General features: G+C 38.3%; 1 protein-coding gene, 1 long non-coding RNA gene and 2 pseudogenes across 4 annotated transcripts; 2 read left to right on the top strand and 2 right to left on the bottom strand.

Moving 5' to 3' along the window:
• The first annotated feature begins 76,259 nt into the window (after positions 1-76,259).
• Positions 76,260-76,328, top strand: LOC112932833 (U4 spliceosomal RNA; annotated as a pseudogene).
• A 195-nt stretch (positions 76,329-76,523) lies between these two features.
• On the bottom strand, positions 76,524-77,348 carry LOC112932828 (protein SET-like; annotated as a pseudogene).
• Positions 77,349-81,762: 4,414 nt separating this feature from the next.
• On the bottom strand, positions 81,763-146,081 carry LOC112932771 (uncharacterized). Its single transcript, XR_011995306.1, has 6 exons — positions 145,906-146,081; positions 145,355-145,411; positions 106,759-107,064; positions 104,466-104,795; positions 93,191-93,339; positions 81,763-83,903 (listed from the first exon to the last, which is right to left on the bottom strand). It is a non-coding gene; the product is annotated as an uncharacterized lncRNA (long non-coding RNA).
• Positions 146,082-147,019: 938 nt separating this feature from the next.
• Positions 147,020-194,417, top strand: TSC22D2 (TSC22 domain family member 2). 3 transcript variants are annotated; one of them, XM_072727124.1, is made up of 4 exons: positions 147,020-149,203; positions 160,371-160,442; positions 191,755-191,809; positions 192,707-194,417. In XM_072727124.1, exons 1-4 carry the CDS (start codon positions 147,264-147,266, stop codon positions 192,965-192,967), a joined length of 2,328 nt encoding a protein of 775 aa, XP_072583225.1. In that variant the 5' UTR covers positions 147,020-147,263; the 3' UTR covers positions 192,968-194,417. The 3 variants fall into 3 exon arrangements, 2 of the variants coding, with proteins under 2 accessions (XP_072583225.1, XP_072583224.1); XR_011995305.1 differs by lacking the exon at positions 160,371-160,442 and adding an exon at positions 172,059-172,217 and having other exon boundaries at positions 147,127-149,203; positions 192,707-193,736; XM_072727123.1 differs by lacking the exon at positions 160,371-160,442 and having other exon boundaries at positions 147,127-149,203.
• Positions 194,418-249,704: the final 55,287 nt, after the last annotated feature.

Below are 249,704 nucleotides of genomic sequence, written 5' to 3' on the forward strand. Positions count from 1 at the left end.
CTAGTTGGTTGTGAAAGCAGGTACCTGCCCTTATCAACCATGCAGACTTTTGTGCTCCAGGTAGGTTTGTGCTGGAGATTACAGGCTGTGGATATATGCCTGTGGATCCATTCTTATTCAAAAACCAGTTGTGAGAAATAATATTTACAAAGGAGTGGTTCAAGGGCATTGCTGCCCATATATTATTCTAGGTAGACTAAATGCTACTCTTAGATTAAACCAGGTCATAATAGGGCTGTGAACTTGACTTGTTTTAATTCCTTGTAGACTTCCTTTTTTTCCAAATTTGTGCCTTAAGCCTAAACCATTAGCCTAAAAAGAGAAACATTAAGTTCCATGGAACATGATGGAAATTCTTGGGGCATTTACTGCAGGGGTTTATGCTTAGGGCATCAGCTGAGGTGCCAGACAGTATTCTCCTTTTAAGAACACCCAGGAGTGAGGTTGTTCAAGGACAGGAAAACCTGCTCTTTTTGTGTGTGGAAGACACCAACCCAGAGCTACTCCCAAAGCCTTCACTTTGCCCTCCTTTTTCTACAAAAGCCAAAAAGATAGATGCTTGACTTTCCAGCCTCTTTGGGGCAAGGAGTAATCACATGATCCAGTCTGGCCATCAAACATAAAAGGGAATCTGCAAAGAAGTTTCTTGGATGGCAATTTTCCTGATGAAAAAATATAGTCCTCACTTGACTTGAGGCAATGAGACTGTAAGAGTGGAAAATCAACACCCTAAGGACAGTGGAAAAGACAGGAAAAGCCTGGATCTTTGATAGCAAGACTGAACAACTGCCCACCTCTAAACTTCTTGCTAAATGAGAAAAATAACCACCAATGGTATGTAGACCATTATTAGTTGGCCTTTCTGTTACTTGCAACCTAACACGCCCTAACCGATAATCCAACAGCCAGACTGGTTTCCATTTTATACCTTGTTATAAGCCTTGTAATTAAGCATGCCTCTTGTCTTAGCTTTGGCCCCCCGGGGAGGTTACCAAATTGTAACCCTGTCTACATGAGACTATATGCTGTTAATTTTTGTCTCTGGATTGGGAGGTGTTTGTTTGGTTTTTAATATTTTATTTTTAAGTAATCTCTACACCTAACATGGGGCTTGAGCTCACAACCCCAAGATCAAGAGTCCCATGCTCTACCGACTGAGCCAGCCAGTTCCCCCTGGGTTGGTTGGTTGGTTGGTTGTTTGTTTGCTGGTCCATGTTTTCCTTTTACCCCACTACCTCCAAGTACTTATTTTGCAATTCTGTTTATGCATTAAAAAGAGCAACTTTCTTTTCTAGTACACAGCAAGGTATAAATACTACAAAAGCAAACCAAAAACTCAAATTCTGCTGGAAGACTGAGGAAGTCGTTTTGATAAAGATTTCTCAGGGGCAACATCTGTGTCTCACCCTTTAGTTAAATTCAGTAGCTCCAATTAGTCCTCAGATTGTAACTGAACCGCATCAGCAAGTAGTTTAAAGAGTGGCTTACCACATATTGTATCTCTATTAAATTCAGAACTCGAAGGTTCTCAACTACGGGGAACACAACTTAGACTTCAGAAGATCTGTAAACCTCCTGATAGAAACAAAATTTTGTTGGGACCCACCAATGTGTGTTTTCCTGGGTAAAAATCTGAGGCTTTCCTCAAATAGGCAGTCTGTTATTCTAAAAAATGTCAAGAACTTCTGGGCTAAAGTTACCCTAACCCTTTTTTGAGTCCCATTCCCACCTGCCCCCAAACCAGAGTGACCACCTTGGTTTTTGCTTTTCCATCAGGATCCGGAAACTTCTGTCAGAATGTTGACACGTGCTTTGTTCTGGGAGTGCACACTCAATAAATGTTAGTTGACTTGCATTGATATTTAATTATTTACACTGCATTTGGTGTCTGGAATGGCAGTCTCCAGTTGAACCTTCTGGAACTGTGAATCCATCCGCTGCATCCCCATGGGCTTGGCGTGTTGTAGACACACAAATCAAAGTAGTGTGAGGGAGGAGAAAAATCCTTCCCTTCTAGGATAATGCATTTTTCATGAGAAACAGGTCATTACAGAACCAGTGCCTAGAGCTTACTCTCATTCCACCTCTCCATCCTTTCTCTTGTCAATTTATTCTGCTTCTCTGTTCGTCTCTCAGCGTCTCCCCTCTGCTTTATTAGTCGGTATTTGATTATTTTACTGTCTCCTCTTTTTCTGATGTATTTAAATGATTTCTACATAACATGTACCTTTGAACTCTTTTCTTGCGGATCTAACTTTTGTTCCTTTTTCATCTTGGGGGCATCTGTCTCTTTGTTAGCTGTTGCACATTATCCTGTCACGTTCCATTTGATGCACTGCACAGATTTTCTCAAACTTATCATTTCAATTCCCAACACATAACAAGACAATGCTCATATCCTGTTTTTCCATGATACTTTGATTCTCCCTGAAGATTTAATTTTACTGCCCATTGTAATATGTTCCTATTTCCTTTTAAGTCTGTGAATATAGACTCAGTAATTTACTTGTACCAGTTTTCTATCTGTTATGCAAATTCTGTGGCAATTTCCTCACAAGTGATGGACTTGAGGTGATCAATCCATCACATTTCTTAGAGCAGCTTTCTCTTCTCTGGTTATAATCAGGAGTGGGTTTAAGTAAGCCAGAGATTTTTGAGGAAGGAGATTTATGTCATGAGAGAAGTGACTCCTGTTGGGGGGGTAGGGAATATCTCAGTAAAAACTTCTTTCATGTTTCTGTTGAGAGGGTTTGTTGTTGTTGTTGTTGTTTTAAACTAGCTAAGTTATAATTTTTACCAAAATTTAATTACATGCAGAGAGTAAACATCTGGAAATCATCCTGGGTAATCAGCGTGAACTCATATGGTGAATCAGAGGCTTATATTATATGCCAGAGTTTAGAGATTACAATCTTAATGATCTGTACATTATTCATAAGTCTTTGTTTTAAATCTGTCTGTAAGAAATAATTAGAATCCAAGGCATTCATGAAACAGGAAACTTGCCACTTCTTACTTTATTTCTTACACATATCTCCCTCTGGAGAGCAGGGTTGTTAGAAGGGAGAGTTAAGAATTGGTTTGTTTTTGGTGTGTATGCTTTTTTCTTTACTTCATTTAATTTGTGAAATTTAAGAAGCAGTAGGGATCCTAAGTCAGGCAAGTAAGCTGGAAAACAATAAAACTTGAAAACTACCCAGGCGTAAAATCCCCTTGAACTAAGGAATGCTTCCAGCATTAAGTTCTTCATAAGCATGAACTATAAATGATAACATTTCAAAATTAGTTTTTGAAGGAAGGCTCATAATAGGAAACTTGATCATCTAAAATTAGCCAAACCTACCTTCTTACTAACCTAAAATAATAGCCTATACCCCTTCTGATATGACCTAAAAATAACAGATTACATCTCACCCCCAAAGTAACTTGGCTTGAGCCCAAGAATTAATACATACATGACACTTAGGATTGCATCCAAAAAAAGAAGTGGCGTTCTCTTTCTTGTGAGCTGTCACAGGGTGGTAAGCCTCCCTGGTTCTGTAATCCTAATTAATGTTCGTTGTCTTCACTGTGTTCGGTGTGAAAAATGCGGAGCAGCAACACTCTTTACTGGGAATGAGGCTCTCAAGAGGCTGCCATTTCAGAAGGTGTGTCTCAAACGCTATTCTGAGCCTTCCATTCTAAAAGGGATTATGTGTCTTCCCTCTGAAAGCTGATAACCTGAGGAAATAAGCAGCTGAGACAGGAAAGAAAAGCTAACACGTGAGAAATGCTCATTTTTATTTTTTGTTTTCATTTTACAGGAGAGGGTCACAGGGAGATAGGCCAGAGAATGCTAGAGGTAGGAGAATAATAAGTAAAATGGTGGAGGGATGCCTGAGTGGCTCAGTGGGTTAAGTGTGTCCAACTCTTGATTTTGGCTCAGGTCATGATCTCCAGATGGAGAGATGGAGCCCAGCCTTGGGCTGCCCACTCAGTGGGGAGTCTGCTTGAGGAGTCTCTCCCTCTCTCTCTGCCCCACCCTCTGCTCATGCACACATTCTCCAAAATGAATAAATACATGAAATATTAAAAAAAAAAAAAGGAAAATGGAGGGGCAGAGTAGAGAGAGGCAAGTAAGAGACAAAGATATAAAAAATAACGGAAAGAGAGAAAAAGCAATGCAAAAGGGAAAAGCAGATAGCAGGGCTGTGCTCTGCTTTTTGTGGGCCCTGGGAACTTTTGCCTTTGTGGGTGTCTTCCTTCAGAAGAAAATATTAAAATGAGATTTTACTACTACATTTGAATAAAGATAACTATACATAATGTATTACATTTTTTCTTTGAAAATGAAAGTTCATTTTTTTCTTCTGATTTTAAAGGAAATAAACATATTTTTGTGTTCCTAAAAGGAAGATGAGCCCAAGATACTGTGCCCACTGTGTCTAGAGGCGAAGTTGGCCCTACAGATAGAGTGAGGAGGAGGAGGGAGATAGGAAGAACACTTTGCTCAGAAGGGAGGGCAGAGTGGGACACCTGGGTGGCTCAGTGGTTGAGGGCCTGTCTTCTGCTCAGGTCATGATCCTGGGGTCCTGGGATGGAGTTTCACATTGGGCTCCCTGCAGGGAGCCTGCTTCCCTCTCTGCCTATGTGTCTGCCTCTCCCTGAGTCTCATGAATAAATAAATAAAATCTTAAAAAAAAAAGTGAGGGCAGAGTTAAAAGGAACAATACAAAAATTCCAAAAGTACATATATTTGTGTATTTCTACAATCTAGATCTAAATCATGTATTAAGTCTTCCTAATCATGCCAGCTAACCTTTCTTAAACAATTACCATGTGCCAAGCTCCTGCTCTATCTTACCCATTCCACAAAATAACCCAAGCTAAACAGAGGAAGATGGGCCTTGAAGCTTTAGGGCCCCTCACTTGCATGGGTTCCGTCCAAGATTCTGTGCCCAGTTTTTAAGAGGGCCTCTCAAAATTCTGTACATTTCAAACCCTAAGATACCTGAATCTGCCCATATGGGAAGATAGACAATACATACCTTCAATTCACGGTGAGCTCATTGAAATACATAAGTGACCTGAGAATGTTTAGGGTCACAGAGCTACTTGTTGAAGGATAGACTCAGGGAGATTGAGTTTGATTAAAAAGGGATCTCGAGTCATAGGCTGGAATTCAGAATTGCATTCAGTGTAAGATGCCCAGAACTCCATTCTCAGCTATGTCTCCCAGAATCTCTTTAATGTCCCTGGCATTAGCTGTCACCCATTGGCTGGTGACCACCAAATTTATATCTTCAGCTGCTTCAGTTAAGATGCTTTCAATTGTCACTAACAAGACCCTCACCCTAATGATCATGAAAGACACAGAAATGCTCATAGAAGAGGCAGTCCAGAGGTGGTATATGCTTCCCAAATGGCTGATGCACAGGTTCAACAGTGCCATCAAGGAAGCAGATTCTTTTCTTTCTACTCTGCAGTCCAGAACTGGCTTCACTCTGTGGCTGGGTGTCTTTGTGGCTGGAGGAAAGCTGTTAGGAGCACTAGGGCTTTAGGTTTCCTCATCCATATCCATTGGGAGAGAAATCCTGACTTCCTGCACCTTTCCCAAAGGCCTGCTGCAAACCTCTCTTTGCCTCTCATTGATGGGGATTAGATCACATGCCCATCCTTGATGTAATTATTGACAAGTAATTACTTCTAAATAAGTACTTTTAGATCAGTCAGTCCCATGTTTAAGATGAGATTAATTTCCAAAATCACACTGAGAGAGGAGCAGAACAGGTATCAAGGTGTCAACGAGAGCTGCAATGTCAGCCCCGGACCTCTTCTAATGTGTGCCCACCACTGGCTGTCTCCCCATCTTACAGTCCATGGTCAACTTCAATGCAACATGTCCAAAAGTGAAGTCTTTTTCCCCTAGAAAGTGCTCTTCCTCCCATATGCCTTCATTTGATAAGAAATATGAACCCGAACTCAGCAAATAATCCTCAACTTCTGTCACTCCTTCACCCCCGTACCCAGTTGTTGAGGCTGCCCCCCCGAGCATCCTCAGCATCACCCTATTTAACCCCCTTATGAGTCCATATCTGAATTACTGCAATATCCTTCTTCATGAGCACCTTAGTTCAAATCTACTTTGATCCACGTCCCCACTGCTAACAGAATTGTTTCCAGATAGGATAATAAGGGAAGTTCATGTCTCCAGTTTAGATAACTTCCTTTAGTAACTCCCCATTAGCTTCTGGATATGGATCATTTAATTATTTTTCAGCAAATATTGATTGAGGATTTCCATATGTCAGTCTCTGGGCTTGGTGATATGGAATAAAAAGATGAACAAATAGATGAAATCTCTTCTTTGATAGGAGTTTATAGTCTAGGGGAATAGAAAAAGCAGGCAGAAGGCACCTGGAGAGAAGTCCTGATCCAGAGGGCATAGCAACTGGTCAGTTTTTGTAGGAAATTGGCAACTTGAGATTGGCTGGAAGGGAGTTGCTAAAAGATCAAATAGCAGTGTTCTCAGTGTGCCCAGAATTCCTTATACCTTATTAAACTGTTCACTGTATTGTCTTTATAACTATTTGTCTACATCCTAGTCTCTCCCTTTAGACTATCATCTTGTTCAACTTTATATCCCCAAAGCCTAAAATTTCTATGTGTCTTATTTGTTCATTTCATCCATGCACTTATACCTTACCCTGGATACCCCCACCACCAAAAAGAAAAAAAAAAATTGGGATTTCCTGGACCATAGTAGGAATGCAAAAAATGTCTTGAATACCTTTATAAGTGTAAAATTGAGACCCAAAAGTTTAAAAATGTTGAACAAGGGCAACCAGCTAAATTTCTTCTAAAAGCTGTATAAAGTTCAAAGAGTTATCATGAAAGGTGAGTTCCTCATCACAGGAAGTATCTGAGGACAGGCTGATGTTGAGTCATAGATTATCCTTAAGTCCAAGTGGTCTTGTCCAAGCTGTGATTCTGCAAAGCACAGTACTGGCTAGTGACTTATAATCCCTTACAGAACTTTTTAAATACGGTTACAGTAATCTTATTTTTTAAGTTCAAGAGTTTAAATATTTTAGGAAATTTTTATTTTAATATCTATAAATATTTACCTAAAGAAGTTTGATAGGTTCTAGACAAATACATACTCTAATGGGAATCCAAAAATTATGTTGATCTGTATAATGTAAATTCACCTTTTAGAATATGAATGTGGTATAGCAAAAACCACACATTTTGAATTTTGTCCAGGAAAGCAGTTTCAAGTGAGTGAGTTGTGCTCAACACCCTGAAAGAATAATGCAAGTTCTGAAAATACTACGGAGCCAGCCAAATTTATCAATGAAATAATAATTAACCTTGAAGAATATTTTAATATACAGTTGCTTCTAATAGGTATGCTAAAATCATGTGAAATGTCTCTTATCCACATTAACAAATGTTTATTAGGCTTATCATGTGGATGGAATAATGAGGATGTGAAAGCATTAAATGTCCAAAAGCCAAACAATGCCTCAGGATGCTCCTTGGATTCTTAAATGCAATTTTTATTTAATTGGAGTCTATAATGTTTCATTAAACATTCTACCTCCAAATTTATAACAAAAGTAGTTGTGAAAAATTACTGTTTTTATTTTGACTGTGCAACCAAAATCCTGGAATATATTTTGTATAGAAGAGAGTGAAATCATACTTAAAAAAAAAAAAAAAACTTTGAAGACATTTTGATGGAATTTTACATCTCCTGAAATTTGGTCTCTTCCATGACATCTGGCTGAATAGTATTGCGTACATTCAACTTTACGACTTAAACTGTAGACTCAATAATGAGTATTTTCCTACCTCCCTAGAAATGAGAAGTATCTAACCTACTCTAGGCTCACAAGATGTGTCAATATTTTTTCTAAAACCATCTAGTCAAATGCCTCCTTTACAGGCATTTTCTGCTTTGTGGAAATGAGCTATGAAGACCTACAATTCAACTCTCAATTATAAACAAAGCTTCCTTGTCTTAAAAATTTGTAAAGGCAAAATTCTATCGGTAAATCTCTTCTTAAATTGTGCCTAGTAGCTTGCCTGGTGTTTGTGGAAAGATACAACTTGTTAACAGTAGGGCCTGAATACTAAACTTAGAAAGATAGTCCAAGAGAAAGGATCCAATGTAAACAGACATTTCCAAAAGTTGTAAATAACAAAGGGCACACATCTGATGTGTATTTCATTGAGTTGCCACATCATGGGCTCATAGTAAATGAGTCCAACATGGCTCAAGATCCATGCATAGAATTTCTCCTATTACCTAATGCAATGTGGACACGCACGTCACACTCAGATCCTTGCTTTCACCAGGAAAAGTAAACAGTGACATGACATCATTCACAGCCAATCCAAGCACAGTCACAAAGGTAAAGAAAGTATTGGGAGAATCATTTTGCAATTGAGAGTCACAGTGAGTGTGCAATATGTCTGATAAGCTATGCTAACACATGCCCGAGGGTTTCAGCTGTAGTCATAAAATAGCATTTGTTGGACTCAAAAACTTCTGAGGGAGGCCAGCAATATGTCACGTTCCACAAGAAGAGCAATTGTGAGGATGGACCCAACGTGACCAAGGACAACCTTTGTTCGCTGTTCCATCACATGGCTCTATAATAAATATTAGTCATCCAGTGTACACATAGGATGTGGTGAGGCTTTCTGAGAGGGCAAAACCCTCTCCCGGAGGTCAGAGTACACTCCCTGTTCCAGGCAGATCCGTAATCAGATTTATAATCTTTACCTTGGAGAACCACAGCTTTCTATTAAGTAGAAGCCATCACAGGCAGCAGCACTGGAGCTCATTTATTAGAGCTACTTTCAAGTTCTCCTTTTTTCATCTGAGTTCTGAACAGTTTATGGTCCCCTGATTTTGATTAAACCAGATTTTGCTTTTTTTCAAGTTTTGCTTCTCTCCTTTATCTTGCCTCCCCTAAGTTAATATAAAATGTTCTGAATGGTCTCACCTTCTGGCTTCATTGACTAGAGATACTGCAAAATCAGAAGGCACTGCTATTATATTTGGAGGCACAGGCCCATTTTATCAAAACCTATCTCTTCCATTCTCCATTAGAACACAGTCTTCTCTCAACACCGGGTTGTAGATTCTTTACCAAGCAGAAGTCAAAAACAAAACCAAAAAAGCATTATGATATGCAATACACAGCATCAGCTTAACACAAAATATTGTATTATTTCTTAGGCTGTGTTTTATTTAAAGATATAAATACACTGTGGTTTTCACCTTTTCCCCCAAAATTAATCGCCTATTTTTTTAAAGAAATACTCAATATTGTAGGAAACATCATACTCTATCACTTCTATTCAAAAAACTAATATGTGAGAGTTAGAACTGATAGAAAGAATTGGCAAGGGACACCTACCTTGGATTTGTTGAGGAAAAAAATAACACAACACTATACATACAGCAAATCCTCTGAGCATCTTTACTAACTAGAAATATACCCATTTTTTAATAGATATTGCTTGAGTTGTTATATCCCTTCACCATGAATATTGCCTTTCCAAGAAAGACTATAGGAATTAAAGAAAGGCCAGCATCTTGTTTAGCCCGGTGATTGCAATAAGACTTTTTCTTAATCCCCACCCATCCATCACTCCAACCAGTTCTTCACAATTGTTCTGATCCTCCTAGTTGGAGTAAAAGATTTATAATTAGGACTCATGGGACATCTGGATTCTTCTGATATATTTTAAATTCCTCTACCTTGATAAAAAGCTCTCTCAGTGACACTGGCATTTATCAAGATCTGGTTCTGCATATAAGGAGCTGGAAAGTCCTCTCTCTGTCCTAACAACAAGTGAAAAGCTCAAGACTGAAAACTCAACAACTCTATGGATCCGTGAGAGAGGGGAGAATACAGGGCAGATACCTGCACCCAAGATTGAAGAGAGAGGCAAATACAGAGAGCCTTGGCTTATTGAAACAGAGACTCAAGAGTAGAAATTACCCACATGAACCAGTGCCAAGATAGGAAAACCTGAACTATAATTCATGAATTGCTGGCAGCTCAGTGGGGACAAGCCTGAGAGTTAAAAACTCCAGGTAGTCATTCAGGCCTCCCTCCACACACACACACACACACACACACACACACACACACAATATTGCAAGATTTACCTCCAGGAGTTCAACTGGTTCTCACAGTATATATCAGAAAAAAATCCTCTTGTGCTTCCTGCAAGAGGAGAGGGAAAAAGAGTCAATTAAAAATAATGTCAGAGCATTCTTTTTCTTTCTTTTTAAAAGATTTTATTTATTTAATTGGGAGAGAGAGAGAGAGAGAGAGAGCACACAAGTAGGGGAAGCAGGACAAGCAGACGCCCCACTGAGCAGGGAGCCCAATATGAGGCTCAATCCCAAGCCCCTGAGATTGTGTTCTGAGCTGAAGTCAGCTGCTTAAGCGATTTAGCCATCCAGGTACCCCTGAGCCCTCCGTTTCTCTTAACAACAGGCATGCCTTAAGGGGATACTAGTTAACAAGAGCCTAAACAGCTTTGGTGTTGTCAAAGCCTAACTGACCTGAGGAAGAATCACTCCAATTCTAGCTCGATCTGGCCATTCTGTCTCACCTATGGGGAAGAAAAACACTGAGAAACACTTGTGAAGTTTACAGTCCAGAGGGTTAGGCTCACTAAAAGACTAAGGTCTAATTATAAGGCTATAGGATGATTTCCCTCTCCCTGCAGCACATTACTAAAGGCTTATTTACAGCAGTTCCTTTTACTTGATACATTGGGTCTGGCTTTCAATGAAAAATTACAAGGCATACTAAAAGGAAAAAACAGTTTGAAGAGACAGAGGCAGAGCAAGCATCAGAACCAGACATAGCAGAGATGTTGGAGTTACAGACTAGGAATTTAAGAGAACTATAATTAACATGCTAAGGGCTCTAATCGGTAGAGTAGATAACATGCAAGGACATATGGGCAATGTAAGCAGAGAAATGGAAATCCTAAGAAAAAGCTAAAAGGAAATGTAGAGATCAAGAACACTGTGACTGAAAGGAAGAAGGGCTTTAATAGGCTTAGCAGTAGATTGGACATGACTGAGCAAAGAATTTCTGAGCTTGAGGAAATCCCAATAGAAATCTCCAAAACTGAAAAGTAAAGGGAACAAAGACTGAGAAGAAACAGAATACAACATCTAAGGACTGTGGAGACATCGAAAGGAAGAAAAAGATACAAAGAAACAGATGAAATATATGAAATAATTTCAAATTATTGAAATTCATTAATGTATTCAAAAACTTAGAATTTATCCTAAGTTAGTTAATGTCAGACACAAACCACAGATCCAGGAAGCACGGAGAACACTAAGCAAAATAAATGCCCTAAAATCTATATCTAAGAATGTATTTTGAACTTACAGAAAATCAAAGATAATGAAAAACTCTTGAAAGATTGGGGGAGTGGGGAAGAAACACTTACCTATAGAAGAAAAAAGATAAGAATTATATACAACCTCCTCAGAAACCAGGGAAGCAAGAAGAAAGCATAGTGCAATATATAAAGTGTTGGGGGGAAAAAAACCCCACCAGCCTAGAATGCTGTACCCTGCAAAATTATTTTTTAAAAGTGAATGAGACTTTCTCAGATAAACACAAATTAAAGGAATTCATTGCCACTAGACCTGTCTTGCAATAAATGTTTAAATAGGTCTATGAAATTAGAGAAGGAGATAAACTGTAAGAAACTCTTAATCATAGGAAACAACAAACTGAGGGTCACTGGAGGGGAGGTGGGTAATGGGATGGGGTAACTGGGTGATGGACATTAAGGAGGGCATGTGATGTAATGAGCCCTGGATATTACATAAGGCTGATGAATCACTGACCTCTACCTCTGAAACCAGTAATACATTATATGTTAATCGATTGAATTTAAATAAGAATTTAAAAAATAAACATGTCTTTAGACAAAAGGAAAATAATATAGATCAGAAAATTGGATCTACAGAAAGAGGGGAAAAGTAGAAAAGAATGAATAAGTGAGAGTAAAAAAAAAACTTATTTTTCTCAATTTTAATTGATCTAACATAAGAATTTGTTCAAAATAACAGCAACAATATATTCAGTTATGTATGCTTGTATATCTTATGTATACATGGCTCATGTATGTTTACAAGTAAGTGAAATGAATGACAGCAGTAATACAGGGGATAGGGGAAGGAATTATTTATTATCATTATTATTGGGCACTCACAATACTTATGAAGTGGTATAGTGATATCTGAAAGTAGATTTGGATTAGTTGTAAATGTACATATTGCAAACTCCAGGGCAACTATAAAAAAAGGGGGGGGGGAGAAGTATAACTGATATGCTAAAAAAGGACAGAAAATGGAATCATATAAAATGCTCAATAAAAAACACAAAAGGCATAAGGTGCCTTGGTGACTCAGTCAGTTGAGTGATTCTTGATTTCGGTTCTGATCATGATCTCAGGGTTGAGAGACTGAGCCCTGAGTTGGGCTCCATGCTGACTGCAGAGTCAGCTTGAGATTCTCTCTCCTTCTTCCTTTGCCCCTCCCCTGGCTCTAAATAAATAAATAAATAAATAAAATCTTAAAAAAAAACACACACACGAAAGGTAGGAACAAAGAACAAAGGCTACCAATAGAAAACAGAAGTAGATATGACAGCTATTCATCTAACCTTACCAATAATCACTTTGAATGTCAATGATCTAAATGTGTCAATTAAAACTATGATGAATTTTTCATCATAATGGATAAGGAAACAAAATCTAGCTCTATATTGTCCACAAGAAATCCACCTTAAGTATAAAGACACATACAGATGAAAAGTTAATGGATGGGGGGAAATATTCTGTGCTAATATTAATCAAAAGAAAGCAGGAGTAGCTATGTTAATTTCAGACAGGGCAGACAGCAAAGCAAGGAAAGTTATCACCGATTAAGAGAAGTGTTACATAATGATCGGGTCAGTTCTCCAAGAAGATACAACAATCGTTAATGTGTGTGCACTTAGTGCAGAGTGTCAAACTTCATGAGGCAAAACTGTTGGAACTGCAAGGAGAAATAGATGAATCTACTCTCATAGTTGGAAGTCAACACTATTTTATCAGAAATGGATACATCTAGTAGGCAGAAAATCAGTAAGGACATGTTGAATTCAACAACAGCATCAATCAACTGTGTATAATTGACATCTATAGACTGCTTCATCCAGCAATAGCAGAACACACATTCTCAACCTCCTATGGAGCATTCACCAAGAAAGGCCACATTTGGGGCCATAAAACATACCTTAACCAATTTAAAAGAATAGAAGACATACCATCTGCTCTCAGACCACAGTGGAATTAAATTAGAACAGTAGCAGAAGACACTTACAAAATCCCCAGATGCAGGGAGATTAAGCAACACACTTGTACATAATACATGGGTCAAAGAAGAAATCTCAAGAGATGTTAAGAACAAGATTTATATCTACCATGAGCCTAAAATCCAAGCTTGTTCTTGACCAGAAGTCACTCACTACGCTGAGTCATTCAAAGATCACTGAAGCATATTTTGAACAGTTTGATTTTACCTGTACCTTAGTCACCAAGCTAGCCCATCGCTGTGTTCTCACCTTGGCTTGCCTGCATCCCTTTAATCTGGGAACTCTTCCTGCTTTAACGTCTTCCTATTTTCTATAAGGTGGATGTCATGTGTCAGACCTCCCACCATATATGCTATCACAGTCATGATGAACAGAGGCCATATAAGACTCCCAGGACCAACTATCAATCATCATCTTCACCTTTATGGAAGCTTCACCTGAGGCCCTTGTAAATTTGCCCCTTCGATCATTCTGATCCAAACTGTCCAGAACTTAATGGTGGGGGGAGGGTTAGCACCTTTTCTCAAGCCTCAAATCCATGGTCCTCAGTGAAAAGGATTCCAGGGGCAACCTATCCTAGATAGCCTCCAATCTTTTCTATTCTTACTCCTAATCCAAGAAGAGATTTTATCAGAGCATGATAGAAATAACATCAACAGCCTTTCTCCATTTCTATCAGGTCAAATCAGTTATTTATTTATTTATTTATTTATTCATTCATTCAGATTTTATTTATTTATTCATGAGAGACCTAGAGAGAGAGAGAGAGAGAGAGAGAGGCAGAGACACAGGCAGAGGGAGAAGCAGGCTCCATGCAGGGAGACTGATGTGGGACTTGATCCCAGGACCCCAGGATCATGCCCTGGGCCGAAGGCAGGCGCTAAACCGCTGGGCCACCCAGGGATCCCTCAAATCAGTTATTTAATTATTTTAATGATTTTGTACTTCCTAATATTTTAAGGAACTTTTGGAAGGGTGTCCTAAAATCTCTTTTGACATTAATAGTTGTTTTGGAACAATTCCAGAGAAGATTCCAAGTTGGGGGTGGGAGAAAAGACCTAAAGGCATAATACATTTTGTATTTAGAGATTCTTCACATCAGATAAGATTATTTTATAGAAAATTCTTTTTTCTTGTGCTTACTTTTTAAGCTACATGTTACTTGCTGAAATGTGGCTAGTGGAATTATTGAACTCTAAACTTTTTTCTTAAAGGCAGCAGAAAATGTAGTTCCTAGAGAGGATGACATTTGTGAAGCGGAGCTATTGTGGAGATTTCTGTTTCTCAGAGGGAATTTTTCTCATTCAGAAGGATCAACCACAAATTAGGTGGTCTATGCTCTACTGAGCCCTGGGGCTAGCCTTTGGCAAATCTGAGTAACTGGCAAAATCAGGCTTTGCTGCAACCCCCTACACACCCACACTGGCCCAGGCGGATACCAAGCACCTTGAACCCTACTCCGGCCAATGTCTAGAAAACGTCCTGTCAAGTGTCTTATGCTGTAGAATTTTCTTCCTTCTCTCTCTTCTCTGAAAATGTCCTCTCAGGAGACTATCCTATTGTAAATGGAGAAAATAGGATCAAATTACAGAATTTTGAAAGTCATCACAAGTTAGTTTTTAAAATGCTAAAAGTCATCCAGTAATTTTAAAAATGATAAATTCCTATATTAGCTGTAAAACTCTTTCTTCAGAAAAAACAAAATTGAAAGAAAAGGTCCAACATATAAATATGATACTCAAGAGCTACTTTGATCAGAGACTTTTCCCTTCCCAGAAGAGAACTTGAAAATGTATAGAGACCTAGAAAAACATCAATCTAATGCATTCCTTCAATTTACAAATGACAAACTTGAGCCCAGAATTGAATCAACTTGTCCAATATTGCCTAATGAAATGATGACAAAGGTCACATGCTCCTCAGAGGCATGTCACTGAGCCTGACACAGGCCCTCAGAGACCTGACAATAAATGTTAATCACCTGACTTCAACAATTCGTACTACGGTGTTAATGACTGATAGCATCTTTACACATCACCCTTCTTAAAAGTGTTTACTTTCAGTTAAACAAGATTCAGTCCCTTAGATCAGAGAAAAGAATATCCAAGAGCAGATATAGAATGTTATCAATAAGCTTGTTGGTGCAGGAGAAAATTGAGGGTAATATAACAGAATCTCCAAAGAGGGCTATGCTATCATTTGAAAATCATATACAATTTTCTAATATGATTGTGGGTGTGTTGTTCTGGGGGCAGGGGAAGAATCAAAAGCAATACCTGTTTGTTTGTTTTTTTAAATTTTTATTTATTTATGATAGGCACACAGTGAGAGAGAGAGAGAGAGGCAGAGACACAGGCAGAGGGAGAAGCAGGCTCCATGCACTGGGAGCCTGATGTGGGATTCGATCCCGTGTCTCCAGGATCGCGCCCTGGGCCAAAGGCAGGCGCTAAACCGCTGCGCCACCCAGGGATCCCCTGTTGTTTTTATAAAAGTACCTAAAAGAAGAAAACCTAAACCAAACAATATTGACTGATCTGGTGCACTGAAGTTGGAATGAGAAGTATTCAGAGTTGGTCCTAGAATTCAGGGAAGGACATATTTGTTAGCTACTTGTGATATCATCAACTATGTGGTGCGATGTATACTTACTTCTCTGCCATGACATGAGCAGGATGTTTTCTGTCTTAAGATGAGTGTAAATTTTGTTTCAATTTAAAGTTTGCCTTGATATTACAGTAATATAGTACCAATGAAAGGACTTTCAGGCCCTTAAAATGTATTCCTCTTTCTTATTTTATTTCTTCCAGCCCATAAATTGAGAAAGTTGAAAAAAGTGCGAAGTAAGTAAGTAAATTTGTTTAGATTTCCTAATGGCATCAACAAATGGTGGCAGGTATTATACTGTTGAGCAAATGTGTCAATGGAAAATAAACAAAAATTCCATTTATTAGAGATCTTGGAAAATTAAGTCCTTGAGGGGAGAAAACCATACCACCCAACACCCCTATCAGGCCTCCTTTATTGCTTGACTAGACTGACTAGACACCTTTCCTTCAGTACTCCTGAATTATTATTATATAATTATTATATTATAACATATAATATTATAGTGGTTGATGATAATAGGAAGAAAAAGAGAAATGAATATAGGGGGCACCTATATGGGTGGCTCAGTGGTTGAGCGTCTGCCTTTGGCTCAGGGCCTGATCCTACGGTCCTGGGATCGAGTCCCATGTCAGGCCCCCTATAGGGAGTCTGCTTCTCCCTCTGCCTGTGCCTCTGCCTCTCTCTGTGTGAATATCTCATGAATAAATAAATAAAATCTTAACTTTTGTTTCTTTTTCTTTATTTTTTTAATTATGGCTTCTCGGTTATTGCCAAAGAAGAGATCCCCCTTCCCAGTGTGTTACAAATTCCAAAACACTCGACAGCAGCACTATGTGACTATCATCTTGAGGGAAATTTGAGTCATAATCATTCAAATCTAGTTTAAAATTCTACACAGTTGTTTATTTTTCTGCAAGTCACAAGTGTCAGCAACACACAAAACTGAAAATATTAAAACATCAAGAATTCACAGAGTGGCGAAGGTTTTCTATAATGAAATTAGGAGCAAAAAAAAAAAAAAAGAAAACAAAACAAAACCTACCACTTCATATTCTGCATTCTTCCAAAACTATATTTGGGGAGAAAATTAAGAAAAAATTCCCAAATATTTCCTCATCCATTTCCTACCAACAAATGACAAACATCATTGTTACCACCAATCCAATCATTGTCCTTTCAGGCATTTTGATGGCTCCATCAGAAGGATGTTCTGCTCAACTCTTTGCTCATGTGACTAAAGATGATGTGTAGGGAGAAATTCTATCTGGTTAAATATTGGAGATTATCATTAAGGCTTACAGTTTCTTAAATTAGTTCAAATGAGTAAAAATGATCTTAATGCCCATGGAAAGTGCTCCAAGTCAGAAATTTTTGTTGAAAATCGAAGATCAAAACTTACCTGCTGTTACCAACTATGAACTTCCACATTTGGCCTAGGAAGCTATAGGAAGACATCGGTTTTGCCCTCAAAATACGGGATGGCCTGTCTTGCTGTGTGAAGATCTACATGCTTACCACATACTCCAAGTCTTTGTGGAGTTCTAGATTCGTCGGGAAATATGATTGGCTACATTCAGCAATTGATAGATTAAGCTGTCCCATTTTTGAAATACGGAGAAAGGACTCGAAATAAACCTTCAATATATGTCATAGTCAATATGGCCTGGGCACGGACAAGATGGATACTGGCCACAAATGATAGGTCCGGCTGCACCGGGGTGTACCTCCCCAACACCAGTCTTCCCCGCTTCAAATTCAACGAGATCACACCATAGGTGTCATACACCAAGTGAGGAAAAGAAAAAAAAAAAAAAGGTTTGTAACCCTATGTGTGATTCCATTTGTAAATGTTTAGAGGAACATCCTCTTCTAAAGAGACTTAGAAAATACCCCAATAGGGTTGTGATAAACAGGTGCAGAACCTTGCACAAAGAGAGCCCCTAAGAGTCTATTTCCTAAATTCCTGACTCTACCACACTGCTTAACTCTTTTATACCTGGAGTTCTGTAAAATCAAGGAGGTAGATTAGAAAATCGTGACACCTCTTGCAGTTCTAATTTGCTATGTGTGTTAAGTATTCTTCCTCAGTTTCCTTTCATGAAATAAGGGCTTCAAAACATCTTCTTCAAAGATTATTGAGACACTTTAAATGAGTTGGTTTGAGAGCCCACTTTGTAAATTTGTGAATACAGTGTACTAATATTGATCCATAGCTTGAAAAATTCTGCATTACAGTTTATTGTTTCTACTAGCTCTTCCTAACTTTAGCTCCGTTTGGGATATTACCTACACAGATTCTTCATCATGAAAGCAAAGAACTTTATGTCTAAGGTTATTTTAGGGGCTGAACCATATCAAATGTCAGCCTCAGGGTGCAAGAAGTCTGTGGCAGCAAAGCTGATTGAGCTGAACTTCTGAAAAGTGAATTCTGTTTTCCCACGGATGCCCTTAATGAAATCAGAATTGTGTTTCCTAGAAAATATTCCAGTGGATTCGGTTGCGAACTTATTTTCCTATTTGAAGAATTATGGAAGTTGGCTGGATAGCCTTTGTGTAGGGTCTCTGTCAACTAAAATAGACTATGGTTCTGATTCTATTTTAGGATTCAGTCCAGGAGGTACCCTCCCACAAACTGCAATGCCAGTGAACGGGCCCCTCTCAGAATTCCCTAGTGTCTTAGGAATGTGTATCCCTTCTGGCTGTCAATCCAGTAAAGCTGAGTTTACTCCAAATTTGTTTTTTTATTAAACTGCGTGTCTGCTGAGGACAGATATAGGATTGGTGATAAATGTCACTGAGAAAATAATTCAATATGAAGAACTTCCTAACAACCAGAGTTGTTCAATTTAAAAAAAAAAAAAAAGGCTGCCATTTGGAAGAATTGAGTTCTGTGCAAAGAGAGTCCAGAGAAGGCTCTCCCTGCTTATCGGGGTGCCTGTCCACTTTGTGTCAGGGTATTTATGCTAATCTTTTATCTCCTTTAATATAGTGTAGTCATGCTGAGGACAGGTTTTTTTTTTAATTTGTCTTGTTTTTGGATTTCTGGACACATTGTAGATTTCAATGAATATATTTTTATGAATGAAGGAATAACACAGAGGGGAGGTAATTAGCATTCATTGAGTATTCACTGGACAGAGAAAGTTTAAGATCTCTTAATTGTGAAATTCTTGGAAGGGTTCATTGTCCTGGGGAAAAGCAAATTCAGTGGTAAAGGTGTAATGTCATAGTGAATATTTTGCAATTTTCTGGAACTCTTGGCTCTCTCCAGACTGTTATCAATTCCTTCCTGAAATTCTCTACTTACACTATTTTATTCTTATTTCAAATCCCAACTTCATACTTAGGTGCCCTGGAACCAAGAAATCATTCTTTTTATTGCAAAATGTATCGTATTTCAAAGAGCTATGATGCCAAATCATCCCTTGCCGGTATGAGTCACATACTGATTGCAAAAAATTTTTTAAAAACTTTGAAGTTTCCCATTATAGCAAATAATGACAAATTTGCTAACTTCTGAATTCTATAAAACTTGTCTGCTTCAAGTAAAGTATACTTGAATCTCCTGTCATTCTAGAGTCCAACCAGCACCCTGATTTGTTCAGGTCTGTCTTTCACACTTGGAGCCTCAATTCTTCAGTTGATGGTAAAATAAATTTAATGGGTTAAAACCAGAATTTTAAAAATTTTAAAAGGGTTGCCAGGCATTTCATTTGTTAAGCATCTGATTCTTGATCTCAGCCCAAGTCTTGATCTCAGGGTGGTTAACTTCAAGCCCTGCACTGGGCTCCATGTTGGCCATGGAGCCTACTTAAAAGAAAAAGAAAAAAGAAAAGGAAAGAAAGAAAATATGAGAATGCATCATATTTAGCAAGGAAAAATATTTTTTCATGGAACTTTTATTTAAGTAATTAAGTTTTGTGTGGGTGTATAGTATATGTGTGTTGTGATATGAAATGTACTTCTTACAATGGCTTGTGTATAAAAAAAGTTTTGAAAATATTGGTTTATGGGATGCTCCAAGGCCCTTAAAATAATGTCCATGGTTTTTCAATAGTTTGATTTTCTCAGAAGATCCCTTTGATAGCTAGTCAGGCTTATACCTAGCGAAATTATTCAGTTCAAAATTTCTTAGCAGCAATAAGAACAGATGATGCATCGCAAAGTTCATGCACTTAAATTCATTGCAATTAAAATAAGAGGTATAGGGCATTAATTTCTTTTAAATCATCCCCAGATGAACTGAAGGGCACGTGTTTCACAGGCTCCAAGGGTCCTGACATTTATGACCCACTACCTTATCCTGGGTCTGTGTGTAGCTATTATTCCTTTCCTGAGTTTCTCTATGGCAAATACTACCCTGAATGCACTGGATCTCATCTGATCTTGGAAGCTAAGTAGGGTCGAGCTGATTAGTACTTGGATGGGAGTCCTGTCCTGGATTTATCTTTGTTGTCTTTCTCCTTTCCATCTTGCTACCCACTATTAGAATTTGCCTTACTCTTTTTCTTAGCATAAGACAAACAGTGAGAAGCAAAGTTTTTAAGAATTAAATATTTCTAAGAATCTCACTCTGTTTTTTAAAGATGTATTCATTCATTTGATGGAGAGAGGGGCAGAGGGAGAGGGAGAGAAGTAGACTCCCCGCTGAATGCAGAGCCCAGTGGAACCCCAAAGAACCCCAGGGAGCCTGACAACAAAGGGGACCCTGGGCTCTAACTCACCAGGATGACTTGGGGCTCTGTCTCAGGACACCGAGCAGAAATCAAGAGTCCAAGGCTCCACCAGCTGAACCACCCAGGTACCCCTGAGAATCTAACTTTTGAAAAGTTGCTAGAAAGGAACTCTTTCCACTACCTTCCTTACTTCTTTCTTCTTCCTTTCACCTCCACTCACCCTAAAGCCACAAGATAAGTATTTAAAGCCATTCTTGTTCAGAGTGGTCTCGTCTCCTTTAGAATAGATTTTCTGTGTGGTGGCAGTGGTTGGAATAAGTCAAAATAACAAAAGATAAGCGAATGTAAACAGTTTTAAATTGCCTTTTTCTATTTTCTTTCAGTACCTTTAAATAGCTATAAATAATACACAGTTCATAAGAAGAATAAAGTTGATGCATATACGTATTTTATTCTTTTGACGGAGCTAAAATCTTGAACATATTTCACTTGGTAATATATTTTTCCATTTACTGGTTCTTTTAAAAAAACACTCCCCCACCCCCATTTCTGCCTTATCAGTATGATGCATAAAGAATATTTTATTTGAGGTTGAATCTCTTCTCAGTTTTTTGGTGTGACTATTCTCTAACGAAAGTATTGTTAAAAGCAGACATCCACAAAATGGACCTTACCAGTAATTGTTTTCTTTGAATATGAAAAGGATATTTTGATTTCTCAAATGCACATTAACTGGATTCTTGAAATGGATCCTTTCATGGGTGACTTTTCTTTCTTTTTTTTCTATAATAGAAATATGACATTGTCTCCCAGAGACCTCTAACGCTCAAGAGTCCGTGGCATGTGTCTTACATGAACTAAACCCAGGACAGTATCAATTTCATTTTTCTATCCTGCTGTAGCTCCTATAGGGCCCTAACTTTTGAACTATGGAGTGCTCTGTGTATCTCTTGTCAAGCCCTATAATAATGTTCTTCAGAGAGGAAAAGCAACTTGAGTTTTCTAGAAAGGGACCTATGACAGTGAACAAGTACCTTTGCTTTTTGTGACCTCAGTAACTACTGTATAGATTTCAGCGAGAATAGTCTCCAGGGGCTTTTAAAAAAATCTTCCAAGCTCTAAAAATCCCCCAATTCTATCAGCCAATATTTAACTATTTCAAGTTGAACAAAACCAATTTTTGCATCATTGTAGTGTTACAAACGTAGGTTTCCTCTTACACTGTCTGGAGTGGGCGTCTTAGAATATATTGGATTTCATTGTATTATATGTAAATTTGAGCACTTGTTAATGGGAGAAAAAGATTAAAACTAATACTAGTTTGATTATTATGCAAGCCAAGTGAACAGACTGGAGGGGGGTGAGAAAATCTCACAAAGCAACAGCAAAGACAACCTTTGAATTTCTTCTCTCCTTCATTGAAACCTATTACTAGTAAAGTGTATATGATCAAAAAAGATTCACAAATTAGATGGTCAGTATGGTGGCAGTCCATGCTGACGGGACACAATACAATTTGGTTAAGGCACCCTAATTGAATACCTGAGAATCTCGCCTTTCCTTTAGCAGCTATATAAAGTTAGACATGTTTGCTTTCTTCAAAGGCTAAGAAAAGAAAAGTTGCCAATTTGATTACCAAAATAATTCATGAAAACCTAGCCTAGTCAGTAAGAGCTGACTTGAGCTGTTCAGAGCATACCTTGAGGCCACAGGAAAACACATCTCTGCAGCCCCTTCCTTAGGCCGGAATGCTGACATTATCTTATTCTCAGTGGAGGACCATCTCCCTTGCCACACCCGCCCCATGGATTGCTGAACCTAAGGGTCATTTCCCTCCAATCCAGGAAAGAAGGTAAAGGGAACTAAAAGTTAAGCTGTTCAGCCATAAATCTTGGGAAGGTTCTAGAAGGCTTTCTTTCCGCCCAGAAATTCAAGAGGAGGCCTTGGGCTAGGGAGATAAACAATGCTATCAAAGAGTTGGATCCTAGAGACGCCCCTCCCATCCCCATCTGCCTTTGAAGTAAGGTACCCAGAAGGGCAAAAATGCTTGGGAAAGACAAGGAACTGTATTACACAGGTCCTTATCTTTGCCTTACCAGTCTTTATTTTAAAACCTTCTATATTGAACATTTTTCAGATTCATACAAAAGTAGAAAGAATAGTGTCACTCAACTCAGTAACTGTCAACTAGTGGCCAATCTCATTCATCTCCATTCCTCCCACTCCCTGCCTTCTGCCAGCTTGTTTTTTTTTTTTTTTTTTTTTTTTTGTTAGTTTTTTTTAATGTTTTTTTTTTTTTTAATTTTTATTTATTTATGATAGAGAGAGAGAGGGAGGCAGAGACATAGGCAGAGGGAGAAGCAGGCCCCATGCACCGGGAGCCTGACGTGGGATTCGATCCCCGGTCTCCAGGATCGCGCCCTGGGCCAAAGGCAGGCGCTAAACCGCTGCGCCACACAGGGATCCCCTGCCAGCTTGTTTTGAAGCAAATCCCAGACAGCACAATATTCTAGACGTTTTAGAGGTGACTTTTTTTGATGACTTAAAATTATTTTTCAGAGGTCAGGAAATCCAAATGAAGGAAGACAAATGAAAACTTCGGGTAAAATTGTGATTAAGATAAATTATATGGAGGGGAGCCTGGGTGGCTCAGTCGGTTAAGTGTCTTCCTTCAGGTCATGATCCAGAGATCCTGGGGTCAAGTCTGCATCGGGTTCCCTGCTCAGCTGGGAGTCTGCTTCTCCCTCTCCCTTTGCCCCTCCCCTCTTCATGCATTCGTGCATTCTCTCTCAAAATAATTTATTTTTTAAAGATTTTATTTATTTATCAAAACCTGTTATAACCCAAGTGGAATTTTTATTATATCCTCCAAATTGATATCTGTTAACAGTCAACAAATATTTGAGTGTCTCCTGTGTGCCACACTCTGTTAAATCCCAACACCTTTAAAAACCACTAATGGCTCTGGTAAATGAATATACAGCTATTTGCCTAGGAACAGACAAAAAAGAAAAGAAATACATATGCATTCCTAAAGAAACAGATCTTTGCTATCAGAAAGTTAATGAACTTTACTATTTATCAGAACTCAAAACCAATATGAATCCAATTTATTAGAAATTCCCAAGGAAAAATAGATCTGAGATCACTCCTTGTGATCATCCTTAGATACATGGTAATGTTTTTTTTCTACATTTCTTACTAGCAAAAATAAAATACTCACTGTAGAAAAGGCCCTCATGATTTTAATGGCGTTAACCTTCCCCAGCCAGCCTGCCAGAAGGAAATGTAATCTTGTCCACACGGATTTACCTGTACCTACATTCCTGGAAAGACTGCAGTAAAGGTAAATACAGGCCTCATTATGGGGCTAATTTACATTTCAAACTGCAGTTCTTTATAGCCTAACAGTCTACCTTTACAAGCTAGCAGTGAGGCTTTTCCTAAAACAAAACAAAACAAAACAAACCCAACCCCTGGTTAACAACAAAGATTCTCTTATCTAAAAAATTTATTTTTCTTCTCTTCACTCAAGATTCTATTTTCGGACTAATTGGAGATTTCGCCTGTCCTAAATTCATCAAAAAGATCCATTTCTATCCATCGGCGTCCAAATTTAGTTTAGTTTAGCTTGAAAAGATTTTTTACCTCCATTCTTAGAGACTGTCTCTCCAAAGGATTCCTTCCTCCTCCTGAGGCTTCCTACTTACTGGAGAACCCAAGTTTCAGGACTCTTGAGAGCCACCCCACCCTGCCACAGACAGACCTAGAATCTCATGAAATAAAAACAGAGATGAATGAGACAATGAATTCTCATTTGGTTTCACTGCCAAACTTGTATCAGACCCTTTCTAATGTCTTCTAGATCTTGGATGGTTTGGATAGTCTTTTTTTTTTTTTTTTTTAAATGGCAGAGTCTGTATAAGTGGTTAATGTTTTTACAATCCCAAACTTACACATTCTTCAATGTTCGTCCACTGTGTCAATGTAGAAATTTAAAACTTGGTGGAGGAAATTTAGTAAATCCTTTCTTCACATTTTTATTATCCTCAAAGGTCTTGAACACAAACTGAGTATTTACTAAATAATGCTTTGTGGTTCTTGAGTCAAATGTCATTAAAACTTGATATGTTGAGAAAATTGACTAAAGAGAGCTCCAAATCAAGGGGAAGAAATATTTCTAGAACTTTCCATGAGCTGGTATGTCTTCAAATTGAAAAATATGTAAATATGAATTTCCTTGACCTCTTCACGGAATAAATGTTTTTCTTTGAAAAAGAATTATTCATGTACAATTACTTACACCATAAAGAACTCTCTTTGGCTCCATCCTTAGCTAATAATTACAGGGCTATTTTCCATTTCCATCTCCAATATTAACATACCATGACATACAACACCTGACCCTATAGAACCAAAAAGGTCTTCAGAAGCCTCCACAAAGAAGAACCTGAAGGCTAAAAAGGGAACAATTCTTACAGAACATTTTGATGAGAAAATAATGCCAGATGCACAGGCTCTTTAGGGACTTAAAGTTCAAAGTCCCTAAATGTATAAATGAGAAATTGAGACCTGAGCCATTATACCATTTGCTCGAAGTTTTTAGTGGCAAGAACCACTTGTTTGATTCAACAAATACTTATTGAACAACTATTCCATAGCTGGTGCTAAAGATATTTTGGGAAAAAAAGATGCAAGACACAGTTCCTGCACCCTCACCCCTGCCACAAGGTGTTCACGGCCTATGGGAATGGCTACTCAGTAAGCAGACATACAGAGTGATAGGTCTCTTGCTAGAGGAAGCCACAAGGTGAAGCCCAAAACCCAGAGAGCAAGAAATCATCTTTCTGGATTGACCCTTTGCAGGTTCTTGCAAAAGGCAAAGGAGCTGGTCAGGAAAGGAAAAGATCAGAAGTAAAGGGACTGGCTCCTTAGCTCTTCCTGTGTTTGCATTGGACTAAGTCTGCTATAAAAATATCTGATCTGATATCAAAGTATTGGGTTTTGAATTTTGTTTTTATCTGTGAATGATTGTATCTCTAAGTCAGAACATGGTGCTCAAGGACTGAAAGCCACAAAGGGAAGGAAACCCAAACCAGCCACCTAAAAAAAAAAAAAAAAAAATCACACCGACCACAAGGGGGAGCAGGTTAGAGACGGCTGAATTTGGGCAAATCACTCACCACTCCTACTAAAAACTATGGGCAGGCCAGCAACCAAATGTAGCAGAGGAGGGGCAAAACCCACCTTAAAGACCTCTTTGCTTGCTGGGTTATTCATTTCATCAGTCTGTGTTCTTTGCAACAATCACTTTAACATGCAGGTAGAAAATAAGAAATCTTCAAAAAAGAATATGTAAAACACAAATTCATTAATTAGAGCATTTCTTGAGTTGTTCTTCTTTGCCACATAGATTTTTAAGTGACATTTTAATCATACTTTTAAACCTTTTATTTTATTTTTTTTAAATTTTTATTTATTTATAATAGTCACATAGAGAGAGAGAGAGAGGCAGAGACACAGGCAGAGGGAGAAGCAGGCTCCATGCACCGGGAGCCCGATGTGGGATTCGATCCCGGGTCTCCAGGATCGCGCCCTGGGCCAAAGGCAGGCGCCAAACCGCTGAGCCACCCAGGGATCCCACTTTTAAACCTTTTAAAAGGGATTTGGGTCTTTAGTTTGTTAACACATTTATTCATGTGTTTATCTCTGCCCTACTTTGAAGGCGTTCAGTCTAGAAAGACAATTACATCAAGAACAACCTCAGTGTGATAGTGTGTGATACAGTGTGATTTCAGACAAGACTTAATCAGTGTATAGAAGATGGAGTCCGTTGCATGAAGGGGACCACTAGTTAAGTATCTCTTGAAGGAAGGTAAAAAGAGTGCTTGGAGAACACCCTCCCAACAGGCTGTATAAATGACTCTAAGCTATCAAAAGTGGGATTTCTGGATATTTCAAATTTGTGTGTAGTGCCACAGTGTGTAGAGTTGGAAGGTGATATCAGAAGTTCATTCATTCCTTCATGGACGCTGTGAGCTCTTCCCTGCCTTCCAGGCTCTAAACAACTGGTTCTCTGGACCTCTGAAAGGGAGACCACATTTCTTTCTTTCTTTCTTTCTTTTTTTTTAAGATTTTATTTATTTATTCATGAGAGACACACAGAGAGAGGCAGAGACATAGACGGAAGGAGAAGCAGGCCCTATGCAGGGAGCTGGATGTGGGACTCAATCCCAGGACTCCAGGATCACGTCCTGAGCCAAAGGCAGATGCTCAACCACTGAGCCACCCACGCGTCCCACATTTCTGACCAAAATTTAGGAACTGTGGTCTGACAAATACAAATGTCACTAGGAGGAAAATGCATGGAACGTTTAAAATCAGTATTGTCACGGAGAATTCAGAATTCTTGACATATCTAGCAAGATTCCATGGGCTTCCTGCCGGGGTGCTGGGGAGGAGGTAGAGAATCATCCCTCATAGATAAAGAAGTCCTTTGGCCTGACGATTAATAAGATAAGCAGCAAACTGTGAATCAATTACCTGGTCACTTCTAGCCTAGTTCAAACTCATTCCCTGTCAGCTGTACTCACTAGCTTCAACTGAGGCCAGAAAATTTCCACTGACTCTGGATCCTACATTAAGAATATATTAAGATCAACCAAGGAACTCTACTTGCTGGAAAATCAAGAAGGTGTTTCTGTTTTGTTTTGTTTTCTCTAATCTACGCCAAGTCTATATTTATATTTATAATATAAAATATTTATATTTTCACCAGCTTTTACCGAAAGAACTCTTCACCAGGTATTTCTAACTCTCCACAATCTGACACATGGTCAGATTGCATTTTCCCAGCCCTCTTTAGTTGGCTCAGGCCATGTGAATATTTCTGACAAACAAGTTGAAGAAAATGAAATAAATCAGAGCATTTAATTGCTGTTTTGAGAGTCTTCAGAGCACTCTGTTCTCTCTGGCACAGAGGTCAGCTATGCTCAAGATGGCAGCTGCTCTGTCAGCCAAGGCCCTTGAGTGATGACAAAAAATGTAACCTTTCTCTCAGGGTCTGCAAGCCAGGACTGATTTCCTTCAAGCCACATTCCCAGAGCCTGGTGTTCTCAATAACTGCCATTGGTTTTTCCATAGCACCCTAAAACTGTAACAGTATCTCTACCCTTCCCCTCTCTCTTAAAATCACAGGTCATTGTCTTCAAAGGCCAGATTCAGTCATGTCCCTAGTTGATTTATTCCTATTAAAAAAAAAAAAAAAGATTTTATTTATTTATTTTGAGAGAGAGAGACTGAGCAACGAACGAAGGAGTAGGGGCAGAGGGAGAGGGAAAAGCAGGCTCCCCACTGAAGAGGGAGCCAGATTCAGGGCTCTATCCCAGGACACTGGGATCATGACCTGAGCCCAAGGCAGACGCTTTAACCGGTTGAGCCACGCAGGCGCCCCACCTGGTTGATTTCTTGGAAGTGTCTTTACCCATACAGGTGATTTTTTCCTTATCACAGCTTACGCAGTCGGTAACTGAAAGTCAGAGCAGGAACTGTATTAGAGAGAAAAATCACAGCATAGGTGACCTCATGGAAGGAACACCAGAGCACTCTAAGTGTTTCTTTGATTCCAAATTCTCATGACGGAAATAAGAGTGGACAATGTGGTAATTACTAAAATGTACTGAAGCCTTACTGTGTGCCAGGTGCTATCCAAAGTGCCTTTCACGGAGTCCTCACAGCTCTTGGATGGGGATATGATTACCGTCAACAGCTGAGGTTATCAAGGCACAGAGAAATTGGGTAACTTGCTCAGGTTCCCCCAGACAGCAGGTTAGAGGGTCAGGATTTAACCCAGGGCAGCTTTGCTCCAAAGTGCATGCTTTTGCCCATTACTCTACTTTGGCTGCCTCCTCCTGTCAGGAATTTGGTGGGGGACAGAGAGTATGTTTTAATGTTTTGGGTGGAGCATTATTAAGCTTGAGATGTTACAGGGCTTGAGGAAATAGTATTTTAATTCTTCTGTAAATGATTTTCATTTAATGCCATTTGCTGAACTCCTAGTTTTGAAAGTTACTCATATCTTTCCTTTTTACCTAACTTTTCATATATTTTTGTCTTATCTCTGCAACCAGATTTTAAGCTCTGAAGACAACTTTTTTTGAAAGCCTATAAAACCTACTACAGTATCCTTCATACAGTAAGTGTTCAGGGATTCGTTGCTAAGTTTCTGAGAGCAGAATTCCATCACAACCTTCTGTCTCTCCTATCCTGCCTGGAGTTTGCTTGTTTGTTTGTTTTTAATATTTAAAAAAAAATCATTCTAAAGAGTACTTTTAGGTTTACAAGAAAGTTAAGAAGGAGGTAGATTTCCCATATACTCCGTGCTCCCACGCATGCGTATATCCCCTACTATACATTATCAAAATGTACCATATGACTCACCAGAATGGCACATTTTTTACCAAGGATGAACTACACTGACACATCATAATCACTCAAAGTCTGTGTTTTGCATTAGTCTTCCCTCTTGGTGTTATGCATTCTATGGATTTAGATAAATGTATGATATATATCTGTCCTTGTCATATCACACAGAGTATTTTCACGGCCCTGAAAATCCTCTGTACTTTGCCTGTTAATCTTCCTATCCTACCCCCACCACCCCTTTCAGCAACCAATGATCTTTATATTGTCGCTATAGTTTTACCTTTTCTAGAATGTCATATAGTTGGAATGATATGGTATGTAGCCCTTTCAGGCTGGCTTCTTTCCCTTGGCAATATGCATTTAATATTTCTCCATGTCTTTTCATGGCTTCATAGCTCATTTCTTTTTAGTGCTGAATAATATTCCATTCTTTGAAAGTATTTCAATTAATTTATCCATTCACTTGCTGCTGGAGGACACCTTGATTGCTTCCAAGTTTGGGTGATTGTCAATAAAGCTGTTATAAACATCTTTGTGTAGGTTTTCATATAGATGTAAATTTTCAACTCTTTTGGGTAAATGCCAAGGAGCATGTTTGCTGGATTGTATGGTGTGTGGCATCTTTTCGTATGCTTCTTTGCCATCTGCGTATACTCTTTGGTGAGGTGTCTGTTAAGGCCTTTGGCCCATTTTAAACCAAGTTTTTTCTTTTCTTATTGTTGAGTTTGAGAGTTCTTTGTATATTTGGGATAGCAATTCTTTATTCGATGTGCCTTTTGCAAAATTTTTTCTGCTATTCTATGGCTTGTCTTTCCATTCTATTAATAATGTCTTTCACAGAGCAGGGTTTTTAAAATTTTAATGAAGCCCAGCTTATTAGTTATTTCTTTCATAGATTGTGTCTTTGGTGCTGTACCTAAAAACCCATTGTCAAACTCAAAGTCATCTAGGTTTTCTGCTATGCCGACTTATAGTTTTCCATTTTCCATTTGGACCTATGATCCATTTTGAATTTTTGTGAAGGGTGTAAGGTTTGTGTTTACATTCTTGCTCTTTTTTTTTTTTTTTTTGCATGTGGATGTCTAGTTTTTCCAGCACCATTTGTTGAAGAGACTATCTTTGTTCCATTGTATTGCTTTTGCTCCCTTGTCAAAGATCAGCTGACTGTATTTATGTGGGCCTATTTCAAGGCTCTCTATTCTGTTCTCCTGGCCTCTTTGTTAATTCTCTTGCAAGCATCACACTGTCTTGATTACTGTTGCTTTACAGGAAGTCTTGAAGTTGGGTAGTATCAGTCTTCTATATTCTTCTCCTTCAATATTATGTTGGCTACTCTGGGTCTCTTGTCTCACCATATAAATTATAGAATTAGTTTGCTGATATTTATAAAATAATTTGCTCAGGTTTTGATTGGAACTGGGACTCTTTTTAAGTCATCCTTTGACCTCCTTGAGATAAGCAAACTTATTTTTAAAAAGTCCTCTCACTTCCCCTCTCCTCCTTTCTTCTCCTTTTCCTCCTTCCTCCTCATCTCATTCTTATTCCTCTTCCTCCTCTTCCTCTTCTTCTCTTCCTCTATTTCTCAAGTGTGGCCCAAGACCAAGAAGAGGGTAGAGTCAAAAACAGTAAAGACAGTTTATGTCTGCCAGACTTAAAATTTTAGCTGCTATGTTGGGGATGGGATTGGACCTGGAGGCAATTGGATGGCATGAAAAGGAATTAGCACACAGGCTGGAATTCTGGCTTTACTGCTAAGTATCTGGATGTGTTATATAAGCCACTTGGGCAACATGGGACTCCATCTCTCCATCTGTAGGAAATAATAATAGCTAATATTTGTTGAGTACCTATTGTGAATTCAGGCACTGTTCTAAGAGGTTTAGATGGAGGAGGATGGCCAATGTTTTTCACACTTTACTTTTATTCAAGGGACTCCTTCAATAAAATAAAGTCTCACATGGCTTCCCAATACAAAGAGCAGGTAGGAGGGGCATACCTAATTTATTTATAAATTGAAATATATAATATTTCTTCATGAGAAATTGAAGAGATCAGTCTGTGATCTCTATTGCTTCAACCTTTGATCTATATTTGAGTATCATGATTTTCTAACTTAGTTTTTGAAAGAACTACAAATAAATTCAGTCAAATGCTTGTGGATCTCCTAAAGCACTTCTATAGGATCCTTGTTTCCACAGAGTACAGTTTAAAAGCCACTGGGTAAGTTTATCTCTGAGGTCTCTTTTGAATCTCATATTCTCTCTGAATCTGAGCTTGGGTCAGACGGCTAAAACTGCTGCCAAGAACATACACAAACCAGACATTCTTCTCTTCCATGAAGAAATAGGTTTCTTCTTCTATTTTCTAATAGATCAATGCCTAATACTAAAAACCTATTGTTACAACTAGTCCTGATTTAGGTATTGCTCTGTCTATGACAGTCATAGCTGCTTTGAGTTTCAGCGTGGACTCCCAGTATATAAATCTATCTTTGCAGAAGTATCAAGTCAAGATCAATAAAATTTGTAAGCCAGGGGACCTGAAATCCAGTGAATAAGAAGTTTGAAATAGTATCACATAATGAATTTCAACATGCTCCTTAAATGAAAAGAGGAGTTCCCATCCTACTACATGCCTATGTGACCATGGCCAGTCACTTTATATTTTTGGAGCCTAGTTTTTGATCAGCTGCTCTGCCTTGTATCTCCAGTGCTTCTTAGCTATCAGCAGAGCTGGCCTCATGGACATATATACCCTGTGCATGCTCTGGGGCACACTTTCAGAAAGCCCTGTGCTTGGTTTAATGCTATGCTGTCACCACATTGAAATTCTTAATAATTTCATTTTTGAACTTGCATTTTGTACGTGAAGTCCAATGGGTGCACATAAACAGAAGAGATACATGGAATATGCATGTTCACTGCTGCTGTTCCTTGCCACCCCATTTCCATTGCCTTCAAGATGCCCACTGACACAGAAGCCCAGTGAACCCACAATGCCCGAGAGTACATCAAGACCCATGTAAGTACAAAGCAAGTGTGTTATGTCTACTACTGAGTAAGCAGGAGTGCTGATAGCTCTGAGAGGCCAAGCTTTCTATTCAAACTAGAACTTGCTTCAAACTCAGAAAGAAGACAATGGTTCTCTAAGATTCATGAATGAATGATCAAGGAATACTAACATATTCTTTGTTACTCATATCATTTCTCTATGTTAGCCAACTGCTTATGCTGAAAATGATGACAGAAAAGGAGAGGGAAAGGTCAGGCAACCCAGAAGTCTTTCTCTTTGCAGCCATTCCTTGTTTAGGAGTAAGCTGAAGGCAAAAAAGTGTTGGTAGAATTTGTGAGTATCAAGAAGTTCAGTTAAAGCAGTTGAACTAATTTTGTACAACTTTTCCACTGTTCTGGCAAGAACAAAAATACATATGCATGCGCAAGCTATGAAATACCAATTGTATAATTTTGGTAATTCTACATATGACTTAACTGTTCTTCTAGTTGCATTTAAAACTGGCTTTACATGATATAAAATGAATGATAAAATTTAGGATAAAATTGTATATTTTTAGAACAGCATTAGATAGCAAATAAATGTTATGACATGGTATACTTAGGCATAAAGCTAATAAAATATGTATAAGATCTATAGGAGAGAAACTATAACACTCTCATGAAAGAAATCTAAGTAGATCTAAATAAATAGAGATTATTCCATGTTCATGGATGAGAAAGCTCACTGTTAAGATGTTAATTCTTCCTAACTTGATTTGTAGCTTCAATGCACTCCCAGTAAAAATCCTAGCAAGTTGTGGTGATTGACAAACTGATTCTTTTTTTTTTTTTTATTGACAAAAAGATTCTTAAGTTTATAGAGAGAGGCAAAAGACCTAGAGCAGTCAACATAATGCTGAGAAGGGCAAAGACCTAGAATGGCCAACATAACACTGCAGAAGAACATTGAAGAACAAAGGACTGGCACTATACAACTTCAAGAGTTGCTATAAATCTATGTTATCAAGACCGTAAGATATCGGTGAAAGAATAGACAAATAGAAAAATGGAACAGAGTAAGAAGTGCAGAAATAGACCCACACAAATATAGTTAACCAATCCTTGACAAAGCTAAGGTAATTCACTGGAAAAAAGATAGTCTTTTCAATAAATAGCACTAGAACAACTGGACACCCATACACCCCCCCCCCCCCAACCAAAAGAATCTAGATCTTGACCAACTTTTCACAAAAATTAACTCAAAATGAATCATAGACCTAAAGGTAAAATACACAACTATAGAACTTCTAGAAGTTAATGCAGTAGAGAATCTAGGTGTATGGAAAAATCTCCCCTAGTTTCTCCTTTATTCTCACACTCCTCCTGCAATGAACTTCACTTCTCACACAAAATATGTGGGTTTTCCACGCCTCAAGCAATTCTCTGACAGCAGCAGGTGTCCCACATAGTAACTCAGTTTTGACACTATTTACCTGGAGACCAAACTGCATTCCCCCTCAACTTCAGAGGCTAAACAAAAGTCCCAGGTTGTCACCTGTGTTTCTGACTGACCAGCTATGAATTGAAATTCCTACAATCCCCATCTTGGGTTCAATAATTTGCTAGAATGACTCACAGAACTCAGGGAAATTTCTACTTACATTTACTGATATACTATAAAAGGATATAATAAAAGATACAGAGGTATGCCCAGATGGAAGAGAAGTGTAGGGCAAGGTATATTAAAGGGTCTCAAATGCAGGAGCTTCTGTTCTCATGGAGCTGGGATGCACTACCCTCCCAAGCACATGGATGTGTTCACCAACCCAGAAGCTCTCTGAACTCCATACTTTGGGGATTATTATGGAGGCTTCCTTACATAGTATGATCAATCATTAACTCAATCTCTGGCCCCTCTCTGCTTCCTGGAGGATGGGGAATGGGGCTGAAAGCTCTAAACTTCTAATCATGGCTTGGTCTTTCTGGTGACCAGCCTCCATCCTGAAGCTGTGCAGGAGCCAACCAAGAGTTGCCTCATTAGAACACAAGATGCTCCTATTACCCAGGAAATTTCCAGGGAATTAGGAGTTCTAGTAAAAAATCAAATATTAGAACAAAAGCTGCTCCTAGTATTCTCTCTTATAACTTAAGACAATTAAGTGGGTTTTAGGAGCTCTGTTTCAGGAACGGGGACAGAGGCCAATACATATATCTTTTATTATTTCATACTAGGTGACCTCGGGTTTGGCTGAGTTTTTAAGATACAACACCAAAAGCATGATCCTTAAAAGAAAAAAGATTGATGTTAGATTTTATTAAAATTAGAAACTTCTGCTCTGTAAAAGACACCATTAAGAGAATGAAAAGATAAGCCACAGACTAGGAGGAAGTATTTGCAAAAGACATTTCTGAGAGGGGCGTTGTGTCCAAAATATATAAAGAACTCTTAAAACTCAACAATAAGAAAACAAGCTAATTAAGAAGTGGGCACAAGATCAGAACAGACACCTCACCAAAGACATACAAATGGCAAATGAGCACGTGAAAAAATGCTCAACATCATATATCATTAGTAAATCATAAATTAAAACAGTGAGATACCACTGCATACCTAAGCTGGTATGGCTAAAATCCAGAACACTAGCAACATGAAATGCTGGCAAGTATGTAAGAGCAACAGGAACTCTCTTTCATTGCTGGCGGAAGTGCAAAATGGTTCAGCCACTTCTGAAGACAATTTCACAGTTTCTTACAAAGGCAAACAACAGCCTTCCAGAATGATCCAGCTATTGCACTCCTAGATGATTATCCAAATGAGTGGACAAATAATTAGAGTGAATTCTAATGTGAATTATAGTCTTAGAATTATATATCAATATTGGTTTCTTTCTTTTTTTAAGATTTTATTTATTTATTCATGAGAGACACACACAGAGAGAGAGGCAGAGACACAGGCAGAGGGAGAAGCAGGCTCCATGCAGGGAGCCCAATGTGGGACTCGATCCCAGGACCCCAGGATCACGCCCTGGACTGAAGGCGGCGCTAAACCGCTGAGCCAGCAGGGCTGCCCTCAATATTGGTTTCTTAATTAAAATATATGTGCCACACTAATGCAAGATGTTAATATAAAGGAAACCTTGGGGCTGGAACAAGGGATATATAGAAACTCTGTAAACTGTATTTCTGCTTGATTTTTCCATAACCTTAAAACTGCTCTAAAAAAGTCTTTTAGTTAAACAAAACAAGAACATGACAAGTTGAGAGAGAGGGCATGGGATAAAAGAGAAAGCTACATATTTTAATATTCTAATAGCATTTTTTTCTTTTCCTTTGAATAAGTGACCCCACGTTTTCACTTTGCCTTTGTGCCTGAAAATTATGTACCCGGCCCTGTTTATCACTGTATGAATAATAATAGCTAATGTTTGTTGAACACAGTTTATGCACCAGGGACTATGCTAGGTACTTTTCATATATTATTTCATTTCATCTTTACAATAACCCTGAGAGATAGGTAATATTTTCACGCGCACTTGTAAATAAGGAAACCAAGATTTAAGAAGTCAAGTGTTTTGATCAATGTCACTTAGCTGATAGGACAAAGAATCCGATTTGAACCAAGCCGCCTGATTCCAGAAACAGTTCCAGAATAACCACTGCCATCTTAGATTTCAAGCCTTTTGAGGTACTTCTTTTGCTATGCTTCTGACCTCCAAATATAAACTTCACTGATTGCAATGCTCAGGCATCTGCCAGAGGACAGTCTTGCAATTTTAATCATCTTGGATGAAATGTGGAATATTCCCAACCAGCAGATACTTTGAACAAAACCTCTCAAATTCTTTGGATGATGCAAGCCACATAAATGCACAAGAGACTTTACGAACATTATGGACAGTCCTTCTTTAGAGACCCATAAATCATGAAGGAATTAACTTTCTCTAAGGAAACACGCGCTGTATATATATATAGAGAGAGAGAGCAGACCTCAACAATCTTGATTTTTGAATCGAGAAGGCACATGCTAGATTTGAACATCAACAACAAAAAATTGAAATTAATCCTCACAGCGTCTTTGGGTAAGTTCTTTTCCATACTTCCTCCTGCTTTTTTTTTTTTTTTTTTTTCCTTAAACTTGCTCAGCACATAACTATGGGTTTAAGCAGAGGAGATCTTTTCATCTGTGCGGGTTTTGAGGCACAGTTGTCCATACAAAGTTCAGGGCTCTCTGCCAATCTCACAGGTTCCAGCTCTGCAGCACAGATGTATGCCTCAACTTACCGGGTCAACTCAGCTCTGGAGGAACCAATCTTTCTCATAGTAACTGCTGATCTTAAAAGGAATCTGATACGAACGAGTCTGCTGAAGTGAGCTCTGTACTTCTGATGGAAAACCACATCTAACTGAGCGGTCGAGCCTGTCATAAGAGCCTTTGGAGGTTTGAAGTAGATGTTTTTAATCCTGCTGTGATAGAGTGAACTAGCCCATACATCTCTGCTTCTTTGGTGCATGATGGAAGCATAGAGGATATGTTATGATAAAAATCCCAATTATGCCTTCCACCATCTGTTAATAACATGTGCTTGTGGACACGTTGCCAGGAAATATCAAGAACAAAGGAATGAGAGGCTCTCATTCCAGAGAAATGGATCTCGGCTCCCACTGTGGCTCACTGGTTTGGTTACAGATGTGTCCACGTCCTCGACACCCAGCTCCATATAGCACAGAAGGCCATGGCCTTGGGGAAGACTAATCCAGGCCTGTTTGGAGGAGGACTCCGTGGCAAGCAACACTGATGTTTTTCTTAGAGTGTTTCGAAAATACAGTTAAAACAGAGAGAAACACCAACTAGCTTCCACTTCATATATGTATATGAGAGTTGCTCACTAATAAAGATTTTTTTTAAGATTTTATTTTATTTATTCATGATAGACACAGAGAGTGAGAGAGAGGCAGAGACAGAGGCAGAGGGAGAAGCAGGCCCCATGCACGGAGCCCGATGTGGGACTCGATCCCTGGTCCCCAGGATCACACCCCGGGCTGCAGGCGGCACTAAACTGCTGCACCACCAGGGCTGCCTCCTAATAAAGATTTTTTAAAACCACAATGCTCCTTGAAGAGAAGGCATGCACATGCCATGTCTTGAATCAAGTTATATGAAAAGATAAAAACTTACTAAATATCTTGGCTGGAACCATCTATCTGATCACATCAGGGGACTTTTTTCTTCAAAGATGATTGAGAATAGCTAGAAAAGACCTAAAACAATCTGTAGAAATAAGCAGTAACTTTGCATAGATAATTAGAACCCACATATAGGGATCCCTGGGTGGCTCAGTGGTTAAGTGCCTGCCTTCAGCCCAGGGCATGACCCTGGAGTCCTGGGATCGAGTCCCACTTCGGGCTCCCTGCATGGAGCCTGCTTCTCCCTCTGCCTGTGTCTCTGCCTCTCTGTGTGTGTGTCTTTCATGAATAAATAAATAGTCTTTTTTTTAAAAAAAAGAACCCACATATAAAGCAATATATTGAATTATTGGTTTCTATTTCCATTTAACTGAACTAGTATCAGAGCTAACAACCAGCGAAAATCCTACTGTATTTTTAAGATTTTTCTATTTTATAATATGATCCTAAAAAAGATCTAGACTTTTAAGAGATGTGTCTAAAGTGCTACAAGATGGAAACTATTGTGTTCCAAGAAACTGAGAGTCTATATTAGAGGACCCCAGACTTTCTTATAACACACAATCAGGGATCTTGTCACGAAGACCATATTCAGAAATGCTTTGTAGAAGTTAGAAATGTACCTGGGAAAGCAAAGGTTTTCCATGTATAAAATAAAATTGGAATCTTATTTCTGTTCCCAACATCCCGCTTTGATAATACCTCTGAGTTTTTAGTTAGGGACAAAGTTTTCTTCTAGCACCACCACTAAATGACGCTTTCCAACAGCCACTTTGCCAAAATTCACGTTCTTCCCCTCCAGCAAACATTCCTCCTCCAGAGTCTACTTGGCACTACTTCTCTTTTGTCAGTTGAGTTGCCTGCTGCCGCACATCTACCTTGAAAGCTGGCTCACACAGAATATCCAGAAATATGTGGATCATTTTGTAATGTAACCTACTTACTTTAGAGATGAAGAAATTGATGACCAAGAAGTTGAATCACCATCATGGGACTTAGCATATGGAAATAGAACTTCTGGTTCGTTCTTATTCTTATTCTAGCGTTCCTTCTGAGACAGTTGCTGCCTTTTTGCTATTCATTTGTCCTTTGCCTCTCTACCTATTGCCACCTCCACTCCTAACAGAACACTGGCCCCATCACATTGTGATGGTTACTCTTCACCCCCATTCTCACAGGACTGAACAAGGAAGGAAGGGCAAGCCCTCCTCTTCCATTCTCTCTTCCTGTACCTCTTTCCTCAGTTGCCCCAGTACACAAAATAAAAAAGCACTAATACATAGGCACATCATTTCTTAATTTTCATATTATTATTATTTTTAAAAGATTTTATTTATTTATTCATGAAAGAGAGAGAGGCAAAGACACAGGCAGAAGGAGAAGCAGACCCCACACAGGGAGCCCAATGTGGGACTCGATCCTGGGACTCTAGGATCGCACCCTGAGCCGAAGGCAGATGCTCAACCACTGAGCCTTAATTTTCATATTAAATTAAAAAGTTAACCTCGGGGGATCCCTGGGTGGCGCAGCGGTTTGGCGCCTGCCTTTGGCCCAGGGCGCGATCCTGGAGACCCGGGATCGAATCCCACGTCGGGCTCCCAGTGCATGGAGCCTGGTTCTCCCTCTGCCTGTGTCTCTGCCTCTCTCTCTCTCTCTCTCTGTGACTATCATAAATAAATAAAAATTAAAAAAAAAAAGTTAACCTCCATTTCCAGTAGAACACTTGTACAATTATAATGAACAAGACAAAAATCACCTGTAAATCCACCACCCAAATATAACCACTGTGAACATATTTGATCTATTTTCTAATTTTTTCAATACATTGCCATATGCTTTAAAACTCTTAAGACTATACTAGAGATAAAGTTTGATTCTAGCTTTTCCCCTCACATCACTAAAAATTATTTAAAGCAAAATTGCAACGATTGCCTGCCAATATTTTGTCATAAACTCCATATGAAGAGGGTTGCTCACTACCAGCTAACCCTTAATATTGACCCTGTCTTAGGGCTGTGCTGGTAAACTTAGTTTCAGGGCAGGGGACGGGGAAGCCCTCATTTATAGCATTTGCCAGATTCCATGGTACAAATCTTCCTCCTATGACGGATTTCAAGCTACCAAAGATTAACCAACTGGCTCACAAGTTTCTGAAAATTTAACAATTGATCTTTAAACTGATACAAGCCAGTTTCACGCCCCACTGACTGTGTCATATTTCTACCTTGAGGACGCCATACTTAAGTAGGGGAGTAAAGAGGCCCTTGATAAACAAGGAAATGGCTTTTACCCACACGGTGGCCTCAGTCTTAGCATATCTCCTAGCCCTTTAGCGTATCTTTACTTCAATCAGTGATGTATTTCTACTAAAGACCTCAGAGAAAGACTGGCAACTTAGAATGTCCTATAGTACTTCCCTTCACATTCCTTACCCTGGTCCCTCAAAAAAAAGCATTTTCACTAGGCTTCTGCTTCCTGCTTTCATTGCTTTACAATCCTAATGGTTTCCAACTAGGTAACTTTTATTCAGGTGTGGTTACATATGTTTTGAACGTGGAAGAAGATGGTTAATCTGAAGTTAAAAAAAAAAAGAAGAAGAAGAAACAACCAGTTAACAGTAACTAATCTTGTGGGTAAGTGAAATGAGCTTTTAAGTCATCTAGGGCTGACTGCTGACTTGTTCTTTAAAAAAAAAAAGTCTTGGGGATCCCTGGGTGGTTCAGCAGTTTAGCGCCTGCCTTTGGTCCATGGCATGATCCTAGAGACACGGAATCGAGTCCCATGTCAGGCTCCCCACAGGGAGCCTGCTTCTCCCTCTGCCTGTGTCTCTGCCTCTCTCTCTCTCTCTCTCTCTCTCTTTCTCTCTGTATCTCTCATGAATAAATAAATATAATCTTTAAAACAATAAAAAAATAAAAAATAAAAAAAGTCTTAAAACTGTGACATTAAAATAAAATACAGAGCATTTCTGAAAGCTTGATTACCTAGAATGGGATTCTATTGATCATGAGCTTCAGAGTAAGTGTGCTGAATTTGAATTTGAAATATTTCATGTATTATCATATTATTATAACTCTTGGTCTTCTCAGCCGAGTAAAACATTAAGTAAAAATTTCAGATTCTACCTGAATTCATCTGTTTCCCCATAAAGCTTAGGGCAGTGCTTACGTGTGGTGACAATTCTCAAAAAACATTTCTTGAATGAAAGAAGATTGACATGGGGAATGAGGAGAGAAAATGTTGAATATTTGAGGGTTAGTGTCATAAATAAAACATAGGAAGCAAAATGACCAGACTTGAAATCCCAGTTCCCTATTTATCAACTGTATGACCTTGAATGAGTTATTTACTCTTTCTGAGCCTGTTTCCTCATCTAAATATTTGGATAATGTCTATTTTAGTAGGGATAGATTGTGAGATGTTTCAGTTATCAACTGCTAAGAAATAAACCCTTCAAGACTTACTGCCTTAAAAGAGCCATTTATTTCAATTTCAGTATTGTAGTTCAGGAATTGGGGGAGGGCTCAGCTGGGTAATTTGTCTCTTCCATGTGGCATCAGCTGAGTTGGCTGGGGCTGGAGGTCTGAGTGCACGGCTCAGAGGTAAACATGCACTCAAATGTATCAGTGCCTTAGTCCTTCCTGGCCTTTCCTTCTCATCCTCTAGGGTGGAAAGTAGGCAGACTTTTCCTATAAAAAGCCAGAGAGTAAACATCTTAGGCTTTGAGGATCACACGATCTCTGTCACAACTATTCCACTCTGTTCTTTTAGCATGAAACCAGCTATAGACGACAAGGTAAATAAATGAACATGGCTGTGTTTCAATAAAACTTTATGACATTGAAATTTAAACTTCATGTATATGTTTACATATCAAAAAATATTCTTTTGATTTTTTTTCCCCTGACCATTAAAAAATGTAAAAACCATTATTAGCTCTAAGGCCGTACAAAAGAGGAGTTGGGCTAGATTTGGTCAATGGACTATAGTTTGTTGACCCCTTCTCTGGGGCATCTACAGATACCTTGGGCTTGTCACAGCATGGTGGCCCCAAGGCAGTCACACATTTTAAATAGTGACTGATTTCCAACTATAAGGATTCTGAGAAGGAACTAGGCTCTTAAGGCCTGGGTCCTGAAACCAGTGACATTTCTGCCATATCCTTTTGATCAAAGCAGTCACAGGATCCATAGAGATTGAAGGGGGTGGAGAAATCAAGTTCTCTTTATGGGGTAATGGCAAGGTCACAATGCAGAAGAGCATGTGGAAGGAAGGGAGATGTTATTGTTGCTACAGATACAATCTATCACATGAAGATCAGCAATAACAAAGTACCTTCCTCATGGTAGATGCTCCTGTGAATGATGACTCATATTACTACTAATAGTATCGCTGTTAGCTTTTAGAAAGGGACAATCACCATTAAGATTCATCCTGAGTTTCTTAGGGGAGAACGGTAGCAAAAATGGTCAAAAATTAGGCTTTTAAGAAACTCTCACTTGTATTTTCCTCATCTGTGTAATGGGGCTTATAATTGCACTTGTCTCTTTTTTTTTAAGATTTTATTTTTAAGTAATCTCTACACTTAACGTGGGGCTTGAACTCACAACCCAAGACTAAGTCAAATACTCCACTGACTAAACCAGCCAGGCTCCCCCATAGCACTGGTCTTTTAAAGATTTATTTTTATTTTTATTTATTTATGATAGGCACACAGTGAGAGAGAGAGAGGGGCAGAGACACAGGCAGAGGGAGAAGCAGGCTCCATGCACCGGGAGCCCGACGTGGGATTCGATCCCGGATCTCCAGGATCGCGCCCTGGGCCAAAGGCAGGCGCTAAACCGCCACCCAGGGATCCCAGCACTGGTCTTTTAGAGTGGTTTTGGGAAGTTAACGAAATGAAATCTGAGAAGTGCTTAAGTAGAACAGGCTTGGTATGAATACAATAATAGCTATTGCCATTATTACTGTTTTCTGTCATGGTTTGAAAATAATGGATCATTTTCAGTTACCTAGGTTTTTCTAGGACTTCTAAAACCTAGACTCTTGGGGACGCCTGGGTGGCTCAGTGGTTGTCTGGATCCGGGATCGGGTGTCACATGGGGCTCCCTACATGGAGCCTGCTTCTCCCTCTACCTGTCTCTGCCTCTCTCTCTCTGTCTCTCATGAATAAATAAATAAAATCTTAAAAAAAAAAACAATTAACGAGCATGTTTTAGATGCATTTGACAGAAATAAAGCACTGGGCTAATATGAAACATTGATCACTACAGCAGCAATGGCACAAGAAGAGAAACAATAAATAAGAAAAGCAACTGATTCAGAATTGCAAATAGGGTGCAAACTAAAGCCTTTTGGGTTTTGTTGATTGGTATTGCTTTCAGTTAGTGAGTTTCTAAAATGAGGCAGCAACTAGATAAAGGGATCAGAGCACAAATGAAAGCTCTAAACAACTGCAAATAAACTAGATTCCCAAGTAATAAATCTTGAATCTTGCTGTTTGATCACCCTTATCAGGCAGAGGCCTGAGAAAATAGAAGAGCTCTCCGTCCTGCCCAGAAGGTCAAGGACACACTCAGCATCACGAGCCCCACATTCTGAAGGGGAGGACCCTCTACTGAGAATGCAAAGAATGGCTTCTTGGTCTACATAAAACCTTGGCTTGAGGGGCTCTATTTCCACTGGATCACGGCAAGGCAGCATGTAGCAGTTTAAGAATTACACTTTGATGCTGGGCAGTCATGAAATAGAATCTTTGTTGACATGAGAAGACAGCCCCAATATGCTGTTACATGAGAAAAATAAGTGCAAAGCTAAGTATAATGCATTCAATTTTTGTCAAACAGCATACACTAAATATACATGGAAAAAAACCCACAATGTAAGACCTTGCCAAGCATAACGGAGCCTGTCTCAGCGTGGCAGGATTTCTGGTGACTTATATACCTGTTCCCTTTGAGTTTGTATTTGTTTTGTAAGTTTTCTGCCATATGTGTTACTTCTAAGATAGAAAACAGTTGTTTTAAGACTGAACTAGGGGCAGCCCGGGTGGCTCAGTGGTTTAGCACCGCCTTCAGCCCAGGGTGTGATCCTGGAGACCCGGGATCGAGTCCCACATCAGGCTTCCTGCATTTGGAACCTGTTTCTCCCTCTACCTGTGTGTGTGTGTCTCTCTCTCTCTGTGTCTCTCATGAAAAAATAAATAAAATCTTTAAAAAAGCCTGAACTAGAAGAGAAAGAACAAAAAAGTGATACTGAAAGTAAATAAGGCATAATCTGACAGTGCTTGCTGAACAAATCAGTGTTCTCTCTCTCAGTACATAATATCTCAATTCAGCCACAATATGCTATATTAAAAAAATTCATGTAAGTTTTTACAAGGCTCAATTAGGAGGTGTAACCAATAATGTGTAGCTATTAGGTACTGCTACACGTAATTAAATAATGAAAATTTATCAGGAGAAACACATACAAAATTGTAGTTTCCAACATACAGACTTAGAGCAAACTTGAGCCTTGTGGCTTACATCACATAAGATTCTTTAAAAAAAAAATACCATCGGGTTGGAGACCATGACATCATCATCTCTGAATCATGGTTCTACTTGACCCCATTTGTGGTGAAGTGAGAGTGGGGGCAGGAGGCAGGAGGCAGGAAATCAGTTAGACGAAGCAATATACGTGTTATCTTTTCAGAGGGGAAAAAAAACCCATTGTAGAAATGAATTCCTCAGCTTCCCTTAGGTTGTGTTCCCTTAGGTTTATGTTGTGTACAAAACCCTCTTCCACAGGGTGGTTGCTCAGTCCTTGATCTCTTTATCTTTAGTACCTGGTGCTCTGTGTATGGTGTGACCCGGAAACACTCGTGCGGTGAAGAAGGCCAAAGTCTTGCTTACAGGTAGTGAATGTACTACAAGTAATCCCAACATCCCTTCATAGAAATACTACTTTCAGTTAGAGTTGTGCCAATACACAGCACACTTAGTTACTACTATCAGAGTGACCCGTTTATCTCTGTTGATAAGAAATAATCATCATTTCCTTACATGTGTTCTGGGCTTGCTTAGTCACTAACCAGTCATCAGTCACAGGTTATACAAGTCAAGAAACAAAACGAACTGCTGGCTCACACTGTAAGTTCTTTAACGATACCTGTGTGTAGAGTATTTTCATTTTGTCTCCTTCACCTTATAGAAAATCCCCCTTTGGCCAACCATGAAGCTGAGAAAATCTTTTGCTTTAGCCTTACATTCGTTGACTTTATGGGAAAAGGAATGGCTGTGTGTCTAATAGATCTGCATGTCAGTTGGGAGTACAAATTCTCAGAAGGCATGATTTTGATCTCCTCGTATTTTATTTTTGTTTGAACCTCCTATGTTGCCTCGCCTGTATGGTTACTTAATAAGGGCTGTTCTGAATGCCTGATGGGACTGCCGAAAGCCTTTGATGAGTGAAACTCTTTTGTCCTTACAGAGTTTCTCCATGTCAAACTGTTTAGGAGCACTCTGTAAATTGGGAACTTGGCTTGTGACTGCCAATTCCCCATGGATCCTCAAGAATGAGGGACTGGCCCTGTTGTTCCCATATTAAAAGCAAATCCAGGAAGGAAGAACCCTTCATGTGCACGTGTCTGTTTACCTCATTCCAGATGGGGAAGTACACTGATCACTTGGGGTCCCTTCCAGCTCCACTGGGGTTTGGTATTAATTCCTTTGTGCATTGATTGAGCAAATATTTGTTAAGTGCTGACAATGTACAGAGCTCTGTGCTAGGTTCTTTGGGGATATAAGGTTATAAAAGACATACCTCTAACCCCCAATAAATGTGTATTATGTGCCAGTTTGCAATCTAGTTAGGACAAGCAGATTCTTTTCCAAATAAATAATACATAAAGGAGCACTTCCATTCCGAAGCAGTGGCTTACATGTTTCAAGAAATATTTGAGACTGCTTAAATTCCATGTGACTTAAAAAAAAAAAAGTGTATCTGCAAAATGCCACACAGAAAATGATGTGAAAATTGTTCATCCCTGTGTACAAGTTAAAGTTCCTGCTCATCTTCATTAAGATACTAGGTGTCTGGGAATCTGCAGCCAGGGTTTTTAAAAGGAAGCTTGACCCATATGGTCAGGACGACGTGGTTTCTACGGTATATTAGTAATTCATCACAGTCATTTGAGAAATAACACCGCTACCTGGGAACTCACAGACAAAGCCCCAGACTTAGATTTCCTTAACCAGTAGGATATTTCAGTTCCTTCTTTGTTTCTCAATTCCTTACCCTTCTGCTTAGGCTGCCACACTATTAGTTCTCTGATGTTTTTGGCAACACTGTCTCATTTCCTTCAGAAATCATTACAGGCTATTAAATATCTCTTCCAGAAACTCCTCCAATGCATATGTCATCAAGGCAGGAGAAGTACTTTTGCAGAGGATATTCAGGAAAGGGAGCTCCCTGAGCCAACCTCCAGACCCTACAGACAAGAGAGGAGATCTAGTCCTCCCACAAACCCAAATAACGGTGCTAGTAATCCTCACCCAATTGTTCCTATCATCTGTTTTTGGTTTTGTTCTGTTTTCTAACCTCTTAGTTGGGTGAGGCCACAATGTATGGCAGACAGTATAAAACGAATGAATGACTTTCCTAACTTCTCTCAAAGCGTCCACCTCCCACATCTCCTGACCACCTGCCCATCTACTAGTAGAGGCAGCAGAGGCAAAATGCTAAGGCTGGTCATTTTTGACCTTGGCACCCCCTTTCTCTGTCACTGCTGCTTATCATTTGGTAAAATCATTCAATGGGCAGTATGTATTTCTCCTCATTTATCTTCTTTTTTATAGACTTCTCTTTTTTTAGAGCAGTTTTCGAGTCACAGCAATATTGAGCATAAAGTACAGAGATTTCCTATACACCCCAAACCTGCCACCATATACGCACAGCCTCCCCACCTTCGACACCTAGATGTTACGTTTGTTACAATTGATGAACACACACTGACCCATCATTATCACCTAAAGTCCATAATTTACATTAGGGCTCACTCTCGGTGGCGTACATTCTATGGGTTTTGACAAATGTGTAATGACACGCTTCTGTACCCGCCATTGTAGTATTATATGAAATAGTCTCACTGCCCTACAAATCTTCTGTGCTCTATGTATTCATCTTTCTCTCCTCCCTAACTCTTGCCAACAACTGATCCTTCTATGGTCTCTAAAATGTTCCCTTTCCCAGCACATCACGTAGTTGGAAATATATAATATATAGCCTTTTTAGATGGATTTCTTTCACTTAATAATATGCATTTGGGGTTTTCCATGTCTCTTCATGGCTTGATAACTAATTTCATTTTTTTAAATATTTTATTTATTTATTTGAGAGAGAGAGAATGAGCAGGAAGAGTGGAAGAAGGAGAAGGAGAAGCAAATGGCCCACTGAGCAGGGAGCCTCATGTGGGACTCGATCCCAGGGCCCCAGGGTCATGACCTGAGCCGAAGGCAGACACTCAATCACTGACCCACCCAGGTGTCCCAATGCAGAAATATTTTAACTCAAAAGCCTTCCCAGTGCCCTAGGAGCCATAATTACTCAGTTTTCATTGATGTTATCCAGTGAGGCATGGTGATCATACATCCTGATTTATCTAGAATATGTTTTATACCTATAGTCCCAGGAAAAGCTATTTATTGTGCCCCCTTTCACTCTCCAAGATATCCCTGTTCAGATGATTAATTATAAATACATCCCATCTGAAATATCCAGGATCTATAATCCCAATGTGAGCCCTTCTTGACTGCCCTCTGGCTGGGGGTGTCTGGAGTACCTGATAACTGTTGGGGTACAGCCAAGGATCCTGGCCATTCATCTGCTTTATATTCATATGCAAGCTCCTGAGGAAGTGGAGACTCAGAAACTTTCCCAGAAAACCTTGGCTATATATTTTATACAGCACTGAAGTATAGGCAAAAGAGGAAAATGGTCCATCAGAGTATTTTGCTTGTGTTTATTTGACTTAATGAGTCTTCATCAAGGCCTAGTTTCATCAATGCTGGTTTCTTTCCTTCTGCAATAGCAGTAAATTCATCACGGTAACTCAACACAGTGTGAACGGACAATTACCGTGTAATTTTAACAGCTGCCTAAATCAGCACTATTAGAATATATTTTCATCTAGTTTACATCAGGAGAGTATACCATAGGTCATGGTCGGGACAGGCATAAAGCAAGTGGTTCCAAAAACCCTGCCTATTAATTTCAGGTATACTTAGTAGTAATAGCCCTCCTTCCGGAGCTAGTGCACATAATCAGACGAGACCACTCACAAATGCTCTTAAGCATTAGCTTTAGTCTTTTTCAACAAGAGTTATTATTTAGCCATTATTCTTAAACTCAGGATGGTTACCACAACTGAACATAAGCCCCAACTTCCTGGCAGCCAGAGCAAAGAATTAAAAATCAGTGGTTCATCTGCATTTACTTCCTTAAAAGAAGCCTATCTGTTCATGAGGAGAGAGAGATTTGTTTTCCAACTTGAATCATCCCACATGAATTTAACAAAGGAGTATTTTCCACAAGGGACATTGAAAGGCAAAATGAGTGCCAAAAGCATGCAAAAGCCTAGAGGTGACAGCTAAGGAGGACTCAACGGTGACAGCCAGACACTGTGGTAAAGACCTTTAGCTCATTCAATATTTACAACCTAAGAATTTAAGGTAGGATTCAAATGCAGGGAGTCTGGCCCTAGAGCCCATATCCTCAGATTGCTACAAGGGGCTCACAGTGACCTACGGAATTCAAATGTGTGGTTTCCTGGTGACATGACTTGCTGGAGTATGAGTTTATTGATGTTACACAAATGAATTGTTTGCGCACACTAAGACTCTTAAATTCTCAAATTTCAGTGCTCTCAAATAGGTGTGTGAGAGAAGGCGTTAACGGAAAAGTCAGGACTAAACTTCCTTGATGTTCACTAAATTGTGTGTGTGTGTGTGTGTGTGTGCATGTGCCCAATATAGGCTGAGAAAATATTGCTTCCTACTTGGAAAGTAGAAGACCTGCAGGGGCTCATGAAAAAATCTGCTGAGAAGACACTTGTCTTCTAGAAGAAGCCTTCTAGATGCTCAAGAAGGCGGGCATCACACAGTTCCCGTTGCACTTAAAAAAGATACTTCCTTAAATCTAATGTGAATGAGATAGAAATGGCAGGATTATGTTTCCTTTAAAAAGCAAGGGTTTAGGGGGTGCCTGGGTGGCTCAGTCAGTGGAGTGTGTGACTCTTGATTGCAGCTCAGGGTCATGATCTCAGGGTTGTGGATCGAGCTCCCATGTAGGCTCAGGGCTCAGCACTCAATGGGGAGTCTGCTTGAGATTCTCTCTCTCCCTCTCCCCCCTGCTTGCATGTGTGTGTTCTCTCTCTGCCTCTCTCAAATAGATAAATACATCTTTAAAAAAAACACAAGGGTTTAAACATTAATGGCACAGGAAGGAACAGATACTATCCCACATAGCTGGGTCCTTTGCCACTCTGGAGAGAGAGCTCATTTTAGTTCTCCTTTAGCTATGGTAGAGGAAGGGCGTGCCAGGCAAAGTGAAATTTCAGGACACAAAGCTGATAGAAGAAGTAAAAGAGGTTCATGAGCAATCAGAATGGATCTTAAAGGGCATCTGGGTGGCGCAGTCGGTTAAGCGACCAGATGCCTGGTTTCAACTTGGGTCCTAATCTCAGATTTGGGGGATCAAGCCCTGAGTCAGGCTCCATGCTCAGCATAGAGTCTGCTTGTGATTTTTCTCTCCCTCTGCTCCTCCCCTGTCCCCCTCAAAAATAAATTATTTTTTTTAAAAAAATGAATTTTAAAAAATTGGTGAGAAGCCCTGCTATGATGGTTGGAGACCTGATATGTGTGGGAATTAAGCTATAGGAGTCCGAGGACGGGGAATATCCATCTTCTTTGTGGATGTTTCCATTGCTGTTGAATGCTAAGCCTAAGAGAGGAAAGCTAAGGTAGGAAGGGCAGTTCCCCTCCTTAAATACACCCCCTGGCCCCTTCCTCTGCTTGGAGAGCTTGGAAAAAATGTATTCACATTTTGCAGAACCACTTTTCTGTTTATCCCCCAAATTAGCTGTGAATTTTTTTCCTGCCAATTTTAAGTCTTCCTAGGCTCCTCGGTTCCGCTTGTCTTCTTGGATTAGATTCTCCTCAAGGCCAGGACCCCTGGAATCTCAGCTCCATTTCTGAGGTAATTCTACAGGAAGGCAAGTTTGGCATGTCGGTTTTTCATACACGCTGTGGCAGTTTGGGGGTGAGGAGGAGAGAGAGAGAGAGAACACAATTCTATGAGCCCTGGAAATCCAACTGGAATTTCTGCTAGTTACATTTTTGAAACTTATTCATTATCCAGACCTATGATAGACTCCAACGAAGAATAGTTCATACAATATACTTTGGAACACTCCCAAAACACAGAAACTCTCCTAGTCAGCCAGGACTCCATGGTGTTTCCCTGGGACTTTGGTGGATTTTTCAGGAGGTCGGTAATTTAAGAACCAAAGAGGTTAAGTATGGGATGTGTGCACTGAAGTTCTCTCTCACTTCCCTAAGCCTCAGTATAAAGCCTTGGGCTGGCAGAGGAATAGTGGTAGCGAGCCTGGCGGGGTGTTGGCAAGGACACAAAAGACTCCCAAGGAGACCTTTAATTTCTAAACAATGAATGGTCACGGGATTACACCCAGGCTTTGCAAGGGAAAGAAATGGAGTGCGACATCCAGCCTGTCCTAAGTGAGCCCAGCTCAGGGGAGGCACCCAGGTTGGGTCTCACCTGTCATCAGGGTAGGGGCTGATCAGTGGGCAAGGCCAGAGAGGATTTGGCAAGGAGGTTATGGAAGCTTCCCGTGGCCTCTGCGTTCAGGCCCAGCATAGTCACCAAGGCAGATGGCGCACATGAGATCTTGGTGACATTTGCTCAGGTGAAAAGTGCAGGGTGTGGCGTTATCAACACTTTGTTTGACTGGGCAGTCATAATTCTTCTGAGGTCACAGAATCTTGAGTGTCAGATAGCTTGGCTGGGAAAGGCAAGGGGATACAGCTGCCCCGTGTTTGGGAATGTCTGTCAGGGTCACCTTAGCTGCAGTGTAAATATAGTATCAGGAAAATGTTCACTTGTACTCATTGTGCAATTGGTTGACTATCGAAAGCACAATTATTCTGAGTAAACATTAAATCCTCACCACTAACCTAGGGTAGTTCTCTGACCATTTTTTTTTCACCTTTGTTGCTTGCAGAGTTGTTTTTTAGATAAAAATTTTTTTTATAAAAAAAAAAGTTTTATAAAACTTGGTATATATACAATTAACTGCCCCTTTTTTGGGGTGTATAATTCTATAAATTTTAACAAATGTATAAAGTCATGTAACCATCACCACAATCAGGATGTCCCTCACTCCAAAAACATCCTTGATTCCTCCCCTTTGGAGTCAAACCCTCCACCCATCCCCAGGCTCTGGCAACTCCATACTATAGTTTTGGCTTTTCCAGAGTGTCCTATAAATCGAATTATATATCGTGTAAGCTCTTAGTTCTGGCTTCTTTCACTTTTCTAATGCATTTAAAAACCATTGATGTTGTAGTTTCCAGTTGTTGGTGATTCTAAATGATGCTCCCATAAACATTTGGATTATAGGTTTTTCTGTGAACTTGAGTTTTCTTCTCTCTAGAGTCAATACCTAGGAGCGGGACTCCTAGTCCTGTGGTTTGTATCTGTTTATTTTATGAGAAATTGGCAAACTGGGCACCTGGGTGACTCAGTTAAACTCTTGATTTAGGCTCAGGTCATGACCTCAGGATTGTGAGATTGAGCCCTGCATTGAGCCCCAAGTCGGGCTCTGTGCTGGGCTTGGAGCCTGCTTAAGATTCTCTCTCCCTCTGTCTCTGGCCCTCCCCCAACCCCTCCATTGTCTCTCTCTTCAAAAAAAGAGAGAGAGAGAGAGAGAGAGAGAGAAAGAAAGAAAGAAAGAAAGAAAGAAAGAAAGAAAGAAAGGAAGGAAGGAAGAAATTGCCAAACCGTTTTCTAGAGTAGCTACATCATTTCACATTCCTACCAACAATGTGTGAAAGTGCCAGTTGGCCCACCTCCTTGTCAACCCTCAGAAGGATCAATTTTATTTTTACTTTTAGCCATCCTAATAAGTGTATAGTAATATCTTATTGTGGCTTTAATGTACATTTCCCTAATAACTAATATACTTGAGCATTTTTTTCACATACTTATTTGCTATCTACGTATTTTCTTCAATTAAGTATCTATTCAAATCTTTTGCTTTGTTTTATTGGGTTATTTGTTTTCTTATTGTTTTTTAAGAATTCCTTTTTAGGGGCACCTGGGTGGCTCAGTCAGTTGAGTGTCTGACTTTTGCTTTTAGCTCAGGTCATGATCTCAGGTTTGTGGAATCAAGCCCCATGTCAGGCTCTGCGCTCAGAGGAGAGTCTGCTTGAGATTCTCTCTCTCTCTCTCTCTCTCTCCCTCTACCCCTTGCCTGCTCATGCTTTCTCTCTCTCTTTCTCTCTCTCTCTCTCTGTCTGTCTAAAAATAATCTTTAAAAAAAGAACTGTTTATATATTCTGAGTACAAATTCTCTGATAGACATGTGATTTCTGAACATTTTGTCCCAGTCCATAACATGTGCTTTCATTCTCTTTAGTGCATCATCTACAGAGCAAAGTTTTAAATGTTCTTGAAGACCAAGACATCAATGTTTTGTGTGTGTGTGCAGGGTCATTCTTTGGTGTTTCTTTTTAGGATCTCCTTGCCTAACCCAAGGTCATGAAGATTTTCTCACATTTTCTTCTAAAAGTTGTATGGTTTACCTCTTTACATTTCTATCCATGATCCATTTTAAGTTAAAAAAAATTTTTTTTAGGGATCCCTGGGTGGCGCAGTGGTTTAGCGCCTGCCTTTGGCCCAGGGCGCCATCCTGGAGACCCGGGATCGAATCCCACGTTGGGCTCCCGGTGCATGGAGCCTGCTTCTCCCTCTGCCTATGTCTCTGCCTCTCTCTCTCTCTCTCTCTCTCTCTCTGTGACTATCATAAATAAATAAAAATTAAAAAAATTTTTTTAGAACTTTTCAGAAGGGGTTACTTGTTAACTGAAACCAGCATATCCACTTACATCTGGTCCCTGGTACATATATGAGCTCAGAGCTACAAGATATCTTTATCAGAGGCATTTTCAGTATTCCTGTTCTTTAATCAGTCAACAAATATTTATTAACCATGGCATTTTTCTTTTATTAGTGCCTTCTGAAGCAATTTAGAACACCCCTGGGTCGACATCCTGTAGTCTTAGTTCACATCTCTGGATTTCATTGTCCTCACAATTATTCCCATGGAACCAAAACTATTTTCATTAGCAGCCCACTGACAGATATACATTCAAGAAGTTTGGAGTCCAAAGGCCAAAGCAACTGTCTTACATCTCTCCCCAGTAAAATTCCATTTATTGTTCTCCTTAACAAAAAAAAGAACTTAGCCACACAAAGTGAAGAACAAATGGAGGTAATTGGTGGGATAATTCAAACTTCCATAGTTCTGTGATCCGCTCCATCTTGATTACGTGGATGTTAGTGTTTTACATCAGGCTGAAAGGAGCTTGGAGGTCCCCTCATCCCAGTACTTCACCCAACCACTTAATCAAGCCAACGCATATCGCCGAGAGCCTCCTATGAGCCAGAGGCCCAGCACATGCCAGATGAGAAAATCAAAGCCCAGCCAAGTGCAGGGAGCTGCCCATAGCTAGAGCTTGTCCAGGGGGCACTAAATCATGATTCTCACATCACTGACCACCACAACCTCCTCATGTTGCTGCACATCCTCCGCAGGTCATAACTCCCTGATGCTTCTCTCCTGGATCCCGTCCCAGCACTGTCCTCGAATGATAGGACATGTGTGTCTTTTGGTTTCTGGGAGTGGACTGCAGCTCAGGGATGTGGGTTTTGGGAAACAGACTATGTTTGGGAAATGAGTTTAAAGAGAAGTTTTGAGAAGGAGTGCTGCGGCTTGGGAGATGAGGTAACTAGAAAGAAAAGGCCAGGGGCTGTGGTTTGGAAAAGAGAGTTTTAAGAAGGGAAAGTATGATTTAGGGTTTTTGTTTTTTGTTTTTTGTTGGTTTCTTTTTTTTTTTTCTTTTTTTTTTGAGAGAGAGAGAGAAAGGTCTGCAGTTATTGAGAGGGAGATAAGGGAGAGAGGGCTGTGGTTTGGAGCAAGGGGTTAAGAGAAGAGTTAGGAGAAAGAAGAATAGTTTTAAGGAGTCATCTGTGGATTCAGGCCAAGATTTACTTATCTTAGGCTCAAATTCATATATTAGGTACATTTCAAAATTGTACCTAAAACAACAACAGTACAGTTTTAAGGGTTATGCTCTGAGTTTTTTTTTAACAATAACTTGGAATATTTCCTTCTTTGAAATAAGTGTTTAACATTCTCATGCATTAATGATGGCTTAGGGATGCCAAAAGCTTTGAGTTTTTTCTCTTTCAACTGAAGCAGGATGGAAATCCTGCCTCTTTGAAGATAGCCACGAAGGGCAAAGCAGCCTGCATGCTATGAGAATGAAGATTCCCACCTGTAAAACGACAGCCTAATTTGGCACAGACAGGTGGCAGCCTGTGCCTTGTTCATACATGGAATGAGGAAGAAATACCTGAGCTTAGGTTAAGAAACTAGTAGGAGCTCAGAAATGGATTCACTCCAGAGCCTGCAAAAAGAACAAGCTAGCCAAGTTGGTCCCTAAAAAGTTTATCTAAAAAAAATAAAAATAAAAGTAAATAAATAAAATAAAAAGTTTATCTAGATTCATGAGGTCTGAGCCAGAAGGAAGCCCTAGGAACACTGCCAGGTTCCTTGATAGAGAAGAAAATACTTGGGAATTCAGTCACTCAAGTTTATATCAACCTAAAATTCCTATGTTGAAATCCTAACCCCCAGTGTGGTGGTGTTAGGAGGTGAGGCCTTTGGGTGTGATTTAGGTCATGAGGGTGGGGCTCTCATGAATGGGGTTAGTGCCCAGCAAGTCCCCACGGAGCTCTCTAGTTCTCTTTTTGCCATCTGAGGACACACTGAGAAGACAGACATCTAAAACCTTAAAGACAGCCAGCCTTCACCAGAACCCACCATGCTGGCACCCTGATCTTAGAACCTCCAGTTTCCAGAACTATGAGAAACAAATTTCTGTTGTTTATAAGCCACTCAGTCTATGTTTTTGGTTTTTTTTTTTTAAAGCATCCCTAACTGACTAAGACAGATGCCTATGGATAAACAAATGTTCATAGCAGCTTTATTCATAATAGCCAGAATGTAGAAAAAACCCAAATGTCTACCAATTAATAAATGAATCAACAGAATGTTATAACTGCATAGTGGGATGCTATTTGACCATAGAAAGAAAGGAAGTTCTGATGTCTGCTACCAACTGAATGAACTTTGAAAATATTATGCTAAGTGAAAGACACCAGACGCAAAAAAGCCACATATTACATGATTCCATTGATATAAAATGTCGAGGATAGACAAATCCAATGAGACAGAAAGTAAATTAGTAGTTGTCAGCAACTGGGGGAAGAGGAGAGACTGCTAGTGAGTATGGAGTTTCTTTTTGGGGGTGATGAAAATGTTCTGGAATTAGATACTGGTGTTGGTTGTACAGCTTAGAGCAAAGACTAAAAACCACTGCATTGCACGCTTTTCAAAAATGAAAGCGCTCCATTGCCGTTGCTCAGGCTGGTCCATCCACTGATTTCCCTGTTGCCTTCTCTGCTTGTCAGAATTCTCAACCCCTGGGGGCACCTGGGTGGCTCAGTCAGTTAGGCATCTGCCTTTGGCTCGGGTCCTGATCCTAGGATCCTGGGATCGAGCCCCACATCGGGCTCCCTGCTCAGCAGGGGAGTCTGCTTCTTCTTTTCCCTCTTCCCCTCTTCTCTCTCACACACTCTCTCTCAAATAAATAAAATCTTGAAAAAAAAAATTCTTGACCCTTTTGAAGCCACCCACTCCAGAAAACATTTCCATCCTTTAAGAAGGACCGTCTCTATGCTAACTTTCTGTTGACACTTCTCTCTCACATCCCTCAGCTTACTCTCTGCAGTGTTATAGGTTTGTGTACTTTCATAAGCTTTTTCTTGCCTTGCCCTCTAAACCACTTGTACCTCCACACTAGCCCAGTGCCTGGCACATGATAGGAACTGAATAGAAGTGGGCTCAGATGGGCATACCAAGCCACTCTTCTAACTCACCTGTCTACCATACCTGGTTATAGGGGGATCCTTGCTTCTTGCTTTAACCTCTTACAACTTCCATCCTTAAGGAAGCAGGGTGAAGGGTCCCAGCACCCAACATACCCTTCACTCAAGGCCTCCTGCAGCCTCTAGGACCACACAAAAACCCCTTTGATAGATGCTCATGTCCTACAGGTAACTCTGAAAATGGTGAGGTCTGTTTTAGTCTGTTACTTGAGAACTAACATTAGGCCATGACACCAAGCAGCATAGCAGGACTCCTCTTTCTTCACCTCCCTCCCTCACGGCTACTGGCCTCCACTGTAGCTGATGCACTTAAAGATGAGAGAAAGCTGTGAGGCTTATAGGAATGGGGGAAGGGGTGGGCTTGGGGTAGAAGCTGCCAAGCGCCTGCAGCCAGCTCAGCTTGCCAAGCCTATTAGAGATGTCCGTAGACAGGAAGGCACCTCTGCTACAAGCACAGTATCTGTGTATCTGTACTCCACAGACAAGAACATTTCATCAGCCTAGTTTACTTTTCTCCTTTATTGGTTCTAACTTGGATTAAAAGGCTACGCCAAAAGGCCTGTAAATAATTTTAGCACAATTTATAAAGTTTGAATTTATATTACCCTCATTATTGAAGCAAATTATTGCAAACTGAACCAGATATTGAGTGCTAAAGAACATTCTATTTAAAAGAAGTGTATGGTGAATCCATTTGTAAAATGAATGGTCACTTCCCAGCTTATTTGTACATATGTTTGGGGTTTTCGAGCATTGGATTTCCTTCCAAGGTGGTAAAACTTTTCTTAATAGATATGAGGCGGTCTTTGAAAAATAGCTTATTTCTTATTACAGAAGAAACAGATGGTCGCATATCACATGTGTTTTTAGAACCTAAAAGAAAATGCTCATGAGAACTTATGATGCCTCACTCATGGTAGCTACTCATAAAAAATAAAATGATAAAAAAATAAATAAAACGAAAAAGAACTCACTCATATTCCCACTGTCTAGAGGTAACCACCATTAACTTTGTGGTATCTATCTTTCTAGTCTTTTTCTGTGCATATTTTGAGCACACTGCTGTTTTATAAGCTGCTGTTTTCACTTAACAGGGCGTTGTGAACATTTTCCAGATCCCTCACTAGTTGCAAGGTACTCCCTGGTTCAGCTGGGTCAGATCTACCCGTGTCTCAAATGCTGACCTGCAGCCTCCTAGCTAGGGGAGGGCAGGGACCATTCTGAAGGCAGCCCCTCCCGATGGAGCTGGCATTGCACTGCCTCCACACGTTTCTGTGCCATCCCAAAGTATTTAGGCTGAGAGAGCAAAAGTCCAAAGCCCCTCAGAAGGACCTGCTGGAGCAGGGCTGTGAGAAGAGTACCTGGCAGCCGATGTGTCATCTGTCACCTGTCATGCTCTACTGCTGGGTGACATAGCTTGCTTTTTTTTTTTTTTGGTCTTTTTCTGGCCTCAGAAGTTTCTTTCGGTCTCTGGCCTTAGGAACTGATGGCAGCTCGATTGGGTTTCTGCCAACCATGAGGAAAGAAAAAAACCCTACTCAAATGGTCCCTTATCACTGGGCCTAAGCTCTGCTGATAAAGTGGTTTCCTCCCGCATTACGTGTCATGGATTATTACAGAGTCACAGTGTTTCCACCGAACTCTGTGACTGAGGGAGGACAGTGCTTTCCCAGGAGCATTAAGTCTGCTTCGGGGGTCCTGCAAGGGAACTCAGAGCCTGTGGTATGCTGAGCAGCCAGCTGGGCTCAGTCTTTGATGATATTACGGTATTTATGTGCATGCCGTGTGCACAGGGGGGTGCAACTCAAAGCTGGCCTTCCAGGCTGGGGTTCAAAAACAGTTTATATTCCTAGCTAAAGGTACCAAAAGGAAACTACAATAGGTAGATGGAGCCAGTCCGTTACTTGAGTATATTGAGGTTTAGGATTTCCTTAGGTTTGGGAATGCAATATCTTATGAGAGTGAAAATGTCTCGGTTACTGCCATTTACTAGGTGATTATGGGCAAGTTCCTTAACTCCCCTATTACTCAGGTTCCTCATCTATATGTGGCTAATAAATGCAATACAATAAAGATATCAAAGGGGATGTCATCCAATTCGCATTATGCAATGTGTACAAGTACTTAGCCCAGGGCCCAGTTCAGCATAACCACCTGGTGAACGTTACCTATTTTTATTGAAGTTGAGCTTCCTGTCTTGTGTCAAGGTAAGTGATGAGTATCCTATCACGACCTGCCATTTAACCTCAGGGTTTATATCTTCTAGATAAAAACATGTAGACAACACTCATGTGAACCAGGGAATCATCCCAAAGATACATTGCCCTCATAGTACCTCCGTTTTTTAGGAAATGGGATGGGAGACAAAGACTCGTTTCTGTGACAGAAAGTACTCTTGCTAAAAAGAAAAGGGAAGATTGATGAGGTAATTGAGATCAATGCAATTTTACTTGTAAACCGTCTCAGTATTTATTTTTAACTTATTATTTATTTATTTGAGAGAGAGAGAAAGAGAGTGCACAGACGGAGGGAGGGGCAGAGGAGAGGGAGAAGCAGGCTCCTCGCTGAACACAGCACACAGCCCAATGCAGAACTTGAACCCAGGACCCTGGGAACCTGGCCTGAGCCGAAGGCAGACACTTAACCAACTGAGCCACTCAGGCGCCCCTAAACTGACCCAGTTTAGTAGCTTGACAAGAAAGATGCTTGGTTCTGAGGCTTCGGCAAAATATAAGAACAACCTGTGGTTTTACCAGTCCCACCCCTTATTACCCCAGTAACTCAAACTAGTTTGCCCCAAAGCTACTGCCATCACCAGAGAACCTGGCAAATAGTCATCGCTGCCATGTACCTCCTGTTCCATGTACCCTCTAGCACACATGCCTAATGTTGCCTGCCCACCCGACACCCTGGTCCTATCAGCCCTGTACATGCTCATTTTGCCTGGGATCCTCATGAACTCAACAGCTGGCTTGGACTCAATATTACTGTGACTTGGCAACTTCCCATTAGTAGATCCAAACTCCCCGAATAGTCAAGGACATGGGTCTTCAGACTCAAAGGTTTTGGAGCTCCCAGAAGGAGCCTGAGAGCTGTGGCTCATATGCATTCAGTTCTCATTTTCCCTCTTCCTGGATCACAAAGACACCCCCCACCCCATCTCCCTTCCTCCCTTCCTCCTTTCCTCCTTTCCTTCTTTTCTTCCTTCTTTCCTAACTCCTATTCCTTCCTCCCTGCCTTTCTTCTTTCCTATTTTCCTTCTCTCCTTTAGGTCTAACCTAAACCTTTCTTGATGTTATTTAGGTTCATAGGATTAACCCATGCTGCGAGTTTTGTGAGATCCTTACCCAGTCTATATAACCAGTCCCTCATCTCTGTGCTCAGGATTTTCTCTTAATCATTCACTATTGATTGCTTTTGCAGACATGCTGTGCATGTTCTACTTTGCACAATGTTAACTACAATGTAGATTTCTTCTTACTTTAGAAGACGAGTCACAACTTATCAGAGAGGTAAACCATTGGAATCGTTACTTGTGCCTAATGACAGATGAGGGAAATATCTTATTTCATATCCATTGCATAGCAATAATTATATCTGCTTGAAAATACTTCAATTGACACCTGAGGAAAAAAGTTTAGCAATGGAACCATACTCAACAGCTATGACAATTGTGTGCTAGATCTATCAGCCTTATTTCTATTTCATCACTTGAAAGTATACAAATCAGAGATAACTTTTATGATTTTCTTCATTTTAAGACTTTATTTATTTATTTATTTACTTACTTATTTAGAGGGCACACATGGGGATGCAGGGCAGAGGAAGACAGAGATAGAGAATCTCAAGCAGACTCTCTGCTGAGCGTGGAGCCAAACGCAGGGCTTGATCTCACAACCCTGAGAGCATGACCTGAGCTGAAATCAAGAGTCCGACCCTTACCTGACTGAACCACCCAGGCATCCCAAATTTTATAATTTTCTAAAATCTATCAATGATAAGGTAAATTTCAGACTGTCTGTATTTTCTTTTTTTTTAAGTTTTTTATTATAATCCAGTTAGTTAAAATAGAGTCTTACTAGTGTCAATAGAGTGATTTAACAATTGCATACGTCACCTGGTGCTCATCACCTGGTGCACACATCACAACAAATGCCCTCCTTAATCCCCATCAGTTATTTAATCCATCCTCCCCCACCACCCTCCCCACCACCAGCCCTAGTCTCATTGGGTTCTTTAGCTCACCAAAACTTTTTCTCATCAAAGCCAGAGACTCAACGATGCTTGAACTGTACTTATATTTTAAATCCTAAGGCCAATTGTTAATATAAACTTTTCATCATCCTTTTAATATGATGAGCTCTATCAAGAGAGTCAGTTAAACAAAGAGCTGAAGAATCAATTAAATAGAGAAATGTTTAATTATGAATGATCAAGGCAATTGAGACCCCAGAAACCCTCTTTGCTTGAACTTGAAAAAGAGCCATTGCCTCCAGGAGAGCTCTGCTCTCCCCTGCTTACACCCAGGGCACAGGTTCTTTGGTGACTGCAGCACACTAGATGTCAGTGCCTACCTGCCCAGGTAACCTGCATGACTATGCCCTGCACAATGATGTATAAAAATGAGCTTAACCTACAAAGCTATTGATCTGTAGTGTCCTCTAGCCAAATGATACATATTTCTAGGCCCAAGCCCAGAAATGAGTATTCTGACCAGATGATAATCACAAGTATTCTCAAAATAAAAAGGGGGGTAGGAAATATGGTAGGATCATGAGTTAGCCAAATTCATGAGCATATCTAAAAGAGTAAAGCCAAAAATAAGCCACCTCAATAAAGATGATGAAGGTGAAGTATAGGTATAGGTCTACTTTTAGGTACATTTGATTATGTCTTATGTTGGTTTCATGGGACCTCTGTTTTTGACTCTTTCTTTAAAAAATGTTCATGGAGCCATAAATTGATAAAGTCTTCTCACAATATGGTTTGGGAAGTCACTATCAGAAATCTTGAGTGACGCCTGGGTGGCTCAGCAGTTGAGGGTCTGCCTTCAGCTCAGTGTGTGATCCCGGGGTCCTAGGATCAAGTCCAGCATCGGGCTCTCTGCAGGTAACCTGCTTCTCCCTCTGCTTATGTCTCCACCTCTCTCTCTCTCTCTCTCTCCCTCTGTGTATTTCATGAATAAATAAAAATCTTAAAAAAGAAAAAAGAAAGAAATCTGAATGTGCAAATATTTGAGCCAGCAATTTCATTCTAGGGATGGATCCTGAAGAAATATACACACATACCCATGAAGACTATAGGACAGCAGCAATGTCTCCAATAGCAAAAAATTGAAACCATTTTACAGTTCTCATAAATAATGCAGAAAAAAATAAGTTCATAATATTTTATCTCTTTGGATTATATCTTTAAGGAAAATTGTAAATAGCAACATTATCAAGTTAAACAAGAATGTAAACATTTTATGGGCTCGTATATGCATTGCATTTTTTTTCCCAAAGAATAGCTTAAAAAAAAAAAAAAGAATAGTTCTAATGTTGTTGCTCCAAGAGGTGTTGTTGGTTTTACTCTATTCTCAGTAGCACTGGGTATTAATTTTTTAAACTATTTTGGGAAAAGTAGAACAATATAATACTCCTTGAATGAATTATACATTTGAAAGTTTCTCTTTTATTAATTAATTATTAACTGCTTTGGTGAATTAACTGTTCAGGTCCTTTGTCCATTTATTTGTCTAACAATATTTTTTATTAGTAATAATAGTTGACTCCTACTGAGTGTCAAGAGGCACTGTTCTAAGTACTACACAGATATAATCACATTTTAACTTTACAAAACCCCATATTACTGTTGTCACCATTTTACAGATGAAGAAACTGAGCCCCAGATATGTGCACATCGTAAGAAGTCTAATTTCAGAGCTGAGGTTTTTGCTATTATCATACTCTGTGGCTTCATATGAATGTGTCAAGTAGTTAAGATATCATCTTTTCATCTGTCATACTTGTTAAAAGTATTTTCTCAGTGCATTATATTTTTCGTTATATTTTTTACATTCTTGCATTCTTATGTGCAGAACATATTAATGTCCTTATGAATTCAATTTACTTTTATCTCTGTTATTTCTTCTATCATTTCTAAGCTTATAAAGATATCCCTAAAAAAAAGAAAAAAAAAGATATCCCTGCTCCAGAAATGTGAGAAATTTTCAAATTGATATTTCCTTTCAGTGTGTGTGTGTAAAATATATGAATATACATATGCATTTGTATTTGCGTATATAAATGTACATAAACATTAACGATATACAAATTCTTTAATCCACATAGACATTATCATGGCATACGATATGAGGCATTTGGGACCTTTTTCTAATCCTGACACTGTGGCTGAGCAGAGAATCTCTCTGCCAGTGTCCAGATGAGATACTAAGCTACCAGGATTTTAATCTTCAACCTACCTTTGCTCCAATTGATATGATTAAGCCAAGATTATTTAACCCAAGCCCCAATGAGTCATTCCAAACCTTTGAATCATCCTGACAGACTTGACAAATCTTCTGCTGAATTACTGCCTTGGAGAATTCTTTGCATGACTAGTTGAACATTGAATGTCTGCAAGCCTTATGATTTATAGTCCTTCATCATCGAGGCACATGCCTGACCCAATGGTTACACCCATTGTATTTCCAAAGAGAAGAAATATCTTAGGTATTAAATTGGTAGGTCCCAGTTGGTTCTAAATATAGGTCAGTAGAGCAGTGCATAGAGTATGCTCCCATTTAGGGGGAGAGGGGAGTAGGAATATGTATCCTTCACATATAGAAAAAGATAGGTACACATTAAGATATGAATATGGGTGTAGACACATAGTATAGATACATAGAAGGCTACATAAGAACACTGGTCAGACCCAGGGGGCTAGGAGTGATGAGGAGTGGAGGAGAGTTTTCACTACTTACTATCTTACTGTGACTTTTGAATTTTGTTTTGTGTGCCTGTATTATCTACTCACAATGAATTTTTATATTAAAAATAATTAAAAGTTGGGACGCCTGGGTGGCTCAGCGGTTGAGTGCCTGCCTTTGGCTCAGAGCATGATCCTGGATTCCCAGGTTTGAGTCCCACATCGGGCTCCTTGCCTGGAGCCTGCTTCTCCTTCTGCCTGTGTCTCTGCCTCTCTCTCTGTCTCTCATGAATAAATAAATAAAATCTTTTAAAAAATAATTAAAAGTGAAGTTCAGGAATTTAAGTGGTGATTCAGTAACATTTTCGAGTCACCTTATGAAAATATAATGCAGGGTTGATAATAGAAGGGGTTACTAATTCCAAGGTGGTTTGGTAACAGTATGCATTATCCAAAATTTCAGGTTTTGCGATGTGCAGGCCACACCCCCTTTGCTCTCATCTGAATCCAGTACCCCACTTTGGTTATAGGGAACTACATTTCCCAGCGTCCCTCCAGTCTAAAAGTGGGAGCAGCTTCCTATTGTTGCTAATCTCTGGAATCCCTCTCCTTTCTAGCTTCCATGTTTGCCTCCTCGGGTCTTCCATTTCCTAGGTAACCAATTCTTTGTATCAAATTTCCTCTGTTGGAAAAACCTGGAATGGCTCTGCTTTTCTGGTCAGACAGCCTGACTGATACACTTCACAGGCACACATTTTCTGTTTCTTGCTTGGAAATATCCTTGCCCACAAATAAGAAAGACACCTCAGGGGCCTCTCATATATTATATGATCTTAGATTCAGATTGCAGAACTCCAAACACACTGAGCATTTGGTTATTTCTTTGCACATAACCCCTATATTCCATAACTACCATTCTGCATCATTGCCCAATGCTGTAAATGGTTTTTTAAAGGATGCTATTTGGAGATACATACTTAGGAATAATTGCCTTTGCATTCTTCTCAGAGTCAGAACACTTAGGACATGAAAAGTGGAAACCTCTCTGGTGAGACTCTTCAGGACACTGGCCTGGGGCTGTATCAGGCAGTAGCTGAATTGTGAAAAAGTCAGATACACAGCTTCTCTCTGACAGAGATTTTAGGGGGAAATGACTGTGTGGTGCTCAAATATGGACTTTCCATTTCTCGGCTTGCTTTGTTTCCAGCAGTTCTACTCTTAGAAATCAAAATCTCATTTCATTTGTTCCTCAAGAAAGATAATTGTTCTTGACCAGACCAGTGGCCTTTATCTACAGACCATGGGCCTATCTCTTGTCAACCGCAGGGTACTTGCTAAAATTTAACCTAAGCCTAACTGATACAGATCAATTATAGGTTTGTGAAGGTTTGCTAACATGTTTTAATTTGCTTAGGGTTTAATTCATCTAAAATGATTGGGTTTTCTCAATTCATAAGTTATCCAAATCATTTTCTGGCCTGGTGTGAGCATTATCATCCTTCATAATCACAGGCAGTGCCTGACTCAAGGCTTCTGACTTATGCATGACCCTTACATCAGCTCTTCTGCACTTGGTGGGACCCCGCCCTTCCTCACCACCCCTGCACCTGTCACTTCTTTCCTCCATCTGCTACAGGTGAGAATGTACCTTCCTTCTTCCCTCACAATCCTCTTCCCTGAAGTTGACCCAATCCTTCTACCCCCAACCACAGCAATATGAAGTTAACCTGAACCCCTGCACCCCAGCCCACTTCAGCTGTAGAATCTGTCCCCATCCCCATCTCTCCACTTTTGGCCTTTGGGACAGACCCACCCAACCTTTCACTAACCCTGTTGATGTCCCACACATAGCCCCATCCTGCAACCCCAAAGGCCCTGCCCCTCCAATAGCGTGCCCTTAGTCCTGACTCTGCACATGATCCCTGATGCAGGAACAAACAACCTCAACTATTAAACATCTCCTCCCCAGGCATCCACCTTGTGAGGGTCCCAGTATCTGTCCCTCTTGTCTTTTACCTGTTCCCCATTAATCTTCACCCTCTTTGTCAAATCTCCCATCTCTCAATTGTTACTCCTGACCTGACCCCTGTCATCAATGTAGACACAGATTTACTAAAGTGTTAATGAAGCTTAAATTTTAGAGGTCCTTGCACAGGTCCCTTCCAAGGTCTCATGTCTTGTTTTGCATTCATAATGGCGTGTTCCTCCTAAAGAAGGCCCCACACGTGTTAAAACTTCAGGCCACAAAACCTGGGTCTGCTCCTACTTAGGTGATAATTTCCTTATTATCTTGGAATCAGGGGAATGTTCCCACTCCCATCACAACGCTGCTTCTAGGAAATATGTGCTTCTAGAACCACAAATTGAACTTTGAATGCCCTCAACCTTAGACACATTGTTAAACTTAGTGGTTAGTTTTAATTATAAGACTGGTGTTTTGTTTCAGCTCTTTTTTAGGTTAAATAGGTTTTTGCTGATTGGCTTTGGAAACCAACCACTGAACAAGTGACTTGTAAACAAACTTCTGGAATGTAAGCCATTTCTAAATTGTAGGCTTCAGGGACTTACCATTAACAAAAGCCCATAAACCACGACATACACACAGTATTTTATGTGTGGAAACCTATGTATAAATACTGACATTTTGTCATATGAAAAAAATTACCCAGTAAAGTCGATCAAAAAATGTGGCAAAATTTGTAACATTCAACGAGTCATGATGTGTAATTACAACCAGTCATGTATATTTTCTGAGGCAGGTTCAATTTGAAATGTTTTGTTCTGTGATCACCCTGTATGACTCTCTAGTTCATCATTTTATACCCAGAAACTGGTATAGTACCTAGCACACAGTAGGTACTCAAGCAATACTTGCAAAATGAATGATTGTATGATACTGTTTTGCAGACCATGTGCCCTACTTTTGGTTTTAAGATTATGGTCACTGACTATAATGAACATATACAAGCAATTTAACTTTTTTCTTTTTACTATTTTTAAATATACATTGGCAATTTTTAAATATACATTCTGTCAATTTATTGAATTTTCCAAATCTCACTTGCAAAATAAAAAGGCTTGGACCTCAATGAAAGATACAATATATACATTACTGTCTCTCCCATCAGTGAATCAATTCTTTACCAAATAATTACACAACATCTTCCAGAATATTGTGTTTATTTTCTTAGTAATGTGAAAGAATGCTTTTATATCAGTTTTGGCATGCAAATAGTTTTATTTTTAAGGAATCCGTATACTTGGAGCATCCTAACCTCCCACATAGTTCTTCTAAATTCTACAAATATGTTACACACACTCCAATTTTTAGTCTAAGAACTCATTAACTTTCAGTGAGGCTATGGATCCCCTCCAGCAAGTAGATTAACAAGGTGAGTTTGATGAAGAAAAATTTTCATGTGAATTATCTCAATCCTTCAAAGAATCCAAAAGTATTAATTATAATTGAATAATGATCAGGAATGCCTTTTATTTTGGATTCCTGGACTGCGCCATTGTTATAAATTGGTAGCAGCTTCTCCACTGCCTCTTTCCCCTTCCCCTTCTATCCCTTCACCCCAAGAGAAGTTAATAGTCAACTGTTGGTATTGGGGGAACATGTTTGGGGAAAAAAAAAACAGGAAGATTTTTTTAAAATTCTTGGTTCTAGGAACATTTATAGCTTTGGAGCAAGTTTTGGTTTTGCACTATTCATTTCTCCATCAGAATACCAGTCATTAGAATAAAGACAAGTTCTGATACCATTTGTCCTTTTTTCCTCACCCCACCTCTCACCCACCCAAAAACCCTCCAGAAGAAATATTTTTCCTGTTCTCTCTCTTTTTGCCACAAGGATTTTTCATCCCAAATCATACAAGAGCACACCAAGAAATGTCTTGATCCTGAATTGCAACATACACATGTGTCCACTTCCCATTCTGATTTTTAAAATAATCCCTTCCACCTTTATTCCTCATCTTTGACCAACAAGTGAGAAATACAGCCTACTCCCTTTACCACACAAAGTATGACTCATGTCTTTCATGGCTGGGAATTTACCCAGAACAGACGTAGAATGTGATAAATCTTATAGATTATTATTTTTATAAGTACATGAGTGGTCTCCACATAAGCTAGGGAAGTTGCTGGAAGTCTGGAGAAGTTTTCAGAATACCTGAAGGCCAGAGTCCACTTAGTAGTTCTTTGAAGAAGAAAATTCCAGACATTTCAAAAGAGCAGATCATTCAGACAACTGGCGTTCCATTTGCAAACCAGCTTCTATCCTCCCTACCCACCCCTTCCAGAACATCCCCGTCAGAGGGTCGTTAGAAAGCTGTTTGAAATAGTGGTGGTTTTTCAAAAAATACCAGGTTCTCCCACTTCAAAGAACAGCCAGCAGAGAGTTATTGCTCCTTCCTGAGGCGTGCTCCTGGACAGAAGTCTAAGAGGGACTTCCCATATTTCCCTATTATGCCCAGGCAGAGAGGGGAAGATTTTTTTCCTTCCTAGTTCTCTGAACTAGCCTGAAGAGAATTCATCATGATGAGCACTTTAAAGCTAGATTTCAGAAGATCTACTTGTCCCTCTGATGAGCCAAGAAGAAAACTTGCCTACAAAGGAAATCCAAGAGCCTGAAGAGGAAGACATTGGCTATAACATTGCATTAGACCCCTGACTGGTCAATAACTTTACCATGTGCTTAATTCCCCTTGAAGCAGTCATCAGACCCTTGGCAATGGGTGGTCACTACCTCATAAGCAAAGTGTTTTATTTATTTTTTTTTAATTTTTTTTTTAAAATTTTTATTTATGATAGTCACAGAGAGAGAGAGAGGCAGAGACATAGGCAGAGGGAGAAGCAGGCTCCATGCACCGGGAGCCCGACGTGGGATTCGATCCCGGGTCTCCAGGATCGCGCCCTGGGCCAAAGGCAAGCGCCAAACCACTGCGCCACCCAGGGATCCCCAGCAAAGTGTTTTATTTTTAGCAGTTGTCTCCAGTGGCTTGCTCACATTGCCCCTCAAAGAGGATTCCAGTGTCCTCATTGTAGTGGATATTTGTTCTCTTTCACCTCATACCCAGACTTTCCTGACTGGTCTGCCCAGAGGCAAGGCCAGTGGTGCTTTCATGGGACCAGTCCTGTGGTGTGTTATTTTAAAGATTCTTGATCAGTTTTTGCTTTTCTATTAGGTTCTTAAAGTTTTCCATTGGTATTTTGATTGAAATAAGTTAGTCCTATAAACTATTGGGAAAACTTGTTAGCTTTAAAATTTTGTTTCCCATCCAAAAACATGCCTTTCCATTTATTAAAGTATTAAATTCCTGAATAAATTTTTCTAATTTTCTTCATGTAAGTTCTGTACAATTTTGTAATTGTAAATTGTTTTTTCATTGTATTTTTTCTAGTTGATTACTGTTCTTACAGAGGAGTTATTTTTAATTCTATATTTGTGTAACTAACCACCTCATTGAATGTTGTTAATTTTCAGTAATTTCTCAGTTCTGTTACAATTTGTGGTTCAAGATTATACCAACTACGAATAATTTTTTTAAAAAATTATGGTTTTAGAGGAGGCAAAGTGTGAATTCTGGGGGAAGTGGCAGCAGTGAATTTAGTGTTTAAGAAAACAGAGCACAGGTAATGAAATAGCTCATTTTCTCTTTCCCCCCAGGGGCCTATGGCAGTCTCTCCAGGACCTTGGTGCCTAGGTACTGGAGGAAGGAGCAGTTCCATCTAGTTCCATGGAGATGGCCATGAAATGTTGCTCACTTATTTCTAACAATTTGGGGTCTTTAATTACCAGGCCATTCTCATAGAATAGAACTCAGCAAGAGGCTGGGAACCAGAGCTCTAAATGCTAAATTCTTTCTGCCTAAGGCTTGCTAGGGTACCTGATAAATTCTTGACCCCGTTCATAAACCTTGTTTTCAGCAAAGTCAAATGGAACAGCCTTAACACTATTGAATATTTGACTATATTAACTACCTTGCCTTTGAAAGCAACTCTTCACTTAGGGCAGGAGCCTCCATTCTGTAACCCAAGAGAGGCAACAACAGTCCTATAACCCAAGTTAGGAAACCAAGAGGAAATGGTCAGTGGACTCAGAACACCCTCTTTCTCATTCTTTTTAGCCTTTCTTGAATAACTGAGCATAAGCTACACCTCTTCTCAGAAACTATTCTGAGATGCAGGAGGCCCATTCTTTCCCCTCCCCCAAAGCTACATGATCTCCACACTATTTCCTGTAAGAACCACTCAGCTTGCTCTTAAGAGCAAGGTAGAGATAGTCAACATCATTACTCACCAGAGAATGCAAATCAAAACCATGATGAGGTACTATTTCACACCCACTAGGATGGCTGTAATAGAAAAGGCAAATAATAACAAGTATTGGTGGGGATGTGGAGAAATTGAAATTCTCATGTATAGTGGTCGGAATTTAAAAGGGTGCAGTCGCTGAGGAAAATAGTCTGGTAGCTCCTCAGAAGATTAAACACACGGTTGCAAATGACCCAGCAGTTCTTTTCTTAGGTACCCAAGAGAAATATGCCACACAAAAGCTTGTACATGAATGTTCATAGCAAAGTTATTTCATAAAAGCCAAAAGGTGGGAAAAGCCCAACTGTCCATCAACTGATGAATGGATGAGTAAAATGTATATAGATAGATAGATAGATAGATACAGATATAGATATAGATATATATGGATACATATATATCCATACAAGGGGAAATTATTCAACCATAAAAAAGGAATGAAGTGCTGGTACATGTACAACACAGTTAAAACTTGAAAACATTAGCATATACTAAGTGGGAAAAAAGCCAGCCACAAAAGACCATATAATGTGTAATCCCATTTATGTGAGATGTCCAGAATAAGCAAGTCCATAGAAACAGAAAATAGATTAATGGCTATGAGGGGCTGAGGAGGAGGTGAATGACTGCTGACAGGTATAGGTTTTCCTTTTGTAGTGATGAAAATTTTCGGAATTAGATAGTAATGATTATGATTGCACAACTCTGTCAATATACTGAAAACTACTGAATTGTAACATTTTAATGTGTGGATTCGACAGTACAGAAATTGTAGCTCAATAAATCTGTAAGAAAGAGAGAAGAACAAAAGAAAGAAAAAAAGAAAAAGGAAGGAAGGAAGAAAAAAGAGGGAAGGAAGGAAAGAAAGAAGGAAGAAAGGGAGAAAGAAAGAAAGAAAGAAAGAAAGAAAGAAAGAAAGAAAGAAAGAAAGAAAAAAGAAAGAAAGAAAGAAAGAAAGAAAGAAAGAAAGAAAGAAAGAAAGAGAAAGAAAGAAAGAAACAAGCTAGGGAAGAAGAAAGGAAGGGAAGCAGCCTGGTTGGGGTAAAGACTCAGTTAGGTGTAATCTCGCCCTCTCCGTAACTCTTTCCCCAATAGGTCCCTCCCAGGGTTCCTCTTCCTCTTTCTACTTCGTCAAATTTGCCCCCAGAAAATGAAGCCTTTACAGCCAGTCATGACCTCCACCCTCCTTATAATTCATGAGCTGACCTCAGCCACATCCACTTGGCACAGCCTCAACACAGCTGCTCAGCCTCCTTGCTAGGGAAGGTATCTACCTACCAGAGCCCTGCCTTGAGTCCTTTGCTTGCAAGATCCTGTCCAGATGCCTCTGTGCTGGTGGTTTTGCTCCTGTACTAATCCATGGTTACACGGCCCCACCCCTCTGTGAGCATGCTGGGAGAAGCTAGCTGGCCTACGTGCACCCAACATCTCCAGCTGCGTCCTGCTCAGCCCAGGTAAATTCAGGGTGGCTCCTGCTTAAACTTCAAAAGAATTTCTCCTAAAAGCCAAGTGCTTGGTATATGTAATTCCACTTAATCTTCACAATAGCCCTCTAAAGAAATTATATTATCCCCATTTTTTTAAGAAGAAGAAACAGATTTAAAGCTTAACAGACTTAATCAAAGTCACATAGATTGGAGTCAAGATTCAAACACTGAACTGTCGAAGCCAGCACTCTTTCTGCTGCCCTGGATAATACATATGAGACAATAATACCATGTGCCAAGCAGTGTTCTAAACATATTAACAATATTATTTCCTTGACTCTCACAACCCCATGAGATAGGTACTAGCATGTCATTAATAGATGAGGTTCAGAGAGATTAACTCTTTTAGATAATATTTATTTATCACTCACTGAATGCCTGGGAGATTGGGAAGATTTTTGCTTTTTCATAAAGGTGAAAGATGCAAACAGTGCTGTCCTTTTTCTCCTTCTCTTGCCTTTAATTAACTATTTTGGGACTATAAAAAGAAAGGCAAAAAAAAAATCACAAATATTTTCCCAAACATCATCAACCTACTAAGTAATAAACTACCTTTGGATCTTTTATTACATAAAAAAATTGAAATCCTACTTGTATAATCAATCCACTGTCACTAGATTTTCTGTTACTTGTACCTAAACATGTTCTTAACTCCTACAGGAAGGCCCTATTACTACCTTCTTACAGCTAAGGGGTACAGAAGGATGAAGTCTTTTTCCAAAGTCACATAAATAATAAATGACTGTGGCCAACTGATAATTGTCCCCCCTATTCCTCTTTTAACAACTTAATTACCCAAGTTATAGCTGGGCACAAGGGTGCTCAGAAATGGTCACATTTCCCAGGCTTCCTTGTGGCTTTGTGGGCCAAATGACTTTATTTTTGTTAATGCAATGTGAGTGGAAGGAAGGAATGTGATCAACTTCCTGGTCATGCCCTCCAGTTCCTCTTTCCTTCTTCCCACTGGTGGTAATGGTGAACCATCTTCAATTACATGGACCAGGGTAACACCTCAAGAGACGGCAGAGCAACAAGATAGAAGGAACCTACGTTCTTGAATGACCTCATGGATTAAGATTGTTCTACATCCTGGGATCACCTACCAACTTGGGCTTTTAAATGAGAGATAAATAAACTATCTCAGTTAAGTCATTATTATAAACAATATTGTGGCCAACCAATTTGCAAACATAGGTCTCATTCCAAATTGGAGTGATTTCCACTACAATTCAAGTATCGAATTCAGAGATTGTGGACTCAGATGACTATAGATGCTAGGTGGATGACAAATTAGTGATGAAGACTGGGCTGCAGAGCATATATGCGGTTACCAAGTTCTAGATCCCTTTTCTCCTGCTAGACTATATTTCCTGGCTTTCCTTATAATTATCTGGGACCATGTGACTGAGGTCTGGCCAGCATAATGTGAATAGCAGGAATGAATGCTGCATCCAGTCCTGGCCCCCAAAAAAGTTTCTCACTCAATAATATACTCTTTCTTTTCCCTCAACTGAAGTAGAAAAGATGCCCCAGGAAGTCTTAGGAGCCAAGCAATGCATATGGCAGAGCCACAGGATAGAAAAATCCCTGGGTAACCACTTAGAGAAGAGCTGCATAAATTACATTGACATGTAAATTTTGTAAGAAACAAAGTTTTCCCAAATAGATTCATTACATGCTCAAGTCTCAGGTCTATTGTTACCACAGCATAAGGTAGTTTATCCTCACTAATTCCCCTGTAGGAATGCAGGCCCAGTATTGCCAGATCTTTTGTTTTTGTTTTGTTTTGTTTTGTTTTAAAGAACACAGAATTGCTGAATGTTATGAAAAAAACATCTCATTTTCAGTGTTAGCCAATACTGTGAAGGTCAGACATGACCAAGATCCAGATCTATCCCAAGGACTACCAGTTTACCACCTCTGCCCCAGTGTTATAGTGTACACCCCGATCCTGGGACTTTAGCCAGCTTCTTCTGCTGGTTCCAGGCTTCAGTGGCCCCTTAAAATCCAATTAAGGTTCTAAGACTTTCCCCAATTTGTTATGCAGGCTTATTAAACTTGAAGCCAATGGTTTTTGGTGTGTAATTGTGAAAGGCAGGAAATGACCTATTACCTAAAGCTGTTCTCTCATTTGATACAAGTAATCTTGACAAGCATTTGTCTGGAGCTCCAGTGTTTCTCTCTCATTCACATGTTCTTAAAGTTAAGACCTAATAATGCCTACATGTCCAACTACATTCATCAAAATGAAACTATTTATAAACTTTTCTCTACTTAGCCACCTGCCCAAATTCTTTCCAACTCAAGGCTTATCTCAAAGATTATCTCCTCTATGGGGTCTTTTCCTTCCAACCAAAGGAGCATGGTCCCTTCCTAAATTGTGAACTCCTGAAGAGACCAGATCACTTTCCTTTTCATAGTATCAGTTTCTGGAATGACACTTAGCTCATAATAAGTGCTCAATACAAGAACTCAATATATGTGTTAGTGTTTTGTGACTATTGTTGTATATTTTATAATTGTTTTGTTTTACTTCACGTGCACCTAAATCAATGGGTTCCTCATAATTGTGCTTTGCATCCTGTGGCAAGATGCTGTCAGGAAGTATTGAAACTAAGAACATTGCAATAATTGAATTCAAAAACGTCAAATATCTTAGCTATTTATAAGGGTAGACTCTGGAGCCAGACTGCCTGGGCTCCTATACCACACTTAGTAGCCATAACTAGCCATACAACTTTCGGCAAATTAACTTGTCTGCTTCTTGGTTTCCTTAACTGTAAAATGGGAGTAATAATAATAGTACTATTGTATTGGTTTGCTAGGGTTGCTATTACAAAATGCCACAAACTGGGTTTCTTAAACAATGGAAATTTATCATCTGACAGTTCTAGAGGCTAAAATCTAAAATCAAGGTGTCCGCAGCATTTGTTTTTCCTGAAGGATATGAAGAAGAGATCTGTTCTAAGCATCTCTCCTTGGCTTGTAGATGACTCTCTTTTCCCTGTGTCTCTTCACATGGTCTTCTCTCAATGCATGTCTGTGTTTGTGTCCAAATCTCCCCTTTTTATAAGGTCATCAGTCATTTGGGATTAGGGCTCACCCTAATGACTTCGGTTTAACTTGATTACATTTATAAAGACTCTATCTCCAAATAAGGTCACCTTCAAGATATTGGGGGTTAGGACTCCAGCATACCTTTTTTGGGAAGAGAACACAATTCAACCCATGACTATATTGCCTACTTAGATTTTTATGAGGATGAAATGAATTAGTACATGTAAAACATTTAAGAACAGTGCCTGTTATACTGCAAGTTTTTAAAAACACTAGATGATATTGTTATACTTCTTAAAGTCTTATACCAAGGTGACCCTTAAAAATAAGTCACAGGAAATTACACTGTTCAGTATCGTTGTTTGGGGGCAGTGGTTGAAGAGTAGTGGTGATGGTTTCAGTCCTTGTTCTCAGGATATAGCAAAATGAAGCAAGTGTGAGTTTCTGACATTAATAATACAATAGAAGGTATGGCAAAAAAAAAATAGCAAGTTATTGCACTCACCATAAGCTTGAAAATGACTCAGTTTGAGGGGTATGCCATACATTGAGAGGTACGCCACCATTAGAATTTATCCTGCAATTTATTATTAGGTATTGTTAATGGATTTTTAGCAACAACCACCAAATTAAAAGTATAATAAAAGATTATAGCTTGACTTTTGCAATTCTGGAATTTGACTTCTTTTAAACAAGGGATTGATTTCAAAGTCTTCTTAGATATCCTAGAGTTAGGATTTTTAACTCAGTCTAGAGGCAAGTTGATGGTTGTGTGACTCAACCGCTGAAATATAGTCCAATAAACCATTCAAGTCACAAAATTTATAAACATAAGTATTTCCTAATAATGCCCAGGGATGCAAATCCCTGATTTATAAGGATCCCTACAACAAAAAAAAAGTCTCTCTGGTGAGATAATATTTACCATTCTTTTTAACAAAAGGGGAAAGAAAAAGCCAGTTTTCAATGTTTTGTTCTCATTCTCTTGAGAATCTATCAACATTTTATTTTTAGTTTGTCTCCTAAATCATTCATGAGTGCAGTTCTGTGGTGATACGGTTTATACATTCCTTTCAGTCCTGATGGCATTTTAAATTCTGGCCTCTGAGTAAAAATTGCAGCGCAGGTCCCATTGCATTTGTTGATTTTACAAATGAATAGATCTTCAGTAGGGAGAAGTTGGTGTCCTGTCAAAAGCCCTCTTCAAAGCAGAGGCTGCTTGGGTGGTATGGGTGATCTGAATATCGCCTGTTTAAATGGGCTGTCAGTGATGCGCATACCATCCAACCACATGTGTGGCTTATTTCTGAATTATTATATCAGGTCAGGAAACCTACCTCATAAGTATGTACCACCGTAACCCTCGAAGTTCAGATATACTATTTCAATTATATTCAATCTGCAAATCCAGACTTTTCTCCAAAGTCATGCTTCCATCATTTGTGAGCTTTGAGAAGGGCAAGAGGGTATAGCTGAGGCCTCTTTTCTCTGCTCCCATCTGCTTCCCTACATCCTCCCAACATTCTCCTCCCTTCTCCCTGCCCCTTTCTTCTTCATCACCTATTTGGTTCAGGTATGTTGAGCCTGAAGATTGCAGGATTTCATCTTTCTGTTTTAGGTATAGCCATCAGCCTTGTGGTTAAAATTGGTTTTTTATTTTATTTTGTTTGGTTTGGGTTTTTTTCCCTGCTACTTTTCATAGGGTAAATGAAGATTCAGAAGAAAGCTTTATATATACTTTAAAAATAAATTATTTTCTTACTATGAAAGTAATCATGGTCATTGTAAAAAAAATTTAGAAATACAGATGTATTTTTAAATTTTTAAAATTTTTGTGTGTATACATATTTAGTTTTAACAAAACCACTTGTAAACTTTTTTTTTTTTAAGATTTCATTTATTTATTCATGAGAGACACAAAGAGAGAGGCAGAGATATAGGCAGAGGGAGAAGCAGGCTCCCTACGGGGAGCCCAATGTGGGAATGGATTCCAGGAACCCAGAATTACAACCTTAGCCAAAGGCAGACTCTCAACCACTGAGCCACCCAGGTGCCCCAACCTGTACACTTTCAATGTTTAAACCTGAGCATCAAGGACACTTGGGTGGCTCAGCAGTTGAGCACCTGCCTTTTGCCCAGAGTGTGATCCTGGTGTCCTGGGATCGAGTCCTACATTGGGCTCCCTGCATGGAGCCTGCTTCTCTCTCTGCCTGTCTCTCTGCCTCTCTCGCTTTCTCTCTGTCTCTCATTAATAAATAAATAAAATCTTTAAAAAAAAAAAAGAAAAATAAAATAAAACTGAGCATATTTCTTTTCCAGTGAAATAAAAAAGAAAATTTAAAAATAAACAGAACAAAATTACAATAGAGAATGTCAATTTCAAATAAATTTCTATAGGTTTTCCTGATTCTTCCAGCCCTTGTCAGGACTCAAGTCATCATTAGGAGAGAATTTTATTTTAAAAGTGTCATCTTAAATTGCAAGGATCTCCACTAAACGTCACAATTAAACGTGCCAAAGGAGAAACCGTGTTGTCAAAATGCCCGGTTAACCCACACAAACATCTCAAACCTAACTTCTGAACCTTGCTGAACTTCTGTAACTCCATTTCTTTAGGTTGTTTTTTTTTTTCTTTTTAACAAGAGAAAGTAGCCAGATACATATTGGTCAATGGTAAATGCTAACCGTCCATATTCACATAGAGACACAGCGTAATCTCTGAGCCCAATATACAGAGAGAGGAGGGAAAAGGCTACAAGTCTGTGCACTACTACACAGCGGCCTAGCACCCTCCAGCTTCCAGCAGAGCTAAGGGAGCAGATTTTTTTTTTTCTCACAGAACACAGTGGTCTTGATCCCATAAAGTTTTTGTTGACACAGGAAGGGATAAAGATGAATTTGGAACAGAAATGGAGCTTTACACAGTGGCAGTATCATAGCCAATGAGGTTTATCCGAGGCGTGATTATTGCTAATTGGAACAGAAATAGGCAGAGATTCTTTTCCACTTTATTTTGCTCAGGGTAATTCCTCCTCCCCAAATATGTTGAGAACCATAGTATAAAGGGAAAGAAAAGAGCCTTCAAAAAAATGGCAAATGAACACAAGGGGGAATAAAAGACTGCAACTTGCTCCCAGAGAAAATTAAAAAAAGAAAGGTCAGAATCCATCAGTGTTCCATTAGTCAGCTTCTCTTTCATCCTCTCCTTCCTCCCTCTCCTCATCATCTTCATCTCCTTCTTCATCAATATCTTCCAATCCTTCTTCATCATCATCATCATCTTCTCCTTCCCCTTCATCATCCATATCGGGAACTAAGTAGTATTATAATGGATTTGGCCAAATATCATCTTTGATGACCTCTCCTAACTCACCTGCACCTGCATCAGAGTGGTCAGTAAACCAGGGGAAGCAGCTCTTTGGTTCTTCAAGCTGTATCTTCCTGCCGGCTTTATTCTGTGTTTGACTTGAACATTTTGTCAAGTCTTTTTCAGAATTCCATTTGATTTCAGTGGACTTTGAAGATGGGTCACCACTCTCAATGAGAGGAAATCTTTGGACAGATCTTTATTTTCAAAGTAAAGATTTTCATCAAAATAAAAATCTGGTCTGTAACCTGATTCAATATCTTCAAATTCTATCACTGCAACTCTTGTCAAATAATGCAGCATGTCTTCATCCTCCACCCCAAGCAGCAGACACTTGTGGATGGTTGACAAATGCTCTTACCCCAAATTTGGGATTTTGGCAATCAATTCTGACCTCTTCTGAAAAAATGGTAGGTGGCATGTATTATATTTCTGTTCTACGTTCAAAATCTCTTCACTGGCTTGTTAAGTCGATCTATTTCATTTTGTACTTTATCTATATATTTAATTGCTTAATTGCTTCTTGCTTTCTCCCTTTGGAAAGTGCTGAGAGATCATTGCCTCCAGCTTGGGGTCATGAGGCAGTCTCAGTTTCTTCTTTTGAGCAGGAGCAAAGACTGGCATTTGGGGGCCATGTTCTGAGGGAAGTCAATGAAACAAGGGCAGACACATGTCTGGAAGAGGCTTTGATTACTACAGATATGTATTTTTTTATTTTTTTTAAGTTTTATTTATTTAAGTCACCTCTACACCTACCATGGGGCTTGAATTCATGACCCTGAGATCAAGAGTTGCATGCTTTTCTGACTGAACCAAAAAGGCAACCCAGATATATTTTTTTAACAAGGAAAGATAATACCCCAGAAGCTGAAACCCAGAATTAAGCATGGCTAACATTTTGATGCATAGTTTGTCAACTTACATATGTTTTTTAAATCTCTGTTACCATGTAGTCAGATCACCCAACTATTCAATCCAAAAGAAAGGCAGATGCTGAGAGGTCCAACTACCAGGTTAATGACCTCCTCCATTACCCTTCATGTCCAGGAACACTCTAAGGGACCATATCAATCAGTTTCCAAACTCTTGCAAGATTTCTTTCCTGGTTGCTAAGTCTCCCCATTTGTCTCCAGTCTAACATTATTCCAGTATTGACCACTTGGCCTCAGATTATCAACTGACAGGCCAAATATAAATATACAGTAAAAAGGAAAGGACCTCCCAAATTTTTGAAAGGAGAAAAGTAACTTTTACTATGGCTAACTCAGTGCAGCAGCTGGTCTAGTTCAGTTAGAAAGTACATACACTGAACATGTGGACTCCATATTTTGAAAACTCAGCTCATGCTGAAGAAATTTACATCTACCAGGAGAAAAACATAACATCTTTTGGTAGATTTTACAAATGACATTTTCTAAGTCCATGGACATGTCCAGACTCAATGACCATGTAAAATATACACAAACTTGCACATTTTAAGAACATTTACTAGAAAATTATATCTTAACTATAAGTAGTATCCTTAGAATTTTTAAAATAATTAAGGTTATAATTTAAGAGCTAAATATGATTTATAAACTATAAGTAGTATCCTTAGAATTTTAAAAATAATTAAGGTTATAATTTAAGAGCTAAATATGATTTAAAGGTTATATTTAAGAGCATGGTTCAAAAATTTAAAAAGTTCTTAGAACTTAAAAATATGATAATTTAAGCAGAAATTTGATAAACAGATGGAAGGATAAAGTCAAAGAATTCGCTAAGAAAAAAAATTCAGGTAGATTGAAAATATAAAAGAAAGGCTAAATTGTAAGCTGTAAATCCAAGAGGCTAATGTCCAATGACTAGAATCTCCAGTGGGAACAGACAAAATGATAGGAAAATACAAACAAAAAATGATAAAGAGAATTTTTTGGCTGAAAGACATGAGTCTCTAGACTGAAGAGAGAGAGAGAAGAAACAAATGCTGTAATGCCGGACACAATGAATTAAAAATGAACCACAGTCACAGAATGGTGAAATTTTAGAATGTCAAATATTTTTTAAGGCTTTTATTTAAATTCCAGTTAGTTAACATATAATGTAATATTAGCTTCAGATGTAAAATCTAGTGACTCAACACTTCTATACAACGCCTAGTGCTCATCACAAGTGCACTCTAATCCTCATCACCTATTTCACCCATCCCCTCATCCAACTCCCCTCTAATAACCATCAATTTGTTCTCTGTAGTTAAGAGTCTATTTCTTGGTTTGCCCCCTCTCTCACCCCCTCTTTTTTCCTCCTCTACCCATTGGTTTTATTTCTTAAATTCCACATATGAGTGAAATTATTTAGTATTTGTCTTTCTCTGACTTATTTTGCTTAGCATAATTTGCTCTAGCTTTACCCACATTGTTGCAAATGGCAAGATTTCATTCTTTTTATGGCTGAGTAATATTTCAGTGTGTGTGTGTCTGTGTGTGTGTGTATACCACCTCTTCATTATCCATCAATGGACGGACACTTGGGCTGTTTCCATATTTTAGCTATTGTAGGTAATGCTGCCATAATATACACTGGGGTTCATGTATCCCTTTGAATTAGTATTTTTGTATCTTTTGGGTGATATTTAGTAGTGCAATTGCTGGATTGTAGGGTAGCTCTATTTTTAACTTTTTGAGGAACCTCCATGCTGCTTTCTAGAGTGACTGCACCAGTTTGCATCCCCACCAAGAAATTCCATGCTCAAGAATTGGAAGAACAAGTATTGTTAAAATGTCTATACTAACCAAAGCTATCTACACATTTAGTGAAATCCTTAAAAGAATAACAAAGATTTTTTAAATCCAAAAATTTTCAGAGGAAAAAAACCAAATTATTTTCTTTTTAAAAAAATCAAATTGGCATCAAACTTCTCTTTAGCAACACCAAATGCTATAAGACAGTGGAGATGTGACTTCAAAGTTCTGAGAGAAAATGATTTTAAGTGAAAAATTCAATATTAAATCAAATTATTAATTAAATTTGAGAGTAGAATAAAAACATTCTAAGTCATGGGAGGACTCAGTAAGTTTACCTACCATATCCCCTTTCTATAGAAATGATTCGAGGATGTATTCAAGCAGGGATGCCTGGGTGGCTCAGGGTGTGATCCTGAAGTTCCGGGATTGAGTCCCACATCTGGTTCCCCATGAAAAGATTGTTTCTCCCTCTGTCTCTGCTTCTCTCTGTGTCTCTCATGAGTGATTAAATAAAATCTTTAAAAAAGAGAGAGAGATAGAGAGAGAGGGAGAATGTATTCAAGCAAAATAAGAGAAAAAAAAAACTTAAAGAAATATGGAATTCAAGAAACAAGCCAATCAGGAGAAAATGGAAGTAAGACTTAGGGTAGCAACTTTTCACCAAATGTAGAGCACAGAGGTCCAGTTTGGAGCTGGTGGAGCAAGAGCTCCAGAAAGTAGGTGTCTAGAAAGGAAATGTATATGACCAGAAAGAATTCCGAGATTTGATACTATCTTGAAGAAGTTGGAAAATGAAGTTGTAAAAAAATGCAGCAATGCAGGAAATGAGTGAGGAAAAAGAGACAATTAGAAATTCCAAGAAACACACAAGACGATGTATAAAAGATGTGTAATTGTAGTGTACTATGCGGCTGACCTGTGAACAATCTTTACGTAGAAAAAATGTTGTAAATGCTGTTGACCAATTTGCAGCTTTTGGAATCAACCCACAGGCCAGACAAAAGGAAGACTTAGGTCTGGTGGCAAAACAAGATTCACATTTTCTTTCTTGACACCATAAATTGAAATGAAGCATTCGATTGTGCTTAGAAGGAAATGAGATGAAAGAAAAGATAAGGGCATTCATGGGTTCACCTCACAAGGTGAAGAGTCAAGGGGTCCTGTCAATGGTTGCAGGAATTATAAAGATATATTTACACATATAATATACCTAACACATAACAGGTATGTAAAATATATAACAAACAATAAATAACAAAATATATAAATAGTAAACAATATGTCACAAATATATTCTCCTAGAGATATGGTAACTGCTAAAAGGGAATAGACAGGGAGAGGGTCAGGCTGTGATCTGGCCTGCTGCCTGTGAAGGGAGAGGGGGAAGGAAACCTTGGGTAGGAAGGGCCCCAGAACCCCACACAGTTCTGAGAAAGCAAAGCCGGGCTGGTGGGGAGGGTGTGCGCAGAGGTTGTCCCAGAGGAGGATCCTTCATTAGGCAGGGTGGACCAGCATGGGTACCCTGGCACCTCAGCGGTGTCCGGTCAATGGCTGGCAGCAGCCTAGAAGGGTGGGCTCAGGTGAGTGCCATAGGCTCCAAAGATGTGGCAGCTGGGCTTGCCATTCCTCAGGCACCCGCAGCAGCTTCTCCTAAAGGCACATCTGTATGCATCTCCATGGCTGCCACGGTAGGCATTGATTTGATGTTTACATTGTTCAAAAGTTTATTAAAGGATAAATAATCTTCTAATCAGCAGGTGACATGAATAAATATTCGGGGTGACCCAGTCTCTCTTTTTTTTTTCTGTTTTTTCTTTTTCTTTTTCAACAATTCTCTACATTACTCAGTGCTCATCATGGTAAGGTTCTCTGACTTCCCTAAACCTATTCCCCTCACATCCCCCACCCCCTGCCCTCTGACAACCACCAGTTTGTTCTCTGTATTTAAGAGTCTGCTTTTTGGTTTGTCACTTTTTTTCTCTGTTGGGTTTTTCTTTGCACAGTCTTTTATAAAGTCCATCAGCCACCCGGTTGGTACTATTCATTTTGCATTCCTTTTTTTTGTTCAAAGGTGTTGTGTGGAGTCGGATAAATTTAATTTTTTTTAAGATTTTATTTATTTATTTATTTGAGAGAGAGAGCATGAGCAGGGAAGAGGGCAGAGGGAGAGGGAGAAGCAGGGAGCCCAATTTGGAGCTGGATCCCAGGACCCTGGGATCATGACCTGAGCCGAAGGTAGACGCTTAACTGCTTGAGCTACCCAGGCACTCTTTTTTTTTTTCCCTTAATTTAAAAGGGTCACAGTGAAAAACTGATGAGGCAGCCATTGTTTCCAAAAAATATCCATTTGGTCAAGGAATCAGAGTCAACAAAGAAATAGAATAGAAGAATGGAGTCAGCAAAGAGGAGCATCTCTTGAGGATCTATGGATTCTGATGAAACAGTCTCAGGAATTACATACAACCACGTAGAATAGATTGAGCCTTCTAACTCTGTGACTCCCGCAGCTCCAAAATTCCCAATGACTTCACACTTAAGACTAACAAATAATAAAGAAATTCTGTTTACAGTACAAAGCAATTGAAAAAGTTTACATGTACATTTTTTGCAGTTCAGAGGCCAAGACGTATATCCAACATCTTTGGTCCTGAATCATACAATTTTGGGGTCCTGGCCAAAAAAAAAAAAGATACAAAATTTATGAGAATAAAATGGTCATGACCACGCGATGCCACCCTGCATAAAGGAAGGTATGAGCATGTTGCAGGGCAGGAGCAGAGTGGGAAGAGATGGCAATCTTAAGCAATTTTAATTAAAGTTGCTTGCTTTTGCAAATTTTGTATAAATACATGACCATATGAACACATTGCTAGCACCCCTCCCAGGGTCTTGGAAAGGGCCCTGCTGTTTATGCTTCATCAGCATCTTAGTAAATTCACATCTCTACGCAGCCCTATTTGAAGAGGAATAGAGAATAAAGGAGTGTAGATTTTCTTAAGAAGTTTGTGGATATAAATATGAGTTTTTGGGCAGGGAGGGGCCCTTCACACACATGTTAGTACTGAAAATAAAAAGAATGTGTGCAGAGATGACTGGTCGTTGGTATAAATCATCTTCCATGTGTCTGGCACCCCCAGGCACTGATCACTCCCTGCCAGGCTCTGGCTCCAAACCCATGACACTCTCACGGGTCTTCTGCACACTCAGGGAACGGTCGCATCTGATTTCCCTGGGAACCTGTCACTCGGAGCAGGGAGCTGAATGACAAGAATGAGCAAGGCACATTATTGGGTTTTGTTATTAAAGAAAATGAATTTGGCTTGTTGAAAGCATGGCATATAGTGTATGGCCACAACTTCTTTTTAAACAAAACAAAACAAAAAAATCGAGAGAAGAACATGCAAATCCTAACAATAGTTCTCTTTGGGTGTTAAAACCGTGGGTAATTTATTTTAACTTACCCACTACATTTTCTTTAACAAGCATGTATTGTCTTTAAAATGAAAAATAAACTTTAAAAAGCATTCAGAGGGGTGCCTGGGTGGCTCAGTTGGTTAAGCGTCCGACTCTTGATTTCAGCTCTGGTCATGATCTTGGGGTCGTGGGAGAGAGCCCCCCATCCAGCTCCACACTGGGCATGGATGGAGCCTGTTTAAGATTCTCTCTCTCCTTGTCCCTCTACCCTTCCTCCCACTCCTCCCCCCATTCCCACTGCTCACAGGTACCTGCTCTCCGTTCCTCTCTCTAAAAATAGATAAATAGGGGCGCCTGGGTGGCTCAGCGGTTTGGTGCCTGCCTTTGGCCCAGAGCATGATCCTGGAGTCCCAGGATCGAGTCCCACATCAGGCTCCCTGCATGGAGGCTGCTTCTCCCTCTGCCTGTGTCTCTGCCTCTCTCTCTGTGTCTCTCATGAATAAATAAAATCTTTAAAAAAATAGATAAATAAGTAGTGTTTAGAAAAAATGCATTAACTACATATATATATGCATATATGATATATGTATAAATTAATGCATGAGCTATGCAGGCAACCAAGGAGACTTAAAGCGTCCCAAGACTCCCAGTAAGAGTATTTCACATGGTAGACATTATGAATGTGATATGAGAATCAGAAAATCAATGAATCTCAGGTTTGGAAGCACCCTTGTATTCATTATCTACTGCTGCATAACAAATTACTCCAAAACTTAGCAGCCTAACCCAACAAACCTTTATTATTTCACACAGTTCCCGTGGCTTAGGAATCTGGTCATGACTTAGCTGACTGGTTCTGGCTCAGAGTGTCTGTCGAGGTTGCAGTCAAGCTGTCTGGCAGAGGCTGCAGTCATTTGAAGGCTTCTGTGGCACTGGAGGATCTGCCTCAAGATGGCTCGTTCATATGGCTGTTGGCAGGGAGCCTCACTACCTTACCACACGATGATTCACAGGGCTGCCTGACTGTCCTCACAACACAACAGCTGATGTCTCCTGGAGGGAATGATCAAAGACACAAAGAGAGAGATTGAGAGGCAGAAGCCAGAATGTCTTCTATGATTTAGCCCAGGAAAGGACATACCATCACTTTTGTCATATTCTTTGGTCACACGGGCCAATCCTGATGCAGTGGACTGTAGGAGGCAGCTACCCAGGGCACGAGGCAGGGATCATGAGGGGCCCTCAATGACCTATCCCCATGGCATCGTTGGGAAACTAAAATTTTGCCATACATTGAGATATATTGAGATTGTTGGTCAAAATAACCTAAGCCTTTGAAGGAAATAGGTATTTGAACCCTATTTTGTATTGTGATGATCAGGAACAGCTTCTCTGAAAACTTACTATGTTACTGGTCATGAGTATAAGTGACTTTTTAAAATGTCAATTGGCTTCACTTCTTGGAACATTACAGAAATTTTTTCCTCACTCTCTTCCGAGAAGATCGAGCAGGACAAAGTAGAGTTTGGGGAGGGGGCAGGGTTTGTTTACAAATCTTAGCATTTTGATTGCATGGTTGTCAATATTTCTATAGGCAAAACAAAACAGACGCTCTTTAGTGATTGTTTTCAGACTGGCTAGATGTCTAACTGATTAAAAAAAAATACACCTCCCCCCTCAATTCTGTAATACTCTCCACAGATTCCAATATATGCAAAAGGCAGGTCATGAAACCAACACGGAAGCTATATTGTTAAAAAAACAACAAGCAGAATGGAAGTTCTGTCTGACTTGGGATTTTCTTTTCAAACGAACTAATTTATTTAGATGAAAAAACCTTGTAAATATCATCAAAATTAAACTCACTTTAATACATTTAATGAACTGCCTTTGATAATAAGATTAAAATTACGTGAAATGAGAAATGTCTTGAAATTTGAGACCTAGAACTATAGAAACATGGGGCAGTGCATCGCTTCCTCAGAGCTACTCCTCATCAGAAAGGGGATGGGAGTTGGTCAGTATTTGCCATTACCCGTGGACTCTTCAAGACCAGGAATTCTCTTGCACTCATTTCAAATCCCAAGTGCCCAGTAGAATGCTAGGCACAGAGAGGAGGTCATGAAATATTTGCTGCATGAAGAAGGAAGGGAAAAAGCAATAAATGTGTGAGGGAAATGAAACAACTACAAAGGCCATTCTCATCCTATTTCCCAGTTTTTCCTTTGTCCTCTAAGTGCCCAACTTCCCCTGACTTCAAAGAGAGTCCCCAGGAAGAGAGCTGAACTCAGCCTTGGCATCAGTAAATCACCAGATCACCAACGGCTCCTGACTTGTCATTTTACCACATCCAATTAATCCCCTCTTCTGATATTTTAAATTCTAGCCCTTAATACTAAAGGAAAATGAATCTGCCCCAGTTCTTGTTTGTGGCATCTGTTTTCAACACCATCCCATAGATTTCTCTGCATTTACTCTCTCCCCGGGTGTAAGAATGGAACACGGATTCTGGAGAGGATGGATTCTATCTCTTGCCTTTCTGTCCAGCTGGAAAGCTACTTAGTAGTTCTTTGTCTTCTTTTATAACAGATTTTCTCCCAGGAACCCGCGCTGTTGCTGTTAAACTTCCCAGCAAGTTCAAAGGCACTCTCATCCCCACCAGATCTGCCGGTTAACTTACAGCTGCTACACGGTATACTGCCTTTGATAATTTAGGCCTTCCCAGAGTCAGGTTGTTCTCCAGCTCAGGATAAAATAAGGTTTTATCAAGCTGTCAAATCCCTGGATTTTGGCATAGCTTCCAAAAGGGTGTTGGAATATTCCCAAAGGATGAACCCTCTGGAACTAAGGAATCACTGAGGGGAGAGGAATGCAGGCAGGTCTGACAGGATCTGCAGCTTTCTCCTGATTTATTGCACCCTGCTTGATAGGGACTAAAGGCTCCTTCTGGTGAGTTCCATAAAGATGAGACACTCACTGTGGATCGAGGATTTCACCACATGCGGTTGGGTCATGCTTATCAAAACTCAGGTGTGCTCATCACTGAATCAGTAACCTCATTATCCACTTGGTTTCAAACTATTTATTCCAGCACGTACATACTGTACCCCTCCAAAATTTTTTTTTTTTTTAGGGCTGAGATTTTATCAGCTGCCATTACAGCTTTTGATAAGCTATTCAAAGTTTAAAGTACTTTAAAAAAAAAAAATCCCAGGGGACTACATCTCCAAGTACAGGGTAGTCCAGGATAAATCAGATCTACAAAAAAGATAAGGGCTATGGCTGGTCTTTTTGTTGTTGTTGGAAAAGTAATTGTCCCAAATTACAAAAAAAAAAAAAAAGAAAAAGGAAAAGAAAGAAGAATACAAGAAATAATTCCAGGATAGTCTTTGGTGTGTTTCCTTTTAGTCTTTTTTTTTTTTTTAGTCTTCTTTAAAAAAACATAAAATTTTGATTTTTTTTTTTCCGCTTGATCTATTACCACAAGATCTTATTTTTTAAGATTTTATTTACTTGAGAGAAAGAGAATGCATGAGTGGAGAGGAAAGGCTGAGAGAAAAAGAGAAGCAGACTCTCCTGCAGAACAGGGAGCCCAATGCAGGGCTCGATCCCAGGACCGCTGGGATCACGACCTGAGCCGAAGGCAGATGCTTAACCTACTGAGCCACCCAGGTGCTCCTGTGATCACAAGATTTTACACCCATTTTGTTACAGAGTCTACTTCATAACTATGGCTTTTAGAGGTAGCTTTGACAGGGCCAGGTTTTAGTGAACAAAATTAGGCTGGGAATTTAAAAAAAAAGAAAAATTGAGGTCATCACATATTTTTCATTATATTATTTTCCATTACCATAGTTCATCATTGAATTATTTCTTATATGTATTTCAGAGTATTGCTGTTCTAAGCGATACTCAATTATACATCAGATGTGTTTAAGGGAAATCCTGAACTTGTTTTAAAGTTTATTTGCTCCACCAGGTAGCAATGATACTTTTCATCTTTTTTCCTTAAAAATTAAAGAACCCAGTCACATCAAAGAAAATGAGCTTCCAGAATTGAGTTTCATGGGAACTCAGTTAGTCTGAATGTGTTTCCCAAGGTATAATCATGCTTTGCCAGTCCCAGTACAGGGTGGGAAGATCTTAGGAGAATCTAATGAATGGACACAATGCAGAGAGCCTATCACAGGTCCTCACCCTTCAAAATTCAAATGCAGCATTCCACTTGGTCCTTTTTAAAGTTTAATAAGAAGAATAAGGTAATATGTTGGAAGATATTGGAAACTGAGCAAAGATGAAAGGAGCAGTGTCTTATGTTTGTGTTTCTTTTACATTTGATATCTTCCCATATTAGAGAGAGAAAGAAAATATGCAAGAATATGAAGGGCAATGTTTTTAATAAAACCTTGGCTGCTTTTCTGTAAGAATTAATGCAAACAATTTTATCTCTTTGGGGGTCATTTTCAAAGCAAGAGGAAGAAGTAAATTGTCAGGCTCCCATAAGGTACTTGGAAAATACATTCTTTTTGTGCTTTAGCTCAGCTAGGGGAAAAAAAACCCAACCGAGCAAGAAGGCAAGATTTCACTCAGATTTGCTTCATGTTGAAGGAAGGAAGGAAGGAATGGAGGGAGGGAGGGGGGCAGGGGGAGAAAAACCCTCTCCAACTCCATGCCCTGTATCCTAGCATTTGCAGTACACTTGTAAAAGAGACTTTAAGATTTGTTCTTTAACTATACAAATTTGAATGATGGTTTTGTTTTGTTTTTTAATAAGAGGCAAAAATTATTATATTTCTATTTTCCTGACATGAAATGAGAACCTAAGTGAGCACAGAGACCCTGCTGTCAAGCTGGCTCCCACCTGAGCTCCCAGGGAAAGAAATCCTTTGCAAAGGACTGTATTTTATGGTCCTATCCTCAACAGTTCAGCTGTGATTCATTCAAAGATGCATTTCTGCCTCCCGTGTTCAAATAACCAGCAAAATGTCTTGCCCCTCAGAGGAGCACCTTTGGAAAAACAAGAGAACGAATGTACTCGGGCCACGTTCTATCCTAGAACAGCTACGAGGCGAGCTGCCACAGAAACAGAAATAGGGCACATCTGACAGGTTCTGGGTTTTCTTTTGAAAACAGGATATAGACCAGGCTTTCTGAAAGGGCCCCTGATTTCGCAAAATTTTCTCTGCCCCTGGTTGATTGAGTGAAACAGAGCCAACTCCTAGCTTGGATTGGAAATCATGTGAAACTTATTTATGCCATTTTTTTATTTTCTCTCTTTAACTCCCCATCAGACGTTGAGCAGAGGTTGTGTCTGAGTCTGGAGCTGGTTTACATTCATACTGGAAGTCAAACTCAATATGGGGTAAGAATCCAGGTCAACTGAAGTAAACTCTTTGTGAACAAAATAACCACTGTATGTCCTCCCTCAAAGCCTACCAGCGCCTGAGTAGTTCCCATAAATCCAGGCTGCACTGAAAGGGTTTGCTCCGAGCCTTCCACCAGTAGCTTGCATCCACATGCATCAGATTCAGCTGTCTCTTAAATCTGCAAAATGTTATCTGTCTCACTGTGCACAAACTACTGTCCCAAACTGTATTCAATCCAGATGGGCGGCTTCGCCACTTCCTGACTTCCCTGCTATTACAAGTATGAATATTTTGAAACCAGGCAACTAGGAGACGGAGAGCCCAACTGAATGAGAGGCAGATAATATTTGGGGAAAGCTTTCTAGGGGGTCTCCCAGAAGATGAGGATATTATGGCCCCCCCTTGACCACGGGATGGCTGAAATTTTCAACCTCCCAGCATGTGCATCAGATCACCTTTGCAAGAGGACATACCCTGGACATTTCCATACCCAGGGTCATGCACAATTCTCAGTGAACCAGTTTGATCTCCTTGTCTTTCCCTCTCACTCTCAAAAGCAAATTAGTGCATTAATTTGATGGCACAGAAATAAGCCATATCACAGGAATAAGCCATATCACAGGAATAAACTCTATTTTTTAAAATAAAATAAATTTTAAAATAAAATAAAATTTGCAGGGGCACCTGGATGGCTCAGTGTTTGAGAGTCTGCCTTTGGCTCAGGTCATGATCCTGGGGTCCTGGGATCAAGTCCTACATCAGGTTCCCTGTAGGGAGCCTGCTTCTCCCTCTGCCTGTGTCTCTGCTTCTCTCTCTGTGTGTGTCTCATGAATAAAAAATAAAATCTCTTAAACTAATTCGCAAACACTGGTAACAACAATTAATTATGACAGCTGATCAGACACGTTGGCATTTCAGTCCTAATCTACGCAGGCAACTACCATTCCCATAAACCTCAGCACTCCTCAGTCGTATGGTGGCCATTGGTTTAGGTACCTACACAACCACAGGGGCTAGGACCAAGTCTTGGCCATCACTTTATATGAACCAATATCCAGGCTATAGCAAGGATTCAATAACAGGTATGAGAGGCAAGTGAAAGGTACATTTATGCCTTGAACACCTCTAGAAGGATCTACCAGAAAACGGGTGTGAGGGGTGGTCCTTAAACAGAAAATCTGGAAGACAGGGATGTGAAACTTGCTTTGTATTTATTAAACTTTTTTACCCTGTGTTTTATATTTATGCGAGTAGAAGAGACACTTATTGAATGAATAAACAAGCAGATGAATGAATAAGGTACATCCAGGAGCACAAGGTTGACGCCCGAATATTTTTGGCTGTACCAACTTAACAGCAGTGTTTTCCTGACCCTGAGTTTCGAATCCTTTTAGTGACTCATGTTAAGTTGTGTGCCAGGTCAAGAGAGTGCTGACACTCCAACTGACTCAGTGTGTCCAGACATTTTTAGCCTCGGAAGAGACAAAGAACTGTCACAAAGGCTAGACTTTATTGGTTCAGTTTTGGCACATTCAGCAGAAATGGAAATGCTCCCTTTGCTTTTCTCAGTTTTATCTGTTGCATCTTGCCTGTAAAGAGCAACGCTGATTACTTCTCTAAGATGAAGCTCTAAGCTAGGCTGAAGGAAAAACTGGAATTCTTCAGAAACAAAACAAATATTTGTCTCATGTCCATAGCTTCGTGTCTCCTCTTAGCCCCAGAGAGGCATATTAATACAGTGAATCTAAGAGCACTGGCTTCGGGGCCAGGCAGCACTTTCCTAACTGTTGCAGGCCTCACAATCCCCACTTGTATATAAATTGGGAGCAATGGTTTCTATCTCACAAGGCTGCCATTAGGCCTAAATTAGCTAATATATTTAAAATCCCTGGAACATGGGCTCAAAAAGCGGTAGTTATTTTTATCCTAAAATAGTCTCACGGCCCGTTTCATCCTTCAAATTGGCTGGGAACCAACACAAGTCTTTGCTTGGAGACAAGCTTTGAGGATTACCTCCGATACACAACTACACTCTGAGTTTACGCATGTTTTGCTCCCTCCTATAATGAATACATTCTGGGTGTGATGTTTTTGGCATGTCACGTCCTTTGCCTACAGTGTAAAGATTAGCAATAAGCCTGCTACTTCCAAAATTCACCGTGTCATCTGTCTGCTTATCCTAATCCCCCATCAGTCATCTTCGCTAGCATCACTTTCTAGCCAACCCAGGTCAAGATTATATAGTTTGAGAGCTGCCCCAGTGCTGTTGGAAATTTGTCAGCCCTGTCATTTAAAGAGTGTTAGAAAGACATTGGTGCCATCATCAAACTTTGTAGCAGTCTGTCATGCCAAAAGAATTTTTATGAGTTGGGGGTTTTTTGGGGCAGGTGGGTGTTGGTTTTGGAGTTGGGGGATGAGGCTGCAGAGGTCAGACTCTCTGAAACCATAACCTCCAAATTCCTGAAGGTTTGGCAAGTTTGCCCAGAGGTGTAAGAGCCCTGCTAGCTCGTCTGGCCACGGCTGTTGTCTGACCATCCCATGACCGGCTGGGCCCGCCAGGGGCCCTGCCTTTCCCAGCATGGAAGTGTGCAGCTCTCCCCACACTCCCTGCCCCAACAATGCCAAGAGCCAGAAACAAGGGCTGAGAGTGTTAGCAGGCCCCGCTTGAGTGGCAGCTTAGAGGGCCTTCATTGTGCCTGGTGCTCCGAGAGCAGATTGTTATTCTGCAGGCATGAATCAGAGCCTGGGCAGAAGGCGCCACACTCCTGCCCCAGCGATGCCTTGCTGCTGCTGGGAAGGAGAGGGGGCTGCTGTCGGACAGAACTTTTGTGGGCCACGTTCCAAGAATTGTCCCTAGAGGGCCCATCAACAAGGGGGAAACATTTGTTTTCCGAATTTAGAACACCCTTAAATTCCATTAGTCTATTATTTCCCCCCATCTTCCCCACCACCCCTGCTGCAAAATAGCATCATTTCATTAACCCCACTCAAGTATGATTATTTTCTCACTACCTCCATTTATCATTTCTTTATGCAAAGGATGCATAAAGTTTTATCAAATAAAGAGCTAAGTTGGAAACAATTCTCTCCATTGTCTGTCCAACTGTCATTCAGATAGTGCTCCCTGCTAGGTTAGCTGCTACAGATTTAGCCCAGTTGCTGGAAGAATGAAGACAGTCTGTTTTCACAGACCTTTTCTAGACTAGATGCTTGTGAGGCATCAGTCCGTGCAGTGACTCCCTCTTTGCTCCAGGTACGGAAGACGCAGCTCTCTGCGCTTTCTCATTGGCATGAACTCATAAATGACCACTGCTAAAAAGTCTCCTCGATTTCTCCACCAAAAGAGATGTGCTTGAACCAGGGTCGCACGATTCTGGTGATGGGATGCTTTGTAGCAATCAGAGACTGTATCTGGGCAAGTTGAATGATGGGAAGTGGTGACCAAGATATGCAAAGACCATTTGGGGGAAATTTTTGTAAAGGATCCAACATGCACATACCATCTCCTCTACCTCACCCTTTCTCCTCCCCCTCACCCTGACCCTCCAAAAGTGGAATTCATCAGCTTTGAAGGCATGAGAAACATCAAGTGTGGGATTGTCTAGGGTGGAGTCTCCAATGTTTTCTACCCTCCTCCTCCTCCCGCTCACCCCCTCCCCCCCATTCTTAGCCTGGAGTGTCAAAGACACCAAAGATATTGAAACTCTTCCCCTACTGACTCAGCCTCACCACCGTGGGTGGGGATGGCAGGGAAGTGTGCATGAATTTCTCTAAGTCATTTTTCTGGTTCAAGCAAAAGGCAAAGGAAATGAAGGAATCTGATGCACAGAGCACAGACTATGAATCTCCTCTAAGACGTGTGCCCACAAGTAGGCTATCATTACTTGAGTGCGAGTATAATTAAAAATCTTTCAGCACTCCAGTCATACTTCCTGTCACAAGGACAGGATGACACACTGATCTAGGTTTAACGCTGCTGGCAATGAAGATAGAGAGAGGGCATCATGTGGACATACTCCCTCGTGCACGTATGTATGCATTGGCAAAAATGATCATCCCTCAACCATTCTTGAAAAATAGTACATTTTATTCATATTGTTTTTATAAGAAGCAGAATTCAGGTATATAGTAACCTTTCACTCACGTCACAATAAACATTTTTGGAATACATAAAAGAGGATATGCATTGTCGAATGAATGGACGGATGGATGGTTTCTAAAACTCCCTAAATCCACCCATATACACATTTTACTTACTTTTTTTTTTAATCTTTTTTTTTTTTAAGTAAGCTCTACATCCATCATGGGGCTTGAACTCACGACCCCAAGATCAAAACTTGCATATTCTACCAACTGAGTCAGCCAGGTGCTCCCCTAAATCTACTCTTAAGCTCACGTACTTCACTTTTATCTTAACTCAAGCACTTTATTGGCCCAATATTAGAGTAACACTGAAAATCTGCCTCAGTCAAAGGGAGTGTAATCACAAGTTGGTAGTAGATTTTTCTTTTTTTCCCCTACTCCGTATAAGGAAAATTAACATGAAGATTGGGGAAAGGAAACAGTTTGCTTCATGTAGCTTTTGCTTGGTAAATCTGAAGTCTGTTTCTGATGGTCTTCTCTCCAAAATAAGTTGGATAGATGTGTATTCTTTTGAGAGAACTCATGCACCAGAGCTGTAATGCCTGAGCTTGAAAAAGGAAGCTTATATCACAGGTAAGAAGTTGATGGAAGAACGTTGGTTAGAGACACCACACAGCTCTAAAGGCACTTCCTTCCTCTGCCAGATGGAATCCAAATCTAGACCAACGTGCTTTTTGTTCGGAAAGTTGTCTCTTCAATATATCAAAATAAGACCTCAAAATCTAGTTTTAAAAACAAGTGAACTAATCAAAGGTAGGATTTGTTTATCTGCTTCCAAAGGAAGGCATAATAACGATTCCTTCCTCAGAAGGAAAAAGACCATTTACTTACCTCTTCTACGTTACCTATTCGTTGATGCCCAAATGTGTTATTCTGGAAGAAATGACTCCTACAGTTCTGTAATGTTCACTGAGGATTCGGTATTTTACGAGTTGGGAATAGCATGCTAAAAGCATGGTCCCCACCTTGAAGGAATTCACCTAATCAGGAAGAAAAAATATTGTTTGCTGGCTAGATGCGTGATTAATTATAATGATTCACAGTTTCTATTCTGAGCTCTGCCATTCTACCCTGGGTAGCCCTGGGCAAATTGTTTAAATTTCCCCATGCCTCAGTTTTCTCATCTGTAAAATAGAACTAAGACTACCAGTCTTCCTCGGCTGTTCAATGAGAATTAATTAACGTTTGAGATCCTCAGATGAAAGACTCTCTGAATGTGTATAGGGCTATTACACAAATAATAAAACTGCTTTTATGCACAGCTGGGCATGATTCACGTGAGAAGAGACAAATTCTTGTAAGCTCTATATCCTGTCAAGGCCAGAATGTATATCTGCCCCTTGATGGTGTAAACCTTAGACTCTGTCCAACAGAAATATAACTTCACCCACATATGTAATTTTAAGTTTTCTACTTGCCAAATTAAAAATAAATATAAATAATAAGTAATAAATAAATAAATAAATAAATAAATAAATAAAAACAGGTAAAATAGTTTTAATAATATATTTGATTTAGCTCAATATACCTCAAAATGTTATTTTAACCTGTCATAAATATAAGCAAGTATTAATGAGCATTTTATGTTCTTTTTTTTTAAACTAAGGAATTGAAATCTGGTATATGTTTTATACTCAAAGAATATCCTGATTTTGACTAGCCAAGTGTCCAGTGTTCCTTAGCCACTTGTGGCTGGTGGCCCTTGTATAAGAGTTCAAGTCTAGAAGTTCTCAAAGCTCCAGGTTGTAAGTGTCATCCATTGGTCCATGTGCCTCTGGTTTCTCTTAGGTGGATAGGTCAGCACAAATATGCTCCACTCTTCTCCTCTGTACTGTTGGGCTTTAGAGAGGATGCTTCTAGAAAGTCCCTGCTTCTAGTAGCTCTTAAGAGATTAGCAAGATGGTAATGGAAGAGGCTCTAAAGAAAAAAATAAATCTTTCCACTTCTCTCATCCTCACAGAGGAGTGTCTTGACACATTTGGGGCAAGTTCCCTGTATTTCTTACCATGATTGCCAGCACACACTTGGCATCCCCCAGAGAATACACAGACTCACAGCATCACCCCTGAGACTTCACTTAAGAGCACTCAGTCAACTTTAAATGATTCCCAGTAAAGTTGATGAGAGTTTGAAATAAAATAAACAAAAATCTGTTTTGTTTTGTTTCATCTAATTGGAGGGAAACTGTCATTATTTGATTTGTTGGTTGGTTGATTGTTCTTTAAACAGAAGAGCATCAAACTATTAGGGGCCTGAACTATTGTTGATTTTAACCCTTAAATTCATTTGCTTTAGAAAAATCCTAACTCAAAAACTATAATGATTTTTCAAATAAATTTGAAATAGATAAGCCACCATGTCATCTTACATAATGGTTTGCACAGTACCAAATGCTCATGAAAAATATGCCTCATGTGGACACATTGGCCATTTCACTGTCCCCACTGATCTTTGGGAAACCCTTTCTCCTCGGCAATCTTGGTAATCTCCCTGATGCATATTGAGACCATCTTGCTTCCACCTAAATTCCAGTCTTGATTTACCCCATGAATCTGCCTCATATCCCGCACTAAGCACATTCTCTGTGACCCTCTTCAAACAAAGTGGTGCATGGTCTTGAGTCATGCCAAGCTGACCTCAGGTCATCAAATGTTTATTAAGCATCTCCTGTGGGCAAAACAGGGCCTTGCAGGGCAATGTACCATAAGTATGAAGGACCTGGGCTCCAGATGCCTCCATCTCAAAGCAGTAAGAGGAAATGTGCATTTTTAGAGTGAAAGGAGGGACTACCTATGGGAGAAATGCAGCAAACTCTTCATACAAGAGTATTTTAGGTAGTTCAGGATGCTATAACAAAATAGATAGCATAGCTTATGCAACAAAACTATTTCTCACAGTTCTGGAAGCCAGAAATCCCAGACCAAGATCCAGCAGTACCGGTTTCTACTGAGAGCTCTCTTCTCGGCTTGTAGACTGCTGCCTTATTGCTGTGTGCTCACGTGGCCTTTCCTTGGTGTACGCAGAGTGAGAGAGCAAGCTCTCTGGTGTCTCTTCTTATAAGGGCACTAATCCCATCAGGACAGTGCCCCATCCTCAAGACCTTGTCTAATCGTAATCACCTCTTCAAGACCTTTCTCTAAATACCACCACGCTTTGTAGTTAAGACTTCAATATGTGAATTTGTGGGTGGGGAGGGACATAAACATTCAGTCCTTCGCATAGGGTCTCAGAGTAAAGAGACCCTACCCGGTTGGGTTGATCAGCAAATATTTAATGATGCAAGTTGCATCTGAGGTAGCTATTAAGGTGCCCTCCCTTCTGGATACTAATAGAAGTCATGCATCAAAGGCCAAATAGATGAAAAGAAGTTTGTACATGAGGGCAGCCATTTCTAATCAATATGCCTGCTCATGTGGCTTTTATTTCCCTTTCCTGAACTCCAGCCTGCATATCTCTCTGCCTTCTGGACATCTCCACCTTTAGGACCCACGAGTATCTAAAACTCAGAATCTCCAAAACAGAATTTGTTATCTTCTATCACCCAGCTTGTCCTTACTCCTGTCTTCCCAAACTTCTTTGGCGCCAACACCTTCCACTCAGCCATTCAAGCTAGAGATCAAGAGATCTCCTTCCTCACCTCTGAATCTAATCAACTACAAGTCCTATTGAATCCCCTCCTTGTCTTTCTCATCCCCTTCCCCTCCTCACAATTTCCACTGCCTATTCCACAGTTCTGAGCATTGTTCTCTCTCTTTTGAACTACTGAAAGATTATTATTTTTTACTGTTACCATTACTGCTGCTGCTACTACTACTTAGCAAGTATTGAGAGTTTTCCATAGGGCAGTGTCCGCCCTGAGCACTTTATAGGTATTGTTGCCTTTAATCTTCACAGCTATTATAATTTGCATTTTACAGATGAGGAAACCAGGTCAACAAAGAGGCTAAGGAACTTGCCCAAAGACACAGGTGCTAAGTGGGAGAAACAGGTGCTGATTCCCAGCAGTCTGAATCCAGAACTTGCTCTCATCATGACCCTGGAGTTATTCTGATTTCTTGGCAGGGGGCTCCCTCCTTCCGGACTACTCACTTCCAATTCTTCCTCTGTACTATTGCCATAAAAATCTGTCTAAAATGCAATCTGATGTTCTCATTTCCTGACTTCAAATTCTTCAACCTCAGCTTCCATTTCCTATAGGATAAAACTGTGGGACACAGGGCCACAAAACCCTCCAGATCAGAGAAAGGCAGGGCCTTTTGAATCCTTTTGCTTCCCTACCTCACTCTTTTTAATCTAGCACTTCTAAATACTGGTCTCAGAACATGTCATTCCATTTCATGCCTTCAAGATGACACATGTGCTGTTCTCTCTTCACAGAATATTTTTCTTCAGTAAGGCACCACATTCCTTCCCATTCAAACGTGTGTGCATGCATCATACCCTAGCTTGAATGAAGCTTCCCCTCAAAGAAGCAAGCCAGTTAGCTAAAAAGTGATTTGCTGAAAGTGAATTCCTGAATGCTTACTTTGTCAAGTGACCAGTTTACCAAATTTATCAAAAACTTTAAACCACTTAGAAAGTTTACAACAGGGCAGCCCAGGTGGCTCAGCAGTTTAGCTCTGCCTTCAGCCTGGAGAGTGACCCTGGAGTCCCGGGATTGAGTCCCACATTGGGCTCCCTGCATGGAACCTGCTTCTCCCTCTGCCTGTGTCTCTGCCTCTCTCTCTCTCTCTCTCTCTCTCTGTATCTCATGAATAAATAAATAAAATCTTAAAAAAAAAAAGAGACGAAGAAAGAAGAAAGAAAGAAAGAAAGAAAGAAAGAAAGAAAGAAAGAAAGAAAGAAAGAAAGAAAGAAAAAGAAGAAAGCTCACAACAATTCATCTTGGATGGGATGGTTTCTAAAGCCTTCTTAAGATATCTGTGAGGTTAATTAACCTGATTAATTGATCTCAGGATCCTGACCTACAGATTTTCCCTCCTTTCTCTCTGTGACTTCTGTACCCATGTCTACACTTGACTGATTTACTTATCACCCATGTAGTAATCATTTCACATGTCTGAGATCTGTAGGATATCATGAACTCCATAACAGGCTGGCTGTGTATTTTTAATCCTTATCCCTATACCTGGTGGAATGTGAAGTATGGTAAAGCTTCAATAAATACATTACGCTAAATCTTACCTAATAAACAAATGAGCCCTTTTACATACTACTCCTTTTCATCCATAAGGAAAATTAAAATTAAATTAAACAAACAAAATAAAATATATTTTCTAGAAAGTAGTAGTCATAGAATATATATGCTGTGAGCCTGTTCCTCACATTTTGGGGGCCCACCTAGAAAATAAATGGAGACTCGCATACAAAACATTTTGAAGTTTCAAAGGCAGTCTAACAAACTATTCAATTAAATATACTCTTTTTGCCTTGAAAAAGATAGCTTCATAACCATCTGGAAACTAGGATTAAATTTAGAATTCTCAATGGTAGTGTAGGGGTATTCAATCCTAGACCCTAGCTCTTGGTCCCTGGCCCCTGGCCTATAGCCTACTCCTCCTTCTGCCCCAGTTCTACACTGTGAAGTGACACCCACATACACTCACTCACTCACATTTATGTGGACATCCAGCCACCTGAGATAGCTGCCCCTCAATTCCATAGTGATGCAGCCCACTCCCTTAGGCCGTAAGGCCCTGGAGGGGGCTGAGTTCTTTGGGATGAGGAATTCCCGGTACCATGTAACTGGAATCCCTTGGGCTCACAGCCATTCAATGTTATGTTGGAAATGGAAAAGCATGCATGGCATATTAAATTTTAAAAGCAGAGTTTGGAAGTTTTAAGACATATGTATGATAATCTATTTTTATGAATACGCATGCATAAAGGTACATAGAAAAAAATCTAAAAAATTATACATTGAATTTATTATGATTGTTATTATCTCCAGGTGGTGGGATCAGGTGTGATTTTTTTTTTTTACTTACCTATATTTTATATGTTTCCACTATGAACATGAATTAACTTATATTATTTTTAAATAAAATTTAAATCAAAAACATTTTTTAAAGTACTTATACTGGGATAATTTCTACATGGTTTAAGTGAAACATGATATTTCTTAAAAAACCTCAGAAATTTAGTACTTCCTATCTAGGAATAGTAGAGGATTTATAAAATATACCAGAGAACTTACTGGCTAGTGAGGAAAATGCATGAAGCTATTGAGACCCCCATATTTACAGACATGCGCTCATGAAGCTATGAATGTATACATTTATACTGAGTCATATAAAAATACTCAAAGTATACAGTGCATATGTGTTCATCCCAGTGCCTGGAATTTTGTGGACAGAGAAGTGCTCTGTTCTCCACAGAGCCTGTCACTAGCTCACTGTCTGAATGTGGGCAAACCACTGTGGGCTCAGAATGGTAGAGTTGGGATATAAAACTAGTCATTAGCAAGATGGTCACAGACTCTCACAAATGACCATCTCTCTGCTATTACTAACGTGGAACGGAAGGATATTATTTGTTAATATTCCAGGTAATTTTAAGGATTGTGTGTGGGGGTGGGAACACATACATATGCAAATTGCCGATGGAGCTTGGATGCTTATATGCGTGGCATTTCAATAACCTTGGATGTTGTTGGGTTTTTTCCACTGAGAATAACCTTCTGCCTAGAGATGGAATCAGAATAATCATCATATAAATTTTCAACAATCTCAGTGAATAATAAATTGACCCAAATATTCCCTCAGTGTTCGTTATAAATTAATTCTGAACTAAGCTTCTCTGAACTCATTTTTAAGAGTTAGTTTTAAATTAGCATTTCCTGCCATTTGTAATAAATAAGTGTTACATACAAATAAGAATATGACAACATTTCTGTTTTCGGGGGATTCTATTTAGACCATAAATATTCACTCCAGGATAACTGTCTGGGAGTGAAAAAAAATTCCATTCCCAAAAGAACTGCTTATTTTCACCATATTCTGAAAAATTGATCTGTTTGAAAACAAGAATGTATTATACATTCTGAAGGTTTATGCATTCTGTTATCAACTTTGTTTCTCACAATACTAAAATAGAAATATAATTGCCTTCATAAGCTACACAAACAGCAAGTGAGAAATCAAAGAAACGTTCCATGGTGAAAGAGAATTAAAAATACTGAACACATTGCCATAACATGCCACATTCACACTCAAACTTCTTGTATTTATTCATTTTATTTACTTGTCTAGGTAGTTCTCTACTGATTTTAAGGATGCATTTCAAAAGCTGAGCATTCTGACAATAGAACACATATATCCTTAGGATCAATATTAAATTTGGTAGTTGAGTTTACCAGATAGCCTCAGAAGCCTATTCCTACCCTATAGCAGAATGGGCTAGCCTTGGAAATTCACCACTGAGGACATGCATTCCCAACCATGGCTCAGAAATCATTTAACTACCCTCCCTCCATGCTTTCCTGCACTTTTGCACACAAGAAGGAAGCAACGCAGTGTCTGGGGGAATGCTCTGAGCCTCCGGGGCTAGAGATGGTCTGTCTCTGTTGTTTTTGTTTGTTTGCTTAATTAACTGTGCTTTGTTTTTCTGATTATAAAAGGAATGTATGCCTGTTGCTATGAAAATTAATAATGCAGAAGGTAAAATTTAAGAAGTCAACGTCTCCGGTGATTCTATTCAATAGCCATACTCACTGCTAACAGTTTGGTACATAATCTTCTTATGCTTTTAGTAAGTGTTGGTAACTTGCATTTAAAAAAATTAATCACATCATACATAGTTTCCTGCCAATAAACACATAAAAAGATGTTCGATATCATTAGCCCTTAGGGAAATGCAAACCAAAATCACAGTGAAATACCATTTCATACCCACTAGAACAGCTATCTTCAGAAAGACAGATAATAAATAACAGGTACTCATGAGGGTGCAGAGAAGTTAGGACCCTTATACACAACTGATTGGAATGGAAAGTGGTAGCCTGGCAGTTCCTCAAAAGGTTGATATACAGTTGCCATGTGATCTAGAAATTCCATGTCTAAATTATACCCAAGAGAAATGAAAACCTATGTCCACACAAAACTTGTACACACATGTTCATAGCAGCATTTTCATGATAGCCAAAAGGTGGGAACAGCTCAAATGTCCATCAATTGATAAATGGATGAGTAAAATATGGTATACACCCATGTAATGGAATCTCATTTGGAAATAAGAAGAAATGAAGCAATAATGTATGCTACAACATGAATAGCTATTTTAAAATCACCCTAGGGGCACCTGGTTGGCTCAGACAAGAGAGCATGGGACTCTTTGGGGTTGTAGGTTCAAGCCCCACATTGGGCGTAGAGGTAATTTAAAAATAAAATCTTTAAAAAGAAAAAAGAATCACCCTAAGAAGCCAAATACAAAAGGCTTCATATTGTGATTACATTTATATGATACATCCAGAATAGGCAAATCCATGTAGAAAGAAAATAGAGTCTGTGATTACTAGGGCTGGGAAGAGGAGGAGGAATGACGAGAGAAAACTTAAGTCCAGACAGTTTTCTTTCAGGGTGATGAAAACGATCTAGAAATTAGCAGCAATTTATAACTCTGTGAACCATACTAGAAACCATCCAATTGTGCACTTTATTTTTTTAAATATATTTTTTAAAGATTTTATTTATTTATTCATGAGAGATAGAGAGAGGCAGAGACACAGGCAGAGGGAGAAGCAGGCACCATGCAGGGAGCCCGATGTGGGACTCGATCCCGGGTCTCCAGGATCACACCCGGGGCTGAAGGCAGTTGCTGAACCGCTGAGCCACCCAGGCTGCCCCAATTGTGCACTTTAAAAGAATGAATTTTATGCTATGTGAATTATGTATCAAAAAAGTGTTATTAAAATATATATATATACACTAGCTGTGTAACCTTCAACAGGTTATTTAACCAGAGTCTTAATTTCTTTTTTCTATAGGGTACTGTGTGGTTCTACTATTATGTATATTTGATATAATATTTAATACTGATATATAATCACTATCATATATATAACCACTGATATATATGTATGTACATATACATCATCACCAATATATAATAAATATATTTATATCTTTATAATATTTTAAAATACATTATATATATTTATATATAATACTGTACCCGGCACAGGACAAATTTTCTGATAATGATAGCTATGGTGCTAAATTCTTTATGCTACAGCAAACTTCCTGTGATTTGGGGGGGATATTAATTTTATATTATATTTTATATTATATTTTATTATATTTTATTTTATTATATTATATTTTATAGCCTAATATTTTCCAAGATAGTTTGAGAGAATAACTGGAGCAGATAAACAGGATTCTTAAGTATCAATAATAATGATCTTCGTCAGTTTTAGTTGTTACAGAGCAAACCTTTTTAATGTCTTTTCTCAATTTAAAATAACTAGTCATTCTCCTCCATATAATTTCCTCATCTTATATCCTACTTATTTTTTTTTATATCCTAATTATTAAGCTCCTCTTCCATTTAGCTCTCTTCTTGATGAATAAGCCCAGATTTGTAACACTTACCTGACTGGTGATTTTACATTTACCTGCTTGGTTTCATTAATTTGTGTACTAAACCATTCTAAGAAGGCAGGGCCCATGCCTGTTTTTGTTGAACCCTGAATCAGTGCTAGCCCAGGGCCAGACACATAGTTAGAGTTCAAGAAATAGTTGTTTAATGAATGAGTGAATGAATAGATAGATAGATAGATATTATATCTTCTCAGTGAATGGTCTTCCTGTAAATGGGTGGTTCTCAGTGAGGGATGGGGTGTGGAAAGAAGGCAGACTGTCATACAGGATACAGGGTGTCATATATGAATCACCTGGGGTGATTTTTTTTTTGAAGTTACCTGACACCTTCTCCCCACGGTGTAACTACCAGATCTTACAGTGTGCTGTATGGGGCAGGAAGGTCTACTTCACCCAAAACACACCCCCTACAACCAGTCACTAGTGACAAAAATTTCACCAAAGGACACAAAACCTTCCATTCATAATCAGAGATAAAGATTAGTGTTCAAATACCTTCCACCAGTGTGATACCACTGACTAGACCAAGTGTCAACAAAACTGACCTTTAGACCTGCCTTGACTTCGGATATGGGTATGGCAGGAAGGAAGGGGGATAAATACACGGGCTGCTGAGGATCCGAAGAAGGTATTGGAGAAGTGAAGCAAAAGCAGAGACACAGATGGGATAAGATGTTGAAGGCTTCATCTTCTTCCTAAACTTGGTAGTGTCAAGCCTACCTTCCCTTGGGCCCATTTGCTTTCTGCTCTCAGGATAAGAAGCTCATGAAGCATACTGCCCGGGTTTAAGACCTGCCTTGGCAGTCACGATCTATCACTGGTCCACCCAGTGATGTTTTCCCATATGAGCTGGGAGGAGAGCTTCTTGTCTACTGTGTGCTTCCTTCATTCTTATTTCCCAACATATGTTAATTTTTTAACCAGAACCCTAACTGCTAATTCATGTTCACCTTTGATCCAGTCTGTTCCCAAGAGCCTTGACTGTATCCAAATCCTATTTTTAACTTTTAAAAAAATATTTAATTTATTTATTTGGGAGACAGGGCACTAGAGAGACAGAGCAAGCACCAGTTGGGGGCAGAGGGAGAGGGAGAGGGCTCTACAGGGAGCCTGACAAGGGGCTCGATCCCATGACCAGGGATCATGACCTGAGCTGAACCAACCAAGCCACCCAGACTCCCCTATTCTTAACTTTTTAAACTATAAAATATAACATACACAGTGCATAGAATATAAATGAATAGTTTAATGAATTATCATAAAGTCAATATTTATGTGACTAAAACAGTTTATATTTACATTGCATATGTATATATTATACATATATAAAATATTACAATAATTTTATTGCATTTCAGTTAAACCACAATAGGAAGAATTTTTAAAGGAAAAACAAATAGAAATGATATATTGTAAATACCTCCAAAAGACCCTACCCATGGCCCCTGTCCAACCACATTTCCTACAACCCTCCCTAAAAGAACCATTATTCTCACTTTTATGGCATTCACTTTTCTTGCTTTTCTTTTCTCTCTCTTTTTTTTTAAGATGTATTTATTTATTTGTGAGAAAGTGAGAGTAGAGGGCAGGAGGAGGTTAGAGGAAGAGAGAGAATCCTAAGGAGACTCTGCACTGAATGCAGAGCCTGACATGGGACTCCGCCTCAGACAGAGACCCTGAGATCACGACCTGAGCTGAAACCAAGAGTCCAATGCCTAACCAACTACATCACCCAGGCGCCCCTTTTCTGCTTTCCTTAATGGATTTATCACCTAAGTATGCATCTCTAAAAAAAAAAAAAAAACTTTAATTTTGTCGGTTTTTAAACTTTCCACAAATGGAATCATACAACATATATTTCTTCATGCTGGATTTCTTCCTCTCAACATCGTTCTTAAGATTTATCCACATTATTGCTTGTAGCTGCAATATTTTATTACATACAGTATTTATATACTTTTTATTTATACACAGTATTCTAGTGAATGAATGTCCCACAATTTGTTTACACATTCTCCCGTTGATGGATACTTGGGTTGTTTCCAGTTTCCAGTTCATTATTATGAGTAATAATGCTGTGAACATTTCATGTACGTGTCTCCTAACGTACAAATGCACCTATTTCTGTTGTGTGTGTGTGTGTGTGTCTCGGAGTAGGATTCTGATAACTTACCTGGTGGTATGTGTATCTTCACCTTTATTAGATAATGTCAAACTGCTTTCTGAAATGACCACCAATTTACAATCTGACCAGCAGTGCTTGAGAATTCTTTATACCTGGTACTATCAGACTTTTAGCTTATCCGGGAAGAAGCAGGATCTCATTACCATTTTAATATGCATGCCTACTCCCCCCTCTTTGGGGTACACTTTCTTTCCTACTGTTTGCTCTTCCTTAACATTTTCCTCATGATTTAATTTCTACTTACCAGCACGAATTCATTACCTATTGCTGTGGAGCAAATTATACCAAAAATTAGTGGCTTCAAACAACAAATACGTATTACCTTTCACACTCATCAGTGTAGGTCAGGAATCCAGGAGTGCCTTAGCTGGGTGGTTCGGGCTCAGGATTTCTTACGAGGATGCAGTCAAGGTATTTGCCAGGGCTGCAGTCTGAAGGCTTCCCTGGGGCCAGAGGATTCACTTCTAAGGTAGCTCACTCGGACACCTTACAAGTTAATGCAGCCACCATAGAGCGCTCAAGTGTCTTCATGCATGGCGGCCAACTTCTCCATGTGGGGGATCTAAGACAGGGGCAAAGAGGGAATCACAATGCCCTTTCCGACCTGGTCTTTGAAGTCACTTCTGACATTCTGTTCCTTACAAGAGAGGCACTAAATGTAGACAGTAAAGGAGAGGAGAATTAGGCTTTGTGTCTTGAAAAATGGAGCATCAAAGAACTTGTGTACATGTTTTAAAATGACCACACAATTCAAAATCTCTTGATTGTCACCATCTGGCAAGCACCAAAGTAATCATTCTTTCAGGCATTAATGGGCATTAAAATTCTTGGGCAAAAGTTTGATTTAAAAAACAAAACAGGGGGAATCCCTGGGTGGCTCAGTGGTTTAGCACCTGCCTTTGGCCCAGGGCGTGATCCTGGAGTCTTGGGATCGAGTCCCACGTCAGGCTCCCTGCATGGAGCCTACTTCTCCCTCTGCCTGTGTCTCTGCCTCTGTGTGTGTGTGTGTGTGTGTGTGTGTGTGTGTGTGTGTCTCATGAATAAATAAAATCTTTAAAAAAAGAAAACAGAAAACGTGCATAGTCTCAAAGTATCTTCTTACAAGATATTTACTAATTACAAAGGGAATCATAATGACTTTACATGGAAAAACTTAGCAAACGTGACCTTGACCAAATTATCAAAATTAACATCACAATGAGACATATCAGGTGACTTCCAATATCATGCACTGAGGACATGTAACATCATTTCTGTGGTATTCTTGCCAAAAAATGCATAACTTAAATTTAATCATGGGTAAATATCAGATAAGCTAAATCCAAGTTGACGAACATTCTACAAAATAACTGGGTAGTACTCTTCAGTAGTATCAAGGTCATGAAAGACAAAGACGGGTTGAGAAGTTGTTCCAGATTAAAAGAGATTAAGGAGACTAAGGAGATATAAAAACAAAATGTGATCTTGGACCAGAAAAAAGCATATTAATCAGAAATTGGTAAAATTTGAATAAGTATGGTAGGCTAGTTTAAAGTGCTATGTTGATGTCCTCATTTTCATAATTGTACTGTGGTTATATAAGATGTTAACATTTGAGGAATCTGGGTGAACAGTATATAGGAATTCCTTGTTCTAGTTTTGTAAACCTTTGGTAAACCAATGAAAACAAAAAATTATTGTAAAAATATGTATCTTAATTAAAGGATCAATAAAAAGATATGAGTGATATAGTCACATCAGAAGCTCACTAGTCTCAGGGACACCTGGGTGGCTCAGTGGTTGAGCATATACCTTCAACTCCGGTCGTTATCTCGGGGTCCCTGGGATGGAGTCCCACATCAGGCTTCCCACGGGGAACCTGCTTCTCCCTCTGCCTATGTCTCTGCCTCTGTGTGTTTCTCAGGAATAAATAAATAAAATCTTAGAGAAAAAAAAATAAGTTCACTAGTCTCTAACAGGAGTAGCTGCTGAGAAGAACAGCAACAGTTTTCTGTATGATTTCCATTTCTTCCTGCTTCAAGTCCTAGTGACTAGGCCTTTCTGGTGATATCCGCAATAGCAGTCCATCTAAAACAGCTAGACGGTATATAGTCATGTCAGTCTCCCACTTAAACCCTGTCAAGGGCTTCTCATATCTTAAAAGAAATCCATCTTTCCTAGCAAGGCATCCTCACAGGAATCCTTGGCCATAGCTAAGAGAACACATTCCCTAAGATATGCAATGGTTTCTCACTTCTGGATCTTTGCATTTGCTATTCCCTCTTCTTCACTGGGAAAGTTCTGATTTTTCTTGGAGATTAGCTTCCAAATATCTGTTTTTCTGTCTTTTTAGGGACCCTTTTCTCTCCAAATGCAGTTAATTATTATCTCCTGCCTCTAAGGCATTTTGTAAGGGACCTCCCTTGTAGCATCTGTTGTACTCTGTTGTACATAGGTGCTTGTATATCTGTTGTTGTTGCTTTTCTGGGTACTGTTAGCTTCTAGAGAGTCAAATCAAGCTCTGTTCATTCTCAGCACCGTCATAGTAACAAACCAATGGTAGACATATTAGTTATTTATTGCAAGGTGAAAAAAAAACAAAATTAAAGCCACTTAAAGCAATAAACATGTATTACCTGTTTTAGGTATTACCATGTACTACCTACATGTAGTACAGTTTCTGAGGGTCAGAAGTCCAAGATCAGTGTAGAAGGATGGATTCTGTCTCAGGTTCTCCTAAGGCCCAAATCAAGGTGTTAGGCAGGGCTGCAATGATCCAAAGGCTTGACTAGGGCTGTTGGATCTGCTTCAGGGATGGCTTATTCACATAACTCTTGACAAAAGGCCTCAGTTCTTGTCCAGCTGTTGACAGAAGGCCTCAGTTTCACCGCATGGGACTCTTCATAGGTCACTGACTGTCCTCATTACATGGCAGCTGGCTTCTTCCAGAACAAGTGATCCAAGAGAGAAAGTTAGGCAGAAGCCACAATTTTTTTTCAATAAACTATCTCAGAAGTTACATACCAGCATTCTTGCTGTAGACTATTGGTCACACAAAGCTACCCTGGTAAAGTGGAAGAGCACCATACAGAGCACGCATACCCGGAGGCAGGAATCATTGGGAGCCATCTTAGGGGTTGAAAAACATAGTAGGCACTTATTCAATGTCTAATGTATGAATGAATGAATGAATGAATGAATGAACCACCTCTGGACCATATCCCAAAGCACTTACTGATTAAACCAAAACGAACTTATGTATCTTAAGGCAGTCTCAACTATAATAGTCTCCCAAGACACTGACCAGGACCACAAAAAGCAGTTGAGAGAGGTTTCCAATGCATTATTCACCCACTCTCTGAATTGAAGGATCTTATTATCATTTTTCAGGAATATGGACTCAGATCAGGAAAGGCAGAGCGATTGACCTGAGGTCACTACAAAGGTCAGATGACCCAATAGTAGACTCCCTGTCCATTGAAGAGTTTTAGATGAGCACACCTTCTGGATGGTGTTGAGCTGTTTAGAATGCTGAGTCCTGGGATCCCTGGGTGGCTCAGTAGTTGAGAGACTCCCTTTGGCTCAGGGCGTGACCCTGGAGTCCCGGGATCGAGTCCCACATTGGGCTCCCTGCATGGAGCCTGCTTCTCCCTCTGCCTGTTGTCTCTCCCTCTCTTTCTGTGTCTCTCATGAGTAAATAAATAAAATCTTTAATAATAATAAAAAAAGAATGCTGAGTCTTCTCCTATTTTCATTAAAGAGAGATTCATATGTGCAAGGGATGGCCAGCTCACAGACATCAAAATGTTAAGATTTTCCCTTTCCTAATTTTGGTATGAGACACACTTTTCCATTACGTCCTAATCTTTGGTATAAAAGCAGAACAAATAACTGGCCATTTCTGCAAATTTTTATTGAAGATTCTCATATTACTTACTAGCTGTGTACTTCTGAGAAGGATTCACAGCCTTATACCTTCATGTTGTCTTTCTGTATGACTAGTTCCCTGCGTGGACTGTCCTTTCCTTCACTTTTATATCAACCTATTCTAATTCTACTAGTTCTTCTAGTTCCAGCCAAGAATCTGCTCCTACAAGAAGTTTCCCTGATCATTCCCTCCAGGGAGTTCACTTCCTAACTGGACCAACCCTATCCTACAATTTGTTTCACTCTTAGCCTTTGAGTCTGTTCTTTAAGCATTTAGGTATATGCAGGATGTGTCATACATTTTTTAATCTCTACTTCCCCAAAATAAAATATTCTTTTTTTCCATAATAAATAGTCTTTAAATGAACAAATAGATACATTGGATATCCTTTACTAGAATAACATTTAAAAAGAACTCTTTACTTTTGAAAACTTGAAGTTAAATACTTTTGCAATACTCAAACTCCTTTTCAATCTTTTGTTTGTTTTTTAGTTTCTGTTGGCTTTTTGTTGTGATTTCAGGTTTTTTAAATTATTACACCCTTGAAGGCAGGACATTGATACTGTAAAAGTAATGGGTTACACATGTGCCTTGTTGATGCCTTTCCCCTTTAACAAAATTAAGTTTGCTGATCACATTCATTTCTAAAGCCTTCTGAAAATGTGTGTCATGCTTATGGGTGGCTACATTCCACAGAACTGAATATGTGCTACGAAAGGAGAGGAGGCTTGGGGGTGGGGAGGAAACCCTTACAAGGCAAGAGAACTGAGCATGTGCGAGTTTCTGTACTAACCAAAGGAGGGCAGGGAAGTGCAGTTTTGGAAATATCAAGAAGGCAAACAGAAAAGGAATTTAAGGGAGAGAGGGGAGTCTGAACCACATTCAGGAGATCACCCAGGATCCACAAATGGGGAGAGTGCATCAAAGAAGGAAGCCTCTTCATCAGAGCACTGCTGACTCTCAGGACCTTTCTGGCATCTCTTTAGCAGGTCCCATCCTTTGGGGATGCCCAGACCAAGATACTATTCCTCACACTCAGTGACTCCTAAGATCCCAGCCCTTTACCTGACATGCTATTGGTCGCCCTGCATCAGAATTGCAGTGTGGGAGGGTGGAGTCCAATGGAAGACTTCTGGCTCTGCTTGCTACCTAGAAGCTGGCAGGTTACCTAATGGCTTGTAGCCTCAGTTTTCTCATCTATAAATTGGGGTTAATAATTCCTATAGTGCAGATATTTTTGTAGATCACAGGTATCACAGGATTATTATAAAGATTACACATCAGTAGATACTCAATAAACAGTAACTATGAAAAGCAGTCTTGCGTGGTGGTTAAAAGCATGGAGTCTGGATCTGGATTGTCTGGGTTTGAATCCTTTTTTTAACTACCTACTCTCTGTATAACTTACTTTCTGTGATTCACTTTCCGAATCTATCAATGGGGATAATAGTGCAACCAGTATCTCACAGAGCTGATGAGAGGATACGATGGTTACAGTACAGTGCCTGTCACATGAAAGGTATTCAGTAGGTAGAAGTAGTAGTAGCAGCAGCAGCAGCAGCAGCAGCAGTAGTAGTAGTAGTAGCAGTAGTTGCTGTTGTTGTTTTGATTTAAAAAGATGCAGTGGAGGGCTCTAGGTTAAGACTGTGCTCTAGTGCTGAACTAGCTGGCTTCCTTCCGATCCTTGTTCTACTCTTTGCCAGTTTTATGATCCCAGAGTCTCCATTCTCTCATCCGTAAATTGGGGATAATAGTATCTTCTTCATAAAGATGAAATAAATTCATATGTATGAAGCTGATGCACAGTAAACAATAAATATTACTCATTAGTCCTATAAATTCCAATCACCCACAGCTCCAGTTTTTGTGCATTTCTGTGGGTCGTGGTAAAGCTTGACATTTTGTACAACTAAATAAACTTAGAGTTTATGTATTCTGTGGTGATTAACCTGAACTACCAGTTCCCTTGGAAATAAGCCAGGTTTTTAACCATAAAAGGTTTTCAACTGGGTCCCAGCTGACCATCTTTTCAGGGTCTATGTGTATAGCAGATGGTGAGCTGCATTTTCAAAACTGTTCTCTCCAAAGAGAAGACTGTAAAGTTCTCAGAAAAATGAAATGCCCTCATTACAAGAGAGTGCCATTGTCTCTGCTCCCTCACCCCATACCTTAATGACTGGCATCGTGAAGTCCCACATAAAGGGAAGAGACCTCATCATTAGGCGTGTTGGCGAATCTACAGACTGTGATTTTCAATGACACACCAAAAGCCAGCCACTTCAACTCGCATTTTTACTTTGCTCTCCGGCTGCACTGCAGTCACAGTACAAGTCATTCGCTCAGATGCCGGAAAGGCTGACACTCCAGGAAACTTTTTTTTCATTTCTTCAGCCAATGATCTTGCAGCCCAGTGATGTCACCCAACAATTATGCAATATGACTTAACTGTTGGATAGGTGACAGGAATTCCACTGACACCAAGATCACAATGAAACTGCTTAGCTGCTAAATTAGTCATATTGTACGTTACCGATAAGTCACTTTTAAACTGATTAACTGCCAGTTCAAATAGCACTATTGTCTAGTTAGGGAAGTCGGGGCCCCATCACTCATAGTTTAAATGATTACATCCAGTGACTCTAGCATCTGAATCATGCAAATGAAGTGGTTATCGAACTTCATAACAGCACAGGCCACTTGAAAAGGGGCACAGTGTGAAAAGGAAACACTTTCTATCTTCCATTTTTAAGGGGAAATTTGTACAATATTTTCTGGACTGTAGCCTCCAATTAGTCATTCCAACTGCTTGATGATTTTCCAAATCCAAATAGCATGAGAATAGGATCCTGTTTCTCAGCGAAGACAGGGATTATTTAGCATTGTTTTTTTCTTTCTTCCACAAGTTGGCCTCTGTCCTACAATTCAACTACACTGTGAAAGGGGACTTTTTACTGACCGCAAACCACGAGGTGGATATCACTTATTCCATAATATCCATTGTTAAAATAATGCTTAAAGGTTCCCGTTTAAAAAGTATTACATGTGTGTTTGAGAAAACTTAGGAAATACTGAAAAGTACAAAAGGGAAGGAAAGCCCCCCACAATCTGATCCTTCTCCCCAAAAATCATAACTACAACTTTGTCAATTTCTTCCACTCTCAATAAAGAATGAATATAGCAGCCTAGCAAACTTTTGTCAGGGAGCGTGGTGGATGCTGGGCATAGAAAGATAAATAAGATTCCAACTGTCTCCCTTAAGAAGCGCACAGCTTAATGTAAGGGGGTATTTGAACACAAAAGAGGCATTTAGCACAGGCTGGAGAGAACAGAATGTGGAGTGGAGGACATGGAAGGGATTATCGGAGCAGATTAGAGAAATCCTAGAGCAGGGCTACTCAAAGTGTGGTCCGCAAGGTGACACCAGATCTTACAAGCTACCTACAGAAACAGAAAGAAAGTATTTAAAACTTCTGGAACATTTTGACAGGGTGATTGTCTGTCTTTTGCATCTAAAAATAACTTTTTAAATTGGACTGGTGTTTTGTACGTCTTTTTTTAATTTAACTTCTGTTGTATTTATTTTTATTGTATTTTCAAAAAAATCAGTCTACAACGGATTCAAAATTAAAAATGAAAAGCTCCCCTGTCACTATAAAAAAACCACTGTCTTCAGGGACACAATAGCTTAGCTAAGTGTAGGGTAACCAACCGTCCTGGTTTGCACTAAACCTGGCAAAGTCCCAGGTTTAACCAGGATGAGTTGGCCACCCTACAAGTGTTTTAATTCCAAGAAAAAGTTAACTCCATGGGAGGATAGATCAGACGAAGGGGAAACAATCCTCAAAGAAACAAAAGAAGAAAATTTCTCTGAGCTGAAGAGAGATTTTACTCTTCAGGTCAAGAATTCACCAATAGCAAGGTAGGATCATTGAAAAGGGAGTCACAGTCAGCTACATCCTGATGCACTTTCTAAATTTCAAGGATCAAGAGGAGAAAAATCACATGAGATGACACACACAGCAAAATAAAATGAACAAAATAAATTAGTAAGATGGTAAAGCACAATATTTATAATATTACATTCCTTTAACATAAAGATATTTGCTTCAGCTTCCTAAGAGAGAATATAATGTCCTTTATATACAAATATAATAATGAGGATAATAAACTGGAGATAGAAAACCATGCTATGAAAAAGGAAATGCCGGGATCCCTGGGTCGCGCAGCGGTTTGGCGCCTGTCTTTGGCCCAGGGCGCGATCCTGGAGACCCGGGATCGAGTCCAACGTCGGGCTCCCGGTGCATGGAGCCTGCTTCTCCCTCTGCCTGTGTCTCTGCCTCTCTCTCTCTCTCTCTGTTGACTATCATAAATAAATTTTAAAAAAAATTTTTTAATAAAAATAAATAAATAAAAAAAAGGAAATGCCAACATGGTTACACCTTTAACATAATTTATATGATTTGGCATGAAATTTGGCTCTATGCTTCCTGGTTGGTGATGAAAAGGTCAGGACTCACAGTCATTAAAACTGCCATAACTATGATGAAGGAAGAATTATATATCAGACTCTCAGTCAGACATTATTTCCTGGCACTGAAATGTAAAACAAATTCTCTGAAGGAGTTTAATAGTAGGGATCATCGAGTGGTATAATAGACACTGTCCTCAATAGCATTTCTATAGCAAACATAGGAACATATTTCACATATGTTTCTTATAGGGATCCTCATTACTGTCAGTACAGGGTTTCAAGATAGAAATATATGCGACAGGGGGCAGCCCAGGTGGCTCAGTGGTTTAGCGCCACTTTCAAGCCAGGGTTTGATCTTGGAGACTCGGGATCAAGTCCAATGTCGGGCTCCCTGCATGCAGCCCACTTCTCCCTCTGCCTGTGTCTCTGCCTCTGTGTGTGTGTGTGTCTCTCATGAATAAATAAATAAAATTTTAAAAAAAAGAAATATATGAGATAGTCCAAACACCTTATTTGATCCAAGGATAGAACTCAGAATACCCTAGAGAAGATGAATAATATGTCACTTCGTGGTCTCCAAATATTTTTTCTTTCAGCCAGACTAATGTGATAACATAATTTAAGGTCTTATAATATCAAAAAAGAAGTTACTCTGGTGATTTTGTCTTTGATTGAAGGAGTATAAGAACTCCAGTTACAAAGGAAATACAGTTAGACTTTGTGTACCTAGCCTTGTCAGCACTCTGATATTAATATTAATTAATTATTAAATGGACATCAAATCTGTATGAGATGAAGCTATTATGCTTCACAGAATAAATATTATTTTAGTCGACATAAATAGCATTAATACTGATTAGTTTTACTTCTCTGGCACTCTCAAAAACTCTAATAAATATTGTAACACTTCCATTCATACGAATGGATTTGTCAAAATATTGTTCTAATATCCAGTCTTAATAATTTTAAGGTAGAAAAGCTTCTTTCACATGCCATCTGTTTGAGTGAAAATAGGTTTGCAAATCAAGTATGTACATTTTGATCATTTTTTTGTAGAATATATATTTGTATAAACACAGTACTAATAAATGCATAAGTACAGAAAAAATTCGCAAGATATGATAAAAATGTTAATCCTGCTTACCTCTGGGTATCAGAATTTGAGTGACTTTTATTTTCTTATTTTACTTGTCCCTTGGCTCAAATAACTTGTATTATCTCTGCATGAAGAAAGATTAGTATTGTTTTATTTAACTACATGTAAAGGTGGAAGCAAGAGAGGTCTCTACATCATCCCTGAAGCACATCACCCAGGTGATCTTTCTGCACCATCTACCTCTTGCATCACAGTTGCCCTTTAATGGCTTTCATGATGATTGCCAAGGTTGGGTAGTTTGAGAAATCATGCAATTAGGGTTAGAGACAATCCCCAATTTTGCCTTAATAGCAGCTAGGTGATGTTGGGCATATTTTTACACTTTTGATTTTCTGGTTCCTCATTTTCAAGATTAAGACTGGACTGTTGTGACCATAAAATGAAATCACTAATACACACTAAAGCTCCTGGAACAAAATAGGTGTTCAATAAATATTGCATGCTAATTTACTTGCTCCATTCCTAAAAGGATTTGCCCTGTTTCTACAGATGCCAGTTCTCTTCCCTGCAGTATCCTTATGTAAACCTGGTTTACGTGTTGGAAAGTGTTGGAAAATTAAGCCCATAGTCTCTCTGTTCCCAAGTTCACTAGTTAGGAGTCGTGAAAGGGAGAAAAAGGAAGATCTACTGAGTATCAGGCACTGTTATGTGTGTTACTTTGCTTAAGGAAGGCTCTATATTTTCCTTTTTCACTTAAACATCTGTGAAGACTCAAGTTTTTTTCCTTATTATTAATGCATTCACCTCTGGAGAACTATGTTACATTATATCATCGTTCACCCTAAAACAATTTCTTTCCTCCTGTTTTCATCTTCATAGACTCCTAGTGTTGACACAGAAGTATAGCTGGTTATGTCATTGTCACAGGTCACATTTTCAGAACTTCACATCACAGTGTTTGGGACCCCAGAAATGAAAATGATGTTTTTCTATCACTTCATCTACATGTCAAAATGTCTCAAATCTTTATTTCTTACATCAGTGGGTTTGTAATTGGTCTCTCTAACCTATGTTAAGCATGCTTTCCTTAAATGAGCCTTACTTGATATGGAGAAAAGGAGACAGAAGGATAATGAAATGGATATCTCTAATTATCAGGCCCCAGTTGGGAAAATGTGACTAGGTTTATCCTTCTAAAAAGAACTGACTCTCATCACATTTATAATGCAAAAAAAGCATTCCAATACAAGAATGTTTCTGGGTCTCTGACAACTTGTTCTCATTATAACTTTGTATTTCAGACAGAGAGAGTTAAGCAATTGTAGGGAGGCCTGAGAGACTTGGGAATGGGGCCTTCCTTCCTAATGATTTATTTCAGTTGAATTGCACATCGATTGCACAACAAAGGCTTCTATTTTCCTACTTTTTTTCTTTATCATGTGTCAATTATGCCTTTTTCCTTCACTCTCTTAAAACTTCACCCTTTCTCTTCTCTTATGCTTTTGTGTCTGTGACATAAAAACTCTAAGAAGGCAAATTGCTAACTGTATACCTCAAAGTCTCAACTACATATGATATAATTAGCCCCATAAACATGACCTGCATCTCTTCCCCTGAAAACTTTCCTAGCAATTTATCTACTAAAGCTTGGATTTTCTACAAACACATTTCCTAGGAAATGTCCCCAGATGGCATGTGATCTTTCCATTTTAGACAAGCTGCCTTGATCGGGTGTCACCCAACTGACCTGCTTTTCTCTACCTTTATTCTCAACACAATGTTGTCTCAACAGACTATCCTCTAAGTCCTGGTTTTTCTTCACTGACTTCCATTCTCAGCCCTATCCATACACCACCACACCTGCCACGTGCACTCATTGCTAGCATCCTCTTTATTCCCTCACGATTCTCACAGGGTCTCGGAGTGACCTTGAAACTCCCTAATCATTTCCCCAGTGTTCTCCTCCAATACTTTGGCTATATGGAGCTTGGCTTCAGATTTGTTACCACCTTAATTCCTTTTTTAATTTCCAGTTGGCTGAGAGCCAGCCCTTGGCCCTCTTGCCCATAATCACCTTGCATATTACCTATCCAGGTCATCCTTTTCTTCATATTTCTCTCTTTGATCAAAAGAGTAAACCCAACCCAAAGCAGAGAGGATGGGTAACAGGGGAAGAAATCAGTGAGGGCTTGGGATACTCTTAGATCGCAGATCATAAAGCAGAGTAATCCTTAATGGTATCTAGTCCAATTCTGCCATTTTACAGATGACAGTGCTGGGACCTCAGAGTCCAATGTCATAGACCATTCATCTGAATCTAGACCAGAGCTACTGGGAAGAGCATTTCCAAGTGATTATAATAATTAACTTTGGAGTCATATACATTTGGGTTCAAATCCAAAGCTATGTGCCCTTGTACAATTAATTTAGACCCTCTAATCCATGATACTCTTACTATTAAAAAGGGGATGATAACGCCTACCTTGCTGGATTATGAAGCTGGATATACAGTCATTATTAATTATTAACTAGAATCCAGCACTATTGAATTTTAGCCTAATGCTCTGTATAAGATAACGCTGTTACTATGGTTCTAGTGCCAATCTTTCAAGATTCTATATTTACTAATGATGGTGTGACTTTGAGCAATTTATGTAAAAAACTGAAAATAAATTGATTAATCAGTTGATTAATCCACAATGTAAAGCTAATAATAATAATACCTAGTGTACAGGAGGTTGTGAGGATTAAACAGATAATCCTTATAAATATAGCATTCTACACGGTGTCTGGCATGTGGGAAACAACAAGACATTGAAATGCTCTAGGTAGTCCCAAATGCCCAGAGTGAATTCATGAATGGTCAGGATAATCTCCTGTCACATGCCCTCAGAAACAGATCCAGGGTTATATATTTGGTTCTCTTTGGCCCACAGCACCCATATTCATTCATTCAAGCTGGCCCTCAAACAGCAGGTAGCAGTAGAGCATGTGGAAATGGAAGAAAAGATGGTTTCCACCAAAGAAACGACTGTGAACAAAGAAGAAAAAGGGCAAGGTATGCTGGGGGTCTCTCACACGTGAATTAATTTGGTTTCAGAGACTTCAAATTGGCTTCCCTACCTATAGTCTCATGCCGTTCTATCCAGCATCCCTGCAGCTACCAGAAATAAAATACTAATTTCAACGTGATTATAATCCTTCCAATTTTACTGCTCCCCATCACATTCAGAATAAAGTCCTAGCTCCTTAGCACAGCCCTTTAGCCCCATCCCTCTCTTTCTACCAGCCTTGCCATCTTCAATTCCACTACTCTGCCAACTGCCCTCCCTGACTACACATATCTGAGTTATCGAACTCACCTTCAGCCCTGTGCATAGGCTGTATCCTTGGCCATAAACATTATATGTCCTACTTGGCCTTCAAGAGTCAATTCGGAGGTTGCCTGTGGGGAGTCCTCTATGATACCCTTTGCCCATCCCAGCCCTTCTGCCCAAGAGCAGCATCCCTCCTTGGAGGTCCCATAGCAGCCAACATGAACCTCAAGCATAGCTGGGAACATAGAGGATTCTGTGCTTGTATCTCCCTCCCTCTAGAATGTACATTCCTTGACCGCAGAGCCCGGACCCTTTCAGGGGCCCATTATGTGTCAGGCACAGGTGTAGGAATTAAGAATGCAGAGAACAAGCAAGAGAAAGTCCCTGATGTCTCAGAGCTCATGGCCCAGTGGGTTAAATCAGACAATTAACAAAGTTAAGTGCAACAATAAATATTTTTAGATAGGGACAAGAGCTGTGAAGATAATAAAATGGCATAATATGCTAAAATGTGGTAAGAGAGGGGAAGAACAACATAAGATAAAGTGGCCTAATCACAGCAATGAGTAATAAACTGATGAGAGGTCAGTCATGTCAAGGAATATGAAGGATGATATTATTCCAGGCTAAGGGAAAAAAGTAAGAGCTCAAAATGCTTTTGGAAGGAAGGGATTGGTTGGGATGTAAAGGAGATTCAAACTCCTCCTGTTTGGGAACCGGGATTATACTAACTTTTCAGTTCGGGAGTATAAGACAGAGAAAAGCACCAAAATGATCAAGTCCACTTTAGACTTGGGGCCTTTAAGGGTTGGGGGCAGTGGGGGTGAACTGGGAAGAACAGGTAAATGAAGAAGGTTTCTGTAAAACAACATTTCCTGAAGAATGTTCCAGAAATGCCAGACTAGATCCCAGGTCACCCTCAAGTCTTTTGGGGAAATATTGCTCCTCCTAGCACTACTCCCCCACCCCTCATCCCCCAACCACTGGGGCACTCATAATGTACCTTAGCATATTAAAGTCTCTGAATAATTCAGCATTTTGAAAAACTGGTTAATTTTGATTTCCCAATTAGTTTGACCATTGTACGTGTTTGTACGTGTTTTATTTTGTTTTGCTTTGTTTGAACACAGCAATGCTTAAGTCCTGAGAACCAGGACTTCAGGAAGCTCTGGTCTAAATCACTCTCCACAGCTCACAAGCCTTGCTGTGGTAATTTCTACCTTCCAATCCATTTTGTTCAGGGATAAATAAGGAGATAGGATTCTTTAGAAGATACAATAGTTTGGTTTGCAAGTATAAAGATAAAAGAGTACATGAGTTACAACAAATCTAATTCACCAATTTATTCACCTTAAAATAGTATCAACAAAATTAAAAATGATTAACAGGTGTAATGATAAATATATGTGACTATAAACTAATGTAAATGCTACAGAAAAACAAGAAGTTTATTGCTAAAGGTTAAAATTCAATTTAAATGCATTCTTATGCACTGCAGATTAGTCAGATTTTTTAAATTAAAATTAATGGTTTTTGCTCAACCAAATGCAAAAAAATTATCACAAATCCAGCTTGGTTATTTTGATTACAACTATTTTATTTTATTTTTTTAAAGATTTTATTTACTTATTTGACAGAGAATGTGAGAGTGAGAAGAAGCACAAGCTGCGGAAGAGGCAGGGGGAGAGGGAGAAGCAGATCCCTCTTCTGAGCAGGGAACCCAATGTGAGGCCTGATCCCAAGACCCCAAGAACGGGACCCGAGCTGAAGGCAGATGCCCAACCGACTGAGCCATCCAGACACCCCTGATTACGACCATTTTAAATGGCAAAAACTATCAAGCATACTCTAAGATTATGTTTTAAAGATCAGATACATGAAATCAGATTTCATAAGAATATAAATAGGGGGGGAAACCATGTCAAAGGCTAATTAATACCACTGACACTCTTTCAGTAACTAAAAATAAGATTAATAGCAATTTCCTCCAATACCATTTTATAATATATCTAATGTCCATTGAAAAAAATGGCATTCTTTCCTGATTAATGTATTTTAATAAACTATGCAAAATGGCTGTTCTAACCATATGAAAATGTCAAATTTTAATCATAAAGTTCACATATATATCATCAGCATATACAAAACCCACTTCCTTTTTTAATTCCCTTGTTTTTTTAGATTTTTATTTGACAGAGAGAGCAAGTGAGCACAAGCAGGGGGAACAGCAGAGGGAGAAGGAGAAGCAGACTCCCCACTGAGCAGGAAGCTCAATGCAGGGCTCTATCCCAGGATCCTGGGATCATGACCAGAGTCAAAGGTACATGCTTAACCTACTGAGCCACCCAGACACCCCCAAAACCCACTTCCTAACTAAGTTTTAATTATAGCCATCTTTGTCAAATAACTCTTCGCAAGTTTCCATTTTTCTAAAACCTTTACAATTATGAGTCATATCAAATAAAGTGGAGACCTCAAAATAAGTTACTGGGGAAATGAATGCTAATAGTGAAATAACCAAAAATGCTAACAGTATTTATGTATTTTCAAACCAAGTTTCTTCTGGTAAATATCACATGATTTGTTACATTTCCAAACTGGTTATCAAAATATGAAACACTAGCTTAATTATTCAGCTGATTAATGTACAGCTAATACAATAACAATGTCATTGTTAATTAGAATTAACCTAAACCTCCCAAATTATTGCTTTATAGAAGCCTTAAGTCAAAATTCACTTTTTAGGGATGCCTGGGTGGCTCAGTGGTTGAGCGTCTGTCTTTGGCTCAGGGTGTGATCCTGGGTCAGGAGATCAAGTCCCGCATTGTGCTCCCCACAGGGAGCCTGCTTCTCCCTCTTCCTGTGTCTCTGCCTCTCTCTCTCTGTGTCTCTCATAAATAAATGAATAAAATCTTCTTTAAAAAATTCACTTTTTAAAGTCTACCTTTTGTTGGTCTCCTAACGGTCAATTCAAAATTATAACTAAGAATTTTTATCATATTTTAACACACATGGCTGTTTTTAGCATCTCAGTATTTATTCTTTATAGGATAAAGTGTTTCAGCACTCTGCAGTAATTTTTCTTTTTTTTTGGAAGTTACTCAGGCCTCATGTTAAGGAAGAATTTATACAAGAAAATATTCATTTAAAATGCTTTTTCAACTAGTTAAATAGTACCTCTCCATTCATACGGTGAAATATCATAGATTTACATAAAAGACATGTTGTGTGGAAAGGAGTTTTTTAATAAGTGACACTGGGTCAATCAGCTACACATGTGAAAAAAGTCTTGATCGTCTACCACAAACTACATAGAAAAATAAACTTTAGATATATTATAGACCTAAATGTGAAAGGTAAAATATGTGACTTTCAGAAAAAAACATAAGAGAATATCTTCATGGCCTTAAAATAGGCCAAGATTTCTCAAACAGGACACAGAAATTACTAATCATAAAAAAGTGATAAATTTCAACTACATTAAATATAAGAACTTGCCTTCCATGAAAAGTCACCATTAGGAGGCAAGCCATAGGGTGGGAGAAGATATTTGTACTACATATCTGACAAAGGACTCATTCAAAGATATCAAGAACTTCTACAAAAAAAAGCAGACAACTCAAGAGAAAAATAAGCAAAAGATTTGAATAGACATTTCACAAAACAGTGCATCCAAATGACCAGTAAATACGTGCAATGAAAATTAAAACCACAATGAGGTACCACTACCCACCCATTCAAACGACCAAAATTGTCCTGTATTTCTTTAAGTGAACATATCATTGTGGTAATAAAAACGACAAGTAGTATCTATACGCTTCTGTAGAGTTTATCCAAAAAAAGATAAACATATACATAGGCCTTATCAGTGTACATAAAAGAAGAGCTTCAACAGATTATCTTCAATGGTCTGGCCTGTTTAAACTGAGAATCCCAAGTGTTGGCAAGAACAAGAAACAAGTGGAACCCTTAAACATGCGTTGCTGGTGAGAGCCTGAAATTGGTATGGCCACTTGGGAACTGTTCAGCATCATCTAGTAATGCTAACCATATGCCTACCATACAACCCAACAATCCATTTTCTAGGAGAGAAAGGAGTATGTATGTCTGCTAGAAGATTTGTTGCATAGTATTTCACCACAAAGTATTTAACCATTCTATTTTCCATGTGCATTTGTGGTGCTGGCCTCTCCTGAGCTATTATGAATGGTGCTGCTCTGAATATAAGGATGAGAGAAGCTAGACAAAAAAACAAAAGTGAAAAATACATACTATAGTCTATAAATATTTTATAACAGATCATCCATTTTATAAATATACTGTTTGTATAAAGTTCAAAACCAGGGGCGGCGAAGCATCTATGCTTTAGAAGGCGGGCTAGTGGGAAGACCTGAGATGGAGCACAGTGCTAGAAGGGGGCATGGGGGAGGATTTTGGGAAGCTGGTGTGTCCTGTTTCTGGGGTGCCTCTTTTGCACGTGTTGGTTATGTGGGTGCATTCGCTTTGTTAACATCTGTCAAACTGCTCACAGTTCGTGTATTTCCACTTTTGTGTTACACTGCAACCAAATCCATACTTTAAAAATTCTGTTATGTAGATGCAATGAAACGCCGGGACACCTGCACCCCGATGTTTCTAGCAGCAATGTCCACAATAGCCAAACTGTGGAAGGAGCCTCAGTGTCCACTGAAAGATGATGGATAAAGAAGATGTGGTCTATGTATACAATGAATATTACTCAGCCATTAGAAACGACAAATACCCACCATTTGCTTCAACGTGGGTGGAACTGGAGGGTATTATGCTGAGTGAAGTGAGTCAATCGGAGAAGGACAAACATTATATGTTCTCATTCATTTGGGGAATATAAATAATAGTGAAAGGGAATATAAGGGAAGGGAGAAGAAATGTGTGGGAAATATCAGAAAGGGAGACAGAACATGGAAGACTCCTAACTCTGGGAAACGAACTAGGGGTGGTGGAAGGGGAGGAGGGTGGGGGGTGGGGGTGACTGGGTGGCGGGCACTGAGGGGGGCACTTGATGGGATGAGCACTGGGTGTTATTCTGTATGTTGGCAAATTGAACACCAATAAAAAATAAATTTATTATTAAAAAAAATTCTGTTACGTACCCAGGCATGTGTTTGGAGTACAGTGTTAAATAAGAAGGATGTAGGCTAGAATGAACACCATGGTCCCTACTGGGAGAGGAAGAGAGCGAGAAGTGGGTATATGTATCCATCCAGCAGGTGGACCAGATACACACCAAATAGTAACAGCAATTCTCTGAGCTTTCGACCCTTTCTTTTGCTTTCTTTCTTTCTTTCTTTCTTTCTTTCTTTCTTTCTTTCCTTTTTTTTTTTGGTACTTTTTCTGGATTTCCTTAGGCGGCCAGATTACACAGAAAGGTAAATGTTATATATAGGTTCCTGCCAGGATTTAGACAAAAAGAATAAACCAATGTTATCAACACAGAGGCTTTGTCTATAGAGGCAAAAGAAAGAATTTTAAGCAATTATCTTCAATGGCCTGGAAAATTGAGTTAAAACATCAACCTGATATGAAATACATATTATGCAGAATATTATTGAGGAGCTGTGAAGGAAACTTGGAAAATATGGTCAACAGATGACTGTCTCTTCAATGTCAGGATCTTCTTGCTTTATGAAGTATCTGAAAAATTGCCTTTTTTTGCCCCCCACGTCCTAGCATATCAGTAACTCACCTACCATTTAGACATTTTAAATGCTGCATCAGAAGTCTCATGAAATGCATTTTAATTAAATAAGGCACAGGATAATCCAGCTTTCTTCTAAATAAGAAGCAAATCAACAAGTAAATATTTTCTCCTTCTCCCTCTTTGGCTGTCTCCCCTCCCACTTCTCTCCTTCCTCCCCCTCCCTAGGACTGCCTTGCCCGGGTGTCTTCCCTTCCCTCCACCTCCCTCCCCTATTTGGTCTGAGTCTTGGGGCTGCAAGTGAGGCTGGAAGGTCCTAAGCTGTACTCTCCTAGTGTCCTTGAAACACAAGCTGAAGAGGAGGCTCCACTCTAAAACTGAAAGTGCAGAGAGAGAAGAGAAAGTGAACAATTCTCAGTTTCTTCTCCCCTCTCCCAGCTCTGGCTCCTCCCCACTCAGTTTCCCAACACAGGCCCAGCTATAGGTCAAGATGAATGCAGCTGCCAACCCTGTGATGCCAGCTTGTTCACACTGACCACTTTTCACATGGTAGGTCACAGAGCAGTAGGGGAAAGGGAAGTGGTGATGCAATATCTAATAGCCAGGCGAGGGGTGGGGGACCAGAAAGCTGTTAGGAAAATAACCAAGATCCGGACAGTGAATGGAGCCTGTATCCACGTGGCTGAGGGCGGCCCTTTTCACCTATCATCATGGCCCGTGCAAAGCAGGTGCTGTCTGCCTCATGAAAGAACAAGAAATAATTGTTTAAATGAGATGACATACATCCAACTTGTTTGAAAACCCTGAAATTCTCCAAATATCAGGGATGAATTACAATTATGAAGATAAATGCTTCAGGGACTTTCAGAGCAACTCATATTTAAAAAGAGTACAAAAACTCAGGAAGATTAATGGGCATCCTAGAAATTCCCCCCAACAAACTCTGAAACCTGCATAGAGACTTTCCGTTTCATGGGGACATGGAAGGTGGGGGGTGGTTTCCACTGAGCCCAGCAGAAGGGAGCAGAAAGGTCACCTTCTCTCAGTCAGCAAATATCTGAAATCCCCTCAGGCAGGATTGTGATATGAGGCCCAAGGACACAGAACACTACAGGATGATATTCCAGGCCAGAGCTGTGAGATCAAGAATCAGCCCCCAAAAGAAGATGGGAAATTGCTCTTCTCACCCTGCTGGAAGGCCAGTCCCCCAGGGACAGAAGCACAGCAAAGGAGGATTGGTTTGGTGCTTGGTCAGCCCACTTGGCAAAACTAGGTGGTGGTTCGAGAAAATGGCCTGGGAGCACCAACTAGGTTCGACTGTTTGATGTCTGAGAGGGCTTTGAGGTGAAGCAGAAACTGAAATGATTTGATAGAGAACCATGAAGGCAGGTGAAGGAGAAAAGGTAGAAGAGGGGCTACTCACTGTAGGCAAGTGAGTCAGCAGGTTGAGAGAGAGGGAGGCTGGGGGGTGTCAGGAAGAAAGAGCACCAGGTAAGAGAGGGGAGGAAACACCCCCAGAAGGAGTGGAATTCACAGCAGAACACAATCTGAAATTGTACAGGCCCAAGAGTTGTGGTTTGGGATGCTCTTATTATTGGGCTGAGGATTGTCTCTAAATAAGTGAACCGTCGGGGCTCTGGGTGGCTCAGGTCATGATCTTGGGGTCCTGGGATCCAGTCCCAGCAAGGAGTCTGCTTCTCCTCTCCCTCTGCCCCTCCCCTGCTCATGCTCTTTCTCTCAAATAAATAAAGAAAATCTTTCAAAGTAAATAAATAAATGAACCATAAAGGATCCAAACTTTTTTTTTAACTTTTCATCATAGAAAAAAATCAACATACAAAAAAGTAAGCAGAATATAAAAATGGCCTTCATATACCTATTACTTCAATAATTGTCAAATCGCAGCTAATCAGGCCTCATCCAGCTTCCATCTATTTCCCTCATTCTCATACTAGGTTTTTGTTTTTGTTTTTTTAATTTTTGTGGTTAAAAATACTCTCACACTAGTTGAAGGCATACTCCAGCTACTGTTCCATTTCATCAGGAAATATAGTATGTATCTCTAAAAGATCAAGATTTCTTTTATTCTTTTTAAATAATCACAATATAGTTATTATACCTTAAAAACAATTTCTTGATATCAGGGGCTACTTTGAAGTCATTTCTATGATAAAGCCTCTCCTTTTGTTGCTGTACCCAAAAGGGCTTATGCATTTTAAAACAACCTAGAAAAGCTAAGGAAACTTTACTAAGAGAAGGGACCAGAAGACTCCATACAACAGCTCTAAAAGACTCTGCTACAGCGTGCCTGGCTGGCTCAGCCTGTGGTGCACGCAACTCTTCATCTTAGGGTTGTGGGTTTGAACTCCACCTTGGGTATAGAGATTAAAAAAAATAAAATAAAATCATAAATAAATAACTACGTCAATTAGTTGCCACAAAAATATTTGAGCTACTTTTGATGACAGCAAAAAATCAGGGGACCCAAGTGACAGGGAAAAGAACATTTTCTGTTCCACTTACCTCGAAGGTTGTGAACTTTTTTGATAGTGCATCCCCCTCTGAAAAATAAAGTCTATTATGCTACTATAGTACGTGCAGCATAAAGTATTTTAAAAACAGCTACCATTAGAGAATGGGATTTAAAAATAGAGACAGAAGTTTTCATTTTTTCCCCCATACCCTAATAAATCATCATGGTCCCCTCCTTGGAGACTACTGCTCTTAATTGCCACAGTTATTCCGAGAGCAGTCTTTAAGCGGGGCTCGGGGGCCAAGTTGGGCAGGTTGAAAATGAACCTGGGGATACTCGTCCAAAGAGTACAAAGAATGATAGAGGTCAGTGGTCTCAATTCTGCTGTACTTTAGAGTCAGCCTAGGAGGTTTTAAGAAATGTGAACACCCAGGCCCCTCCCCACACCAACTAATTAGTAATTCTGGAGGTGGGGTCTGTGAGTCGTTTTTTTTTATTTGTTTTTTTTTTGTTTTTTTTTTTTTTTAATTTCCCAGATGACTCTAACAGGTGGACAAGGTTGAAAAATCAGCGGTATAGGTGTTCAAAAGAAAAGAGTTACTTCACTGGAGAATATCTGTCCTGACTTAAAAGCATTCTGGTCTACTACTTTCCCATGTAAGACTGGGGAAAATGTTTCACTTTTCAATAAAGACAGTGTGAAGGAAAGTGAGAAGAAAAGCACAAAGAAACTTTAGGGTAAAAACCATACCTAATAAAAGAACAGTGAGGTTCTCTTGGAAGGGGTAGTTTTCATTTCCAATTCCAGGTTCTAATTTACTACAGCTTCAACTACCCCAATTTTGACAGACCTTATTTTTCCATTTAATCAAAAACATTTATCCAATTAGATTATTCAAATTATCTAATGACTATTTCATATTGCAATCATGGTTATTTCATAGATCAAAATAATTAATTCTGGCTACTTCATTATTTTGTTTAATCAAGTTTATCTCTCAACTGGGGTGGGGGGGGAGGGAAGTGCCTGACCTTAAAAAAATAATAATAAAAAGACATATTCTATCTCTGAGGAACTGACTTCATCGAATTATCCTGGAGGGAAAAGCAAGTACAAAAACGTGAACTACAGGCAGCTGGAAAGCAAAATTCTGCACAATGAATGACACACCAAATCCTGCAGGGAAATATGCACCACAATACATTATTTCCTGTGACTTCCTGCCCAGGGACACTGAAGAACAGTAAAAATTCTTCCAGAAATTATTTCTTCAGCTGCCTTATTGATGGATTTAGCATAGGTATTTGGTCAGAATTTAAATCATTCTCAAATCCAAGCATGTATATTGACAAATGTTTACACATCTACTCACAAGTGCCACTTGGCTCCTTAAAATGAAGGCTAAAGAAACTCCAACTGGATACCATTTTATCACAAGCCTGGAATGCTAAAAATGCTGTGGCAAAACCATCAATTCATTCATCTGAGTGAAAAAGCCTATAAAATCACAGGCATCTTTGGCCACATCCTTAAATTTCACTATCCTATCAATTCCACAAAAGTTATATTGACATTATCTTTTGTGCTAGAAGCAAAGTTAATCGTCTTCTGCAGGGTACTTAAAGAAAATGAAGCGGGCAATCTAAGTGTGTTTTATGATGTTTAAAGAGACTAAAATGAGCTTATTCCATAAATAGCCTTCCTAAGAAATTCTGGGAAGCCATGAGGGGACTGTGATACTAGCACCTACCTACTGTAGATGACATTGTACATTAGATTGGCCATAGGGACTAGTTAAACTGGGGAAGGGTTGTCCCAACACACTCCAAGTTAGGACAGATAATAACACCAATAATATCTGTTTTATGATTTTGCATAGTACTTCACATTTGTCAATGATTTCTGATGACTTTTCATTTCCTGCTGATGTGCTTATGGCCATAGCTCAGGAACTCCATATCCCTCACCATAATGACTCCTAACTAGTGTCTCACCTACTCCAGCCCTGTCAGCACTGCATCTTGGAGCCTGTCACTTTTGTACTGACTTCCTGGTTCTCACCTCCTACCACCTTCCTATATTTACTTCTCACCTGAGCCACAGGGAGCTTCATGCCATTCCCTAAAATACTGTTTGGTCCCAAACTCGATTCCTTGACCATGCACCATTCCTTTGCTATCCTTCATAAATGTCCTCAATTTCCCTTTGACTGATGGGCATCTGTGGAAGCCTTTCCGGAAAACCCCATGGTTGGCCTTATTAGCTTTTATACTCTCTTAACCTTTGTACGTTCTGTTATCTTCATCATCACTATTTCCAAATCTGGGTTCTTCTCCCTCCACCATCAACCCTAAACAGAAAATGAGCTCCTCCTGGCCATTACTCTGTCACAACCATTTAGTATCCCCAGAGTCCAGCAGGTGCTCAATCCAAGGAACTGATGGATTCAACTGAAGAATGATGGAAAGGATTTTTGTTCCTGTTTGAGGCAAAGAAAATGGAATAACCCAAAGTAGGAACTCAATGCCCTTTCTCACCTAGATCAAAGGTGAGAAATCTATTTTAACCTAAGCCAATTCTGGAAAAATTAGGGATTGCATTTTTTAAGGGTATATAAGATGAAAATATTTTTATTAAATGACAGAAATTCAATGTGGAAAATAGGCACTGAAGATAGTCAATATCTTGTGGATGTGAGAGGCAGCAACATAGAGTATTTATTTTTAATCTTTCATCTGGAAATCCACTTTGGACAGAATTATGAAGTTGTGCTTCATCAAGCAGGATCATTTATTCTTGGCATCTGGATTATGGAGGACCATAGGACCACATGGTTTCCGTTCCTTAAGAAGACTTTTCTTCAAAGGCTGACTTTTTAAATTTATTTATTTATTTTTAATTTTTGCCATCTTTGCTCTGCAAGGGGTCTCTTTAGCTCTTCCTAAGTGGATTCTTCTCCACCCTTGCATCCCTTTGCCTTTGTGAGCCAGGCACTAGAGTTAACACTTAGCAAGTACCCCCTCCCCCTAATTGCTCTTTAGCAGCCTCACATAAAAATTACCCTAAGGGAAATACCTGGATCCATAAATAGTTGTTTACAAACTATGATTCACTGGCTCTCAAGGGGTTATGTAGCAATTTGGGAGACTGGTTGGATGGGGCATGTTTTGACTATTCCATCACCTACAGGCCTTGAGCATTTCTGGAGTCTTTTCATGCTACGAAACCACATGTAACACATAAACACTCCAATTATGTCTACAAGACATCAAAATAGTTATCTAATTTGAACAAATCGACTATTTTTAAAGCATATTCATCTAGGATGGAAGAACCGATTGTTTTTGCCTCATGTAAATGAAAAGAACAAGCATATATTTAAACACATATTTAAAATTTTCTACCTGATTGTATTAGAGTTAAACAGATACCATGATAATATGACTCAAATGATTACTTCTCTGAACCTGTGAGATTACTATGTCAGAGGGGAGGGAAGGGATTATTTTTAGAGCATCTTTCAAGTGCTTTATAATTGCATTTAATCCCTCAGCAGCACTATGAGGTATGTATTGCACAGACCCATTTTACAGATGATGAAATCATGGTTCAGAGAGGTTAGGTAACTTTCCTGAAGAGGTCACATGAATAGCATATGATTGAGCTCGAGTTTGACCTTGGGTCTGTGTGTCTACAAGGCCAGTGCTCTGTCCTTTACATCACACCCCTGCCAGAGGCCCACAAAATTATAAGGAACCCAGAAGATGATCCAGGGCAATGCACTGGGGCCTTACTCCATAACTGCATATAAGGCGAGCCATGCCAGACTGTTGAGTGTGGATTGCTAGTGCCGCACAGCTCCAGGAAAGGAAATGCCTCATCTGTTTAGAAACTCCAGCAGAACAACCCTTACCAGAATGCAGCATTAAGCAAAAGCTTAACTTCACAAATAAAACAAGCAGTGAGTTATCACCTTGGGAAAAGACAAATTTCTCCATGTTTGGATATTTTTAGGTCACCTCTTAAATATATTTTTTGGTAGTTAAATAACTTGATTTTTTATAGTTTTAATCAAAGCTATGCACACACACAGTGTAAAGAATCCAATTTAGGGGGTGGCTCAGTTGGTTGAGTGCCTGACTCTTGATTTCGGCTCAGGTCATGATCTCAAGATTCTGAAATTGAGCCCCATGTTGGTACTCATTGCTCAGTGGGAAGTGTGCTTGAGGACTCTCTCCTTCTCCCTCCAGCCTCTGCCCTTTCCCCCACTCACATTCTCTCTCTCAAATAAATAAATCTTAAAAAAAAAAAAAAAGAAAGAAAAAAAAGAATGCAATTTAGATGGTCTATTGTGAAAAATAGCAGTCCCTCATCCCTCCCCCAGCACCTTTCTCCCCATTCCAAAGGCAACCATGTCCAACATTTTTAGCTATTTGTTTTGTCTGCTTGATTAATTGGCTGAATGATGTTTTTGGTGTTAACTTCCACAATTCTAAATATACTATATTTGTTCAGATTGTTAATTTGATTAACATGACTCTTCACTGTGGACGATAAGGACAAAGTTTCCTTTCAGCTCCTTCTTCCACCCCGTCAGGCACAGCTCCCCTTCTCACCTCTTCATGCACTCAGTATCACAAGATCACAATTTTGGTTCAATTAATACTTAGTGTTTATATTATAGTAAATATATAAATGTTATTTACAGCTAAGATTTGTCATATATATATACTATATTTCTCCTATTCTTTTTGGCTCAGACTTTTGTCTCCCTAGGGTTACTTTCTGTTTGTTTTGCCAAGTACTCTATGTATTATCACTAATTTAACTCCAAGGTCTCCATCAATTATTTAACCTTTTTCTTAAAATGTTCAAACACATCAGGATTCTTTTAATTTCATCTTTCTAAAGAAGCCTCTCCTTGAGCCTTGTAATGTGCATTGATCAGCTGGATAGTCCCAGACACTGGAGACCCACTTGCCACCCTGGCTCCCCCTACCCTGTATCCTGTCTCCATTGCCTTTCTCTGTCTTCATTCCCTCATTTTGGTGCAGCAAGTCCTAACATAGCTTCTGAGAATGGGTATATGAGAGGTGAAAATTTTTGAGGCCTTACATGACTGAAATTCAATTTATTTTCTATGTTTTTATGTTCCCAAATCTCCAACCTTCAATTATTTTCTATATCCTCTGAATCTCATATGATTTGTTACAAATCTCTTAAACAGGTAGACCCACAACTGGCCAGAGTATTCTAGTAACAGTCTGAAGAATGCAATACAAGAATTACTTTGTGATTACTGAATTTGGAACTCTAAATTCCTTCCTGCCACAGTCGCATATTACAGTTATTGTACCTTTGTCTTTCCTGCCTACATGTGTTCCTATTTAGGATTAACAACTCTGTTTTGCCAAGGTCATTTTGAATTCCATTCTTATATTCTAAAGTGCTAATAACCCAATATCTTAGCTTCCGCCGTAAACTGAACTTCATAAATATCATGCAAATTACTAACACAGCACACAAGTTCTTCTAGACTCTCAAACTTGCTGCCATCTCTTTTAATGGCTAATTCAAAAGTATTTCAAACCATTAAACAATTGGAAATCCTGATACATATGACATAATTGTTTCTTTATGAAGGAAAGAGTACTACTTTGTTGAGTTTCAAAGTCCAAGTTCTGGGGGATTTATTGTGGTGCTTTGCAAGGGTGTTCAGCTTCTCCTTTTCAAAGGCAATCTCTTTCCTTATTTATAATTAGGTAGTACATAATTCTTTTTCCAGACCAAGCATCCATTCTGTTAATACTAAACAGATATAATTAAAGAGGCAGCAAGGCATAGTGAAAAAACACTTGCTGGAAGAGGGAGAAGATTAATGCTACTAATGCCAATCTGGGATATCAGATTTGTTGGATATACTAATAATCTAATATTTACTAATCCACTAACTATGTATTGAGCAACTATTAGGTTCCATGTGCTGTGTTAGGCACTAGCGCTATAGAGTGAAAAGGACAGACATGGTCCCAGGCCTTGAGAAACAGGACAACAAATACTGAGCAAGTAAATAACAAGTGGACCATTACAATAATTTATCCTTTATAAGACTCAGTTTCCTTGAGAGTAAAATAAAGAAAACAATAATACTACTTCATGAGCTCCAATGAGCTAAAAGAGTAGAAAAACTTTATCAGCTCTTTTTCTGTACAAACTACAAGCATCTTCTACTAGCCTTGATTTACCAGGGGCAGAGAGCATATCTTACTCATCTGTGAAAGTAGTCATCTCAGTCAGTGGTCAGTGCTTATCAAGTGAGCAGGAAGTCAACATATGTGTGCTGAGCAAGCAATAACTCCAAAAGAAGATGAGTCTACATTTTCACATATGCAAAAATCTTTTCATTTTCTCACCAAGCTTATCCACCCATTCACGAACAAATGAACCTTATGCAGTAGAAAAGCATAAAGTCATATGATAGTGAGATATGTCCCCACTTAGCTTGAATCCAACGCTAAGTTGTGAACATTTGAGTAACTGAAATATTATAACATGTAAGTTTTCATCTATCCCATTTCATGTAACAAGCAGTTTGTCCCAGACAATTTCTGAGAGCAGAGTACAATTTTTGGAGTGTCCAACAAAATTATTTGAGATTTGGAAAGCACCTAAATAAGACACACAGAACAAGTCAATTACTTTGAACTTCAATATGAGATGTAAAACAAAACAAAAAAACTCCCAGCAAAGTTTCAGCCTACAGAACAATTTTCGAACAATGCTAAAACACATTCAAATAAGTGTAGGAAAATGTCAACTGACCTGCTTCCCGGCAAGTCTATAGGATAAATGTTCTTTAAATCTTTGGACGCTAAAATTTGTGTAGCAGACAGAGGATTTTACCATGCAAGGTAATTATTTTGGTTTTATTCCCCCCACAGGGCCTAAGGAATAGCTGTGATTTCTTTTCTCATAAAACCACAGAATAAAAGGCCTGGAAGGGGGTCTAGGAATTGTCCATTGCAGCTTCTTTATTTTTCAGAGGAGGGAAAACAGAGGCCCAGAGAGGTGAGATGATTTGCCAGTTCCAGAGCTGGGATGAGAACCAATGTCTCCTCTTCTCTGGGACAGGAAGCAGCAGCAGCCTGCTGAAAACATTGCCTGGTATCCCGGGAATTTGCTTGTCTGCTGTGTGGAGATAGTCTGACCTTGGAGAGTCTAATTCCAAGACAGTTACACATACATTCCTGCTAAAGATGCATCTTCATTTTAATAGAATGGCAGACCAATACCTCCAGTTGTTTTCTATTTTTTTTTAAAGAATAGAAAAATAAAATTATCTCATATTATAAAAATTCTACTTCTTAATATAAGTAAATAGAAAGTTCTCCAGAGAAGCTTACTCAACCACAGCAGTGGTTCCCAACACACTAGCCTAATTAACTAGTACAACCCAAAGCCTGTACTGGTCTATCGTTTCTTTCATGTGCCAGGCAATGACCTCCTGCCCACTTCCTATCCACCCAAGATTCTCACTATCAGCTCTTCTCCTCAAAGCCATCCATAAAAAGTTCAACCCCTTTATCTTGGCCTCTCCTTCCACCATCATGAGATCACAAAACAAGACCAAAACCCAGAAAGTAGTTTGTCTTCACAAGTTTGGGAATATCTAATCTGCTGGCTCATAAATTATAAAATGGAGTAATATAGAGAACACAGGCCTGAAGAACATGCAGACCCAGTGCAAATATGGTTCTAGCTCTAAACTCTTGAAGAAGTCTTCAATCTTTCTAAGGCTCAGTTTCTTCATCTATAAACTGGAGATGCTAATGGTTATCCCATGGAGTTGCTATAGAGATTAAACGAAGACACCTTTAAGGATCTACCACACTGCCTGGCACACACTTTAAGAACTAACTCTTTTCTACTCTCTCTCTGCTGCCCACTTTTTCTCCATTTTCTAGGAACCCTGTTGAATATGCAAGTAGTGTCATTTGTTATATAATTCTATTTTTCTATATATTTGGAATTATTAAAAATTCAAAATTATAAAAATTTCAAAATAAAGTTATTAAAAATGATCATTCCCTAATGTTCACAATGTTTAGTAAATATAAATAATCTTTCAATCATGCAGATTTGGGTGATAATATATTTTTAAAAAACAATACTTTACGGGATCCTTGGGTGGTTCAGCGGTTTAGCGCCTACCTTTGGCCCAGGGCGTGCTCCTGGGGTCCCAGGATCAAGTCCCGCATTGGGCTCCCAGCATGGAGCCTGCTTTTCCCTCTGCCCACCCCCCATCATGAATAAATAAATAAAAAATCTTTAAAAAAAAAAACACAATACTTTAGAAGCTAGAGAATGACATTTTATGCATACTGAGACATGCCATAGAATAGCCAATGTTCTTAGGGAGGTTTTAGTCTAATATGTAAGCTATACAACAAAGCTATAGCAGTTGACCATCTTAATTATTGCTTATGAAATACTATTCTGATCATGGATATATTTGGAAAACATTTTTTATCAAAAATATTACCTACTTTTAAGTATATAAACACTGCTAAATTGGGTATCTTTTTTAAAAATGTTGTTTTATTATCAGTTATCATATACAGCCTGAATGCTGATCAACAACCAATGAAATCATATTCAGTTTGATGCATTTAAGTAAAATTAGTGAGTTCATGGTTCAGAATGGATATTTGTCTATATTTTTTAGAAGGTACTATTCTCCACCTAAGAGACGGTATTTTGCCCTTTGTGATAAAATCTCATGCCATTTTTAAACTAAGGTATAAAATACAAATATTTTAATCCATGGTTCTGTGGGTTTCTTGGAACTAATATGGTTAAATACTTAGGGCCAATTCACTTGGTCTCTCCAAATTTCAGTTTCCCAAGTTAGATGGATATAAATATATTTATAATAATACCTTTCTTTTAGGGATCCCTGGGTGGCGCAGCGGTTTGGCGCCTGCCTTTGGCCCAGGGCGCGATCCTGGAGACCCGGAATCGAATCCCACGTCGGGCTCTCGATGCATGGAGCCTGCTTCTCCCTCTGCCTGTGTCTCTGCCTCTCTCTCTCTCTGTATGACTATCATAAATAAATAAAAAAAAAATTTTTTTAAATAATACCTTTCTTTTAAAGAGTTCATAATGTGTTGAACCATTTTGTTATTAATTCTGAAGCATTTGTTAGGCTTAGTAGAAGCTATCTATTAAATTTAGTTGACCTAATGGGAACCACAGCCATGGCTGAATGACTTGCCCAAGATCATACAAAGAGTTATAACGATCAAATGATATGACACATGGCAAAAGTTTGACAACCATAAAGTACTATGCAAATTCAAGGTATGACCAGAAATATAAATAGATCTGTGATGAGTTCTTGTAGTCATTGACTACTATTTTTAATATTCTTTTCCCTTGACTTTCTGACCAAAACTAAAATAAAACTTGCCACCAGAAAAATCTCATAGAGCATACGAAGTATACAGAACTCCTTGAAAATACAGTGCCATGTTATCTTTATGGGTATTAATAGTGATCCTGCTATTGAAGTAGCCTCTATGATTTATTTACTTTTTTTTTTTAAAGAATAAAACAATTAAGTTTGGAATTCTGACCAAACTCTAACTTGGGAGTTGACTTTCAATACTTCAAATCTCTCCTGCTGCATCTACTGATTTTCCTACTTGGCTGGAGAATTACTGAGAAATCTTGTAATGCATTCTAAGTATGTGCTACATGACGCCCTCTACACAGCTACAGAGTATCAGCAAAAGTTGTGTATTATTTTTCCTTATTCTCAGAACTGTTTCAGAGTATAATGAGCTGCCTCAGAGGGGTCTGAAGCCTTCTAATGAAAGGTGTTTAGGACGTGCCAAATACCATGGTTGCTATGAAAATTATCAACCAACTAGAAACATTAGCTATTTTATGCCAAAAAAAAAAAACAGTGTTTTAACAATGATTCATTTTTTGGTCATTAGCTGATTATCCTAAGTTCTCATTATCTTGAAACTATATTGGTACCAAGAAAAAAATATGTTTTCAAATTTGGCTTCTTTTATGTGATGGTTCCATCTCTCATGTACCAACCATAAATTCTTTGCCTCTGGGACTGCAAATAATTCAGCATGTAATGGAAAGTTAGTATCACATGGCAAGACATTTGTTCCCATTGCAGAGTGAGGCCAGCTCTGAAATTCAAACCCTAATGAGAACAAGTATGTAAATGAGAGTAGCCAAACTAAACAGATGAAGAAAACAAAGCCTAGGGAGTCTATAAAAGACATTTTTTTAAGCCTAGGTATTCATTAACCCATAGCATTTAGACTCTCTGAGTTAAAAATAGAGCTGCCTTTCCAATAATTTGTTACTATCATGACATATCTATAGACCTACATTTAAAAAACTATATGGGGAGAACTTTTTACCCACATAGTAGATCTGTTTATTAAATTTTCCTATGAAAGGGAATGTTATTTAAACTAGACTATTATACCAAATATTGAAAATGTTTTAATGTGGCTTAAATTAATAAGATTAATAATGGCTAGTGTCAAAGGAATGTGTATTCATGATCAAAATTTCAATCTGTGCTTTCTATGGAATACTAAAGATGCTGTGTTTTCAAGGATTTCTCCATATGATCTGATGTTAGCTTGGATATTTCCTCAACTTTCTGCAAATATAAAAATTAATTCAACAAAAAAGTTAAAAATTTTGTCTAATAATTAAAATGAATTCTTTTTTATTTCCTCTTAAGGATACATGTTTATAGAAGCACCTACTTTTTGCAGGGAATTTCTCACTGTGCCAATCTTCCATGATTTTAGACATATTTATTGCTTTACTTTCATAATGTTGAATGAAAATGTAAGATGTAAAAATGGAAAATTCATTTATACAATATTTATTAAGCAACTAAAATATGCCAGCCTCTATTATAGACCTTAAGAATGCAAGAATGAACAAGAGGTGTGCCTGGTTGGCTCAGTCCGTCAGGTGTCTGACTCTTGGTTTCAGCTCAGGTCATGATCTCAGGGTCCTGGGATTCAGCTCCACCCTAGACCCACCTCTAGTGGGGAGTCTGCTTGAGATTCTCTCCCTCTGCTCCTCCTTGCCCTACTCCATCCACCCCCACCAAATAAACACATTTTAAAAACAAAAAAATGAATGAACAAGACAGATGAAAACCCTTGCCCTCCTAGGAGCAAGCCATTTTAGTGTAGGAAGATAGACGATAAACAAAATAAGGAAATGACATAATGTATTAAAAGGTAATAAGGGCTACAGTGAAAAATAAAATAGGAAAGAGGATGGGAATGGAAGAGGCTTACAGTTTTAAATAGTGTAGTCAGGGTAGGCCTCACTGAGAAGGTAACATTTGAGCAAAGCTTTGAAGGAGGTCAGGAAAGTAAGGATACAAACATCTCAGGGAATAAGCAGAAGGTACAGGAAATGCAAAGGTCCTGAGGCAGAGAATGACCTTGGGGAATGAGACAAAAATTAGCATATTTGAGTGTTTCCAAAGCTGAAGCAAAAACATTTTGTGGACCTATTTATTTGTTGGCTGCCGCATGCAACATCAAGACTCTAAACTTGTCCTTTGGGAATCTAGATTCATAAAATATGAGAACCAAAAATAGTCATCCTCTCTCAGTCACCTCCTTATTTTACAGATAAAGAATATGAGACCCAGAGAGGTTATGACCTATTAAAAGACACATAGCTGCACAGAAAGCTGCAGAGCCCACAAAGGTTTCCTAATACTCCATTTTCGTTCAATTTTACTTCTCACATTTTCATCACATTTCTGTCCTTTGTGTCTCTTTAATTTCTTTTAAATTCCTTTTTAACTTCATAAATTAACTCTTTAAAGTGTCTTTGCATTAATTTGATTCAACTGAAAAGGCACTAATGGTTCCTAATGTTATCTTTCGATGGGATTCAAATATATACTATTCCTCAGGGGCAGTTTATCTTTAGACAGCAATTATGAGGTGTTATGTATCACATGACTAAAATTGTCTTGTCTGTCATTATACCTTTCCAAAGGTACATTTGGTTTAGGTGGTGCATGGGGGTACATTTTTTTACTATAAAAGTAATACATTCAGATAATAATTCTATGTGATTGTTGTAGAAAATTCGGAAAATATTTTTAAAAATCAAGCATAAAAGGCCAATAACCTCATCACCCAGGGATAGCCACTTTTTAAATTTTGATGCATTTTCCCCCGAATTCTTTTACTATGCATACGTGTAATTTTCTTTCAGAGATGAGATGCAATTTTGTTTAATGTCTCTTAACTCAATATTATACCATATTTGTCATGTTTTTAAAAAATCGTAAAATGATAACAAATGTTCATCTTTAAAATGTTTTGCTCTTTTGAAAATTGAAGTCAACTACAGGGCAGCCCAGGTGGCTCAGCGGTTTACCGCCGCCTTCAGCCCAGGGCATGATCCTGGAGACCCAGGAGACCCAGGATCGAGTCCCATGTCGGGCTCCCTGCACAGAGCCTGCTTCTCCCTCTGCCTGTGTCTCTGCCTCTCTGTGTGTGTGTGTGTGTGTGTGTCATGAATAAATAAATAAAATCTTTAAAAAAAAAAAGAAGTCAACTACAAGCTCATTAATTAGATGAGGTATATAAACTTTGTATAAAGTAATATTTTCCTACCCATAACAAGGGACTATCATAAAGTAATATGATCAACAGTTGTAAGTTTCATAATTAAGTTGTAAAATAATTTAAGAGTCTTGGAATGATATTTAACAAAAATGCAGCAATGGAACACGTGTATCCCTTTTAAAGAATTTGAACAACCTTGGTGTGCTACCCTTTTCTCTTTTTAGTCTTAATGCTTTATAATCGTATAAACATCTAGTGCCATCAAATAATAAACAATATATTTCACAAGTATTGGATAAGATAAGCAATCTTTCTTTCCCTTTTTGTTTGGAATTTATACCAGCCCATTCACCCTTACATTGGGGCAGATAGCACAAAACTTCTAGGTGTTTCTTCTCCCATGTTTCACTAGGAAAATAACTTTGTGTGCTTCAGAGAAAATAATGGCCTACCCATCTATCTCTGCTGAAGCTCTCAGACATGTTCGCTCGCTACTGAGTTTACCATGGTAAGAATAAATTTAACATTCATAGACATAAACCTGGAATTGAAAGAAGATAAAGGAAAGAGGAAAGTGGCCAGCCCAGTTGTCCCCACCACCAGTGCACCAGAGTGCAACCTCATTAAAAAAATGCTACTCTAGCCTTCTCTTACTAATAAAAAACTAGCCCAAGAAACAGTAAAAATCATCCACTGTTCAATTGTACCTGACAAGAAAGAAAGAAAATGCAATGTATCAATACAGAAGTGTATGGCCTTGCCTCCTTTCTTCATAAAGATCCCTTCTTTGTGGCTCTTTTATAACTAACTGAATGTTTCACATCATTCCTAGATTTATCTATGTATATTTTTATCTCATTGGAAAAATGAGGCTCAGCCCTGAGCCTCCCTAAAATTAGCTCTACTTGTTAGAAGTTCTCCTTGTCAGGTGGTTCTATCACACTTATCTAATAATTACCTTTAAACAAAAATGCTTTCTTTTTCACTGTTGTTCAGAGTTGGGTTTTTTTCTTTTTTTTTCCAAGTGGGGCATTTCAAGTTCTTGAGCAATCAAAATCACTGACTGTAAGTCAGTTAAGGTTTTACTGAGAAAAAGACTTCCCTCTTACAGGTATTTAATGAGCTATGCTGCAAAGTTGTTAAATCTCTATTTTAAAAATGTCATAGAGATTGTTAAATATTTCTGCCATTTTGGTATGACACAAATAATTACAGCCATATAAAATGAAACTTACCTCTGACTATTTTTTAACAGATCTTTCTGAACACAATACACAACATATTCTAAACTGTGAGAAGTTAAGAAAACAGAGAGGTTTCTTTTTAAATGCAAATCCGATCATGTTAATCATCTGCTTGTAACCCTCCTGTGGCTTCCTGTTACATTTAAAATAAACTGCAAGCTCCTTCACTTGGCCAACAAGGTCCATAAGATGTAGCGCCTGCCTACTTCTCAAATGTCCACAGTGCCCTCCCCACAACACCCTGGTTTCCACCAAACAACCATTGTCTTGTACCTGCTTCTCTTTCTTAAAGATGGCTATTGATAAAGAGCCCACCTGCCAGATGTCTAAGGTGCCCTTCGCCCCACCTTCCATTGAGTTTTGTTTCTTCTTAACACTTATGAATCTTTGAAATTACCACATCATTCATTTATTTCTTCGGTGTCTGTTCCTGTACTAAAATATAAGACCTATTAGAACAAAGACTTTACAGGATGCCTGGGTGGCTCAGTCAGTGGAGCATCCGCCTTCAGCTCGGGTCATGATCTCCGGGTGCTGGGAACGAGCCCCACGTCTACTCCCAGCTCCTGTTCTCTATCTCTGTTGCTATCTCTGTATCTCTCAAATAAATAAATAAAATCTTAAAAAATAAAAAAGAACTTTTTTGGCTAGTTCACAACTGTTCCCCAAGTCAAGCAAAGAGGTCAGCACATGGTAGTCTTCTAAATATATGTTAGATGAATGAACAGAGAAATATTTGGAGCTGTTTGTTCAAAATACAAGCTTGATTTTACTACGAGAATTTTTTTCTTTTATCAAAATACTTCAAATGAAATATTAATAAGCACAATTATTTTAAATACAGTAATTAAGCTTAAGGAAATCCAGCAGAGAATACGTGGAAAATATCAACGAATCATTATCATATAATTTATATTTCCTTAAAATACGCATTTTTGTGAAAGGGTTGATCTTTTTTTCTTTAAAGGGTAGAATCACTGTATTGATGGAGAACCTATAAAACAAGTATGAATGAAATATTTATAAACTAAAAATCTCGAATTAAGTCAGCTCTTGAATAAACACCTGCAATATGCAAAAAAAGATTAGAATCAAATCCAGAAGAAACGGAGTGAAGATGGAAAAAATATTCTAGATATTTGAAGATAAAAATATCTTTGTATCTAGTTAATTTAATTAAAAAAGAAAAAAAATAAAAATAAAAAAGAGGTAAATGTCACAAAATGGGTGTCATAGTAATACTGTTATGATTATTCATTAGATGTATGATGGCCAAAACTGTACAGATCTTTGGTTAGCATTTCACCTTGATTTTGAATTTTCCCCCATATCCTTATTTCTTACTAGCCTCCTTCTTTTTCAAAGATCCCAGGTTATAGCTGGGGGAGAGGAGTGAAAATTAATTTGTGGAGAAGCAGCTCATCACATGAGCATTTTAAGTAACACCCAAATCCTGGATCCATGGATCATGGGTTGAGCTTTTAATGAGTATGAATGCTGCAAAGTAGGATTTCAAGTATTCTAAAGTTAAATGCTAGAAGTGTTTTGTTTCCAATAACTAAAGAGCTACTTATTTTAGAATTAAAATGTAACTGCTAATACAAAATAGTCAAGATTATATTTGTGCCTTTCAACCATTGATTCCTATGAATTAAAATTAGTCCAGGGGCGCCTGGGAGGCTCAGTCAGTTAAGCGTCTGCCTTCAGCTCAGATCATGATCCCAGAGTTCTGGGATCAGCTCTGCATCAGACTCCTTGCTCAGCAGGGAGCCTGCTTTTCCCTCTCCCTCTGACTGTTGCTCCCCAGCTTGTGTTCTCTCTCTCTCTCTCTCTCCCTCTCTCTCTGTGTGTGCCAAATAAATAAAATTTTTAAAATTAGTCCAATCAGCCAGGTCAGAATGACCACCAGATTATCAGTCGACACTTAGATCATCCTTCATGTCCAAATCCAGCTTGTACAAGTTTCTACACTCAAACACATTTTTTTGAACTTCCTAAGCTGATAATAGTAACGTATGGAACTAACCCTAACCTAGAAGTCTAGAAATTGACAATGTCTTTCAATGTTCTTTTGTGCGTATTAAAGTCACAACTTAAAATTACAGGTATACTACCATTTGAAGCGATACATAATTACACTGTGCTTATACCAACTTCACATATACAAGAAAGACAGAATAGATGGTATGATTCACCTTACCAAAGGATATCCCATTAAATGTCCTTAAATAACTAGCTCATCTATGACAGAATACAGCTTCCTCATAAAATCATGTATACCTAGGAACTTTTTAAAAGGTTTTTATGCTATTTGTTTGTTTTTTAAAGATTTTATTTATTTATTCGTGAAAGACACAAGAGAGGCAGAGACACAGGTAGAGGGAGAAGTAGGCCCCTTGCGGGGAGCCTGATGCAGGACTCGATCCCATAATAAACAGGTGTCCCTACTTATTTATTTTTTAAAGATGTATTTAATTATTTGAGAGCACACAAGTTCATGAGAGAAAGAAAGAGAGAGAGAGGATGGTAGGAAGAGCTGGACTCTGGGCTCCATCTCCCAACCCATGAGGTCATGACCTGAGCTAAAACCAAAAGTCGGACACTTAACCAGCCACCCAGGTGCCTCTACTCTATTTTTTTAAGAAAATATCTACACCCATTGTGGGGCTCAAACTTACAACCTCAAGATCAAGAGTTGCATGCTCTACCCACTGAGCCCGCCAGGCGCCCCAAGTAACTTTCTTTTTTAATTAATGAGCATTGAAAATATTACTGTCAATAGTATCACATTACGTAGCCATCTTTTCTTCCAAAGTCACCAAAACACTGCCACATGTTATCTTTTTTCTTTCCACTCTCTCAGTGGAATTGGTAGTTTAACACCTCACTACCACAATGTTGCTTCTTTTTAGTAATGGGAAATTGAGGGATTAATAGATTTGTCAATAGTCACAAAACAAGTTTACAACAAAATTTAAATTTACCTTAAAATCTTTTTTTAAAAAAGGAGGCAGGGGGCACCTGGGTGGCTCAGTCAGCTAAGCATCTGCCCTTGGCTCAGGTCATGATCCGAGGATTTCGAACACCACATTGGGCTCCCTGCCCAGTGGGGAGCCTGCTTCTCCCTCTCCCCTGGGCTTGTGCTCTCTCTCTCATATAAATAAATAAAAGCTTAAAAAAAAACTGAAGCTTACTCTTGATTTCAAGTTTTCTCCAATTAGGCAATATAGATTTACTTAATTTTATCCCAACTGGTCACAAACAATATATATATAATATATATATACATATATAAAAATATATATATATAATTATATAATTTAAATAATATATGTTATTTATATAAACAGTATATATAATCATTTAAATAATTACATATATTATTTAAAGGTGACATAATAACTAACAGATTATCTATTGAAGTTGCAGCATTAAGCTAGATTTCAGAACCACAGAATATTTTAGATTCTAAATTAAGTGCCACAATAGAAGAAAATAGGCTTTAAGAGGAAATTATATTTATTATTAGTTTGAAATGCACTATTTTCTTCCATCAGATTGCTACATTTTGCCAGAACTTCAAAGATCTTTGGGACTAAAGGGAATCTTCACTATTAAAAAAGACAATATTGTTTCATGGTATATCAAACTTTAGATTATCTAATAGAATTTTTCTTAAATGTGAAAATCTATACACTTCATTTGCTCTCAAGTGATGAAAAGATTGTGCATGTCAGATTATGTTTTCTTTCATAAAAGTATTTATGGAGTTTCACCAGGTTTAGAATTCTTTCATTGTAGTTTGTTGTTGTTATTATTTTGTTTTTGTTTTTTACTTTTCAGATATTATACAATGACCTCACTGCAAGGGATTAATAGTAAGATATGGTTCCAGAAATGGAACCCCAGGAAAATCATAGTAATAAATCAAGTACTACTTGTTTAGGCAACTGATATTTATTTCTAGCAAATGCTCTTTGGAACCTGAAAACTAGTCCTCCATTTTGTATTTTTCTAACAATTTGGTGATAAAAATATAGAAAGTAAAGATAAGCTATTTCTAGATCCCAGAAAAAGTTGTCAGCTAGGATACAGGCTGTCCAATTCTTTCCTTTTTTTAAAGATTTTATTTATTTATTCATGAGAGACACACAGAGAGAGGCAAAGACACAGGCAAAGGGAGAAGCGGGGAGCCTGATATGGGACTCGATCCCAGAACTCTGTGATCACAACCTGAGCCAAAGGCAGACGCTCAACCGCTGAGCCACCCAGGTGCCCACAGGCTGTCCAATTCTTAAAGCAAACAGGGAGGGCTCAATAAATGTCACTGACTGGTAGTATTAACGCTTAAGGGTTACTTCTCTTATCTAGGTAGTTGCTTAGTTCTCCTGAAAGTATGATTTTCTTTTCTCTATCCCAGATTAGCTAGGTAATGTGCTATTACTGCTTTAAACGTATGATGTATTTGTTGAAAACAATAAAAAAGGTTGTCTTGAGTATCTACAGTTCACATTCCAGGATCTTGTGACCGTGAAACAATTTACCATCTGGTACTGATATGGTTAGATAATAACCTAGTAGAATTCGGAGTATGATACTCTCAGATGAAATCTTGCTAGTAGTTGTGGTGTTTTATTTTGTTTGGTTTTGGTTTTCTTGGTCATCAGTGGAAACAGTCCTTAGTTTCTAAGTTGTTGCAATTTTTTTCTTTCTCCCTGCATTGTTCTTCCTAAACATACCTCCCCTACATGGCTTTAAAGTAAATCGTTGGGGGGAGGTACCAGACTTAGGACAGTCAAGTTGGGTGCTTGGGAACAGTAATCAAGGATTCCCACAGTTTCCACATGTGGTTTTGGGGTGTAAGCATAGAGCTAGGATACTCCCATTAAGACCCTTGGTCTTGAGTTTTGGGACTCCAGAGACCTCTCCAGTTCAATGAGTTAGGCTACCATGTTACTTATGACCAACTTTCCACACACACACACACACACACACACACACACACACAGAGCATGTATACTGATGCGTACATCTGGTTTCCTATCACTTTAAATAGTGGAGGTTTCTAATCCTTCGTGGGCCAACCATGCATTACACAGTACTGTGTAGCTTTATGACAGTTCTATAATTTGTTTTTCTGTGCAAAATGCTTTTGAACCTATTTGTAACAACCAGAATTTTTATTATTTCTTCATAGCAGCTTTATGCAATAAATTCTCTACATTTCTAAGGAGCAAATGTATAAAAGAAGCTAGAGCCTTTAAGACTTTTGGAAAACTTACTTTCAAGAGAACAATTTTATTCATGCAGAAATCCTTAAGCATATAAATAAAACATTTTAACTTTACACATCTGATTTTAGGCCAAGATGTCTTTTAACATCTTTAACCCTTATTCTTACCCCCCCATATATGTATATATATATATATATATATATATATATATATATATATATCCCACTTACTGATCTCATCTAAATTATCTTTATCATTACTTCGATTTCATAATAAATCCTTAATGTGTTCTTTAAGGAGAAATAATCCTACACCTTACTTTAGATTTTTCCTTTAAGTGTGAGATTTAAGATTATCACAACAAGTAATCAAGTTTATGTAAGAAGATCATGTAATGGGATAGGCAGGCATCTGATGCTTATTTTTCCAAAATTAATCACCATTGTTAACAATATGGCAAATCAATCCAAAGTCAAATTAAGCTTTTTTAAGTCTGTATTGGATTTAATAGTTGATCTTACTTATTAATGGAGCATATAGCTAACAATTACTAAAATTACAGATTTAGAAATGAAACATTCCATTAGCTATCTCTGCCACAATAGCAGCATAATGTTACACTTTGTTCCTTTACTCTCTCCCATCTTCTTTAAGAAACAGGGATGTTATTATGTGGTCTTATTTCACATCCTGACCTCATTCACTTGGGTTTGGAGGACATGGTTTCCACTAAGGCTGAGAGACGTGTGTAGGTTATTTACAACTAAGGGCCTGGAAATTCTCTGTAAACTGCCATTATCAAGACATCCTTTGCGATAAAAAGTATTTCTACTCTTCGAAGATTAGAGAACCGAGTGTAATGATTAACTGATTTATGCAAGTTATAATGATAGGACTCCTGAAGCTGTGATGTGTACGAAATGTTGATTTCCAGCAAGATTTCTTGGATTTTACTTACATGATATATTCGTGTGTCAAAGTTCAAGAGCCACCTTTCCCCCCAATTTTTTTTTTTTTAACCGTTTAAGAGAATGCACTTTCTTTTGCCAGGAAGTAGCTTAAAAAGATGAGAAAAATCTCTCCAGCACTTTACAGCCGCTCTCTGAACTGGGAGAGGAAAGGGGGCTTCCTCCTGACTTACTCTGGTTGTTCATGGCCCAATTCAAACCTTGTAACACTCTGGCTCCAACTGAGGGTTCTAGGATAAACAAAAGAAACATTTATGGAGCCCGTAAGCTGCTTTCTTGCTGAAAGTCAAAAAAAAAAAAAAAAAAAAAAAAAACAGTCTCTGGAGTTTAAATGAACTCTTGGACGCTGAAATCACAGCAGAGTCGGGAAAATTAGGAATAGGCTGGTAACCTCTCATCTTTTTTGAAACTGACCTCACCCTGGGCGAGTAACCATCTCCTGATGCCATTGTTGGAGACAGAATTTCTGGCTGAAAAGATCAGTTTTCTGACTCAGTCTGGCTTAGCTGCTCCCGGTTAATCATCCCCATTTCGCCTCTGACTCTAGTGGTCAGCATCTATCTCCCGAAGACTTTTTTAAGGGACTCGCTCCCCCTAAGCAGCGCCCCTCTTTATCCTGCCTCGATCCCCCCTCACCCCCATTTCTATCGCCCCCCGTTTCTCTTAAGGTTTTTTTTTTTTTTTTTTTTTTTTTTTTTGCTAAACATTAGACACAGCACATGACCTCCATCCAGCGCTCCGGCGTCTCGGAACAAAACCGGCTGGCGCGGTCGTCCGGCTCCTCCAGGCTGCGCACTTCGGAGGCTCCGCGCTCTTCAACTCCTAAAGACCTGCAGCGTAAATGTTAAATTCAAAAAAAAAAAAAAAAAAAAAAAAAATTTAAATTTCAAAAAAAAAAAGCTCCCTTTTTTTATTTTTTTAAACCTTTAGCCCCGCCCACCCCTCCCCTCCCCTCCCCACCCCTCCCCTCCCCTCCCCAAGCCTCCACGCGAAACTGCAGGAAACCGGAGGGGGCGGGGCGCTGACGTCACGACGCCGGCGCGTCACGGAACGGCGGCGGCTGCGGCGCTGGCGGTGGCTGCGGCAGCGGCGGCATTTTAGTCGACAGAGGCGGCGGCGGCGGCAGCGGGGCTGCTGCTCCTCCCAGCATCCCTGGCGCGGCCATTTCAGCCCCATCTTGGCCGAGGGGAGGGAGCTGCAGCCGCCGCTTGAGCAGTTTGAATTTCCAGTTTCTCCGGGGTCCGCCGACCGGGCGCACCGAGGAGGAGCCGAGGGAGCTCCCGCCGCTCGCTACCTCACGCAGCCGGAGCGTCTCCGCTCGCCGGCCCGCCGCCGCCGCCGCCCCTCAGCCTTCTCAGGAGCCGCGCGGGGAGGCCGCCGCCGCCGCCGCCGCCCGCGGGGTGGCTCCCCCGTGAGGGGAGGACCGCGCCGGCCTTCCCTCCCCCGGAGCGGGTTTCCGCCGGAGACGGCCGACATGGCCCCGGGGCTGAGCTCCGGCTGACGCCGGGGAGGAGCGGGCCGCCCGCGGACCTTCAGCCCGCCCCAGCCCGCGGCTCCGGCCGGAACCCGGACCCCCCGGCTCCGGACCCGCCGCTGCTTCCCGGCGCTGACGAGCCCGAGCGGGGCCGCGCCGCCCCTCACGCCGCCCCTCGCGCCGCCGCCCTCCCGCGCCCTCCCGCGCCCTCCCGCGCCCGGCCGAGGCCTGCGGACCGCGCCGAGCGCCGAGCTGCGCCGACCACGGCGGCCCCGGCGCCGGGAGCAGGAAGCCGGCGGCCCGCCCCTGCCATCGCGCCCGCGCCGCCGCGCAGGGGCTTGAATTGAGGCGCCGCGGCTGCGGGAGGCGACGAGGAAGGAGGAGCCGCCGCGCGAGGGCGTCGGGGGGCAGAGCCGCAGGAAGCGGCGCGGAGCGATGTCTCCCGGAGCGGCCGGCGTCCCGAGCGGCCGGGGGCTCTGAGCAGCGGCCGGCCTCCCCGACCCCAGCGCGGACTCGGACTTCGCCTCCCGGGGGCCCCCCTTGCCGGCTTCCGGCCACCTCGCGGAGGAGCCGGCGCGCCTCTCCGCCCCCCGCCGGCCTCCCTCACCATGTCCAAGATGCCGGCCAAGAAGAAGAGCTGCTTCCAGATCACCAGTGTCACCACCGCCCAGGTGGCCACTAGCATCACGGAGGACACCGAGAGCCTGGACGACCCGGACGAGTCGCGCACAGAGGACGTGTCCTCCGAGATCTTCGACGTGTCTCGGGCCACCGACTACGGCCCCGAGGAGGTCTGCGAGCGCAGCTCCTCCGAAGAGACGCTCAACAACGTTGGGGATGCGGAGACTCCCGGGACCGTGTCCCCGAACCTCCTGCTGGACGGACAGCTGGCGGCCGCGGCGGCGGCTCCCGCCAACGGAGGAGGAGCCGCGGCGGCCCGGAGCGTGGCCGGCGCGCTGGCCGGGACCCCGGCGGCCCCCTCGGCGGGGGCACCGGGCGCCCCCCCGGTGGGGGGCTCGTCCGCCGGGCCTGGGACTGCGGCCCCAGCACAGCCCCCCACCACTTGCAGTTCCCGTTTTCGAGTCATCAAGCTGGACCACGGGAGCGGGGAGCCCTACCGACGCGGCCGATGGACGTGCATGGAATACTATGAGCGGGATTCAGACAGCAGCGTCCTGACCAGGTCCGGGGATTGCATTAGGCACAGCAGTACTTTCGACCAGACTGCGGAGCGGGACAGCGGCCTGGGCGCCACCGGAGGGTCGGTGGTGGTGGTGGTGGCCTCCGTGCCGGGGCCGCACGGGCCCGACTCGGGAACTGACAGTTCCCTGACTGCTGTGTCACAGCTACCCCCGTCGGAGAAAATGAGCCAGCCCGCCCCGGCCCAGCCGCAGAGTTTTGGCGTTGGGCAGCCACAGCCACCGCCGCCCGTAGGTGGGGCTGTGGTTCAAAGCGCGGCTCCGGTGCCGCCGTTCCCGGGAGCCGCGGCCGGGCCACAGCCAATGATCGCGGCCCCGCAGCCAAGCCAGCCCCAGGGAACCGGCCCCGGCGTCCTCCCACAGGGCCCCAATGGACAAGGGCTGCCGCTGACGAATGTAACCCTGCCGCAGCAGCCGGGCCCCGCGGTCGGCGCTCCCGCGACGCAGCAGCCCCAGCCGTTCGCGTACCCCCAGCCTCAGCTACCGCCCGGGCATTTGCTGCCAGTCCAGCCCGCGGGGCAGAGTGAGTACCTACAGCAGCACGTGGCCGGCCTGCAGCCGCCAAGCCCCGCGCAGCCCTCGTCCGCCGGCGCCGGAGCGAGTCTCCCCGCGGCCGCCAGCCTTCCCGTGGGCGCCGGCCCGACTGCCGCCGCGGTGGGGGCGCAGATAATGGGCGTGGCTTCCCTGCCCGGCGAGGCCGTGGCCCCGGGGCCCGGACCCGCGCCCGGCGGACAGGCGGCGCCCGGTCAGCCGGCCGGAGTGCCCCTGGCTGCTCTTGGATGCGCGGTGCAGCCGGGCCTGGTCCCCCCTGGGACCGTGCAGCCCCAGTCCGTGCCTCCGCCGCAGATGGGTGGCAGTGGGGCGCCGGCAGCGGTGCCCGGCGGCCCCCACGCCGTTCTACCCGGAGTTCCAAACGTGCCTGCAGCCGCGCCCGCTCCAAGCGTGCCTAGTGCGTCTACCACCTCCATTACTATGCCAAATGTCCCCGCGCCGCTGGCCCAGTCGCAGCAGCTGAGCAGCCATACGCCCGTCAGCAGGAGCAGCAGCGTAATCCCGCACGGTGGGCTGCCCTTGGCGCCAGGCACACCCAGTGCACCGACGAGTCTACCGCAGGCTGACCTAAGCCAGTTCCAGACTCAGACCCAGCCTTTGGTCGGGCAAGCCGACGATACCAGAAGAAAATCAGAACCCCTACCTCAACCACCACTTTCTCTCATTGCTGAAACTAAGCCTGTCGTGAAGCCTCCTGTTGCAGATGCCCTGGCCAACCCCCTTCAGTTAACACCTATGAACAGTCTCGCCACCTCTGTGTTCAGCATAGCTATTCCCGTGGATGGCGATGAAGACAGGTATGGAAATCTTCCTTAAAATACTTGATAGGAACCCTTGACCAAACATTAGTTTAGAGTGCAACTTAAGAGTTCTTCCCCCCCCCCCCCCCCCCCGCAGTTTGAGAGGCCCTTAGCATTTTTTAATTAGACAAATTGTGTTTTTAGTCAGGTTGATTTGTCAGGTTTTGAAAAGGCGTTAGTTTTAGATTGCTAATGTAAAGGTGTGTGATGAGAGAATTGGTCTTGTCACAGTCATTTAAGAGCACTGAATTGGATGAGGATACAACGTTTGTTCATTCAGAAAGATGGGTTTAAGCTTAATTTTCTCGATTTACAGGTGCTAACTGGTAGATTATGCCCCATAGCATTTTCTTAGGTAACAATCACACCTGAACGCTTATGGCAGAGTTTTGTCAGTGTGAGTTTGGAGACCAGGACATACAATTAGAACTTTCCCATTCTGGAAAACCAGAGGTCATATAATAGGGATAGATCCATGTAAGGAATCTCCTCCAGTGTGTCTGCAAAGGCTGGAGAGAGTGGTGAAATGTCATGTCTGGCTTTGAAGATCATATCGTCCTCCAGCCTTTTTAATAAAAGAACATAGAAGGTCAGGAGGCTTCCCAGTGACATCGTTAAGATCCCCCCCCCCTTTTTTTTTTAAAGCAAAAGGTGTGTTATCATCTATCAGTTTTTTGTTTTGTTTTGTTTTGTTTTTACTATAGAAAGGGAGGTATGAAATAAGACTCTGTGACAGTAGTAAAAGCTACAGTTCTTGAAGTTAGAGTAATTTTATAGTAAAAGTGTTCATGCCAATAATTGGCTCCCTCTATTTAAGGGATGCTTTCTTAATGGTTTAAGTGAAAATTGGTGTATTGCCATACCAATTCTACAACAGTTGATGTTTGGTTATGGTTCAGTGAGGATTTTAAGTGGTTTTCAGGAAATGTTACCAGAAAATTTGACACACATTGCAAATTTTTAAAAACCGACTTGTTACAAAGCTAAAAATTACAGAGAAGGTTTCAGGTACTTTACAGTTAAGCATTTATTTGCTGGAGTTTTTTCTTTTGAGCGAGGTTAATTTTAGATATGTTAAAAGCTGTTTTTATGGATTTCTAGAATAATTGGTATGTAGAACAATGAGATCTGTTAAAGCTTTTTCTTCTTGTTTCTTCTGAGTTCCTTCACATTCTTAACTTTTCATTTCTAATTAGCCCTGAATTATTGTTATATACTTCTGTTGGTTTGAAAAATGCTCACTGAAATCATCTTCTCTGCTTTTTGTAATTCAAAGTTCATCTTTTTTTGTAGGTGACTTGCTTGTTGGGAGTCTTTTTTCCATTTGAGAACTCTTAGAGAATACCACGTGTCCCATAAGTGAGCCCAGCTAGCTAGTCATTGAGAAATTTTATATGGATGGGACTAACCAAGTAAAGAAACTGATTCCACAAGCCATTCAGAAAAATCCCTCTTTACATCTGCTCCCATATTTCATTTTTCACACATAGGGGCACATCTGAAATGCAGATTGAGTTTATTTGTTCACCTTTTGTAAGAGGCAACAGATAATCTTCCCTTTTCTAGCTGCCAGAAGCCAGGTTTTTCTCATGGGTTGGTAAATAACCATTTGCTTGCCTCTCTGTTCCTATTGTACATTGCCCCCATATCTGAAGAAATGATGAGTGGTTTCCCAAACCACACTCCCCTCATAAAACACAGGCACATCTATAAATGAAGAATGTATTTTCTCTCCTCTTCACCACCTCTCTGTTTACAGCCTTTGTAATTAAATTCCCCAGAACTTTAATAGGATGATATGGCATGAAGCAGAGAGCTCTGTTCACAAATGGAAACTCTGGGATGTATTCTTTAGGGTATGACCTCAAAATGCAATTATTTATCCTCTTAACTTTATTAAAAGGGTTAATTATTTTTGAGAATCTTATTTCAGAAGGTGAATGAACTACAGATACTAACCGTATCTGTTCTTATCAATTGCAACAGTTAATCCAGTGCTGGGGTTTTGATGTGTGTGCAGTCCTATATTAAATGTGTTACTTCCCTCCCCCACCCAGTCTTTTAAAATCTGCATTGCTTATCAAATATCCATTTCTAATTTTTGTTATACTCTTTCATTGGTTTTTAATGTAACATGCTAGTTTTCAAGATGTAATCTTACACATTTGACTATTTTGTCTCTGGACCAACACACCTGGTGAAGGAATAAATCCATTAAGTAGAAAGTTTTTTGTTTTTGTTTTTAACGGAAAGCCTTTGTAAAAGGGAATTTTAAAGTTGTATGCTTGAAATTAAATAACAGTTTTTCTAGGCGTATGCTAAAATTACTGAGATGACTATTTTTGAGGAAAACGTACCAACAAAAATCATAATTTTAATATGATTTGGGGTTGCCTTCTTAAAATCTGCATACAGTTTTAGTTGCAGTCATTCATATGTAAAATAAAACATTGGAGTGACAGGTCTTGAGTAATTATGACTTTGTGAATGGATTGACAAATTTCAGATCCTAAAATTTTGTGAATAGTTGGCTCTTTTAAGTTACTGTGTTAGTAACTAGTTTTTTGAGAAAAGGAAGGAAAAAGGAAGATTAACAAATGATTGAGTTTCTTCAGTTTGATATATTGAAAACTATCTTGTGATTTTTGGCTCCATTACCATAATACAAGGCTTCATTTTGAGACTATTTTTAAAAAGAGGACTTTATAGTAATACATTTTAGTAATACACCTTTCAAAGGGCTGATGGTTGTGTATAGAAAGCAAGAATATATTTTAAAGTTCAGTTAACACTGCTTGTTGACTCTATATTAGTAATTACTATAAAGTCTATATATTATTCTAGCCTTTCTCATTGGAAAGGCTTATATAGTCAGTTGTTTCTTTAAACTGATTTTGTGTAAACTGGAGAATATTGTAATGGTTGAAAATAGAGTTCATAAAAAAGCCACTTTTCCAGTGAATGTTACAAAATTTGTTTAAATTACTTACACACTTAACAGACCCCTTTTTGGTAAATGGGGAGAGATGCAAAATATTACTGGCCCTTTTGGAAAGGGAACACAGTACAGATCGTTTTCCATAGATAGCTGACCAATGTGAACCCTGTAGGCCACATTCCAGGAACTCTTATGAATGGCTGCAATTGTGAACTGTCAGCTACAACCAAGGATTGTTAGAAACCTGATTGTAAGGATCCCTTAGTGGTATATATCTTTATATCTTGTTTAATGACTTTATTTGTGTAGCTTGCTAATGACTATGATTAAGTATTATAAATTGTGAATGTTAAGTGGTGTACCCTGGTAGGTGCTATTACTACTAATTTTGTTTATACAATTATATGTATATCTCAAATATATACACACATACTTGTGCAGGTTTTTAACTTGATGATTAAGTGAGATTATATAAATGTATAAGAGCCAGAACTGTCACTCTTTATTGTATAACCTATAGATGCTTATTCTAGAGCTCTGAAAGTCTCACTGCATTTAGTCTTTACAAATGAAAGCTCCTTAGGTGAATTCTGTATTTCTTGGGAGCTATGTTTCTTTATCAGTATTGAAATGTGGACATAGTTTTGCCCTTCCAGCTTTACAGCTGTTTAAATCACACACTGCATGTTATCTTATGTACTCTTACCCAGGATTTTGTGATCAAAGTGTGAAATCCTGTGTATGAGTGGTGTTATTATTTAATATGAAAAGTGATGGATTCATCAGAGTGCCATACTAATTACTAAAATATACTTTAGTCAAAAACATGGCTCTAAATAAAGGCAATTATCATAGATTTCCAGAAGGATTGATGGTCCAAAAGTGTATCAGTAGGAATATGGCTTTAGTTTTGTTTTTTTATTAACAGTGACCTATATATTGTTCAAAAGTTTTTATGAACTAAATTCTATAGGCTGTACATTGCATAACCTTTAGTAAACATAGGGGCTTATATGTGTGTGTGTAAGGCACACTCTAAGTAACTATTTTAGTAACACTATTTTTTCCTTGTAGGGGGGAGTATCTTGAATGAAATTGCTTTTATGAGAAGTCCTTTTTTTTTTTTAATTTTTTTTTTTAAATAATACTAGTACTGTGCTGTATATGTTTTCTACTTCCTGAGGATAAGTGTAATATTAAACTGTTTTTTGAGAATTTTGATATCACTGCTTTGGAAATAGTAAAACATGATACTGGATTTATAGATCTGGTATTTGCTAATTTGAAATAGAGTTTAGTCTTTCTCTGCACCAGAAGAGATTGGAAGTAAGTCATGCGCTTTAGTGTTCTAGTAACAAAGAGCACCCCCAACAATCAGATGGTAAAAAGACCAAAATTAGTCTCTTTACTGAGGAATGGTTTTGATAGGGGAGTATAAAAAGATCTTGACTTTTCTTTCCTAAAATAACAGAAGTTGGGGCAGGGGGAGGTAGAGAGTGATGGCAGATAACCAAGACAGAAGAAAATAGAGCAAAATAACATGAAATATGGGTCTCAGAAGGAATTAGGAACACTTATTACTAGTGAAGAAAAGGCATCCAATTCCTTTTTTAAATAATTGTTTTAGACTAGTAGGTATTTCCTTTTTGAACAAATACTGTTTATTTCTTAATTGCATTACTCTTTAAATACTCCTTAAGTATGAGGAAGAGGGGGTTTATAAAAACAGATTTGTCTATTTTAATGTGGCCTTAATGATGATGTTCCCTAAGTAGTTTCTTGTTAATGGGAAGAGCAGAGTTTTAATAAAAATTTGTAATAGTTGACAGTATTTAAGGGGTATGAATAGCAAAATTCCTGACTTGCAATAAATCCTTTATGTTAGTTTTTTCTTTATACTAAACCAAGTGGACTTGTGATTTGAGGCTGCTCTTTTATGTGGTCTAATAAAATTACTGCATCCACAAAGAATGTACATACCTGAATCATTGGTATAATTTGGGTCTTTCCCACAGCAGTTCTTGAACATACCAGATTACTCAATATTTATTAGATTCTTAATCTGGCAATCTGGCATAGCTCAGGGCAAAAACCCCTCCATAAAGATTTAGGAACAGTAACCAATTCGTATCATCCCTATACATTGTTCTATGACTTTCATAATATATTTTAATGTATACATTTGAAGTTTGGCTGATAATATTAAGGATATGTTATTTGCTTATATCTCTAAAAAGTATGTTCATAATTTCTGCTTTTAAACAGCTGAATTAAATTTCATTCATGCTTCTCTGGGTTGCTTACATCTCAAACTTAAAGCCCAATATTAGACTTAGTTTTATTTCTTTGTACCCTACTAACATTTGTTAAAAAGAATGAACTCTTATTAAGTTGTGTGTTTATATGTGACGGTTACATTAAAAATCTGCAGATCAAAAAAAAAAAAAAAAAAATCTGCAGATCATTGAGTAGGACATACACTAAGCCCCATGTTAGTTGGAGTAAGCAAGACAAATAAGTGAAGTCCGAATGTTAAATTACTTAAAGCCTCCTTTCCCCATGAGCTTTCGCTAAAATTTGATAAAATAATATTAATGTATAGATAGAAGAGAAACTGAAATTAATATGTCGATTATTTGTAAATAACACTGGTGTGTTTTAAATGCAATTTTTAACGTTTTAGGCAATACTTCATTATTAAACAAGTAAATTGTTTAATCTGTGAATGAAAGATGCCCAAAGCAAAGTTTAAAACTAACTAGTTTCTAGAGGAGAATTAGAATTAAGTTTTACTAAATAGTTTTGTAAGTTAAACCAAAACCCATCTTTGTATTTGAGCTACCTAGCTTTTGAAAAACAAAAAAGGAGAGGGAGGCTCTTGGTCAAATAGAATCAGTAGAGTGTTTAATTATGTTTTAGCGTGTAATGTGAATGACTGTTACAGACAGTGGAGTTGGACATGCCTGGGCTGAAATCTCAACTATGCTATATACCTGAAGCATTTTTTGGCCTTCAGCTCTCATTATTTAGTCTTATAGACCCCATGTTTACCCCCATATGAAAAATGAGGATAATACTTGTGTTGGTAAGGTTGAGAGGATTAAATGAGCTATACAAATAATTTGTCAACAGTTCCTATATAATGTATGTATGGCAAGCATACACATCACCGAAATATTAGCAATTGCATAGTCCACAAACTGCTCTCCCAGATCACATCCTAACATGCTATAAATCATAGCAAGGGTCTTCAGTTTTGATCTGAAAGTATAATTGCATGGTATGGATGTAATCAGAGAAAGGGAGACATTGTTCTAGGCCAGAAAAGTCATGATAATGTAAGATTTATAGCAGTTGTGTTCTAATCCTGGCTTTTCTACCACTTAGTCCTTTTCTTTGGTTAAGTCTTTTATCTCCGTTTTCCTCATTGATAAAGTTAGAATTTGAGACTTGGGCAGATTTTTAAGGTTCCCCGTGTATGACTCGATACATTTAGATGCGTTTCATAAGAGAGCTTGCCAACCTAAACCTTCCTGCCACCAGACTATCATGTGACCAAAAAAACAAAGCTTGCAGATACTCATCAAGTAGGTTGAATGCCCAAGAAAACACTTAAAGTGACAGTATGCCATTCAACTTTGTGTTCTCTAAATAGTAAGTACTTGGATACAGAATTGAGGACTATCCTGCCCTGCCAAGATCTCAGATTATATGAAAATAATTATCTAATGTGTACTTTGATATACATTATAGGCAGTGGTAGAGTAAATATAAGGTGCTAATCAGAACAGTTTAGGACACAAAGCCAGATTTAGTATGGGGAGGAAATAGACTGACTCCTGCTTAAAATTATTATCTGTTTAGGTAATACGTTCACACAGCTCTAAATATACAACAATATAAACTGAAAGCCTCTGCACCTCTGTCCTCCAGCCACCCAGTTTCTATCCTCAGCATCATTCTGTTATTGTGCATTCTTTTAAAGACAACTCTTAGACTGAATTTTTAAACGGGTGACTTAGGTTAGGTCACTGATAAGAAAAAGATATGACTTTCTGAGTAGAGGAAGATGACAGTTTGTGTAACAGTGTGGAAGAATGAGATGTCAGATTTGGGAAATGATGTGATTAATTTGACAGGAACCAGAGTGAAGGGCTTAAATGTCATGGTGAGAAATTGAGGTGTTTTGTTGTTGTTTTTTATTTTTTATCAGAAGTTTATGGTTGCCATTAAAGGTGTTTCTTGAAGCTTTTATTATTAAAGTAGTATGTATCTTGGAACCATTTCATTACCCTTTTCAGTGATTGTTGTACTTATCTTAATAATGTTGGAATATTTGGTATCCGTTAAGATACTCTGCCAAAAGTAGATTTTTATATAGCATGATGTGGAAACTGTAATCCTATATTAAATACAAACCAAGCTTAAATTTTGTTAGGCCTTATGGATGCATAATCTCATTTCAGCAACTGTAAGGAAGTGTTCCTCCCATTTTTATGGACTAAGGAAACTGAGACTTTGAGGATTTGACTTACATAGTTATTGAGTAACATTGCATAGATTCAGAGTGAGGCCTTCTGAGTCCAAAGCCAGTACTTTTGGATATTTCCAGAGTTAGTTTTGTTTTATTAATTTGCTGATTATGAGATGGAGGAAGGAAAAGCTTCTCTAGCTACTGATATTTTGTGTTGTAACCCTTTACCTAAAGGATATTTTTAATCATTTTAAGTGGAGATGGCCCTTGTTCCTCTGCTTATTGTGTTTCCCTGGCTTCTATTTAGAGATCTTTAAAGTTGAGTTTTGACATAAGGGAAGAAAATATTTGCTGAGTTCAGGGCTCATGTACCTCATCCTTTAAGCTCCCACAATGTTTGTAGTTTAGTTTTTAGGTATAGTATATGTCTTTGTTTTTCCTCTGTTACAGTTACTCTACAAAGATAGTATCTTAGCAAAGCAGGTAGATATGTGTCACATTCTAGTCACTCTGTGATGTACTACTTTCATGTACTCAGAAATTAACAGGACAGGTTATTTAGTATATAAAGTCAAGGGGAAAAGGATATGTTTTGTTCATTGATTTTGAAAAATGTCTACAAATGAGAGAACATTTTCATTTTTCATTTATGTGGCTGAAATAAATTCGGAATAAACCACACCTCAGTCTTCCTAAGAAGTGCTTTCTTGGCTTTATATTTAGATCAGTAGTTAACATTAACATCAAATATGTTATTAGAAAACTGCTTTCAAGTTTTATTTCTTGGGCAGAAGAGAATTTGTGACCAAGTTGGATAAAATTCATTATATCTTTCTAATAAATTTTTATTAATGTCGGTTGCCACTTGGTGCCTTTAGATTACATAGACTGTAACCTTGAAATGATCCCCATTAACAGTGTTTTCCTTGGGCTTTTAATTTCCTCAATTTTATGTCATTCCAAAACAGAAGTCTTTGATGATCAAGCCCTTCAGTATTTACAAATGGCTCTTTTGAAGTTCTTGATCAGCTAGGTTTTACAGACTTGTTTAACCTATGCCTATTAATCAATATTTTGAGAGTAATTGTTGCTATTTGCTAGAAATCCCTCAAGTTTATGGAAAACATCCCTGCTGAAGTATTCCAGAAACCAAAAATGTCATGTTTTATAAGACTTGTCTAAATGTTTATCTTTGGAATCTAGACTATTTAAATTTTTCTAGAGTACATAGATTGTATTACTCCATATGGCTTCTTCATTCTGAATGTATGTAGAAAGTGATTCACTGCCAGCTTTTGCAACCTAAATCTATTCGTTCTGACATGTTCTGAAGACTTTAGGTTCATTTGTAGTATTTTATTTCATAGGTTCCTTTTTTGCCCCAAGATACACAACTAACTGCAGATATGTTCTTTTTTCACTTCTACATTTGACTTATGAGAAACATTTCATTTTTAGAGTCTGTGCTGTAAAAATGCTGGAGTCTCATAACTTAAGTTATATGATTTCATTTAAAACCAATTTATCTGGCATGAATTTGATTCAAATTAAATATATATGTATGTATTTTTCTAAAGTCAGGGGATCTGAAGGTTTTTTTAAAGAATGTCATCCTCATAAATATATTGTAAATACTCTTTAATGAATTTTAAATTCCAGACTTGCAGAATAACATCTAGGTTTACTCTTATTATTTTCTCATATTTACTACTTTCCTCTTTGAGTCACTCTGTTTTAAATCCAAGGTCTCCAAATAGACCTTTGTGAGTAGCAAACTTGTCCTCATATGGTCCCGGGTAAGCCTGGAATTTAAAAAAAAAAAAAAAAAGCCAATCGAGTTTTCAGTTGGTTCAGTTGTCTTTGATTTAATTTGTGAGACTGATTTCCAAGTAAGTACAGTGGGGAGAAAAGGGCCTGACAAATATATCTTGAGAGGATCCAAGCTGTTAAACAGTAGTTAGCAGCCTCTTAATCCTTGATATTAGTAGGTCTTGGACCTAGTCTAGAGAAAAATAGAGAAAGAGTTAAAAGAATGGAAAGGAGTTTAAAGTAGATAGAGCAGGCAAAGAGAAATACATACACTGAAGATGCCAATTAAAGCAGTTGCTTTGGTGATACTCTGGCTTCTAGTGTCTTGTCTGCCTTTCCTAATTTTGGATCATCTAAGAGGTACCCTAGTGTTAAAAAACGCCTTTTGAAAAATGTATTTTTAAAAAACTCAGTAGATGACACAGTAAGGCTAATCTGAATTTTGAAATCATGGAATTTATTGAGCATTTGTTCTGCTTGTTGATCATTGATACTTGATTGGTATTCCAGTAGAATTTGGAAATCGTTTTCTTATCGTACTAGTAATGTAGAGACTTTAAATCTTAAGGTGCTTGTGAGGGTCTCAGAATTGCCATGTTGTATTTGAACTTCATTTTGGTGATAAAATAATAGCCATTATTTGTTGGCCATTGATTATATATACAGGGAGCTTTATATATAGTCTCAGTTCCTTAACCACCCTGCAAGGCTTAGATCATAATATCACCATTTAACTGAAAGAGACAAACCTGGAGAGGTTAATATTGAACTCTACTGTATGTTTAGCATAGTGGTTTAAGAGCATAAACTCTAGGACCAGATTGTTCCCTACTAGCTCTCTGTCATCAGTCAAGTAACTTCTATCTGATCTGTTTCCTTGTTGATGAGATGGGAACAATAATAACACCTACCACTTAGGGTTGTTGTAGAATTGCATTAATAAATGTAAAACACTCGGAATAATGTCTGGTATGTAGTAAGCACTTATGTTATTAACTTGCTGTTAGTTTGCTATAGCATGGGTCAAGGATTTTAGAGGTAATGTGACAAGTTTTTGTTAGCTCCCTAGTTTTGTATAGATTGGAGTTGGGGAACTACGGGAATATGCTGAGGTAGATGGGAGCTATTAGAAAGCAGGTTTGTCAAAAGGTTAGTTAGTAGTCCCTAAGAAACTACTCCAGAGCTGTGAGGTGAATCATGAAGGCTGGGAGCTTGCCAGGATGAGCCCATTGGTTAAGACTCTATGGTTATAGCCCTAGGGAGTGTGTCTCTAGGGAATGGTAGAAATAGATGGTGATTAAGATGTGGGAGCTTTTACCTCTTAAAGGGGCATTACTAATGCAAGAAATTAGAAAGCTGTCATATAATTGCTGTGCCATGTTTTGCCCTAATCCAGAGAAACCACATGTAAATAAATGGATTATGAAGGTAGAAATCATATCAAGTTCATCCCAGAAAAGGACTCAATTGTTCATCATCAAACCCGATCAAATAGATCTGAATTTTTATATTATGAAGATGTAGTAGCTTAATTTATTTTACATGAATATCATACCTGGGAACAGCTTTGCTAAACTGCTAAATGTTTAGAGACTTAAAAAGGCATCTGATACAGAGTAGTAGCGATTAGGCTATGCACTGGTCCCATTCACATGAATATAAACATAGGTGCACACACATAATTGGATGTTATTTTATCTGTATTAAACCCTTTCTTCTAGAACCATAATCCTGAATTATTGTAAGGGTCAGCTGGATTTCATTCGGTTTTTTAATTTCTTTCAAAATGTTTTTAAGCAATCTTTTATGTAGTGTTTGTTTTTTTTTTATTAAAGCTGTTACACAATATTAGAAATCTAAAATCTTCCATCTTTTTTTTTGAAAAGTAGTGATTTTACTGTACTTTCTCAACCTCATTTCCATTTGATTCTTGGATCTCACAGGAATCCTTCAACTGCTTTCTACCAAGCGTTCCATTTGAACACGTTTCAGGAATCAAAGAACCTCTGGGATAGGTATGAATACTTACATATGGAATGCATACATACAAAAGTGTATGCATGAATTGCTTTGCACTGTACTGGTTTCTCATCATTAAACCTAAACTTTATATGTCATTTTAGGGGGGGAATCATGCGATATCTAGCATGGGACAAAGCAGCAAAATAAACCAAAAGAACAATCTATATTTTAAATAGAATATAAACATACTTTTCTTTTTACTTCACTTTTAATTATATTTACTTTTTTGAAGGATTTACAGATTCTATTGAATTTTATTATATGAAATATCCACTTAGCCTTGTATATTTTAATGTAAAAATATATTCTGTAAAATAAACTACAGTTAATTTACTTTTGTCCTATTTTATATGCTTTCCCTGTAAATGCCTTAGTGACTCAAAGCAAAATGTTATTTCATATTAAGAAATTGGAGAAATTACAAGACCAAGGTATCAAAAATAGTCATTGTTGAATCCTGTTGAGAAACTAACATCAAGCTTCTTTGTTAGATTCCCTAGACCTGCCTACTTTACTGTTTTGTAAACCCCTAAAACAGTTTTTCTCTTAGAAATGCTATATACATTTTGTTTTTAACTTTGTAAAATATAAAGTCTTAAGAGTTCATTTATAGCAAAAGATAATTTGGTTTATCTTTCTGCTTAACACACATTTTAAGTAGTATATGCTCTGTTCAGTTATTTTGCTGAATATTTATCAGTGCTCCATCATTCTGTCTTTAATTAATAGAACAAGCACAAATGCTATTTTAAAAATTCACACAAAGCTTCGTTAGATTCTTTTAACTCTGCCTGGCAACGCATTTGTGTCCTCTGGCATAGTTTGGATACTACTCATGGACTTAACTCCATCTCTTTCATTAGAAAAGAGTATTGCTAAGTGCATGTACATGTCATGTTCAGACATGGTTTATATTGCCTACAAATGGTAACAGTCTTTTAATTCTTAGGCTTGATTTGTTTGTGTGTTACTCTAAAGAGATTTTCTAACAAAACATCTTTTCAGTGAATGTTCCTTAACTGAAAATGTTATAAAACAGTTACTTACAGAGCAAGAACTTCTAAAATTTATAGTACAATGTTTATAATTTCAATTTTGAAATTATATAGCTGTATCAATGTAAATTAAGACATAAATGTAAATTGTGGCATGAAACAAGCATGAAAGTTCAGTCATTCAAAAGGCTTATCCAGTGTAGCCAGGGTGAGTACTTTGGGTTGTACTTTACTTGCCCATTAGAAAAAGGAAAAATAATATTCTGTTTAGAAATGTAATAAGAAATAGTATTGGTTGTATGGTAATTTATTTCAAATAGCTAAATTTTGTAAGCTACCATGATACCATTATTAGTAAGAGCTATTATTTTCATCAGAACAATGTAGAAAGATGTTTTATTTTTTGTAATTTTGACCTAATATTAAAGGGTTTTGTTTCATAATAAAACAACCATAGAAGTTCCCTACTCATCATTTGTTGTTACAGCCAAATACTCCTTATCTGTTTTCTTTTCTAGATACAGAAGTATTTAAGGTATCAGAAATGAGGCAAGTTGCTGTATCTGTAGTTTCTCATTGGTTGAATGTATTTTCTCTTCTCCTTGAAGCCTGTTATCCAGAGCCAAAACAGTTAATAGTGTGTTAATAGTACGTTAATGCCAAACTATAATCAGAACTTCTATTCTAGATCAGCCATTCTGCACTATAAGTTGGCCCTTTGGTGCTAAAGTGACAGGTCCAACCCAATACTAGTGGTTTCCTTTTAACTTGGCACCTTGCTTATTAAATTTTCATTAGAGGGATACCTAGCTAGCTCAATTGGTAGAGCGTGTGACTCTTGATCTCGGGGTCATGAGTCAAGCCCTAGGCTGGGTATAGAGATTACTTAAATAAGATAAAACTTAAAATTGTTTCAATTGATACGAGCAGTAGGTTAGCTTTAATAGTTCTAACTGTATGACCTCAGTTGGCCAATATCTACTACAGACTTTTTAGTAATTATATTAGCAAATAAAGTATTATTGACTATACATTCTTTTTCATTGCAGACAGGGTTGAAGATTTGTGTTAAGCTTTTAAAAATATTAAATATAACCTCTCCTGACTATGTTTGTGTTAGATTTCACCAAATTGCCTTGTTCATTTTTTTACTGTTATAAATTAAGGGTTTTTAAACCAATTTTACTAATTTGGCAAGTATGTATTTTGCAGGAATGATTCTATTAAACAGAACCATTCAAGAGCTTAAGGGACTGTAAATCCTTTACATTATCTACTTAGTTTGAGGTATAAAAATTGCTTATCACTATTGACATATACTATATTTCAGGCTTTTATTTATGAAATCATGGAACTCCTTTTCAGTAGACAGCTTTTAAGCCCTGTGCCAGTTTTCATTAAACCTGCCCTAAATAGCTGAAGATCCTTGGTTTTGCTTTACTTGAAAGACTGGAATCTTTTTTTTTTTTTTTTTTTTTTTTTTTCAGAATTCTTTTAGCAGAGTATCTTTTAATCAAAATACAAGTAATTAATATACCTTTCCTCACATTGACTCAGAGGTCCCTAATGGCTCCTTTGTTTCCTTCCCTATGTAAATTAGAATTAGCAAGTTGAGAAGTTTTCCACCCATTTGCTTCTGCCTGTATTTAGAAATTCTCTTTCCATTGATAGCCAATGCTTTATTCAGTTACTGTACTAAAATTGAAGCTACTGTCAAGCCTTCCTTTCCCTTTTCCTGTAGGTGCCATCATTGTTCTCTGTCTTGCCAGTTTGTCATTTGCAGAGTATTCAGGGAATCAATCAAGCTGAAACCATCTTACTCCAAATAAAAGGAAACCTCTTATTCCAAATAAAAGGACAAATGATACTGATAGCTCAAAAATAATACAACCCTTTCTTAGGAAGTGCAGAATGTTTGCATTGATGGTTTATTAAACTGAATAATGTAGCTGTCATAATTAGCTTTCTGGAGATTATCTTACTATAGTGATACTTAGTGATAGTCTAGCCTATTGGCATTTCAGAGTAATAACTTTAAATTTGACTTTCTACTTCTTTAAAGAACAGTCCCAAACTTAATTATTGGCATTGCTTTGTTATTAACAGCGACAAAATTAGTTTAGAAACTTACTTTACTGGGGAAAGAGCCTGGGGAACAGGCTCTTGTTGGGAGTCCTTTGTCTGAAAAAAAAAAAGCTGAGGGTAAGAATTTATAGCAAACAAATTTACCCTCTTGTATATAGCAGGTCAGTAAGGTAAAATAATATTAGGGAGGAAGAAACTTTTGCTCAGGTAGACTAAAGGAAGAAACCAGGTAATCTGCCAGGATTTAAACTTCGTTGATAAACGCTTGCAGTATTTCTGCCTTAATGAAGAAAATGCATAAGTGTAGTTAACAAATGAGAGTAACAGTTGCTAGGTGTGCTATCCCTGTGAGTTGGCTTGTCCTTCTTTATGATAGCACCACTCTTTAAAGAGATATGAATAAGGAAAGTAGTGCACATGGTTATTATTAACTTAAAATGAATGTCTAAGTTTATGGTCTTTTTTACTAGATACCTGATTTCAGTGAAGATGTTTTATTTTTTATAGTGATTATTCACTTAATCTATATGTAGTTTAAGAATTACTGGATTTTTTTAAAGTTCTTGTTTAAATCAAGCTATTTTGTGTTAGAAAACAAGTATTCAGTATTTTCTATCATTGATCCTATGAAATTTCATTTTTGAAGTTAGTAAATAAGAAATAAGCTGCTTGTATGAGATAATTTGTTTTATTCATCTGCTTAGAAGGTTGGGTTAATCTAGTTTTTGAAAGCTCAGTGATAAGACTTTTTAAAAATATTTTTATTGAAGTATAATTTGTATCAGAAAGGTACACAATTTATAAATGTATACCTCAAACTGAATATACCTGTGTAACCAAGACCCAGCTCAGACACAATATTGTAAGCTCCTTATTTTGTGTCTGTATTTATCTGGACCCAACCAGTCCAAACCTATGTTGTTATAAGGTCAACAGTACATAATTTTGAAGAATCACCATAGTGAATTGCTTTTTGGAGACTGTTACTAGTTAAATATTCTCTCCTTATTAGGAGATGTTTTATTATAAGTACCTTGAGGATGATAAGAACCTGAACTATTTTTGTAAGCACCCCAAACATATTCTCTAATAATCCGTCCTTTAGTACTTACATAATTTATTAGGTGATTACATTTTGACCTATTCCAGTTACAGACACCCAGTAGAAGATAATTAAAGACATGATGATGTTAGAGGACAAAGTTTAGTGACCTGTCACCTTGTAGGACTGGATCTCAGATTTATATAAAAATCTAAGGACATGCTTATAAAATATCCAGACATTAAAGTAGGAAGTTATAGCTATTCTTGGATGATAGCATTTATAAATATAACAATATGAAGCATATGAAGAGATTGAGAAATTGGCAGAACTTGTATGTAAATTCAGGAAAGTTGAAATTTAGGTTAGAATGAAAAAATACCTAAAATGTATTAGTTGCCTGTGTTTTACAGTATTGATTAGCAAGTGACAGGCCTGTCAAAAAAGCTAATGTAATTTTAGGCAATCTTTTTATAAGTAGAAAAAAGAGGAAAAGATAGTGACAGATGTATTGTACTCTATTTGTATAGGATAGTTACTCTAAATACAAAGGTAACTAGAAATTCTACCTGGACAGCCAGGGGGTATTTCAACAGAGGCTTTGAGCTTACTTTCTACAAGTAGGTGCATTCCTACAAAATAGTCTTGCCATCACTACAAATTAATATTAATACAATTAATAATTTTCTTCCTGGCTATGTCAGGAATGATGACCTTGAATGAGGCTTAAAGCCAATTATTTTTAAAATCCTTATTCTGTAGAATTATTCCCCCTCCCCCCCCACACACACACACACATACACACACACTTAGTTCTAAATGGGAAAGAAGAGATAAGAAAAACATTGGAATTGAGCTCCTTGTTTTGTCATTGTTGGCCATGATTATCAGAAAACCTGAAATAGGGTGCCTGGGCGGCTCATTTGGTTAAGTACTTGACTCAGTCTCCCTCAGGTCTTCATCTCAGTTTAAGCCCTTTGTTGAGCTCCATGTTGGGCATGTAGTAGGCTAATTAAAACCTCAAAGAGCTGTGTATTTGCTTAATGAATGAAAGACTGGCAAACTCTTAGGAAAGAATCCCATATCAGAGGTAATTAAGGGGGGGGCAGTCACAATAGGGAAAACAATGAGCTGGGTCTTAATAGGGAAAAGATATGTAAGAACTACATCACATGATTGAAAGTGTTGTCATTTAAAATTCAGACATTTTATGTCTCTCAAGTATAGCCTGGAAGTATTGGTCAAAGCTTCTTTAGGAAGTGGCTTTTTGAGTTGGAACCTGAAAGGTGCATAGAATTTGGTCATCAAGGGAAAGCGAAAATTCCAGTTAGAGGAATTCAGCCACTGTGAAAGTACAGGTCATATATGATAAGGATGGTTAAATTTGGTGCACAAATCATTTGAAGACAACAGAGAAGAGATATTTGATTGGACAGAGATCAAAGATAATAGAAATGTAATGAAGACCTGAATGAGGCAATCAAGATGAGGAAAGATCAGTTGTCAGAAGATAGGAATTATGTGATGTCACAACTCAAGAGATATGCCAGGGAAAAGCAGTCAAATTTGATTCCAGAGTCTCAAACCTAATTGACTGAGGAAATGGTGGTACTGTTAGGAAATATTAGTGAAAGAATTGGTGTGGGAAGGAGAAAATAATAATGAGCTTCTTAATTTTAGTTACTTTTGGATGAGTTGAGCTGGTGGAAAATCAAGGTGGAAATACTCAAGGTATAACTAGAGCTGCAGACCTGTTGGAGAAGCTAAGGCTAGAAGAGATTGAAGACCATTTATTTATTTGTGTCATTATTGTTATTACTATTGCTATTATTTTTTTAGAGTTCAAGCTTTAGAAAAGGCTGAGATTGCCAAGAAGTAGCAGAGTAGGGTAAGAGGATCAAGCCAGGACCTTGGGAAACACTACCTACTTTTAGAGAACAGGAGAAGCTCTGAAGAAGACACGTGATCTTAGAGACTAGAAGATTCTGGGGATATTATTTACTAACCAAAAAGAGAATATTTGAATGTATTTTTTTAAAAATTTCAAATTTACAGAAGAATTATAAGAATAATTAAAAACTCTCCAGTAATCTTACTGAGATTGAACATTCATTAACATTTTGTCATACTTGCTTTATTATCCTAAAATTATTTAGGAATCCTTTAAGAGTAAGTTGTAGATACCCTGTCCGTTTGATCAAAGAATACTTTTAGCATATGTTGCCTAAGAAGATTATGTTATATGACAACAGTTTAATTAGCAAACTCAGGTTTGATATATTGTTATCTAATATGTAATATACAGTTTATATTCAGATTTTACGGTTGTCCCAGTGTCTTTCATGACATTTTTTACTTCATCCAAAAGCCAATACAAGACCACAGAATGCATTTAATTATCAAACACTTGTCTTTTTTCCTTCTGTCTTATATAGATAAATATTTTTCTTATTAGTCTTCAGTAGAACTATCTAAAGTTTGAGTAGACTTAAAGGCTGTATTATAAGGGGTGTGGAGCAGAGATAGGCAAGATGCCTAAAATCCAGCTGAAACAATTACTGGGACTGGGAAAATGTTATAAGAAGATGTCTTATTTCTCACAGTTTGGAGGGGGGTGAAAAGGAGAGAGGTAATGGCAAGGAGAACATATTAATGTGGATGTGTCCCTTGGAACAGAAATTGAAGTGTATTCATGCACCATTTTTTTTCTGTATCGTTTTATATACATATATATATGTATTAAGTTGGGATTCTAATTATCTGGAATTGGAAAAAGTAGTTAATTTGAAGACATTTTTAGTTACCTCTTGGGCTTTACAAATTATATAATTGCTATCCGTTATATTCTGTTGTATCCTCGTAGGTTCATTCTGACAGTTGCCTAGGGTTGATTGTCTGCTGCCCAGATTTTTAACCATTAGGTCTGCATCTCATTGTTTGATATGCTATTTAGTGGATCCTAAGCATTTCTTCTCCTCTCTTAGCTTTGCTGTGGTTGGCTAAAATGGGATACCTGATATACTGACATTATTTTCATCACATAACCAGACTTCAGAATTGATGATGAAAAACTGACAGCTCATCCATTATATGCTTCTGCTCATGTGTTTACCACCTTCTTTAGTTAGTAAATTTTCTTAACATAAGTGATCACAGCCTACCTTGTAAGGTCATGGTTATTGTTTTCAGGGTGGAATTTGAGAAGCAGTTGAAATAGGTGAAAATAGTTGGTAAGGTCTTGTTAATTTACTTTTACTTTTCACCAGAATAGTTTAAGTAAACCAAACCTTTGACTAGAACAGAAACTTGTGTGAATTAACGTGTAAACTAATTTGCTAAACCCAATTTATTTTTTTCTGCAGAATCTAGAACTCTGTAGCAAAGCTTTTTAAGAAAAATCTCTTACTGAACTTGATCAGATGAGAAGGATATTTAAATATAGCCTGAAGTTGTTGAACCAGAACAAACATATGTAACATCTGTTTTGTTTTCCTTCCAGACTTTCAACAACTTAAAAATTCAAACTCACACTTCTTTCAGTGTATTTAAAAATACAAAATACAGTGTATTTTATCTGCAGATAGTATTTTATCTGCAGATAGTTTGGCAACCTTTTGGGAAGAAAGAAATATTGAGTGGAATTATTTTATATTTTTGTTTCATTCATTTGGGTTGCTATAGATGAGAGAAATGGCTGACTATATTCTAGTTGGCATTCTCTTTGTGTGCAAATGTGCCCACTTGTACCAATATTCTAAATCACTCAGATCAAGATATATATATCATATATATATATATATATATATATATATATATATATATATATTAGATGTTTGTGATTGATATAAAGCATTTAAATGCATTAGCTTACCCAAAATTAGCTCCTATGTTTAGGTTTCTGTTAACTATTTCTAAAACTTTTTTCATATTTTACAGAAACAAATTTAAAGTGCTAATTTAGAATATATATTCATTGATATATATCTTTAAGAAATAGCATTCTTATGCCATTTGTTTCCGGGTTATTTTCAAAGTTTAAAGATCCTTAGTTATAAATACTAAAAGGTTTGGAAGGTGCTCATTGTACTTTTTTTTTTTTTTTCCTGTTTTTAATTATTTTTGGCCCAGAAAGAGTGGTATATGTAACTTGTGTCTTGGAAGCCAAAAATTGTATCTTATATGACATATCTACCTGGTGATATGTCCAGATGAAGAAGGTATTCTTTCCCTAGGTCTACAGACTATTTGAAGGGTAAGGAGGGAGAAGAGTTGTATTGTCTGGCTAATCTTACCACTCCTTCTGTTCATGGTGACTATTGACAATTGATCTTCAGAAAATTACTTTGCAGCACTTTTCTATTTTAGATATTGCTAACTTAGTTGAAGAGTAGTTGTATTTTCTAATGTTAGCTGTTATTAATGAAAGCTCAGAGTCAAATATACAGCTTTCTGTTAACAAAGCCTGCCATTCCTTATCACCTATGTATTTGAATAATGTATAACCGGCTTCCACCTACTGTTTTACCTTTTTTATCTTCTGTCCCAACCCCCATTTCTATTTATTTTAATCCTCTGTATGCTATTTCTACTCCTTTTGAGAAAATGAGAATTTTAAATCATTTGTGAATGAACATGATCTATTAAAAATACCAATAACCTATCTTGTTAGGTGTATTTTCTAAAGCTGTATGAATGAAATTTTCTAAGCCATGTATTTTGCATTTCTTCCACTAACAGGTACATTTGCTATGATGTATAACATGCTAAACACCTTTTCGTATATTTCTCATACTTAGTTTTTAACATAGCTAATCATCTTAAATTATATCTTGGCTCACCCACAGATACATGAAGTTTCCTATAATTGTGTATGTCTTTTTATATGTGAATTTCTTAGAACACACAGTGTTCGTATTCTGTTAGATATGTTTGGACTAATTTTTTTTTCGTAAGCTTATTTTTGATATTCCTAGCCTCATTTTCCCAATAAGTAATCTATGGAAAGACTATACATACTTTATTGGGAGTCATACAGGATTGGCCCATTTCGCCCTTTAAAATTCTTCTTAAAAATAAGCATTTCTGATGTTTAGGGAAGCATGTCTAGGGTTTCTCAAAACAGTGTAGTGAACTTTTTGAAGAAGGTGGTTTACACTTGAAAGTGAAATTTTGTACCAAACAAAGCAAAGCATATTTATTCAAATAGCAAGTTCCTTTAGGAACTTTGTAGGTTTTACTTAATTTCACATACAAGTTTTCAGATGACTTGGAAATTGCAGATCATCCACCTTCTTACCCCTATTTTCTCTACTTTGTTCTCTATCAGCATAAATTTGCCATAAAAGTAGCTAAATAATAGTAAATTTAAGCCTAGTTCTTGCCAAACTATACCATACAACTTAGTAGCTCACTCTTAGGTAAATGGAATTTTTCCTCCTCACAAATTAAAAAAGAAATGATAAACAGCAAATATTGAGGATTTGTTTTTGATAGCAGGCTTGTCAGAGATTCAAGATGATTGATATATTAGAACAAGCTTCTAAATACTCATTTTGGGGAGAATTATAATTTTAAATTAAATTTTAAGGAATATCGAATTAATCTTAACTATGTTCCTCTACAAACACCTCAGTTACCCAGTTTTCAAATTTTTAATAAGGATTTCCTACACATTGGAATTAAGTCATTGAAACCCTTCAAAGTTAACCCCTGTAGTTGGTAGCAACTAACTTTGAAAGTGCATGATGGGGAAAAATCTGATAATGGAAGCTTTGTATTTTTAAATGTAATACAGTTCTTAAGTCCTAAATTTACCATGTATTTGTATAATGTACACACCCTTTAAAAATTGTTTTCTATAAGCTTCATAGGGAAAATAACTACATTTACTTTATATGACTGGTTTTAATTCTATATTCCAGAGGCTTTCCGGGCATTTATCATAAAAAATGTTTATTGTTGGCAGGCCCTTTAACAGAGGGTTGGTAGTCTGCCCTTAAAATGGCCAGTCTATCAGAGGCTTTACAGACAAGCCAAATTACCAGCATTACAGATAGATATATTTCAGGAAGCATTTACTTTGCTGCATGTGGCTGGGTATTATATCTTCTCTTGGGACTTGCCCCATAAGAGTAAATAATCAAAAGGATTTTTTTAATTTATGGTAGTATTTTGGTTGATAGGAGACAAAAGTTGCATAAAAACTTGCTAACAAATGTTTTGGTAATATGTTGATGAAATGACCACAACTTTAAACTGTTGCTTATCCTCATCAGTATGGGTTTTTGCCTTCACCAGGTGATTACATAATAAGGCTGTGCTTTGACAAAAGATAGTAAAGTTTTATGATTTTATTTAAGTCAAATGTGTTGTGAGATTACATTTGGAAAGGTTATATTTGTAAATTGGAAAAATCCTAATCTTCAGATTGTGTGGGAGACTTTTAAAGACCATGCATAATAGAAAAATTCCATTAAAAGTTAACATCTGTAACAGCATAATTCCAACCCCCTATATTTGGGTCAAATATTTCTGGAGATGGCCACAGAGTTTCCTTACAATGCTATCTTTGAGTTTTCTATAGCTTTGCATATATTATTGATCTTCCTCAATAATGGCTTCCTTTCCCCCCTTTCCTTTGCCCCATTGTGCCATTTTATTTAGGGGGTTAATTTAGGCAAAACTATGCCCATAAATATGTGGGTTGCCTTTTTCTGTGGATTACTGACAACTAAAAGTAGAAATGAGTATTCACACTACACAAATGTTACTAATATTACCCTTCAACAATTAAAATAGATGCCCAATTGAAAGTTTTCTTGTAAAAATTTAATGAATATAAGATCATTCTTAATGAAGTAGTTTTTGCCATTATTAAATATTCCTATCCCTAATTTTGTTCTTTGCTCATAACAGATGAGCTATAGGACCACTTCTGAACAGGATACATTGTTATGTCTGTTACATAAAATGCATAATAAAATTTTATTCTTTCCATCATGTTGTCTAATTTTAAAATTTGGGGTGGTAGAGACAGTCTAGGATTTAGGTATAAAAATTGAATGCTGTCTTGAGCATTTAAATGATTGGTATGGATTATTATTGATCCATCCACCTGTGTTAGAAGTTTAGAAATTCATATGGATGTGAGTCAGATGATAGACTCAAGTGCCATTCTGTAGGACTTCAAAAATGTCTGTAGTAAGTTATGGTGTTAAATCATAATTTCTGGATCATGATCTTAAACCTTTAATTGGTTCCATTTCTCCTTGACTCTTTACTAACAAGTATTCCTGATGGCCTGAAAGTCCATGTTGAAATATACAGTTTGAAGTATCCAGATTAAATATGAAATTATTTTACATTTTAAAAAAATATTTAAGTACAAAATATCAGTTGTGTAATCATGGTAAAACATAAAACTTTGCTATAAAAGATTTTTAAAGGCTATTTGATTAAAACACTTATTTACTTAAACTCTTTGCTAGAATTTTTTTTAGAATTCAGCATCGGAGGAGGAATGTGACATAATAATGATCGAAAGCCGAAAGTTTAAAAGTTGTGATGCCCTCACATGGTTGGAGGGTTATTCTAGCTTCTAAGGACTGAATGTTGTCCACAAGAGTGTCTCATCAGGTCATAAATTGGTAAGACTTAATGGATTAGATTTTATGTATTATACCTGATGTTATTGTATTGAGATGAATATTTATGAACAAAATGAGCACATTGTATAACTAAGAGTATAGTATTAAATATAAGTTCAAACTTGGAATTTTAAATACTTGGGAATATGTCATCCTTTCAAATTTCGTGAGGCTGAAGGCCGTATCTTTGCAGTGGTGTTTAATAAATAATCAGTTTAAAAAATAAAGTGACATCCTGTATTATAGTAACATTATTTAAATATTGCTCTGGCATCTGCTATAGGTGCTTACAGTGTAGTTAAGAGCCCCAAATACTTTCTAGTTATTATCACAGGAGGTATTTGAGAAATAATATATTAATCTTTTATTTAAAAAAAACACCTTATATCCATTTTCTTCATAAAATATAGTTTAAATTACTCCTATTGCTTTTGGGATTTTATTTTTCTTCTCGATGTCTGTAAAACTAAAGCCAGGAAAATTTTCTCAATTCTTATCTTGAGAATCAATATCAAATGAAAATGATACAGTAGAAGTCAGTATACTTTTTTTATTTTCCCTGAAAATAAAATACTTCCTTTCAGCATTGTATTTATTCTGCTTGGAAAACAAATTTTAATACTTGTTTTATATAGTGTCTTACTGCTTTGTTTTACACAGCTGTATTTTGCAGAGGACTCTTAGAATAATACAGTTTAGACTAGGATGAGATCTTAATCTTCAACCTGAAGATCATATCTTGCAAGTGAAGAAAAAGAGCTTGGGTTAAGTTATATGTCCAAAGTTGTAGAATTAATATTTTCATTAAAGTATGGCATACATACCTATAAGTGTTTCGAAAATTATTTGAAATTATTGAATAGGCTACCATATCTGGTTTAAACTTTATCCTTAACCAGAAATATGTTAGTCTCTCCCTCGCATACATGCATCTTGTCTTTTGAATAATATTCTAAATTGTTTCTGATATGGTATTCCAGTCAGTGGTCTGGAAGGAAATGCAGCAAACTAATAACAATTGTCCTGTATTCTATAAACTTTTAAATTTTTATTTTTCACTTAGTACAATAACGTTACCCACCCAACTTGGGTAATTAGGAAAATCTAATTTCTTTAGTGTAGGATATCCGTCTTTAGTAGTCAGTGGATGGGGTACATCTCAAAGGACCATGAACCCTGTGAAATATTGGATAGAACTTAATATATATTCAGTTTTTGATGAAAAGTTCAGAGCATTTGCCAGATTTTCACAAGCAGTTAAATGACATTGCTAATGAATACATCTAAGAGACAAGCCTTGTTATGTACCCAAGTACATGATGTAGGAAAGAAATTTTTAATGAGTATGCTGATTCTATAACTCTTAATTGAATTTAATCCAAGGCTAGTTTATTTTAAGTGATCGTTAGACTGATGGAACAAATCAGACCCTACCCACTTTTAGCTTAAGAATTTCATACTGTCAGTCCCTGGGCTCAAATGTTGATTTCTCCACATAGTAGTTGTTTGTTTGTTTGTTCTTGCTACTTAGTGCTTACTATGTGTCAGGCACTCTCCTAAGTATTTTTGTCATGTTTAATTTTTACAACAGCTGTATTATATAGATATTATCAGTATCCTCAGTTTATAGAAGGAAATTGAAAGCTTAAAGATTATATAACTTGATCAGGTCACATAGCCATTTAGTGGTGGAGCTAGGATTCAAATATAGCTTTCTAACTGGAATCATGGTTCTCAATTGTATGCTGGTATGCAGAGAGTAACCCTGGGGAACTTAAAGTTGATAAAGAAGAATTTTATATTGAGTGCAGATGTGAATACATAAATTTGATTTCCTTTGAACTGAAGTACCAGGGGGTGGTCCTTTATTATAAAACCATCTTTTAAAGCACCTGTCAAAAAAATAAATTTGGTAAGTTGCTTATGATTTTAAATTAAGTACTTATTGCATTAGAAAATAACTTCTATTCAATTTAATGCTTATGACTATAAGCAAATATACATGTGTTAGAAAAGTTTTAGTACTTATTAAACAGATTTTGTATCAACTGTAACCATTAAGAAACTCACCCTTTAGGGGTACTTGGTTGGCTTGGTCAGTTAAGCGTCTGCCTTGGGCTCAGGTCGTGATCCCAGGATCCTGAGATAGAGCCCCACATGGGGCTCCCTGCTCAGCGGGGAGTCTGCTTCTCCCTGTCCTCTGCTTGCTGCTCCCCCTGCTTGGGCACGTGCTCTCTCTCGCTCGAGCTCGCTCGCTCTCTCTGTCAAAATAAAATCTTTAGAAGAAAAAAGAACTCACTTTTTATATTTAGGATTTATAAATAGCAAACATTGGGAAGCAGTTTAAAAATCTGCTTTGAGCTGCAAGTGTTTCTTGAGGTAGGGAAATAAATCACATGTAAAACCTCCTACTAAGTGCTCTATCAATTTCCCATTTGCCCTTAGTTGTGAATAATTCTATTAAGATACCTTTTCTATGTTTACTTTTTAAACATGTATATAACAAAATCTATATATTAGATACATGGATTTTTTTATTGAATACTTTATATAAAACTTTATTTTTAAAGTGTTTATACAAAAATTCCTGTCTACATAGAACTTACAGTTAAATCCACAATAATAGTACTGCTTAAAACAAAGACAAGTGAAACTGTAAGAATTCATTTACTCTTCAGTTTAGTTGAAATAGCCTATTAAGCATAAAATTAAGACCATGGTTTAAAGTATATAGCAATTTGATAGGTCATCAGAACATGAGAATACCATCTTAGAAGTCTTTTTCCAGATGATACATTTGTATCCCAGCTTCTTTAATAGTAATATATTTGCCTTTTCAAAATTAAAACTTTGGAATTTTGGGAAATAGAATAAACAATCACACCTAATTCAAATTTTTAACATAGTGACTGTCTCAGTATTCACATATTCCCTTCCAGACTTTGAGTACATATGCATGGATGTTAACAATTGCACTCACAGTTGAGTAGCTTTTAGCATTCCAAATATTTATCTAATGTGTGCAAAGCTGATATTGACATGTCATAGGTTTTAAATTTTGGACTGATAATTTTGATATCTACGATACCGCCCCTTCCAGTTTTTCATTCTACTTCTCATTTCTTCTTAGTCTCCTTGTCAAGCTTTTCCTTTCTGTTTGTTCTTTTAAGTATTATTGGTGTCCTCAGCATGCTGTTGAGACCCTCTTCTCACATTCTTCTTCATGCTAAGAACATGTAGATGGTTCTAAGTGTCATCTGTATACGGTAGAAAGCCTATGTGCTGTAGTCGCTCAAACTTTTTACCTAGGCATCTCTCCTTAACCCTCAAACATCTGATCTCCCATAATTGGAAAGTACTGCCACGTATCCCTTGTGAGTATTTCTTCAGCCTCTCTATCTCTTTCCTCCCCATTCAGGGCCCAATCCTTATGTGGAAATGCAAAAATCTTCTAACTGGTCTTCCTTATTTGAGTTTTCTAACATGGCTGACTGTACCTGCTGTTCTTTTTACTTGGAACATTTATGTGTGTGTGTGTGTGTGTGTGTCCTTTCATCTTCTCCACCCAACTTTGGCACTTCTTTTACTAAACGTTTTTTCCTGACCCTTGATGTTGATTGTTTCCCCAAAACACCCTCTAAAATCTTCCCTTTCTTAGCATTTATCACACCTCTAACTTGTCTATCTCCTAAATTCAACTGTATACTCGTAAGTTCTAGTGTATGGTTTATTTGATAATGTGTCTACAAAATCAGTGTCTGATGTTTAAATACATTAAAATCCCCCTAGAATGTGACATCATAAAATTTAGTAACTGGAAAGAATGTTAGAAATTATCATTAGTAGAGGCAAAAATCAGATGTAAAAACCACATCACCTCACTGTGTATTTCCTGATATTTAGATTTTGATCACTATACCTTACTAATACAGATTTATATAGTTAATAAATTGTTTAATATGTGCCAGACTCTAATGCATTATCCTCACTGAATACTCTTGTCTGGTCCTATTATTCTTTGGAGAGGATAAATAACTTGTATGAAATTATAAAAGTGATAGGGTGGGATTCAAACCTGGGTATGACTCCAGAAGCAAAGCCTTTTTTTTATCCGATATCTCCTCTGAGTTTATCTTCTGTGTCTAGAATTATAAATTTGGGTTGGAAGGGAATTTAGTGGTCATTTATTCCAACCATTTGTCTTATATTTGTCTCATGTCTATAATACACCTTCTCGGTTGTTGTCTAGCCTTCGAACACCTCCAGTGATGTTTATCATGGCATCCTGGTCTTCTTTATTTTTACATTTCATGTTTAACCCTTTTAGAAATTTGTCCTGTACAACAGCGTCTAAAATGTGGAGCAGAAAAATCTGATGATTGCCATCACTGAAACCATTTAATAGAGATTACGTTCATGTAAAAATATAAGCTGAATTATGTATTCTGTCAAAACATTGAACTGAAAACATTCTCTATTTCAGTGTCTTCATAGCTATCATAGTATAGCTATCATAGTCAAGAATATGGGTTCCAGTTTGTGGCCAAAAGTCATTGGTGTTAATATAGTTCTAAAGTTCTTTTTCAAAAATGGATACAGAGACATTGCTTAATATCTGAAGAGACCACAAGGATATTTTCCCACTTGATAATTAATGATTCTAGTGATGGATGTAAGGATTTCACAGGACTCCTATGTGGACTGCTTTAATCCAACAATGTGTAAAAACAAAGTACTGATACATCTGAATTTCTTCAGACTCCTGGATCTAGTCCACTTAGAACTTCCACTTGTCTATGAGACATGCTTAACGACATGGTGATATGAATTGTCTTCTTTCTCTGAGCTGACTAAACTACCAAGCCTTTGTTTTTTTGGGTTTTTTTGTTTGTTTGTTTTTTAACTACCAAGCCTTTGGCTTCCTCTTTCCACCTTCAGCATAGCTTTTGGGTTTTCTTCACTTCTTCTCCTTAGATTTGATTCTGATTGTCTATAGCAAATGATGTTGAGAGAACCCACAGATAGATATTTATGATGTATGGTTATACAGTTAAGCCTTTCACTAGGTTCACAAAATTATTTTCCCTAAATCCGTGATTCTAATGTAAAAAGATCTTTGTCTAGGTTTTTATCCAAAAGATAAGAGTCTTTAGAGTCCACTTGTATTTTCCACAAAGTCTTTTATGAGTTTTGTCATTACCATGATCTGTATCTGAAACTGCTAAGTTTCACTGGCATAATTTTGTCAGAAGTAACCTGAAAGTCAGTGGAACTCTGGATATTCTATTCCTCAAACTTAAACCGTTTTTCTGCTTACTTCAGTTGCCAGTTACATAGAAACTACTGCACTTTCTTCCTCCTCAATAACAACCAGATGAGAGGAACATGACAAAAGGTTTATTGGCTTTTTATTTAAGCTATCTTTGTCAAGGAGAAAAACTATCTCAGGAGGTATAAACAACCAGATGAGAGGAACATGACAAAAGGTTTATTGGCTTTTTATTTAAGCTATCTTTGTCAAGGAGAAAAACTATCTCAGGAGGCCTGCCCATTTTTACTATGTTCCAAGGATGCTCTTTTCATAATTTCTAATATTTAAATAGCTAGCTAATTTCTTAGTTCTTTTTCCTGTCATGATTAGCCCCACATAACATAAGTTTGTGGTAACTTAAAAAATATAATTAGGTAACATTAAATACTATTATATTCTATCTTTTTCTTCAATTAAATGTTTAATATCAATTTTATGGACAGTGTTATAATTAGTAAACCCCCTGCATAGACACAGTTCCTCCCTTTGTGGTTTAATTCAAGGGTGAACAATATTAAATAGAGACAGCAAAAACAATTATTTATGGAAGACTCAAAGAGAATGTAAGTGAAGCATTCCATTTCAGATGATAGTCTAAACTCCAGAATCTAAGGTGATTTAACAAATTTTAGATCATAATGTAAGTCTAGAATTTATCATAAATGATTTTATACAAATTGAGGTATAAAAGTGATTATAACTTTGTCATTTATCCTAGCTATGTTACAGTATTGTTATCACCTAGAAGAATTCAAGGACCTTGATCCACAATGAGATGAGGAAAAGTTGTTAGCTGTCAGAAACTTTATAGCTGAAAATGTACCTATTTGAGTATAGTTCTGCTTGAGTGAAAAAACCTTATAAACCTTTAGATTTTATAGTAGTACTACTCTTATATTTTTCTTCATTGTCTTATACCAGAATGTCTTCTTGAATTAATTCTAAAGCAGTGATTTTCAACTAGTATGTATGTATAGTATGTAGTATAGAAGCAAAGCAGTACTTGACTCACACTTGATCTGTTTTTAGTAATACTGTTGAAAAAGGAAGGCATGGGACATGTTTAGTTAAACATGTTTTGAAATTTTCACACATTGAAATAAGTCCAGTTGTATATCATTGGCCTTTGGGGAAAATTTCCCACAGTAAATTAAGACTTTTTATTCTAAACAGTCACTAATGTTCAATCCACAGGAATTCTGTGCTTAATAAATATTGATGTAAATTTAAATCTCAAGTCAAATAATTTTTATTTGCATATATTTTATGACTGCCTTAAATCTTTAACATTTGACTAGTTGAGTACAAAGGAATAAATTTAAGGCATAACTAGAATTATTTCATTCTTTGGGTGAGGTATAAATATAAAGATTGTTTCTTTTCAAAATTTATTTTTATTTGTACCTCACTGCTTCATTTGCATTCTAAGATACACTGGGATAGTAAACCTTATACAGTGTCGGCCCAAATTGATCCAAACAATAAAAGAAACTAATTGTTTTAGTGTTTACTATTATAAAAAAAAAATATAATTGTCACAGCAATCCTTTAGGGTAGGTACAACTATGATCCCACTTTATAAATGAGGAAACTGGTTTTAGTATTTAGCTTGCTGTGATCAGCCCACTAGTAAGTAGTGGAGTTGGGATTTAAAACAAGCTAATTGATAGACAAATGGATAGATAGCTTGTCTAATTCTGAAGCCTGTAGCTCACCCCTTTATTTTAAGAGTGTGTGAGTGACAGTGTGGCAGGAACAAGGGGAGAGAGAATCTTAAGCACATTCCATGCCCAGTCTGGGCTCCAGGCTCAATCTCACGACCCTGAGATCATGACCTGAGCTGAAATAAACTGTCGGACACTTATCCGACTGAGCAACACAGGCACCCCTGAAGCTTGTGCTCTTAAAACCACTTTATTATTCTTTGGGAATTTAGTCTTTTACTTAAGTAACTGCTAAGAGGTAAGATGTCTTGCCCCAGAATGAAGTAGAGAGCAAAAGGGAATTAAGCCAATTGGTAGTAAGCTGATAACCTAGACAATTTTAACTTTTCTAAGTATATATACACAATACTTTATATTTGTTTTAGACAAGCAGTTTAAATTTTTGCTCAAAACCAAGCCAATCCAAATTTTTAAAATACTTCATTGCAAAACATGTATTGATTAATTAAAAGTAAAATAAATCAGAGTTTTCCCTGATGATAGTCTCTTCATTTTATTAAGGGATGGTGACTGTTCCTTTAGGCTAAACCAGAATGAAGCAACTGTCTCTCTAAAAACCTTATGATACTTTTATTTTTCTGGGTTTATCCTGCTTTAAAACAGTTCCTTGATAACCTTTATTTATTACTATCCCTGGACTTTGGGGACAGATTGGGAAGAGACATAAGGTAACAAAGACTGGTTAATCACCTAAAAACAAAAGCTAGGGTTTGGTCAGATAATCCTAAGGACTAGTCTGATATAATTTTACTTTGTCAGATAGGTTGTCCATACAATTACCTTTGCTTTTTCTATTGAGCTATTATGAATAACATTTCTGTACCTTTAAGAATTGGGTGTAAGTGAAAAGATAAGTTTTAGATGAGCAAAATTATCTCTGTGCTCTTCACTAGTATTTGGCATGTGGTATTCAAGGGGATCATCTCATCGCTCATTTGGTTAGGCTCATTGTGGAAATGGAGTTGAAAGGGTTTTTTCAAGAACTGTTGAGTTGAAAAAAATTGGTATACAGAGTGCTGAAGGTAGAGGAGATAAATGTGAGGCCATTCAATGAAATACTTAGCTTTCTCAAGAAGGGCACTTTGTCCTGAGCCCATCTTTTCATTAACTCTTCACGTATTGGTTTTCCATTGTTTTGGCCCTACTTCTTTTCTCTCTATTTAAGCAAGCTCATCTCTCACAGTTTGGCTTTACCTACCACATTTCTACGGCTCTCAAATCTAGACTTCTAGGCCAGAGATTACTCTAGAGTTCTAGATACCTATTTTCAGCAACCTTCTTTCTATATATTTCTCTGCTAGAATCTATATCCTAGATGCCTTAAAATTCAACAGTCCCAAGTGAAACTTAAAGTTCTCATTTTCTCTTCTTTATTCGTGGTTCCTCTTCCACTCACTCCTTATCCCCTAAAATCTAGCCACCTTCCTATGACACAAAAACTGTCTGCCCACACCTAATTGCTCCAAGCTAAAAAAAATTCCAGCCATCCTTGGTATTTTCTTTGTTATAGGTGAGTCCCTTTTCCTTTACCATCCCTCTGATTTCTCATAGATTCTCTGTGCTTTGATTATAAAAACTATTTCATTTTTCCTTGCTTAATGCCTGTGACCAAGCATTTTACAGTGTCCTCCCCCCTTGCTTGCTTAGGTAATATTTTTTTTTAAAGAGTTTTCTTTCCTTCTCATCAACCTCCATTCCCACCACACAGGCATGCCCAAGAGAAGCCCACATTTGAGGGTTATATTAAGTTCCATAAAATGATGGACGTTGTCTGACTTCTATTCTTCCAACCAGTGTTCATTGAGCATTGGACATTGTGCAGAGGAGACAGATGAGAATTTCTCATTTTTTGTAAAAACGTCAGAAAGAAAAAAGTCTGAAAGATAAATGTTACTGAGATTTGGCTACATAGGAAATTAGAGGCAAAATTTGTTTAGCATGTATGCCCTATTGCCTCTAAAGGAATTTGGATTACCTAGATGTATGAATTAGATACTAGGCAGCAAGAAGATATGGCAAGTTTAGTTTCATACTGAAAATGAATGAGATTAAGAACTATTTCCCCAATTACTTGTTTTGAGTTTAGTTGAAATGATGGCATTATCCGTATCCATTAGATACTGAGGACTGCTTTGGGAAAAGTCACTTTTGCCATTAGGTATGGGAAATGGCTTTGGAGGTATCTAGTACAGCTACCTAATGTAGCTGGAGAATTGAGGTCCCAGAGGCAAAGTAATAAGTGATATATGTATATATGACTCAAAAGTCCAACTATACAATTATCTATGAGATAGATGAGATAGATGCAGCTATTACAACACAGCCTATGATAGATAAGTGGTTAGAGCTGTAAGGGTAGTGTGGGCCATGACTTCCTCTAGTGCTTCTGGAAGGATAGGAAAACTAACCTTTACAGAAAAGAAAATATTTGAGCTGAAAGCTATGAAAGAAAGGTAGAATATCCACAGAACTATTTAGAGAATAAGAAACCGTATGAGCAAAGAATGAGAATAAACTACACAGTCTCAAGGAGTGTAGGATATCCGGTTTAAAAGTTGAGCAAGCATTTGGAATGGGAGGAAGTAATATAAATGCTGGCGTTAGAAATAAATTAGTAAGCTAGTTCTGATTTTTTCCTTTGACCCATTTTTATGTCATTGCTAAAGAATCCTGAATTACTTTTAAAAATGTTAGGTGGATTTATCTATATAAAAAGGTTGTTTTTATAATAGGCCCACTTCTGGGTGAAGTTAATTCAAGGCTGCTTGTTTGTGTTTCATTTCCCTTGACACTCTTTTCTGTCTTGTTCTTTCTCCAGTTTGGTTCATTTTCATACACTTAACACCATGAAAGTTTCCTTAGTGATGAAAGTGCTGTTATTTCTTCATAGTCAAAAGGAAGGAATGCTATTGTTAACCTTTTAAAAGAGAATTGATCTTTTCTACAAATTGACTGTTAAACATAGCCCCTTCCTTGGAAGACTTTTTCTTAACACAGCTGAAGTAATTTGAACTCTTCTGTGTTTTTAATGTCCTCATTTCATATTAAGAATTTTTATTGAGTTTTTCTCTTTTCTATTTCAATTTTCCATCTTTCTATGAAAGATGGTCTGTCAAGTCAGTACTGAAAAGTATAGATCTTTTGCTAGGTTAAGGTATATTTTAATTGTTAATTCTGATGTTTTTAGAAGTTGGTTAACCGTTAGTTTCTAGCAGACTAAAAGAATGTCTCTAGAATATCTAGAATGAATATATGGAATTATATCCACTTTATTCCCTTTCAGTATAATCACATTATTTTCGTAAGGTACTCTGAGCTAGACATCAGTTGGCAACATTTGAAATCCTTTCTAATCTCTCTCCCCTTTTTTAGTCTTAGGTGCTAGTATACATCTCAGTCTAGATAATTGTCAATCATATACTCTTTTCCCAATCTCCAGGGAGTAAAGTAACCAGGACCATAGTGTCAACTTTTTAATTTGGGCCAAAGCTCCTTGATACATATTCTTCACTTGTCAGTAATCAATTATGCTATCATCAAATTACCTAGCTGCTGTGTAAATAGTACAATGCAGTTTCTTTTAGGAGAGCCTGCTCTAAATGTAAGCACACCAACTTTAGGGAAAATGCCACTCTCCTCCTACCCCTTTCTCACACCCTTTATTTCAGTCCTGACTCAAAGGAAAAAAAATAACTTTTTCATCCTGTCAAACCTTACCTAATGTTAGTCTAATAAAAAATAACTAGTGCATAAGCTCATCTGCTTTAAGTGGATATCATTTTTTACATACAAGTATTTAACTTCAAATAATAGAATATTAAACTTTTTTAGTTTATATGGAATATTTGGATTGTAATGGTAAAATTGTTGTACATATTTCACTTTTGTATTATTCTCTAGCTTTTCAAGACTAAATTTTTACATCTGCCATCTTGAGTGTTTTAATAGAATTTTAGTTTGGCTGGTTTTTTAAATTGTTTCCTCAGTGACTCTATAGGAAAAAAACTATCAGAATTTTACTTGCCTAATACTAGAGATACCTCCCCCAAGATATCCTCACTTGGAAATGTAAAGAGATCTAGAAAAAGAAGGTAAAGCTAATATTAATCTTATCTATACCTTCTCTGGAAAACATTTTTAATGTAACATTTTTATTGTATAAAGTTATATAGCCTATTATATCAAATGTTAATCGCACTTTTGTTTTTTTCTTTCCAGAATCATTTTGAACAGAAGTAACTATATTAGAAGTTATAAACATTGTTTTCTACCATATTTTTAAGTGATTGTAATTCACCCTAAGCCAAAGAAATAAATTTTACAAATCACAAGTATCCTTTATATGTTATTTTGAATGTTAAACAAAGTACCTATCTTCTAGAATGAAGTAGTTCCTAAGGAACATGGAGTTGTTGCCTCCTCTTCGCTCCTCTCTCTTTTCTGTCTCCTGTCTTTCATTTGTTCATCCCCTGAGTTCACACTGTACAGGAAATAACTTAATAACTTTCGTGAGTCATTTTCTTTTTTGGAATGTGGTAGTTCTTTTGTTTTTTAACTTCAGTATTCTCCAAATTGCAATGAAAGTATTCTTCTATCTCTGTCCCCCATCTGCCTGCCTTCCCAGACAGATAACCACTTTCTTAGTTTGTATGTGTGTATTCTTCCGGTTTCTTTATCCATATGCAAGCAAATGCTGTATCTATTATATCTGTGTCCCCCTCACACAGGTGATAATATACATACATCTGCACCTTTTACTTTTAAAGGTCTCTAAGATACATTGTTCTGATCTCGGTACACAGAAAAACATCTTTGGGGTCTTTTTTTATAAATAGGTAGTATTCAATTGCATAGATGGCTATACCATGATTTAGTTGATCAGTTCCCTGTTGATTATTAAACTTTGTTTTAAACAGTGCTATAATGAGTAGCCTTGTAAATATATTATTTCCCTTGTATGTAAAAATATAGGATAAATTCCCACATGTAGGATTGCTGACTCAAAGAGTAAATAAGAGTGAGTGAGCATGTGTGTGTGTGTGTGTGTGTGTGTGTGTGTGTGTGTATGTATGTGCATGTGTGTGCATGTAAAACTGTGATATAACCGGGCAGCCCAGGTGGCTCAGCGGTTTAGCGCCGCCTTCAGTCCTGGGCGTGATCCTGGAGACCCGGGATCAAGTCCCGTGTCAGGCTCCCTGCATAGAGCCTGCTTCTCCCTCTGCCTGTGTCTCTGCCTGTCTCTGTGTGTCTCTTATGAATAAATAAATAAATAAAATCTTAAAAAAAACTGATATAACCAATTTGCTTTGTATAAGGATTATACCAGTTTACAATTTAAATAACCATTCTATAAGAAGGCCCATTTCCCACAGCCTAACAGTGTATTAAATTTTAATACGCTTGCCAGTCTGTTTAGGGAAATGGTATTACATTATAATCTGTATTTTTATTATGAATGAGATCTTGAGTTTTTTTTCATGTCTTGTGAATTTTCTATGTGAAATCTACCCATTTCTCAAATTGGGAGTCTAGTCTTAATAGATTTAATAGATTTCTAGAAGTACTTTATATTTTAGTGAAATTATTAAGGGAGTTTTTTATTTTTCTATATTTTGAGGCATCTCGTTAGGCTTCTCCGAAGTGTTTTACAGAAATTCTTAAAAGGGCTTTTTAAAAGGCCATTGGTACAGATGATATGGTTGACTCTGGACAACAGGGGTCTGAGGTAGGAGAGGGACTCTCCTTGTACACCTGTACACCTTTTTATGTATACTCTTTGGATGTACTTTTTACCATGTGTATGTATCTCTTTTAACTTTTATTTTGAAATAATTATTGATTCATAAGTTGCAAAAAAAAGAAAAAAGTATAGTGAGGTCTCACGTACTCCTTCATCCAGTCCTGTGTGTCCTGTCTCCTGCCCCCCTCCTGCAATGGTAACATCTTACATGCTTATATCATAAGGTCCAAAGCTAGGAAATTGACATTGGTGTAATCTGCAGTATGTATGCTTTTTTACTCTTTAAATACTCATTTCTGGCCAGGATTTTGACCTTAAACTAATTACATGAATGTAAACGATGCTAAGGACATAATTGGTTTCTGTAGATGCTAAAAACAAATCTCAGTCTTTATGTATATTTTTAACTTTTTCATTGTTCCTTGGTTAAAAGCTTTTTTTTTTTTTTTTTTTGCACCACTGTAACACTGGTTACTTGAGAAAATAATAATACTCAGTTTTGTGAGTTGCCATTTTACCTACTTGCTTAGCATGAATAATAGTTTTTATTATTCACAAAAATCACTTATTTTGTGTTAATAAAAAATCTTCATGGGGCTTTTTGTAAATTTAATCATGAAATTAAACAGAGTTTGTTTTTACATAGAGATGGTCAGTCATTAGAATACATAAAATTTTTAGTTTTTAGGTTAAGTTACTGTTAACTTTGATAGTTTTATTGCTAACCAAAGAAGCTTGCATTTGGCCATAGAATAAGTTTGTCTGAATTATATCTATTTTGGCTTTTTTTTTTTTTTAGAAGAACTGTTATTTGCTCTTAAGTGTTAAACTGTAAATATTTTAAAATTCTTCTTAGAGAAGAATGATGTATTTTTTTCTGTTTATCTTTCATAGGCTTGCTGAACTGTACATTCATTAGGTTTATTTTTCTGCATCAGTGACTTAACAGTTTCTTTCTAAAAAACAAAAATATATATTTCTTAGAAAAAAGGCCAGTTGTAGGGGCACCTGGATCGCTCAGTCCATTGAGTGTCCAGCTTTTGATTTTGGCTCAGGTCATGATCTCAGGGTTGTGGGATCAAGACCAGTGTCAAGCTGTGTGCTGAGCACAGAGTCTATTTGAGAGTCTGTCTCCCTCTTTCCCTGCCCTTGTCGTCCTCATCTCCAACCCCCCCCCCCCCCCGCCCCCAAAAAATGAGTAAGTAAATCTTTTAAAAAGAAAGAAAGAAAAGAAAAGATTTTGGCCAAATGTTACCAGGTTAGAATTAATCCAGTATAGTAGTAATTATATTATTTTACAGTTTTTTGGAAGGGGGTAGGAGGATGAAGATTCTAGATTATTTACTAGAAACAATACATGATTCCTGAAGACTGGCCTTAAAGAATGATGATCACTTTTTTTTTTTTTTTGGAAAGATTGTAGCTTCTACTTGTGAGTTTATGAAGAATCATTTTTACCTTGTTTGGATAAGGGGTCTTGAATATAAGCATATCAGACTTGCCAGCTCAAGCAAAGAAGTTCTTGTTATAAAAGATTTGATTTTATAATTTGGGGAATTCCTGTGGTGGAGTTTTAATTGTGATTGTGACTCAAACACAAAGTTAGAAGGGTCTTTAAGCAGAAGAGGGTAATTTTTTAAATAATATCTGCATATAGATACATATAATTTTAAGATATCTTCAGCTTTCTAAGAAACCAAAAGAACATTTTAGTTCTTAGCAAATAGGTAAACTATGCTGGCTGTCTGAAGATCACAGCGCCTTTTCTAAGAAGTTACCTCCCTTGTTCTCAGAGTTCAGCCTCTTCTAGGAATGTGCTAGCTAAGATAAATGGCATATTATGCACATAATTTAATCTTTGAATTCATGCTATAGTTTCACAAATGACATTTGGTACATAGTAAAGCACTCTCCATGATACGCAAAAGTCTGCATTTCTCTTAGGTTGTTATAGACAGTTGCTTATTCCTCTCACACAGTCTTACTGTTGAGGTAGAAAAAGCATGTGTTTTAACATTAAGTCTAGGTTTCAATTCTTTCTCTAGCATTATGTCTTTGAGTAAGTTACTTGGCCTCAGTTTCCTCAACTGTAAGATGAGATTGTTTCTCAACCCTGTAGTAAGGACTCACTAAAGTAATATGTGCCTGCAAAAGTGGTCAGTCATTCAAGTGTTTTCCTCTACCTTGTTGCTTTGTTAATTAGCATTTGTGTTGAGGGGAGAACAGAAAGAAAAAGTAATCAAAATATAAGAGAAGAAATTTGCTCTATTTTTATTTTAAACAAATAGCCATTGATGTCTCTGCCCACATTAATGAAGATAAAGAAAAAAGTTGATTTCTCATAAAAAGTTTTTTTTTTAATAGTGAGATCAGGTTAACCTAACCCTTCACCTTCATGGATTTTAATTTTTGAATAGAGACTGGAGATGATTTGTACAATCATCTTCCTGAGTGAGAGCATGAATGAAATGGTTAACCCTTTAAGAAAGATGAAAATGTAGGGAATTTTTGAAGCCAGAATTTCATATCCAGCCTCAGTGAGGTTGCTAGTGATCTATTGTGGTAAGAGGAAGGAGATCTGGGAAGAAAAGCTAGGTGTGGAGAGCCAGTTGGGATGAATTTTAAAATGAATAACATTGAAAGCCAAGTTATCATGCTGTACCTTTGATTCATTGAGTTTTATTTTTCCTGTGAATGTGATTTTAATTTATTTAAACACTAAATTCAGGGACACCTGGCTGGCTCAGTCAATGGTGTGTGTGACTCTTGAGCTCAGGGTTGTGAGTTCAAGCCCTACGTTGGGTATAGAGATTACTTTAAAAAAAATAATAAAATCTTAAAAAAAATTCATCATATAAAAGGTAATACAGCCATGCTTAGTGTCTTTTCTCCCCACAGTTGTATATATCTGTCCATTTCCTCCATACCCACAATTTTTAATTCATCTAGTAAATAATAATCATTGTATGTTTTTATTCTAAAAGAGTGACCCATATCAAACCAAGTATTTCCTTTTAAAAAGTATCCTTTGTCTTTATATAGCACTTACAGCTTACCAGAATAGTTCAAAGTCTTAGGAACTTAAGTTCAGAAACTAGTTATAACCATCAAGTTATAGTGATGAATGCAATAGTAAAAGAGAAAACAAGGCATATTACTTAAACATTAGGTCAAGAAAGCAAATAAAGGAAAATTTTTTATTCCACTTCAGTTGATCTCATTTTTAAGAGTGAGTGAAGCCCAAACCACTATGTTGGCTTTGAACACAACAGAAACCAACTTGTTACTACCCTCATTGAAATAATATTCTTAAACTATGTTCAGGTATGTTCTTGAAATATAATACTCTTATTTGCTTATTTAAGACAACCATATTGATATCTTTATTATAAATTGGCTTCTCAACCTTTAGTTTCTGTCAGTTACCTGGAAGTTATTAAGCTACATTTCCTGGGTCCTACCTCAAGAGTGTGTAATGCAGTAGGTCTGGGGTGGACCCAAATGTTTACATTCCTAAGTTCCCAGGTGATAACTGATAACTGTTGGTCCAGTGACCATACTTTAAGAACTATGAATTTATTCAAACTCAAAATATTTTAATGGCGGGCAGCCTGGGTGGCTCAGCGATTTAGCGCCTGCCTTCAGCCCAGGGCCCGATCCTGGAGACCCAGGATCGAGTCCCACATCAGACTCCCTGCATGGAGTCTGCTTCTCCGTATGCCAGTGTCTCTGCCTCTCACTCTCATGAATAAATAAATTAAAAAATAAAAATATATATTTTAATGGCTTTCTAATATAAACCAGTAATTGTTTCAAATCTAATTGCTATCATATTGACTCTTTGACTCTTTCAGACTCTTTCAGTATGCATTTGAACTTTTACAGTGCCAAGCACTGTGTTCACTTCTTCACAGAGGTGAAGATAAGGAACCTCTCTCAAGGAACTCAGTCTGATAGAGTTAACAGTGGTAGTATTATTTAAGCTCCTTTATCCTTACAGGAGTTTTATGTATTGAGGTATATAATCCTCATTTTAGATTAAAAACCTGGGATCTAGAAACGTCAAATAATTTTTTCCAGAATTCACACAGTGACTATATAAAGGAGCTGGAATTTGTTATTCTGCTTTCCTGGTTATGCAGTATAAAAAGTTTGTGAAGATTAGAGAACCACAGAAAAGATGGACTAGCTGGTTCTACCTTAGGAAGCCAGAAGGCATTACAGAACACCTGGCACTGAAGCATCTTAAGGAACAAGTACAAGACAGCCAGATGATGAATTGGAAACCATGAGCATTTGCAGCAGAGGGAGCAGTTCTGCAAAGCCATGGAAACTTAGAGAACCTATGTTTCACAGATTATAAAGAGTTACGTAAGACATAACACAATAGTCCAGATGAAGTGTGAGAAGAAAGGAGACCCTAAAAGACAGGGGTCAAAGTCATGAAGGGTAGGAAGTTTTATATTCCAGGTTAAGAAGGTTTTAAAATAGAATTAGTTTTTTTTTTTTTTTTCTTGTAACTTTCATCTTTGTAAGCCATTGGTTCTCAAAGTATGGTCTGTCAGGTAGCACAATCAGCATCACCTGGAAAGCTGTAGAAATGCAAATTCCTGGGCCCCACCCCAGACCTTCTAAATCAGAAATGAGGTGAAATCCAGCAATCTGTTTTAGAATTACCTCTAGATGACTGGTGCATGCTAAAATTTGAGAACCACTGCCATAGGTTATATAGAATTCTTTAAAAAATAGCCTTCAAATAGCCAGAAATCACTGTAGTAATAGTAATTGTATCTGACTGATGTAATTAAGTACAGTGCCTAACAAAATTGAGTTGTTACTACTTTTTAAGGGACACATCTTCAGTATGATCCATTTATACTTTGCAAACATAGCCCTACATCGCTGTGAAGGAGGTCTGAGTTAGTAGAATTAGAGTTTAATATATCAGCAAGAATAAGATGCTAATTATTGTTCCTTAGCCTAAGGGAATGGTTTGGAAACTTACTAATATTACTCTAATCATCAAAAAAAAAAAGCAATAAATCCTTTTTAAGGGTTAGTGACTTAATTTTTCGTTTCATTTTGGTTGCTTGTTAGTATTTAAGGTGTTCTGTTTAAAACAGAGATGTGTTAAAAGAATGTATTTACATCAAGAAACAACTAAAACTAATTTACCTTTTCCTTGACATAGAAATAAAAAATGGAGAGTGTAATCTAGGATGGTCAAACTCTGACCTAAATGCCTAGTACTGTCTTTTCTGCAAATTGTAGCCAATATTTGGTGAACATATCCACGTGGTGTCTGAACTGAACTTTATAACAAAGCCTTATGGTTTATATAATTGTTCTATAGCTTATAGTTACATATAGCCATACTTTGTTTTGCACTGCTTTCTACAAGCATTTAAAGCCTAATGTATATAAGTATTTGTTAACAATCTATATATCCTTTCTAGTTATTAGGTATGCAAAACCCGTTTTCATCTTAGAAATAGAAGCAAGAAATGAAGGCGTATGCTGTAATTAATATGATTAATGCTCAGATAAACAAACTTAGTGTCATGCGTGTATTGATTCAAGGATCTAGAAATAGGAAGTACACTGAGGTACTGACAAAGAACTCTTCATTTTACACATGAAAAAATATGTCCAGGGAAGTTAAATACTTGATTTGCTGATGGTCACACAGGGAGTGAGTAGCAGAACCAGGATTATAACTAAGTCTACTTGGATTACAATATCAAAGGCACCACTACATAAGACGAAATATTCCTGTGCCTCAATCTAATATCACTCTGAGAGCCCATATCATCTAAAATAGAATAGTCTTCAGATACATTAGCATCTAAATTTTCTTAGATAGAATATACTTTATGAAGAGTATTTTGCAAAATTTTGTATCAAAATTGTTTAAAGACCTTTTTTGTATTGATAAAGTATTTTTTGTCTTTACAAGAAAATTTAGTAACTGTTCTTCAAAATTTACAAAAATACCAAGAAAAGGATATAAATATGTACTATTCTTACTATTTAAGAGGACAATTATTGAACCTTCTGTGTTATCATAAAACTGCTAAGGTGATAGTTGAACTTGGGATATACTTACTGCTAGACTACTTCCAAATATTTCCAGGAAAAACTGGGCTAAACCACATACCATTCATTGTAGGTGATTTTTGCCGGCTAGTAAGCTACAATGAAAGTATGTAGATTTGCCAGAATGTTGGGATCCTGTTAACCCACCTGCAAGTATCATTTGCCCAAAGGCCCTTTATAAGCTGGTTCTAGAAATTTTTAAATGAGAAGTAATATCTATAGAAGGAAAGTCTTCATCTGAATTTTAATGCAATAAGTGACCACTAGAATTTCCACATGAAAGTCAATTAGAATATATAATTTGTAAATGAAGTTTAAGAGATGTGGAGAGTGTGGAGAGATACATTCAAAATGTATCTTTTTAAAAGTTCATGGAGTTAAGAACTCCTGAATAGAACTGGGAGTTGGCTTTTAAAGTAGCATATATATGTCATGGGAATTTAGAAATGTTGGAACTACGAAGCATTTTAAAACTCCTCTATATACTGAGATCTCTCACTTTCAAAATGAGAGCTTTGGGTACTGAGATTATGAGAACAGACTTAATAAGCTATTTTAAGTTACTATTTTTGGCTTTATGTAAAACATGTTTTTAATTATTTTAAGAGTTGGAAAGCAGGCTACATTTTTTAGAATAATTTAATGAAATATTCTAATTTTTTCCAGTGCATCTGGGGGAGGTGGTGTTGTAGCCATTGACAACAAAATAGAACAAGCAATGGTAAGTAAAAGTTTATAGTTCTCTTTATAGGTTGTTGGTTGTAAGAAACAGTTGGTTTTTATCAATTCTAAGAAACAAAACACCAAATTTCTAATCTAGAAATACCAGTGGAGTTAATACTTCCCCCCATTTGAACATCTCACATTTCATGCATTACCATTGATAAATCAGGGCCATTTTGAGGGGCATACATAATCAGAATGCATTATGTGCCTTCAGATACTTCAGCATCAAAAATAGTTTATAGACAAAAGAGCATTAAAATGAAAACTTCAGCTGGAAACCTTTGTCATGCATTTATAAATGCTGTCTTTAGTCAGTTCTAATAAATAGACCGTGTGGAATCTGTTTCTGATTTCTGCTATTACTATCAATTTTTTTGTTCCCTTAAAGATATTTTGTTCATATTGTATAAAATATTTTGATTGAAGCTTATTAAAACTATAGACTATAAATAAGGACCATTAGTCTCAAACTATTTTTCTTTAAAGATTTTAGAGTTGGAAATAGTAGGTCACTTTATCTCTTAAAGAAGTGCTATAACTAGTTTAATATCCTTTGTTCTCTTGGTCTAGCCTCTAAGCATGTGATTTTAAACTTTTTTTTTTTTAATTCTGAGCTTGTAATTGACAATTTAAGGAGCCTAGTATTTTTGGAAATCACTCCAAACTTTGAAAAGAAATCCTGGGCTTGCTGCCTAGTTGGAAACTGGATTTTTTTTTTTCCACCCTTATCTCCTTTAAGGCCAGTCAAGATACAGTAGAAACATTAAAAGCAAGAGCACAAAAACTTAATATAAAAATGCCTCGTGTTTATAAGGCACCAAGTAGGCCAGAACCAAATAGCAACACCTTTCCCTTTCACCGTTTTTGACATTGCTAATTTTGTTTTTCACAGGATCTGGTGAAAAGCCATTTGATGTATGCAGTAAGAGAAGAAGTGGAAGTTCTAAAGGAACAAATAAAAGAATTAGTTGAAAGAAACTCTTTACTTGAACGAGAAAATGCACTGTTAAAATCTCTTTCAAACAATGATCAATTATCCCAACTCCCAGCCCAACAGGCCAATACTGGTAGCACTTCTCAACAGCAAGCAGTGATAGCACAGCCTCCGCAGCCAACGCAACCTCCACAGCAGCCGAATGTCTCCTCAGCATAAAGCTTTCTTGCCTCATTAAGAAAAAAAACTGAAAGCAATCTATCCTTGTGTGCCACTGGTATTCTTTCCACTTTATACGAAAGCAAGTAGCCATGCTTCGGTTGTGTGTTTGGCCTTTTCAGTATTAGACAATCATTCTACAGGAGCTTTTCCTCCCTTTGAGATGTCATGCAGCGCTGTTGATGTCCAGTTTTATGTCATCAGTACACAAGGAGAATAATAGATGGGGTTTATTAAAGCAAGCAAAGTCTGCATTTTACCTGGTGCGCATGAGTGGGGTCTTTTAAGAGCTTTGGTGGCTCTCCCGTTTTTCCTATTACCCATGGATTTACCCTGAGCCTTCCTATCACATTATAAATAACAGTTCATCTAAAGAGCCACTTTTCTTTCAATATCAGTAACATTTGCCTATGTAAGTTTTCATTTATTTGTGTTTTATTTATTACAGGGCTGCTATTTTCATAATGTACATGAACAATGTCACAGAACTTTTTTAATTTTTTTTTGAATAATTATAAGTATCAGTAAAGGATTTGAAAGACAGGATTGCATTTAATAGATAAAACGTTTAGGCAATAATTGAACAAAAGAATCCTGGCATATTTCTAACACTAATGGCAATTTACCTTCGGTATTTATTTTCAGTAGTAAAGACCCAGCTTGAATGTAAATTTTGTATAGTGTAAGTATGAAGAACATAGTGCAACTGTACAGGTAGTCACCAGTTATTGTGATATAATAAATAATTGGGCTATTTTGATGAAGAAAACTGTTCATTTGTTTCTACTTTCTAATAGAGAAATTGCCACGATTCCTCTGCTTTTTGACATTTCGTATGACTTTCTTTTTTCGGGTGGGAATAAAAAGCTGTGAAATTGTTCAACCTACTTTGTAACCAAAGAAGCAAAGCTGTGTAATGGAGTTTTTTTTATAATGCACATTCTTTATGTATTTTTATTTAGTGTTTTCTCGGTCACAATTTTCTTTGCTGTCTAGCATGATCTGCATGATCTATAATCTTTGAACCACTTTCGTACCTCATGTTTTTATCCAGCACTCTTATTGTAATATGTACTAGTCTGTGAACAATGTCAAATAAAAAAGAACGAACAGGTAGTATGTTGGAGCTGAGCTAGTGTACTATACACTAGTTGTTAAAAAAAAAAAAAAATGAAGTGAGCCATCTTTTGTTCATTTAAAATGGTGTTTTGAATTTCGTATGCAGAAAACGTTTTGTTACATTGCAGATTTTAATGTATTTAATAAATGCAACATGCAGATTAAGTGCAGTGTATACTGAGTATTTAAATTAAAATGTACATTTCATAAATACAGTTTCAAGAGAAAGCATCATTTTGTGTATACTAACACATTAAGTGTATGTCAGAAATTGATGTATAAATATATATTTTAACACATTTTCTGAAATTAAACTGCAGTTTTGTTGAAATATTTGGCTCTATATGTGTTCAAAATTTAATTTGATTAGATTTGTATTTTCACAGTTCAAGATTCCTTAAATGAAAACCTGTGTTATTAATGAGTTAATAATAGTTCTTACATTTTCAAAGTAAAATAATTTAAAGAATGCAAGAATGGTGAGCAATATTTGTACTCAAGACTCATATTATGTCAGTGACATTTAAGTAAATCCTTGTCTACCAAAACTTTTACTTGAATTCAGAAAGGTGCCTGTAGAAAATTAACATGCTTTGTGTCTATAGCCAGCTAGCTAATCAGGAGTTAATGAGAACCAATAGTTAGCTCTCCATGTTGTTAAAAGAGGATAAATAAGTGTTCTTTATTTAAAATTAAAACTCCATCAGATTTAGCCACAAACTAAATGCATAAAGTTGGGGTATATGTGGGATCACCAGATATCTTCTATTCCAGTTGTGCTAGAAGATATATTGTTGAATATAAACAAAATTTTAATCTTAATAATAACATTAGAAATAACCAAGGAACTAACGACATGTGCTTGAAGAAAGAACCTATCCTGTAGATGTGGAGTAAGATTTTAAGTAGTCACCCACAGATGAGTTAGAAAATGAAATTTCTGTGTTGGGATGTTAACCAGAAGGCTCACCAAATGTGCCCCTCAAAGTGCAGAGTGTGATATTTAATACAGGCAAAGAAAAACTAGTATTGGGATTTTTGTGAAAAAATAAAGTTTGGTTTTTGGGATTAAAAAAAACACTTTATAAATACAGAAGTAATTACAAAGGAAATGATAGGTTAATTTTAAAAGGTAATTAAAAGCAATTACTACTACATTTTTTAAAAACCACCACGATAGAAAATATGGGTAATTCACAGAAGAAATAAATGGCAGTTTATAAAGTTTCAGCCCCTAGTAACGTATAAAAATGAAAATTAACATTTAACAAATTGTCATTTGTCTTTTAAATAGCAGGACCTAATGGAGAAAGGCAAACTCCTCTGTAATTCTAGAAAGTAACTTGACAATATGTATCAAGAGCCTTAAATATTAATAAACTTTTCAGTTTAATAGTATAAGAAGATAACTCATGGTGCAGTGTTCAAAAATGACACTAGTGCTCGTCCTTTGCTCTCCCATTCCCCGGCCCTTTCCCTTTGGACCTCCCTCCTCAGTATCTACCCCTGAAAACAGCTGTGAAAGGAAGCTTATTTTCAGAATCAGATACATTGTATTTGGAAACAGCATCAGATTATTTCCCCAAGTGATTACTTTGTTAGACGTCAGGAGATTTAAGGTCTCTTGCTCTCCATAATTCAAATATTTATTAAGATGCTAATTTTGGGCCACAGTCTTATAGGAATGCCATCTATAATTTTCTCAATGCAATGCCCATAGACCAAGGTGCCACATAAGTTTTCTGTTGGTTACTTTAGCCAACCAGAAAATCATAGGTGAAAATTTTTCTGATAATGGCAACGTGTCTGCAATACAAACCTAACTTTCCCCGGAAATTTATTTTAGGTAGTTGATGTGATTTTACAGCCTGCTACACCCCATCCCCCCCCAAAAAAAGTGTTATGAAGTATGCAGTTACTTGAACTCATAGCTGTATGTTCAGAACAACTGGATATTTCCAATTCTGTTACAGACGTTCTGAGCTAAGAAGTATTAAGACAATGCTTTAACATCAAGTCCCTAGAGATGAGTACTCATAACTGCTTTTATTCACAAAGAATTGTCACAGATGGGAGATTGTGATGTTCCTCCGAGCTCCAGACACTAGTCATTCCTAGAGCTATTTAAAAAGAGCAAGGGAAAGCCCTTAAAATTAGAGTAACAAAAATACCTGTTCATCATGGAAATGTATCTCTGTAGAACCAGAAATAAAATACCAGTTGATTTTAGGGGAACAGATGTTTAGGATGATCTGAAGTCATGAGGTTTTTTTTTTTTTTTTTTTTTTTTAAGGAGGCTCAGTGGCGGGCACTTTGTAACATGACTCAATTCTCTTCAGTAATTTTGTTAAAAGGACGAAGCCCAGCTCTAAAAACTACCAACAGTTGGAGGGCATAGATGAACCAACATGTACAATGCAATAAACACAGGGAAGGATGGTTTTGTGAAGGAAGGTCCCCTCAAAGAGGTGACCCCTGATACCGAAAAGTGCTCAAAAGCTTAAAGGAGACCCAAAAGGTTGGATAGCCACAGAATTGTTTCCCAGGAGACAGGCAAAGGCTGACTCCTCCGCCCCAGTAGGTTGGCATCTAGAGTAAAAATAATTTATTGAATGATTTTAGGCAGTGGGATTGTGATCAGATAAGCATTAGGAAAAAAAGATCCTTCTAGTTATCAATGATGGGAGGTAGATTGGGGAGCTGAAACCACAAGTGGAAAAATAACTTTGGAAAGACACTAATCCAGAAACGAATAGGCAAAATTGCAAAATGATAAATAGGTTTGTGATACTCATAAGGAAGTTTGTCCTGGATCTTTCTATACCATTCCCAATGTCAGGTGCCTATTCTTTCTGCTTCCAAAGAAAGATCTGAGAACCCCGAGTCTTACAATGTTCTAGTCAAAACTTTTCCTTCCAACAACCATGTACCTCTAGGAACTGAAAGTCTTTGCTTAGGGGGATTTCACAAATTTGGCAAAAGGGTAAGGGGAATGGAGGAACCCTGGCTATCACATTTATGCCTCAGTCAGTTCATCCCCGCAGGTAAACCAAATTTAGTCCTTTTATGGTGACTAGGATTAGAGCGGCCCAGAAGCAGGAGTTCCAAGCCTGCCGTTCAGGGCTATCCCTCCCCAAAAAGGAGAATGCGGGTTCTGGCCCCGCTGCAGATACCGAAACCCAAGTCAAAATAGGTTTTGCTGGCTTCGACTTTAATTCATTCTTTAACACGGTTCGACCCAGGAGGGCTTCTCTTTCCTGGGAGTCTGCTGCCTAGCAAAACCCCCTGTCTCCCCACCTCCGGCCGCCTCAAACCTCGGAACTCCTGTTTCTATTTTCTAGCAATACTAAGGACTTCTTGTTTAGTGACGTATATTTGCGCCCTATTTTCTCCTTTTCAATCGTCTAGGTTGCTTCCCTGTTACGTGTATTTCTATGCTGAAGTCACAGAATTTCTATAGCAAAATGTGTTCTTTGAATGTATGTATTCCTTTGTCAGCGGAGAATATTACTGCACAAGTGCTATTTAATGATCTCCTTGGTGGGATATAATTGGTCTAACCTGCTTTGTTCGCAGATGAAAGATGCTAAGTGAGGTACTGTACAAAGCAAGTTAAAGGTCATAGACTTTTTTTTTTTTTTTTCAAGAATCATCATAAATAAAAGTAAGACAGGATTGGTAAGAGTAAAGTATGAAGTTGGTATTTTGCATTGACACAGTCTACTTGGTCATAAAATTTGTTCCACAGAGCGAGTTAGCTTTATTTTTTTTCTTCTTCTTCTCACCAGAGAAACTGATAGATTGGGCAGTTTTGAGCATTTTCCCATGATCTGATGCCATGGTTTGAGCTATAAAACAGAGCATCTAAATTTACATACTAAGACATTGCCCACAGAAGCCAGTTACCTCCTTGATAGAGGGAAGGAAAAGGTGTGCCAACTTAGATCATAAAAGTAACTGAATTTTAAAATAGGGCAAATGCCGCAATTCTGCTCCCCCCCAGAAAAAAAGGTTGTTACCTTTTCATTTTTCTATATAACAACTGTACAGTATTCTTGCCCAGTGCAGTCCAACTGTTTTCCAGATCACACTTCTTATCATTTCACAGACAAGCATCTCATCTATAGATAGATCACACCTGAGGACGTCCATGGACAGCAAAGGAATATTTTTCTCACACTTGGCATGAAATAATATCAGGTCAGTGTCTTATTCTAGTGTTTCTACTAAAATACATAACAATATGTAATTTAATCAGGTGTCTGATGGACAGAAAAATAAGTACGTGTAACTTTGTAAATCCCCTCAAGGTTTTTGCTTTTTGAGAAGTTTGGGTTTTATTTTTTTATTTTATAGAAACATTGTCGAAATGCACTTCAATTCTATTTCAATTCAGGTGCTGCACCCTGGACTAGATATTGGGGGATAGGAAGATAAATGGAACATGATTTGTGCACTCCAGGAGCTATCGTCCAATGTAAAAGCAAAAACTAAAGTGCCATTGCTTATTCAAAGTATGTGTCATGGTTTGTGGACCTCATATAATCTGTTGAATGAAAGGTTCATGTAAATCAACAGTGATACTGCCATGCCACACGAAACCCTTTGACATTGCCAGGAAACAACTCTAAATCACCAAAAAGCTTTAACATCGAACAATACTTTTAAAAAGAGGGGACTTGGTGAAAAGCTTCCTATCTCTACAGTGAGCCTGTGAGGTGTCCCCTAAAAGAGAGAAGTTTACACATTTTTTAATATTCTAAGTTTGTAGATAATGGAACTGATTTAAATCAAACTTAACTAGAGTAGAATTTGTGTGTCATGAGTTATATTATCTATTGTCTCATAGAGAACACACTCATTATCTTGGCTGACCAAATCAGCTACCATTCAACGAACCAAGTTAAGAATAACTCAGGTGCCTGATGCCAAAAATAAATCTGATAGAGCTGAGAATCCAGAAACAACTTTGTACTGAGTAAAGGATAAAAGTAGCATTTCAAATCAGTAGGGGGAGAATGGATTATTCAACAAATAGTATTGGGATGACATAACTATTTGGGGGAAAAAAAAAATTTAGATCTCTAGCTCACAAAAAGTAATTCCAGCTAGACAAGCAGGAGGTCTTAGGCTTTTTGGTCACATATCCCTTATAGAAATCTCCCCATGAAAAGGCGGATAAGCAAAAAGTTTTATAAAATTATGAAGAGAGGCCCGACCTCAGCAGAATAAGGGAAATGCACTTACTTAAAAAAATAAGAAACTATCTCAAATCCAATTGGCAAATATTTAAAATATATGTAAATCACAAGTCTTGCAAGGGTGCGGAAAAACAGGAATCCTACATTGTCAGGGAATGTGTAAATTGGCACAGCTACCTTTAAAGGCAATCGAATGGTCCCCACTAAAATTTAAAATTCAAATGCCCTCTCACCCAACATTTCCGTTTTTTAATGAGACACTTTTCATACCTGTTTTCACAGGGTGGCGTGTACAATGGTGTCAAGTGTACCTTTGTAATAGAATAAAATTGGTAAAAAAAAAAAAAAATCAAGAGGATGGAACAATATACAATACTGGGCATCAATGAAAAAGAGTAAGATTCATACGCATACTGACATGGAAAGGTCTCTAAGATACAATAATTTTTTTTAAGTTTGGGGGAAAATGAAGGCTAATACATGCAATACATATGATACCATTGATTTTAAAACACACACACACACAAATACTGTATAGTGTACTTCTTAAGTACCTATTTGTATATTATAAAAATGTACAGAGAAGATCTGGAAGGATACTAACCAAACTGTTAACAGTAGTTTGGTGGAGTGCATTAGCTTTAACTGTAATATTCGATGTTTTTGAGTATGCATTCATGTATTGTTTGTGTAATGACAAATTAATAAATTAGAAATAAAATAAAATAGAAAGTGTTTTCTTCTTGTCTTCTGCTAATGCCCCCCACCCCCTGCCCGCCCCGGTGCTCTGGGTCTCGCGGTTTTCAGCCTCCTGCCCTCCCCTCTCCCTCTCTCTCATTTCTTCTCCTTGCCCCTCTCCTGGGACTTCACCAGAGTCCGTGTTTATACAGGCCTAATACGTAAATACATGATAAATAAGTAACCTTCCCCACTTGCTTTTTCTACCAATTCTTCTCCGTTTCTGCTCTTCCACTTCCACTGACTGCTGGCTGCACACAGCCTGACCTGGTAGGAGACCCCCCTGTGCCCCCAAAGCCCTTTTCACACAGTCCCCAATGATCCCTGTGTTGCTAACTCCATCCAGTGAGTTTCGGCCCTTGGCTTATTGAATGGTTTTACCTAATTATGGTTTATTATCATCTGTTTAGTCTTCAAGATGGTTGTCGACTCCTTTATGTCCCTTCTTTTCATCTTTTTAGAGGTTCCTCTTATAAAAAAATTATACATATATGTACATATATATATATGAGAGAGCTGAATTTGCAATTTGTCTTTTAATAGATTCATCCATTTCCATGTATTATCATTACAGGCATATTTGGCTATATTTTCGCCATCTTATTTTGTGTTTTCTCCTTAAAATGCTTTCTAGCCACCCCCCTTCTCCGTTTTTTTGGCTTTTATTCAACTGATTGTTTTCTCATTCATTTTTCCCTCTCTGATCGTTGGTAAGTTATACATTCCATATCCATTCTTCCAGTGGTTTATGTTCTAGATTTTTTTTATCATTTTGCTGTGAAAATGTTGAGTCAAACATTTTGTGTACAAAGTAAACAATATAATGAACTCCTATATACCTATCACCCAGCTTAAACGATTATCCACTCATGACCAATCTCGTATTATTTACACTTGCACCAATTTTGCCCACTATCCTCTGGATTATTTTGAAAGAAATTCAAGACATCATGACACTTCCTCCATTCCTATTATATTTCAGCACATACTGCTACAAGATAAGAATTCTTTAAAAAAACATAACCATAATGCTATTATCCCACTTCAAAATTAACGATTCCTTAATATCATTAAAAATCTAGTTTATGTCTACATTTCCTTGTTTAAATTTTTTTATAGTGCATTTATCAGAATTTGGATCAAAGTAAGGTCCATACAGGGCAACTGGTTGGCATGCCTCTGAAGTCTCTTTTAATCTAGAGATTCCCTACTCCCTTCTTTTTCCCTGGAAGTTCTTTAAAAATCAGTGTCATTTGTCCTGTAGCTTTTCCAAATTCCATTTTTTCCTGATTACATTCTGGTACAATCATCTGTCCCCTGGAGTTAGATTAGTTAGATCTAGAAGCCTAATGAGATTCAGGTTCATATTTTGCCCAGATTAATTCATAAGTGGTGGTGTACGCTTCCATCATATAATGTCTGCTTGTCCCTATTTTGTGATTTGGGCGTCAATTAATAATCACTGTCCAGACCAGTAACCTTTTAATTCTATCATTCCTTCTTACTCATAAGTGAAGTCACTTCTCGAAGGAGAAACTCACCCTCATCAGCTATTCAGTTACACAGAGGTATGGTTCCTTAAGGAAGACAGAGACTTATGTCTTTCCTTTTATTTCTCAGTTTTCAAAACAATGAGTTGCACACCTACAAAGGAATAAAAATAAATAAGGAGTGATTAAGGAAGACTTACTCTGATCTTTATTCTGAGAAGAGAGAATTAAGTGAGTTGATTTAGGACTTCTATTTCAGGTGTTGGTAGGGAGAAGCCAGGAAACAGTAACTCCCAAAAAGCTGGGAGATGGGAAATGGCAATCTAAAGACTTGGCCTATTTTCAGCTGAGTCTGGGTGTAACTTCCGAGCAGGAGTACCTTGAGAGAACACAGGTAGGAAGTCCACCTCTGGGCAGGGTGGGGGCTGGCTCGGAGGCACTGTTGGCAGACAGGAAAATCAGGGCAGGGTGCCCTGAGCCTGCAGAGAATGAAGAGTTACACAAATGAGCAGCGGACTTTTGTGTGTTTGCTTTCGACCACATGGATCCTGGAGATGGTCACCCTTCCAAGTGGGGAGGTTTCCTAAGAGACACAGCATGGGATGAGGGATATTTAGCTTATGCAGCATGTCCTCTAAACAATGCAGTGAAGAGCAGCAACACTGGTGCCCATGTGTCCTATCATCTTTATTAACCTTGTCTTGACTCTCCCTGCGACTCAGTTTTATCATTTTCATGATATTGCCCCGGACACAAGAAGAGGTTTCAGTGTTGGGACATCAGCTTAAGAACCTAGGTGGTGGACACAAGAACCTAGGCCTGTACAGCTCTCCTAGCAACCACTCCTCTCATCCACCCTTCTTAGGTCCTACTTCTCTCCCTTGCTTCTCCCCTTTCCTCCTCCATCCTATCCTGCCCCCCCCCCCTTTGACTGTCCTCCTGAAGCACTCACTAAGATCAAAAAGAACCTCCTTCCTTGAAATATCAGCCTCTTTTTCAATGTGACTCTGGGGACGCCCGGGTTGCTCAGTCCGTTAAGCATCCTCCTCTTGGATTCAGCTCAGGTCCTGCTCTCATGGCTCTGGAGATCTGCCGAGGTCTGGCTCCCAGCTCAGCGGAGTCTGCTTGGACACTCTCCATCTGCCCCTTCCCCCATTCCTACTCTCTGTCTCACACACACAATCTCTCTCAAATAAATACATCTTTAAAAAGAAAATAAAAATACATGGGACTCCTGAAGACTACTCTGTCCTGTGCTCCAGAAAAAAAAAATGAACAAGTGAAGACTTGGCCCCAGTTGCAGAGACACATCCGCCTTCTTGCTTCCAGGACCTCGAGTTCCAAACCTGTGAGTCTTGGCTTTTTCACTGACTTCAGCTTCCCCGAACCCATCCCCTTTCGGCATTAGGCAATGCCTGTGATGACAGCTGACTCATCCGGGAATGCAGCTTTCCTGGAAGTTTCCTCTGCTTAGATAATCACACCTTGGGGGGTGGGGGGAAAAACACTAGTTAATACAAGATTTTTTTTTTTTTTCAGGTTTCACATTTAATTCTTTAATCCATTCAGAGTTTGTTTTTGTGTATGGTGTGGAAAAAAGTGATCTAATGTTAGAGATGAAAAATGAAAAAATGAAGATGAAAAAATGTTGGCACAATGTAGAGTGTCAGAGGAGAAGAAAAGGCATCAGAGTCCTGGGGCCAATATGTGGGTCTTAAAATCTAACTAAGAAACATGGCACAGAAGGCTGCTAACGCCTAGAGCCGGGAGCTGAGAGGTATAGAACTAAATGAGAATCTACCTTTGCCCGTTGATAGCCAAAGGCAGCTGAGTGAGAGCAGAGACTCCTTTTTTATTTACAGCTGCAGTACTTAGTACTTTCATTAAATGGATGGAGAGCTACGTGGACGAATGAATGAGGATTCACATTTATGTTAAATATTCTTTATTCTTGAGTTTTCTGGTCTGTAAATGCAGCCTGAGATAACCAGATCATAGGTTTGTTGTGAGGATTAAACAGTATGAAATATGTACACACTCACCTGGGACCTGGCCTGCTGGGTACGTGCAATAAATGTTTGTCTTGCTTTCCTTTCTACGTCCGGCTGGCCATCCGACAGAGGCCAGGCTCTGTTTCCTCATCACTTTTTGACCAGAAGGTCTAGGGAAAAGGCTGAGTGATTTTGAAGCCCTGGAAATAGCACCTATGATAATTCAGGTCACCTCCAAAACCTTTTTTTCGCCTTTTATCTCCTCCTCCTAACTATCCTATTGTAAGGTTTGGAAACGCAAGTGTTTTGCTCAGTTCAGATGGGGGAAGAGGTTCAGGGAATCCTGAGAGCTTGTAACCCGCCAAAGATGTCAGATCAGGTTGGTGGTAGAACTAGATTGCAGGCGGTGGTTGCCGTATCCCATGCTTTTCTCCCCTGTTGGACTCAAATGGGTTGGAAGTCACCAGAAAAAGAGCATTCCTTTTGTGGAACAAATAATGTTGAAGCTGCATACAAATCATTCCTACTCATTGATTCATCTATTTTATTTCATTGAGGCAGCTCTGTGATTCAAAAGATGACCACATGGGATACATAAAGTGAGAATAACACGTGACAATATATCCTCCTCGGAATGAAGAAAGGTAAGTCGCCTTACCTGGAATACCACCACGCTGCAGTCAGCTCACTGACACCTCCGGCTTCTGCAGCCTCGGTGCAGGGGAGAGGTGCTATTTGTTCATTCGTTAGAAATGTGTATTCCAGGGCATCCCTGGGAGGCTCAGCGTTTGGCCCCTGCCTTCAGCCCAGGGCCTGATCCTGGAGTCCCAGGATCGAGTCCCGCATCAGGTCCCCCCACAGGGAGCCTGCTTCTCCCTCTGCCTGGGTCTCTGCCTCTCTCTCTGTGTGTCTCTCATGAATAAATAAATAAAATCTTAAAAAAGAAAAAAAGAAAAGAAATGTGCATTCCGAAGGCACCTGGTGGCTCAGTCCATTAAATGCCTGCCTTCACCTTAGGTCAGGACCCCAGGGTCCTGGGATGGAGCCTTGCATCAGCCTCCTGACTCAGCGGAGAGCCTGCTTCTTCCTCTGCCTTTGCCTGCCACTCCTCCTGCTTGTATTCTCTCTGTCTGTGTGTGTGTCAAATAAATAAATAAAATCTTAAAAAAAAAAAAAACAAAAAGAAAAGAAAAGAAAAAAATGTGTATTCCTGGGGCCCCTGGGTGGCTCAGTTGGTGAAGCAACTGACTCTTGATTTCACCTCAGGTCTTGATCTCAGGGTTGTGAGTTCAAGCCCTGCATTGGGCTCCATTGTTGATATGGAGCCTACTTTAAAAACAACAACAATAATTTGTAATAAAAATAATAATTTAAAACTTGTTTAAATGTGTATTTCCGTAAGTACTACATGATCATTGAAAAATTCCCCCAAAAAAGCTTATTTTTTTAAAAAGCCCAAACCTCCCCTACCTACGCACTCTCAACCCTACTCTGCAGTTAATCTCTGCTAACTCTGCAGTTAATGTGCATATAATTCAAATATACGTGCATCACACAAGAGGGGTGTGTGTAGTTTTTTCACATAAATGGGATCATACCAAACATATTCTTCTTCAACCTGCTTTCCACAAATCTATAGTAATCAATGGACATCCTTCTATATCACCACAGAGATCATCTTTACCATTGAAATGGTTGCATAGTTTACACCATAACATTTCCCTATTAGTGGACAATTGGCACTTGATTTTTTCCTATAACCAAAATTGTTTATCTGTATATCTTTGTCCAATCGCATGAGAATTTCTTCAGAATGTCATTAGCCAACATTTCTTGAGTCCTTTGCCTTCACACCAGGTGATTAGGACAAGAGGATTGCTGAGTTGTGGCCATGAACTTATCTTACTGTAAAAAAAGTGGAGAACTGAGACTCACAAAAGGTAAAACCAGAGTTTTATCTTTAGGGATTTTTTTGGTTTTGTTTTACAAACTGTGTAATTATGCACTTGCGCTATTCTGTTTCTTGGCTTCTGAGGAATTCTTCCCTATTGATACTATGTCACCTTCTAAAAAGTCTTTCAAAATACTTTCCTGGGACTTATTACAGACTGATAATGGGAAAATATTTGCCATTTGATCTAAGCTCTTCTTGTTTGGTCTGTACATATGCATGCTGTGCAAAATCATGCAGAATTAAAACAATAGGATAAATTTTATCTTGCAAAAAGCAAAGAATTTTACAAGTAATTATCTTCAAATGTAGCATAGATAATGCTAAATCATCACTTTCATTTATTTGTGGTAAAAGTCAAACTTCAGAAAATTTTATTATTTTTCTAAATTAAGATGTGATATATAACATTATATTAGTTTCAGGTTTATGATATAATGATTCAATATCATGTATCCTGAAAAACAATCACCACAATAAGTCTAACATCTATCACCATACAGAGTTACGTAATTATTTTCTCGCCCATATTTATAATAAATATTTTAAATCCTTGCTTGCTACTTACATTGTCTGTCATTTCCAGGTCTGTTTCTTTCTTTCTTTTTTTTTTCCAGGTCTGTTTCTATTTACTTACTTTTCTCCTCATTAAGGGTCACATTGTCCTGCTTTTTCACATGTCTAGTAATATTTGACTGGATACTAGGCATTGTAAATTTTGCATTCTTGACTTCTAGATTTTGTTGACTTAAAAAAAATCAGACTTGTTCTGACAGTTAAGCAGATTGAGGAAAAGCTTGATATTTTTTAGGCTGATTCTTAACCTTTTTTTTTTAAGATTTTATTTATTTATTCATGAGAGACACACAGAGAGAGAGAGCAGAGACACAGGCAGAGGGAGAAGCAGGCTCCCTGCAGAGAGCCCGATGTGGGATTCGACCCCAGGACCCTGGGATCACTACCTGAGCCAAAGGCAGATGCTCAACCACTGAGTCTCCCAGGTGCCCCTGATTTTTAAGCTTTTTAAAGGGAAGGCCTAGAGTAGCCTTCACTCTGAGCTAGTTTAGCCCCACTTCTAAAGTATGAGAAGACCCGGATGGTCAATGACAGTTTAATACCCTGGTTGACTGGAATTCAGAATGAGTTCTGGGGTGTTTATTTCTCAGCTTCTTGGTAATTCCTTGCCTCTCTTACAGAATTTTGTTCTGCAGGTGTACAATTTGGTATTGAGCAATATTTTAGTAGGACCTCTGCAATTTTCTGAGCTATGTCTCCATTTAGCTCTTTTCTCATCAGCACTCTGCTCTACAAATTGTAACCACCTCAGCTTCTCCAAATTCCAGTCTCAGTCTTCGCACTGAGACTGCTGTGCCCTATTTGAGTTTTCTTTTCCTGTGCAATGGTCTGAAAATTACCTCTATGTAGAAAATTAGGGTGACCACAGGGCTCATCTCATTTATTTTCCTTCTGTCAGGGATCACAGTTCTGCAATGTCCTTTGTTCAGCATTTGGGAACAATTGTTTAACCATCTATTATGTCTAGTGTTCTACTTGTTTCTAACAAAAGGCTAAATCTGATCTCAGTTACTTTGTCATTACCAGAGGTGGAAATCCAATTTTTTTTTACATATTGAAAATGTACAACCTTGTCCCAAACTGAAACCTCTTCTAGGTCTGTGACTCAAATTTATTAACTATCAAGATGAATAAGTTCTGAGAACCTGATATACAACGTGTTGACTATGGTCAATAATACAGTGTTGTATACTTGAAAGTCATTGAAAGCAGATCTTATAGGTTCTCACTACAAAAAGGAGGAGGGGAGGGAGGGAGGAAAGAAAGAAACAAACAAACAAAAAACAAAGAAAGAAAGAAATATTAACTATGTAAGTTGGCAATGGATACATTAATTATCTTGATCTTGGTAACCATTCCATAATGTACAGGTATATCAAATCATCATGTTATAGAATTTAAATATATATATTTGTCATCATTCCTCAATGAAGCAGAACAAATAAATAAATAATAAAATTTATCAATGATCAAGATTTTGCCTTCCATTCCACAGTGAGCTGAATGGTGGCCCTCCAACAACATGTCCACATCCTAATCCTCAACCTGTGGCTAATACTGTCTTATATGAAAAAGTGTATTATACAGCAAAGGTGTGATTAAGTTAAGGGTATTGAGAGGAGGTGTATGTCCTGAATTACCCAGGTGGACTCTAAATGCAATCATATGTATACTTGCAAGAAAGAGAGGAAATTTTACCATAGAAGAGGAGGAGGCAATGGAACCATGGAGGCAGAGCTCAGAGTGATAAAGCCATGAGCCAAGGATGACCGGAAGTCAGTGGAAGCTGGAAGAGACAACGAATGAACTTTCCTCTAGAGCCTTTAGAGGAAATCCTGTCCGACCAATACCTTGGACTTGTAGCCTCCAAAACTGAAAGAGAAGAAATTTGTTGTTTGAAGCCACCCGGTTGGTGGTGATTTGTTATGGCAAACCCAGGAAACTAATGCACATTCCTTTTACTTTTTTCCTTGCTAAAGTATTTTAACACAGATCTTAGCTCAAATGTTATTATTGAATCTTTCTTCCCTCCTTCCTCCCCTGTCTCCTATAAATAGGAGTCATCTCCAGAGTCCTGCTCAGGTTCAAGTTCCACATTATTGGCGAGCAGCTTCCTATATGATGTTCTGTGCTTCATACTGTATCACATTAGCAGACCCACAGTATCTGATTGTTACTTAATGCATTTTTAATGAGGCCCAGCTTTCAAATAATTTATACAATCCCTGATTAAAGACAATTCCCAAACTAATGTCAAACCCACATTTAAAATGTGTCTTCTAAATCCAGGCATACAATTAGTGTTTCAAATAATATTTGGTCTGAGCATTCTACTCCTGTTCACACTTAACAAATTCATCCCCAATCTTTCTTGTTCCTAATTCTAGATTAAATATCTTTAAGCATCTGTCTCCAGCTATCATTTAATAACTACCCAAGCTGCAAGGCACCTCAGAATGATCAAACAAAACAGAAGTGATACAGATAACTATCAAATAACTTCATTTTTCCAAGAGGCCTGCGGTAATCTTCACATATGGACCTTTACTTTTCCACCTCAATTACATCACAATGAAACAAGAGAAACCATGTTTATTTTTTCTGGTCACTGTCTCTCTCCTTGGCACTTTAGTTTTGCTCAAAGCCCCCTGACTCCTCCCTGGAAACTGAATATTCAAAAGTTCCTTTGTCTAACCTTCCCTATGTCATGCTTCATTGCCAACCACCAACCTAACAGAGGGCTACTGGGCTCACAATTTGTTCTCTGGTCCAATATCTGAGGTCCAGGTGTGATTATTCCAAAATAGAAGTTCTTTTGTGTTACAGGGAAAGCACACTAAATAACAAATCATGCAAATAAAAAATACAGCATAGGGAATGTAGTCAATGGTGTTGTGATAGTGTTGTATGGTCACAAATGGGAGCTACACACTCCTAAGCACAGACTTGCTGAATCACTATGTTGTACACTTGAAACTAATGTAACATGTGTGTCAACTATATTCAAATTTTAAAAAGAAAGAAAGGAAAGGAAGTGTACTGAACTAAAAGAGTCAAAGGGCCTAGGTCTAAGGCCTGGTCCTGGCTCTGTATGGCTTGAAACCCTTTTCAGAGGAAGTTACCATGTGACGTAGGGTAGCGTTTCCACCTTGTGGGATGAATTTAGGTACTGTGTAGACATTCATCCGGCAAAAAAATAATACTGACCCACATCAAAAGTTATTTGAATTTCAATTAACTTCTAATTTGCATGATGAGGTCACCTCAAGTTTGTGTTACCAGGTCTTTTTACTTTTAAGATTTATTTATTCATTCATTTGACAGAGAAAGAGAGAGAGACTGTGCATAAGCAGGGGGAGGGGCAGGCAGAGGGAGAGGGAGACTCCTCACTGAGCAGGGAGCCTGACAAGGGGCTTGATCCCAGGACCCCGGGATCACGACCTGAGCCAAAGGCAGGCACTCAGCCAACTGAGCCACCCAGGCCTCCCTGTTCCTCAGCCTTTAACATCTCTTTTAACATTGGCTATTCTTTTTTTTTCTTTTTAATTGTGCTAAAATACACAATATAACATTTACCATGTTAATCTTTTTTTTTTTTTTTTTGTAAAGTAGACTCCACACCCAATGTGGAACCCAACACAGGGCTTGAACTCATGACCCTGAGATCAAGAACTGAACTGAGATCAAGAGTCTGATACTTAATCAGCTGAGTCATCCAGGTGCCCCCTCGTGTTAACCATTTTTAAGAGTACAGTTCTGTGGCATAAACTGCATTCACATTGCTTGCTACCACTACCACCACCTATCTGCAGAACTTTCATCTTAAAAAACTGAAACTCTGGAGCACGTGGGTGGCTCAGTGGTTGAGCATCTGCCTTAGGCTCAGGTCACGATCCTGGGGACCTGGGATCGAATCCCACATCAGGCTCCCCTCATGGAGCCTGCTTCTCCCTCTGCCTCTCTCTCTGTGTCTCTCATGAATAAATAAATATTTTTTTAAAATAAAGTACTAAAATAAATAAATAAATAATAAATAAATAAGTAAATAAATGTTAAAAAAAAAAAAAAAAAGAAGAAGAAGAAGAAGAAGGAAAACTGAAACTCTGTTCCCATTCTTCACTCCTCCTACCCCTGGCAATCACCACTCTCCTTTCTGTCTCCATGAACTGGACTACCCTAAGAACCTCAGGTAAGTGGGATCATACAGTACTTGTCCTTTTGTGACTGGCTTATTTCACTTAGCAGAAGGCCCTCAAAGTTCATTCATGTGGTAGCTCGTGTCAGAATTTCTTCTTAAGCATGAATAAAATCCCATTGTATGTGTATGTACCACTGTTTGTTTGTCCAGGCATCCACCAGTGGATACAATGGATACATCTATCATCCAGATACTCTGGTTACTTCCATCTTTTTTCTATTGCAAATAATGCTGCTGTTAACATGGTCATAACATTGGCCATGTTTCCCTCTTAATAAAGAGGTAGTAAGGCCCAGGCCTGTCTTTAGTAGACTCCTAAGCATCTAGCTGGAATTTAATAACATTTAAGAGCCTTGTCTTGTTTTTATTGTATTCGTTTTTATGGTTTTATTTTTATGGCAAGTACATTCATCTATAAGGGCTGCCATAACAAGGAACCACAAACTGGGTGATCAAAAAAAATAATAATAATTTACTGCCATGTAGTTTAGGAGGCTAGAAATCCAAAATCATGGTGTTGGCAGGGCCTTGCTTCATCTGGGACTCTGGATAGACTTCTTCCTCGCCTCTGATAGCTTCCTGTGGTGACTAGTAATCCCTGACGTTCCCTGGTTTACCATCAGCCCGTCTCTGCTTCCCATTGCACATGGCCATCTTCACATTGTCTTCCTTTTGTGTATGTCTGTGTCTGTGTCCAAATTTCCCCTTTCTAGAAGGAAACCATCAGACTAGATTAGGACCCATCCTAATAATTTCATTTTAACTTGATTATCTCTGTGATCTCTTAATTTCTAAATAATGTCATATTCTGAGGGAATAGGGGTTAGAACATCAATATATCTTTTGTGCAGGGGGTGGGAGACACAATCTAACCCATAATAGCAAAGAAAATTGGTTTTCCATTTACATGGTGATATAGAGCTGTAGAATCTAAATCTCATAGTGAGTAGATATCCATTATTAAATAAAGATGAACAAGCTCTCCTTTAAGAGGCAGAGACTGCACATGATTTCTCTTGAATTTCCATTTTCCATTTCGCTCCCCCCACAAAATTATATCATAATGCAGTGGTTTTTAACCACTGGTGATTTTGTGCCACAAGGAACTTTTGGCAATAGCTAGACATTTTTTGTTGTCATAACTTGGGGAGTTGGGGGGTATGCTACTGATGTCTAGTGGTAGAGGCCAGGAATGCTAATTATTCTTAAGAACACAGGAAAGCAACAACAGAGAATTAACTGCCCCATAATATATTGTGGTTAAGAGACCTGACTCCATCTAATACATTCTTATGCCTCAAAGTCTTTATAACCCTACTCACTGCAATAAAAATATGCTTATAAGAATCAAAATACATTTTTGCTATAGACTACATGTTTGTGTCCCCCCCATATTCATAGGTTCTAGTCCTAACTACAGTGTGATGGCATCATTTGGGAAGTGATTAGGTCATAAGAGTGGATTCATATTCTTATAAAAAAGATTTCAGAGAGATCGCTCATCCCTTCCACCATGTAAGGACACAGTAAGAAGATGGCTGTCTATGAACCAGGAGTGGGTCTTCACCAGGCTCTCAATGGGCCTGCATCTTGATCTTGGACCACCTTGCCTCTAGAACTGTGAGAAATAAATCTCTGTTGTTTGCAAGCCATCTAGTCTAAGGTATTTTTCTTATAGCAGCCTGAACAGACTGAAACAATTTTTATTACCCATGACTGTAAAGTTCTGGCTGTTAAGATTTTTTTCAATTATTAGTATATCATTGTATCAGTATACAATTAATCAAAAAAAACTCAAAAACTATTAAAAATCATGATAAATTTTAAACTTAAAAAAGCTCTACTGGAATATCTTAATAAGAGCACTATTGCTGATCATTTTTAAGTTAACTAATGTATCCATGGATGAATATTATTTACTTGTTGCATGGGGCAGATTTAGTATTAGTTCCATTTTTATTTTTCATTTTTGTAGATGCCAGCTCTGAAAAACCTTGTTGACATAAGTAGATGGGAATGAGAGTTTTGTTATGGCGACATCGATCATCAATCCTTGAAGTCATTTGAGCTCTACCTCAAAGTCCACATAGTGATTTCTCCTTGGTTATTATTTTTGGTGATCAACGTTGAAAATTCCATTAAGTCTCTCTTCAATTTTGCTGAAATAAAAATTGAGAAATTCCTGCTTTGCAAAGGGAATTGTTACCCAAACAATACAAAAGGTGATATTTCAAATTGTTTAGACTCCAGAGATTTTTATCCTCCAGAGCAAGGCCTCTCAGTAAGAGTAGGACAGGGAGAGAAAAGAAGGGGAGAGCGTGTCTGTCCCCAGGTAGACTCGTATTAGTAAAGAATACCTACGGAAGGGGCGCCTGGTGGCTCAGTCAGTTGTTAAGATTGACTCTTGGTTTCTGTTCAGGTCATGATCTCAGGGTCGTGAGATCAAGCCGACATCTGGCTCCACACTGAGAGGGGAGTTTGCTTGAAGACTTTGTCCCTCTTCCCCTCAGCCCTCTCTCTTTCTCTCTGTCCCACAAGTAAATAAATAGATCTTTCAAAAAAAAAAAAAGAATACTATGGAAGTTGAGGATCTGGAAATTAATCGCCTTAGCAGTATTTTTGCTTAGTTTCCTGTATAAAGTCTTCATTTGATGCTTTGAAGATCACTAATATAAAATATCCTTTTAAAATACACTTATATGGACGCCTGGGTGGCTCAGTTGGTTAAGCATCTGGCTTTGGCTCAGGTCATGATCCCAGGGTCCTGGGATGGAGCCCTGCATCAGGCTCCCTGCTCAACAGGGAGCTTGCTTCTCCCTCTGCTTTTTTCCCTGCTTGTGCTCTCTCTCTCACACAAATAAATAAATAAATAAATAAATAAATAAATAAATAAAATCTTAAAAAATATATATATACTTATGTAAAACACACCAAAAAAATGAATCAATTTAAAAATACTTAATATTTTTAAAAAATAATAATAAATAAATAAAAATATTTAATATTTAAATATTTTAAATATTTAAAGTTCTTAACCAAGAAATAAAGCTAATACATGCAATGAAATAAAGTATTTCAGTAATAAAGTAATACATGCAATGGAAACTTTAATGGTGGGCAAATGACTGAAGCATAGGAAATCCTGCCACGATGGATAAAGCATAGGCTTTGACATCACACAAATACAAATTTGAATTTTAGGGACCTTGCACAAATCACTTTACCACTCTGAGCCTCAGTTTCCTCATCTGTAAAAAGGCAATGAAACCTGTTTTATAGGTTGTTTCTAAGGACTGAATAAAATACTATATAGAAAAATGCTCTGTAAACTATAAAAGAAAGTTATAAGGCCTTGTTTAAAGTGATGTTGGAGGGGTGCCTGCGTGGCTGCCTTCTGCTCAGGTCATGATCTGGGGTCTGGGATCAAGCCCACTTTGGGTTCCTAGGGGAGCCTGCTTCTCCCTCTCCCTCTGCCAGTCCCCCTGCTAATTCTCTCCCTCTCCCTCTCTCAAAAAAATAAATAAAATCTTAAAAAAAAAAACAAAAACAAAGTGATGTTAGAGTGTTTCTTCTCCTCCCCACCCTCAATATTAATTAAATTAATAAAAACATCTCACTAGAGAAGTATCTCCCCCTTGGGCCTGAGTTCTGAGCTGATTATCCAGATTCAAAAGTTGGATTCTAATATCAGAAAAAGACGACCTAGAAGTTAAATCCACAGCTTCTTATTAGCATTTTTTTTATTCCCTTGCTAAATATAACAATTGTGTTTTTAAACCATAAGACTTCAGCGAATACTAAGGTTGCTTCCTACCTTAGAATGCACAGAAATTGCAGGAGAAATAGATTTCCTATGTAAGTACGTGCCTGGGAAGTTCGTACATCCGACCATCTCTTTGCACATTCTCTCCTGGATGACAAGTGCTCCGCTCCATTCCCGGTGCCTTATCTCACAGTTGCCATGCACATTTGAGGTTTTTATTTGCTGTTTATGGTATTATTAAGCACTTACAATATACGGAATTGTTCCTTATGGACTGAAGGCTGAAAAAGAAAGTTTCCAATGAAAACCAGTCTTGTGATTCAAAGGCTTTGTGCAAATTAAAAGAGCAAAGTGCTTGAATAGGTCAACATAAAAATGAATGCTTGTACAGTCAGTTTCTAGAAAAATCATCAGAGAGCTATCAAACAGGAGATAATGAAAGATTTTCAGAGCATCTAAATAAAAAATACAGAGACTGTAAAATGTTGGTACTGTTTATGCACTTCTTTCCTTGGTTACAATGTTCCTATATTTAAAAATGGGATTTTTTAGGTTCGCCTGGGTGTTGAGTCATTAAGCATCTGCCTTCTGCTCAGGTCATGATCTCAGTGTCCTGGAGCCTTGCATCAGGCTCCCTGCTCAGGGGGGGAGTCTGCTATTCCTTCTTCCTCTGCCTCCCTCCCACCCCGCATGCTCGGTTTCTCCTGTGTGCACACTCTCTCTCTCCCTCAAATAAATAAAATCTTTAAAAATTAATTTAAAAAATTAAAATGGGATTTTCTAAAATATTGTGCTTAGACAACATATTAGCAACAGATCTTTTACCACATGTAAGATTTTTTACCCCAAAACAGTACTGAGGCTATTAAGCTATGTCATAAAATAACCCCAAAATGGTATTTTTAAGATTTTTTTATGTCACATTTTATAACAACATATAAAATGAAAACATTTTGCTTAATCTTAGTATGCTTTGTTCTTTGTAAAATGCAATGATTTAATTTTTTCCACTCTTATTATTCTTCCTGTTATAAACTTGTTTAATGCAATAAATTAAATTTATATCATTTCTTGCAGTATTAATGTGTTCAGGAGACATTGTTTAGCTGCTTCCTTTAATCCAAGCACATGTTGGCTGCCTTGAGTTCTTGTGGATATTCAGTCAAAATATATTCTAATTTTAAAAGTGTTCTGAGGTAAAGTAAGTTTGGTATATGAAATTCGACATTTAAAATCCGCTGGTGTTCAGATTTGGCTAGATATGAAAAGAACATGAGAAAATATTCACGATCAACTGTCTCCTGAAAAACTATAGAATAACATCAACAGTAATTTTGTTTTTTAAAGACTATATGTTTGTATACTAAAAAGCCAGAAAATCCCCTCCAAATTGTTAGCAATAGCTACTTGGGGGCCGGGGGGCTGAAAATGAGAGAGAATGTCAGAGAATTTTCCGATTTTTATACACATTTTTATTGAATATATTTAATGTGCAGGCATTATTTTTCTGACTTATAGTTTATTTTTAATTACAATCAACAGTGAATGTAGTTTTAGCAGTAGCAAAACTAAGTCGATTATGAGAGTTACTTTTAAAAGGGAGTCTCAGGACACCTTGGTGGCTCAGTGGTAAAGCATCTGCCTTTGGCTCAAGGCATGATCCTGGAGTCCCTGGATTGAGTCCCACATGAGGCTCCCTGCATGGAGCCTGCTTCTCCCTCTGCCTGTGTCTCTGCACCACCCTCCACCCCCCTCCCGCCATGTGTGTCTCTCATGAATAAATAAATAAAATCTTTAAGAAAAAATAAAAGGATTTAAAAAAATAAATAATAATAATAATAATACAAAAAATAAAAGGGAGTCTCTATCCCACCAATATATTTGAAATGTTGCCTGCTTTAGCCATGGAGGAATTTGAGACCATCTCCTCCAACATCTACTCCAAACTCTTTGAGTCCAGGAGCTGCCTGCCTCCCCAGGGACCACATGTCGTAGGAATGCAAGGCTCGGTGCATTAGCACTTTGGTAGCATCCTCTGTGTTCAGGAGCCAAAGTGCTGCACAGAACTCCAGGGCAAGCTTTTCAGAAGAGAATCTCCATTTCCGCTCACTCAGAATGAAAGAAAAGTCATTTCGTTCAGTTTAGAAATGTTTAGATGATTCTTAGTTTATAGGGTTCCAGTTTGAATTGCTTTATTTCCCTGCTTTAGCCTTGATTTCTCTAACAACAGTTTCTGCTCTGTAGAATAGGTTCTGCAGGCTCTGTTCTCCACGTTTCTTGGTAAAGTGTCTCCCAAACTCATCTGGTCACACGCATCACCAGACACATTTGTTAAAAATAAGATCCCAAGGCCCCATCACCGACCTGTTTGGTTAGGACCCCTGAAGCCATTCTAGGTCACCCAGGTGACTCTTAGGATCAGGTGAATGTGAAAAATGTTGCCTCAGTTTAATAAATATCTAGCTGGGTCTTAAATTTTTATGACCAGATGTGTCCTAGAGATGCTCTAGGCCAGTGGCTCTAAACTTAGAACCTCAGAATTATCGGAGCATTCGTTAAACCACAATGGTGAGGTTCCATTCCCACTTTCTGATACAGTCAATCTGCAATTGTGGGATTGAAGGATTTGCCTATAAGTTCCCATATGACGCTGCTGCCGGCCCCAGGGATGACTCTTTGAGAACCACTCAAGTCCAGTTGCTTTCCCCCTCTTTTAACCACAAGCCACAATGGGAGAAACATTTCACATTGGACCCCGTGCTCACACGTGTTGATCTGAAAAGTTTCATAGAAAAATACTCATTCTTGCTATTCTTGCTATGAGCAGTACACTCGGGTATTTTATATTTTACTTCACTCTTTAAAAATCCACTAAATGAATTGCACGTCCCAGCAATAGGCTGCAGTTAGCAATTTGAAAAAGGAAAAAAAAAAAAAAAACCTAAAGCTAACCTAATCTTTGAAAGGTTTAGATCAGTGACACACTTTTTTGATCACATGCATTAAAAGTAAAACATTTTTGAGCATGCACTCACCAAATTTGTACGTTTGTAAATTATATACTTGTACTCTCATGATCCATATATAAGATATTAGTAGAGCTTCATATTTTCCTTTACGTTTCAGATGGGGGAAAAATGCAAATAAAGGTTCTGACACTTCTTCCGGCTTCTGAGTATATCATCTTCCCAAACTACTCCACCTTGGAGACTCAGATGCCCAGAAACTTCCAAGGCCACACAACTGGCTTCTGATAAGCAATTTTGTTTTGTTTAAAGGAGTTAAAAAGTAAGTAGATGCTGGTTAAATAATGAGTGGCTTTTTTTTTTTTTTTTTTTTTTTTTTTTGCTCCTTTTAAAAAAATCTCCAAAAGGTATAGGAAGATATGTGAATACCATACCACTTTTTTTAAAAAGGCTACCAACTTTCATATGATGTAATTTCACAGAAGCATTAAATGTGATACATGGTGGTGACTCACAGTACCTATGAGATGGGCTTTTCTAAAATGATGAGACTGGTTCCAGCGTCCCCACTACTTTCTAGTTACAATGACAACTGTGCCAGAGAGTTGGCTACACTTCATCTGAACAATGAGACCCTCATGGAGAAGTTCTGCCCATAGCTGGGATCTGACTCCTAATTTTCTTGTGTCCAGTTCCTGGTAAATAAGGAGAAGTACGCTACAGACATTGGGCCATTTCCCCCTCTTTGTGGTAAGCTGTAGTGACTGAAACTTTTGGATCCCCCAAGAGGCAGGAAGCAGGATCTGCTGTTACTCTATGTTCCGAGAAGAGAAATTTTATCTTTGTTCCTGTCATAGAACATCTTCATAAGGCTCTAATTAGGCAGCATGCATGTGACCCACTATGGCTCTCACACATGCGCAGACAATACATTTGATTGTCAATAAGACTCAGAATAATTATGTGGCCACTAGAATTAATTATAACTTTCAAACATGATGGGATGAGAAACCCCTAACTTAAAAAAAAAAACCAGAAAGCTATCTGACTGCTTGTGAATAGTAAATATCTTACCCCAAAAGACACTTGTAAAGTTACAGAGGGAAGTTAAAAAAAAAACTCAAAGGATTTCTTTATATGAGCTGGGAAGATCTTACAAGTTTGATGGGGAAAAACAAAATCTTCACTTGAAAATTGAACTCTGAGGTTTGCCAATAAAACGCAAATCCCAGTTCGAAAGGGGATGCTTGAAGGTTAATCAGCCTCTGAAAGAGCTCTATGGGATTGCTGACCTGGGTACCCTCCGTGCATAGGGACAAGAAGGACCAACAAGGGGCTGGCCCCTGGACCCACAGCCCGACTGGGCTCCCATTCCGTGTTTCAGCTCAGCCTTCATCCGCTCTGTGTTTCACTCTGTGTAGCTGTCTCTCTCTCTGCCTCTCTTTCTTCCTCTTTCTCTTTTTTTTTTTCTGTTTTTTTTTTTTTTTTTTCTACTTCATCTCACCCATCCTCCAGCTGGCCATAATGTAGCAAGAAATGTAAATATGTTTACTTTTGTTAAACTTATTTAAAATATACATGTTTCCGATTTTAATTTTAAAAGTGATCGATTGAACACCTGATGGTTCTCCTCAAAAAAATTATGTTTGCTTTGAGTTTGCATGTGGTCTCTGATCTATGAGATTTTATTCCCTAAGATATCAGGGGCTCATTCACAAGAGGAAAAAAAATTCTCTGTGCCCCCAATTTAGATTATGGAATCGCTCGCATTCCCTATCAAGCAGAAGACACTGGAAATACTTTAATTATTTTTGTTTGGTCTCCACCTGGTGGTTGGAAATCAAAACACAAGCCATTAATGGAACTGGAAAAACCAATTGTTTCAATTCCTCTTTCAGATAGATGAGATCAAATTCTTTAATGAGAAAATGTTTTCAAACTGGAAAGAAAAAGTAATTAAATATGAAAATTTTTAAAGACTGATCAATGACTTTCTTTTTTTAAATTTCTCATTCTTCTTCTTCTTCTTCTTCTTCTTCTTCTTCTTCTTCTTCTTCTCTTTTTTAATTGCTTCTTTATAGGAACCAAGAATGGGGAAGGCATCTTAATTTTTCAACTCCTGGGATTACTTTCTACCAGTGTCTGATAGTCTCCCAAACCACCAATCTTCATCTAAAAGTGCCCCGGGATATGTTTATAGTTTTTAATGGAGTTACAAAATTTGTAACTCAAAATACACAGCATTGAAAGTCCTACTGGTGTATAAGTCTTATTCTTGTTGAAAACACCAACAAATAAATGAACAAATAAATATCTTTGGAAGACCACAACATTTCGAATGCAGGGAGCATATATACTGCATAGTGAGCCTTCAATGCTAATTTTTCTCTCATCCCTTTATTCTGTGTTCCTGATATGCAATATTTTCTTTCATTCTACAAATATGTTGAATGAACACTATGTTAAATACAGGCCCTTATATGAGGGCCTATGGAGCCTTCTCACAGAACCTTATGATGCTTCTTCATATCACAATCATAATTAAATAATTAATGGTGTAATTACTTCGATTCTTATAAGTCTCCTAGTTAGGGTCTATGAAGTTGCCATAAACTCTGAATTAGTGAATACCGAACCGCTGTTCCTAGAAGTATAGAGTTAGGTTCCTGCCAGACTCGGATCACATTTTCATCAACTGATGGATATATAATGTGGTGTGCCATGTATTTCCTTTAAAGACGCCTTTTTGGGACACCTGGATGGCTCAGCAGTTGAGCATCTGCCTTCGGCTCAGGGCGTGACCCCAGGGTCCTGGAATCAAGTCCCGCATTGGGCTCCCTGCATGGAGCCTGCTTCTCCCTCTGCCTGTGTCTCTGCCTCTCTCACTGTGTCTCTCATGAATAAATAAATAAGATCTTTAAAAAATAAATAAAGACACCTTATTTAATATATCTTGTCGATTCGTTAAGATTGGACCCATACAACTCATGCCTGAATGAGGCTCATCTAACACACATGCATTTTCTCCATGGGGCACATCACGGCCTTCTTGCACTCATAGCACCAGACAGCACCTCAACACTGAACTTAAGGTTCACTTCGAACAGTAGAATCACCCACAAAAAGCACAAAAATGCAAAAATAGTGGCCCTAAGAGGCCATGAAAAAGACATTGTTCCAAGTATGAGTCCTGAAACAAGAAGACAGCAGTCACCTTGTTCAACTTCAACTGGAAACATGTGTCTCACAACACAAATTTTTTGAAGCCCTGCATGTCTATTAATGACCATGAAAGCATGGCAAGCATTGATTTGAGGGTTACAGATAGATGTTAGGAAATAGGCTGTTATGGACAAAATTGAGACTTCCCAAAATTTATATGTTGAAGCCCAAACTCCCAATGTGACTATATTTAGGGCTAGGGCCTTTAAGGAGGTAATTCAGATTAAATGAGATCATAAGGGTGGGGCCTTGGGACATCTGGGTGGCTCAGTCGTTGAGTGTCTGCCTTTGGCTCAGGTTGTGATCCCCAGGTCCTGGGATCAAGTCCCGCATCAGGCTCCCCACAGTGAGCCTGGTTCTCCCTCTGCCTAAATGTCTCTGCCTCTCTCTTTCTGTGTCTCTCATGAATAAATAGATAAAATCTTAAAAAAAAAAAAAGAAAGGTGGGGCCTTAACCCAATAGGACTGGTGTTCTCATATGAGGAAGAGACACCCTCTCTCTGTTTTTGCAGGTGGTTAGAGAAAAGGTCGTGTGAGGACATAATGAGAAATTGGTCATCAGCAAGTGAAGAAGAGAGACTTCATCAAAAATGGAATTTTCCAGCACTTTGATTTTCGACTTGTAGCCTCCAGGACTCTGAGAAAACAAATTTCTATTTAAACGTCCCCTCTGTAGTATTTTGTAATGGCCCTAGCAGGCAAATTTGCAAATACAGGATCCACAAGGACTGACTGTGTTTCTGAGGAGGATCGACTGCATTTTTTTAACATCAGCCTCCCTGCTGAATTGTAAGCTACATGAGGGCAGGAACTGTGGCTCTGCTTGTTCACTGTAATTTCTCGAAGCACAGTGCCTTATCTATACTAAATACTTAATAAATCTATCGTCTAAAATGCAAGGTTTGATATACAGTTTCATGTCCAATGTCTTTCCTTGCCCTCCCATTGTTCTTGTTCTTTTAATGTACTATCATTATAGTTTTCATATATTCTATTTTTTTCATATTTTATTATTGCAGAGAGATCAGAATGAGTCCTATGAAATGATGGCATCTTGTATTCACTGTCTTCCTGGCAGCAGCTGTGACATAGTTGTCACGGCCTGTGCGTTAATGAACTTGGTCATGGCTGTCCATATTACCTTCACTTCTGTTGAGTTGTGTGCATTGTCCTACTAGATGTGTTAAGCTTTATTGCCTTTCAGAGTGTCTTAAAAATCTTTACACTACGATTCAATACTGAAACAAAAAGTCATTGTCTACAAAGGAAGGCCTCGCGGTATAGGTGTGGGACTTAAGTCTGATATTTGTAGAGCAAATATTTGTTGTTGGAGGAGTTACTGCGGCTCTATAGTTTCTTTCCTTTTTTAAAAAAAAATACGTTTTAAAGATTTTATTTATTCATTTGATGTGGGGGAGAGAGATTGAGAGTGAGAGAACAAGAGGAGGGAGAGGGAGAAGCAGACTCCCCACTGAGCAGAAAGCCCCACCAAGGGGCTTGATCCCAGGACCTGAGTTCAACCGGTTGAGCCACCAAGGCGCCCTGCAGCTCTACATTTTCTTGCAAAGCAACAAGCAAGTGCTTTAGGAGACCTAAGAAAGGAAGATATCCATGAACAGATGAAGAGAAGTTCCCTTCTGTTAAGGAGGTCTGTGTAAAGATTGCTTGTCAACTTGCTACCCCAAAATTGGTGTACAACCAGCAGCAGCAGCAGCATCTGGATGCTTATTAGCAATGCAGAATTTCAGCTCCATCCCAGACCTACTGAATCCGAATCTGCATTTTAACAAGACTCTCAGGAGATTCGTGTGCCCAGTCAAGTCTGAGAAGCACTGGCATTTCGCACACCAAGATACGCACCTGAATGAATTTGGAGATCTTGCCAAGTGATGAAAGAATTGTCAAAGTAACGAGAGGTTTGTGTGCTCAATTATTGCATAAGGACTTCAGCTGTGCCACAGCCTAATTGGCAGCGTTCTGTTTCATTCTTAGTCATTCATAAAATAATGGTCCTTCCTACAAACAGTGGCATCTTAGATTTGAAGAAATACGGCTAGTATTAGTTCAAGACCTTAGTTTTGCTCTAAATTATCGTGGTCACAGGTGTGGAGACCCAAGTGGAGCTAATTTATCACAATTTACAGTCACTCAAGCAGCAAACTCTCAAATCAATAATGTTTTTCAGTTTCAGCTCCTGGAAAAGCTCAGATTAAAGCATCAGTGGAGCAGAGAGAGAGACAAAGGGCCCTTCTCTGGGAAGAAGCAAAATAATAAGCCACATCTTCACAAGTGATCGAAGTCCATGCAAGAAATGCTTCTATGACTAAAGATTGATGGGAGATTTGAAAGAAAGGGAGAAGAAATATGTACAGATGCTCTTTACCTTGACAGGTGAATCTTTTTAAATATTTCAATTAGAAAATTTTATCATGTTCCTCTTTTATTCATTCTGGCCCACAACGGCGGGGGGTGGGGGGATAGTAAGTAAAATGAACAGAATTGGGGGGAAATGGAATAACTGGCTTATTATTAAGAGTGATTGTTTTTCTTAATCATTTCTGAGTTTTTACAGGTTCATACATAGGTAAATACAAAATGTATGCAAATATATTCATTTGAAGCCCTCAGATGCTTTGCTTGATATTATGGAGTTTAATTTAAAGCCTGTGGGCTCTGAAACTGACTACCAAGGTTCATAGCCCAGCACCAGCACTTATTCATTGTGTGACTTTGGGAAAGCAACTTAACCTCTCTGATTCAGTGCTGTCATTTGAAAACAGAAAAAAATCAAAATTGTTTTAAAGACAAATGTGCAAAGCACTTAGAATAGTGTCTTGCATATAATGAGTGGCCAATAACTGTGAGATGTGGTTCTTTCTGATATTAATATTCTTAGCCTTGAGCATTAATTCTTAGTGTATGGTCCCTAGAATAGCAGCATTAGCATCACCTGGGAATTTGTCAGAAATGCAAATTCTCTGAGTTCAACCCAGACCTACTCAATCAGAAATTCTGGGAGTGGGGCCTCCATCCCTTTGCTTCAACCTGCCCTTCAGGTGGTTTGATGCAGACTAAAATTTGAGAGTAGCTGACATAGGGGACTAGCCCTTTAGTTGTGGTGATCTGAAGTTTAGATTCCTAACTCTTCAGCTTCCTGCTCTTTAGCTTTTTAGCATGATGGAAAGAGCCAGTGGAGACAGCAAGTCAATTTACACTCTTGTGCAGGCCTACTCTGAAAGCTTGATAACACTGCACTTAAGTTAGAAGGAGCAAGGGATTGAAAAGCAGAGTGTAGTAAAGATCACGCTGCATGAAGAAGAGAAGCCAAGTCCACAGGAAGCCAAAGTCCCCAAAGTACTTAAAGCACAGCTAGAAAATCCGATGGTAAGAGTGTAATAATAACACGTGATTACAGCTACTGCAGTGAATAAGCAGGTAAGAAGGCAAAATGAGCCAGAGAAAAGATGAAATGGCCAGAGATGTCAAAGCAGCTAAATTGTGTTGTATTAACACTTTCCTAGCTCACAGTGAGATCCTGAGCCCTACCATGAATTTTGTTTAGTTATTCTTTGGGGACAGGTGCCTTTAAAATTTACTGGTGATAAACATATTGACAAGGTCTGTGGCTAACTACTAAGGCTGCTGCATTTGCTACCTTCTAGGGTCTGGGGATGAATTCCTTCCTGGAAATGTGTAATTAGTTTCCTTGGTTATTTGACCTGGGTTGGCTGGGCATTGGCTGTCATTCTTTTGATGCACTTGATTTATATTTGCTTCCCTTGGCGATGATGAAGAATGGCCACTGGAAATGATTTAAAGTAGAGTTTACTGAACTCTAGACAGAGCTGAGGAGTTGATTAGAGACTCAAAGTCATGTGTCCAAATGCTGCTTTTTCATTTTTTGTGGCCTTGGAGGAAATTTTGCTTTGTAGCATCTAAATTTCACAAGAGTATCAAGAAGGCCCTCTCCATCCCATGTCTCTCTCCCCTCCCACACACCCCCAACGCTGCCAAGCCAGGAGTAACCCTATCTTTTCATCTCCTGTTAGATCTAGAAATTTCACTGTCCTAGGTAGGGCATTGAACTGATTAAAATGTAAATCCTCAGAAGATTTTTAAGATGCTTGCCTGGCCAAACTGATCACACAGTACTTTGCAAACATGCGGTATTGCATAAAATTTCAACTAGAAAGAAATAGTACCTCTAATAAGTGTCCATATCTGATGCTGCTGTGTTAACTGTTCATTTTGTTCTCAGCTGCATTGTCCCAACTTAGCCAAATGAGTCATGTTTAGTTAGACATTAAGCACAGAATAGCTGGAGACTATACCAGGTTGGTAACACAAATGATCAGAGGCCCACAAAGCCTAACCCAGTGTACTGGTACGGAAAGAGTTTCTAAGGCTCTATAGCTGCTTAGAGTAAATACACTAATAACCTCTGTGGCCTAGACTCCCTTTTCTGTTTACTTTTCCTTCAAATCTATCTTGTCCCCAAACACAAAAATACTCCTTCTAGCAAAAACAAATCCCAAAAGTCAAAAGGTGGAAGCAAATCAAGTGTCAATCAGTGGATAAATGGTTCAGCAAAGTGTGGTATAGACATATGGTGGAATATTACTCAGCCTTAAAAAGGAAGGAGATGGGAGGCCTGAGTGGCTCAGTAGTTGAGCATCTGCCTTTGGCTCAGGGTGAGATCCTGGGGTCCCGGGATTGAGTCCCACATCGGGCTCTCTGCATGGAGCCTGCTTCTCCCTCTACCTATGTCTCTCTCTGTGTGTCTCTCATGAATAAACAAATAAAATCTTAAAAAAAAAAAAAGAGGAAGGAGATCCTGGCACATGCTATGGCATGGGTGAACCTTGAGAACGTATGTTAAAATAAGCCAGTCACCACAAGAAAAATACTATAATATGATCCATTTATATGAGGAATCTAAAGTTGTCAACTTAATGGAAACAAAGTAGAATGGTGGTTGCCGAGGTCTGAGAGGAGGGGAAGATGAGGAGTTATTGCTTAATAAATATAGAATTCAAGTTTTGCAAGATAAAAAAATTCTGGCGGTCTGTTTCACAGCATTGCAAATGTCCTCAACACTACTAAAATGTACACTTAAAAATCAGATGGTGGATTTATGCCATGTGTTATTTACTACGATAAAAAGAAAATTCAGGGTGCTTGGGTGGCTCAGTTAGTTGGTTAAGTGTCTGCCTTTGGCTCAGGTCACGATCCTGTCCTGAGATCAAGCCCCACATCAGGCTCACTGCTCAGCTGGGAGCCTGCCTCTCCCTCTTCCCCTGCCCCTCCCTCCACTTGTGCACACTCTCTCTCTCAATCTCTAATGAAAAAAAATATATACCTTTAATAAAAAAAAAATTAGGCATCCCTTGAAAAAATGGCTAAAATGGTAAATTATACATATTTTACCACAATTAAAAATAAAAATAAAAGGCAAAAAAATAGAAATAATCCAAAAGGCCAAAGTACCACATAAAAACGCTGTACTTTTTCTTTATACCTGGATTCCAAAAAAGTCCTATTAGACAGTGGCTTTTAATGGAATAATGAGAAGAAACAGAAGCTGAGGAAGAACGGTTAGCCTGACTGAAGTGCCCTCAAAATATAACCTGGGCAGTTGCCCCAGCATCTGCTTTCATAAATGTTGAGCTAAACAATGCTCTTGCTATGAAAAAAAGAGACAAGTTTAAAAAGAAAAAAAACTAGTCAATCCAGGGCCCCCACTGCTGCCCTGCAGAGAGGGGACGACTGTGCCTCTGACCCCGAGCACAGCTACCATCTGGATGTGTGTGCATGAATATCCTATGAGGGATGGTCAGCAGCTGCTGCCTATTTGATCTGAGGAAGGAACCAGAAGGGGTGAGCTTGAATTTCATGGAGAGCTTTGGGGTGAATGTTTGCAAGAAACTGCTGTCTCCAGAATTAGCCAGGGAAGAGTTTTGGAGGGAGGTGCTGGAATTCTCTGGAACAAAGTTTTTCTGAAGCGTAATCCTGTGCAAGGTCAAAAGGCAAAAAGCACTCAAGTCTCTTTTTATTTTCATTTTTTAAGATTTTATTTATTTATTCATGAGAGACACAGAGAGGGCCAGAGACATAGGCAGAGGGAGAAGCAGGCTCCATGCAGGGAGCCTGATGGGGGACTCAGTCTAGGACCCCAGGATCATGACCTGAGCCAAAGGCAGACGCTCCACCACTGAGCCACCCAGGTGCCCCCCATCAAGTCCCTTTTAACTCCATAATTCTTTTGTTAACTAAGGTGATTCATATCCTCAGGGACTTATGCTGAGGTCAGCAGGAGCCACTGCAGTTACCCATCCACCTGAGAACAGGGAAGAAAAGTTAAAATTGGTGTCATGGAACACAACTATAGTGTGTATGTGAGCAACACACAGGAGCGGAGCCAGGCCTGAGATGAGGCTGCAATAAAGGTGATTGTAATTTCCCCTTTTTGACTTAGATTTTAGCTACGTCCATGGTTTCAAATTTCCTACAATGAACACGTATTACCACTTTGCTTGGGGAAAAAAGACCCCCTTCTTAATCTGCAGCAATGCTCTCTTATTATTAATAAGTGCACAGAGATTACCCTGGCCCTCATCACAAGTGATGAAGTCACAGATCATTGTGGATTCTTTGCACTGTCAAAATTTTAACACCATATTAAAGAAACATAAAGCTGAATCTTTACTTCGCACCATGCATGAAAATAAATTCAGTACATTATAAAATAAATGTTTTAAAACACACATAAAGAATACTAAGAAAAATATCTTTGTATAACTGTGGATGAAAAAGGCCTTTTTTAAGATGGCACCGATGCCAAAAATCATAAGTAAACAACGGGTACATCTACACTCATAAAAATGAAAAGCCACTAAGATAGACAGTGATTCTGGAAAAATATTATTTTAAAATATGAAAATATAGATAATGTCTTTATAAATAAAGAGGGCTTAAAGCTATTTCAAAAATCACATTTTTGTTTAAAAAAATTAAAAAGTGAAAGATCTGAACAGAAAAATCACACAACACAAATGACAAAACTATGAAAATTTGTCTTAACATTAGTACTAATAAAAATAGAAAATTAGAAGACTTCTTTTTCACATCTTGTGTTGGCGGATATTATAAACCCTTTTCTTCCATCCTATGGATTGAATTCCCACCAAAGCTGCCTTGGGAGTGGTGAATGAGGGCAACTCCTACATTTATCAAAGTCTGGTTACCATTTCCCATCACCACTACCCACACAGGGAGACTAGGAAGTAGGGAGTTTTGATGGCAAAGGTGAGGAAGTAGATCTCAGCCAGTGGTTTAATGAAGCACCATCCCATAGAGCAACTGGAATCTTCATATAATGTTGATGGGAGTGTTTATTAATAGAAGCACTTACAAAAACTGTTTGACAGTGTCTATGAAAGCTAAATTTACGCATACCCTATGACTCAGCATTTCCACTTCTTGGTATGTACACAACAGAAGTGAGTCCTTAACGCATACCCAGGTTCAGCCCAAGTAATGTACAAGAATGTTCATAATTTCAACAGCCCTTTGTGATAGAAACACTTAACACACTAGGAATAGGAGGGAACTTCCTCAACCTGATTAAAGACATCTACAGAAAATCCACAGCTTATTCTTAATGGTGAAAAACTGAGTGCTTTTTTCCTAAGACCAAGAAGAGAACAAAGATGTCCAGTCTCAACACTTCCATCCAACATTTTATTGATTGGACTGTTCTAGCCAGAGCAGTTAAGCCAGAAAATGAAATAAAAGACATACAGATTAGAAGGAAGTACAGTTATCTCTATTTGCAGACGGCATGATCTTATATGTGGAAAATCCTAACTATGAGAATTAATAAATGAGTTCAAAAAGGTACAGGATACAAAAATCAATATATAAAAATTAATTATATTTCTATACATCTGTGATGAGCCAACATAAAATGAAATGAACAATTCTATTACAATAGCATCAAAAAGAAAAAAATGGTTACAAATAAATGTAACAAAAATGTAAGACTTAGACGCTGACAACTACAAAACACTATAGAAAAGAAATGAAAGAAAACCTAATTAAAACTATGTGAAGACATCATGTTTTCATGGGTCGGAAGACTTAATATGGTTAAAACGGCAGCATTCTCCACCCTGATCTACCGATTCAAGGCAAAAAATTCAAAGTAGTAAGTGGCTTCTTTGCAAAAATTTAAAAATTCATATGGAATTGCAAGGGACCAACAATAGCGAAAACAATCCTTATTTTTTTAAAAGATTTTATTTATTTATTCATGAGAGACAGAGAGAGAGAGAGAGAGAGAGAGAGAGAGAGAGAGAGGCAGAGACACAGGCAGAAGGAGAAGCAGGCTCCACGCAGGGAGCCCAATGTGGGACTCGATCCCGGGTCTCCAGGATCACGCCCTGGGCTGAAGGCGGTGCTAAACCGCTGAGCCACCCAGGCTGCCCCAAAACAATCTTTAAAAAGACAAAGTTGGACAACTCAAACTTCTAGATTTCAAAACTTACAACGAAGCTACAATAATCAAGACAGTGTGGTACTGGCATAGAGTAGACATGCTAAATCAATGAAGTAGAACTGAGAGTCCCAGAAATAAACCCTCAAGATTACAGTCTATTGGTTTTTAACAAGAGTTCCAAAAAGACTAAATAGGAAAAGAATAGTCTTTAGTAAATGATGCCAGAACATGTTGATATCCACATACAAGAGCGTCTCCCCCTCCACCTCACAACATCAACAAAAGTTAACTAAAAATTGGATCAAACACCTAAATGTAAGAGCTGAAACTGTAAAACTCTTAAAATGATTCAGAGACATAAGACTTTCTGGCTTGTTTCTTAGACATGACACCAAAAGCATAAGTAAATGAGGTGGACACCATTGAAATGAAAAACTTTTGTGCTTCAAAGGACATTATCAAGAAAGTGAAAAGAAAATCCACAGAGTGGGACGAAACTGTGGCAAATCCTATATGTGATAAGAGACTTCTGTGACTTCTGCGTAGCATGTACAAGAAACTACTACAACACTGTGATAAAAAGGCAAACAACTAACTTTTTTTTTTAATAGGCAAAGGATCTGAATAGACATTTCCCCAAGGGAAGATACAGAAATGACTAACCTGCACCTGAAAGGTTGCTCAACATTCTTAGCCATCAGGGAAACGTCAGTTAAAACCAGAATGGAAACAAAACAAAACAAAACAAAAAAACAGAATGAGATACCATTTCATACCCACTAGGATGCCTAAAATCCAAAAGACAAATAATAACAAGGGTTGGTGAAGACGCTGAGAAACAAGAGCCCTCACGCACTGCTGGTGGGAACATAAGATGCTGTGGCTGCTTCGGAAAACGGTTCAGCAATTCTTCAAACAGTTAAACATGGGATTATCCTATGATCCAGCAATTCCACTCCTAGGAATAAACCCAAGGAAAAAAAATGTATGTTCACTGTCCATACAGATACTTCTACACAAATGTTCATGGCAGCATTATTCATAGTGGCCAAGAGATGGAAGTCAGCTGATGGATGGAAAAGAGTGGTGTAGTGTATCAAACAATGGAATATTTTTTTGGCAATAAAAATAAATGAAGTATTGGTCTATCTGCTACACCATGGATGAACCTTGAAAACATGCTGAGTGAAGGAAAGGGCCGCAGGCTGTGTGATGTCATTTATATGAAATGTTAGGAACGGCCCATTCCCTTCGAGTCCTTTCTCTTCACATTTCAGAGCTCAGGTAGTGAATGAAATTTTGGAATTGCCTTCCACTAGGCCAAGCCATTCCATTTCCCCTCAATCCAAACCGACTTCTTTGCTGCTCGCTGGGCCCCTGTTCCCCTCTGTTTGCTCTTTCCCTCCACCTGCAGAAAAGGCCAACCCTGTATGTGTTTGTTCAGTTCAAGACTAGAGCACGCGTGGGGTTCTGATTCCCAAGCTGGCCAGGAGGCAGGCGCCGAGGTGTCAGAGAGGCCCTGAGGTGACAAACAGGGCACACGGAGCTTCCAGGGGATGGGCTGAGTTATGGAAACAGTGGTGCCCCACTCAGTTTCGGAATTGATCTAGGAGAGTGTTTCCCCTGTGGCTGAGGCCTCCTCCTTTTTCCAGTTGAAGACTTATCAGGAAGGCGGTTGGGAGGAGACAGGCTGGAGAAGCCAGGGTCTATGAGGCCTCTTTACAGACGTAGGTGATTCAGGTGCCTTTGCTGTGTGTGGGGTCCCCCCTCGTTATTCCCTGGTCACGCCCCCTTTGTAGCATCACTGATGTCACACCTACACATACAGCATGGAGTTAATCCCAGCTCTGTGACTATGACCATAAAACGGAAAAAATACTCCTGGGTTTAGCTCACAGGACTTCTGCTAAAAGACCCAAAGACATATTTTTGAAAGTTTACATTAAGAGAAATACCCTGACCACGTGGCATGTGTGAGAGCTTCACACACCGATAGAGGTCCCACAAATGACCCTTTCCGTTATGTCATCGAAGTCTCCTAACACTGTGGTCCTTTATAAAGGCAGTGAAAGCCCTGCAACCACTTCCTCCAAAATGGGCCTTTGAAATGAATCTAAGAAGCTCCAAAAGTTCCATTCTGAGATCTGAAAATAAGCCAAGTCTAGGGGACAGTAATGTCCGGTAAAACTACTTTCACGTCGCATTAGACAGTGGCAGCGTCAAGATGTTTTATCTCAAAGTATCTGAACAACACGTTATACTCGCCAGTTACCAGAGTATTTCCCTGGGGCCTGCACCATCAGCCAGACTTGGGATTTTGTTAAAAACGCAAATTCTCAGGCCCAACCCAGACCTCTCCCAAGCAGAAGCTCTGGGAGTGGAGCCCAGCACTCTATGCTTTAAGGAGCCCCCCAGATGATTCCAGAACACCGCAAGTTGGAGAACCACAGCTGTACCCAGTGACCTCTGGGTATAATCGATGATCCAACATTTCAAGCATCTGCTTTCAGCTCACACCCACTGGACACAGACTCTCAGACTCTCCCTCCTAGTTCCCTGCCAAAGTATCTGCTCTGCAGTTTGGATCTCAATTCAAAGAGATTCAAGTCACAAACCCTGGCTTATTTCATTTTCTGTCAGCTTCATTCAGACCATCAGCAGTACTGCGGTGGAGGGAGATGCCATCCTGGTCACCTTGGGGTCTGTCCCCTTCCTGAAGGATGCAGCTCCTGAGAAGCGTCTATGGAACTGGAAACGGGTCTCACTTTTAGCCCATCACAACCCCACTGATTCCCTCGGGGTCCTCACTGGCAGTGGCTCTGCTCAGGCTCTCAGCAAAGCACTGAGCCATCTCCTCCAAAAGGGTCCTTGCCAGCCCGAGGGACCCCAGGGAGCCGTGCCTCTGGGTGCTCCCACCCTCCTGAACCCCTGGCTCTATTGCTCCTCTAGGCACTTACAAAAGAACTGAAGAACATTGACTTCTGGTTGCTTCTGCATTTAATCTTTCAAGAATCCCTGAAGCCCCAAAGCCCTCAGGACTTGAAATTCAGAGAGAACAAACATGATTTTAAAACTCCGTATATTATCTTGCCATAGGTATTTCTCACTATCACGTAGATAGCCTGATATGTATTATTCGTTAGACGTCAAGGTTATATGCAAGGGCAGAATGTGGAAGATGGCACTCTAGGTCATAATTAGGATAACGATAAGCAAATGCATGTTTTTTCTCGTGCTTTATTTTTGCTATTTAAAATTATCATTTTATTATTTGATCACAGTGATCAAAATATAAACAATTTTTTAAAATATGCAAATGACCCTATTCTGGTTAAAAAAAAAAAAAAAAAAAAAAAGAAACCAAGAGGGTGCCTGGGTGGCTCAGTCAGTTAAGTGTCTGCGTTCTGCTCAGGTCATGATCCCAGGGTCCAGGGATCAGGTCAGTATTAGCAGCAGCAGCAGCAGCAGCATCGTCGTCATCATCATCATCATCATCATCATCATCATCAGACTCCCTGCTCAGCGGGGCAGCGGGGAGTCTGCTTCTCCCTCTCCCTCTGCCCCCACCCCTTCTCGTGCTTGCACTGGCTCTCATTCTCAAATGAATATATAAAAAATCTTAAAAAAAAAAAAACACCCAAGCTGCTGGTATCCACATTTCTTTCCCATTTTAGTATGGCCATATCAGTACACGTATTATCTTACATCCTGCTCTTTGCACTTATTAATGATTTCCATGTTACCCAATAAACGTTCCTACATTAGTTCACAGGGTCTGCAGGAAACTGATTACAGTCGGCACAGATCCTTCAACCTCATAATTCCCCCCCTCGGAATTCTACTTCACACATGTGTTCAGAGCAAACTTAACAGTCTTCTCTTGTCAATTTTTCATTGCTCCCCCCATTTAAGAAAACGGGATGCCTCCGCATTTGACCCCATCCCCTTAATCTCTTCTACTTGAACTACCACTGGCCTCTGTCAAGTGCCTCTCTAAGCAGGACGCTGCTGTTGCCCCACAGACAAAGGCATAAAGTCAATGAAAAGCAGTGCCCACTGCTCTCCCATTGCTGGAGAAAGAAGTCATCTCTCCTGACTTATCCCACCCCACAAGGATTTTTCATCCCTGGAATTTCTTTAGCGTTCCCAGGGCTGGGCAGGAAGGGTGACCCCGCAGTGCTTTCAGCCCTCTGGTAATAATATAGGAGCCAAATCTGCTTAATCCTCCTTCCTAGAAACAGAATCATAGGGTCCAGCCCTGAAATCTAAAGGAAAACCCTGAATGCAATTTCATCTCTCAAACTCCTATCATGGTTTTCAAAATATGCTTCACAAGGAATGATTTAGACTAGTAGGTGGATGGAGAATGGAGTGTCTGTCCCCAGAACCTAAAGTATTTGTACCCTGTGTGTATTCTATAAACCAACATTTGCCCCCCTGCTGCCTGTCACCCACTCTTCTATAAATAAAGAACCTGATATATTAAGGTCCCAAGATTGACTACAATCAAATATTTATTTGATGTATTCTATTTTCTCAGAAATTTCAGGAGGACAATGGAAGAAATATTAAAGGAATTCCTTTTCTTTCTTTCTCCCTGACTCCCACCCTCAAGTTAGGTTCCGTCGACTGAGCAAAAGATTGAAGACATACTGCTGGTGGTTTTATTATGAAGATAAAGAAATCATTATGAAGGTAAGGTCTTCTCTGCAAAATTACTCTTAAAATCCAAGGTTGTGTTTAACAAAATTTATTCACGACACTCATCAAAGAACAATAAGGTAGACTTTATTTCGGACCATTTCTACAGCTGTAGGGACCACTGAAATGGGGTTTTGCAGGGGGCCAGAGAGTTCAAGCTCTGCTCCAAATACAGTTTCCTCCAAATAAGGAAAAGTGGGAATTTATGGCCAAGTATGGGGTGGGAAGCAGTCAGTGAATGGAAAATTGCTAAGAGGAAACATCAGGGGTCAGGGGGACTCTGGCTAAGCCGACTTGGCAGGATTCTTGCTGAAGGGAGGCTGGGTACTCAGACATCACGTGGGGGATGGTGGAGGCCAAGGAACCCAACCCCATATCAAGGATAGGGGATTTGGCCAAACTAACTTAGCAGGACTCTTGCTAAAATTGAACAATGAAAAGGCAAACACAGGAGCCCAAAAGTCATATCCTAGCTGAAATTAGAGATCTTAGTCTGAGCTGCTACAACAAAAAAATATCACAGTCTAGGTAGCTTACACATTTATTTCTCCCAGCCTGGAGTCTGGGAAGTCCACGATCAAGGTGCCAGCATATTTGGTGTCTGATGAGAGCTCAGTTTCTGGTTCAGAGATGGCCGTCTTCTCAAGGTGTCCTCACATGGTGGAAGAGGTGATGGGACTGTCTGAGGCCTCTTTTATAAGACCACTAATCCCATTCATTATAAGAGCTCTACCCTCCTGTCCTAATCACCTCCCAAAGGCCCCACCTCCTAATATCATCACCCTGGGGGGGTGGAATTTCAACATATGGATTGCAGAGGATGCAGCATGCAGTCCACAACAAGACACTTGAGACGAGACTCAGTAAAGAGAGACTGGCAGTTTTAAGAATATTTGGAAATAGCAGAAAAGATGATTGGGATTCTTCAAGGCAAAACTAAGCCCTATTTAGAGCCCCCTTGTGCAGGTGATCTGACTCCAGCCTTTCACTGCCCGTCAGCTCTTTTACAGCTCTGTAAACCCGTGGACGAGTGATAGCTGGGCAAAGTAGGTCTTGTCTATAGAAACGCAAACATACTCTGTTTGCGGATGTTTGGGATTGATTTCCCTCCCTTCCATGGAAAAAGCCAGTTTTCCTGTTCATAAATTCATTTCAAACATTGCCTTATTCCATATAAATTTGTGCTCATTTGACTTCTTTGAACTAGTTAACATCCCACTGACTACTTCATTAACAATAAGTTGAATAAGTCTTTAATATGTGCTCATATTGTATCTTCATGAAAGTTCTGATTTTGGCATTTTTATCTAATTTTTATTTAAAGTCTTTTTCTTCTTTAAAGATTCTATTTATTTATTCACGAAAGGCACAGAGAGAGAGAGGCAGAGACAGGGGCAGAGGGAGAAGCAGGCTTCCTGCGGAGAGCCTGACGCGGGGACTCGATCCCAGGACCCCAGGATCACGCCCTGATCCAAAGGCAGAGCTCAACCACTGACCCACTCAGGTGCCCCAATTTTTTTTTTTTAATTTTTTTTTCCCCAATTTTTATTTCAATTCAACTAATTAATACACAATGCATTTTTAGTTTCTGAGGTAGGGGCCAGTTATTCATCAGTCTTAAATATCCTGGAACACGGTCCAGTCTCCCATTTCCAAAAAGAGGACTAGAAAAATCTACCCTTCCAATCAAAGAATTGCTAAATAAACTACAAAAATAATCCAATACATTTACAGGCTATAAGGGACCTGGTTCCACATGGGTGAAGGAGGTAGAGGTAAATACATTGAGCCCTTTAAAAGGGATCCCTAAGGGTGAAAGAGTGGATAAGAATGAAATTTGTCTACCAACTCAGGCAGATTTCAAGGAAGTTTGTCTTCATTCTGGACTCATAAAACATAGTCCCAGGTAAAGATGAGTTTACTGTAAAAACTTGTTAAACATAAGAAATCATTCCACCATGAGGGACAGTCAGGGAACATAAGTACCAGAAGTTGAGATGACTAAAAAGACAAACTGAAGCAGAATAAAATAATTATCTTTGAAATTATTAAAAATATTTTTAAATAATCAAAACTAAATAAAATACTTCTTAAAAACAGGCAGATTGAGGAGAAAATTTGAGAAAGAATTAAATAGAAATTTTAGAAGTAAAAAAAGAAGGGGTGCCTGGATGGCTCAGTAGGTTAAGCATCTACCTGTGGCTCAGGTCACGATCTCGGGATCCTGGGATCAAGCCCCATGTTGGGCTCCCTGCTCAGTGGGGAATCTACTGCTCCCTCTGCCTCTACCTCCAGGCTTGTGCTCTCTCTCTTGCTCACTCTCTCTCTCTCTCAAATAAATAAATAAAATCTTTAAAAGGGGAGGGGGTCACCCGGAGGTCTCAGTGGTTGAGCGTCTGCCTTTGGCTCCCGTTGAGACCCTGAGGTCCTGGGATCGAGTCCCACATCAGGTTCCCTGCAGGGAGCCTGCTTCTCCCTCTACCTATGTCTCTGCTCTCTGTGTGTTTCTTATGAATGAATAAGTAAAAAAATCTTTAAAAAAAAGAAGTGAAATAGTTATTGAAATAAAATATATTCACACAACTGATAAGTAAAAAAATGCATTAAACAAAACTAAAGAGATAATTATCAGGCTAGAAGATAGACGTGAGAAAATGACCTAAAATATCACAGAGAGATAAAACGAGGTAAAAGATAAATACAGAGAGATAAAGAAAAGGGATTATGACCAAAAAATGAGGAGACATAGAAGACAGTGTGAGCAGGCTAAGCATCGTTGGAATAGGAATTCTAGGAGGAAAGAATGAAGAGAGAGAAATTTGAAGAGGTAAATGGCAGAAAAATGTGTAGTCTTGGTTAAAAGACATAAATGCCCAGATTTAAGGATCATTCTGATATGGAAATCAGGAAAAATAAACGCTGTAGTGAAACTGGAAAACACCAAAAACACAAAGAAAGTCTTTTGAGACTCAAGATCCCTTAGAGAAAGCACATGTACCTCACAAAGAAAGAGCAATGAACTGAGAGCTGACTTTACAAGGGCAATGCCAGAGTGGCCAGACGATAGAACACTGTCTTCTGACTGTGAGAGGGAAATAAGTGTCACTGTGGACATCAGAAACCAACTCATTCGAGAGAGAAGAAAAAATAAAAATATTTACATAGAAACGAAAAGAGAATTTATCACTCACTGTTAATTGCTGAAAGAATTACAGAGGGATGTACTTCAGGAAGAAGGAAATGGAACCCAGGAGGAATGAGACGCAAGAAAGAACAGTGAGCAAAGAAATTGATAAACATGGAGCAGTGTAAAAACACGCTCATCAAAAAACAATAATGAAGGGATCCCTGGGTGGCCCAGCGGTTGAGCCGGGATCGAGTCCCACATCAGGCTCCCTGCATGGAGCCTGCTTCTCCCTCTGCCTGTGTCTCTGCCTCTTGCTCTCTCTCTGTGTGTCTCCCATGAATAAATAAATAAAATCTTTAAAAAACAAAACAATAATGACTAATTTGGGGGGAAAGAAAAGCACAAGACCTCACTCTACAATATTAGCATAAATTATGGAAGAGGGAGATGACTGGAGTCAAAGCATTCTAAGGTCTTCCTTCGAGAAGGTAGAAATAAAGATTAATTTTAGACTCCATCAAATACACCAGGTTAAGTTTTCAAAGGGTTTGCTGAGACAACAGAAAAGGAAGGTTTAACTCTGAAAAATGTGGAGTGGCGCAAATGGGGAGTAAGGAAGCCCTAATTGGAAGCTCTCCCCTACCGGTCACGCAGCCCCTCATGGCTGCTGCTCCTCCGGCACCAGGGAGGGAGTTAGAGACCCCAGACCTCCATTGCAGCCCTGCCCAATAACAAAGGTGAAAAGAGGTGCAGAGGTCAGAATGAGAGTAGACCTGAAATAAGAGAAGTAGCCTTCAAGGACAAGGGACCAGTAGGCCCACATGATCTAAATGCTGGGAAATGGGCAATTGGAAGCAATAGGTTTTGACAGTCAGAAAAAATTGAAAAAGAAAGGTGAGGATAAGAACTTCAGACATTGTATCAGTGAGTTTCCAAGACTCCTAGACAGCAGAGTTACAGGATTTTACACTGTATTGCTGATAAAGCCAGAGATGTGAAGGCATATGTTCAACCTCCAGGACAAGCTACAGTCAAAGGCCGGATCCTGGAGACGGTGCCAGAATCCTGTTTGACGATGGGGATGATGGTGAAGACACTGAGTGTATCCAAATTGAACTCCACATTTTACATTCTGGTCTTTCTGAGGGTTGGAATTTGGATGACAGCCACGATGCATGAAGAAGCCTGAAACATTGCTGCCCTGAGTGAAGTTGGTTCAACAGATTGATCTTCGATGTTTGTTTTAAAGGATTCTGTTCCTTTAAAAATTTATGATACTAAATTAACTTCCAACAAATGTTAACTTTGTTCTTGTATTGTAATGGAATTTACTTAGGCAAATATCCCACAACATCTGTCATTTAGGGAAAAAAAAAAAAAAACATACTACTAGTTTCCCTGCTGTGGCCACTTCACCTTGAGTCTATGGATGTTTTGAAGAAATTCTAGGCCATATAATTGTCATGGATTACGTATAAACCTTTAGTTTTGACTAGTTTGTCCACTGATCAGAGTCCTTCTGAATATTCTATTTACGTTGATGTCTTCTTGAGACTGATAAAATTTAAAGGAGGCAGAAATCTACATTCGATATCACAACACATGGATTTTTTTCTTCATAGTTTAGTAGCTTGTGTCTTTTTCTTTTTTTTTTTTTACTAATTTTGATACTGCACACATTCTTTTCATAACATAATCTTATGTTTCCATCATAAAGAAATCAACATAAGCTATTTCCAAAAACAGTTTTGAGAAACTAGGTTTGTTTGTTAGTTTTGCAGTTGCAGAAATTGAACACTGGGTGGCACCCAATCATCAGAAATATTAATGTATTAGTGTTTTGTTTGTTTGTTTTCCACTGGCTATCAATGAAAAATTTCACCAAAGAAACTATCTTTCTAACCTTTTATTAAGTATGAAATTTAAAACTACTCCTTTGGAAATAATTTCAAAGTTATAAAATATTGCAAATTTTTTTTAAAAAGTATCCAAAACATACATATAGTCTTCACTCTGATTCACCTATTATTAACATTTTATACTATTCACTTTTGTTTCTTTTTTTAATTAAAAATTTTTTTTATTATTTTAATTCCAACATAGTTAACACACAGTGTTATATTAGTTTCAGGTATACAATATAGTGATTCAACAATTCTATACATTATCCAGTGCTCATCATGACAAGTATACTCTTTAATCTCCACCACCCAACTGGTTACCCTCTGGCAACCAACAGTTTGTTCTTTTTTTTTTTTTAAGATTTTATTTATTTATTCATGAGAGACACAGAGACACAGGTAGAGGGAGAAGCAGGCTCCATGCAGGGAGCTCGATGTGGGACTCGATCCCTGGACCGCAGGATCACACCCTGGGCCAAAGGCAGACACTCAAACCCTGAGCCACCCAGGCCTCCCCCTGACTGACTTATTTTGCACTTGGGCAACATGCACAACATGCACAACCATATTTTTGCAAATAGGAATATTTCATTCTTTTTAATGACTGAATAATATTTCATTGTATCTACATATATCTTCTTTTCCATTCATTTATCAATGGACACTTGGGCTGCTTCCATAATTTGGCTATTGTAGATAATGCTGCTAACAACATTGGGGTGCATATACCCCTTTGAATTAGTATGTTTGTATTCTTTAGGAAAATAGTAGTGCAAATCTTGGATTGTAAGGTAGTTTTATTTTTAACTTTTTGAGGAACTTCCATACTATTTTCCATAGTGACTATACCAGTTTGCATTCTCACCAACAGTGCAAGAGGGTTCCTTTCTCTTCACATCCTCACCAACATTTCTTGTTTCTTATATACCATTCACTTTTATCATTCCCTCTCTCCCTTTCTTTCTAATAAATCTGTCTATGTATGTATAGTTATTTTCCTGAACCATTTGCAAATAAATTACATATATCATGAATCTTACCCATAAATATTTCAGTGTGTATTTCCTAGTAGGAATATTCAAGAGTCCCTTTTTATGGTATTTATGGAATATTTATAGAGTATAAAAGATTAAAATAAAAATGTTATTTTTTCCAGAAGTCTTATACACTGTAAGATACTTGTGTGTTTTATGTACACTTAAACTATGACTTAAAGGGAAAATAATTTCAAATAACTTCTACAAAATAAGTTTTTCTCAAATTTTCCCTAAGCTGGAAAAGGAGGAAGGAACTACAACTTAATGAAAATATAGTCTCCAATTTCTGAAATAGAAGAGCCACAGGTAAAAATTATAATAAAGACAATTTTGTGCCACTAAGGTATATTTTACCCTTAAAAAGCCCCAGAATTCTGAAGTCCCAAACAATCCAACAGAAGGTAGGAATGGAAGTTAAAAGTAAGCAAAATAAAACAGTGATTATGATGATAACAAAAGTTAAAACATAATCAAAATCCAAGTATATGCTATTTAAACTAGACACAAAACATAATGCTATAGAAAGATTGAACATAAAGGGATAGAAAAAGACACTATACAAACAACATCCAAAAAAAAGGTGAATGAATATATATTTACACACAACATGAAATAAAACAGACTAAGTCAAAAAGCATTATTAGGATATATACTACATAATGAAAAAAACTATCAAAATGATATTCCTGAACTAAAATACACCTAACATATCCTCAAAATATTTAGAGTAAGTGTACAGAAACATTAAAAATTTACAGACCCATAAATTTTTACCAAGAAGTTAAAAAATTAATAAAAAAATGTTCCTTAACAACATAATTAACAATTTGACCAAAGGAACAATATAGGACTGGCACCAAAAATAGAGAATACATTGTCATTTTTCAATCCTATATATCACAAGGTAACTACATAGGGATACTGGCTAGGAATGTAAAATAGAATGGAAGGAAATTTGCTAATGTCCAATTGGATATATTCTTTGACCCCAAATCCTCACTTCTAAGAATTTATCCAAAAATATATTTACACATCTGAATGCTGGGAAGATGGCAAAGTAGGAGGACCCTAAGCTTGCCTCATCCCATGGATACAACTAGGTAACAGTCACATCAGTGTAAATAACCCAGAAAATGAGCTGAAGATTGGCAGAACAGACTCTGCAACTAAAGGTAGAGAAGAGGCCATATTGAAGAAGGTAAGAAGGGTTAAAATGTGGTTTGGGAGCAAAAGGGACCATGGCCATTCATCGTTGAGAGACAAGCAGGTCTCAGAGAAGGGTGAGAAACAGACTATCATACCAGGGAGCCCACACAGGGAAGACAAATCCCTATAACTTTTGGCCTTGAAGGCAAGAAGGGCTGAAATTCATGAGTTCTTACAACCAGCAGAACTTAAAGCCTGGAATTTTAAGAAATTAATGGGCTGTGGGAGAATCTAGAGGGCATTAATTAGGAAGTGGAGTCCCCACCCTTAAAGGGACAGCTTCACAGCCAGCAGAGATACAGCATAGAAGCAGCAATTTGAAAAACATCTGTGGTGTGTGAGATGGAGAGTGATTTACTCATGTCAGCACATTGCCCCAAAAAGCAGGGATCACAGGGAGACCACTCTGGGAACTAAGAAACTGGCAGGTGCCATTTCCCTCCCCTGCCCCGCAATGTGAGCACAGGGCCACCTGTAGGAACCAGTGCAGTGTGAACATTTGCTGCCTAACATGCTTACATCAAGCTCCGCCCCCCTGCACTTTGGCAGATCTACCCTTACCAGTCATGATTGCCTCAGTCCTGGCACTGCAGGCCCTCCCAGAAGACCGGCACAAATCTCACCAGCACTGTCTCCTGACCTGCCTTCTGCAGGACCTCTGTTTTGGCAGCAATAGTGGCAGGTCTCATATCATAAGAATACCAGTGCACACCTTGTGAAAATGTGCCCCACACAGCAGGGAGCAAACACTGCCCTCAATAGGCAAAGACAGCCTCTGCAGATGACTGAACTAAAGGAAAGAGGCCAGGAACCAATAGCAGTGTACACACAACACACAGAAGAGATACTCCCTGAATTGCCAGGTCTCAGGAAACAGGGGCTGCTACACTACAGGACACCATAGAATCTCTTCTTCATAAGGCCATTACCTTCAAAAGCAAGAGACGTAGCTGACTTTCCTAACACAGAGAAAGAGACACAGAGAGGTAGAGAAAATGAGGAGACAGAGGAACATGTCCTAAATAAAAGAACAGACGAAACCACAGCAAGAGACATAAGTGAAACAGGTGTAAGTAATATGCCTTATAGAGAATTTAAAGTAATGACCATAAAGATACTAATAGGACTTGGGGAAAGAGTGGAAGACATCAGAGAGACCCTTAAAAAAAAAAAACATTAAAAAGAACCAATCAATGATGAACACAATAAATGAAATTAAAAATACACTTGATGGAATAAATAGCAGGTTAGAAGAAGCAGAGGAATGAATTAATGACCTGAAAGAGTAATGACAAGTAACCAAATTGAACAGGTGAGCGAAAAATATTATACAAAATGAGAATAGACTTAGGGAACTCAGCAACTTCATCAAGCATAATAACATTAGCATTATAGGGATCCCAGAAGAAGTGAGAAAAGAGGATACAAAAATTATTTAAAGAAATTTCATTTAAAGAAATGCCCAAATCTGAGAAAGGAAACAATTATCCAGATCCAGGAGGTACAGAGATCCCCCAACAAAATCAATACAAGGAGGTCCACACCAAAATATAGTAATTAAAATGCCAAGAGGTAGTGATAAAGAGAGAATTTTAAAAGTTGCAAGAGAAAAGATAGTTACATACAAGGGAAATCTCATAAGACTATCAGAAAATTTTTCTGCAAAAACTTTGCAGGCCAGAAGGGAGTAGCATGATATATTTGAAGTGCTGACAGGACTTCCAAAAATATTCTATCCAGCAAGGCTATGATTAAGAACAGAAAGACAAATGGAGAGTTTCCCAGGTAAAAGCTAAAGAGGTTCATGACCACTAAACCAGCCCTACAAGAAATGTTGAAGGAGACTCTTGGAGTGTAAAGGAAAGACCATAAGTTAGAGTAGGAAAAGTAGGAAGGGGGGAAAGAAACACTAAATACATTTGTAAAAATCAGTCAAGGGACTCACAAAATAGAAGGATATATAGTATTGCACCATAACCCTAAGCGTGGGGAGAAGAGGACAAAAGAATGGGATCAAACTTAAGCACCATCAAGTAAATATAGACCGCTTTATGAAGAAATGTTATATACACACCTAATGGCAACCACAAATCAAAAACCAATAATATATATGCAAAAAGAGAAAGAATTCCTAGTATATCACTGCAGAAAGCCAACATATGTGAGAGAAGAGGACAAGAAGGAACACAGAAATTCTACAACCTCAAATAATAAAATGGCAATAAATATATGCCTATCAGTAATTACTCTGAATGTAAATGGACTAAACACTCTAATCAAAAGACATGGGGTGACCGAATGAATTTAAAAAATCCATCTAAATGTTGCCTGAAAGAGACTCAATTAAGACCTAAGACACATGCAGATTGAAAATGAGGGGATGGAGAAACTTTTATAAGCAAATGGATGTAAAAAGAAAACTGGGGTAACAATACTTATAGCAGAAAAAATAGACTTTAAAACAAAGGGCGTAACCAAAGCCAAAGAACACCATATAATTATTAAACAGACAATCCAACAAGAAAATGTAACAATTGTAAATATTTATGCACCCAACATGCGAGTACCCAAATACATAAAGCAGCTAATAACAAACATAAAGGAACTAGTTGATAGTAATAAAATAATAATAGGGGACTTTGACACCCCACTTATATCAACAGACAGACCATTCAAGCAGAAAATCAACAAGGAAGAGTGGCTTTGAATGACACACTGGATCAGATGAATTTAACAGATATATCCAGAACATTCCACCCTAAAACAGCAGAGTGCACATTCTTTTCAATTGCACATGGAACATTCTCCAGAACAGATCACACATTAGGCTACAAAACAAGTTTCAACAAATTAAAAAAGAACAAAGTTCTACCATGCACCTTCTGACTATAATGATATGGAACTAGAAATCAAGTATAAGAAAAAATCTGGAAAGAGGAAAAACACATAAACGTTAAGTGACATGCTACTACACGATGAATAGGTCAATCAAGAAATCAAAGAAATTTTTAAAAATACATGGAAACAAATAAAAATGAAAACACATAGGTCCAAAGTCTTTGGGACATCCATTCATGATAAAAATCCTCAACAAAGCAGGTCTAGAGGGGATATGACTCCACAAAATAAAGGCATTATATGAAAAACCTACAGCAATCATCATACTCAATGGGGTATTCTTTTCCCCTAAGGTCAAGAACAAGACAAGGATGTCCATTCTCACCACTTTTAGTCAACATAGTACTGGAAGTACTAGTCTCAATCAGACAACAAAAAGAAATAAAAGGTATCCAAATTGGAAAGGAAGCCTTAAAACTTAAACTATTTGCAGATGACATGATATTATATATAGAAAACCCTGAAGACTCTACAAAAAAACTACTAGAATTGGTAAGTGAATCCAGCAAATTCACAGAATATGAAATCAATGTACAGAAATTTGTTGTATCCCTATATGCTAATAATGAAGCAGCAGTGAGTGAAACTAAGAAAACAATCTCATTTACAATTGTACCAATAAACAATAAAATATCTAGGAATAAACCTAACCAAGGAGAAGAAAGCCCCGTACTTTTCAAACTATAAAACACAGATGAAAGAAATTGAAGATGACACAAAGAAATGGAAAGACATTCCATAATCATGGATTAGAAGAACAAACATTGTTATAGTGTCTATACTACCCAAAGCAATCTACAGACGTAATGCAATCCCTACCAAAATACCAACAGCATTTTTCACAGAACTAAGAATAAACAATCCTAAAATTCGTATGGAACCACAAAAGATCCTGAACAGCCAAAGAAATCTTTAAAAAGAGAAACAAAACTAGTGGTATCACAATTCCAGACATCAAGTATATTACAAAGCTGTAGTAATCAAAATAGTATGGTACTGGCACAAAAATAGACATATAGGTCAATGGAACAGAATAGAAAACCCAGAAATAAACCCACAATTATATGGTCAATTAATCTTTGAAAAAGGAGGAAAGAATATATCGTGGGAAAAAGTCTCTCCAACAAATGGTGTTGGGAAAACTGGACAGCAACACACAGAAGAAGGAAACGAGACCACTGTCTTACACTATACACAAAATCAACTCAAAATGGAGTAAAGACCCAAATGTCAGACCTGAAACCATAAATATCCTAGAAGAGAGGACAGGCAGTAATATCTCGGTGATCAAGTACAGCAACATTTTTCTACATATGCCTCCTAAGGCAAGGGAAATAAAAGCAAAAATAAGCATCAAAATAAAAAGCTTCTGAACAATGAAGAAGGCAATCAACAAAACCTACAGGCAACCTACTGAATGGGAGAAGATATTGGCAAGTAACATATCCAATAAAGGGTTAGTATCCAAAACATATAAAGAACTTTAAGTTCAACACCCAAAATATGAATGATCCAATTTATTTTTTCTTTTTTTTTTTTGTATATTTTTTTATTGGAGTTCGATTTGCCAACATATAGTATAACACCCAGTGCTCGTCCCATCAAGTGTCCCCCTCAGTGCCCGTCACCCAGTCACCCCAATCCCCCGCCCACCTCTCCTTCCACTGACCCTTGTTCGTTTCCCAGAGTTAAGAGTCTCTCATGTTCTGTCTGCCTCTCTGATATTTCCCACATGAATGATCCAATTTAAAAATGGGCAGAAGCCATTAATAGACACTTTACCAAAGAAGAATGGCTAACAGACACGTGAAAAGATGCTCAACATCACTCATCTTATCATTAGGGAAATGCAAATCAAAAGTACAAGGAGATATCACCTCACACCTGTCAGAATGGCTGGAATAAAAAACACAAGAAACAACAAGTGTTGGCAAGGATGTGAAGAAAAAGAATCCTTTTACACTGTTGATGGGAATGTAAACTGATATAGCCACTGTAGAAAACACTATGGAGGTTGCTCAAAACCTTAACATTAGAACCACCCTACAACCCAGCATTTGCACTACTAAGTATTTCCCTAAAGAATACAAAAATACTAATTCAAAGGGATACATGCACCCTGATGTTTTTAGTAGCATTATCTACAAGAGCCAAATTATGGAAGTAGCCCAAGTGTCCATTGATAGATGACTAGATAAAGAAAACATGGTATATAGATACAATGGAATATTATTCAGCCATAAAAAATAATAAAATCTTCCCATTAACAATGATATAGGTGGAGCTAGAGAGTATTATGCCAAGTGAAATAAGTCAGAGAACGACAAATACCATTTGATGTCACTCATAGGTAGAATTTAAGAAACAAAATAACAAACAAAGGAAATAGAGAGAGGCAAACCAAGAAATAGATTCTTAACTATAGAGAACAAACTGATGGTCACCAGAGCAGAGGTTGGAGAGGGGATGGGTGAAATAGGTGACGAGGTTAAAGAGTACACTGATCATGATGAGCACTGAGTCATGCATAGAATTGTTGTACACCAAAAAAAAAAAAAAAAAAAGAATTGTTGTACACCTAAAACTAACATAACATTATATGTTAACTATACTGGAATTAAAATTTAAGAACTAAAAAAAATAAAAAATAAAATTTAAGAACTGAATGAAAATATGCATTTGCAAAAGGCATATACTATAAGGCAATTTATTCCAGTTCAATTTTTAATAGCAAGAGACTATAAAACAAATATCTATGAAAAGGTTTTTGGTTGAAGGTAAATAAATCATGGCACATCCTGATCATTCAGCTGTAAAATGAAGTGAGGAATATCTTTATATACTGATATGGCCTGATCCCCAGCATGTATACTTTTAATTTTGTTTTTCTCTTTATATTTTATTTATTTCTTTTAAAGATTTCATTTATTTATTTGAGAGAGAGAGTGGATGACAGAGAGAGCACACATGAGCAGAGGCAGACAGGGAGGGAGAAGCAGACTCTCCTGCTGAGCAGGGAGCCCAATGCAGGGCTCGATCCCAGGATCTCTGGATCCTGACCTGAGCTAACAGCAAATGCTGAACAAACTGAGCCACCCCAGTGCCCCATTCCTGGATATGATTTAAATGAAAAAAAGAAAGTGAAGAAAAGCATATGTGTATAATGCTACCATTTATCCAAGAAAGTAGATGTGATGCATATCTAGATAGGTAGATGATAGATAGAATTAATGGAATAAAATAAAAACTCTTTTAAAAAAAGTTGTTTAGGGATCCCTGGGTGGCGCAGCGGTTTGGCGCCTGCCTTTGGCCCAGGGCGCGATCCTGGAGACCCGGGATGGAATCCCACGTTGGGCTCCCGATGCACGGAGCCTGCTTCTCCCTCTGCCTATGTCTCTGCCTCTCTCTCTCTCTCTCTCTGTGACTATCATAAATAAATAAAAATTTTAAAAAAAAGTTGTTTATAACCAGCAATTCCCACTCCTAGATATATACTGAAGAGAAAAGAACATCCATATGTCCACACAGAAACTTGAATATGAATGTTCATAGCAGAATTATTAATAATAGCCAAAAAATGGAAACAACCCAAATGTCCATCTACTTACGAATGAGTAAACAGTTGTGCTATATCCACACAATGGAATATTATTCAGCCATGAAAAAGGAATACTGAACACATTATGCTAAGTGGAATTAGTCCAACACAAAAGGCCACATATTGTAAATAATTCCATTGATCTGAGAAGTTCAAAATAGACAAATTCACAAAGAAACAAAGTAGATTAGTGATTGCCAGGGGCTGGGAGGAGTGGGGAATTTGAGGGGACTGCTAAAGGAGATTTCTTTTGGTGAAAGTGAAGTATTCTAAAATTAGTTAGCGATTGCTGCACAAGTTTTAAAATACACTAAAACCCACTGAATCTGTACTCTTTAAAAAGGATGACTGTTAAAACATATTAATTATATCTCAATTTTAAAAATTAACTTTATCAGTAGGCAGATGCAACAGAGTGGAAAGGGCAGGAATAGGAATGGATTTCTCTAAATATATCTTGTTCAATAGATTTAAGTTTAGAATTGTAAATATGTGATATATTTGTACAATCAAATTTAAAAATTAAAAAGGAACCCTTAAGGGTGTACTTCTGGCATGGCAATATTAAGACCTCTGTGGCCCCTCTCCACAGTGACATTGGTGGAAATCACTTTCAAATCTTCATTCTCTAGAAATGGTCATTAGGCCATTTAGCAAATGAAGAAACATTTATCCAACAAAACCCGCTAAAGCTTAGTAATAACAGTAAGAATCTGTGACATCTGAACCATGATCCTCTCCCTCTCCTTTGAAACTCAGAATGATGGAAACTCCATTCCAGATGGATACAGCCAAAAATACAGGGTTTTCCTTCTCCCACCCAGCTCCCACTCATGAGACAGAGACTCTATGTTGTGTTTGGCACACCAAAAGTACTGGAGTCTGATTCCCCTTGCCCCAGCTCATTCATAAAGCAGAGTTTCCATGCAGAGACAAGCAAGCCAAGAGTATCAGCAGCTATGTAACATAAATGAAAGAAGTAGAGAATAGAAAAATAATAGAGAAAATTAATAAACCAAAAAGTTGGTTCTTTGAAAAGCACAACAAAGTTGACAAACCTTTAGCTCGATTGATCAAGGAGAGAGAAAGTTCAGATCAAAGAGGGAGCATTACTACTCACCTTCCAGAAATGAAAAAGATTATAAGGGAATATTATAAACATTTATATGCTAAAAAATTAGATGATTTAGATAAAATGAACAAATTCCTAAGAAGACAAAAACTGAGTAAGAAGAAATAGAAAATATAAATGGAAAACAGATTGAGTTTGTCATTTTAAAACTACCCACAAAGAAAGGTCCAGACTCAGATGACTTCATTGATGAATGCCCTTTTTCTCCCCCAGTGTTTTTTTTTTAAGATTTATTTATTTATTTATGATAGACATAGAGAGAAAGAGAGGCAGAGACACAGGAGGAGGGAGAAGCAGGCTCCATGCAGGGGGCCAGACACGGGACTCGATCCCGGGACTCCAGGATCGCGCCCTGGGCCAAAGGCGCCAAACTGCTGAGCCACCCAAGGATCCCCCTTATTGAGATATAATTGACACAGAAGATTATGTAAACTTAAGGTGTACAACATAATGATCTGAGATATGTATATATTGCAAAGTTATTACAATTCACTGGAAAATTCTACCAAATATTTAAAGAATAATTAATACCAATTCTTCATACACTCTTCCAGGAAATAGAAGGGGAAAGAACTGTTCCCATTTTATTCTCTGATGCCACTATTACCCTGATACCAAAACCAGACAAGTACACTCAAGAAACAAAAATTACACTATCCCATGACCTCTCATAAATATCAATGCAGAAATTTTTAACAAAATAGTAGCAAACAAGAATCTCTACCTGAAAAAAAGGCATCTACAAAAAACCCACAGCTAACATCCTACTTAATGGTGAAAGGCTGAATGCCTTCCTAAGGTCAGGAATAAGGCAAAGATACCACTGTTGCCATGTCTAGTCAATAATGTACTAGAGGTTCCAGCCAGAGTAATTAGACAAGAAAAAGAAATAAAAGTCATTCAGATTGGAAAGGAAAGAAGTAAAACCATCTCTATTTGCAGATAACATAATCTTGTATGTAGAAAATCCTAAGGAATCTAGTAAACAACTATTGGGACTAATGAATGAGTTTAGTAAGATTGTAGGACACTGGTCAATATAAAGATAGAAATTGTATTTTTATACAGTAGCACTGAACAAATAAAAAATGAAATTAAGAAAACAGTTCCAATTTATAATAAAATCAAAAAGAATAATAGGAATAAATTTAACAAAACTTTAAAATATATACTCTGAGGGGTGCCTGGGTGGCTCAGTCGGTCAAGTGTCTGCCTTCAGCTTAGGTCACGATCCCAGGGCCCTGGGATCCAGTCCTGCATCGGGCTCCTTGATCAGCAGGGAGCCTACTTCTCCTTTTCCCTGCAGCTCCCCTTTCTTGCTCTCTCTCTCTTTCTCTGTCAAATAAATAAAATCTTTAAAAAAATAAAATAAGATCTCTGAAAACTACAAATCATTGTTGAAAGAAATATAAATAAATGAAAAGA

The sequence above is a fragment of the Vulpes vulpes genome, chromosome 11 (genome assembly GCF_048418805.1).
Source record: "Vulpes vulpes isolate BD-2025 chromosome 11, VulVul3, whole genome shotgun sequence".
NCBI classification, from domain to species: domain Eukaryota; kingdom Metazoa; phylum Chordata; class Mammalia; order Carnivora; family Canidae; genus Vulpes; species Vulpes vulpes.

Bases quoted from the DNA above. Each gene is read 5' to 3' on its own strand.
- TSC22D2 (XM_072727124.1), top strand. From the start codon at position 147,264: ATGTCCAAGATGCCGGCCAAGAAGAAGAGCTGCTTCCAGATCACCAGT. The intron at 160,443-191,754 runs GTATGAATACTT...AATTTTTTCCAG, and splicing joins TCAAAGAACCTCTGGGATAG to TGCATCTGGGGGAGGTGGTG. The intron at 191,810-192,706 runs GTAAGTAAAAGT...TGTTTTTCACAG, and splicing joins ACAAAATAGAACAAGCAATG to GATCTGGTGAAAAGCCATTT.